Genomic DNA, 288,358 nt, shown 5'->3' on the forward strand with positions numbered 1-288,358 from the left:
TTGTCAAAAGTGCCTAATATAACACTAGATGAGAGGCACAGCGCGGCGTCAGTGAGCTGTGGTAGTTCACTCTACCAGGGAGGGTACGCTTGACTGCCTGTAGCGGAGTGATACCACGAGGATCATTGCAATCTGTTCACACTGTACCAACAGTGATATTGCTCCCAAAGGATTGTATACCATCCGCACTCGCATTCCAGGAATATCCGCCTGCACCCAGGAATACCTATCTGCAGGACACCGAGGAATGGACGTGCCCGTCGGAAGTGACAAGAAAAGGTTCCCCATCTGTTATTCTTCTTGTCCAAATCAAGATTGACACCAAACATCCCATTCAGGATAGAACTAGTGGAAATGTAACTTGGTTGACCTTCATGATCTTTTCTGAAGCTTCTGTCGTGCCAACTTCCAAAGATTGGATTTGACTCTGCCATTGACCGTGGCATTATCCTTTCTTCATTTTGCTGCCTCCTCCTTGTCCTCTTTACTTGGAGACCCTAATCTTCCCCTGGCGGTTCCGATTCCTGGTCTTCATTGACATGCTGTCCTTGATGACTAAGGTTGTTCCTGTGTGAGGATATCCCTGAATGCCCTGGAGCACCTGGTTGTTTCTCACAGATACTCGTTCCATTCAGTTGCATATAGCATACACCTTATTTGATAATTAAGAGGAATTTATTGTTGTGGTGTGCTCAAAGAAGAGAAGCCTGATGCCGGTGGTAGGGGCTCAACTCCAAGCCTCAGTCCTCTTTGCAGCCGGAAGCCACCAACATTGCCCTGAGCACCAGGAGGCACCTACTAATTCACACAGGGGCTCCCGCTGCGTGGGAAGAGAAGCCTGTTGCCGGTGGTGGGGGGCTTGACTCCAAGCCCCATTCCTCCTTGTGGCAGGAAGCCGCCAACGTTGCAGTCGGTGCCCCGTGGTGCCTACTAATTCACGCGGGACTCCTGCTGCGCGGGATGCGCCCAGGCAAAGACTGGGCCAAGAGCACGCCTGTCTGCACCCGTCTGCGGCCAGACGAGGCTGGGCCCTCTCTTTGAGCTCTTCAATCCTACGAGCCCACTTGAACATCTAGTCAGCACCCTGTTGAGACCAGTTGGTCACTGACATGAGGAGTTTGAGGTACTGTCTCCCAGTGTTTTATGTTTGCATGTAATTGCATTTGAAGTGCAGCTGGAGGTTGGGGCAGTTAAACCCAGGAGTCTGTTATCGGACCATATACGACTGTTGGGAGCTGGACATGGGCAGAAAGAAAGTAGTGTGTGGTGGTCCGGTTTCAAACCTCCCCCCCCCCACCCCCCTGGAAAAAGAACATCAATAGACCGTATGTTAGAATGCGCAGTCAGCGCTATCAGAAATGAAACAGCACTGACTGAGCGAAGGCTTTCTATAAACCCTGGAGTGGAAGGTGGATCAGGTCTGGGACTGGTGTTATCATCTTCCTCCCCGAATGTTATGCCTGTGATTTCAAAAGTATCCCCAAGTGCCACTGCCAAATTTGGCTTAAACCCAGACTCTAGTATAGATATACCAACCACAGTTCTTACAGCAAGTAATCAGGGTGTTCACAAGGTTGCAAAGGCTTTGCTGAAGCATCCTAGACGCGGTAAGGGATGGAAACCCCATTACACAGCACATTGACACAGCTCAAACAGCACAAATACCAGAATCAGATGTAACTAGTATTCCATCTGCTTTTCTGTTGCCTTCATCAGAGAAGAATTGGTGGTCTAGTACAATGGGAGCTTTATTGGAATCAGAGTTAGAAACCCTCTTAGGAAAATTGTGTGTTGATTTAAAACTGAGCTTTCTGACTTGATCTTTCTTCTGATCTCCAGAGTAGAGGCTATTGAAGCTAAATTGACTCTTTCTTTTAAACTTGGTTATTTGCCCTCATACACAAACATTTCTAATAGTGATCCTTTATGACCTGTTAGCAGGCCCGGACTGGCCGTAGCGGGCACCGGGCAATCCCCCGGTGCGCCGCACTGGTGGGGGCCGGTTTTTGGCCCCTGGGGGCCGTTTTTGTTACAGGGCCGTTTTTGCAGCATAGCTGCAAAATCGGCCCTGGCCCTGGCAAAGAGCTCGACGGCACCCCCAAGCCCCGGGGGGCCGGCCGAGCACTTTGCCAGGGCCGGTTTTGGTTCCCAGTCCGGCCCTGCCTGTTAGTTTGATGCCAGGAAATATTATTACAATGGAGGCCGGTGGTGCACCTGTGTCTGTACCACCTGCTCCCCTTGGCACTTCAGTGGGTCAGGCTCAGACAAGCGACATGTGTGTATTATGTAGTAAGGACACAGGCTCTTAAGGGCCATTAGTTAATCCTTTGCAGGAGGCGATTAAGGACAACAGTAATATTTTACAGTCATCTATAAATCAGATGGTTATATCTCTTCCTCCTGCTGCCTGTCTGTATGTGATTGTGATGACGGGTGTTCCTCCACTGAGAAAAAAACAGCAAGAATCTTATGAAGAAGTATTTAATAAAACATTGGATTGATTAGTGCGTACAAGGGGACTGTCCTTTTCCATTGTAGGAGATATTCTGATGGTCAAGAGATGTGCATGGGTGGGACAAAATCCCCCAGATATTCATGGTGACTATATTGTGGTGAATTTTAGTTACCCAAGGCTGACTCACCAAATGCTATTTAATCATGATTGTAGCACTCTGTCCAGAAGCTCTTTTGTTTTGTTTCCTTTAGGATATTTTTATGAACCCCCTTGTTCTCAAATACAAGATCCTAGTCCCTCCTTGCTATCTCTGAAAAACTTTAGTATTAATACTGGTCTCCCTCTCTCACTCTGAGCCAACCAACCACCCCTGGTACGATCCAGTTCCCCAATAAGAGTTAGATTCCAAACTGGGACTGCTTTGATGGGTCCTTTAGCGAATCTGCCAGCATTTGTGCAATACCTATAGCTAACACATTTGAAGTGCTCTCGGTCTTGGATTGACCAGCGAGTTTAAGGGAGTATGGCCCTCTTATCGATGAGGGCACCTCGCAGTATCAAGTTAGAATCCCTTGTCTTAAATTCAAACATTATAGTATAATCTCCATACTGAGTATGGAATGTAGTAGGCGTAAGAAGCAAAATCGACAATAAAGACTGGCAGGCATTTGTTTCAAAGTACAATATAATAGCACTACAAGAAACTTGGCTTACAGATGCACCGTACATTGAAGGGTATGCTTGTTATTCCTACCAAGCAACTTCGTCACTATGAGGGCGAGCCAAGGATGGTTTAGTTATATGGATCAGCCTGAGCCTCCAGGTAGAGGTGACACCGATCAAAACTGCTTCGCCTTCCTTTTTGGCAATTAGACTTTGTATTCCCCAGACACGCATTGTTTTTTATTTGATACATTTTTATAATAACGATTTTAATAATGATAGCTGTACTCATTTCACTAAATTATTTAGCTTTATTGCTAAATTGCGAGCCTTTGATGCTTATAAACAAACACAACCTCATTATTTTTTGTGGTGAGATTTTAATGCTAAGCTGCATGGGTGTCTACGGGACCCAGGTGAACCAGCTAAAAGGACTGTTACTATTTTGGACTCCAGGGGGACCGAACTTTTTTATTATTTAGCTGGTAAGGGGCTGGTTAATCTACTTGAATTATTGGGAGGTGTTGATATGGTTTTACCCACATATAGAGGGGCCGGGAGCACTTCAGTTATTGATTATATGTTTGTTAGTTCTGACTTTGTATCTTGGTTTCTTAAAGGAGAGATTGTACCTACAGACTGGGAGGATCACAATGCACTGTGTTCCTTTGCTACATTGCCGTTTAATAGATATCAGGGTAGTGATAATTTAGCTTCTATCACCCAGCATTCTACGGATGGCTTAAGATTGGTCTGGCGGCTCAGTAACCCAATTCAAACATTAACTACACTAATTAAATCCCATTTAGGCATATTTTTAAATTGCTTGTCTGAAGGTGACCATGGGATAAAGATGCAGCACTATAACAGACTGGCACATACAATTAGGCAGTCTCTGTTAAAACCTGTTTCTTTATGCAATGAGAACTCTCGGTGGTTTGATGGGTCTTGCTCCACGGCCAATTGCAGGCTCAGAAAAGCATCGAGTGCCCACCCCAGGGTAGTTTCTGAGACCCCACAGGCGTGAAAAGAATATAAATTTGCTCTCTTAAATAGGAAGAAGGAACTCTATAAAAGGGATTGGGAATTATAAGAATGTGCAGCATCGGGGAAGGATAGCAAGCATTTTTGGGCTCTGGTGAAACGGATAAGAACTGGGACTTCTTCCCCCAACCCTCTGATGCTCAATAGTATTTCTGGTACAGATTGAGTATCTCATTTTACTTCTATCTATTATATTGAGGAAGACCCAACATTGTCTGCCCTATTACATTCAAGATTACAGAATTCCCAGCCTCTTCTTATATCCGTGCAGGAAGTGGATTGGGCCATACAGCATAGCACAGGTGTGAAGGCCCCTGGACCAGATGGTGTCCTCATTTACCTGTGAAATGTTTACCTGACCTATGGAGTCCTTTGATCATCAATGTTTTTAATCAGTGTCTAGCTTCTGATATTCCCAATCTTGGGGATTATCGACAATAGTGGCCATTTTAAAAAAAGGCAATTGTATGTCCCCAAAGTGCTACCGTCCTAAATCTCTTATAAACAGCACCATTAAAATCATATGTAGAGTGATATACGCTTGACTAGTTAAGTGGCCAGGTGACAATGGAGTCCTCTCACCTTTTCAATTTGGATTAAGGCCCAATTTAGGACCCAATTGTGCAGTGTTTAAATCTACACTTGATTATTAGTAAGTATACTATGCTAGGTGGTCTCCCATCTATTTGGTCTTCATCGATCTATCCACTGCATTTGATTCTGTGAATAGGACCAAATTGTGGCTAATGCTGTTGGATTTTAGAGTGGAACGCTCTATAGTGAACTTTCTTTATTCCCTACATGCAGATTTACCAGCTAGAGTATGGATAAATGTTTCTGGCAAACTTTCACCTTCAGTCCAACTGAAGAGAGGAGTACGGCATGGGTGTATATTGACACCCCTGCTGTTTATTCTTTATATTAATAAGTCATCCAACCAACTAGTTTTAGTGGAAGCGTATTCTCCGAGCATGGCAGGCACTCTGGTACCTGACTAATTATATGTGGATGATGCCGTTCTTATAGCCCTCACACCAAACGCACCGAGGGGGACTAGTGGATCGTTTTGTTGTCTATATGCAGTACCTTGATTTAACTATTAATTATACCAAATCACATATTATGTCCTGTGGGCAAGGGAAAAAAGATTTAATAGGATCATAATTAAGGGCCAAGCATTGACGAGCATCTATAATTTCTTTTATTTAGGCTTGAATTTGAGCTCTTTGGGATTTTGGCACCCGCAGTTTAATAAGTCCACTTTCAAACTTTGTAGAACTGCTGGAGCAGTTTGTAATCTTACCGGATCTGGCATTGGGGGACAGTTCAGAATGCTCAGTGTGTTTGTGCTGCCCTACACGGAGCAGGAATATGGGGTATTACAAAAAGCCGCTCAATTCAGACTTAGGAAAATCGTTTTCTATATAGATTGCTACTCCTACGTCCATCATCCTCGAATTTTCTTATCCACTTTGAACTGAGGCAAGACATCATACAAGACAGGGTCCAATTGGCCCCTATTTTACTATGGCTTAGTATTTGGTCACATCTGGCAACTACTCTCTGTAGGGACATCATTTGTGAATGTCTTAATCAGGACAGGGCCTTTTTAATCCCATGGTTACGATATATTCGAGATACTTTTGTTATGTTGGATCTGTCTACCCTTTTTATGGAGCCCCTAAGTATTGTTAAATCAGACAACAACAGGGTAAAAGCAACATTTATAGAGTATTAAAAAAATTAAAGACTGAAAAATGAACTAACTAAAAGCGTGTTTTTGACTTATTGCCTTAACTTTGGTGCCAGGAGAACCTACCTTGTTTTTAACTCTAGATTTTACTCAGTGGGGGCGCGCACTTCATTTCTGCTTCAGGGAAGGTACTATACAATGGTCTCTTTATTTTAAAAGTGTTGGATATAGATGGGAATGTTATTGTGTCCTGCTCTTGTGATAATCAGTCTGAGCAAACACTGTTGCACTTCATGTTCTTTTGTAGTCTATATAATCTTCCACTTATGCCCTTTTCAAAACCGCTTCTAAGAAAAATAGGATTGTACCAATGCAGAGTAGCTCTGCTCTATTTACAGTTCTTAAGGAAGCCCGAAGTTTGTTTTCAAGTCTGTTCTTTTTCTGAAATGGGATATCCAGTTAAGAAAAGGAATGCTAGATTAGAGTGCATAATTAATATTAATCAGTACCTGACGTTTAATTAGCAACACAGTGTTGGAACACTTTAATATATATGTATATTTTAATGCACTGGTGTTTGAGTGGTTTTATCGTTTGTGATGTATTAACCATGTTTTTTAATGGCATTGTCACTATTTTACAGTGTTTTTTTAAAGATAATATTGGTATTTATGTGTATTTCTCTTTTATGATCTGTATAGATCGAATAAAGATTGTTGAATTGAATGAATAGTTCAGAGGTTCATAATGTCTTTTTCTTTCTGCAGTTTTGCATCCTCAGATTGCATGACACCTCAAGGTTTCACATTGTTGCTAAATTTCTTCATGAAAAATTGACCGGACAAAAAACATCTGTTTGTTGCCTCACCGTGTTTTCTTATGAATGACCCTTTCTTTACTCTCCATCCCATGCGTGCCTCATACTTCGGAGTGCAGCCTACTCTAAATTGCATGAATCTTTGCCTTTAAATCTATAATTGAATTTCTCTAAAACGCCAACACCTTATTTGATAGATCACAACTTCTCTTTCTCAAAAAACACAACCCTCTAATCTAACAATTAAGTCATCTCCTCTTGCCTATTGGTTAATGCCACCGATCATTTGCATGAACTCACATAGTCCGCACTGGTAATCACATATAATCCTATCAATTTAGTCTGCCGAAATAAATCTGAGGCAAATACATGGAATGCTCTTCTGCAGTGCACAAGACTAAATCCAGTAACCAATAGATTAACCACTGACTGCGGGTTCTGAAGCACAGTGTTGCCCAGTATAAAGCGCTTTAATGCCTCGTCGTGGTAGTAAGTGCTATATGCATACAATTTCAATAAAATTACAATACAACTATTGCAATAATTGCTGGGAGTGCTAAGAACGTGCCAGGCCCCCTTTGCTCTAATAAAAGAGACGGACTACATCCAAACAAACCAAAATTATGCTTTATGGGCATAGTGGCAGCAAAGGCACACCGACACCTACGATTAAATGGGTGCACTTTAATTTGGACTAAAATCTGAATTAAGGCGCCAAGCACAAAATGGCTACTTTGTGTAAATGCACTCAAAGCTTAAAATTGTTTTGTTGTTTTCACCTTATGCATGCAAGTAAATCCTTGCTGAATATGAAAACAACCCCTATTGTGTTTGCCAAGGGAAAGTTGAACCATCAGTGATGTAAAGCAAGCAGAACATCCTATTCAGCTGTCAGTGACCACCAATATTCTTTGGTGCTCACTGGATCCCAAGCTACCCATAGCAAGATGCCAGCACGTATGTGTTTAAAAAACCAGAATTCATTGGGACCACTGGAAGTCACCAAGTCTCAGAAAGCATTGCAAAAAGTGTGGCAGGCATAAATAAGCAAGGACTGGCACCGACCCGTCCTGTCGCAATTTGGGTCCTAACATGGATTCCTAAGAGTTTTCCTTGGGGATAGAAAATTCTGAAACTTAATTATCCTATAAAAGTATTATTCACCTAATTCCCAAGCCTTCATCTTAGTGTTTTAGTTTTGCTATAAGCAACCATAATTATTCTATGGGTCTGATATTAAAAAACCATTTGTCAGGTGTGTGTACATGATCCCGGTAGCAATATTTTTGCTTTGTTTTGCCAACATCATTGTTTAGTAAAAATCCCATTAATCTTAGAATTTCCTTTGAACATTACAGTCTTCATCTCGATGTCTGAGCTGTAATATGTGAGACTATGTCTTGCATCTCCTATGGTGCCTGTCTTTCTTTTTTAGCTTGGAGCAAGGCTGAGCTAAAACGCACAGGTATGGGGGAGCTTTGCTATGGTCCATAAAACCTTTGCTCTTTAAGACGATGATGGCAACTCTGGGGTTATGGGAAATGTTATTGTAGGTCACATATCTCTGGCATAGTCAGGCCATTCTGCGCGCAACTTCAAATCGATATTTGACCACTTGGGATTGTTCCTAGAAAACTGGAGCAGAACGTTCAAGGGGGGAAGAAAGGAGTTATTGAAAACTTTTGGAAAGCAGGAATGCACATGTCATAGGATGGCTAGACATGAAACTTGCCCTAGAAGTCAGATGTTAGACCAACTCACAGTCCTTTTGAGTTAAGTGAAAATGCGCCCTCAGATTTTTGAAAATCAGATAAAGAAGAGTGCCCAAAAATCCATTTGGCATGGAGCCTGGCGAATTGCCAAGGATGCCAGGTGCTGCTTAAACCTGCTCCACCATGTGCCCACATTGATATCATTGTTACCCCTTGCCCAACCGCCTTGTGAACCAACATGGCAGTGCTGGAGGAACCCGGTGCACCCGATTGGGGAACAGCATCTCAATTCTGGCCGGGAGATGGGCTGAAAGAGGTAAGGCCTACCCAGACTTGGGCCGGGGGTGGAGCACCTATCCAGCTTGAAGTTGTGAGGGCGATGAGGCCCCTGCGCACAGTGGTGAGGCCAGCCTGAGGCAGCAAGTTGGCCCAAGGGATCTGATTCTTGCACCTCCTTCATGGGTGGCGTGATCCTGGTGAGAGCCGGTGGACACTGCTGAGGACCAGGAGAAGGCACTGATGGGCCTGGAGCTTGGCACAGCCTGCTGAGGAGGAGTGGCATGTCAGGTGTCCTCCAGGACCCATGTTGAGGTAAGCTTCAAATGTGGGAGGAGGGAGGATGTGCAGGGCCTGAAATGGACCCACTAGGACTGCCAATCAGGTTGCTGTGCATGAGGCGTATGAAGGGATATGTGGATTGGGGTTACTCTCCATCTTGATTAGCAGCACTATGTCCTGGGTATTCTCTGGGGACACACATAAGATGGTTCACTGCGTGTGTTCTGGCAACTATTAATAAAGTCACTGAAATAATGGGAAATTTTTACTGAGGCATACCCTTTGTGTACCCAGTCTTGGTACTCCTTAGCTGTGGTTGTGACGTGATCCCTCCCTACGAGGCATGTGGCTTATTGGAGGAAGCAAGGAAGGATTGGCCTAAGAGGATTGGCTCTGTTGCCCAGCCGGGCATTTGGGGACGGCTGAACAATGGTCATTATGGAGGACCTTAAGGGAACAATCATTCGGCTGGATATATCATCAGGCTCCCTGGAGTGATAACCCCCTGGGACCATAGCTGGGGCAATGGGGCTAGGGAAAAATTATGGATGCCTGACCTGCCGGTGTGTAGGCGGACTGGGAGTCGGAGCTGCTGTAGGTCTGTGGACTTTCTGTTTAGACCTCTTCTGGCTCTGTAACTTTACAGATCCCGCGGTGCTGATCTCCCGCATAATCCAACTGCTTGTGCTACCTCATGCGAGTCAGTCCACTCTGAGGGCTGGCAGGTTAGAGATTCTCACTGACACTTTGTGGGATAGTGGCGAAGTGTATTGCCGAGTTTTCTGAGAGGATACTCTGAGTGTGTGTCCCGCTCCCCACCCCAGCAGCCACTATGACTAATGATGTATGAAAAGTTGCACAGCAGTCTGCTAATACCATAGCAAATACTTGGTGGTGCGTCAATATAAACTGTTGCAAAACAAGTGACTATAAATCAGTACAGATGAAAATGAAAAGTGAAAGTGTGGCGAAAATTGGGAATGTAGTTGCGTAAGGGAAACAGAGGTCGAGGTAGTGTGCGGCAAAGGTACTGGTTGCAGTCCTGCACTTAGAGAAAGCAACTCAAAACCAATTTGTCATTTTGTCCCAACGGATCCATGGTATTGAATTTCTTGATCCACATTACTTCTTGTTGAGACAAAAACTGACTGGGATGCCTGCCTTCTTTGACTTGAACTTTCTCTAACACTGAAAAAACGCACTTGAGAGATGTTATGCTGTTGTTGTAACCAATGGACCACCAAGTTGGAATTCGTGTTCCTGGTGCGTATCATGCTTTTAAGCTCACCTGTTCTTATTTTGATTTTCCTTTCGGTTTTACCAATGTACAAGAGTCCGCACAGACATTTAATGCTGTAAATCACATTGGTGGTGTTGCAGTCTGCTGTAAAGCGAAATGGAGTTTTCTCGCCAGTTCTAGGATGTATAACAAAACTTTGTTGCATCACATTATTACGGTGCGTGCAGTTGTTGCATTTTCTCATGCCTAAACAGTGGCAGAGTCTTTAGGAGCCGACAACGATTTTAAATCACATTACACTTTCGAGATTCTACACTATGCCAGAGAGCCTGATGCGAGATTCAACCTGGATTATAATTTTCCTGGATTACACACAAATGGTCCAGAAGCAGCTGAAATCCTTTGAGGAAGCCAAAAGAAAACTATGCTCTGAACATCCGGCAAATACCCCCTTTCCTGTTCCAGTCTCATATGTTTTTGCTTTAACACTCCAAAGGTGCATTGTGAGTGGGTGGAAGAGCGCCACAACATTTGTCCACTGGATTCTAACTCAGCTGACGAAGGAGCAACAGGTATACAGGTGAGACAGCTGTAACTGTACTGTCACCCACCTGCCTTATTGAGGTTACACACACAATAAAGGACCTCCAGGGACTTCCCTCCACACATAGTCACATATACTCAGTCCTAATCCCTTACAATCTGGGGTAAGTAAAAGTTTCCATTCGTGCTCAGTGCATAGATTCTAGGGTGGACCAGTAGGTATCCTCCCAAACTTGGAGTGCTGGTAGAAAGCCTTGTACTTCAATATCATCAGATGCCACCATCTCAGAGATGTCGTAGCCTAGGCATGGGGACAGTGATCACCCATGCTAAAAGGACTACCACTGAGGGTGGTCTCCACCTCCAGCAGAGTAGCGTACTTTGCTGAACATATCTCACTAACAAAGTCATGTACCGCACCTGTCATCGGACTCCGGGTGCAGACCTCCCGGCAGGAAAAGCACACTGGTTTTACCAGAAAATGATGACATCAGGAGGAGGGTGGTGTAGCTCTTGTGCCAGAGGCTCTCAACTGTAGACCAAGTACCATACACAACTCACTATGACACAAAAAACAATGACAAATACAATATAGATGATATAGGATAAAGATCTGTTGGGTTCTTTTAAGAGCCTACAAATCATCCTATTCGTATGCAGCTCTTGAGTTGGCTGACCAATGGCTGTTGGCCTGGAAAGGGGCCTTTTCAGGCATCTTTGGCAAAGAGGAAGAAGAGAGTTATGACTTCTGTCTTGACTCTCAAATCCGTACTCCCCCTTTCTCCAGTCAAAAATACCACGGCTTTGGTTAAGGGGCATCGCAGTACTCCACCGAGGCCACACAAATACACAAGATAATAAAACAAAACTTCTTGAAGAAACATTATTATTGCATAAGGAAACCTCTATAGCACCATTTACTGGGTCCGTGGCTTAAAATTGCTGAAGGAGCGAAAAGTTTTAGCACCTAATAGCTGATCAGACAGGCAGCTCTTTTTCAAATTTGACAGTCTACAACTGTTTGTGGAGCCAGGTGTGAACTCAGCTGCCAAATGGATTTAAAAAACAAACATTTAATTGTTTTGTATGCAGAGACAGAGCATAAATGATTGACAGTTCTCACACAGCTAACAACAATAGCGGCCTCTTTATGGCATAGGCATTACCTTTACAATATTCACTAGCATTAATTCTCCCTCTCCCCCAGTAAGCCATTATTTCTATGTGAATGTTGTATTTAATCTGTAACTCAAGAGAATGACTTGCCAGACATTACATCCTCCAGCATTGAGATTCCAATGAGGTCCCATTGCTTGAACTCCTGAAACTCGGCCACCTATCGAAGATATCAGCTGCCACAACCTCACCATCATACGTGGACTTAAAGCACTTCGTCAATGCAATTCTCTGTAACTCCTCATTCCAAAGGAAGTCATTCAGCATGCAATCAATCCACCTAAACAAGGTACAAGAAATGGGAAATTTTGCAGTTGGTAAAACAGATGTGGTAAAAGTACCATTTAGAAAAATTGCTGCTCTACCCAATAAAGATAAGGGAAGTGCTGCTCAAAATCTAAGGTAATTTAGCGGTTTGTCAATCTGCAACTGTATATTTCTCTCCCAATCCCTCCCCTCCTCTTGCGTCACATACACTCCTAAATATTTAAACCTCTCTCTTGCCATGTAGAGTTCCTGGACCCAACCTAAATCAAGGATGTACAGACAAATTGGAAATGAAACACACTTGGATTTATTTATATGCAACTCGGAGATAGTGCCAAAAATGTGAAGAATCTGTAAAAGTCTAAGACCAGACCATTCTAGATCACTTAGGAATACCAAAATGTCATCCTTGTACAGTGAAATTCTGTCTGATACACCCTCCAACCAGTCAAACCCGTTTATTGGAGCATCTATTCTGATCCACTCCTCCAGAGGTTCAATGGCATTAGCGAAGAGGAGCACGGATAAGGGGCAGCCATGTCTAGAGCAATGCACTACTAAGTTGTGGTCAGACACCTTCTGTCCAACTTGAACCCTTGCAGAGTGATCTGTGTATAGTAGCTGAACATATTTTATACACTTGGTACCAAAAATAATTTTCCTCAGTATGGAATATAGGTATTTCCACCCCACTGCATTGAAAGCTGTTTCAAAATCTACCAGAAAGAGAGTCAAAGGGCCCTTCAATGTATCCACGAAGGCCATAACTTTTTTAATACACTGAATATTATCACTAGTAGCTCACCAGGGCATTAAGCCCAATTGATCCAAACTGACCATGAAACAGACTACCATAAACGGACGATTAACCAACATTTTGGCCATCATCTTGACCTCAACATTTGAGAGATATTGGCCGATATGAGGAACAGCAATCCGGAGGGCATCCTTGGTTTATGAATCACCACCATCTCTGCCACTCAAAGATCTGATGGTGCCCTACGCTGATCCAAGGACATAGCCACCACCTCTAGGAACAGATCAATGAATTTAGATGCACAATGCTAAAAAAAATCAAGCTAGGAATCCATTGGATCCCAGAGTTTTACCGGTCCACAACTGGCCCAGAGCCTCTACCCGTTCCTTGGCTGTGATGTGACCAACAAGTAGGCTTTTCTCTCCCTGAGCTGTGGATCTCGTGGGATATCAGCAAAACAATCTATCAGTTCATCTGTGGATGGCTGAGATGCTCTGGAATACAAGTCAACCTAACAGGCAGAAACTTTGCTGCTCTATCTTCCTGTCCCCTCTAAATGCTACGCCTTGACCATCTATCATTTTAGTGACGGAGCTCCAAAGTACCAATTGTGAGGAAGAGGCCATATATTGGACTTCCAAATTGAGCAGGCTGGATTCTAGGGCTACTACTTTCTGTTGCTCCTTATGTTTTCCCCGGTTTGATTGGTGTATTGCAATGTATCTTTTCAAACAATTTCAACAGCACACGTTATGCCGTAGCGCGTGCTGTCTTTGTGAAAGAGCTCTCGCTATAGTAGTACAGTGCTACGTTTACCTTTGAAACTGCACTCGTGTTAATATTGTAGAGCACAGTGTTTTCCTATGAAATGTTCCTCAGGTGCTCTTTGTGTGTAGTTAGATCATTTCCCGTTACTGTACTCAGTAAGCTGTTGTGATCAGAGCTAGCTAGACGCGAAGTGTCGTGGGTCTTATAACGGAGAATAAAGATACATTTGGAATGCACTTTGCTTTCTCCAAAGCTCCTGATAACATTTTGGTGACAATCTGACCCTAGCCCACCGACACGTTCTTCTTGGATTTCGTATCACATTTTGAGAGCGTTAGGATTTCTGCATCATAAGGATTATTTCACGGGATTTCTTACACCCTACCTCATCCGTCTCTGGCCAGTGTGCCTGGTTGGTTGCCTTGCAGTTCACTACCGGAGGACTTTCTCCCTTGTAGGATTTCCTTCCACGGATTGCCCCGCACTGCTGCATCTATACGCCTGCCTCAGCTCAGGTCAGTGGACTGCACTCTCCCCGGTGCGCTGTGGTTGGGGTGTTGAACACGCCCTCATATAATAGGTACCCCGCAGGTTCACTTTGCTGTCCAAAAATGGGCGCGTCTTTGCCCCTCAATCACCCAATTGGTTTGTGCTTCCTGGACTCCTGTTCACCGATTGGCTTGATCATGTTGGCTTCCTGGAGTAGTTTGTCCACCTTCCGTGGATGTTAAAAAGAATACAAACACCGGTTGGCACTTTATGCTCTTGCTGTGTCGCTTCGCCTTGCCTTTGTTGCAAGTTTGACCTGTTGTGTGCTCAGCTAAGCTTCTTATCTTTTATATGTTATCCAGTTATTACTGAGTGGTGGTGCTTCTACAAACCTTATTACGCTGGAATTACAAGCTATTTATTTGTTTATTTGCACTGTCATGGCCACGCCTCAACAATCCTCCATCACTCAACCACCGCCATTCTTGAATCATCCTGGCAAACCTGCCATCCAATAGATCCATTGGTTTAGGTTGTTAAAGAACCGCTTGGTCGCCATTGACGCCACAGGTTACGGTCCCGCACGCATGGTTGCGCTGTTATTTGGTAGCCTTGGTCACGCTGCACTGTAGTGTAGTTCCTATATTCCTGATAGGCTCTGCGCATTGGAATAATATACCCTATACTTTTGACATAGGACTGAGGTCAGTATGTCTCTATCGAGTACATTAAACTTAATTACCTGTGTGTGCCAGCTAACTCAGAGGTCAATAGAAACTTCTCGAATAAACAAGAAGGAATTCGTTTCTGACAACCGCATAAACATGGCAACTTTGTTTCCCTTAGAATCGGAACAATCTCAGAATCATGGAAACAATAGATAATAGTTTCACTCAGTCAATCGTGCATGCTTCGTTTCTACAGAGTCACACAGAAATAGATAGACGGGCGTTTCAATAAAAAAGGTTTATTGAACAGTCTTATTTCTCGTGCAAGAGATATGAACTGCTACAATCGTAAGACAGAATGCAAAGTATAATACGTACAGCGTTAGCAGTAAAATAAAATAATACTGCAATAGCATGGTTTATAGCTATGACAGATATTCATAAAAATACATCCATAAATAACACAGGCTAAAATGTTAATACTCATCTGATGCTTCTAGCTAGTTCTACCCCAGTGTACCTAACCTAAGTGCAGTTCGAGGTAAGAAGTAGGTGCTGTTTGTCTATAGTCTAGTTTAGCTATAGTTGCCAAGATTTGCCAAAAGTCCCTCTCGGTTCTAGTCCGCAACATACCTTAGAATGAGTGAGGTTGGAATCTCTTTCCGAGTCTCAATCTCTAACACTCCGCAAGGGGAGTCAGAAACACTGAAGCTGGATTCTCTGCGAGGAGGATGACAGCGTCTGGTCAGTGTGTCAGGCAGGGACTTGAATTCCTTCCGAACCTGCCGTGGCGAGCCGTGTCGTGCAAGTAGGCAGCCGAACCGTGATTTGTCATGGTAAGTGAAGGTATATTTATACCTTGAAGGGGTTTAGGAATGCCAGTATTGACGTAATAGTCGGGCAGAAGAACGTCATGAATGAACCCCTAAGAAATAGATGTTCATGAATAATAAATGAGTTCTTGGAGAAATCAATATCCAAGCAAGGGGAAGTCCTAAAGGCTTAAGAGTCTGGTTTTCCAAGAACTCGTTGTGACGTAGATGAACGGATGTATGTGGCCATGCTTGTATTTGGTTAGCATGGATAATGCCTAAATAAGGGTAGGATTTCTATGCCTAAATATGGGCAATGCGAAATGTGCCTATATAAGGACATAAATCCGGAAACCTATATATGGTATCTAAATCGACACACAACACCCACTCCACTTTCATATGAACGAAATTACTAAATTCTAAACATGCTAAACTGATCTAAACTATAGCTACATATGGATGGCTAAGAACATGTATAAAAATACATTGTAAAATGCATTAAAAATGTTGCCATGCATAAAAATACATTGGTGCTGTACATATTAAAGCAATGTTTCATTCTAAGCATATATTTACATTGAATGCTAAAAGAATGAACATACATATATATACACATTATGAAATGGCTCGTAAAGACAGAAGAAAAAAAGGCCGAAACCATTTCATGTTAAGTTACATAAATCAATTGTTATTTACAATGTGACAAATTGTCTCTGAAAGTGTATCAAAGAAATCTGTTCTCTATGAATAGTTCTACTATAAGTAGATTACTGTGCTATAAAAAGAAAAATTCAAATTTGGAGAACAAAATAAAAATTAATCAGAGGAAAAAGTTCCAAGTTTAGTCTTTGTTTTGAAAAAATGAAGGCCAAATTCAGAGTCTCCCCGGTACACTGTGTGCTGAATCAAAAGTCAGTGTATGAGGATGGAGAAAACATGAAATCTTCTAACCCTGTAGACAAAAAGTCGTCTACCGTTGTAGGTGAAAGTTGGACTACCTCGTTTAGAAGACAAATCGCACATAGATGACAAGCATCGCCTTCAGCATAGGTCGCATCAGCAATGTTCGTATCGGATGTTACCTGCGTGCCTGTTTCCTCTCGAACCTCAGCAGTAGCAATTTGCGTCTGTGAGATCTCAATGAATGCCGTCATCAGGATTGGTAGCCGCTGGGTACAACACACAGTATGGGCCGTTACCGGGTCCAGCAGAGTATCGATATCCGTAGGGATGACTGATGGGAGTGTTAGACAGATGTCTAGCACACATTCTTCACTGCAAAGCAGGCAGCGTGGAACAGGTAAGATGCAATCTTTTCAGATTGGTCTAAATGACAGAAACCATGTGGTATTTAATTCTGGTAGACGAGGTAAACCTAAAATTTGGACGATGCGCTCACGACACTTCATTTCCGATAGAGCTCTCTCTATGGTGCTGGGAGTGACGCTGGTGATTTGGCTTGCCATATCGGAGCAGTAGGAGCAAAAATAGGATCCCTGCAACGAGTCCAAAAAGTAGTGGCAGTCTACCAAACACAGAGTGCACAAAATTGGGAATTATTCCGAGGACTGCTTGAAAAGGTGCTAACAGTCCCGAACACACAGTCTTAAATACATGTACAATACCGCTCGTATCAGACATGTTTAAGATACGTTCTAACATTTCTGAGAAATGTATAGGGCAGTTTGTATTCAAAAGGGCACGTATCTCGGCAGAGGTCCATGCGACTTGTAGATCATAGGTTTCTTTGGCAGAGGTCAGTGGCACAGTTTGTTGTAGAAGAATGGCTTTCATTCAGCTTAGAGTACCAATTCGTATAGAAGAGATGTTCAGATGTTCAGTGAAGGCCATAGAGGCGACTCCCTGACTGTCTGTATTTGTGGAAACAAGGCTTGCATACAGCAAGTGACCCTGGATGTAACCGTTACTAGATATGGGATACCTGGCAACATGCCACAGCAGCTGTGATCATTCAACATGAGGTAACTTCCATTCGAAAGTACTCCAAAAATTGGATTAAGCACTGCAGCTGGTGAGCCTTGCAGGTGACAGGATAAGTTTGTAGTGGAACCATCACAGTCCCCGTGTAAATTAATACCCTGACAAAGGAGAGAACCGCTTAGTGTGTTTTTACAGTTTGTAAGGCTAAGAAACACTTCACGCCCCCAACTCCAACATCTGTGTGTGTAAGGTAAATCCCAAGATGTCTTGATGTATTCTTTACCCAACCTTTCATATTTGCCTGCTGGTATATGTTTTAGGCAATACTGAAAATGGAAAGTTGTAACAGGCAGAGTAATTTTACCATGATCCACTCAGTAGCTGTTTTTTCTGCCACCGTGAATGGTAATTTTTCCAGTTTTTCAATGCTCAGCATTGTGTAGTCTGCTCCCCTTTGTGCCAGTTTGATCTGTTTATCAGTGAGATTGAATTCTGAAAACAGTGACGTAGAGTTGATTAAACGCCAAGGCACATTGCCTGCATGCAAGTTTTGAAGCATCCAGCCTAATAGCATGATAGAACGCAGTTGAGACTGACCATGTTGCAACATGACCAAGTCTTGTTCCATGATGTCTATGGCAGAAGACACAATGCTGTCCAATGAATATATTCTGGACGACAGAGTCGTTAACCCATTGTCTACTACAGAGAGAGATTTCTCTAAATTAATACGATCAATTTCTCATATTCGTTCTGCAGTCTCTGCTTGGGTAATCTTCCATATTTCATTATAAGCAGCGTAGATACCAGCATATATGAAACGTTTTTGATGCGGTTTTCTTGGTCCTAGCAAGAATTCCCTAAGGTCTGCGCCTTCTTTAAGTAAAGGGAAGTGTTGTTTTACATCCTGCAGTGTAGCTTTCTGTAGCCAATCGCGGCAGAGTTTCCCTACACTGTATGTTGTTGCTATCCCTGGATGCTGTCTTTGAACATAGCGTGGGTCTGGCCTATTGATAGTGAAACCCTGTGTTTTGTTCAGGAATCGATCTTGACAGTTGTTTGTGTCTGTGGGCCAGAGCAACCTTTTTTTCCATTCTGGATCTGATCTGTTGTGATGCAAAATATTATATACGTCGACCTCCCCCGTGTAGTGCCATTACTTGTAGGTATAGGTATGGTCGGTGTGTTCATGTCTTTGATCTTGGCTAACCCAAGGCAAGACATTTGCTGGACAGTGTCATTCAAAAACATAATTTTCTCAGGGCTGATACAGGCTCTAAACAAAGCTTCTACCCCCTGCACTTGCCAATCTTTTGTACCCCAGACAGATTTTGTCTCAATGTTGTCTTTCCAAAAGTTGAAACCCTGTCTAGACAGTTGGGCAGTAAAGGCTGCAGAATAAATCTGTTTTGTATTGGTTAACAAATTTTTCATTCCTGTCTTGTTCATATTCTTAAAATCAAATGATTCTGCTATTACTTGTAGGTATAGGTATGGTCGGTGTGTTCATGTCTTTGATCTTGGCTAACCCAAGGCAAGACGTTTGCTGGACAGTGTCATTCAAAAACATAATTTCCTCAAGGCTGATACAGGCTCTAAACAAAGCTTCTACCCCCTCCACTTGCCAATCTTTTGTACCCCAGGCAGATTTTGTCTCAATGTTGTCTTTCCAAAAGTCGAAACCCTGTCTAGACAGTTGGGCAGTAAAGGCTGCAGAAACAATCTGTTTTGTATTGGTTAACATATTTTTCATTCCTGTCTTGTTCATATTCTTAAAATAAAATGATTCTGGATTTGATAGGTTGAACCCTGAAAAATATGGAAATTTTATTGCAAAAGTTTTTGAGCTACCCTTTGGAGGTGTAGGACAATGTTCTCATTGGTTATACATAAATACATTTCGAGGTGATGCAGTTTTATGCAAGAAATGATGACCATAATGGCTATAACAATACATTTGTTCACAGTCTGATGAACCCTCTAAATATTCAGGATTTGTGAATACTGCAGACATTTCTAGATCAGACATCATGTTATTAACAGTCTCGAAGTCCCAATCATTAGAAAAGGTACTAGAGGTAATAGAGTCACTTAATGAAATTTTAAATTAGTGTGGAATCTTCAAATGTTCCGACGGGCCAAAAATGTCATATTCAGTTCTGTCCCAAACTATACCATCTAGTATAGGAACGGCTGTAATGTTCACTGCTGACAAGTCTCTTGCTTCACGATGGGATGATTTGTGTGGCTGGAGAAGTAAGTTCACTTTTTACTTGCTGTGTCCATTTGAATATATCTTCCATTTATCAGCATACCCAGAGTTATTACCAGAGCTAACCAAAGTAGAAAGAAGAATATTCCCAAAACAATCCATAGTTCAATCCATGGTGAAACCAGATAAGTCTTTTTCAGGAGATGAAAAAAGTCTGTTGCTTGTTCTTTGAAAGTTCTTTGTGCTGGCGTCGTTTCAGGTTCGCTGGGATCCTCAGAAAACGTATCAAAGTTAATTAAATAGCCAGAGGCAGTTCTGTCAATGGTTGGAATTGCATTGGGATTCGTTGAATTCGCTGGAACCAGTTGATCACTTGTTACTTCGTTGTAGACATGTGTATCAGGACGAACTGTTATTTGGGTCTCAAGAGGGACGAGTTCCATAGCTTTGTTGCTTAGCCCTTTATTTCTCACTGCAGAATCTTCAAAGGTGATGAGTCTCTCAGTTTGAATCTCTTGGATTGTAGCTAGCAGAGTGCGCCTGCTACATCTTCGGAGTCCACTTGGCCTACTGCTTAGTATCGGCCACATAGTGTGGGTTGATCAGGTCGATGGACACAAATCTTTTCTCCTTTTTACCAGCAAGGGGCGGCAGTAGTACTTTTCTTGATCCGTGGATTGCTAGGACAGGTACTGGTTGTCTGTAAGAAGGCCTAAATTCCTTCTTGTCCGCGTCTTTTCTCTGACTAGATCACCAAGCTTTGAGATCCAGACAGCCTTGCTAGGATGGTTAGTTTTTCCCCAGTGGTGGTTGGCTTCGGGAACACATTGCTTTGTTTCGATCTTAGTTCATTGAGGTCCTGTAAAACAGCCAAACGATCTATGATATCAAACTTTTTATTTTCCACCACTGTGCCTTTCATGTCAAGGTCCGGAATCAACATTCTAGTTCCAAATAGGACTGCATATGGAGTGACACCCCCGAGAGAACTTCTTGGCAAATTGTTTAATGAGCGTTGGACCCCATAAAGATGTTTGACCCACCCATCACCCGAACCTAATACCCTAGCTGTTATAGACTGCTTTATGTCCCGCTTTTTTCTTTCCACAACAGAATTTCTCTCAGGATGGAATGGAGAAGAATATCGCAATGCTACGCCCAAACTGGCCATGGCTTCTTTGTAAGCTTGAGAGCTAAATGTAGGACCCTGGTCAGAATTTAGTGTGCCAATTGCGTATGTGCCGATAAAGACTCACAAATCTTTTAAAACAGTTCGAGCGTCAGCCAAGCGCTGAGGCCACATCCAAAGGAACCTTGAACACGAATCCACTGCTACCATGATATATTTATAGTTACCATCCCTTTGTAAGGGACCGCAGTGGTCCAGGTAAACACATGGTAATGGTTTATCTGAAATTAACAGGGGCGTCTGCACAGGACGTTTCACAGTAGAGACTTTAATCTTCTGGCATATTTTGCAGTCCAAAACATAATTCCTGGTCTGTTTCCTAATGCCTGGCCACCAGTATCTCTGTTTTAATAATGATACTGTGGTGGAAACACCTGCATGAGCAGAGGCGATCCCTTCATGTGCTGCTAGGATTAGTCCTAATCTATGTTCCATGTTTGGTATTACCCTATCCCCCACTCCAGGGATTCGAGCATATGGAACATTGTTCACATCAATTATATATGAGTATTTGAGTGGAAACCTTTTAGGTAATGCTGCACCGCTGCCTTTGCTTGAAGCATTGACAGCCAGTATTATTTCACTGTCTATTTCTGTTTTTGAACGAGTGATTGCAGCTACGGAAGCCGTTTGCACAGCCCCTTTCGCGGCTTTATCAGCCAATGAATTCCCTTCAACGTGAAAGCCATCACGTTGATGACTTAGCATGTGTATCGTGTGAGTGTCTTGTAGTTCGTTTCGCAACTGAACTACTTGTTCCCAAAGCAATTTATGCTTGATTGTGCCACCTTTTGCATCTTTGAAACCATTTTGAAGCCAATTCTGTAAATATTCATTATATGATTGAACACAATAAAAAGAATCGCACACTATGAGTGTGGGTAATTTGCGATCCGTATTTTCAAGTGCCATTTTAAATGCTTGTAGTTCAGCTCGCTGAGCTGTACAATCTCTTAGAGATTGCGTTTTTGTGACCATTGGTCTAAATTTGCCATCTTGCAAACGACCTTTAACGATCGCTCATGCTGCACTATAAGCTTGCTTACCCTCCGTGGCGGGTTGTGCAGAACTGTCAGTATAAATTATAAATTCGTACTGGTATAGAGGGAGAATTTCAGTAGGCAGAGGAATTTCATGTTTGTATTGCAGGAATGCTTGTGTTTTTAAATAAGGATCAAAAACATATTCAACATCAGTTGCAGCAAGAGAATTAACCCACTGTATCCATCTTGGATGTAAAGCTTTTGCATTCGGAATACTCGCGTTTGTAACTGCCTCTAAGGCTGGTACAGGGGTTACGACCATAATGTGTTTCCCCTGTGCTAGGGCTCTCTCTTTTGCTACAGCGGTTTGAACTCCTGTCAGAATTTTTTCTGTTGATGTAAACTTAATTTCTGCTTGCGTATACAAATGTGATTTGTATGCAATTGGTACTTTTTCACCTGCGTTAAAAGTTAAGTAGGTGAATCCACATTGACCCGGAATGATTTGGATCACTAAGTTGCATACATTTACGCGTGTTTGTAAGTGTTTTGTTGCTAACATGTCAGCTTGAAGTGAACGCAGGATATCTGTGTGTTCCTGTGTCCAGTGTGTGATTTTAAAATCAGGTTTGATTAATTCGTAGAGAGGTTTAACCCCTTCTGCGTAGTTTTGATGGTATGTTCTTCCAAAATTTAGGAAATCTAGAATCAACTACGTTTTTCATTGTTATTCATTAATGCTGAACAATGTGTATTTTGCACTGCAAATGTTTTACAACAAGAGTTTAGGTGTCTGTAATCCAAAACTAGACGATAGGTATTGTCTAGTTTGGAAACAGGAAACAAAGCATTGTTCATTGATGAGGTGCATGTTTCAATCACCCCTTGGTATTCAAGTTGATCTAAGATCTCCCTGACCTGTTTTTTTGCTTCTTGCTTAATTGGATACTGCCTTTGTGCAGTTGGTTGATTTTTTAACTGGATCTTATGGTGAGGTGAGTCCTCATCCCATCCTACATGATTTTTGTCTAATGCTGGGGCTTGGGCCACTGCCCATTTCTTGGCATAAGTATATTTTAAATGTATTGGAACATGGTTAGAGAAGGTTGGCATAATGATGTCTTCATAAGGGTAGGGAATGCAATCCTTTTTTTTAATGTTCAAAAAATCCAAAGTCATCCATGTTTTTAGTATTGCGTGCTCCTTGGAAAAGTGCCTTGCCCAGGTAACCCTTAAAATGGAATCCGTTAAATTTGGGGCGACTTATTCGCCCCATCCCAAAGGCACTGCTGATGTGAGGGTTTCTTTCCTTCTCATTTCAAACCTCGTTTCTCCCATGTTTCTCTATGTAAACTTCCAATTTCTCAATCTTTTCTTTTTAATCCACTTGATTCCATAGGCTCAAAATGATGCAATTTTTCAAGGATTTCTCATGTTTTTGATGTGCCCACCCAGACCTCGCTTCAAAAACACATACTGATGCATATATTTATCCAGAAGCAGTGTTTATTAAAAACCCAATGCATTTTGGGCTGCTGGGGCCCTTCGTCAGGGGTCACTACAAATAAACAATAAAACACATATTTGTGATTTCATTTTTGGTTTGAACATAAGATTAAGTTAATTCCTGGTGCCCACCCTATTATTCATAAGATTCTCCCAGTCCCTTTGAGTGCCAGAGTAGAACTTAAAAACACTCTTAACTCTTTGTTGTCACAAAGCATCATACAGCCCACAGATTTGTCACAGTAGGTGACGCCCATTGTCGTAGTGCGCAAAAGGAATAGCGAGATTAGGATGTGTGCCGACTTGAGCATGCATAATAAGAACATAATTGTGGATTGTCTCCTGCTACCCAAGATTCAAGAATTGCTCACTAGTATTGGCGAAGCGCAGTGGTTTTCCACCATTGACCTTAGGTCAGCCTATCACCAAATTGCCCCGTCTCCTGAGTCACAGGAACTTACAACTTCTGTGACACCCTATGGTGGGTACAAGTATATAGGGTTGCCCTTTGGTCTGGGGTCTGTCGCCAGTGTGTACCAAAAGGTCATGGATAGCTTATTTGGTGACATTGCTGGTGTGCAGATGTACCAGAACGACATTTTGGTTTACACCAAGGATTTGTGTGAGCATAACAGAATTTTGAGGACAGTGTTCACTATGTAGCTAAAGAGTGGAAAGGCTGTGAGGTTGCAGAAATGCAAATTTACAACAAATGAGTTGGAAAATTTGGATCACATGATCCCTGGTCCTTTCATTAGCACTAAGATGTCACTTATCAAAGCCATTAGTGATGCCAAATTCCCAGCAGATAAAGATGCCCTACGATCATTTCTGGGTCTAGCAGAATATTACACCTGTTTCGTATCTAGGTATGCCTATTTTTTAGAACCCCTTAGATTGTTTCTTAGCATAGCTTTGTGTGGTCAGATGAACAGAGCAAAGATTTTGAGAAAGTCAAAGAGTTGATTGGTAAAGCACCGGCTCTTAGTGATTTTTGTGAAAACCGCACTTCCACCATTATGGTTGTTGGTGCCCAGGGTTTGGGTGCAATTCTAAGTATTTTGTATGATCGCCTGATACTGACTCAGTTATAACATTTTTTAGACAAATTTTTATTCTGGAATGGGCTCCCAAGTTTGTGATGATTATTGACAATGGGCTCCCATTTTGTGTTAGAATGCATATGCAAGTTTTTGGTAAGCACGGATGCGAAGCAACTTAAGGTTGCTTTATATTCCCCATTACCCAATGGTCTTGTTGAGCGCACCAATAGGATCATCAAAGAAGGTGTGAAAACCACTTTAGCATCAGGCTTGGATATTGAATCATTTACAGATTAAAAGGTGTGGCGCTACAACACATCCCACGTTAAACAACTGGGGTCACTCCTTTTTCAATACTTAGGGGAAGGATGGCTCACACATTTTTGTGTCCCTCATGATTGGGTGAGAAGAAGCATGTTGAGGACGTGGTGTTGCCGTCCAGAGACAAAGTGACCTCTAAAGGCAGTCATGCCAGACTGTAGCAGTCTGGCATGAAAATGAGGTGCGGCAAAAGTAATTCTGGGGCTAGTGGGGACATTGTGCCTGGTGACTGGGTTATGATCAAGAGTCCTATCATGACCAGAAAAGGAGATTCAAAGTTTCCAGCGCCCGTGCAGTTGGATAGTCAGCAAAGGGGCTGTTCTCATTTTGGTCAAAGGTTGGAGGAACAAGTGACAATTGGTCAACATAACTACAGAACAGGTTGATGTTATGTCTAAAAGGAGGGATGGGGTCAAAAGTACTGATTGGGCACAATGGTTTCAACCTTCTGTTCAAACCCCAGCAGTTTAGGCATGGGCTAGGTGGGTTCCTGTGTCAGGAGAATGCCAAAAAGGTTTGAGGATTTTGTGCTTTCTTAAGCACTCACACGTGTTGTTTAGTATTTTATTCTTGTTTTGATTCAGATCAAAAGGGGGAAGATGGTGTAATGAAATGCATCTTTAAAAGAATTTCAACAGCACGTACTATGCCGTTGCGCATGCACTCTCGCTATCATAGTAGAGAGATACGTTTACCTTTGAAACTGCGCTCGCGTTAACAGTGTTTTCCTTTGAAACGTTTCTCACGTGCGGCTTTGTGTGTAGTTAGCTCGTTTCTGTATCAGAGAATAAAGAAACTTCCGGAATACACTTTGCTGTCTCCAAAGCTCCTCATTACAAGAGCAAATGAGATGATCTCTTGTTGTAGCATTAAAAGCATCCCATAGTGATTCTGCCAAGTCCTCAGAGTCCCGATTTACCTCGATGTAATTTTCTGTGTCCTCAACTATACATGTTCTGCATTCAGGGTCTTCCAACCACCAGGCGCTCAACCAACCCGAGTCCACCCCAGCTCCATCTGTATTTTAAGTTCCTCAGGGGAATGATCTGATAAACCCTATGCACACATACCATGGTCACTGCACGTCTCCAGGTTGGGCATAAGGGAATAGTTGAACTGGAAAAACGACCCGTGGGCCCCAGTGTGAAATTTAAAACCTTGTTCTCTTGAATGAAAAGTCCATCATACATCAGTAAGTCCCAAGGTCTCCATGAATTTAGTATGCAAGGATTGGTTCTGCTGTGGAATGTCCCACCCCCTCCTCCCCCTGGATCTCTCCTAGCACCAATCCGGGACCCGGGAAGAGGGTACACATTAATGAAGGACATTGTCTGACCCTCCAGCAGCTCCAGAACAGCAATGTACCTGCCTAAGCTATCATACCATACTTGAGTGGCTTTAAATGGCAAATGACAATGGATCAGATTTGCCACACACTCATTATTCTATGGTAAACTCTGAATGAAAGACCTGAAAAAAGACAAAGTGGTATAAAAAAGGCATTTGTTCCCTACAAGGTGAGTTTCTTACAATAGTAAACCATTCAACCCATTTACGCTCCAAGTTGTTATATAACCTCTCCCCCCCCCTCCCCCTCCCCCTCACCTCTAGATATTGTACTGCCACAAGAAGAGAGAAGAAGCAAATGAATTACAAAACATGAACCGCCACATAGCATACGCCAAAACAGCAAGAATTGCCAACATAACGTAAACAACAGAAACTCCCCCTAAAAAACAACAACCACCACCCCCCTATACTTCAAGAATATGAAGCATCTATCATGGGATAGACCAGGATTAATCGCCAACTGAGCAAGCAAAACACATCTTCGTCCCCTTGTTGCCTACTCCAACTTCCCTCCTTGACAAGATCAAACTCCAGTAGGAATAGTTACATCCTGGACACCAAATGGGTGAATCAACTAACCAAGTGAGTAGAGAGACAGACCTCTGCGCCCACTAGCACCTCTACCTGACCCATATCTTAAACCCCATGTACAAAATTCAGTCTGCATCATGACTGTAGAGATGGACACCGTAGATCTTCAATATTGTTCAAGTACATTATTGTCCAAAACAGGCCCCTGCCCATAGGTCTGTACAGGAAACAGACTGCTCCCTTCAATTTCTTCTACCTCAAACTGCCCCCCCTACCAATATTCTCTCCTACCTCATAATACATTCCCCTACGATACAGTGCATGAAACTATGGTATCCCATTACGAACATTTCATCATAATGCATCAAAACAATGACCCAAATGAAGCTAAAGCTAGCAGATGGATCTGTACAATCTGCGCCCAGTTTGAGTTCAACTTGAGTGGTTCAGGCCAAGGTGGGACACCCAGTTCCAGCCACTCGCCGATTACGCGTGGACCTCATAGCGCGTATTTTTATTTAGTGGGGATTCTGAGATCAATGTAGGATTGTCAGCCGAGGTAGAACGCTGTAGTAGACAAATGTTGCGGCGCTCTACAACCCATTCCCAAAGCACCTTCACACTGTTAAAGAAAGAACATGCGAGACGTGTCCCCTGCTTGCCGAAGACAATTTTAACCAAGGTCTTGTGTTTCTGGTTCTGATTCACAAAAGTCTCAATGCAACAGAGATTGCACCTTTGTATTTAAATCAACGCTTCAAGCACATTTGGGTAGGCCAGCCAGTTTCCTCCAAGGAAACACTACCTTATCGAAGGTTATAGCCTAGGGCAAAGTCACTGTAGCACCTGAGCAAAGGAGACATGTTGACTACCCGTCTTCACTCCCTGGTAGCAGATTTGGCAGAAGAGGTATGAGGCGCAACAGCATTTATCTGATTAGTTGGAATCAATCGTCATAGGACCAGGACTTTGAGACACTATGGGATGTTCATTGGCAGAAGACCAAACTCAAGTTTAATCAAAAGTCTCCTGAACCCAATTGCACCCCAACTCCCTCAAACTCAACTGCTGCCGTGGACATTTGAACGGTCAACAAATAAAGAAAGAAAACTAATATGAACATTTAGGTGTCCTCATAGACAACTCAGAATTTTTTTTCCACATCAGCAATATATTAAAAACAGAGCCACTGCATTCCTTTGCGCATTTTGTGCCCTGTCGAAACAACTTTGGCGCCCGTCTGTTGTCTCAATCTTAATTTAATTTAATTGTGGGTTTATATAGCGCTAGAATCGACTCCTAGAGGAGTATCTCTGCGCTTCGACCGCTGGGGAACCCGTCCTGGCTCACCCTGAGAGATGGTCCCTAATGGGTATCTCCAAGGTGCGACCAAGCATCCCTGGCGGTCTGGGGGGGCCGTTGTGAAGATGAGGCAAGCTAATGCCCAGAGTTGCCGAGTGTGGTCCCTGACTAGAGTAGGCACCTAAGCGAGAATTATCGAGTCCGCTGACCCTGGTCCAAGACCCTGCCGCGTCGGGAATTGAACCCTGGTCCCGGGCCATCCTCTGCTTACGGGTCTGCCGCCTCTAACCAGTGAGCCACACTTCTCTTAAAAGTCATCCAAGCAAAATTAATTCCAACTATTACATATAGCTCAGAAGCAATGTGGGGAGAGAAGCGAAACTTATATGTAGTGTAGATTATGTGATTTCACCAATGAATCCATAAAACATATTGTTTGAAGCTGCCCAGTGTCTATGGTCGATAGGAGATGTTCAGTTAAATGGGGATCCGCTCATGTATTAACTGCGTCCATTCAAGGAGCAAACATTATTTAAAGATCTTGTTTTGTAAAATGTATGAACGTTACAGAAAGGAAATTGAGATCTATGGGAGAAAATTATTTGAAGGAGGGACCCTTTCTTTTTTTTACGCATCTATGATTTAGATCTACTGTTATATATTTATTTAGAAAGAAATTGTTTTACATGCAATGGTTTCATTAACTGAGCATAAATACATTTTGTACTTTTGTACCTTTAACAAAAAGTGCAGCAGAATGGCTCGTTGTGTCTGCTCAAATGCCACTATGTCACTCTATGAGGTTATAAACTGGCCATGGAAGCGTTGAAAATGTCTTCACCTTTATTTTCAGAGGTAGCCCTTTGCCCAGCCAGCAATGTTTTGTGCTGAATAAAGGAAGATTGGTTCCTTTCCCCAGCCAGTAGGAACAAGACTTAAAAAACTGTCCATAAGCTTACCATACTGAAAAGACCAATAATAGCAGGTTTTGGGGGTCGCACAGTAAGGTTCTCAGAATTTCTGGATATTTTTTGACGTTCTTTGGTGTCAAATCTACCATCATATACGTGAGATACTAAGCACATTTTGAATCTGTTGAATGATGTGACATGGGAATCGGGGATGTTACTGGTGACTATGGATGTAGTATTGCTGTATAATAATATTTTGCATACATATGGTGTTACTGCACTTCGGCATTTCCTTAGTAAGAGGCCTATTGAATTTTTGGAGCACTCGGAGATGCTCACTGAGATGTCACAATTGATACTTGAAACAATGTATTCTTGTTTAATGTAGAGTCCATCCATTACTGGGGGCGGTATATCGATGATTGCCTGATGATCTGGACAGAAGAGCAGGTGGAATTCAAGCAGTACTTTGAGTTCTTGAATTCAAATATGTACAATATGTCATTTACGTTTGAATTTAATGAAGGCCGGATTGTCTTTTTGGATGTAGAGCTGTATATATGGGATGACAAAATACACAGTAGGATGTTTAGAAAAAAGACATCCTGTAACTCCCTACTAGCTCGCACCCGAAGTGTCAGACTAATTATATTTCATTTTGCCAAATGCCGAGATCAAGAAGAAACTGTAGTGAGGATGTGAAATTTACTCGAACTCTTTATGACATGGAGGAGAGATTCATGGTATGAGGGTATGATGAACAAGTGATTTCCAGAGCAAGTGTGAGGTCAAATAGATTAAACCTTATCAATACACTCTTGGACACCTGGTGCACAGCAAAAAACAAATCTGTGGTAAGATTGGTTACCAATTTCCACCCAACGTCCAATAAAGGGCACAATATTTTATGTAAAATTGGCATCCGTTAAACTAGATATGACTTTACAGCCTTGCCTTACGGAACGTGCTAGCATCACCTATCGTAAGGGTAGATCACTAAGGAATATCATCAGTCCTAGCTATCTGATACAACGTGTACAAAATACATGGCTATCCAGGTTAACTGAGGGCTCGTACAAGTGTGGACACTGCGATATGTGCAGTTTGGCTGTGGACGCTATAACTAAATTCAGCTTTTGTAACTCACTAGACAATGTTATTCAAATGCATATTGATTGTAGTACACGTTATATGATTTATGTAATCATATGTAAATGTGAATAAATATACATAGGGAGTATGATCAGACCTATGAGAGAGGATAACTGAACATTTCAGAGCAATTAAGCAACAAGATGCTAGATATACCCTATAGCGTTGCAAGCAAAAGATTCTAAAGCTCAGAACATGCATCTGAGTTTCAAGATTCATGGCACTGATGTTGTACAGGATTATGCTAAGGGAGGGGCAATAGAGAACTGAAATTACAACAATGTGAAGCCCGGTGGATTATGCATTTACACGCAGTGGAGAATGGTTTAAACATTGACCAGGAGATGCAATACTTTCTTGCCATTTAGATTCTTTTCAAGCTGACCGAATCTTTCCTTACTGTGGCTATATGCAAGGTGTCTTATATTATTGATCTTCCACCTATATATCTTTCCTATTTTCTCTGGGCTACCTTTCTATAAGTATTGGGTTTACTATAAGTTACTTATTTTTCATTTTTACTCCCTATCAGAGTATAGGTTCGGTTTGGATACAGAGGCAAATGCTAATACATTGTTAGTGTGGTCTCCGCAATGTGTGATATTTCCTTTGTGGACTAGGGTCTATATCAAATATAAAAAATATGGCTGTAGTCTATGCACTAGTATGTACGGTATGAATATGGCTTTAATTTAAATTTTTATATGGGCGAGTGTGTGGATTATGTAATTTAGCGAGGATAAACAACGTATTTTTGTATTAACTGATTATATTTAGTGCTGGCTATTTGTATTACCTTCACATAGCTAGTTTAGATGGTTGGTTTTGTGTAACGCTGTAAAGCCTATCAATGAGTGTCTAGTTTGTTTGCTTGTGTTAGGGATAACCAAATCAACTTTACAGTGGTGATGGTAGTGGTTCTAAAATGGCAGCCACATTTTCACTTGGAGTGTGATGACCTATCCACCATGATGATTCGGGTCTGGTGCAGTCCATCGTTTTCTATGTTACTGAATAGAAGCCATAAATGGGCATTTTAAGATGGTGCTTGTTATACATGCCAGTAATACACTGGTTATCGCAGCACTCTCCATCCCACAGTAAGAAACTTGTTGTAGTATGACGGTGGGATATGCTAACGGTCGTTTAAAGTACTGGGGGCAGTTTGATGTTTAATACGTGTTGAGAAATATGGATTTAGACATAGTTAGATATGGGTTAAGTTTTTGTTGTGAACACAACAACTTTGTTCTAATAGATGTTAGACTGGATATTGATACGTATCTTTGGATACTGAGTTAAAATGTATCAATATATTTGACACTTAGGCGACTCTGGGTACTAGCTCGCTTAATCTTCCCGATGGCCCCCAGCGCCTTTACACCTTCAGGTAATTGCTAGTGCTTTACAAATACTTGACATTTACATTTACATTTAGGTTATTCACCCTAATGAGATGTTCAGAAATGGGTATTAAAGTTTTGGAGGGTTATGGACATTAATGATGTGAGAGTAGACGGGCTAAATATTTAACATGTTACTGAATACTGGGCTCTAATGCTACTCAAGTGAAACACATGTATATGCGCACCTGTGTTTTGTGCGTATGATGGGATACTTGTGAATACACCATTAGGGTTATAACGCTATAGTTTACGGTTACTTTCTTTATTTTTTTTCAAATGTCTATTTTGACATTGTTAGCAGTCATTTTTATCATCGCTATTCATTTCAGTGACGGGCTAAACATTTAAACGTGTGACTGAATTTTAAGCTCTAATGCTACTCGGGTGAAACACGTATACATGCACACCGGAATTCTATGCGTACGATGAGATAGTGGTAAAAGCGTGATAACGCTATAGTTTGCTATTTTATTTTTAATGCCTACTTGGATCTCACTGGCATTCATTTTGATAATCGTAAGCGGAATTTACATTGCAGAGGTACTGAATAAGTGATGCTTTTGGTTATTATTTACAAGAAAGACTTAGTTCTTTGCGCAACTCACCTATATACACGTTTACTGCTACAGAACACTGATTGGGTACGGCTTGAGAATTTGGGAAATGAGTACAGTGTGGGCTTATAAACACATTGTGAGTAGAACTTTATTTTGTTTCAGAATAAATTGTTTGGACATATCCGGCACTATAGGCACCAGTTGCCTATATTGGAACACGAGATTAACTTTTGGTAAACAGTATAGGTAGAATAGTATTTACTGACTTGGGCAATACACAAAGGTGTGGACTTTTCTTTATGCTGGATCACAATACTCACATGAACGTTTTTTTACTTTTTGCTTCTGGAGGACTATTCTAAAAAAAAAACGGGTGTTCTTTTAAGCAGCCATGTGGTTATGTTTGCTGAACAAAGGGTCATAAGGTGGGATTATATATTTTCTCTCCCCTTTGGTTATATATGATGCACTATCTTATGTTTTCTCTGTTGTTGAGCACTCTTGCCTGTGTGTGCACTGTTTTCATTTAATTTTTAAACATTTGGAGTATGTGGTTACTCTGAGGTTCGCGCAGCAAAGGTATTACCATGGTTTACTACATAATAGATCGATTATGTGGTCATGGATAGACTTTGTTTGTTGCCCTGACGAAGTCGATGGTGAACATATTATATAGACAAAACACATGTTGGATACAGGATTTGTCAAGACTTCTGGATGCATGTGAAGACACAAAATAAAGAACTAATGTTTATGCTGGACTTTTGGATATTGAACAATTTACTTACTTAAATAACTTTATTTCGGTCAAAGACCATAAAAGCACAGAATAAAAATACTACAATATACAATTTCAGTGCAAACAAGCGAAGACTACCGCCAATGACATAAAAAATAGTGCAAATTTTGGTTGACCAGAAACTTAGTCATTAATTAATTGTAAAAATTAATTGCGAGAGATTTACACAGATATGGATGCTATCAAAATTTCTTTGTGATATACATAGATGATAGGACGCCGGGGACCACATAAGTCTATGGATACTGCAAGATGTACTATACAGGGAGTCCATCCTTTATAGCACATACACTTGCTATATCTACAATGTAAAAAAAGACCTCATTTAGCTAATGCATCTCATGTCAGAGAAACATATTATATTCAACATGTAGATCTTGGGAACATAAAATGTCTCAAAGTTAAAAAAAAATTCATGAAATAGGATAAAAACACTCAAAAGTTAAAACCTGAATCAAAATTAAAAATTTGCGCAGTATACACAGAAATTCACATATCACTTTACAAGGCACCTGCGTAGATACCACATTGAATTTAGAAATTGGGAGACAGCAAAAACTATTGGGGGATGGGTATCATGTTTTAATATCCTAAAGGCCTCTAAATGTAGCTTAAACCCAAGATTGCGACATATTGGTATTATCCAGCGTTTACGTGGGAGGGTGTATGCCGGGCAAAAAAATAGTACATGTGTTTCAGACTCTTCCCATTTACTCAATGGTGCTCAGGGGACTCTATAAAAAATGTGTATAGTTAGGATGCTGGGCCCTCCCCGTATGCCAGAGTCATGCCTGTTTATAGTCGTATCTAAGAGGGTATTTAAAATGGATAAGGGAAAAGCAGGGAGATATAGATAGGCTCTTAGCCTTGGCCAACTCATCATCATCCAGCTCGCCAAGGTCCAGTTCCAAACTATGTCTCAGGTGTGGCATGGAATCGGGGCATTGATCACTAGTGTATTGTTTGGAGATTCCTTTTTTCTCCAGTCTGTCTGTCACTAATTCACCTTTGAGGGAGTTCCATTCCAGCTAATCTGTTATCCTGTCGCCCATCGTGTAAATGTACGGGCCTTAGCCGGAGGTAGCAAAAAACTGAGATTTGTGAAGAGAAAATTCTACCTTGAGGTCATCTAATGAATTGATGTGGTCATGTGACCACATGTCTCTCAGGGTGGATATGCCAATGATATCTCATTGTGCGAACCTTTGGAGGCTCAACATTTGACAGAGCCATTTATCTCACCACAGCAGGGTGACTGTGGTGGGAACAACTTGACGTTTGATGGATTTCAGTGCCTCATGCAAATATAACAGAGGAAACAGGAGGCCCGGCTTTTGGAACTGATCCACTGTAGAGCATATGCAGTAACTCATGCCTCTTAATGTTCACTATTTCCAATTTGTTTAGCAGGCCATCTCTGGCTCTTAACAACCAATCATTAATAGGGATCAACTACAAGGCTAAATAATAGAGTTTGAGGTCTGCCCAGTCCAGTCCTACCTCGCATGGGGTCTAGCAACATTTTGCGAAAGAGACCTGTGGAGTCAAACCTGCCCAAAGGAAATTGGAAATCGTGAATTGCAGCTCTGGGAAGAAGCTAGTGCAAAGCAGGTATAGATAATATTGAAGGGTGTCTCGTAATCAGAAGGGGGGGGGGGAAGAGAGAAGCTAGGATCTATTCTGCTTCCATCCAAACATAGAATAATCAAGGGAGAATGGATCGCTTGTCTTGTTTTTGCCAGGGTCTATAGGTTTTCTAGTCTAAAAACCCTCATACACATAATGCTCGTCGTAGTGGTATATCTTGATTATCCACTTGGTTTATTACATGAGCAGCATCATCATTGGGTCTTATTTGTGCTTACCTCCACCAGGAGGGAGACCAACTAATTATTCACAGTAGTTATCAGGAATAGTGAGAGTGAGGTGAACTTAAAATTACCTCCAGTACACTGGTACAGATTTATTCTGTCACGGGTGGGGCAAGGTTAAAAAGGCGGTGTGGTGCTTAAATAGAAGGGTTACTGTTCTATGGCACCTGTGTAAAAAGGTGAGTGGTCAGGCGGTCAATTATCGCAAGTGGCTTAATTATAACCGCAAATAATAAGAGTGAGACCAGGCATCCCTGCTGGGTGCCCCTCTCTATTGGGAAGGGGCCAAAAATATGCCATTGACTCTCACTTGTGCCCACAGGCAAGCGTAGAGTGGCTCAACAAAGCATAGAAAATGTGGTCCAAAATTAATTTCGGAGAGTGACCAAAGCATGAATGTCCAAAGTACTGTATCAAATGCCTTCTCTATGTCTAGCAGGAGTAAGGTTGTAGGAACACTGAGTTTGTGTACTTGTGACAATATGACATGAAGGAACCGTAAAAATATTGTGTGTGCTTCTGTTTAGCATGAAACCATTTTGGTATTCATGCCCTATTTTGCATCCTACTAGCTAAAATGCTGACTTCAATATTAATTAGGGAGATGGGTCAGTCAGAAGCGCACATCTCTGGGAGCTTTAGTAGTTTCAAGATAACTGAGATGATCGCTCCTCGCAGATCGCGAGTCAACATGCGACTCTAATAGGCATCATTAAAAATAGCCTTCAAATGGGGGATGGCCAGAGAGGCATATTTTTAAATTCAACAGGAAAACTATTAAGGTCTGGGGTTTTCCCAGATGGCACCACAGAAATTGCATGTTGAATCTCCTCCCCAATGATAGGGAGGTCCAAATAGTCCTCATTGTGCCTTGAACGTGTTCGCACTGGAAGGTCCCAGAGGATGTGTTTTTTGGTTTCCGCATGTGGGGAGGGTACAATATCTTATAGAATGAGGCAAAGGCCTCTGTAATATCTGCGGATGCTGTATTTAGTTGACCAGTCATGTTCAGAATTGAGGGAACAATTCTAGAAATGTGCTCTCTGCTGACAAGCCAGTATAAAAGTTTTCCGGCTTTATCACTCATTTCATATACCCTACTCTGGAAGTGTAGCCAACCCAACCCAACCCATGCAGTATCATGGAGTTTTTGTTTGAGTGTTGTTCTTAACAGTTGAAGGAGATGGGTAATATCAGTATTGGGAGAGTCTGCCTTACTCAATTCAAATTCAGCAATGTGATCCTCTATATCCAAGATTTCTCTCTCCCTGTCTCTGAGCTTACCCCTAACTTAACCTGTGGTGTATCCTCTAGTCATTGTTTTGAAGGCCTCCTGTACTATCACCGAAGAGGGGACTGAGCCAGTGTTAAGCTTAAAGTAGTCTGTTATTCTGTCTCTACAGAGTTCTGAAAGGATACCCACAAGCCACCAGGAGTTCAATTGCCTTACACCACTATTTCTCTGCTTTTGATGTCAGATAGTCAGTTGGATTGGCAAATGATAAGACAGGCCTCTAGAAGGAATATGCTTGGCGGCGACCCCATTGCGCTACAAAGCTGGCATCAACAGAGTCTATCCGGGAGTGTGCGGAACATGACTGCAATAAGTGGGTGCATTTGTTGGAAGAAGCATGGCAATGCGCCGGATGTCTATGAGCCCCAGTTAACAAAACCACTAGGTAAAATGGGAGGAGTGGTGTGAAGCAGCGGGTCTGCTTGTGTCCAGGGCCATCACTGTATTAAAGTCCCCTCCCACTATGGTTGTACCGGTCAGAAACTCAGATAGGAGTTGTGTAGGTGCTATATAGTTGGCCTTAGCTAGAGTAGGAGGAACATATATGCTTACTAGAGTCCACAGGGATCCTTCCAGCGTCCCCGAGACCATAGTGTATCTGCCAAGGTAATCCGAGTAGACTGGCTACAACGCTAGAAGGAATGCTCTTCATCTGAGAATAATGACCCCCACACCCACCCAGACCCACAAGAATACCCTAAGTGTTAAACTCCGGTGCAGCTGTGCCTACCCAGCAACCCCCATTGTGTGCCCAGTAGATGAGTCTCCTGCCGCAACAGGATGTCTGGGGTGTGAAGTTTAATAAACAGCATGAACTCCCCACTCTTAATTTTGTACTTTAAGCTGTTAACTTTCCATTACATTATGTGGTATGCCCCCAGTCCATGTTTCAGATTCTTGTTAGTCATTAGTGATGGTGGGATCGCACTGATACTGTGGGTGCATTTTCAATTGAAAGAATAGCAGAGGAAACACGTAGAGAGAAGAATAGAGGGTATCATAGAGATGAAGAAGGAGGGAAAGTAAGAATATTAGCCAAGAGAGAAAATAAAGACCCCAAAGGAGTCGGGTCTGAATAGGTGCTTCTGGTTGCTGTAGTACTCTGGAAATACCGTACTTTTCCATTTTAGAAATTAGGAGACTTCAACATTCAGTAGGCAGTGATTGGATATCGGGGGTGGGGAGCTCCAGGTGGCAATCATTACCCAGTCTTAGGGCAGATCCTGTCTGAGAAAATGCTTTCTCATGACGGAGTAGAGGTCAGTTGAGCCCAAGGCACGGCGAGCCCTCTCAATGGGGAAGCAGGGAATTTAAGCTTCAGCCAGTGCTTGAGGAATATGTCGAAATCTTCTCTCTCCACCCCCTATGGAAAGCCCACAAATCTTAAATTGTTTCACCGGGATCATCCTTCAGTGTCTTCCATACAGCCACAAAGCTCTAAATTGGTGGTTTTCAACTTTTGTACAGTGGAGCAAAGACCTTTCAACTCTTCTTCCAGGGTTGAGATTTGCCCATCCAACCTCTTTAACGTGGTCAACCGCTTGTCGCAGATCCCGCCAGAGAAGGTTCGCATCAATCCCTACTCACCCATTTTTTTGTCTCCAGGGCCTGTCTGGTGGTGTGATCACTTTTAGGAGTGGAGTCCTTTGCCTTGGTGTTGTCACTGGTCATCGCTGCAGTTCAATATCCATCTGCAGGGAGCCCCCGCAGCCAGGATCAGAGGACAGAGGCTAAGTAAATGTAACCAGTCTGGCTTGCCTTGAAGTTGCTGTCCCTTGTCATCCCTGCAGTGCAGTGTGGTGGCCACTGCATGAAATGCTTCAGCCGAAGTAAGAGCATTGATGCCCCCGGAGAAAACCAGGTGGAGGCAACCAACAGAGCCTGTCAAGCCCCCCAGAATCCACAATCACCTCTCCTTTCAAATGCCCACCAGCCCTGGCAGCATGAACAGCCCCACAGCTCAGCGAAAATAGGAGATGGCAGCAGTGTCAATCACAGTATCCTTTGAGCAGCACAATTGGTGCTGTGCCACGATACAATGGGGGTACGGTGTGAATGCACTAGCCTGCCACCAGACCCTGCCACACCAATAGAAATGTCAGTGCAAAGGGCCACAATGCATCTCCAACACAGGCTGACCATCCAGATGGCCCAACGTCTCTGCACCCCCCCTCCCCCGTCACTGCCCCACTGTCTTGCTGTCCTGGGAGGACAGAGGGTTCAGGCTGTACAAAGGCCCTGCTAGCAGGACCAATTCTCTTGTGCATGGTGGCCTCCCTGGCCCAGCTGAAATCGACGTCAGGCTTTGAGGCAAATCAACCTGATTCAAAGATGTTGCAGGGCCGTCTGGGGACCTCAGAATAATCAGGCTCCGATGAGGCCTCTGGAGTCAGTTCCACCACGCCTCCTCCCCCTTAAAGGATGCTCTTGTGCTCACCTGCTCGGCCCGTGGGCCCACTCGGATTGCCTGGTCCATGGTCGGCTCTCCAACTGCGCCGTTATGGCCAAAGCAGAATGAAGACAGGCCACCAGATTAGGCCTGCAGATGGTGAGGCGTGGCAGTCTGAAAAGCCAAGCACAATTTGCTCCGCCTGGCCACACCACTCTCACGTTGCAGGCCTCAGGGCTCCGGCCCCTGAGCCCAGGGCCTGGCGAGCTGCCACGATTCACCACAAACAGTACTCCTCTCCACAGGTCTAGGACAGCCGGAAAGTGTTGGGGGGGCAAGGACGACAGATGCAGCTCAGATTTACGTTTGAAGTCCAGAATTGTGAAGGATTACAGCGGTAACAATACCAGAGAGTTAGCGCGATGTGTCTGCCATCTTGTGTGCTCCGGCCATACCCCCATTGATAATATATTAAGTACAAACACTCCACTTACTTCAGTTTGCACAGATAAAAATGCAGCAAGACTGAACCAGATTCTTAATTCTGGGTACCACTCTTTAGTATGTGGGCTCAGTAGGAAATCCCAGAGGACACTGGATTAGCCAACAGGTATGAAGGACTAAGTTTGACATCTTCGTTGAAGACGTAATTTAGCATGCCTGAGAATGCATCTCATTTAAAAAGGCTGCCAGGTGTCCACATTATACAGCGGACATGCTTAATTGACCAAACGCTTCTTCTTTCATGCCATTTAATGGGTTCATTCTTTTACAACCTCTTGATCACTTTAACACCACCTTTACCGAGGTTCTGAAACACGAACCTCTGCCACGGTTAGTCGACTATCAAGCTTTTTTCTTCCGATGTCGATGGTGGTAACGTAGCCACTGCACAAATAGCAACCCTTCTCCTTCTAGGATTAGAAACCTGACCTAATTTCCCATGCTGCCTCTGCGCCACACTCCCTTCACCTCATCTCACCTCATCTGCTCCTGCAGAAGCCACCAGCTCACACCCACTCTGGAGTGTGAAAGAGATGCTAATCTGCCACGGGAGCTTCCTGGAGACAAGCAGGGGCACGAGGCTCGAGACCTGCGCCCGCGGAACAAAGGATCATAGCTGAGGAGAAAAGATCCCACGCTGCTTAGAAACGCCATATGAAGAGTCCTCGCTCCTCCGACCGCGCCATAAGAGTGAAGTAAAGGAATTTAGAGGAAAAAGAAATGTTCAAATGGCGACAGAAGTCAGGGCAGTTAAGGTGAATCAGAGCTTTAGGAATGCACAGTTCAATGCGATGGCGAGTGTCACAGAATATTCATGCCAATGTGCCACGCAAACCTTGCCTTATGTGGCAGTGTCACCCATCACTGGCGTATGTTGTTTGCAGTGCAAGTTCAAAACACCACGTCAGTGGAAGCTCCCGAGCAATGGGGCGCCATTGGTTCTTTTTCGTGCTGCAGGTTAGCTCCATGCCTCTGTCCCTAATACAACTTCTTGTTTGTGCATCCCTTGCTACCGCAAATTTGCAGTTTTTCTTGCTCAAGTTTTTAACACGTTATTTCTCAGTTCAAAAGTTGCTTTATTCTCTCAGCCCTTGATGGTTAATCGACTGAACAGGCTCTGTCAGGATATGACCTCTTGACTTGCGGTTCACATATAGGTCCCAGCAGTCATATTATAATTCAATTTGTATATTATTTTATTGTAATCCATGTACTCCTGGACTATGTGACAGTTGAGGGCAAAATTAAGAAAAAAACAATTATGCATAAAAAAATGCACATTCTGTGGAAGTATTGATCCACTTTTTGTGTCGTTTTAACACACATTATTACTGTCTGGGCGAGCGATATAATGCATTAGTACCAGTTGAGTGCCCGAATAGAATAGTCAGCAACTGAAATGTGACCAGTTTACCTTTCCAAAGGGACAGTCGCTGCAGGACACTTACTATGTGTGGCTATTTTTTCTTTTCTTTAAATGCTTCAAAAAGTAGTGAGCTGGAAATAAATGCTTCTAGTAGTACTCTCCAAATGATGCTGCTGGAGATGTGGATTTTGTGGTAAATGCTGGATATTCACAACTAGGCAGAAACCGCACAGTCGACAGAATCTCAGAATTAAACGGACTCTGCCTATGTCTCCAGGCTAAATGTGATATTAGTTTTGGTCGTTATTTCATATCAACTTAATGGAACTCATATGCTAAGAAACAGCCACATTTTAGTTCAGTGGCTATTGTAACGGCCAGACACCCCTGCCAACTTGGTCTGTGCTTTGCAAAAATCATTATTACATAAATCTTAGCAGCTTCCTTTAAAGCAGGAAGGTACTTTTGCTCATGTCGTGAGAAGGGAGTGTTTCCGGGGCGGTGGCAAAATGCAAGGTGGGGAGTTTGAATTAGAGGTGGCTAAGGGGAGGGATATGAGCGGGATAAGGAAGGGGGCGCATACGGTGGGGGAAGCAGGACTACAGGGGATTAAGGTTGGCCATAAAGGGAGGCAAGTGACCTTCGAACATTTTGCTTTCTTCTCCTCTAGTTTCTTCATCGGTTATTTTAAACACCCCATTCAATGTACATGTAGATGTGGGTTTGAACATTTTCACCAGGAGCAGTGTGGTAAAAGTGGGCGTTTATTCGTGACAATTTGAGTACCCTTTCCCTTTGCTTGTGCCTTGATTCGGAGATGAAAATGCATGGCTGTGGGAAGGGAAATTTATTGTGATAATGAGCCTGGCTATTTTTCTTTTGTGCTTCACAAAACTGTAGTTGTTGTTGCCAATGAAACATGCCATTATTTTGTAAACCAAAAAACTCCACTGGCCAAGCATCCATGAGACTAGCCGGAAGACAAATGTTTGACAATCCCCACAACCATGCTCCTTTCTCCCTTTTCTGCCAGATCCAGGAAAAAAGGAGTACCACAACCATCGGCCCCGATTAAGCAGGAGAGGGTGTGGCCAAGCAAAAAAGATGAGGGAAGGAGGGTGTGGCCAAGCAATACAGACAAGAGAGGGAGGGTGGACACTGATGAAGGAGGCAGGGAGGGTGGGACAAGCAACACGGACAATGGCTGCAAACAACACGGAGGATGGGAGGAATACAGAGGTTGGAGAAGTATACAAGGCAACCAGCTGAAAAAAAAGACACCCTGATAGTGGATAAACATAAAGAAAAAAGTAGCGCCTAAAAAATGAGCTGTTGAAGAACACAAGTAATGTGTTCATGCTCCAGGGAAGAGGCAAACACACAGAGGCAGGAAGCCTACAGCACCTGCCCAATAAGAAGCAAATGAGAGTGACAATATAAAGCCAACCAACTGTAAGCAATGGGCAGCCTCTAAGCCCACTGTGAGTAAACAAAAGAGACAGCATATGTGCTGTGAAGGCGAGACATAAAAAGTAAACAGACTGATTTATTTTGCACTGTGTTCATGATATCCACATACAAAGGAATGTATTTGTGGAGCTTGAGAGACCAATGAAAAAACATTTGCATTCCATAACAATTCAAACCTCACTGAACTACACAATTCCCCAACTCCACTGAACATTATGCACACAAAATCTTTTTCATAAGAACATCAGGTTGCCATTACCCCACATACAACTTCATTAAAATACTTATCAATATAAATCCCCAAACTCATATATTGCACGATCATATATTTGGGGCAAGAATATGCCCATTTGGAGTGCCTTACTTCTTCTAATCATAATCTTCATTCCTGGAGCAGATTATACAACAATAATTGCTTACTTGCTTAAATTAATAACAAAATTAATAAATATGCTGACATTGTTGTATATATCACCGCAGGTACTAGTTTGGTAACTTACCAGTAGTTCTAATACCCGCTAGTAACAAGCATTTGCAATGCAATAGGTCTCGCATTTGCGAAAGTTTATGCTATTGGCATTGTAAATGACAATGCCTTTCATTTATCTGTTGTGAAAATTAACACATAAATAAAAGACATTGTCATTTTAAATGCCAATACCTGGAACTCTCGTAAATGCGAGACCTATAGCATTGCAATGAAGCTGCCATCATTGTCCGGGGGGGGGTTGGAAAGTGAAAGCGCGCTGAGTGTCGCAGTAAAGCACGTCTTGCCTGCAGTAGGACAAAACTGATTAAAGAAAATAGTGCTCACAGACGAAATAAAACATACCATGTAACACCGGAATAAAAGGGGCAGTCCTCATGGACGGTTACAAATTAAGACATGGTGGTACTAAGGCGGGACTAATAAGCCTGTTAACGAATCAGAAGGCAGCATTTACAAAACAGCGAAACAAGTCAATGAAAAATATGTGCAGAAAGTGGGCAGAACTTCAAGTCCATCCTGCAATACAGCATGCCCCGCAGAGCAGCCCATGCACTGGCCAGGCTCGACCAAAAAATTGCTATTGTAGGGCAAGTTGCGGTAAGGCCTAGACTTGTTCCAACTTCTCAACTGTCAGTTTCTTGTGGACGGGGCATAAGTTTCAGAACTACAAGTGACACATTTAAATGAAAGTTATTCGTGCACATTTGTTGTAACAGGAATGTCTCCTGCATCATATACAGGCACATACCCTTGACCTTAGAGGCTAACTGTGTGTGAATCGAATATTCTGACTTTTTATTTTCCATGAAAGTATGGTAATCTAGCATATGCGAAGAGGCGTAAAACCGGACAAGGCAAGTGAGGTTAAGAACCTTTTCTCTAAGCTGAACGGGTGCACCAAATGTGCCCCCTATTGCTTGTGTAGGACTTTTGTCCATGTCCTGTTAGTCACAAAAAGTGGTGGTGTCAGTGCACTGAGTTTTGTGAATGTCTAAAGATTCGGATCGCAGATAAAAGTATGTGACCGGTCCAGAAAGAGGTACCTTGTGAGCAATATTTAATTTGTGGAAAAATGAATACTAGAGCCCGAAATATATTTCTCCTAAGGCAACCACTGCTTTTACTACCCACTCTCCCTACCAGAGCTGCCACATGCACTACCAATGCTGCCTGTTAACCATCATGCCGATGCAAACGGGACAAAATGGACTGTTCCTGGTCCTCCATAGAAGCAGAAATGGCTTGGAGGTGCTGAACTTATTTTCTATTTAGTTTGTATTTTTAAATCGACTGCTGATGTATACAAATAGATAGACAGGGCCACCGTGTGGTAGACTGTTATAAGTATGTGCTGGCGTCAAGACATATGTGGCAGTGCTGAGCACCAGCCAACGCAAGCACAAATTTAGCACTGCTTGTGAGTTCCATGCATGTCACAGTACAGAAATGGTGGTACATTTTGGTCAGGGACTAGGTGCATTGTGTGAGCTCAGTGAGTCTTTCAATATTGGGACAAAAGTGCCAAAAGGTCTAGAAATAGATGCTTTGTGTGACCTCTGTGAACGTTTCAGCACAGGCAGCAATGTATGACAGGTTTGGTAAATAACTGCAATGCGAAAGATATGTGGATGTTGTAATACTGAGAAGAGAATGATCTATCGGCAAAGAGGTGCATCGCCTGAGCTCTGTGGATGTGTCCGTCAACTGAGGTTGCGGTGCTTGACAAGTGAGGGCAAAGGTAATTTGCATTATCTCTAACAGCATGAACATTAATATACGATTGCAATTATTTTAGAAAGAACATTGACTGTTTATCAAAAAAAAAAAACCCTAGCTACAGTCCAGATGGACCAGCACGGCGCTGCCACTGGGTCCTTTTTCCTTTGCAAAAGAGGTGCATTCCTGTCCGCTCCACAGCAGTTATGATATGGAATGCCATTTCCACTAAGAGGCAGAGGGCTCGCAACTTCCTGACCCTAGCTCTCAAATGACAATATTCCAGTGCCATCCTAGCAAACTACTGAAACAACTGGGACCAACAGAGGGGTCTAGATGTCTCAGTAGGAACAGCATCTAGTCCAGGTGGGCACCTGGCCCTGTCCTACCTGCCAGGAGATGGTTTAAACCAGAAAGATAGGCCAGTGAGTTAATTTGCAATTCATACATTTGCATGCATAAACTTGATGAAATGAATACTACTGTCTTTGGCAATATGTTTTTTAAACGGTGTTTGATATAGTGTGAACTTGACCCGAAGGTATCGGTTAGCGGAGCGATTTACACGAGCACCAGTTGCGTTGCATGAGGACACAATTTGTTTTTTGTTAGGCACAGGGAGATTAAGTGATTTGCCCAGAATCACAGGATGTTCAGCGTCATCCCAGATCCGAATAGCAATAGTAACTTGTTTCACCCATGATGCTGAAAAACACACGTTGCCAGCCAATGCTTTGTGCCACTTTAATGGTGCTCGTACACCAAGAGAAATGCACAATGCTAAATTGCAAGAAAGACGTTTGGAACCTAAAACCCACAGGTGACAATAGGCAATGTCTATACTTGCCCCACCAAGCTCTGTGCCCCACTGATGCGGAGTTGTTGCGCACATGGGTGAAATCCAATGCCCTAGCTGCATGGGTTCAGACAGTGAATAAAAAAGTTGCTATTTTTACATCTCAAAATGGGTCAATTTATTGACCTCAGAAGGATGAAAGGCTGCTTCGAGCTCAGGTTTCAGCCTGTGACCACCAAGTTACACACAGATCTCAGATTCAGCTCTTTCGTCCTGACTGAGCAAAAGCACCACATTTGTGAAATATAGAACTTCAGAGGCGAACTGACCTACAGTGGGTAACCTGTGCAGCAGGTTTTCAAAAACGCAAAAAAAAGCCAATTGGCATTGTCGTTTACAATGCCAATAGCTGAAACGCTTGCATTGCAAATGCTTGTATAATTTTATGGATACCGCGTGGGTTTGCAGGTTCAAGTCCCTTCGTTGCAATCCTTTTCCGAGGGAAAAATACAGATACACTTTGTGACTGGGTTGACAATAGGGTGACCAGAATTTTAAAGCCAAAAACCAGGACATTTCCTAAAAATAGAAGGACTACAATTTTATTTCAACCTAGCTCACATAACGACGGTGCTCCTTAGCAGAGAATTACAGAGGAGGCAGTAAGAACGTAAATAAAATTCAATTTTTAAAGCCAGTATCACAACTGTTAATTAAATTACTCTCTGATGACAGCTGCTAACTATCTCTGCTTTGCAAAACATAAAGATACCTCCAACCGTTTTCAGACAACCATCTCTAGAAACCGGGACATAAGCTGAATTTCCTGAAATCTGCTGAGACAGCTGTTGAAAACCCGGAACTGTCCGGGAAAATCCTAGTTCACAATGGTTGAAAACGGTGTGTGCCTTAAAATTTGTCACCGGCACGTCAACGTCTCATAGTTGCTGTGCCCCCGTCTGTCCTATCGTTGGCTTGCGGTATCAATAATGTTGTAATACCTCGTTCATATGAATAACTACTCTACAAACCGCATTTTCTAGACGTGTACTACGAGTTATCACACTGAATTAATGATACTCATTTTTAGGTCTCGCGCCTAGCGTTGCACTGCACAACACTGCTTGCGCAGCGAGAGTTCTTTTGTCCGGGGTTCAGAAATGGACCCTGGCATCGTACACGCTCGTGCGTGTGTTTTTTGTTTTGTCTTCTATTATTGGGCTTTTAGTGGCTGTATTTTTTAGACAGAGCACGCAATAGGCCAAAGGCGGGCGCATCGCTCCGCCCACGGCCTATTGGTGTCTGTTACGTGCACTAAAGCCTATCTGGTTTCAATTATCGTGCCCAGACACGGGTACGATAATTGAAAGCATATGGCTGTCTGTGGCGCGCGCACCATTGGCGGCTGTCTCTGCTTCCAAAAGCAATTGCTTTCGGTTTCGCGATCGCTTTACTTGTGGCTTTGCTTTCAGTTTTGCGATCACTTTACTTGTGGCTTTGCGGCTGCAATACAGTTTGTTGCTTAATTGGGAGGGATGCGTGGCTAATCTTTACGCGGTTACAAGGTAAAATAAATGAAGGCAGTTACAAGGCAAAGTAAATGAAAATGCGCGGCAAATATTTACTTCGTTACAAGGTAAAATAAATGAAGGCGGTTACAAGGTAAAAAAAATGAAAAATGCGCGGCAAATATTTACGCGGTTACAAGGTAAACAATGCGTGCCTAATAATTGCACTATACTTCTCTTTTTCGAATGTCGCGTCAGGCTAACTGAAATAATTGACTGTATCTGCTTAGCTACAAAACAAATACTCGTTGGGGCTAAGTCATACTTTCTGACAGGACTGAAAACGTGTGATTTTGGATAGAGTTCTTTCTCTTTCCGTTACCCGATTCCCTTAATCTAAAATGGCGCTTGCTTACAAATAGAGTTATAGACATATTGACAGACATACACAGAGCTAGACCTAGGTACAGGAAAACAGACGTACACACATACAGAAAAAGAGATTAACAAGCAAAGAGATATACAGAAACAGAGGCACATACAAAAAGCTAGAAACTGAGACAGGTAGACAAAGAGAAACAGAGGCAGAGATAAAGACAGAAACTTATAAACACTAAAAGGCACATATAGAGTTTGATGCATACACGCAAATACAGTGTACACATAGGTAGACACATATAGCGGAGCATGACGGGCACAGAGGAGCATATACAAAGACAGAGACACACAGACAGAGAGATAGAAACGCACAAACTAAGAGAAAGATGAATACACTATGAGAGAAGAAACAGACAGTAAAACAAATACATCTTCTGGCTTTGCTTTCAGTTTTGCGATCACTTTACTTGTGGCTTTGCGGCTGCAATACAGTTTGTTGCTTAATTGGGAGGAATGCGTGGCGAATCTTTACGCGGTTACAAGGTAAAATAGCGGTTACAAGGCAAAGTAAATGAAAATGCGCTGCAAATATTTACTTCGTTACAAGGTAAAATAAATGAAGGCGGTTACAAGGTAAAAAAATGAAAATGTGCGGCAAATGTTTACGCGGTTACAAGGTAAACAATGCATGCCTAATAATTGCACTATACTTCTCTTTTTCTAATGTTGCTTCAGGCTTACTGAAATAAATGACTGCATCTGCTCAGCTACAAAACAAGGACTTGTTGGGGCTAAGTCATCTTTCTGACTGGACTGAAAACGTGCCCTGATGGGCAGCCTGGTGGTTGGAGGGGTGGGCCCCTCGTGTCTCGGATAAGGACCAGATGGCAGGGGCTCACCTTCTCAAGGACGCAGGGGGGGGGTGGAGGATATGTCGTCTGATATTTGAATTGGATTGATGATAAATTGTCATGTTTATATGTGATGGTTTCTAATAAACATGGCCTATTTTACCCACAGCTCTGGTCGTCAAGTCTTGATCTGTGGGTTCTGATGGGGCGGGGGACAACTGGGGGCTCCGTGTCCTATGGAAAGTGTGTACTATGAGGGAGCGCGCCATTAGGACGTGGGGCCCCGGGATCCCGGCCACGCGCTCGTGGTTCCTGGCCGAGGGATTGTTCAACGCAGCCAAGAGGAACTACTTACGGGGCAAGAAGGACGTCACTCCCTGCCGGGGCCGGTAATAAGTATAAGTATAAAAAATTTCTAAAGCGCTCTAATACCGGAGGTGTCTTGGCGCTGTGGTGTGTGTAGTGAGGCAGGAAAGCAGATAAGATTATGGTTGGGTTTTGAATAGGTGATGTTTTAGCATTTTCCTGAAGAGGACATAATCAGGTTGAAGCCGTAATTCCAGAGGCTGAAGGTTCCACAGGCTGGCTGCACGCCTATCAAATGAGCGACCACCCCATCTAGCCAATTTAAACCTGGAAATGCAGATAAGACCCTGATTGGCAGACCGCAGGGCACGGGACTGGAGATAGGGTTTGAATCTCTCTCTTCCATCATTAGCACCACCCCCAAAAAAAGCCCGGTGAACCAGACAGAGGGCCTTAAACTCTATCCTCTGCTGGACTGGAAGCCAGTGCAGGGATTTCCTCCCTTCAGAGGTAGGGCAGCCCCTAGGTAGATTAAGGATGACCCGAACAGCGGCATTCTGTAGGGACTGGATCTTTCCCACCTGAAACTTGTCTATCCCCAAGAACATGGCATTGCAATAGTCCAGTTTAGACATAAACAAAGCCGCCATCACAGTCTTCTGGAGCGTCTGAGGGATGTAGGGGAGAATTTTCCGGAGCGTTTTTAGCAAATAAAAACAGGATGATGTTAGCAGTTAATCTGGGCAGACATATCCAGTTTTCCGTCCAAAATCACACCCAGATTCCTAACCTTCGTGACTGGAAGGGGACATTGGCCAGCCGCCGCTGGCCACCAAAGGGAGTTACAGATAGAGGGACCCTTTCCAAACTCCATCACTTCCGTCTTTTCTGTATTTATTTTTAGAAAACTCCGGCGCATCCAATCCATCACGTCAATCAGGCAGGCATGAAACTTGGCTGCGGTTTGGTCGGGATGATCGACAGTTGATATTACTAACTGCGAATCATCCGCATAAGATACCAGCGTGAAGCCGTGACGTCGGACCAGACTAGCCAGAGGTCTAACATAAATATTAAAAAGGGTCGGAGCCAACGCTGACCCCTGCAGGACACCGCACGGGAGGGAAAAATTGGTCGAACGTAACCCTGACCATTGTAGGCTTTGTGTCCGATTGTCTAGAAAAGACGCCAAAAGGGCCCACACACGGTCCAGAATCCCAACTCCCTTCAGACGCTGGAGCAACACCTCATGATTGACGGTATCGAATGCGGCGGACAGATCTAGGAGGACGAGCACCGCTCGTCCCCCTGCGTCCACTGCATCCCTGATCCCCTCGGCTGTGGTAATAAGAGCCGATTCCGTAGAATGATTCGGACGGAAGCCATGCTGGGACCTATCCAGTATATCGTTCTTATCGAGGTATTGCATCAGATTCTGATTTATAGCCTTCTCAGCGATTTTTGCCACTAAAGGAAGGCCGGAGATGGGACGGTAACTGGAAAATTTTGCAGGATCAAGTGAGGATTTTTTCAAAAGGGGTTTCACGCTCGCCGTTTTCCACATGCTAGGGTAGTGTCCAGCGGCCAGTACTTGATTGATCAGAACCGTAAGGGTAGGTAAGATCTTATCAGCAGCCAGAAGCAGAATATGAGGCGGACAGGGGTCTGATGCGGCTCCTGATTTTATGGAGCCCAAAAAGGTCTCAACCTGAGTACAAGACAAGGGAGGGATAGTTGACAAACTGCAACTGGATATCTCATGAGGGGGAGACGGAGGACCTACAGTATTAAGCAGATCAGCATAGATGTCAGTAACCTTGTTTTTAAAGAAATCGGCTAGCTGATCACAAAACAACTGATCCGGTGTGAACTGACTCGTCTGCTGGGAAAGCGCCAAGAACGAAACTGTTTTAAACAGTTCCTTGGACGAGTTGCCTGCCTCCGAGATTTCCCGAGAGAAGTACTCCCTCTTAGCATTCTGAATGGCGAGTTTGTAATTAGTCAGTGCCAGACCATAGACCTGCTTACAGATCCTGTCATAACTTACTCTCCACAAACGTTCCTGCCGCCTACACTCCACCTTGAGTCGTTTTAACTCTGGGCCGTACCAAGGGGCAGCCGAGGGACGTCTGTTCTGAGTGGCTACCTGCAGAGTGGCAACCTGATTAACAGCGTTCGCGATCCAGTCGGTAAACTGCGCAGCTGCTATCTCATTGTCAGTGTCCAGGGTAGGGGGAGGAGTACCTAAAGTCTCAAGAAGGGAAGAGTGTGTAATTTTACTCCATCTCCTGAACATAATTTTAGCTGGTCTCTGTGGACCTCCTCCAGGTCTGACCTTAACTCCAACACTAAAAAGCACCGCCCGATGGTCGGTCCACGGAATAACTTCAGTTCCTAGATATAAAAGATCAGGATGGCTGGAAAAAAGACCATCCAACGTATGTCCCCCAATATGGGTCGGGTCAGAGACCAACTGCCTGAGACCATATCCCTCCATACTATCCACCAGTCTAGCAGTGTCCGAGAGATTCTTAGCCTCCAAATGAAAATTGAAGTCCCCAAGAATAATGTACGACCCAAACTTAGTACAGGACTCCAAATGTTTTTGGAGGGCCCCCAAGAAAATGACCCTTGGTCCAGGTGGTCTGTAGACTAATAGCCCATGGGAAACGGTAGTATCTTTGGAGAAGATACTAAATTGTAGTGCTTCCGCATCCAGGTTTTCAACCACCTCCACCTGTAACTTCAGGTGGTCCCTATAGATGATAGCTAGACCGCCCCCTCTGCCATCCTTCCTATCCTGGCAATGTAGTGCATAGCCTGGGGGTATGGCCGAGTTCCAATCCGGGCAGGAGGCCACATTGGTCCACGTTTCTGTGATAAACACCAGGTCAGGGGAGAGAGCCGTTAGCAATAGTTCCAATTCTACCTGATGTTTAACCACAGAGCGTGCGTTTAGGAGAATCCCTAGCAGGTGATTATCTGGTTGTGCCTGTGAGGTGAGGTTAAACACTCGGCTCTGTGTGACATGCGGTGCAGTCTCCGCTCCACCCTCCGCCCTTGTTAAATCCCTGGTCGTATCTGGGCCCGAATATAACTCTCCTCCATCAGTATTGGCCTCTCTAGCCATCAAGTACTGACAGCCCGGACAGCGATAGTTGCCCATGTCCCCAGACCCATGAAAGGGAGTGCATTGGGGAGTACTTCTCACCCGTAACGTCATCAACCTCTCCCTGGTATAGTACAGTGGATACTTAGCGATCAAAGGCACGGCGTCTGGCGCGATCCTGGCGCGGACGGGCGCAGACGAGTTTGCCTTTGGCGCGCCTTCGGCGCGCCATCGGCGCACCCGCTGCGCGCTCACGCCAGCGTGAGCTATGTAGTCCGTGGAAGCGCGAAAAACTAGACCGCTAGTCTCGCAGGAAGTAGGTGGGCGGGCCCGCTCGCACGGACGGGCACCGCGCACCAAAAGGAAAGTAGAGCCGGGAGAGGTGCTCCCGCTATGATGGGCAGAACACACAGAGGTAAAATACTTTTTAAAACTAGCAAATGCTGGCAGAGTCACACAATTCAATTCAAAAATTAAAATGGTCACACAGTAATGGCTAAAAACTGGAGCCCACTCGCAGCCCGACCCCAAACTCCAAATAGCTCTCAGCTCTCAGCTGTACTAACACACGCTGCGCGCTCGCGCCAGCGTGAGCTATGTAGTCCGTGGAAGCACGTAATGGGGGTGGGGAGGAGAGGATGGGTGGCCTATTTAGGGCACTTTGCCCAGGACCTCGTCCTCTCTTCCTTACAGCGCCGGCCCCGTGTGCAGGGGACTTCAAGAATCTCCCACCCACCATCCCTAGAGGTAGAGCTTTGGAAGGTGTTGGAAGTTGAATTAAGAGTGGCGGTAAGGAGGCCACATAAATTGCCTTACATGGTTAAGCGGAGTCCTCCTGCATACTCCCTAGGCCAGCACTGAGGGGGAGATACGGTAAGCTCACCCCAGAGAATGGAGACACCAGCTGGGGTCAAGGGCGCCAGTTTAGAAAATAGGGCATGGGGCATCCGCTCCTCGTTGTACCCTACGAGACCCGATGGGCAGCCTGGTGGTTGGAGGGGTGGGCCCCTCGGGTCGCGGACAAGGACCAGATGGCAGGGGCTCACCTTCTCAAGGACGCAGGTGGGTTGCGCCTCGCGTGGTTCTCAGGTTGGGGTGGCGCAAGCCAGAAAGCACCTTAGTGCTGGAGCGATAGAGAACATTCTTTGTCAATGAATTAAGTTCTGTCATTTCTGCTGAGGGATGAAGACGTTATGTGTAGCATGGAAAACATATCGTGCAGTTATTGAAGTTAAGTTGATAATTATAGGTCGTCTGAGATTTGAATTGGATTGATGATATATTGTCATGTTTATATGTGATGGTTTCTAATAAACATAGCCTATTTTACCCACAGCTCTGGTCAAGTCTTGATTTGTGGGTTCTGATGGGGCGGGGCCAGGGGACAACTGGGGCTCCTTGTACTATAATGTTGCCACCGGCCTCGTGTTTAGTGCCTGAGGTCACAGACTAAATATCCTGAAACATGTTCTTGCAGAATATGAGTTGTTATGTTTAAAGTGCACCAAATGTCCTAAGGCATCTTGGCACTGAACTGACTAAACATCAGAAAAGATTTGAAGATAATCAATAAAAAAAGGTGAATTTTAAGAGCCTTCCTCTCTATTTTGCGCAGGCCAAGACCAAGTGCATTACAGACAAAGAAAGCAAACAAAAGATAGGGAATATGCTCATCACACGTCCGCCTCAACCACCGCCAAACCTTTCTAAATCCGGGGACTGATAGGAGGGAAGAACCAAATAAAGGAATCCATTATACATGGAAGCAAAGACATACGTAGCATGGGGACTGTTTCATAATAAGCTCTGTAGGCAAAGGAGAGCACCTTATAATGGATCCTAGTAGAAATCATATACTGAATGCCTTGAAGCTTGTAAATAGTTGACTCAGGAAGGTCAGAAATTATGGCGGCATTAACACAAGCTTTCAGGTGCCACATAATAAAAAGGGTTTTCTTTAAGATCCTCATTTAGAGGTAGCAGGAAGACAACTGCAACAGCAGGATGAGGAAGTTAGAAATCCCATGATTATAATTTTGTTTGACGTCATTCAATACAGCCACAGGAGCAGCATCAGGGACTGAACCAGGCCTTAACTCATCCAGCTAACATCCTAGAACTGGTGCTCTTCAACAAACACTGTACCTAGTTAACTGCAAAATAAATGAATGGCTGCATGAACAAACCTTTAAATAGTATAGATTTGAGAACTGAACCCTCCTAGGAAGCAAATGTGACAGATTGGTCACTTGGAACAAGCTTTGAACTTTCTTTTTGATCGCGAGGTATTGGTTTCAGTGTGGATGGTAATTTACCACCATTCTCCCCTATGCTTCTAGGTGAAGACGCATGTCGCTTGTTAACCCTTTCAGTGATAAAGAGTGACAATGGATTCAGAGTACCTGCTTGGCTTTACCTGAGCATGTAAACATCCACAATAGGTCTTTACATCCAAACTATGGCTTATTTTATTTCCTCACTGTTCAATAAAGTGAGCGATAATTTTTTTTAAAAACAGTACATTGAATCAATGAAGCCTTGTATAAAGACTATCATTCTATTTCTTATGCAGTATTAAAGGGACGACTGTGGAGGCCAGGTCAGGGGGCTCTGTAGATTAATGCATCCCCTGTAGGGGCCTTGGTTTCAACCCGTGGTCCCTGGCTTTAGTCTCAGCATTCATTTTGGGATATCCTCATGCTTCACTCCTCATCACTCGTTTCCCACATGTCACTCCTCATCCTTCCCAACTCATCCATCATTCCTCACTCTTGATCCCCTATTTATTTCTCATCCATCATTCCTCACTCTTGATCCCCATTCATTTCTCATCCATCACTCTTCACTCTAGATCCCCTATTCATTTCTCATCCATCATTCCTCACTACTTGTCTATCTTTCGTATTTCCTCACTAGTCAGCGCTCACTTCTCATCCCTTTGCTCTTCAACCCCCTGCCCCACTTCGAGGGACAAGTACAATTGACAGCTGATGATTTCCCAAAATGCGCACTACGCTATCCATTTTAGGACATCCTAATCATGCTTCCTCATAGCTCACCTTCCCATCGCACTCGCCTTATACCAACGCCTTCCGTCTCATTCCTTTCTCCTCTAGTGATGCGCACAAGTTCCAAGGTTAGCAGATGTCCCCAGAATAGACCATCATTCATTGCTGGAAATGACTGAAACTCAAAGACCCGCTTTGCGTTAGTCCTTTGGACACAATGATTTCAACACAGGCATTCAATAAGCAAGAGCAGATTCTTTTTCGAATATTCCACAGTGACATGACACATATACACAGGATGAGTGAAAGCTACATTTGCACACCTTTCTTTTCACTACAAGTCACTTTGATAATTAATATAAAAAATATAAATGTTTTTTCCGCGTTACATCATACATATTCAGCATTATCATGGTCATTTATGTTGTATAATGTTCAGAACGCACTTTCAGTACCATCTCATTTTTTTACTGCTTGTTGCATTTTTTGGTTTTGGTGTGGTCGGCAGTTCAGGCGGCCATTTTCATAGTGCTGCCCTGGTGGGACCTTTTTAAGCAGAGCGGTCTAGTCTCTCTTAGATCTTCTCCCACGTGCTTCTTGCCCTATTTAATGGAGGGCAAAGTGCAGGTGTGCCAAAGGCAAGCCCGTTTGCACCCGTACGTGCATTACTGGTCCCATGGGCCAGGAACTATGGTCAATTTTCTTCAGGTAGGCTCACTTAAGAGTGAAAAATTGTAACAATTGTGTACGGCATTAGAATTTAGCTGAAAGGCGAATTTTAGACCTAGTCCTTATTCAGGGATGAGAGCCGTGTGGTTATTACCCTACATAGCCAGGAGAGCCTGTTATTCCCCTTCAAACGGACCTCTGGTTGAGGGGTTAACTATCTGCCTAGGAACTCTTCAGCCTAAATTGCCACTCTGTTACAACACCAATTAGATATGTTATGATTTCTTATCAGATTATAAGCCGGATGCAGTGTTTCTTACGGAAACCTGGATTCATGAGCATTCTATTCCTGACATTGCATTAGCCCTTCCTTTGGGCTATTACATACCCAAGCAAGACCGCATCGGGGAAAAAGGTGGTGAGATTGCCATTATTTTTGTCACATTTTTTTCTCAGATTGCTAACATGGCCATTTCAGATTGTGAATGTTTTTTTCTTTTCCCTAGGCATCACTAAAAACGTTACTTTTTCTGGCTCCTTAATCAATCATCCTCCAAGCCCGGCTGGGGTGTAAGGTTGGCCGAGGCAATATCTCCTTACATTCTTAAGTGCACCAACTTCTCCATTCTAGGTGAATTTTATATGTACCACTGCTACCTCCATTATTGCTCTGGGCCTTCAACTCTTAGTTAATGGACCAACTACTAGACCCAGTATTTTCGAACTCATCTGGCATTCTTGTGCAGTCTTCACTTTCATTGAGCTGGATTGATCACTCTGCAATTCCTCTTTTGCTCAAGGGTCCAGAGCTGCAAGTTAGGCGACCTGTCCCAGGGGGCCTTTCTGGAGGTTGGGCAAAGTTTAATCATACAGACTTCCGTTTATGCCTTCAAAACTCAATGAACATCCTAGGGAGATCCATGCATTTCATTACAAGACCGGAGGCTACCATTATGCATATTATCTTTTATTGCCTCTCCTGAGCAGCTCCTTTAAAGAACTTCCTTTACAAAAACAGTCCAGAACTGGAACAATAGCACTAATAAATTCCTCCTGCATGGAATCCTCATCCTCTTTTAAATGCTGCTCCTGAACAGATAAGTTGAATCTTTATTCATTTAATGATATGCTAAGTTATGGATTGAGTGTTTAGAAGTATATAAAATATGATGTAGTTTCTAAGAGTTAAGCTTCTAATTTATAGAAGCGGTATGTTTGAGTTGTTTGTATGAGGATTATTCATTTAGATAGCTTTTAAGTTACCGTCTATTATAGATGATGATTTGAGAAAACAAACGGGAGAAGACTTTTGTATTGAGTAAGGAAATGTTTATGGAGAGTTCAAAGTTTATATTTCTGTGATGTATGTGCAGGATTAGATCGGCTATGATTTAACGTGCGCGCGTTATTTAACATTGAAGGGGGCGCGTGGAGAGGCTGTTTACCTTTGAGAGTCACACGCGCTTCCATTCGTGTTGCCGGTTGATGTTTTCAAAGCCGGGCAGTCTGAATAGACGCGCATGAGGTCACAGGAGTCATTTATTTGTGATTGGCCACCAAATTCTCGCGTGAGTTCGGCGGCCAACTTGGTTTGGGAGGAAATTCTTTAATATAGTAGGTTTTATGTTGGCGTTTTTCGCGTGTTAACGATATTTTAATTAAAAAAATTTTTTTAAAAAGGTTATTTACATCATGAGTTGGAGGAGTGTTGGAAATCAGCTGTTTCTTGTGAGATTGATATTGTTTTATGAAATTTAGGCAATTTAATTGTACAATGTGTTGAAATGAGTCCTCAAGAAATTAGTGTAACTCAACAAGTGGTTGAGGGAAGAATTAGTGAGGAGAACTTAAGGAGATTAATCCAATCTGAGGTAAAGAGTTCTATGAGAAAGGTAATAGAGATTGTTATGGACGAAAAAAAGGAAAGATAGTAAGTCTGAAGAGGACTTTTGGTCTTTTTCTGAGAAGGCAGAAGATCTCAGAGAAAAAAAAGGTACTAAAAGAGCAAGGAAAACGAAGCATTTGAATAAGATGGGCAAAGATGGATTTAACTCCATGAAAAAGAGTGGTACCCTTTGCGGTGCGCATAAGAAAGTGTCCTTCGCGGCACAAAAGATGACTCCAAAGAGGAGTATGATATGGATGTAGATGAGAGGAATGAAGGAGGAAGAGAAAAATTAAATGATGAATTTGTTCTTGACGTAGATCAGGATGATGATCTTAATGATCTAAAGATTGATCAACCGTCTTGCTCAAAAACTATTTTGAAAGATCCTCTTGGAGGGGAAATGTTTAGCCCTTATGAATTAAGGCCTCTAAGAAGTGCAGATTGGTGGCCGCAAGATCATGTTGCAAAATGAATAAAACATTGGCTGAGGAAGCCTCTAGAGAAGGAGGTGAGGAGTGTTTTGAGAGCTGAATGCTCAAGGCCACAAATAGATGGATGGCAAAGGTCCCAATTTAACAACCAATACAGTTATGTGCATAGAGGATCAGGAAGGGGTTTTCAAGGATCCTCAAATTTTTTCCCTCAAAGAGGAAGATTCCAGAGGCCAAGAGGGGGAAGAGGAAGAAGTCAGTCAGGTCAAGGAGCAAGAGGTGAGTATGCGGCCTATTTCTGGTTCTTCCCTCAGAAAAGTAGGAGGCCGTTTAAGGTTTTATGTAGATGCTTGGAGGAAAATTACAAGAGACCCTTGGGTTTTAAGTGTAGTTCAGGGGTTCGAGAAAGATTTTGTGGAAAGGCCAATCCAGTATATGGAACCAAAGGAGTTAGTGCTATCCAAAGAACAGATGGAGATTGTAGATTTAGAAGTGAAAGAGATGCTGGAGAAAGAAGCTATCTGTATGGTAGAAGAACATTCAAAAGTTTACGTAAGCACCCTATTTTTGGTAGAAAAGAAAGAAAAAGGTTGGAGGCCTGTGATAAATTTGAGGATTCTGAACCATTCTTTGGTTTACAGGCATTTCAAAATGGAGGGAATTCACCTCCTAAGGGACATGTTGCAATCAAAGGATTGGTTAGTGAAGTTGGATTTAAAGGATGCTTATTTCACTGTTCCAATGAAAGAGTGTCCTTCAATTCAGATGGAGAGGTCAGTTATACCAATTTCTCTGTCTTCCTTTTTGCCTGTCTTTGGCACTTTGGTGCTTTACGAAGTTGATGAGAGTAGTTGTGGCATTTTTCAGGGAGAGAGGATTCTGTTTAATTGTTTATCTGGACAACATTTTAATGATGTCGCAAAATGCAGAGGAGTTGAAGGTTCAACTCAAGATTGTAGTAGATATGTTAGAGAGTTTAGGTTTCTTAATAAATCAGAAGAAGTCAGTCTTTATTCCTGCTCAGAGTTTGGATTTTCTTGGTTTTACAATAGACACAGTCGAGGAGGTATTGAGATTGCCTTTGAAGAAAGTAAAGATGATAAAAAAAAAGTGGTTTTGAGAGTTCAAAAGAAAGAGAGTATGTGTTTAAGAGGTTTGGCAAGGATTCTAGGTTTATTTTCTTCATCGATTCAAGCTATTTTCCCAGGTCCTCTATACTATCGAGCTTTGCAGAGAGTAAAAGCAAATGCGTTGAGAGCGGGTTTATGGTATGGAGACCAGGTAGTGTTGGATATGGAAGCAAAGGCAGAGTTGGAGTGGTGGATGCATAATTTGGAGGTTTGGAATGGGAGGGCAATTTTTGGTTGCCTTCCGGATGTAATTCTGGAGACGGATGCGAGCCTGTTAGGTTGGGGGGCCCGGTTGGGTCAACTAGAAACAGGTGTAGCTTGGTCAAAGGAAGAGAAAGTTCTGCACATTAATTGTTTAGAATTGACAGCGGCATTATATGCGTTGAAGAGTTTCAAGGAAAGATTGCAGGGTCAAACTGTGCTTTTGAAGATGGACAACATCTCAGCTGTAGCGTATGTAAACCGTTTGGGAGGTTGCAGATCGAGAGGTCTTTCGAATGTGGCCAAAGGCCTGTGGATGTTTTGTCTAAGGAACAAGATAGCTTTGAGAGCGGAGTATCTCCAGGGTATAAAGAATGTGGTAGCAGATTGGAATTCCAGACATGGTGAGGGATTTCAGCGATTGGATGTTGGGAAAGGAATATTTCACGAAAATTCAGATGGTTTTGGGTCCATTGGAGGTGGATCTGTTTGCATCGAGATTGACTCACCAATTGGAGAAGTTTTTCAGCTGGATGCTGGATCCAGAGGCACTGGCTATAGATGCATTTCAACAGTCATGGATGAACATGAGAGGTTATGCGTTTCCTCCATTTGCCTTAATTCAGAGGGTGTGGTTGAAGGTGAGGAGAGAAGGATCTCAGATAGTTCTGATCACTCCTTTTTGGGTTTCTCAGGCTTGGTTTCCGGCGGTTCTGGAATTGGCATGCGAAGTTCCTTTTTTAATGAAAGCAAAAGAGGATTTGCTGGTAAACGAATTGGGAGAAGTTCATCCTTTGATTATGAGCGGGGTGCTGGACCTCCTTGTTTGGAAAGTATCAGGGGATACAGTTTTGTCAAGGGACTTTCTTATGAAGCTGCAGAGTTACTCGAGGAGTCTTGGGCTCCTGGAAGTAGGAGAAGGTACAAAGGAGTATGGAGAATTTGGGTGTGTTGGTGCTTGGAACGGAGTTTGGATCCCGTGGAGGCTCCTGTAGTCGAATTTGTTAATTTCTTAGTGGAACAGTTTAACAAGGGTTTAAGTTATCGTATCATGAATTGCTATAGATCTGCAGTTTCTGCAGGTCATGCAATGGCAGGTGGAAAATCCGTTGGATGTAATGTTTTGGTTTGTCGGGAGTTGAAGAGTATGAGGTTAAAGAGGCCTCCTAAGGCTCGTTATGATGTCATGTGGGATGTGAATTTGATATTGAATTTATTTTGTGACTGGCCTTCAAATAGATACTTGAATAATAAGAATATTTCTATTAAGCTAGCGACTCTGTTAGGTTTGATTTCATGTAAGAGGGTTTCTGATGTGAAATGTTTAGAGATTAATAACAGATATTTTATTCCAGAAGGTGTGTACTTTGAAATTCATAAGAGGACTAAGACCATGTCGTCTTATGTGTTTTACCCCAAGTATGAAGAATGCAGAAAGTTATGTGTGGTGGATTGTTTAAAAGAATATGAGTGTTGAGTGGCTGAAAACAGGAGGGATGGTGAACATCAATTGTTGATTTCATTTGTAAAACCTTTTAGAGCGGTAAGTACGGCTACAACATCTAGGTGGGTGAGATGTGTGATGAGTCAAGCTGGTGTAGATATTGAAAAATTCAAAGCACATTCTATTAGAGGTGCTTTGGCAAGTAAGTCTTGTATTTATGGTGGAAGTTTAGAGAATATTTTGAAAGCTGGCAGATTGGTCAAATGTGGATACTTTTGCAAGACATTATTTTAGGCCAGTAGAGCACATGTCTGAAGTGGTGTTAAAAGGCTTTCAACATGCATAATGGTAGCCTTCGGTCTTGTAATGAAATGACGATTGTCAGATTTACTTGAATAGAGAATCAGGATTTCATTAAAGACACGGAGGCTAACATTATCCCTCCCGCCTCTCCCTTTATGGGTTTGGTGTATTTTATTGTATACAACAGAGTGTTAACTAATAACCTCTAAAGAGATTAAATGTCTTTTATATTATAAGTGAAGAATATGTTGATTATATAATTTTATTTAAGGTTAAGAATAGTATTTTGATTATAGTTTTTAAGTGTATTTGTTCATTTTCAGAATAACGCATGTTCAGACACATATTTAACGTGGGTTGAGGATCAAGAGGATAAGGAAGATTCTCCTTGCAGGATTGCATTTAAAAGAGGATGAAGATTCCATGCAGGAGGAATCTACTAGTGCTATTGTTGTTCCAGTTCTGGATTGTTTTTGTAAAGGAAGTTCTTTAACCCCTTCTGTGCCCATGACGAGATAGTCTCGTCATGGAGCGCGGTTGCGCTGTGCCCATGACGAGACTATCTCGTCATGGACCCCGCCCGCTAATACAATGCCCGGCACAGGAGGGGGAAAGGGCGGGGCACTCAAGGGGTTAAAGGAGCTGCTCAGGAGTGGCAATAAAAGATAATATGCATAATGTTAGCCTCCGTGTCTTTAATGAAATCCTGATTCTCTATTCATGTAACTCTGAGAATCGTCATTCTCGCACTAACATGGTGAATCGCTGGATTCGATCCAATTTAGATAAAGTACATGTTACACGCAGGAAGGAAAGTCAACTTATGCCTTTCTGCCTCATGGATCACAGGCATCATGTTGGATCTCAAGAAAAAGCACAAGCAATAGGAGCATGTTTGGCATAAGCACTACGCAGCAGATGTTAAAGTGAGGCTGCAGGAGGACACTAGAATCTATCACAGGGCTAGAAGGTCTGCACGTGCTGCCTACTATTCAGCAAAGATATCCACAGCTAGCAATGCCCCCAAAGAAATCTTTCAGATTGTAAAGTCCTTATTAAATCCTGCAAAAGTATCTCTCGCAAAATTATTGCAACAAATTGGGAGAGTTTTTTGGGAATAAGGTTGCTTTCATTTATTTCACCTTTGATAACCCTCCCGTTCTCGCTAACACAACTGTTGGAATGGTTGAATCTAAAGAGAGTATGACCTCTTTCCACACTTTGGAGACTACCACGTTTATGGCTTTAGTCAAAGCCCTTAAGTTGAGTTGTGCTACTGATCTTTTCCCACCAGAGAAGCTTAAAATACTAAGTACCCATGCACGATCTTCTCTCCTTCAGGAAGTCCCTAAAAACTTGGTTGTTCCAGAAATAGCCTCCGCGTTGTCTTACTTAACCAGCTCTGTCACACCCACCTAGCGCCGGGACACTCCTCCGAGTAGCTGCGCGCTCTACAAATACCCTGGTAACATAAGATACCACTCTCTCACCCATCCTCACTGATCTGATGATCACATCTTTATCTTGTGGTATGGTCCCAAGGACATGGAAAAATGTCATGGCATTACGGTACTTAAAAAACCTAATCTGGAGGCATCAAATTGGGCCAACTATTGCTCCATTTCCCATCTGCCACTTTATGCGGAGATCCCTGAGAAGCACATTAACGTCCAGTTGTCTGCATTTTTTGAATCACACAATGAACAACACTTTTCCCGATTTGGATTTTTGAGGAGTGAAATGATTGAGGAGTGAGAGACGGATTGATGAATACGGAGTAAGCCATGATTAGTTATCTTTGATAAGAGAGGGAGGATTAGGTATTAATGAAGAGAGGGTCGAGGTTGTATGTGGCTGCAGGGAGAGATGAGGAATGGTGCAGGAACAGGGAGGGGTGAGAATGAGGGGTTGAAAAATTAAGCATTAGGCATGAGAAGCGAAAATGCCCTAGACTGGATATTGCACGGCAGGGTCACTCAGCCTTTCATTCACAGAGGTAAATTAACACACAGCAATGAATTTGGCAGCACTAAACACTCAGTATCAGCACCAAGAATACACTTTTGTGGCAAACATCTGCCTTAAGAAATAGATTTGTGAGGTGTACATCAGTTCAATAATGGATGAGACTTTCTAAAACCATGGACTTCAGAGTAGAAATGTTACCAACATGAGGGGAACGGTGCTTAATAAAACATATTCCGTAAACAGATTTCCAGTCATGTATTATTTTCCAAGGTATTCTTAAGTCCTCTTTACACATTATGTGGAGGATATACATTTACCTATGTTGAATCGAAGTGTGAAATAGCAATTTGATTTAAACAACGTGCAAGGGAGTCAGATAACCTGCTCAGTGTGGCAGGGAGTGTAAAATGAGAGCTAAAACTTCCCAGGGGGTTTGATAAATGTAGGAGAAACCCTTTCGGGCAGTGCACACATAGTTTAAAAATCAAAAAACGGTAGTGGTTCATTATTCGAACTGTTCATTAGGCATGTCACGGCTCCCTATTCCAAATGAGTACACAGGACAGTGGACAGACCTGGTAAAGCTGTAATCTGGGCTGGGAGGAAACCCGCTCTTGAGATGGTGAAGCTACACTCAGCACCTACTTCTGGAAGTCTTAGATTGCCTAATTTGGAATACACAACTTTGCACACAAGATAACACAATTCACATATACGACCACTGACTGCACAATTCCTCCACTCTGGTCTGTCACAGAACTATCAGGATCTAGACATGCTATAGTTTATATAGAATTCACCCTAACAGGCCATACGTTATAGCACGCCATGCGTGTCGCTTGAGTGTCTACTCTTAAGAAATAGGTGGTATGCAGATTTGCAAACACTGGCACAAGGATATAACATAATGTAGGCATTCAAACTGGGTGGAATTTTATTGGATGGAAGGGTCATGTATTGGCACATGCAAATTGGACGACAATTTTAAGAAAGGGCCGATAAAGTCTTTGCTGATCTATGCTCTGAATTCGGTCTCCATTCTTGTCATGGTGATATCAGCAGTGACCACACACTATCAGTAGTAGACTGGGCATTGCCCCTTTTCCACTCACCACCACACATGTTTCCCCATACTTCAATATGTTTAGAAATGGGGTAAAACAAAGGAGTAATAGTGGTTTGTATAAAGTATTGATTGCAGGCTTTTTCTGTCCTTGATATTGCTAACACACAACAAAGGCGTAAGAAAGGTACGTTATAAGGTTACGTGTATTAAAATTCTCTGTAAGTGGCCGTGGTCTCTGGCCAAATGGCAAAAAAGCTGGACTGGGTCATGGCGTCTCTTGCTGGGGGTGCTGCGCGCGGAACCGCGACCACCATCCTTTGGTCCAGTCTTACTACACAGGCCATAATTCAACACCAGAAGCAAACGCTGTTGATATCAAGTGACTATTTTTCACCCCTTAGCTAGATTTCCCGTTTATGTCAGAGCACACCAAACACGCTTGCTTTATTTATTGTCTGTTACTCTTCTCCATCCTATACGTATTCCTCTGCTCTTCGAGCCTTTTTATTTCTTCTTGCACAGTAACTCCTCCCCCCCCCCTTTCCCCGGATTCTCATACATACTCCGAGTGCTTCGACTGCCAGCGATGTCACCGTCACACCACAAACTCCAGGGAGATGTCCCTATATCTATGTTCAGAGCGGCTGATAGGCATTCGTTTCCCTTCATTGGCAGCGAATGCAGAATTGTTAAAACAAACTACGGGCGCACACGTGAATCTTATGAAGAGTCATGCCGGGGCATCTCCGAGAGTTTGCCTCCAATATCAAGTTAGACCCACTCTGCCCTTCACCCTTCCGTGGTCGACAGCTGAGGGCCTTTGAACGGGCTGACACTAACGTGTTACATGGATCTGAAGCGGCAGAAGTATGAAAATAAAACTAAGTTATATTTGTGATGCTTCTTTTGGTGTCTTTAAATCTATATTGGTCTCTGGAAGTCTATGTATTCCTCCCTTGAGATAAGATTGCAAATTAGGTTTTTCCCCCCATCTCAGATCGCGATGGAGGGACGGGCAGGCCATTCAGGTGTTTCCATCAGTGGCCCCGAATCAAATTCCCAGCTACAAAGCAGACCCATGTTTACATGTAACTGCGATATTAACAATGCGCCACCAAGCACCTCAGTAATCGGAAACCCTTGATAAATAACAGATTCACTGTTTTTTCCCTTACGAAATGGACAGTGTTTTTTATTGTAATTCGCAGCAAGGAGTTAAACCAAATAATCGGAGCGCGTCCAGTGGCCCACTACTGCCATCTGCTGGAGTCTGGACTCATTGCAGGGACAGGCACCCACTTGAACAGCAGCAGCCGCAGCAGGGCCTCAGGCGGAATGAGCGGGAGGCGAAATGTAACCCAGTTTGAAGAGTTGTCCTCGGATCCAGGTCGTTTAACAAGCGTCGATGGGTGTTGGTGACTCATTACTTAATTACACAGATTGGTCAACAATGATAGTGCAATGAAAACCATCCATCAAGTTAGACAGGGTAGTTTCAAGGTGTTAGACAATCAAGAGTGACTGATTAAAGAGAGATAAGGTGCCTGGCTGGACTGGAAGCGAAGTCTGGCACTAACCTGCAACGACCCGACCGCAGGAATCCAGCAGCTCCGAGAACGCGTCACCAGAAACAGAACGCGCGTGTTTTACAGTCCCAAAGCAGAGTCCTTTTGTCATCGTCGGCAAAAACATAAGCACACTTAAGTGCTTGCTAAAGAAGAGACCTGGGGGCATGTAAGAGAAACTATTCACTAATGCAAAAACGGGTCAGTTCCGTTTGCACTATTTTTACTGTCTGTGAAATACGGAACGGAGCAAACAGATTTTACTCTAGTCGATACTACTGAGAGGGTTGTGTATCAGGACGAAAATGCAACACAATGATGTTTTATAAATATTTTAACAGAGGAATAGAGACTGAAAACAGACAAGTCGTGAGTAACTATTAAAAATAAAGCAGGCGGCGTAAACTTATAGGCCTTTAACCACCGAGCGGGTAAAGGAAGAAGGAAAAGAAAGAGAGAAAGAGAAGAAGAAAGGTGAAAAAAGAGGAAAAAGGAGAGAAACAACGAAAAATAAGATCCGGAGGGACATGTCCTATTGAAGCACATAAGTCAGTCAAAACATGTATGAACATCCTCATCAATCCCATCAACACTCCCATCACCAGGATCCCCTCTCCCCCCGACCCCTCCCCACAACCCCACCCTCCCATCCCACCCCCCAAATGAGTTGCAAAAGACGTGGCGATTGCAGGAAAATGTCAACTCGATCACGGAACAGGTGAAAACTTATGCTTATCAAAACCCTTTTACATTGTGTGCGACATCCTCTAGATCCTCTTTAAACATGCAATATCATAACAAAAAAACATAAGAAAAAACAGTTGCACAACAGTATAACGCAGTAGTTATTGTAGTAGGTGATGCAATAGATAAAGCATTAGGAAGTGCGAGGGTAATGCACAAAGTCAGGTAAGTTGTATTCGTGTAGTGAGGTAAGTCCTGACGGTTTTAGTATTGTGGGTTGTGCGGGAAGTGTATATAAAGTATTAGGTAATGCACAAGGTAATGCACCAGGTAATGCACATGGTAATACAGTAATGCAGTAGTTAAAACGGTTAGTAGTTAAAACCGTTAGCTAGATAGTGCAGTAATGTTGATCATGTAGGTAAGATAACCTTGGTGTAGCTAGGATAACCTTGGTGGGATATAGTATGCAAACTAGTGCCAAACTTTTACCATGTAGTACATGTAAATCTTGTACCAAGCAGTATTAGAACCATAATGTAATTTTCTTCGGTGACATAATTTTTTACAATGCAACATCAGAAACATGAAGGTATATAGAACATGGGAATATACGACCGTGATTCAAGCTTCAGGTCTCACTATTATTCCTCTGAGCAGGCTCCTGGATCTTAGAAGTGTCCATTGAGAGATCCTCAAAATTGTCTAAACATTTTTGAGGGATGTGACATCGCAGAAAAGGTGGGCAGTTCCTTGAGCTATAACACGGTATCTTGCAAGGCCAGCGAAAGAGTATTGGATGCCCAACCTTTTCATCCTTGGGCGGAGCGTTAGGAAGCTTTTCCTTGTTTCAACAGTTGCTTTCGAGTAGTCCTGTGAGATGAGGATTTTGTTCGAGTTCCAAAGCAAATGCTTTTGCTTCCTCATGAAAGCTAATATTACCTCTACCTGCTGGTACCGTAGCGGTTTGCAAACAATTGGTCTGGGTTGAGACGGAGTAGGGTTTCTCATTGCTGGGACTCTGTGGGCCCTGTCAAATTCCAGCGGCTTGTCAAATTTTATTTTTGTCATTAGTGGCAACCATTTTTCTAGAAATACAATGCAGGAACCTGCCTCATCTTCACTTCCTTAAGGGATTCCAAACATGCAGAGATTCCCCCTTCTATTTCTGTCCTCCAATTCTGCAATTTGCTTGTTAAAAGAATGTGATTTTAGGTCGTGACTACTTTTTTTGTTGTGACCATATCGTCTTCCAGCTGACTGATTCTATTTTCCGCTTCAGCGATTTTACTACTTGCATCCCTCATGTCTTTGCGAATCGCAGATATCTCATCCTTAGCAGACTTAGCAATTTCGTGCACTTCCGCTAGCTTCGCTAAGATGATCTCCATGGTAGCGTTGATTTCTTGCTTGTGTTTGATAGGTGAGTCCGATGATGGCGGGTCTGCTTTCACTCTCTTTAGATTCGCTTTAGAGTCTTTCTCCGCCATATTGGCATGGTTCCTTCCTTTGTTTTTTGTGGATTTAAGCACAAGCGACCGCGCAGATGTATGAAATGGTTCACTGATGACTCTTATATTCAACCCAGATGTGTTGCGGGATCCCACTGGTTTGCGAGTTGATGATCTCTGAATTGATTGCAGTTAGATTGCCTAACAATAGTTAGATTGCATTACAATACATTTCTGGTAAGTATTGCAGATTATCTTAAGGTCAGGCAGTGGGGGAAAGTTTGTTAATTAGTATCTGCATTGTTTTTAAAGAACTCATTTTTATTGATTTTCATAGCAACAATATCAGTGCACAGGTATAACCAGACAATAACTAGGAACTGCCGAGTGCCCCCTGGCCCTACGTGACCATATCCTGCCCCCTAGGTGGTTCAGATGCTTCATGTCCGACCAATGGGAAGCACTCCCTGCCCCTCCCGTATCTCCACCTCCCTCCCCCCCCGCCGCCCCCTCCCACCCGCTCCCCCCCCAGCGGCAACTGCAAAGCGTCCAAGGAGAGAAAAAGTCAACAGCGGTGTGGGGAGCACCGCGACCCCCCCGGACCACCCTCAGTATTGCTACGGCGCCCAGCCCCTCCCCTCGCCCAGCGTCTGTCAGGTCTGAAAGAGACGCAAAGCCCTCAGAGTGGGCGGATAGACCGCTGCCGGTAGGCCCTTAGATAGGAAAGCTAACAAGGCGCCCCATGACTCCTCGAAAGCAGAGGGATCCTCCCGAAAGCACACCGCCAGGCGCTCCATCGAGAGCAAGCGCCACAGGCGGGCGTGCCACAGTGACATCGCGGGAGTACCCTGTTTCTTCCAAGCCGCTGCCACCGTGAGCTTAGCCGCCCCCACGCAGAGCCACCAGATAGCCTTATCCCCTTTGGACACCCCCTCCCAGTCCGCCCCCCGCAGACCCAGGATCACATGAGTGAGCTCTCCCGGGGGCGTAAAGCCCAGGATCTCTTTAATCTGTGCTAGAATTTCGGCCCAGAAAGGTTGAATGCTGGGGCAGTCCCACCATATGTGTTTGAAATCCCCGAGGAGGCCACAACCCCGCCAGCAGAGTGCAGAAGTCCCCGGAAAGATCCTGGCCAGTTTTGTGGGGTAGAGATACCAATCAAAAATAGTTTTGTAGTGCGCCTCCCTCAGGCCCACCGACAAGTTATGTCGGGGGATATCCCGCCACAATCCCTTCCAGTCCGCTTCTGATATCTCCCTCCCCAAGAGGTGCTCCCAGAAATCCATATACCTGCCCCTGGGTGTATGCAGTGTGTTCAGCAGCATCCTATAGAGCATCGAGATCGCCCCTTTCATTGATCCCGCCCGCGTTAGAACCAGTTTCTCCATGTCAGTGAGGCTCCGGCATCCCGCCTCCCTGAGCGGGGTCGCCGTGGCCCAATGCTTTAGCTGCAAATATCGGAAGTGCTCACCATTGGGGACTCCAAACTCACTTTTGCAATTCTGAAACGTGCGGAACTCCCCCTTATCGAATAGGTCCGACAGCTTGAGGCACCCCCCGTCCCGCCACCCATCAAAGGGACCCTCGTCTCTGGCGGGTGGGAAGGCCGGATTAAAATGTATCGGGGTGTAGGGCGAAGGGAACGTCGTCCACCCCTCCCTCCTCGTGACCCTGTCCCAGACCTTCAGCGTAGTGCGCGTCGGCGTGCTAAGATATGCATTTGGCGGTCTGTCTCGCCTTGGTTTCCACAAAAGATCCCAAATCGACCTGCCGGCTATCGCTCGGTCCATATGGAGCCAATGCTTCTCCGATTCCCGCGCCGTCCATTCCAACGTGACCCTCAGTTGGGCCGCTTGATAGTAAAGCTCAAAGTCCGGCAGTCCCAACCCTCCGTCCGCCCTCTGCTTCCGCAGCACTGTAAAAGGGAGCCGTGCCCTCCCCCCCTGCCACACAAACTTAGTGATCATCGTCTTCAACTGCGGGAGAAATTTTCTCTCTAGCGGGATCGGCAGGGCCTGAAACAGGTATAGGACCTGAGGCAGCACCATCATTTTCACTGCGTTGATGCGCCCCAACCAGGATATATACAAAGGTTTCCACCTACGCAGCTCCTGCCGCAGGTGCGGCAAAACTGTGGTGTAGTTGGCTCCATATAGCCCCGAAACCGTCGGCGTGAGCTGCACCCCTAAATATTGTAGCGAGCGCTGCGCCCAGGACAGCGTCTCGGATTTCAGCGAGGCGACCTCCGCTCTCGAGAGAGTCAGATTGAGTATATAGGACTTGGACATATTGACCTTAAAGCCCGCCACCTTCTCGAAGTCCCGCAGTTCCCCCCGAGATACGTGGCTCCCCCAGGGTTAGTAGGACATCATCCGCGAAGAGGGAGATTTTGTGATCCTCCCCGCCAAATCGTATCCCTTGAATGGACGCATTCTCTCTCACCCGAATGGCAAGCGGCTCGATGCTGAGTGCGAAGAGCAGAGGGGACAGCGGGCACCCCTGTCTGGTACCTCTAGTCAAATGGAAGGGCTCGGAAGGAGTCCCGTTGACCACCACTCTCGCGGAAGGATGGCAGTAGTTGGCACGCACCATCTCTATAAAGGCGTCCCCGAACCCAAATTTTCGCAGGGTCAGGAAGAGGAAGGACCAGTCCACGCGGTCAAACGCTTTTTCAGCGTCTAATCCGACCAGCACCGCTGAAATCTTGAACCGAGTTGTTTTTTCTATAATGTGGATTGTACGCCGTATATTGTCGTGCGTCTGGCGCCCCTTAATGAAGCCTGACTGATCCGGGTGTATCAATCGAGGCAGCAGGTCATCCAAGCGTCGAGCTAAGATCATGGAGTAGAGCTTGGCGTCCAGCTTCAGGAGGGCTATGGGGCGATAGGACGCGCACAACTGCGGATCCTTACCCGGCTTCGGCAGCACCGTAATCACCGCCTCCGCCATAGACAGGGAGACCCGGGCCTCCTTCGCCACCGCCCGAAACAGCGCCGTCAGGTGCGGGGTTAGTTCGTCTACAAAATGCTTATAGAAATGTGCGGTATAACCGTCCGGGCCCGGCGCCTTGTAGAGCTTGAGCCGCTTGATAGCATTCCGCACTTCCTCCCCCGAAATGGGTTCTTCCAGCCGCTCCCTGTCCGACGCTGAAAGCTGGGGGCAGTCCACCCCATCAAGATACGCCTTTTGGAGGTCCTGCGCAAGCGAGTCCCCCCTATACAGCTCCCCATAAAAATCCCGAAAGGCTCTGGTCTTTGCTGCTTCCTCGTGCATGACCCGTGCCGGACCCGCCCGAATGCCTCCCACATATGATTTCGCACGCTGGACTCTAAGCTTACGCGCCAACTGCGAGCCTACTTTGTCCCCTTGTTCGTACCCGGTGCGTCGAAGCCTCAGCAAGGTGTATTCCGCCCTGGCGCTGTAAATTGCCCGCAATTTACCCCGCACCGCCATAAGTCGTCGCTGTAAGTCACGAGTGGGCCGAGCTTTATGTCTACCCTCTAACTCCTGGAGCTCCTTCTCCAGTGTCTCCCGCTCCAGCGCCTGCTGTCTCCGCAGCGACGCCTGCAGCTGGATGCACTTACCCCTCAGCACCGCCTTGAATGCGTCCCACGTATTTTGATATGAGGTATCCGCTGGTGGGTTGCCCTGGAAGTACTCCTCTATGGCCTCCGTCAGCTCCACCCTCCGTACCTGGTCTTTCAAGAGGGCCCCGGGGAAGTACCATCTACCACGTCCCTGTCCCTGCACTCCCCAGTTCAGCTCCAAGAGAACCATCCCATGATCTGAGACCGAAATGGGGAGAATCTGCGCCCCCGTCGCCTTCCCCACTAATGCTTGGCTTAGGAAAATGTAGTCTATACGAGTATAAGTCCGGTGAACGTGGGAATATAAAGTATAGTCCTTCGTCGTCTCGTGTAGGGCCCGCCACCCATCCCGTAGGCCCAGGGAGTCGAAGCGCTCCTTGACACGCTTGGGAAACACAGATGTCCTGACCCCCGCAGTGTGAGAGCCATCAAGGAGTCCATCCCACACGCAATTAAAGTCCCCCATCAGGACCACGGGGCCTTCCGCAAACCCGCCTAGAGACTCCAACATACGCGCCGTGAACCCCGCCTGGCCTGTGTTCGGAGCATACACCACCGCAATCGTGCATAGTTGGCCCCGCAACCGCCCCTTGAGCATGAGCCACCTCCACTCCTTATCCCTGTGGGTGTCCACCACCTGAAATGGCGTGGAGCTGTGGAACATTACCGCCACCCCATTGTGTTTGGTGTTGGCTGCTGAATGAAAAATCTGCGGGTACGCCCTGTGTTTGAGCCGACCCACATCCTCCTTTTTAAGGTGCGTTTCCTGCAGTGCGACCACCCTAACCTGCCTGTCTGCAATGTATTTTAGGATCTGATGTCTCTTCTGGGGCGCGTTCAAGCCCTTCACATTCCATGTAGCCAACGTCACCATCTTAAGTGGCCATCCCCCGCCCCGCTCTGCATTTGTGCATTAGAAGCCCCCCACTCCTCCATGTGTCGCGGAACCCACTTGTGCCAGACCGAAGTGCCCCCCCGCTCCTGTCCCGCCTCGCCGCCCCTCCCAACTCCTTTACCGTGTCGCCGTTGCATCCTGCCGCAGTCCCCCCCCCTCCCCAACTCCATCCCCCCCCTCCCTCCCGCCCCCCCCCAGCAAACCAACCCGGCCATGGAACCCCACATCCCTTGGGCAGTTCCAGGGAAAGTAACCAAGACCCAACCCCATCGAACTCCAAACCTCACCAGCGTGCTCCGCAACAGGCGGAGCCGCAACATCATGTGTACTAGACATAGGGCTCCAGAACAAAAACAAAAACCTCAGTGTCTATGTAATCGCGGCTTTCCCGCGGAGACAACCGCCACTCTCGCTGGCCTCGTCGCAGTCCTGGCATCATCGCCTGGTGCCGCCGCGCGGGCAGTCGAGCCCCGCCCGTCCGGGGGGCCCCCCACTGCCGCGTCTAACCAGCCTCCCGTTGAATCCCGTGGCACCTCCACGCCGCCTCTACTCACGACTGGGCCCTCCTCGCTGGCGGTGCGCCTTGCGCCACTGCTCTTCCCGTGATCCGACTGCCAGTGTACCGGACTTCTCGGGGCCTCCACCCTCCTCTGGTTCATCGGGAAGGCCCAGAATACGCAACCCCTCCTTCAGTTCCGTGATGTGGTGTCTCTTATTTTGCAGCTCAAAGCTGAGCCCGAAGGGGTATGTCCAGCGATAGCGCACATTGTCCTCCCTGAGCTTGCTAGTCACCGGGCGGAGCTGTTGCCTCCGCGCGAGAGCGGCCTGCGACAAGTCCTGGAATAGCGAACAACTGTGGCCCTGGAACTGGACCTCCTTCTTCTTCCTAGCTGCTTCCAGGATGGCCTCCTTGACCGGGAAGGCGTGCAGCTTCGCCAGGACGTCCCGAGGTCTCCTGCGTTCTCCATGCGCCGGTGGTCCGACCCTGTGTACCCGCTCCAGCTTTATTTTCAGGTCCGGTCGGTTCACCACCTCCCCGAAAAGGCCAATGATGAACGCCTCCAGGTCCGGACCCTCCGCGCCCTCTTCCAGGTCTCTCACCCGTATATTCTCCCTCCGGGTACGTTTCTCCAGATCCTCCAGCTTCAGGGTAGACTGCACCAACTGAGCGCGAAGCTCAGCGCACTCCGCCCGGGAGGCCAGAGAGGCGCCGTCCAGGGCCTGCACCTTCTCCTCCACCTCCAGGACTCGGGACCCCACGGCGTCCACGTCGCGGCGCATATCGCCGAGCTTCTCCGTTAGGTCCCCCCGCAGTTGGTCCAGACCCGCGTGGAGGTCCCGTTTCATCTCGGCACAGAGATCCTTCTTAAAGTCCCGGAGCGTGGCCACCAGGTCGTCCTTCGTTAAGGCCATGCCGTCTCTTCCGCCTGCACCTCCTTCGTCGGTGGGACCAGAGAGCGCCTGAAAGTACTTCGCCACGCGGTTTTCCTGCGGCTTCGGCGCCTTTTTTGTTGCGGGCGCGCGGGACGTCCTCCCCATCAGACCGCCCCCCCTGCGCCACGAGCCGTTTCCACCACCAGTCGGGCGGCCTCGCCGCGACAGACCGTTGTTCCACCTCGTTCTTCACACAGACCACCGCTCCTTGCCCAGCTGAACCCCGGAAGCTGAACCAGGGACCGACCCGTCCCGTCCGTACACTCCGTCACTCGTCTCACCGCAGCTCACATGTGCAGCGCAGCCGCTCAGACCACCTCAGCGCCACCTCTTCCCTTCATCACCTCGAGTCCACCAGTTCCTGCGTGCTAGAGGGCCAGCGCATCGTCAGCTCCCCCGACGCTCAGCCGATGTCTCACTCGGCCGCCATCTTGGGGTCAGGCAGCGCCCCGGTCCCAGCCACGCGATGACCTCCCTCGGCGTGTCCGCTCACCTGAGCCGGCAGCGTCCGCAGCCCGGGAGCACCACTCGTCGCTAGACCACCAGGGTTCGCAGCGGAGGCCACGGACCCCTCCTCCCCGCGATGGTCCGACGGTGCCGCTACTCGGTGCGCTGTCCCTCCTCACGGCGCCGACCAGGTCAACAGCTCCCCAGGCGTCGCGGTCACCCCCGCCTTGCATCCAGAGCGTCCAGCCTCAGGGTACGCCCCCCAGCCCGGGGGGTCCGCCGCTCGGTGAACGATCGCCGTCCGTCGCCGCCATTTTGCCTTCTCCGTGCTCCCGGGGCAGAGCTCGGCCGCCGGCCACACCGGAGTCGCCACAACCTCACCGCCTCGCCATCAGCCTCCACCTGCGTTCCGCCCGCGGTTCCTCCGCAGTGCGCTGGTCTAGAGCCCCCGTCCAGCCGTTGCTAGGAGTTCGTGGGGCCGGAGCTGACTCGGTGCACTACCAGTCAGCCATCTTACTTGGCCACGCCCCCCCAGTATCTGCATTGTTAAGTGACGTCAACTAGATGTGGTAAATTAATGCAGGCAGCTGTGGTAAATTAAATGCAGGCATGTATTCCACGCTGGTCTCCTTATAAACTGCTCGCTTCTGAGTTACAGCTGCTTGCCTCTGACTGTTTCTGTCTGCAACTCATAAAATGGCCGCCGCACGTTTCCCCGGTAGAGCTTAATGGATACTAATGGAACTTGTATCACTGCCTCTCTGCCTCTCAAACGACCGACCAACCAACCATTTCAGCAACGGCTGATGTTTATATACTTATATGCTCATATATGTTCATGTATTCCCATGTATTCCCAGATTCCATAGATAGATATTCCAGATATTCAGGGCTCGTTAAATAATTGCCTTTGTCTTCATATTTTACAGGCTCAAACTCGTTATGCTCATTATACTCATACTCGCGAGCCGTACTGCAGTTTGCTCAAACTTCACTTCGCTTTAGTGGATCAGCGGGTCAGGAGCTTTAGCGTTTCACTTTTAACATTTCACACGCTCAAACTATGCTCGTAGGCCGTGCTGCTGTGCTGCTGCTTGCTCAAACTTGCTTCACCTCACTTGCCTGGCTACATGTTGTCGCCATATCAGGCGGCTCAGGCGCTTTAGCGGATCAGGCTCTTTATTGCTCTTAGTTGCTTGCTCATAGTTGCTTGCTCACAGGTGCACTACCCCACGTAGGACCCAGCGCGCCCTGACAAATGGTTGCACAGTCGTCCGCTGCACTCAGCCTCACTCAAGACTCACTTGTCCGGCGATATATACTTGCAAGGACTGCTCTGCCAGCATGCAACCACGCGGTCATCGAGCGCCGATGGAGCAGCGGTGGTCAGGTCGAAAATCGTGAATCCGGCTTCAGGCTTCAGGGCTGCACAGCGCTGGTGAGTGCTGATATTTTAGATTGCTGAATTGTTGACTTGTCTGATATATCGGATGTATGCTGTATGTTCAGTTCAGTTACAGGATCAGTTATAGGATCAGCTCCCGTAGCCGAAATCTGCACCCAGGTTCATAGCGCCATGTGCACTGAAAACACTCCGTTTTAATGCACCAGATAGATATCAGTTGTAGCCACACTGACCTTGTCGAGGACGGTCTAAGTATCTATGAACACAGTCCTAGCAGTTTGATGTCGAGTGCTTCCCAAAAAGCGGGTTTTTGTTTAGTTTTTCATTCCGTGTGTGAGGAGCTGAAGCCTCACGCTGCCATCTTCTCTGCTCTCCAAGCCACGCCTATAAGTTTATGCCATCTTAAAAGGGAACATATACAGGACTTACTTCTGTATCAGGAAATGAAAAATTTTAAACTAGCATGTAAGGTTAGAATACATTGTGGCGTAAATCAAGAATCAAGACTGAGCAAGGTCATGTTGTACCCGGCGATGAACTTCCACGAGCTTCACTACAAGCCCTACAGACGTAAAAATGAACTCACTACTCAAGCAGATTAAAATTGTCTCTCTAAATATTAAGGGTTTGAATCATCCAGTAAAAAGGACGAAAATCATGGATTACATTGACAAGCAGAGGGCGGACATCATTCTCCTACAGGAGACAAAATTAGACAATAAATTAGCAGACTCTCTGAAAAGCAACCAATATGCAGAAGTTCTTTGTTCAAGCGCAGTGGGGAAGAAAAATGGGGTAATAACTATGACAGCAAAGAGATCTAGACTAGAATTAATTTCACACTTAACAGATAATCAAGAGAGGTGGATTACCGCCAAACTACAGAGAGAAAACTCAGTCCTCTTTGTAACCAACATCTACGCCCGACTAACGATGACAGTTTGTTCTGGGAGGACCTAGAAAATAACATTTGCACGATTCCAGACTCTGCCCCCTCCATAATCGCAGGAGATTTTAACCTACCTTTGGACCCTTGCTTAGACAGGAACTCCTCCTGTAAATTCAAAGTAAAAAAAAAAAAATCACACAAGGCACTTATACACCTATGCAAAAGACTCAACATGCTAGATGCATGGAGGTTGCAGAACCCCACTGAGAGGGACTACACGTTTTACTCGTTCCCCCATAATTCATTCTCCTGCATAGACTACCTTTTGGTATCAGGGAATGACATAAGCAGGGTTGATCAATCATCCATTGAACCAAGAGTGGTCTCTGACCACTCCTATATAACATTAACGCTTACAGACATCCTCACAAACCAAAGAATCGCTCTGGAGATACAATGATGAGGTCTTAGCCTCACTTGAACACAAAAAAAAATTGTTGAAGATGCCATCAAAAACTTCCTATTGGACAACAAAGAGAACAAGACCTCCTCTTACTAGATGGGAAGCCCTAAAATCAACTGTGAGAGGAGCAATTATAAAACTTATATCCAAAAGGAATAGAGGCAAACTCTGAATTGCAGAATTTAGAAGAAGATATCTCAAGATTGGAAAAAACACACATCGTTAATAACGACCCAGGGACTTTGACAGAAATCCTAAATAAAAAATACGAATACAACAAAATTATTAGCACGAGAGCAGGTATCTGGATAAACAAACAAAAGAGTCTTCGCCAGTGTGAAGCAAACAAAGCCGGGAAATCACTGGCATCTTATATAAAATTTAAAGCCCAGAGATACGCGATCAATGCGATCAAAGATGAAAAAGGAACTGTCCATACACACCCTAAAAAAATTTCAGAAGCATTTAAAGATTTTTACAAAAAGTTATATAGTTCCAATACCAAAGTGAAAACGCATAAAACACAAGAATATCTAGAAAAGGGAGCATTGAACTCACTAAGTGACCAGGAAAGGGACTCCATTAATGGATTAATCACGATGGAGGAACTTAAAATGGCCATTAAAAAAAATTTAAACTGGTAAGGCCCCGGGGCCTGACGGGTATAATGCATGCTTTTATAAGTCCTTTGAGGAGCACCTACAAGACCCTCTACTACTCCTATACCACCAGTTCGCAACCACTGGACAAATAACTGGCACACCATCGGAAGCTATAATTACAGTTATCCCAAAAGAGGGAAAGGACGATTCGTTGACAAAAAAATACAGGCCAATCTCACTAATCAACCTAGATTGCAAACTATAAGCGATGATTTTATCTTCCAGAATACAAAAACATATAGCTAAACTCATCCACTCATCTCAAACAGGATTCCTAAAAAACAGGTTGTCCAGTGACAATACCATAATCTTTTGACACGCAATAGAGAAAGCAAAACTAATAAACTCCCCGACAGTCGCAATAACACGACGCAGAAAAAGCGTTTGATACAGTCGACTGGTCATTCTTAGAGGCATCACTTAGAAAATATAACCTAGGAGAGAATTTGATCAAGATGATCATGGCACTATACTATGAGCCGAGGGCTAGGTTGAGAGCCGGAGAAGCACTTTCAGTGTTTTTTCCATTTAAACAGGGCACCAGGCAAGGCTGCCCATTATCCCCTTCTCTATTCCTACTAGCCATTGAACCTCTCCTCCAACATTTACGGGCCAACCAGGACATTCAAGGCATAGAATTTGGGAAGAATACATTCAAGGTGGCAGCATATGCTGACAACATACTAGTCGTGTCCAAAGATGCAACCAAAGCCATACAGGCCCTTATGAAGTCGATCCAAGTATATGCAGAAGTTTCAGGTTATACACTCAATAAGGACAAGACCGAAGTAAAACTACTCAATTTATGTGGCTCCAAGGAGATTTTAGGTGAGTTAGTATTGTCATGGAAGTCTGGTTCAATAAAATACCTGGGCCTAGTATTCGCAAATGACCTCATCTCTACTCTAGAAGAAAACGAAACCAATACATAAAAAAAAAAAAAAAAATCGCAGATCTCCTAGAAGGGTGGTCTCCCAAATTCTTATCGTGGTGGGGGAAGAGTCGAAACTGTTAAAATGATGATCGCGCCACTCATAAATTATCTTGTTAGCATGTTGCCCATGGTGCTCTTGGACAACTTTTTAAAAAAAAGGTAGATAATGCTATTAGTAAGTTCCTATGGCAAGGAAAAAAAGCAAGAATCTCCACAAGTAAGTCGAGGCTCGGAAAAAACATGGGAGGAGTAGGCCTACCTAATTCCAGAAAATATCTAATAGCATACCTTTGTAAACAAGGAACTGCATGGTTTATAGATAACCCTAATTACAAACCACAATGGGTAGATGTAGAATTGTACCTCACTAAAGGAATTCCCCTCCAAGCAATTATGACAATGCAGACCACTAAACTGGAGCACTCTAAATATATCATAATACATACAAAAAAAGCCTTAAAACGGCTGGATACCCTTTCTACAACAAAAATGGGTGCCTCAAATTCACAGGCGATCTGAAACAACCCCGCGATAAAAATAAATAAAGAAACCATATTTTGGAAAGAGTGGTCACACAAGGGTATCAATTCCTCAAGGACCTATATAATAAGCCTTCTCCTATACCCTTCTCCACACTTAAAAATGATAAAGGTTTAAATGAGTTGGACTTCTATGACTTTCTGAAACTGAAAGCCCAGATCTCAAAACTTAAATCTATGTTTAACCCCCCCCCCCCCCCCCCCCTCACTTCCCTCAAGACTCGCCCAATTATTGAGTGCTGGCCACACAGTCTCAAGGATTTACAAATTACTGCTCCCCTGGCCGGGTAAGCAACATTTGAGTAATGTGTCAAAATGGGAGGCAGAACCAAACAGCAAAATAATTACACTGGACTGGCAGCAAATACATACAATGCCTTCAGGCACAAAATATCCCCTACTCTCTCACAAACAAAATTAATGATCATAAACAGGACATATTGGACCCCTGCAAGACTATTTAAATTAAATCTAACCCAGTCTCCACTATGCTGGAATTGCAACTCCCATACAGGTGACTTATGTCACATGCTCCTGCTATGCCCTATGCTACAACATTTTTGGAATCAAATTTTCAAATACATTTCACAGACACAACATCTCTCCGGTTAAAGAGCTATCTTAGACCCTGACCTGACGGGGGAGGATGACCGCTTTCTGCTTGACTTAATGTTAACACTAGCGTGTAAAATAGTACTGTGTAATTGGAAGAGCTTTCGGAAAATCACATAAAAAAAATGGCAAGAATGGTTAACTTTTTTAAGAGGAGCGGACAATACCGTCTTAAACACCTCCCCTTGGAAACCCAGGCATAGGAAACTACGGAAAGCGCTTGACGCTAGCTCTAAGGTTTTTAAACCCCCCTGAGTTACCAGGCCCAGAGGCGCCTATACCATGCCACTTCATGGCCCTCACTGCTTATGAAGCCCACCCACTGGGATTAAATGAAGGTTCCCTTTTGAATTTAGCTTGCACCACTTTTAGTTTTACCCCTTTGACTCCGAGCTCAAGCTTCTCTCTTCTTACCCTCACTCCTTCTGTACCACTTCCACTCTCTTCCTTCTTATTCTCATCTCTAATCTTTTACTGTTGGCTTTTTACTTTTGACTTGTTCCATGCTAGAAAAAGGATTATCATCAACATCTATGATAATATGATATTAATGGCATTCGGTTTCAATTAGTCTGTTCCTCACGGTCCATTACGGAGAAATGCATAATTCAAGCTTCTTGATCTGCCACGGATCTGCCACTGTTAACTTTCATATATGCTGTCTCCTCGATGACTTGGACACTATGGCCTATTACATTCTAATTTTGTACACTTACTAATTTGTGTCCCTTTGCATTTACCCGATTACAATGCACGGTCTGAACCACCTTTCACTATATTCTAGTAATGGTGACATGGATGACTTGATGTACCTGCAGTAGTCTGTCCTGTCTTTTATTTATTTTGTGTTTGAAAAGAAAATCAATAACAAATAAAGCAGGCGGGATTTTGCATGGTTTTAGATATTCATACACGAAGAAAACGCCCAACCCATAAACGAAGGGGTAGTCATATTTTGTGATAAATAGAGTGTGATTTATGGGAAGGAATTCGAAAGTTGGGGGTGGAGGTTGGGGCAGGGAGGATGGGTGACGGCACACAATAATGCTTAAAATGAGCTGCAATTTACAACCCATTAAATACAGCTGTGCCAACTAATACGAAGTAGACCTCGCTTTTTAAACAAGATCACTTTATTGAAAAACAATGTAACATTTCACACACGTCTTTAGGAAGTCTTTAGCGTTTTCGTTGATATTTAAACTTATAGATGGCGGGCGAGTCGACGGTTTCTTTCTTCACCTTCACCTTTTGCGTCTTGTCCTGTAAATGGAAGAGAGGGTTACACTGTATCTTAACACTGACAGAGGGTGTTGTTGGTACATATGTATACAATGCCATGTATTGCCTAACGCTTGCTGTATATAAAAATGTATTAAACACTGGACAAGCCAGCACAAAATAAATATTTCCATGCATTTTTTTTTGCTATTTAACAAAAGACCATCTTCACGTAATAATATACAAGACTACGGATTACAACTTGTGCAAATTTGTGCATTTTTATGATGTCACAGAATCACATGACAGCACATGTGCCACTCCACACAAAGCAAAGACTTCCAGACAAACCGGGGGGGGGGGGGGGGGGGGGGAGAGGATTACTCCAGTGCATTGTCCACAGAGCAATCTGCTGCAGTATGCACAGCAGGCAGTACGCATAATTTTTCACCTTTTGCTCTCCTAGAGATGAGAATATATTTGTACTAATTTTTCCACCATTGAAAACATTAACCAACATTTATGAATACCCACAAACTTACAACTTTGTGGGTGCTAACAGGCTTATGGCTGAAAAGCCACCTAGAACATCCACCCCTTTTCGCAATCAGGGTTTGTAGTTTCCCTTCGGCAGACAATGTGCAAAACTGGCAACTTATCCGCTGGAGTAGATCCGTTCTGATGCAGAAAACGGGGATTCACAGAATTAAGATCACGCAGTTTCCACCCACAGGTTTTTCAACATGCACAAGTAGAAATTCTGGCTGCATATCAGGCCCACTATCAGCAGGTCATTCAAGTGACTCCGCACACCTGACTGTCTTTTTACCAAGTGACCAGTGAGCGTATGCCTGCTGGGATGTCAAGTTAGTGCACCACAATCAGTCTGGGTTCACTGGGAAATATCTATGACGTTATGCACAATATTACAGAGCATTCTGGGGTCTGTGCACGTTAAAGGTTAGATCTACATTTAAAAAGCAACATTGTCATTACTTTTTAAAACAGGCATGTTGACTTGTAGGTTATTCCAGTGTAAAAGGATCTATGAGGCGGCCTGCTTGACATCAACTCTGGGCCTTATTATGAGTTGGACGGTGTATTCCGACTGCGGTCCGAATTATGAGTTGGTCGGTATATTGAATAGCTACCAACTCGTAATTCCGACCGGAGTCGGAATACACCGTCCAACTCATAATAAGGCCCAGAGTTGATGTCAAGCAGGCCTCCTCATATCTACTTCCAATCATTATTGGATGCCTTAAATACTTCAACCTCCATTGAGTTTCGGCAGTTAGAACCTGCAAAAATGTAAAGGGGGAAAAGCATACAGTACTGGCTGTATCATGCAGATTGTGGTGCGTTAGACACCAAAATGTGCATGTTATTACCCACTAACTCATAATGGGTGTTATTGCACCTGATAAATAACGTACCCCATGGAATCATGATTTATCAGATGCCATGAGTAACACATAAATTCGAAATCAGGCACTTACACTCACCTTACATCAATTGAGACTCATCCCTTTAAAGAACACTAGATTAAAATGCATTAACCGTCCACAACCGAATTGCCTCTATCAATCGCTGACTTCATGCTGGTCTTTGTCGATGTGCAACGCTCTCCTGCCTTTTGGCTTGCACTATAGAAATACCACATACATACACATACAACTGCAGTATTTGTGCCTACTGCATAAGCAACTACATTTATGTTGCTGTAACTCATCTCCTTTTGGTGGCTGTAAACCGCACTTGTGAGGGGCTGTGACCTCTCCAGACCTAACCCTGCCCTCTCAAAGAAATAGCAAAAAGAGGGAGAAGATCCTGTAACGCATACATAGTCCTTCCTCCCTTTCCCCCATGGTGCTATGCAACTGCTCTTTCCACAAACATAAGTGGTACATTCTGTGCTCTCATGGTAAGAAATTCCCACCCCATTTAGCTTCAGCAGACGAGGACAAATGACTATTAACTGCACTAGCTCAGTAGAGTAAATATATACAATTACCCTTCCGAGTCATGCTGTGTATTTTTTCCTAAATCCCAGAGGTGAAGACAGCAGCCATTTTAGAAGAACCTTACAGCTCTAAAACCACTAACACACCAAGACTCAGATACAATTAAACCACTCCACAGGTAAAATAGCAGATTTTTTAATTGTAAGGAAAGGTCACTCTGACAAGAGATGATTGCACACATGCCTCCAAAGAGCAAGTACACCGTGTGAGGAAATCTTTGGCTCTGACACAGGAAAGTAGAAGAACTGATTATCGTTTGCACGACACTCCTCAGTGGTATCACGATGCGCAATCGCAGCACCAGTCCAACTAAACCAAGCAGCTAAGAGTCTGTGATGCCATTTCATGGGCAACTTGGTAGCTCTAATTACAGGAACCCAGTGTGTCCCTGTGCCAGTTATTATTAACACCATCTTGGGGGGCATAAAAGAAGGAGTCGGAACTGAGAATGTTCCTCTTCTGTATGAGGAGCACGTGTGAGCAGAGGACTTTTTAATTCTGTTGTGTATCTTTGAAAGAATCCTCTACTGTTGCTGTCTCCACTCTACTCAACAAGGGTAAGAGAAACTTTGGGCCTGATTTAGATCTTGGTGGGAATCCCGTTGTTCCTCCATGGCAGCAGTTAAAAGTACAAGTTACAATGGAGATGGAGTCCCGTCCACTGTATTTAGATGTAGGCTGGCGGAACCACCATCCACATCTTCTGTCCACCGTTGCATAAGTGCACACCTCCGTCAACGTGGCGGAGTACTGTTAGCCAGCAGTGGAGTCAGTCAGGCCGGTGGCTTTGTGCTGAGCCTATTTAGATTGCCCCGTTGTGCTGGCATTGTCCTAGCGGCGGATTCCTGACTGAGTGAGTCCCTGGTGGAGTGGAGAGTGGTAAGTAATACTCATTATTGTGACGCAACACATGTTGTGTTTGCTGCAAAAATATATGTAGGTAATGTGTTATGCCCTTTTGTTTTACATGTAGCATAGCACACAAACAACATACACACATATTTGAAGGTACACCTACAGGCACCACAAGCACAACACCCACAACCACCACAATAAACAAATATTTTTTTACGTGTCAATACAGTTGTATTAATTCTACCTGGAAGAGCTGTAAAATTACACATAATAAAAAAAAAGTGCATGTAAGAGCAATGTATACAGAAAAGAGGCTAAAGCAATTGTCAACAAACGCATCATAGTAAGACAAGAGTCAAAGAAGCTTATCTTAGACACAGCGACAACGAGTTGATTAACGTCCTGGTCAAGTAAAAGCAGCAAAGGAAGGACCTGGACAAAGGGGTTCAAGATAGAAACAGAAGTGGGAAACCGAAACAACCATTGAAAATGCAATAGGTCTCGCCTTTGGTTAGGTTAAAGCCATTTGCTTTGCTAATGGTATTGTATAGCAAAGCAAATGGCTTTAACTTAATGAAAGGCGAGACCTATTCCATTTTTTTATTTGATAATAAAATAACGTGAACGTGGTATGCTTTTGGTCTGCGCAAGGTTAGATTTGCAGTCGGATTTCGTACTAGGGATTGTGTCCTATCTTTTGTAAAGTTCTGCAAGTATTTTAGAAAGCTCAGCCGGCTAGAGCGTGCCACCTGCCAGCCAGATGCGTAATTTCTCTGTGCCAGGTCCAACACCAGTGTCTCTGGTCCTTTATTTGACAAAGGCGTAGTAAGAGTGCCACGGCCGGGCCCTGGTGCACACAGAAATATGCCCATTCCCACGCCTGTCCAGCTAGTAAAATACAGCAAATGGACCTCCCACCAGCCCTAAGCTGTGGTGCCACTGCACCTGCTGCACTATTGATAGCACTGCCTCTGCTGTAGAGAGTGAGCCAGTGAAACAGGAGAAATTATACACGTCAGACTGCGACGTAGGTTTTCGTATCACCTACAGTGCTTAATTTGTGCTAGAGTTTTCTGGTGCTCAGCACTGGCAATTATATCTAAACACAGGCACCTACTAATGAGAATCCACCACATGGTGGTGCTGTGTGTGTAATTTATAAACAACGTTCATTAGTGGAACATTTACTAGTTTAATTTATCTTATTTTTTTTGTTTTTTATAAAACTCGGTCTTAAACCGGAAATTTGAAGTTGCTTGTGGGTTGCAACACCTGCAGTTGCCCCATGATAAATTCCTTGGGTACTGGCACTTAACTTTTTACAAATTAAGCACGGATCACCTAAATGCCATAGGTTCCAAATTGAGGGTTCCAAGCAGACCATACAAAACCGGGCTAGGGTCCTGCACGTGTGGGTGCACATTGCCTAGAGCACAGCTTGTGGGGCCATCATTCTTGGACAGGAATAGTTCAGGCTTCCCGCGTCGCCTCCATTGGACTGTTGCAGGTGGCACAGAAAGGGGGAAAAACCCGGAGAAGCAGGTCGGTGGCGCAGCAAGAAGAGCGGGGGCAGAGTCAAGACTACACATGGACATGCACGCTTCTGTGCCCTACAGCGCTTGAAGCGGCCCAGCACAGTCCGCCCCTCTCCCATCACAAGCCCATCAAAGATTGATTGTTGCGGCGATGACAGTGTGCTGAGTGCCGCATCTTCCGCGCGCCTCTTTATTGAGTCGATAAAAGACGCCGGAGCATGGAGTTAGTGAACACGCGCCTGTGCTGATGTGCTCTACGGGCTTTCCCTTCCTTTATTGTACAGTGAGTGCACACGCCTGGTGCAGGTCTGACCGGAGGAGGTGCCTACTGGAATAGAGAGTCGGTGTCCCTCTTTCTGTTACTTGTGCAGGGTGTGCTCAGGATCACACAGAGTGCTGGTACCTGCACCACAGTAAGATCTTGCATGGTGCAGGGGTGTGGTGTGCACACACACACACTAAGATAATGACGTTGTTAAGAGCCCATAGGATGCCACAGGAGCAGAGATTCTTATAATTACATCAGGGTGAGTTTTCTCCTCATTTACACTGAGACTTGTGTTCCACCGCCCCCTTCACCAGTGTATTCTTCATAATCTGAGAAGGCGGCGCAAGGCCCCTCCGTCCTGCACCTTCCGCTAGGCGGCATTATTAGAGCACCCCAGCAGGGAATACACTGTCACCACCCACTCAGAAGCCAGGAGCAATTGTAGTTCCTGAAGCAGAATGTCATTTTGAGATCTTGGAAGTAAGCACGGCGTGTTCTCGTTCGCTCAAAATGTTTTAATTCGGTCGCTGGGATTCAGGTCAGTGATGTAGCTAGCTGCGGGTGCCGCTGTCATGGGTACGAAGCTTGATCTCTGCCAGCTGCATGTGATAGTGGTGTAGTACTGACACGGACGGACAGCGAGAGCGCACTTTTTAAAAGCAATAAAAAACAGCAGGTGTACTGCCGCCAGTAAAAGATCCAGTCCCGGTGGGCGGGGCCAAAAGTGGACAGGGCGGCAACAAGGAGGGACTAAAAAGCCTCCTTAACAATAGAATGCCAGCGTTTAGCCTAAGCTATGACGTGAGCCAATGGGCTTTCCTCAACCGTATTGATTTCAAGAAGCTCTCGAATGCCGAGAGCAGTGCATGCGCGCTGCTATCGCCAGTCGAGACCTAAAAAGGTACGTTTCTATCTCAATTCCTTTGATTCTGCCAACTCAAAGCAGGAGGTATACCCGCCACAGTTTCCTTGACGGAAAGGCACATTGTGATTAGCCCGGTGCTAATCGTAGCTGGAGTCCCGCTGACAGACCCTTCTACCTAGAATGCCGTCTACGTGGGTGAAAAGACTTGCCGGAGGCAGAAGCATCCGGACGGTCTTTCGTCCATAGAGCCGTCAACATCTAAATAGAATGGGTAGACCACCAAGTAAGAGGGCAGTGAAACCGTTGAATAAGTGACAGTAGGACCAGATCTGCCAAGCTCTAAATAAGGCCTTTACTCTCTGCTGCACCTATTCTGTCTGAGTCTGTAAGACAGGTGTACTGCTGTGCCCCTGCTGCACCAGAGTTGTGTAAGGAAAATGACGCGACAGCACCAGTTCGGTGTTACCGTGTGAGAAACATGCATTGCTGCTGCCACGCATGATGCATGTAGCAAAAACTGGCACTATTGCAACTGATTTGTATGGGTCTGGGAAAAGCATACACAACTGCTGCCATGCTTCCCATGGAATATGTGAGGGTAGCTTGATGTGGCCATGTGTGAGAGCTTTCCACAAAACATATGCTGCGTTTTTTGTAATGAAAGCATGCATTGCTGCTTCCTGCCCAGCCCTGCAGTGTGGAATTCTTGTGTAGGTAAAGTAAATGAGCAACTATTAACAAATGTTTAAAAGACGTAGCACTCTTTAAAGTTAAAATCTAAATAAACAATAATTTTGGTCCATGCCCTCACCCTCTTAATACTCCATTCTGAGAAATGGTCCTTTAGTGATGCCAGAAGAAAGAATTAAAGAAGGAAGTGCAAGTGTTGTCATTAGATAGTCACTCGCTCAAATCAATCACTCCCCGAGTGCACACAGAACACATGGACCCATCACACTGGGGGAAAAAAGGCAAGAACTGCCCTATGGGACAGAAAGGAATCTGCAGAGCGCAGAACACCAAACAAATGAGCCAAGTCCATTCAACAAACGTGCACCAGGGTTATTAGCACTCAACACTTAGCCACAGTACACCATTGCTTCATATTATGGCTCATTTCCAGATGCGGCATAAGCATTAGCAGTGGGAATGAAAGAAACAAGAATGATAGATAGTGGAACAGAGACCAATGAAACAGGCTTCAGAATTCGGCTATAACAATGTCCGGGAGGGTAACGGGGCAACGTTGCTAATGGAGGCAACGCACTGCTCTGCGGTCTTGCTGAAAATTATCCTACAGTTAACTGCATGTCTCAAAGAGGTGAAGAAGTTTGAGCCAATCACTCCAACCGTGATGGAACTACACTGCCTGCACCTCCAAACCACGAGTGAGTAGCTGGGCTATACAAACTCCTGATTGATTGATTGATTGAAACCAGCACAGTCTTCATGATAAGAAGCATCACATACATGACCAGCAGACGCAACACCACTACATACTGGCCAGAGACAAAAACTACATGGAGTGGACAGAGTCACATTAGAAGTAAGGACATTGTCAGACTGAGGAAAAAAGGTAAAAAGAGAAAACCAGAAGGTAAACCTTCTCCATCTATACTCCTGAACAAAATCTCCCCCATCAGAACAACCCAATGCCTATTCAAGTTTAGAAAGAAGATTAATACTCACTTCTTCAGAGAACACTACAACGCTACACAATGTGATTCATCACCCACACATATCTTCCTTCATTGCAAACGATCCTGAATCATAACTCAGGGCTCTCACCCGTGTTTAGCATTCTTATGTGCTCTAATTAGGTTTGCACTCTACAAATACCTATGGATACAATGCTGGACTAAAACATCCACTGGGGGCAGTTGTGGGAGAAACAATACACCCTGAATGACATGAAAAGGAGGATACTGAAAGGCAGAAGTGTTCGACTTTTACTGCACCTTTATACTTGTGTAAAACATACCTGTAGCATTGTAAAAACTGCAATTTGACCTCTCAAGATAAATCCCTTTGACAAGTCAAAACCTTGCTTTTAAATAGTAATAAGTCAACCCCTATGTAGGACTTGAAGCTACAAGGCTGGTTGGATAGTATTTAAAAGTAGGACGTGCAGACATTTAATGTCCTTACTGTGACTACCACCCAAAAGCTATTTTCACAGTGGCAGGCCTAGCTGTCCTCTATGGAAAACCAGAGTTGAGCTAAAAATGCCAATACTGTATCTCAGGAATGGGATCAACTATAACACAATTTAAACAACCATTTTTTAATAGTTACTAAAAATTTAATTCAGTACTGAAATCTGATTTTTAATAAAATTAGTTGTCTTTTTATTAAAATTTAAATAAAAAAGAATAAAGTAATACAAAATGAATTGATTAATAAAGGGTTTCACTCATTCTCCTGCTGTGCGTCCAGACACTCAACATCTAATGCGTGCACGCTATGTGTCCGTGCCCGCTCGACTGCCACGTTTCTGGAAGCCGCGCTGAAACGCTTCTTGCTCCGGTTTTACCTCCTGGCAGATTCTGAAAACACCAGTAGGTTATTCTGCCAGCCGCCAATGGAGTGCCTTGTCGGCCTAGGGCAGCACCGCATTTTATTTTCTTCACCGTCTCCTGTTGCTGCCCGTAGGGGCTGATTGCATGTGATCCTTCGTGGGCCCCTGGACTCAGCGCATCATCGCCCCTTTTCTCACCTGCCTGCTGATGCAGTTACACTGAGTGGTCACTTTTGTGGTCAGAAGGATGCAAGTGCTTTAAAGCAGTATAACGATCGCTGAGTGCTTCTCATTTCCCTCTAATTAGTTATGTAAACTCTGAAGACTAGAAAATTCCTATAAGAAACTTATCTGGGTGCTTCTGGGGGCGGTGGAAAAGAGGAGTGCCATTACCCGCTGTAAAGGTCGAAAAGATCCCCATGCGCACCCAAAGGAAAAGAGGCGTTAAGTCACATGTCCCTGCTAAGCATGCTTTTTAAAGCAAATTCATCATGAACTAAAATCAACAAATTTGTGTATGCCCTCGCTAGAAAGGCCGATGTCCTAAGACCCGATCCCTGGGAGGAGAGGTCCATTAAATTTAGGGAAGTGAGGGAAAATGGTTCAGAATATGTGTACAGATGGCCAATGTTAGTAAATAGTTGGTATCAAGGTCGGGTGGGGAAGCAGCACCTATTATATTATAGGGGAAAAAAATCTTCAATAAGGGGGATAAAAAAGGTCCCAAAACGTTCCGACATGGGACTGGCAAGAATACTCCATTTGGCAAAATGTCTAAGGCAGCTAGCATGAAAGTAAAGGTGGGGACAAATAAAGGAGGAAAGGAAAGTCACCAAGAAAATAAGGTATGGGAGGATTTGGAGCCTAATAAACCAGATGTTGAAGGCAAGGATGATGACGTTATTGGACACTATACTCTATTATCAGCTTAGGGCCACTAGTCATGCTATTCATGACACGTTTCTGCCTCCCCACCTCCTTCATTAACATTAGAACTTATTCACACCTCTCCTTCCTCATGTAAACTAATTATTCGCCTCTATAATAACATGCAAACCACTTCACGGATCATCTCTCCAACTGCACAGAGGGCATGGGACGAGGACATAGACCCCCCTCTAACGGATAAACAATGGAAGTTTTGCTCCGGGCTGTTAAGATCGCTTTCCCCAAATTATATAAACAGAGACTCCTACACTTTACGTTTCTTTATCGACTATATTGCACTCCAATGCAGGTATTCAGGACGGGGTTAGTTTCTGATCCACGCTACCTTCACTGTAGCTCTCCTCAGGCTAGCTATATATACCTGTGATAGCTGTGTCTGAAGGTGACCATTTTGGGAGAAGCATATACGTCCATACACACTATTACTGGACACATGCCACCTTTCTCCCCTTTGGTGGGACTCCTTGGGGGAAGTCTCTGACAAACACATATCTCACCATCAACTCACTGCCATGCTCTTATTACTGGCAAAATGCAGGGTGGCTATACTTTGGGAGAGGAGACAAGAATCTACATAAAGGGCATGGCTACATGACATTACATATTGTCAAGAGCAATTGAAACTATTGGGAATTGATACCCCTGCGCTCCCAACCCAAGGACATTTGGGAACCCTTTCTATCTTTTCTTTGCCAACAGGACTCCCCTTTGTCGACCGCTGAGGATTCAGCTCTGGGGTCACATACTGCACAAGGTAACGATTGACCAGCCTCCTTAGTGTATCAGTGACTATTGTATAAAGGCAATTCAACTCTGCTGTATGTCAATTTGTTTGCTCTGACTCACTATTATAAATACTCTGTGTATTGTCAAATTAAATTGTGTAACTTCAATGCTAAATGAACAATTGTTTTGGTGCTCCCTTGATGTTGTATGTTCTTTATTGATAAATGGCAATAAATGGAGTCTCCCATTGCCACTACAGCAGCCTCTTATTAGAAGCCGATCCAAATCAGAAACGATGTAGTTACCGAAAAGGGGATCCTAAATCGTATCAAGTTTATTTGGATGTTTTTAGGAAAGGGAAGAAAGCGAATAAGTGAGACATCTGAATAGGTTAAATCTGTTGAAGGCCTTTGAAAAATGTAACATCAGATGAGATCACATCTAGGGCTATTGACCAAGTATCCTTCAGGTAAACCTTAAACGGGAGGCAAGTCACAAGAGGTAACTTCCGCTCCCTAGTGTTTGTAAAATTAATTTTAAATGCTGAATAGGAGCTCAAGGAAATTGACTTCTGCTTAGTACCTGTGGTGGAAGTAGAAAACCCACAGGCTAATAAGCCCTTCCTAATGAATCATGGTGGCTTAAACACAGAGCAGCTAAATCTGGTTTTTGAGGTGGTAAGGTCACCGTCCCAAAGCCGGTTAGTGGGATAAGCAAGGAAGCTTAGAAGTAACTGTAACTTTCTCTCTAAGAGATAGAGTAGTGTATCTCCTCCCACTACACAATGGATATGCTTCTCTAAGCCTATGTCAGGAGAGTCTTTCTTCATGGGTAGGGAAAGTGGATTAGGTAGAGGGTTCCCCTGCTAACCATGACGTTTTCTCCTGGAATGTTCATAGGTTGGGACGTCTGCAATGGACAGCTGATCTTGTGAAGGTTTGGGAGGAAAATAGGATTACCTGCTTCCGGGAGACTTGGTTAGAGTGTGAAATGATGAATAAAAGAGACTTTAAACAATTTGCAAAACAGGCAACCAAAGTGGGGGCAGGGTGCCTATAAGGGGGTCTTTTGGCTAGGAATTCTATGAAATGTATAAAAGGGGCAAGTTTAACTTCGACCAATTGTGGTATCTGGGGATGAGGTTTAATGACAAATTAAATTGGTCAAATTGGGGATCCTTGAGTATTGTCTGTAATTGGAGGGCATGTTTAATTCAAAAGGGATTTTGGAGGAACCTCCTTAATACCAATACTCACAGTATATAAAGTGATGGTCCCTACACAGTGTTTATATGGAGCAGAAGTAGTATGCATTAGCTCTTGATACAAACTGGGACGAATGTGAAGGTAAATGTCTGAAAAAATTGTTGGGGTTACCAAAGGGTGCCATGAGCTCCGCCATAAGACTTGAAGTCGATCTACAGTCTTGGAACATTTAAGCTTGTATATCCACATTGTGTTTTTGGGATAAACTTTGGGGTGAAGAGGAATGAAAAATGTCATCCTTCTGTGTAAAAGAAGCAGCGTTTAGGTGATTTAAAATGGGTGGGAGGCATTAGAAATAGATTAGGAAATAGAGCAACAAAAATGAAAATTGTGTTTTTTAGGGTTATGGAGCCGTCGCAATTCTCAAAGAGGGTATTGAAGGCAGCTTGTAAGAGAGAAGTGAGGTTTGCTGATTTACAATATTTATACATGTAACCATCAGCAAGTTATATGTTAGAGTCTTGGTAGGGACATTGGACGCTCCCGTATTTATCCTCATAACCTAATCCCCACCTACGCCAGTTACTAAAATTTCGAGTGGCTTTGAAAATTTGTTTTCTAAATTATGGAAAATGTAATTCTTTCTTTGAAAGCGACGATAACTGTACATGTGGGTTATGGTTCAACAATTTTAATGTTCATTTATTAGTAGACTGCCTTTATTTACGTAGGAAAAGAAATATAATCTTTAAACCGATTCTTTAAAGTATAAAATTCAACATCGCAGTGAAGCAATCTCCTTACTTTTAAACATAGAGTTTCTAGATGTAACTTGCACTGTGGGAAGATTTTTAAAGATTATCCTTGTATAGGTATTCAAAATTTTGGTATTTACATGATTTTAATATTGAAGATATTGCTGAATTTATTCTGTTTTTATATAAATAATCTTTTACATTTTTACTACTTTAAACAACAAACACTGTTTCAACAAATAATAAAATATATTTTTTTTAAAAGTAACTGAGAAAGTTATCTTTTCCCTGCCTACAGATCCTGGAGGCTATTTTACTTTGGCTCTCTTGCTTCTCCCAACTAGTAATTAGCATTGAATAGGTGTGAAATGCAAGATGACTCATCTGACCCCCATATAGTATGCAGGGTGTTGGCTGTTGGCATCATATTCAACACTTCAGTGTCAAACCATGCTTGAGTGTCCAATCCTGCTTGACAGGTGTCAGAACCCCTTTCAGAGGGCCCTGGGGAACCCAGGGGCTACAGGGCCCAACCGTGTTGGTTGATGCCTTTCTCTCCAGATGTTCTGGGGCCCAACCTACTATGGATCCTGAGCAACTGGGCCAAGTACCCCTTATGCACTGGACTCTCAATGGTAAATGTGGATGAGCAGTCAAATGCTCCCTTGGGGGGAAGGAAGTGTAGATACAGGTTAATGAACATGACTCAACTCAAAGTGCATTTGGTAGTGTCAATAAATCAGTGCTCAATCAAATACTAGTTTTCATATGAAATAAGCATTTTATTTGTAGCTCTAAAAATTCAAAGAAATAACAGTTGTAATCAATACAATTCCCTTCAGGCCAGAGCACTAGAGTTTATCTTCCTTCCTTGCAATGGAGTTGGGGTTATTTCCCATTCAGTGGTGGCTGCATCAAGTGAATGCTCACTGGTAGACCTTACTCAACTCTTTAGAAAATAGCCAAAAGTGTCTATGATGCCACAGCATCTTTTGCAGCAAGTCCCTCAAGGCCCGACAGGCCCATTTCAGGTCTTGCCTGCTTCAGCAGCACAAAAGAGTTCAGCATTTCAGTGAGTGCCCTTTCAAGCACTGGTCCTGTTCAGAGGAGTTCTGGCTGCTCGCATAACACGTGGCAGTACCCACCAAGTGCAGGCTGCCACCCGAGCCTTGCTGACGGCCTCAACAGTGATCAGCGGTGCACCCGGCTTTCATCGGCACATTAAGTTCAGTTTTGCCCACACAGGGGAGGGGGTCTGATCTTCGTGCTACCTATCAGAGCCCAGCGTCGTCTGGAGGCAGGTCTCGATGTACAATTTTGACCTGCAGGTCACAACTTCAGTTTATCGGGGTGCCAGCCGGAACTTGGCAAAACTCTGTACGGCAGCAGCTCCTGGGGTTGCTGCGGTACCTACTGACTTCTGTGCAATCACTGATACCACGGCAGCCCTCCTGGCATACAGCATCAGTGCTAATGCACACACAAGTCTTGAAGCTTTGTTGGCACATTAATTTCTACAGTCCCCCCTTCTGGCATACGAAGTCACCGCAAAGAGGCAGTACCGGCTTAGAGCTACCCACACAAACCTGGATGCAAGGCTCAGTCCACGGCAGCCCTCACCGGGCATATGGTGGTCGCAGAACCACTCCTGCACACAGGCAATGGCCTGATCGGTGCACAGCTATCTCATCACACCGGGAAATCCTCTTGGTAGGACTCCCTACTGGACTTCGTTCCCTCCAATACTCTCCTCTTCCTCACAGGGCATACTGGTCTTGCAAGCAAGCAGGCAGGTGATTGTACTCCAGGCTCAGGGGCAGGTGTCCTTGGTTTCCCGGAGTGATGTCCCCTCACCCAGCAAAGAGACTAGTAGCTCTTGGTCCCCAGTCCTGGTCAAAGGCAGAAGTGTTTCAGAGCTTCCCCTTCTCGCCTGGCTGCTTGGCCGATGACAAATCTTGGGGTCTCAACCATCCTTCTTATAGTCCATTTTCAGACACCAAATGTGATTTAGGGTCTGGGTCTTTGAAATTTTATGTTGCGGTTCTGCTTCTTTTGAAATGTACACTTTTCTCACTCTTCTTCCTCATTAAAGACTGTCGCAGCAGGAGAGAATCAGAAGCAGATCATCCCACAGCACAGGCCAAAGGAGTGACTAGAATTCTCACCTGGATGTTAGCCACAGTGATATGTGGCCCGGGGCGGGCCATACTTTGGATGGGGTCTGTTCCAACTTTGCCTCGTTATCGGTCGACACCTCTACCCCTCAGATATGGTCAGACCACCTCTTTGCTCCCCTTACACTTAGGGTTCCACAGATGAGCCGCCCTGATAAGTCACCCTGACCCCCAACATAGGTGCAAATGGGCACAGTTAGCTGACAACCCTAAGCTAGCAACCTCTGCCCAAGCTCAAACCCCCATTCTAACAGGGAACACAGGGTTGGATTCACACGCCTCTTCCACTCCTGGCTAACCACTGTATGCAATGAACTTAGCCCACCAGACAGACCTGATGAGTACAAGAAACCAAAAATTCAGAAAGTCCCCTGGTTTACGCCTGCCCTAGCCCAAACACATCTTAAATGTAAGCAACACGAGCGTAAGTGGAGAAGATCGACCAAACGCCGGAGAAAAAATATCTTATAAAAATAGCAGAAAGCTCTATCACCATCAGATTAAACTCGCAAAAAAAGAGTACTACTCAAAGAAAATACAGAAGGCAAACCAAGACCAAAAAGTCATCTTCTCGGTCATAAAGTCCTTTACAAACCCTCAAGCGTTACAGAAAGAATTACCCCCTTCGCAAAAACTGTGTGATAATATTTCAGTATTCAAAAAATCCAAAAGGACTTTTTAATGGTTCCCATCCATAACCAAGATGTCACCCCCGAGCAAGTTCCCGTTGCCACGGCTCACTGGATCCGAACTACTGAACCAGTATCATTAGTACAGACTCGCGAGTCCATAGGAGCATGCAAATCAGGCTCACCCTTGGATGCCTGCCCCCCCATGATCCTCCACAAAATCATAGATATGGTCAATCCAATTATAAATCAGATAGTTAATTCTTCTCTAAACTCAGGTATAGTTCCAGATGAATGGAAGCTTACACCGGTAAAACCACTGAAAAAGAAACAAAACATCGACCCCTCTGTGCTCTCGAACCTCTGTCCCATTTCCCTACTTCCCCTGCTAGGCAAAATCACAGAAAAATTCATATACAAAGAACTAACTAAATTCATTAAAGCCACTAATATCCTCCACCCTCAAAAATCTGGCTTTTGTCCCAAGCATTCCACAGAATCGGCTCTCCTGAAAATAACCGACACACTAAAAACTATAGCCAACAAAGGCAGGAAAGCGGTTCTGATCCTACTCAACTTGTCTGCCGCGTTCGAAACCATTTCGCACAGTATCCTCCTGAAGCGACTTGAACGCGGCGGCATCTCAGGTACCGCCCTGGAATGGATAAAATCATTCCTCACCAACCGTAGACAAGCGGTTACCCTTGGTACTTTCCTTCGGTGGAACGCAATATAACAGGAGTACCTCAGGGCTCATCATTGAGCCCACTGTTCAACATTTATATGACCCCGCTCATCTCTCTGATTGAAGTTATGGCCTACGCAGACGATACCCAAATGATCCATTCTCTGGAAAACAATTCTACAGGCGCCGAACTTAACTTTAAACGCTGCCTATCTGAAGTCATCCAGTGGATGAGGGACAACCACCTTAGATGGAACACCGACAAAACTGAAATCCTTCCCATAGGGAAAGATGTCGTATTCCAGCCTTGTAAATGGTGGCCTGAGGGAATAACACCCCCGCCCGACATGGTCAAGGTAGCCAAAAATTTAAGAGTACCGTTCGATACTGCGCTTTCCTTCCTCCCATACGCTACAGCTGTAGCAGGGACCTGCTTTAGCTTCATCAAATCGTTAAAACAATTCTTTGATCTAATTCCACTTGCCGCAAGGAAATCAGTGGCAGTGGCCTTGATTCTCTTGCGGCTGGACTACTGCAACAGCCTTTTGGCAGGAGCCAACAAATCTACACTAAAGAAGCTACAAGTTGTCCAAAACGTTTAGTTTTAAGACTCCCACGAAGCTCCTCGGCATCTGCGGAATTAAAAGTCCTTCATTAGCTTCCGCTGCACAAGAGAATTCTCTTTAAAATCATCCTAATCACCTATAGAGCCATGCTTAAATTGGGACCGGAGTACCTTTCGCACGGTTCACTCCCTACATCACAACCAGGACTCTCAGGTCCTCATCAGCCAACCTCCTTAAACCACCCACTTTCAGATGTAAAACAAAAGGAGGAAAAACAGTGGCCGCCTTGGGGACCAAAGCCTGGAACCTTCTACCAACATCTAAGATTGTTAAAAACAGAAACAAAATTCAGGAAGGCTCTGAAGACTTGGGTATTTAGCACCTCAGACGAATTATGCCTTTCACTCATCTAGCATCCCTAGGGCCCCCTCTCACCCCCAACCAACCAGCGCCAGGATGCTCCTTTCAGAGTGGCAGTCAGCGCTTTACAAATACTAATTTACATTACATTACATATGTCGATCAAAAGGTTAATCTCCAGCAACCAGTCCTACTCTTTATGATTCCCTTATCAGCCCCATCTCCTTTTCTGATGTGTGTCCTGGCCCCTTCCTTATGATCTATAAATTAAGCAAAGGGCACCCTTTTGAAGTGTACAGGAGGAGTCTCTCTAACTTTCCCTTACTCCAGCTCATCCAATCAAGCTCACCGGAATGCAGTATAACACAAATGTCTTCACCAGGCAGGCCTAGCCTTTCCAAAATGGAACCCCAGATCCTTCAAGTAATGTACCATTGCAGGCACACATGAATTCTTTGTACCTACATAGTGCACATACTGTCCAGTTCTGTCACCTCCATGTATTGTCCACTCCAGGAACACAAACATCCAACACACACAATCACTCTTTGCGCACTGCTCAGTACTGTATCCTTTCTGTATTATGCCATGGTGTGCTATTTGCAAACACACGCACTGCCAGCACACACACTCACCATGCACATGCTGCACAACATTTAACCCTTCATGTATTGTATTTCTCGCAAACGCAAATACACCCAGCACATGCTTTCATTGCGCACGCACTGCACAACACTACATCTCTAATGTATCTCTCACAGGCATGCATACATTCAGTACAAGCACAAACAATGCTAATACCGCACAGCACTGCTCTATCCTTGTAATGTACCCTTCCCAAGCACACATACATCTAGTGCAGTCACCAATCCTGCACAGCACTCTAAATCTAACTTGATGTAGGCCAAAAGTGAGTTAAGCACACAGTAGAGGAACTTTAAAAGAGGTGAGTGTGTGTGTAGGCCTCATTCAAGTGGCATAGAGTTAACATGATCTGTTCACTCCTATTGATCACTATACCAGTGGTGGCTCCTTCACTATGGCGGAGGAGCATCACCCCACTGCTTTTAAGCAGTGTGATGTAGAAACATAAAATGATAATAACTTAGAATTATCAATTTATGCTTGTGCTGCTTTGCGGGCAGGCTGCTCTGCTCTTGGAGCAGGGGAGGAGTGATTTGCCCACTCCTAAGTGCACATGACCTCTCGGGCCACCCAAAACAGTCATGTGCACTTTCCCTGTTTTCCATGCAGGCTGCATTACAGCCTGCGTGGAAAACATACCCAGGCCCCCATACCCTGGCTGAGTGTCGAACTAGGATGCTCAGACCATTCACAAAGCTGCATTGCAGCATTGTGATTAATCAGTGGGGCCTGGCTGTGCTTCCTCTTCCTTGAGTTCCACGAAGAGAGCAGGAGCAGAGACGTGGGATCCGGTGGCAAGGCACGTTAAAAAAAAAAAATATATATATATATATATATATTGCGCACCCACCCACGTGCAACTCCCTACTACCCCCCACACACATCTGTTCCTGCCCACCAGCCTTGCCGGCGCCACAGCACTATACAGTATGTTGTGCCACCACCTCGCTCATGCTGCTTACCTCTTGGTGAAGGCGGTAGTTTTCTGCCACTATGAGGCTAGCTCTTTGAGCGCCCCCTCCCAGACCAACAAGATGCACACATGCATGATCTGTGTTAGCCTATGACATACAAATTAGTATTAGGGATCCACACAACAGTACAATTGAGCACCCAGGGTATTCAGAGCAAGGGTACACGTCTTTTAACATGAGGAGTTTTCCGTCTCTCCAACAGGTGTGCTGGGTTCACTTGAGGCATGCTTGTAAGGGGAGTGAACATGATGCAAAGAAAATTCTTGTGGATGCACTGTCTGGTTGCTGAAGGACTCTGCATTCGTCCTAACAGAATGATGTCTCTGGGTTTATCGAGGGTACAGTGGCGGCCTAAAACTGGAGTTTAGTGTTAGATGTTGGAGGGCACTGACATTACCATAGTACTCTCCCCATGCCCCTCAGAGTCCAAGTTTAGTGTGACTCAAGACTTTTGTCATCTAGAAAATGTCCAAAGTGGGAAGGGTTGACCCCGGGGACTTGTACCTCATTGATTAGGGTGTGACCAAGAGTCATTCTCACCAACTAGATAGTGCCTGACAAACGTGGCACTTCCAGGCACCCACTTCAGAACATTTCCTGGCAAACCTATAGTTAGAATTCTATGCTTTTCCAGAGGACCCATAAGGGGAAAAACAGCATCAAGCTGAACACTTTTATGAGCAATCCAAAATGTAAAGTCTTCACGGTTAAGGGGACATTTGGCAATAACTGAATTGAGAATAACCAGGCTAATAAAAAGCCCCGGCCATGTGGAGCCTGCACAGGAGAAGCAGCCCCAGGTGGAGCTGGCAGAAAGATCTTTGGGTGTTTGCAATGGACCCCGTACTTTAGCAAGCACAGATTAATGTTGTACATTGTAGGTGTTTTCGCGATCTCTTTTGTTTGTATTTGCATGTCCGTGTATACCTATATGACGAAGAGTACGTGTTCCCAAACAACAGCTGCATGTGTGTGTTTTGTCTAGGTGCTAGAGCCTGGCCAAATAGAACAACAAGGGGCATTGTTGTTTGACCTAGTCTACAGTGTTCAGACTAAATCCCAGGAAAGAACAGAACGCAAAAACCACAGCATGTGCCTGTGTGAAAGTACAGCGCGGCACAAAAGCAAAATACATTAGTATAGTAACTTGCGCAAAGCAAAGAGCAGCCTGCATCTAGCTCATGCTAACATAGGGAAAACGACAAAAGGCCTGCACATCACATAGGACAGGACAAAGAAGTGCACTAGAAGAGTCACATGGCTGACCTCCTGTTCAAGCTACAGGGAAACTACGAGCTACAAGAGGACTTTTACTGGAAGTACCCAGCTGATCAGTGACAAATGGACCTGGACTGGACCATGCTGTTGGCCTCTGCTTCACACCCTATTTGTCTCTATGAGCCTTCCCTGAGGTCCTGTTTGGCTTTAGAAGTGTAATCCTGAGTCAGATTGAGACAGTCAGAAGGTAAAATCTTTGACAATGACGAACAGGATTGGTGTGTCCAACCTGCAATCCATCACGGTCAGCCTCAAATTGCTCCTAAGTGTACAGGAACAACTTACTATCATTGGCACATTATGCTTTTGGTGCTATTTCTACTTAAACATTCAAAAAGTCATGTCTCTGGTTCCCCTTATTAAATGTTTGTCATTTTTGGAGTCTTTTGTTTATGAACTTTTAATCTACTTTTCTATTTTGTTTGGAATTTTTATTGTTTTGCATTTGGACTTTATTACTGTTTTGGTACTACATAAATACTTTACACATTGCCTATAAGTAAGTGGAGAGGTGTGGTGCAGCGGCCAGGGCAGCTGACTTCGGAGCACAGAGTTCAAGGTTCGATCCCCGGCTCCGGCGGTAGCTCAGTTCAGCACCATGTGACTCTGGGCAATAGCTTACTTAATTTCCACGACGGCCCTTAGTGCCTTGAGACCCGTAAGGGTGAGAGCTTGTGCTTAACAAATACGGATTTACATTTAAAACAATTTTTTTTTTTACATTTTTTGTCTGCTCTGCCATAGCTATCTTGATTGAGCTGAGGTTATTTTAGTGGTTTTAAGGGTTCACTCTGAAAAGGGCCGTGATTGCACCTTTAGGTGGGTAGTCAACCATACCAAATAATAATCACATTTCTTACACTGTGGTAACCTGATAAAAAATAAATTTAATGGTTCAATGTAGGAGCACAGCTGGCTTCAGGAGGAACTCTTGAAAGGGAGCTTGCAAGCCTACTTTCTTCAGGGTTAGGGACATGCTTTCAGTGCGTAGGTCACCTATGCCCCATGCCAAATACTCCTGAACAATCCTGTAGCAGACAATTTATCCGCTCAAGCAGGGCAGCGATTGGAAAGTGTAAGGTGGGCTTTCAAGACCTAACCACAATTAAGAAAGCGGCACTGAGTGGCAGAGAAGCCCTTTTTTTCAGTTCCAGAAGTGATTGCTCACTTCCGTACTGCAGAAGGCACTAAACTGCACTTACCTGGGCATAAGGCAAACATTGATGAACTGAAAGTGCACACATAATGAGCACGTGAGTAGCACAGACTGAACACCCATACCAGGAGCGAGTCAAACAGCTGTAAAAAATCCCTTGCATTACAATGCATCTTTTGGCCTATGTAATTACACACTGAGGCTGGTACTACACGTAGTGATTTGGTGCTGCACAGAATTAGGTGCTGTATCAGTGTGAAAAATTCTGTGTACAAGTACACGACCACAGTGTAAAACCATGGCTGTGCTACAAAACTTTACATACTTCAGCTCAAATGTTTTTACCATGGTGTACCATCCGTGGATTCAGAGTTTGGAATATCTAAATTGACTACCGAGTACATATACACACACGCGCCTTAGCACTGGTAATTTATATTTTTCCCCAAACGTGCAGTTGAACGTGGTCATGTGTGATTAATCCATGCAGAAACCAGTTACCATTAAAAATGAAGTGCAACCAATTCCCGCTTGAAATAGAATCCCACTAGCCGTGTGTCTTTACGACAATACCAGAAACGTCTGCAGTGTGCAACAAGGGCCAAGCTGAAGTAAACGATGAAACCATAATCATTAGTGGGTGAGGTCCAGTGAAAGATCTGGATGAAATTAAGACTGTACACAGCATGTGCTCATCTGGTATTTAAGGGAAGCAATATTTTTTTCTCATGGATTGCAGCCAAGAAGATTGGCTTTGTCACCACTTAAGCAGTTGCCAATTTCATGAAGGACGTTTTTGTAAATTAGGTTGTGAAGATTATAATTACTGACAAGGGTGTCCAATTAGTCTCAGAGGAGAAGAAGTAGGTAAGTGGTGAGTAAACTTCACCACATAGCATTGGACTAAACCTTGGGAAATAGTCTAATATGGAGGGTAAATATTTTAGGCACTTTGTTTTTGCTTCTGACCCTGTGTTAGACAGCTGGAAGCCTACATGTTGTTTTTAGAACATTAATGACTGTTTTCCACCTACAGGTCTTAAAAGCATGTGCCTACCACCAGTTAAAATAGCTAGGAATAAAAGGTAATGTGTTGGTAAGGTAACTGGAGATAGCTTTAAACTTTTTTTTAAATGTTTGCTTATTAATCTTTTATTACTGTAATTTGAGGCGTAGTGGTCCAGCCTAAGCTTGACTGGGTAAAGCTCACACTAATGTATTCTCAAAACTCTGCCTCTTAGTTCCCCGCTGTGGAATACAATGCACCTACTGTGACCGGTGCATGTACCCTCTTAAGGCCAATTAATGCTTGGAGCCGGTGCTCCACCATGGCTAGGTCCAAACGCTTTTTCAGGTACATGAACCTAGTGTTTGTGGAAAAGGACAGGTGAGGTTTTCTCTTTATCAAAATTGAGAAATGAGAACATGACACTGTGTTTAAAAGAAGCCACTTTCTCAGTGTGTTCAGTCTCCCGGTATCCTAGAGAAGGTGATCTATTTCAGAGAGACATGTTGCTGACTCAGCTTTAAACCTCTACCAAATTCAGTCACAGTCAAGTTTCCCTTTAAAGCCACAACAGTTGACCACAATCCCAAACACTCTTTGGAGTGCTTAAAACCATCTGCCAGCTAAAGATTTACCTTCACAATAGTCTAACTAAAAACTGAGAAGGAGCTTACAAAGTGGACTTGCCTTCTCCCAGGAAATTTTGTGACAATCTCTGCTTCATTGCAATTGTACAGCTGGCTGGACAGCTGGAAGACAAGTGATGAACCAGAGCTTGCCATTTCTGTTGCCACAGCCACTTTTGATTGACAGCATATAGAATATTTTTCTAGTTCCCGCAAAGAGGTGTCAGAGAAAAAACAGCAGAAGATCTTCAAAATTCTCCCAGTTGTGGCCTTGAAAGCCCTGTACCAGAACAGAGAGGCTGCACCAAGTTGACGCCAACAGTATTTGCTCGAGGACAAGTGTTGTAAATGGTGTAATTTCATGTGGAGGCAATTGTAAGGAAAAGCAGCACATTCTTCTAAAGAGCAGCTGAACCAATTCCAAAGGATGAAGCCATCTCCAAAAAGGTTTATTACTGGTTCTCAACTAAAAGAGAGCTTGCATTAATAAAAATCGTAATGTTTCAATAGTTCTTTACCAAGAGTTCTTATTGAGCAACTTCAAAAGCATTGAGCATTACTGGAGTCAGTCTGTGTAATCATTAATAAAACGGAATGGGGAAATACTGCCAATTCTATTCAAAGGAATTACATTCTGCTTTGACGTCTGCCGTTTCTCTCTTTCATTGAGTTTTTTCTGCACTTTAAGTATTTACTACAAGCCACGATTGAGCTGATCTAAAACCATAGAAACCGACTCGGAGATCAACTGCAACCTCTTATCACATGTGTGAACGAACTTCTGGAAAACAGTTATTTGTGAAGACATCTTTCGTTAGTGAACCATATATCCCCAGGGTCTAGTGGGAGTCTGGCTTAGCACTTCATTGTGACCTCCCCAAAAACTAAAGCACCATGACATTTTCTGAAAAATATTTCTACCATGATTTATTTTAATACAACCCTATATGCATACTTCTGAACCCAATGCCAGAAAACAAGATAGGAATATGGCACTGATTATGTAGTGCATTGTGGGCATATGGTCGAGGTCATCTGCTCATGGCGACCTGGCCTGTGTTCAATAGCCAAAATATATTGCTAACTTGCTTTTCTGGACCCAGTCATCAAATAACGGAATAATGCACAGCATGTGAATCAAGAGTAGACTCATGTTGCAAAAACAGTGACTCTAGGGCTCCTAAAGTTTCTTTTAATTTAGATGTATTGTTCCCATTTTTCCAGTCTACCTTAGTAAGGTGTATATATTATTTCTGTAGCAATCTTCACACAGGCCATATTTTAAGTATTTGCACTGCACTTGTTTTTTTACAGCACTATCGTGTTTTTCTCAAGATTAGCCAAGCTACATAAAGGGAGAGAGCCCTGTTACCTTTGAGTGTCTTTGGTTAAACTGGTCAATGGGACAGTTTGGGTGTTGAGTAAACATGGTTAGACAGTATTAGGAACCTACATTCCCTTTTACTAACAGTCACACCCTGGTATCGTGGGAGTTAGATTAAGCTGAATTCCTTGCTCCAAACTTTACCTGAAGAATGTAAACATTATTTTATTCAGTTCCATCATAGTTAGATTACACATATATGAACAATCCCAGAGAATTTTCCATTTTTTTGCATATTTATTGTGGTCTGCTTGATGAACATATTTGGTGAGGGCACAGCTGCCTGTAAAAGATGTTTTAACCTGGTATTGCTCATGGAGTCACATTTTGTTTTCACACTCATGCAGGATTGTAATTGTGTCCGGAATGATTTTCAAAAATGTTAGAAAATAACTTCTTGGTATACTGTTCACTACAAAAGGCAAACGTTTGCTTGCCTTTTGTAGTGCGCAGGATCCTTGGCCCCATTCTAGGTTCAGCACCTCCAGCAGAATATTTTGTCTGGTTGGTTGGTTCAGAGACTGGCCAATTCCTCGATGTATGTGTTTCACGAGAGGGAATCGTCTGAATTAAAAATATATAGAGAGAACTGCCGATGTGAGTAAAGGGAATGTTTCGAAACAATGAAGCAAGTAGGTAAAGATATGTTGGCCAACAGCAATAGAGACGCATGCGGCAAGCTTCGTATACAGACTCTGCTATGCACAGCTTAGCTACAAATAGTTGTGTCCTTTTATCAACACAAAGAATACCTCAGCACTGTTTCAGAATCAAGTGCACAAAGAATATTACCTTGGTAAGTGGACATTACAAGAAAACTGGTAGATCAAAGACGTGAATGATGGGATAATTAGAGAAAAGTTCAGGTTGAAAGGAAAAATGTGACATCATAACTACATGGACATGAAGCAGCAAAATGTTCCGTCAGCAGCTAAGGCATGAACTGCACATATTTTGCAATGCAAATTGATGACTACAATGTAAGTTCTGCATGGGTTTGTATAACACAAATTTGTTTAGACGTTGGATCAATAGGCTTTAAAAAAAAGAGCAAATTCGGAGTATGTTTAGGATCTTATTTTTGAGCTTCCTAAAAAGTAGCTACAACCGACTACCTGAATAACAAATGGACAGTAGGTACCCAATAACACTTGGTTACGGTCTCTCGATGAACTCTGGTAACATTACATCCAAGCACTTCTGTACACCAAGGGAGAAATGACGGCAACATCACCAACACATACTTCAATTTAGAAAACATAAAAATGTTTAGTGCAAAGCCGGATTGTCTTTTTCAGACCTTCTATACAATGTAGTTGCAAATTCAAGGCCCCTAAAGGACTTACAGGACATGTTGCAAAATTCACATCCATCGGATTCTTGTGACAAATGTTTTTTTTTTTTAGCAAATTCGATGATCGCAGCCTTAACGCCAACAGTGGCTCTTAAACCACTGTCGACGGATATACTCTGCACCACAGCAGTATGGACCAGAGCCGAGAGAGGCAGAGAGAGAGAGAGCGAGAGAATGAATGCAGGTGTTCATTATTTTTGACCTAGGAAGCAGTTACCCAATACTTACAGGTATAATTTCAATCACTGGCTACAGGAATATTCCTGGAAACAGGGTAATATTCCTCTCAGTGAGTACACCTAACCTATATAGCCAGTTTTTATGTTCTGTAGCATCATAATATGGTGTTTCTTGACTAACACAGTGTTAATGCTGGCTAGTAGGTCAAGCGATCCAAGTGCTAGGCTCACAGCTCTAGTGCCACCTGTTTAACATGGAGCTTTTCCCCTTTTATCTCTGCTCTCGGTCACGCAAGCTATACACCTGCAAAGTCTGTAAGTCTTGCAGTGAGCATGGTCTGTGGTCACCTCAGAAACAGTTATTTGTGACATCACTCGATGCTTTGGGTTCCCAAGCTGAGGCAATACAGACTATCTTCATCCAGAATTTGATCTTCACCATCCTTTGGTGTCAGACATTAATATCCAACATTTGGGAATTCCCCTCATGAAAGTTAATATTCTTTTATGCACTACGGTCTTGATCGCCTCTAGCTAAACCACCAAAGAGGACGCTGAAGTTCAACCATATGGCCAATGGCTTAAAGACATGCCCATGGAAAGGACCCTCCCTTTCACTATCCTATCTGCGAGGTAAGAGTGGCAGTACTTGGTTTCCTTTGCGGAGTTGTGGTCCGTGTGCGTATTGTCTAAGGCTAGGCATTCAGCGAAGACCTTTAATTTATTTAGAATAATGCAACAACATCTAGACAGCTATAGATCAGTTTATGACTATAAAAGTAAGCGTTGTGATATTGGTTGACATATTCTTTTCCTTGGATCATTAAACAGGTCCATTCGAATTGTATTTTTGATTAGTACCCATCAACCTCGACTAGTATGAAGAAAAATAACATGGATCCAATCATGACATGGCAGGACAGTGAAAGAACGTTATTCTATAAAATACGAATGCTGAGAAATAAAAAGTATATCCCAATTCTCCATGGTTTTTAATAGACTCATCAGCTGCAGAGAATTCAAAGACAACACAAAAGATAACGCCTCTTTTTTTCACCCATCCCTAAAAGTTATTTGTTGTTGTAATGACAGATCAAAACAACACAAATTAAAATATTTATGCTGTGATTCTGTTTAAACATATGGATGCTTGTCTATCTTATATTATTAATTAGTGATACAAAATAGCACTGTGATGCACCCTTCCCCATATCTGTTTATGCGCATCTGTCATGGGACCAATGACCCAGCAGGTGAATTCATGGAGTCACCAGCACCGACATGACCGGGACAAATAGCCCGAATGCTACCGCTGTTCAAAATATGCTGCTTCTGCCAAGGATCGATAAAAACAACAAAAACAAATTATGCCTTTAGGCTGTCACATAGATAACTACGCGGTACAAAAGGGGGTGGCGATGGACGGAGCATCAGAACCAATCAAACACTCACACCCAGTCAACAGATCTGGGTTTGATTCATCACCGTTCTTTAGCCCACTCTGCCACCCCAGTTCAGACATGGCCATATGCAAATCGGTCTGACCCTGTGCCTCAAGGGAACAGTCCAGCCCGAACTGCCACGCCATGCCTTCCCTGGACCGGAAACAAGCTTCCTAGGACCGGTTTCTGGCATTTCAGCCGTCTTCAGCCAGGCTTGCTTGAATCCAGTGGCAAAGTGAGCAAGGGACTCACGTCTGAGCATACCCTGCCAACCCCGAAACCGGTCCTAGGATGCTTGTTTCCAGTCCAGGGAGGACCTGGCTTGGAAGTTCGGGCTGGACTGTTCCCATGAGGCACAGGGTCGAGACTGATTTACATATGGCTGGGTTCAAACTGGAATGGCATGGTGAGCAAAAAAACGATGGATTTAGGCCCAGATCTCTGTACCGGGATGAATGTATGACATTGTTCTGCATTCTGTCCATCAACTGTTATTTTTACATAGATAACTACACCAACCAATGTAAAATGTCTCACCAATAAATCTTTTTTTGTTTGAATTTTCTGGCTTATGATGAACATCTTCTTCTCCCTCTCAATGCGTTGCTTCAGAATGGTGTACTGGTGCTTCCTCTGTTTGGCCAACTTCTGTGGGAAACAAATATTTTCAGTGTATAAACCGTTGCTTGCACACAAATGTATAAGTACACATGTTGGTTAAGCTAGATGCTGATGACTCACTTGCAGTAAATCCACCTAGATTATCTCGTAGACATATCAGATGTTCCAACAATTACATTTCGCATTACATTACAAAGCATTCACAATAATGAAGGTTTCCAACGCTTTGTAATGCAAACCATTACAACGCATTATGTTCAAAATGTGTGGTCTATTCTATTACACAAAATATATATTTGTTTAAACTGTGTGCGTGTATAATTTATATATAAATATATATTTTACATGAACATAGAACATATGTTGCAAAAAGGTTGTTTATTGAAGAAGGTTACCTATATTGTGTATATATAGGTAACCTTCGAAAAATATATTTTTGCAACATATGTTCTAAAATTATTATAAAGTATTCTTATTCTTTTAATTATCTAATTGGTAACTCATATATATATATATATATATATATATATATATATATATATATATATATATATATACATACATATAGAGCCAATCACACTATACATTATGTATATATTTATTATTATAACCCATCGGTTACCTAAATTACCTAAAAACTAATCCAGACATATAGCAAAAATACCTGCTCCTTCTTCAGAGTTCCATAAAACCAGTGCAATGGCTCACATTTCAGGTCAATCAGGAAACAGTGTCCCAGATAATAACATATTGCAGAAGAGAAAAGGTACATGGCCAGTAGAGTTTGTTTTCGTACAAATGACAATCTTCTCCATTTCAAAATGTCAGCCTACATCAACAATTCATAATAAATAGATAAATGCGCCTCTTCCCATCCATCCACATGCTCAAGCTCCCAAACATCGTGCATTCAATAGTACTAAATTCTGTTATGCTAGAAAATGTGGTGCCTTGATTATGATATTTCATTTCAATTTGTTAATTAATTTAAAGAATTTTCGGGCACAGCTCGTGTAGTGGATCAATATATATTACCTTTTAAAATGTTGAGCATAAAGATTTATGTTCGTAAAATGTGGGGGTCGTATAGGTTTTTAGGTTCTCTCAGATCAGGCTATTGTGTGTACATTAAATGTTTAGAACTGGACTAGTTATAAAGAAACGAGTATTACAAGTTTATTTTTGAAGTTAGTGGGTAGTTACAATTCAGTCAGGAAATATTCTTATATTCTTCCTTATGGAACGACTGCATCAGTTCTGCGTCTGCTGCTGGTCTTCTTATGCTACAGCTGCAACACAATTCTAGTAGGGGCAAGGCATCCAATACTAATTTGTGAAATAAGCTATGGGCTATGGCTAGGAGTTGGGCATTTGTCATAGAGGCAGGAAACGGGATCATTGTGTTGTTAGAGAAGTCATTCTTCGAGTGAGCTGGTTCACATTAATCAAAAGCTTAGCTGAATAGTTCACTTTTTCAAAAGTTTAAAAAGATAATACATTTAGATTTAACTCACAAGGTCGGTTTCAGAGCAGTGCATTACTTTGGGGCGTCTAATGAGTGTGTTTTTGTAACTTAAAAGCAGCTAGCGTATCCTGAGGGTTAGATAACTGTAGAGACATGATCGTCATGTAGTGTGGTGTTAACATCTGTGGGTAGTTTGTACATCGCCTCCAGCAAGATGTACACAAGGTGCACAGGAATTTATATTTGATTTTAAACTTCAAGTTTTACAAGTGAAGCAGGACTGGTGCAGTGTGTGTTCACATTTTACACTTCATGTCATCTGCTTTTACATGCCCTACTGCCTAGGAGTCGTTTTGGGAAGACCTGTGCACATTATTTTCCATAAGTTCAAGTGTGCCATTACGAGGACTCTTGGCAACCCAAATCTGTGCTGCATGCTGTGCATAAGTATACCACCCTTACTAACTGCAGAAGGCAGCATCATTTAGTGCAGCAGAGAGTCCTGGAAGTTAGTGACCATAATCAGTTCATTAATATGATACAGAGTAAAAAAATGTGCTCAGATGCTTTGCAGGTTTGATCAGGAATCACGTGCAGGCCCACTCAAATGGGAAGCCTTTTCCATAGACATGTTCTAGCATTTATATATGAATTCTAGGGCCATGCAGGGAGAGAAAGGCTTCCTTACCAGGCTGTAAGATTGCACATTTGCACAATTAAATGCATATCTGAGTGTCCACAGCGTACATCTGAAATTGAAAATGGCGGTGGTCCTAACGCTGTGCTACTGATATATTCCTGATAGGGCGCAATAGGGAGGACATCTTTGGTACACCTCATAGCGCTTTGCACTTCAATGATTCAACAAACGCACTTCTTATTTGTTGGCTGCTGATCTGGATTAACAATGGGCTCATTTGAAGCTAGTTTCCAATTTTTCCTTCAAATAAGAACTTGGTGATCTACAGTGTTGCAGACTGCTGAGAAACTGAGAAGCGTTGAAGCTAATTGGATGTTTTTATTAAGACCATGAAAGGTGTTTTTTTACCACCAACATTTTAGTTTTGCAGCTTGAGCTAAGGCCTATGACAAACAAGTAGCAGATTCTATTTTTGTACATATCCTGGAGTTGTGGGATGCAGGGCACTGGCTGGTAGTTGGTGAGAATCATAGGGTCGATCGATTTTTATTTTTTTAGAAGGGTTAATATTTGCATTTTTAAGGTTAAAAAACCATTGACTTCTGGAAGGTGACGTTCTTCAGGATTATGAACTGGAGTGAAGCATGGGAAGGAAGTGTTTTCTGCAGGCAAGCAGAGAAGACTGGGCGCTTTAAGTCTGACTGCAGGCTTGGCCCCCCTTGCTCTCAACGGGTCTTAAATCCGCTATTCCTCAGCGAGTGCCTGGAGGAGCTGAAGTGGGTAAAACAATCAGGGGGGTGGTTAGGTTTAAGGTTTGCAAATGATAGCTTTTTGATTTTTGTCTCCAAGTATACGAGATTATCCACCCAGGGTTATTTCTTTACACACAAATAACAGTCTACCATTTTATAAAGCAGTGTTTCCCAAATTGTGGGTCGCAACCCACTGGTGGGCCGTGAGATGATTTTTGCTCTGGAAAGACCAAGCAATAAATAATGAGGAGTTTACACTCCGAATTTATATCGTCAAATTTGCTGCGAATCAAAAACAGAGGTCAAAAGTCTTCTGCTGCTTATCTATTATTTTTTACATGGAGATTGGTGTTCACAAATTCCTCTCAATGCAGTCATAGAAAGAAAAGTAAAGTGAATTATGTGACAATATTGTTGAGCTGCATGAAGTGTGAAGGGAAAGGCTGTTTGGTGTCTTACTTTTCGTGACACACAACAAAATGCAAGTACCTGTAAATGAAATGTACACATTGAGCAACTAGGAAAACAAAAATGAAGCACTTTTTTTGTAATTCTGAAGTGTGAAGAAACAAAGATTTTAATAGGATCAGAACAAATCAACACTTAGTAATGCACCATATTCACACATTTGCATTTGTGTGCAATATATTTTTATCAGTAAAACTGTAGATCTGCAAATTTTGACCATTTCAATGGAAAATGCTCTGTCTTTAACAGACAATGCGTTATCGTACAATGCTTCACTTAAAAAACACTGCCCGCCTTATGTCCATTAAAGGTAGGTGGGTCGTGAAAGATTATCATACTAAAAAGTGGGTTGTGGTACTAAAAAGTTTTAGAAACGCTTCTATAGAGATACGGTTTGCAGATAAAAATGTTTTAAAACACCATAGTTTAAAATATACCCAACAAAGGAACAAACTCAGTGTTTGGCTGTAGAATCACATTTCTCCTTTACAGTGCACTATAGAACCAATTGTTTTGGTTGTCTTGTAAACAGTTTTTAATTGCAATACGACACTTGCAGGTGTGGTGCAGCTTGATAGCACCACACCTAGGATGATTTACACGAGGCAGCGAAACCAAAAGGTGTGGTGATCGCTCACAAAAATACCACACCCCTCCCCTGAAGGTACTGTTGCTTAATTACATCAAATTATCTTTATGAAATTGTTACGGACGCAGATAACCTTATCAGTCAGCACTTGGCCCTTATCATGAAACGTCCTACTTTCCCTCACCAATGCCAAACTTTGCCAAAGGCTGATAAAGAGCCTGCATTTACAGGGAGAAAGCAGTGCATGGTCCTTGTGGAGTTTGAGCTTATCTGATCTAAAACAGGTTTGAAGACATTCTCAGACCTGCATTAGGACACGCCTTTGTATTTTTAGCCTGCATGCACAAACACATGTGGAAAAGATAGTGTTACGTGATATAGTCCAACACCATGAATCGTCGTTTAACTAAAGACAGGAGAAGAAGGCAATCAGTTGAGCAGGCCAGGGATGAAGTAGATTATGTTTTATAAAACGAGGCAAAACAGAATGTGGTGTGAATTGCTAATGCGAACACAGATTTGCAAAATAAAGACCAAATAATATTGCTTTTGTTGCATGCATTGATACCCTGTTCTAACTATACTACTAACAGAAACACACCTTAAAAGTGGTACCAACTTATGTAAACTACCCAATAGTTAACACTATAAAGGCACCCGTACAGAAAGCGATAGAGGATATACCAATCAGACATAACATTTAACAACACTTGACAACAGTGGACTTGAGACTGTCCACAGTGTACACCAGAGACAATATTCAAACCTGCCGGTCCCAAAACACAACTAGTATGTTGCCTCCCAACGACCACTTATGGGACAGTGGAGTGAGCTCTGAGTGGCTGCTGCCTCGCTGGCACACAGGAGAAATCAGCACACACCAGGCTCCACACAGAGGTGTTTCATTTTGTTCACAATTCTCAAATACTGAAGAACTGAAAACTGGAGACTGTGAAACACATGTTCCAAGATGCGTTTTTATCACTGGTGAGGTTTCCCAGAATACTTCTTGGTTTCTTTTGTGGAGAGAGAATAGGATGGTGAGGCTGTCATTTTTATATTATTTGAGGGGTAAGCAGTTACAGAGTAGCTAGAAGTAATGTATTTTCTTGAGGGTGTTTGCAACGGCTCATCATTCAGCCAAGGGTCCAATCAGTGATACTGCAGCCACAGAACTCGGTCAATCCCCTCATAGCCTGGATCATAGACGTCCTTCAGGGAACTGACCAGTGCCTCAGCTTAAGAGTGTGATGGCACAGTAGTCCTTGGAATGTGGGGAAGGGCAACTCTGAGCCAGGAAAGTCATGGTACTACTGAGAGGTACCACTGGTAACAATGCAGAACTGAATCCCATTGATGTTTCAGCACAGTGTTGCACAGGAGTCATGGACACCCGTATGGAAATCTTCCATGGTCCTACTTCAGCAGGAACCGTCCACTCCAACTGCAAGGCCACACCCCCTCTGAAGCCGATACTGGTCGGGGGTTGCTTGTCTTCCCCTGTTTGGATGGTATGTGTACTAGCTGTTACAACTGGAGCAGGGAAGTGGCTGATTTCCACATTGTTGGTCCCCATATGTAGTGGTAGACTATCGAATAACATTCGGCCCAGAACAACTACCAGTGGCTGAGATAAACAGAATCCTTCCACCCCTCAAATGTTAGTTTTTCCTCAGTGTATGCACAGTCATTGGTCCAGTAGATCAGTGCATCATGAGGCTCAAACTGCTCCACATTGATGAGGCGCAATGTGCCCGAAATCACTGCGGGATATGGCCTACAACTTTGGCAACAGTATCAAGCAAGATTGCATGTTTTGGACACTCAGATGACACAGTGATCAAAAAACAATGGACTCAAATGGAGATTGCTTCCAATATATTAAAAAACAGGTGTTACGCTATTAGTTATGCTATAAGGACCATTTATCTAAGGATTTGAAGTGGAGAGGTAGCGACATCCCCATTTCTTTAATTAGCAGGAACTGAAAAACAAGTTAGCAGACAACAAATCACTTCTAAACAGTGAAGACTGCAAAAGGTAGTAAACTGCTATAGCTCCTTGGGTCACTGGCACACGCGGACAAGTAAAACTACACCAACTAATGGAATGAGTGCATATTTACTTTGAATAATACTGGTGGTTTAATAATCCATTAAAACGGCGATAGAGTACCAGTCCCAGAGCCAATAAGGAATTCAACAAATGTAAAGGAATATATCTGTGCCATTAAGTTCCTTGGCACGATTGTTTCCTGAATGGACGAACGAATGCCAAACCTGCCCTATAAAAAAAAAAAAAGGTTGAAGGCTGAGTATTCCCTTTCATGTATAAAGATAATTAACAAGGTCTGGTTTGCATGTTCCCACAAACAAAGCCCTTTAAGCAGTACACAGACAGTGTTGGAGGTATTTTACTTCATAGAATAATACATACTTAAGTGGAAAGACTGATTAAGACTAAGTTGTAAATCAAAGCAGAGGCAATCAAACAAGAGTTGTGAAGGTTTTTGTTTTTAAATGCATTGGTTCGAAAAAAGGACTTTTATTTAGGGAGGCTGCTCCTCTTAAACGAGTTACAAAAAATCTGGATTGACGGAAATGCAATCAACATGCTTTTAAATTTAAAATCAAGTAGAAACCTTTCCCACTAACCATACTTTAAAATGATACACAAAGGCCTCTAAGTTTGCATCATATTAGGACTTTTAGTTAGGACCTTCGGGTCCTTCAAGTTTATATCTTAGCTGGATATTTTTTAGGACAAAAGTGCCCTCCGTGTTTATATACACATGACATATGTTCACTCTCAAATGTGGGTTTCGCCTGTAGAAATACTGCAAGGTCTAAATCCTGTTCTTTAAAGCTGTATCCGTGGAAGTAGGCTCAAGAAAAGTCCAGCAGTCACTGTACAGGATGTATCAGAGGAAAGTGCAGGTGGAAGATGGACAGACATCTTTGTATGTGTTACTAGCCATTTTTGGGGGATGAATTGAACTGCTTATCTGGAGTTCGGAACCCCGTATTCAGTCTACCTGGTGGACTTGCTCTGCCCTTAGTCCAAAGACATTTTAAAAGATTCTAATTTGCATGACACAATCTGTAATACACATTCCAGAGGACGGCGGAATGAGGAGACATTGCTGCCTAGCCTCGAAGTTGCCAGAACATTATAACTTTGTTGTCAAGTTTTACTGGATTATTTTTTTGCGAAAAGTTAAGATAAGACTTCTAAATAATGAAGTCTATTCCCTGTCTCTATCTTTACTGAGAAAGCCATCCTAGGCAGTCCCTAAAAAGCGACTACTGAAAAGAGATAAACATCAAGTAATCAGAGGCATGGTTGTTACTTAAAACAGACCAAGAACTAGAACAGGAAAACTAAAGGCACATCGCTGCCTAAAATTAACAAAATATTTAGTGTCTCCTATGTTTTGCAAGTCCCGTTGCAAAATGTATTGTATGAGATGCTTCGTGCCTAAAAAGGTAATGCTATGGATGCTTTCTAGTGGAGCCCTGAAGCAGTCGTGGTTGGAGGGCCGTACCCGGTTTGGATAGTACTTTATGAGTGGTATCCCAGAGAGACAATACTCTTACACGCCAACCTGATAACTAACCTTCTCCCTCTGGGTACATGACTCCAAGCAGTAAAGGCAAGCTGTTTAGTCTTATTCCACATGGTAGTAGGGATTAGAGTTTCGGAACTGTATACAGTATAACACTTTAAATTATACTTAACTTTAATGTCCAATCAGTGCTATAACTTCAAAGAAGAACTGGACATTTATGTACAGGTAGATAAAAAGAACAAATCAAAATAGTATCACACAATGAACACCACAATGAGCTAGCATCTTTGGGTCCAAGATACTATTCGAACATGTTGTACAATGGATTTCCTGTAATATTGGCAATATGGCGAATGTCAGCTCATAGGGTTGGCTTAGATCAACCTGGAAAGGTTTAAAACTCATCAGGTTTCCATTTCTTCAAAGAGCTTTTCAGCTATTGCTAGAGATATGGTAATTGTGTACTAAGTCGGTGTACCGGTACAACATTGGGCACCGTCTGTAGTGAAGAGAACACCTTTTTCCCTGTAAAAACCTGCCCATGGTCCCACCGAAATGCAGAAATCGTTTTAACATGTATCGGGGACTTCTAAATCTTAGGACATAACTGTTTTAACCATTGCTATTTTTGCCTTTGACATATATTGTAATATACAAAGGCTGTGGGAGTAAAAAAGAACATCAATGGTGAAAAGGTTTCCTACATTTGAATTTCAACTGCAACCCCTGTGAGTGCACCTAGGTCACGGCCACTACAGTGCACTATCATGAGGTCTGGTTGCTTCCAATCAAAAATGCTCTCAACCATTGGTAACAATTGATGCCACTTTGTATCTCTATGGCCAATCCAAGTGATGGTCAAGTTTGGAAATCCACAATCTTTGTCAATGCCACAATTATTGGCATTTTTTCTAGGCCAGCGGATGAAGTTGTGTCCCAAAATCCAGAGGCGAACCATGGTGCAGTACGGGGATGCCAGGAGTGCTCAGCAGAATGAGTAATGTGTAGGAAAAACATGGAGGTGTATGAAAGGAGAAAAAGTGGGAGGGTGGCAAAAGTAGAAATTACATTGGTAGTTTTTTGACAGGTAAAAAAGTAGGTTAGATAGTGAGCAACTGCTTTTTCTATGATGCAAGAGTGTGAGTTTTGCAAAGGCGGGTGACATTCTGGTGTGATACCATAAGGGTCTTGAGAGAGTAGAAGGCAAGCTTCTGTGGGTGAAGTGTGCTGTGTAGGACTTGTCAGAGTCACATGAAATTTACTGAGTGACCCTGACGAGGTATTTTACCATCCAGTGAGAGTATTGCAAGATCATTTGGAGAGAAGTATGAAAAAGTGAGAAAAAGGAAGTTACAGGTGTCAAAGTGTATGACATAACCAAAAATGTAAAAAATTAATTACATATTTGGCATCTTAGAAATTGTGCTAATTAAAAATCTTTCAAAGTTCATTATAAAGGATTATGATACATGTAGTACAAGTATTGTGGAAAATATACATTTGCCGTGTGAAGAATGGAACACTGAGGTAATGTTAAGGTCAACCAATAGTTGTCATTCCCATTACACGATTCAGCATTTGCAATGCAATTGGTCTTGCATTTTTGAGAGTTAAGAGCTATTAGCATTGTAAATGACAATGTCTTTAACCTATGTGTTTTGGTTTGGAGTGTAGTGGTTGTATGAACAGAGATACAGCTGCGGTGCTGCCCAGAGGTCTTAGAATGAGGAATTACCACTGGTACAAGAGAAGTAACTGCAGCACTGTCTAGAGGATTTAGAATGAGCAATTACCAACAGGACTAGAGAAGCAGCTAGCAGCACTGCCTAGAGGACTACGAATAAGGAATTACCACTGTGACCAGAGACAGAGCTGCAGTAGTGCTTTGAGGTTTTAGAATGGGGACTTACCACTGGTACCAGATAAGTAGCTGTAGCACTGTCTAGAGGACTGAGACTGAGGAATTACCACTGGGACCATCCACTAATTGGGAGTTAAAGTGAAAAGCACAGTGAGAAATTAGATCTATTTTTTAAGTTTTAGTAGCGCGGAATACCCCATTGTTGACGTCAGACCTCTTAACACATGACAGTATGTGTAAAAGGTACCCCATTTTAGAGGGTGCTGTTTATATGCTGGATAAAAAGACAAATCAAGAGAGTGAAATAGCTAGTCCCTCATAGTTAACACGAAGAGAATTTTAGACCACTGGAGGCAGAAAGGGAATGTTAATTCAAAGGAGAGATTTTTTGTTTTTGTTTAGGAGGTTGGATTAACAGCAAGAGTGATCTCTAAACTTTATGGTGTGTTATTAGGAATGTTATATATTTTATTCAAAATAAACAAATTACTCAACACATTGAATCCAATGTCATAGTAGATGAAACAACACGGATTTAGGAAGCATCACAGCACAGAGTCAGCCCTAATTACTGCCACCGAGGACATTCGGTCAATTTTAGACGTAGGAGGTACGGCCGCTCTGGTGCTGCTTGATCTCTCGGCTGCCTTCGATACGGTCAGCCATGAGATCTTGGCTGTCCGTATGCAAGAAGCAGAAATAAAAGGCACGGCACTTGAACTTTTGAAATACTTTCTGAGCAATCGGCAACTTAATGTAGCAATGGGGTAAGTAACCTCTAAACAATTTATTGCCATGTGGAGTTCCGCAGGGCTCATCCCTGAGTCCCACACGTTTTAATCTATATGTCGCACCGCTTGCCTCGATAATAAAAAAAGCAGGATTTGTCTTGGCCTCCTACGCTGACGACACACAGATTGTTGTGTCTTTAACAAAGGGAGGAAAGCACCCGGGTGAGGCCTTCAAGATCTGTATGAAGAGTGTGAGTGACTGGATGGATGTCAACTGTTTGAAGTTGAATGCAACAAAAACAGAGGTAATCATCTTTGGTAACAAACCTTCCCTCTGGACACCTGATTGGCAGCCACCTGTACTTGGTGTGCTACCAACACCCATTGCCAAAACCAAGGATCTGGGTATCATTATTGACAAAGAACTTAAACTTAAAGCCCAAGTCAACAAAATCACAGCTATCTCTTTTTGTGCCATTAGGCTAATTAACAAAATAAAGCAATTTTTACCAGAGGATCTCCTAAAAACAGTGATCTTGCCTCTGGTCCTCTCCTGTTTAGATTATTGTAATAGCCTTTACCTTACCATCAATTCAGGACTGATCAACAGGCTCCAGATTGTACAGAATGCGGCAGCTCGCCTCATTCTGAAGATCCGCAAGAACGTCTCAGCTAAAGAAGCCATAAAAAAACTACATTGGCTCCCAGTCAGGCAGAGATGTAAGATTAAGGTCCTATGTCTGGCTTTTAAATCTTTGCACAATCTGGGACCAGCACAGTTCAGGAACAAACTAAAATGGTATGTTCCCAATAGAACCCTACGGTCTGGAACAGCTAGGAACATGGTAATTACCCCCTTCAAAAAGGCTACTTAGGGTGGCAGGAGCCTTTTCAGATCAGCAGCTATGCTGTGGAATAAACTTCCCATCTCCTTAAAATCAGCTTCCTCTTTAATTTATTTTAGGAAAGGTCTAAAAACCTGGCTGTTTACACAAACCATCTAACTCGCTCAACCAGATTACGACCTTGTGCGTATTGTTCTCACTGTTCTTAGATCATGCATAGCGCCAAGACTCCTTTGGGTATATGCTGCGCTTTATAAATTTAACTCAATTCAATTCAATTGTAATAGAGGGATATATTTAGAATGTGTTCACAGACAAGTTTTTAATGTGAACTTCTCAGAGCATATCACTGAATTACCATTTTCATCACAAACAAAAAAATCCTTGAGCTGTGCAAATGTCGTTCAGCTTGTCTCTGAATGAGCCACTTCGCAAAGACATGCATGCCGGCCCTATTCTTATGCATCCAAACTAACAGTCTAAATTTAAAAGACCATATTTGCACAGGATAGGGTAATTATATATAAAAAGTCAAAACCCTTGAGCTTTGTAACACTTTTTCAGCAGCTAAATTGGCAAAGCTATGATAAGAATCTCTTTACAAATGCTGATGAAGCTATGTCTGTGCTGACGTACAAGACTAACACCAGAAGCCAAGTAGGGAGGGAACGTGAAGCCTGGTCAGCATACCAGATGAAAATACCTCACGTTAATGACCAGTTTAGAGCTGTAAGGAAGGGTCCTTATGTGGGACGGCCAGGACGTTTGTAAGTGCTTGCCTGCCAGGGGTGCTTGCAAGAGGTATTAAGAGCATGGTTTCATTATGATAGTGTGATCGTGTCCATTCACCTTGCCTTATGGCCTTGTCAGCAAGCAGTTCTCGCAACTCGTTTTAGTACGAGCTAGACTTATTAAAATGGAAAATTGCTCTCTATGTATTTGGGGGGGAAGAATCATATAACAAATTGCAAGTACCCCTCTATAAATGCTCCCTTAAATTGTACCCTCCTTATGTAAACTTCTGACAGTGTCATAACCAGCACTTTACCCTATAAGGGACGGTAGCCCAGACACTGAAAAGCAGATCCAACTTTAACTTTCATACCGGTTAGTGTTTATAGAAAGAACGCTGACAGTGTCATTGAAAATTGCGTGAATGCAGCACATATAGCTTAAAAGGGCAGTTTACCTTGTGTAATGTGCAAAATGAGAGAAAACGTATGCTACTTAAAACGCTTCCCTTTCAGTAAAGAGTAAAGTAAAAAGCAGACAGTTCACATGCCACTGCCTCTCGAGACCGGGCAGGGTGTAGCAGTAACACAATGTAACAATTTAAATTAAATAAAAAAGAAAGTTGTACCTCGCAAGTAGAGCATCAGGCAGTAAAGGGGCATCACCGCCCAACTGTAGAGCATAACGTCTATGCTCGAGCGTGACGTTGTCAAGGCTCTCCCTACTGCTCTCCATGTTCTTTACGGCCATCTTCAACCAGGGAGCACCAAGCTGAGCCAAGTCGGCACTTTGCAGCTGAAATCACTGTTAAAGAGCACGAAGACAATCCAGTCCTCTCCCAACAATGGAGAGTATGAAGGAGGGAGGGAGAGAGCCACATAATGGAAACAAGGGGAACAGCCCTGGGGAAGGAGACTTTGTCAGCAGAAGCTTGCTTCAAGCTGAAAAAAAAGCATTTGCAATTCAATAGGTTTCGCATCACTGAAAGTTTGAGCTATTGGCGTTGCAATATTATTTGCAACGCCAATAGCTCAACCTTTTAGTAATGAAAGGCCGACTGCTCTATTTTTTCAATATTATAGGTTGTTAGTAACCAGCACTTCACAGGCTGAGTGCTGCTCTGCCGACGAACAATTTACAATATTAAAAAAAAGAGTTTGGCGAGCCGACCCAGAGTAAAGAAAGGCATGATTGCCATTGTTAAAGATGAAGGTGTGCCTCAACGCCTGCAACCGCAGCTAGGATAAACTCATTTGTTAAATAGTGCTAACAGACTGTAAATAAAACATACGGAGTAACAACACTGTTAGAAGGCCAGTCCTCATCGGAGGTTGCAAAAGGAGAAAAGGCGTTACTAAGGAGTGACTATTAAGACTATTTACGAATCACAAGCAACGCTTTAGAAAGGACAGTAACAAGAGCCAATTGAAAAGATGGGCAGAGCTTCAAGTCCATACCTGAATACAATATATCTTGAAGACGAGATCTAAAAAAGGCTGTAGTTGGATTGGCTGAAAGGCTTAGAGGTTCTGTTATATATCTCTGGCATAACCACAGACATCTGAGATCGTCATTGGTGGTCTGGAGGTGAAGCAAGTGTAATCTATTTACCTTGTGCTCAGCAGAGCAAAATGAAGCAAAAGAGATTGCTCTATTCATCTACCTTCAACATAGTGCTTCATGTGCAAGTTCTAAAAAACATAGTGTAATTAAAGTATGTAGTTTGTTACTAAATTATCAAATAATATATTTTTAAAACAGTTTAAATGCGTGCTTATTATAAGAGTAGTGATGAGTGGTCACAGTTAAAGTGTAATTGCCAAGATCTTTACGAATTAACAATGTAAAAACAACGGTAAGAAATGGGTACCGAAAATAATAAACAAATGTTATTGTTCTGGTGACAATGGGACTTCGGTTTTTGTTATTTGTAATTTTTTTATTGTGTTTGTTGCTCGTGCAATTTCAGAATTCATACATAATTAAGTGGCATATAGAAGTAACAGTGCTTTCAACTGAACCTTAGCCGATTCCATCTGTGTTATGATGTTGAGTTTACTGGTGGCTATTGAAATATCTTTGTATTGTGTTGTAAGTGTCTCTGATAGGTGGCTATCGTAATTTGAAAGCATTCTGGTTACTAAACTACATGTTAAAGTGATGTTATAGTTAGGAATTATTATATTTTACTTTATATTTGAAAAACCTTGTAAATTCACTGAAAAAACAAAGTCACTGCGAGGAAATGGGCTGTATTATATGCAGGGCCACTGGGATTATGCGGCAGGAGAGAGCCATATTATGCGACAGGGTTGAGTAACTTATGCAGCAAGAAAAGCTAAATTATGCGGCATAATGCTGCACATTTTGTTCTAGTATTACTTCATTATTTCATAATTTTTAAACATGGTAATGCTGTCTGGGTATTGTTTGCACCTCATTAGTGCCTGTTTTACATCCAAATATAGCAATAAGGTGACCGGTCCAGTTTGAAAAGGGTATTGCACCACACAGCAGCACATGTTGCTGCATTTTTGTAACTTTTAAACTGTTTGAGCTAGAAACAATTTTTTGGGTTAAAATCTGCAGATTATGTGGCAGATGATGGATTATGTGGCAAATGCAGCAAATCTATAATTATGTGAAAATCACCATGGCCGCACAATCGCATAAGTCCAGTGGTACTGATTATATGGTGTGGGAGTGCAACCTCACCATGTAATACACTTACCAACCCCTGTAGGACCCTTGGGTTTCATCTGTCAAATACTTAGCTCAATCCTGGGTAGTTGCAGTAATGGGAAGCAAGACTTACACAGAGGAACAAGTGTTAAGCATTTCAAAAACACCAAAATAGTCTAAGAAGAAAATCGACAACACTCAAGAAATCCGACACCAATTAACAAAAATATGTAGAATTTTTATAAGAATTTATTCACTAGATTGAAAAAGATCCACCAGAGGCTTCCGGAGACCTAGATTTTACAAGCAATAATAAATCAGTGCAGTTTCACTCAACCGTGAACAAGCATCGACAACGTCAACAACATTTTTCAAAGAAAACTTAAGAAAGTATCAACGCAGTCGGTTAGAAGTACCTGGGGCGATCAGTTCTGGCAGGGAGCTAGTCAGCTGGACCAGCAAGGTCCTCAAGAACATTTACCTTGACAGGAGAAGCAATCCTTCAACAGTTCCAGGCACTTTACCCGCATTGCAAGGGATTCCTATGGAGTGGTTCTGATGCAAGGGATGAAGGATGCTGAAGATGCTCTAAGGAAGCTGTGGATGCGACGTGGTTGACAAGGGTCTTCCTGCAGACTCCTTGGTCCTCGAATATGGTGAGGGGGTCTATGTTGTAGGGCGGACGTCCCACGTCCTCTACATTCTGGACGAAGTCTAGTCACCACTGGACTACCAGTCTGCAGTTGTCGCTGTCACAGGTCAATCCTTCAAAAGTCAATAACACGCCTTCTGAGAGTCCCAGCAACTCTCTGACAGCACTGCAGGGTTCCGCAAACTTTGGTGCCGCTCTACGCATTGGGTCTTGCTCCTCAGTGGTGCATAGTGGCGGTGGTAGAGGAGTGAAGATTATGAGTTACCAACTTTCCCCAGACTTCGTCAGCTGTGTCAACGTGCTGCCAACAAGAGGCCAGTCAGCTGACCCTTGGAGTGCTCTTAGCTTGATTGGGCTACAGAGACATCTTCTCCCTGAGCAGAACACAGCAGGCACAGTCCCTCTCTTAGCTAGCCACTAGGTGCAGTCCTCGGCTGTGCAGCCTCTCTTTGCTGGCCCCTTGGTGCAATAGGACAGTCCTTCTTCCAAGTCAGTCGAGATTAGAGTGGCCCCCTTATGCTCGGAAAGCGCCCTCATGACAGGATGCGGTTGGTAGCTAATAGGCTATCAGTTTCCCTCCCACCGGATGACCACTTCCCGTGGAGTGCGGTATATGACTATCCCAGAATGCATCATTCTGCCCACTCCCAAGATGGAAAGACCCCTCTCCTGGTGTACAGACCTTAGCCCATTATCCCAACCCTGGGATGTGGCTAACCCAGGTTTACACAACCCTGGGGAACCCGGTTTGGTAACTGGCTTCCCCTCTCTGCTCCCCGTGCCAGCCTGTCTACCTCAACAGTGGAGTAGCTCTCCCCCCTGGTGTCTCACATCTGTTCTTCAAAGGCAGCTTCACCTCTGAAGGCTAACATCTAAGTGGCTTACGGCAGGGGCGAGGTCACACCCTGGCCTGCAGTCCCTCATGGTCGTTGGCACGTCCCTCCAGGAAGGCAGAAAGCTGTTTCACGGAGTAGGCTCCATGTGTACCCGGGAGTGCACGGGAATTTTAAAGGCAACAAACTGGCAGCTTTGCTGAAGCTGCACATTGCAGCAAGTTACATTAATTTTGACTAGAGATACATGTTCGACTTAATGTAACAAGCGGTTTGCTACCTTGGAGATCGCACGTTGGCCGCACCGTTCAGGACTCATCACAGCTGAGGTGTCAGCGTGTTTTACTGTTGGGACATGTAAAGTACACATCCTGACTGTGTTATATGGTGCACCCTGCCTTTAGGTCTTGGTAGGTCTGCCAGATGGGTGACTTAGACACATTTTCAGAGAGAAGTGGTGGCTTTGCCATAGCTGTAAATGGCAAAGTCAGGCTAGACGTGCACTACTGCTCTACCAGACTGCAGTGGAGGATTTGTTTTACTTCGGGACCTCCACGGTGGTACAATCAGTGCTGCAAGCCCTGGGATACCACTCTAACGTACATGCCCTGTGCATCAGAGTACCATTTACTAGGGTCTTACAGGCAAATAAGCCTTTTCTAATTGGGTATAGACAATTCGACATTTAGGGTCAGGGCACTTGTGCTGAGGTCTGATTAGCAGGTCTAAGAGCACTCTCAGAGCCGAAAACACAGCAGTGAAGAAACTTGGGGGTGACCACACAAAAAGAGGCATTTCCTTACATGGCCCCCTCCCAGACGAAAGATGATGAGCAATTAAACTTTTTCCTTGTGATTCTTCTCATCTAAGTGGAAAAACCTGGCAAGGCCATCTGTATTGGCATGGTCTGTACCACGGTCAGTACCAGGTCTGTGTTCCACTGTGAAGCCCATCTCCTGTAGGGAAATGGACCACCTTAACAACCTGAGGTTCTCTCCTCTTATCTGCATTAGCCATTTGAAGGATCTGTGGTTGGTCTGAACTTTGAAGTGAGTCCCAAACAGGTAGGGTCTTAGCTTCTTCAGGAACCAAACCACAGCACAAGCTTCCCTCTCAATGGCACTCCAACGCTGCTGCCTAGGAATAAGTCACCCACTGATGAAGGCAACTGGCTGATCCTGGCCCAGATCATCTTTGTGTGACCATACTACATCTACTCCATGTTCAGAGACATCTGGCTGGACAATAAACTCTTTACTGAAGTTAGGGGCCCTCAAGACAGGTGCTTAGCATCCTTGAGAGTGTCAAAAGCATTTTGACACAGCTCAGTCAGGATAACTTTTATTTTTTTTATTTTTTATTATTGAAAGTACAAAAGTCAAATACGAAGCCATTTCGAACAAGAACCTCCCTCCTGCCCTCCCTCCAGCCCCGACACTTAAAACATCAGAATAGGCACTTGGTGATGACCTAAAACAGGTATTCAATGTCTAATGTTTCGAGAGTCGATAAAACAGTGAATAAAGGGAAGAAATAACAGTACATTACAGCTTATAACATTAAAACTTGTTTATGGCATTAATAGTATGGTTAAGAGGATGTCTCATCTGAGATCAGACGAGGTTATTGTGGGTACCCTAAAGTTCCCCCAGCCAAGGCCTTCCTGGACTTGAATATCGCCTGTATTTCTAAACTCAAGGGGTAGACATATCCTGCCTAAAGTGAAAAACATGATTTATTGTTTGTGTGTATAAAGCCCCTGTTGAGTCCATCTATCTAAGCCAAGCAGATATGGGTTGCCAGATAGCAAGACCCTTTTTTTCCCTGGCTGCCCATTCTGGAAAATATGGCCTTTTCCATATAACAAATAGAAATCAATCGAGCTAGCCAATGAGAGAATAATGGAGGGTTGGGGTCCTTCCAAGATAAAGCTATGCAGAGACGTAAAATGGTCAAAGCCACAAACATAAGTGCACCTCCGTTCTTTCTACTAATCTTGTCTTGCGTGCCTAATAGAACAATCGGATGGGGGGGGGTAACTGGAATTCCCGCAAAAGAACTTTAATAAAAAAGTCTTGTATCTGGCCCAATAGAGGTGTATGTTGGGGACAAGTAGCGGACATATGTATCGAGTCTGCCCTGAACTCTGCGCATCTGGGACAGAACGTTCCTGCCCCCGTTCCCCATTTAGCAACTCTGCCAGGTGTAATATATACGAAGAAGGCGGTTTTAAAGAATTGTGCCTGTAATTTAGCGGATAGTAAATCATTCCTGGCGGATTGCACGGCCTGGTTGAATATGTTAAAAGAAATATTCAATTTCACTTGCCACTTATTGGCAGTGAAAAGCGTATTATCTGGCATTAAACGAATTAATATAGCATATATGTATCCGATCCTGGGCAGGGTGGAGTTTTTTAATTTGTCAATAAGGTCTACCCTAGAGAAACCAGCTATCCCCCCGGTCTCACGGGTCTGGAAGTCTCTTATAGCCATATATTTAAAAGACTCATGTTCCCCCAGATGAATTCAGTTTTTAGTGCACAGAAGAACAAGTTACTTACCTTCGGTAACGCTTTTTCTGGTGGATACAGTATCTGCCTGTGGATTCCTCACCTTGTGAATATCCCCTGCGCCAGCATTCCACGGAACTTTTTTTTTTCCCCAGCTCTCTACGCCAACGTGGACGACGTCATAATGCATCGGCTCCGCTCGCGACTCCATATGACGTCACCGGAGCCATAAGAGAGCCACGTCAGCGTGATGACGTCAGTTCCACCCATTTTTTCCATGCCTCCGAGGCGCACAGGTGGACCAACGACAGACTCAAAGTATACAATACACAATCAAATATACATAGCATACAAAGAAAAGGAAAGCTAAACAAAACAAGCATTTCCTACCAATATATAAGAAAATATAACAGCATCTCAAGCAAGACATCTTTTAAGGTATACAAAGGTGGACAACGGGGAGGCGGGTGGGTCAGTGAGGAATCCACAGGCAGATACTGTATCCACTAGAAAAAGCGTTACCGAAGGTAAGTAACTTGTTCTTCTGATGGATACATCTGCCAGTGGATTCCTCGCCTTGTGAATAGATTCCCACAGCAGTCCCCACTCCCGGAGGAGGGTGTCCACCTTCCTATACCAGAAAGTCTTGCAAGACAGAGCACGCGAAGTGGCCCTCCCTCCTCATCTCAGAGTCCAAGCAATAATGCTTTGCGAAAGTATGGAGGGAGGCCCAAGTCGCGGCTTTACAAATATCTGCCACAGGAACACCCCGGGCCAAAGCAGATGTAGATGATTTAGCTCTAATACCCTCAGGAGGAGTCTTACCAGCCAGGGCGTAGCAGATCTTGATGGCAAGGATAATCCATCTCGATAAAGTGCGCTTGTGCACCGCTCTTCCTTTCGAATGACCCACATAGCCAACGAAGAGCTGATCGTCCAGACGAAAGTCTTTTGTTCTGTCCAAATAAAAACTCACAGCCCTCTTTGGATCCAGGCGATGGAGTCTTTCCTCCTCTTTGGAAGGATGAGGAGGTGGATAAAAAACAGGGAGCGTAATGGACTGCCCCAAATGAAACGGAGTAACAACTTTTGGCAGGAAAGCAGCCCTGGTCCTGAGAACCATCCTTTCAGCACGTAATGTAAGAAAAGGGGGTTTAGAACTAAGAGCCTGAAGCTCACTCACCCTCCTTGCCAAGGTTATGGCTACAAGAAAGACCACCTTAAAGGACAACAGCCTCAAAAGACAGCTATGAAGAGGCTCAAACGGGGACCCCATCAGAAAAGTTAAGACAAGATTAAGGTCCCACTGTGGCATTACAAAGGGAGTGGGAGGAAACATATTTGTAAGGCCCTTGATAAACCTCAGTACAACCGGAGATTTAAATAGAGACGGTTGATCAGGAAGGCATAGAAAAGCCGATAAGGCCGAAAGATAGCCCTTGACCGTGGCCACAGCACAGCCCTGCTGAGCCAAGGAAAGAGCAAACTGGAGCACATCAGAAAGATGGGCTTTTAAAGGGTCAATGGATCTCTCTCCACACCATTTAACAAATTTAGACCACCTGTAGGAGTAAATGGACTTGGTGGAGTATCGCCTGGCCAATAAAATAACATCCACCACATCAGGCAGGAGAGAGAATGAACTCAGGTTGCCCCGTTCAATCTCCAGGCATGAAGGTGTAAGCTCTGGAGGTGGGGGGTGTAGAACCTGCCCCTCCGACTGCAAGAGGAGGTCTGCCCTCAGAGGGAGACGGAGCGGAGGGCACGAGGAGAGGTGGAGAAGATCTGTGTACCACACCCTTCTTGGCCAATCCGGGGCGATCAATCTGACTTGGGCCCGGTCTTGGCGAATCTTCCCCAGAACCCGAGGAATCAAGGGTATGGGAGGAAACGTGTAAAGGAGTCTCGAGCCCCAACTCAACTGAAACGCGTCCCCCAATGCCCCCTGCATCGGAAACTGGAGACTGCAGAATGACGGGCAGTACGCGTTCTCGTGGGTGGCAAACAGGTCCACCCGAGGTGTCCCCCACGTCCGAAAGACGTGACGAACCACCTCCGGATTGAGCCTCCACTCGTGGTCGGCGGAGAACTGCCGACTGAGACTGTCCGCACGTACGTTCAGCACCCCGGCCAGATGATTTGCCATCAGACAAATCCGATGGACCGGAGCCCAGGTCCACAGACGTAGGGCCTCTCTGCATAGACAAAGAGACCCCACTCCTCCCTGTTTGTTGACATACCACATCGCGGTAGTGTTGTCCGTCAGGACTTGAACAGACTGACCGCGAAGGGAGGAAGGCCTTGAGCGCCAAACGAATCGCCCGCAATTCCAGAAGGTTGATATGAAGCAACCTTTCCTCTGGAGACCAAAGACCCTTGATCTCCAGATCCCCTAGATGAGCGCCCCACCCCAGGGTGGAGGCATCCGTAATCACTGTGGCCACCGATGGAGGTAGATGAAAGGGTTTTCCTTGAGACAGGTTGCCCTCCACGCTCCACCAAGATAGATCCGCTGCAGCTTCTCTGGAGATCCTGATCGACTCCCTGAGATCTCCGTTGTGCTGATACCACTGCTTGCGGAGACACCACTGGAGCGCCCTCATGTGCCAGCGTGCATGGTTAACCAACAGGATGCAGGAAGCGAACAGACCGAGCAGGCGAAGGACCTTCAGAACTGAAACAATCGCTCCACTGTGGAATAAAGGGACCATCTCCTGTATGTCGAGAATTCTTTGAGGAGGAGGAAATGCTCGACACACAGTAGTGTCCAGTACTGCCCCTATGAACAGGTTGCGTTGAGAGGGCACCAGGTGAGATTTGGGCACATTGATCGAAAAACCCAAGTCGAATAACAGCTGAGATGTTACCTGCAGATGATGCTGCACCATCTCTGGGGACTCTGCCTTCAGAAGCCAGTCGTCCAGGTAGGGGAAAACTGGAATCCCCGACCTCCTGAGATGAGCAGCCACCACTGCCATCACCTTTGTGAAGTCTCGAGGTGCGGTAGTAAGACCAAACGGGAGGACCACAAACTGGTAATGTTGCAACCCAACCGTAAAACGGAGATACTTCCTGTGCGACTTCAGGATTGGGACATGGAAGTACGCGTCCTGCAAGTCGAGCGACACCATCCAGTCTCCTTGCTGCAACGCTTGAAGAACCTGCGCAAGGGTCAGCATCTTGAATTTCTCCTGTTTCAGGTAAAAGTTCAAGATTCTGAGGTCCAGTATCGGACGCAATCTGCCGTCCTTTTTGGGAATCAGGAAATACTGGGAGAAGCATCCCTGACCCCTTTCCTGCTCCGGAACCACCTCTATCGCACCCTTTTGAAGCAAAGCTAGAACCTCCTTCTGCAGAAGAAGCAGATGGTCCTCTGAGCAGTAACCTTGGCAAGGAGGGTAAAGGGGAGGAAACTCCCGAAAGGGAAGGGCGTACCCAGTCTCCGCGAGGTTCAAAACCCAAAGGTCTGTCGTAACAGATTTCCAACCCCGCAGAAAGTAGGACACCCGACCCCCCACAGGTCTTACATGATCCGGGATGGGGGATCTAGGGAAGCCTCATTGGGAGCAGAGGAGGAGGAAGAAGAAGAGGGGTTGCGTCCAGAACCTCTCCCACCCCTTTGTCACCCTCTATAGGACCTATAGATGGGATTCTGCTGTTGCTGCTGAGGCTCTCGGAAGGAGCGAAAGGAAGATCTTCCGAAACCCCTAAACTTTTTAAAACCAGATCCTTTAGCAAGAGCTTGCAGAACCCAAAGACTTAGCCGTTACCCTGCTGTCTTTAAATCTTTGTAGGGCGGAGTCAGCTTTCTCTCCAAATAACTTCTGTTCATCAAACGGCAAATCCACTAATGTGGCCTGAACATCCGCGGAGAAGCCAGATGAACGGAGCCATGCCTGCCTTCTTGTGGCTATGGACGAGCCCATTATCCTCGCCACCGAATCTGCTGTATCGAGCCCTGATTGGATCACTTGTCTAGCAGCAGCCTGAGTGTCTGCAACTACCTCCATGAAGGACGCCTTATCACCCTCAGGCAGCTTAGGGGCTAAAGACTTCATTGAGTCCATTAAGGCATGCACATAACGACCCAGCAAGCACGTGGCATTGGTAGACTTTAGTGCCATACTTCCTGAAGAGAAAGTCTTCTTAGCTGCCTGGTCAACCTTTTTGGACTCCCTATCTGCAAATAACTTCTGTCCATCAAACGGCAAATCCACTAATGTGGCCTGAACATCCGCGGAGAAGCCAGATGAACGGAGCCATGCCTGCCTTCTTGTGGCTATGGACGAGCCCATTATCCTCGCCACCGAATCTGCTGTATGAAGCCCTGATTGGATCACTTGTCTAGCAGCAGCCTGAGTGTCTGCAGCTACCTCCATGAAGGACGCCTTATCACCCTCAGGCAGCTTAGGGGCTAAAGACTTCATTGAGTCCATTAAGGCAGGCACATAACGACCCAGCAAGCACGTGGCATTGGTAGACTTTAGTGCCATACTTCCTGAAGAGAAAGTCTTCTTAGCCGCCTGGTCAACCTTTTTGGACTCCCTATCTGCAGGAGACTGAGGGAACGCCCCCGAAGCATGCTTCGAGCAGGATGCCTGCACAACCAGGCTCTCTGGAGACGGGTGTGTAGAAAGAAAATCCGGATCCCCAGGTGCCACCCTGTATCTTCTCGCCAACTGCATGGAAACCGCCGGAGAAGAAAGTGGTTTTTGCCATACCTCCAAAACAGGCTCCAAAATGGCCTCATTAAAAGGCAGTAAAGGCTCTGAAGTTGAAGTAGGTGAGTGCAGCACCTCCGTCAGCAGGTTAGACTTGTATTCCGCAGAGGGTAACTGCAAATCTAACAGTTCTGCGGCCCTTTTAATAACCATATGGTAAGGAGCCAATTCCTGTGGTGGAGAGGATCTAGCCGAAGTATGCTCCCACTCAGGGGTCGTATCCAGGCCACTAGCCTCCTGTATCCCCTCAAACTCATCAGAGGACGTGTCCACTTCACCTTCCTCTACCTCCACTCTATACCTTTCTTCATCCAAGACCCTTCGGGCCTCCCTTCTTGAATGAATCCGTGGAGCCGGCGACGTCGACGTCGTACGCGGCGTCGGTGGAGCCAGAGGTGTTGGAGTCGGCGGCGCCAAAGACTGAGTCGGCGGTGCCGGATGCGGCGCCGAGGGAGTCAGCAACGGCGTCGAGGAAGGCTCCGAAGCAGGACGACCCAGCCGAAGTCGTGATGGATCCCCAGACGGCGCCGGAAACTGCCACAAAGGCGCCATCGGCAGAAAGGGCATAAACGGGGCCTGAGCGTAATGCTGCGGCACCCCCAAAGTATACGCCATAGGACCCACGGGACCAGTCGGTGCACCGGATGGGAAGGCAGCCCGATTGAAGATTCCATACATGGCATTTAAAAAATGCGAAGAATCAGTACCTGGAGCCGGGAACTGCGGATAAGGACCCGAACCTGTATCCTTCTGCGGAGTATCTGGCAACGGCGCCGCAGTGTCCTCCACCGGAGCCGAAGAATCCTCAGGCCCTGGAGAAGGCTCCTTACCTTGTTCCTGCTCACCATCAGAAACAGGCGACTCCACTGGAACAGGAGACGATGTCGGAGAAGGCGCCGGTGACTGCTCCAGGGACTGCGCCAGTGACCGCGCTGGAGCCCGCTTCGGCGAAGGAGAACCCTCCGGAGACTTCGAAGGAGAAGAAGACAATTCCTTACTTCGGCGGCGTCGAGGCGAAGCCGATCTCGACCTCCTGTTCTTTGAAGACCGGCGCCGAGAAGAATGTTTCCTTTTTTTATGATGTTTCTTCGACTTCGATGATCTCGAAGTCGACGACTCCGGCCTCGACCTCTCCTTCTTTCGACCTCTCCTTCTTTCTACCTCTCTTCTCCTTTCCGACCTTGGCCATAAACAGCTTCGCCTTCCTCTCCTTCAATGCCTTCGGATTCATCCTCCTACAGCTTGAACAATCCTCAACATCGTGGTCAGACGAAAGGCACCACAAACAATCATCATGGGGGTCCGTTATAGACAAGTGGCCCCCACATTCCCTACAGGGCTTAAAACCAGACTTCCTCGTCCAAGACATTACAGATTTTCGACAACAGTAACACCTAACAACTACAAAGTAGCAGGAGAGTACTGGAAAAACCGTTGCGCGTCGCCGGCGCAGAAAAAAAGGGAACCGACGTCATCACGCCGACGTGGCTCTCTTATGGCTCTGGTGACGTCATACGGAGTCGCGAGCGGAGCCGATGCATTATGACGTCGTCCATGTCGGCGTAGAGAGCTGGGGGGAAAAAAAAAGTTCAGTGGAATGCTGGCGCAAGGGATATTCACAAGGTGAGGAATCCACTGGCAGATGTATCCATCAGAAGGATTTAATACCATCAGTGGTTATCAAGTCTCCCATTTTTAATATACCTGCTCAATGCCATTCATGTATATAAGAAACGCCGAATATCGTGGGTAAATTAGGATTAATATTAAGAGGGGAGTAATAATTCAGACCACCCAACCCAAACATTTTACGTATGTTGGAGAAGATTTTGTAGGCGTTCATTAAGGTCTTAAATCTTAAACGTTTATAGAATCCAAAGGAGAGCTGCCTCCAGAGGCACCCACGGGTCTCCTCTCCCAAGAGCAATTGATAGGGTAATGGCAGGCCTATATTTGGGATATGTGACTGTTCTTGAAGCAGAAATGCGCTAAATTGCATAGCCGAGGCCCAGTAATACAATCTCAGATTAGGTAGCGCCCATCCTCCCCTCTCACGGGGAAGGGAAAGCAGATTAAAAGCTCGCCTTGGCCGAGAATATGCCCAGATAAATTGGGAAAAGATATGATCGAATTTCTGTAACATTGCTTTGCCCATCTCCAAGGGGATGGCCCTAAAGAAATACAACAATTTAGGAAAGTAGGTCATTTTAATAACATTGCATCTCCCTATTATGGTAAGATGCAAGTTATTTAGCCATTTAAGTGCCCGTTTGGTTTCGGTAGCCAGCGGGGTCAGATTTCTCTCTATTAGATCGATATCGGCAGTTAAAGTGACCCCCAGATATTTCTCGGACTGTACCACCCGGCCACCTGCCCAGTCAATTTGGTTGCTGTTAATAATCTGGGTTTTGCCTTGGTGAAGGACGTAGCCTGAGATTTTCCCAAATTTTTTGCCTCTTGTTCTAGAGCATTACAGGGTCAGGGGTTACTACCGCCAGGTCATGGGCATAAGCCATGATTTAAGTGTCTAGCCCAAATCTGCTCACCGCTCAAATAGATTAACTGTTTTCTATAGCCTTTATAAAAGGATCTATATAGAGAGCAAAGAGCAGAGGTGAGCATGGACAACCTTGGCACGTCCCCCGTGAGAATTTAATCTGCTCCGTCAGGATCCCCTTAACTAATATGTTAGCTGTGGGGTTACTGTAGAGAGCTTGTATGGCTTGTATTGCCTTAGGCCCAAAGCGCATTTTTCTCATGATGACCCAAAGAAATGACCAGGAGACCCGATCAAACGCTTTCTCAGCGTCGTGTAGAATCAATGAGATCGGGTCTCCAGCAACTTGAGCTGCGTCTAGTAGGGTGACAGCTCTGCGGATATGCTCCGTCGTACTTTTTTTAGGGATGGAACCGTGTTGCCACTGATACCAGAGACTGCCGGGGAGCCAGATGGTGTCGCACAGCCGCGCACGCCGTGCATCTCGACCATCGGCTATGCGGACTGACCAACGATGCTCACTCCGTGAGGGAGCAGGACGTGAATGCGGCAGCTCCGCTCTCAAGCTCAGGGAAACATCACAGTACATCGGAAATGTGCCGCGCTAAGCCGAGCGCTGCATTTCTCTTTCTTTCTTTGGACAGAGTGCAACATTGTATCCTCAGCGCTAGCTCCGGGACCATCAACGACAACGATAAAATCGAGTGGAAGCGGAAAAGAAGGACGCGAGCCTCTGCTCTCAAATCTTGGGAAGCACGAAAGTCATCGCTGCCTGTGGGAAGTGTTTCGCGCTGGGAAGAGTGCTGGGAAAAGCGCTGCATTTCCACTCTTGCTGTTTGATTTTGTGCCACTTTGACTCCTCAGTTCCCGTGGTCACTCCCGGACTTCTTCCATAGACACGGGAACGGTGTTTGTGTTTGAAGATGTCGACCAGGGGCTCCAGGGCTGGGAAAACCAACAAGCCAAAGGCCTCCCAGCCCACACCAAGTAACACCGCTCCTGGGGAAACAGCTATGTCGGACAGCTCACTCAGAGGTAAACGTGAGTCCAATTGTCTAAAACGAGTCACTGGGAAAATCGGGGGCGGCAGGGGTGCTGGGGGGAGGGAGTTTAAGGAAGGTTTTCAACTTACGATTGTAGAAATGCTCACTGGCCCCAAGGCACTGTCTTGCAATCCTGATATTACTCTAGATGGCACTCCAAGCCTTACCCCTCCGGCTGCGCCAGAACTAGTTCTTCTGCCCAGAGAAGCTTGAGAGAGTTTGATCCCTGAACCTGAACCTAACCTGGGTGGGCTTCAAGAAAGCGGCATACTTACAGAAAAGGAGGAACTTCAACCACCTAGCGACCAGCCGGTAGATCAAAGTAGCATAGAAGGACTAGCGGGTTAGACAAGCTCATCTAATAATCTGTCCACTACCACTCCTTTTCCTGAAGAGGCTACCAGACATATATTAGGCTCAGGCTCAATGTCCCTCCTGGACTCTGCCTCATTGACCACCCTACACATAAGTTCCACCAAGCTGCTGGGGGAAAGTGCGGGTTAAAAAACCTAGTAACAGGCATTACGGATTACATCTTCAGAGTTGAACCCAATCCAGGCCTTAGAGCCCCCTGGACCCCAGAGATCAGTGGGAACATTTCTACTCTGTCTCAGACGGCTCTTTGTCATCCTCTGATGGAGATCAAGCCAGCTCCAGCAAAGATATTAGTGTCAATATCTCTAAAAATACAGGGACGGTACAACGCCAGAAGAAAAGTAGAAATCCTAGCCAACTAAAATGGGACTATTCAGATTCTCAAATGTTCTTTCCCCCATGTGACGAAGATGAGCAGGTGTCTATCTGGGATAATGCTAAATCAACAACAACAACATGACAGAACCCTCCTTATCCGCAATTCTGGCCTCGATTAAAGAATTCCAAGAAGAGGTTCACTCTGACAATCGAGCCGCTAAGGGGGTAGCTAAAAAAACTACAAGGGGGCCTGTGAAAACTAAATAAGACATGCACTGACATCTGCGACCGGGTCAGCATGGTTGAAGGCCACGCAGAGAGCCTAGAAACAGAGGTAACCACCTTAAAGAGCAAGGGGTCTGCTCATGAAGCATGCCTCGCAGACGTCAGGATGAAAATGGAGGGACAAGAAAATCGACAGCGCAGGAACAATCTCCGATTACTAGGTATTCTGGAAGGAGTAGAAGGAGATGACCCAAGATGCTACATTGTACAACTGCTACGCGAAACTTTCCCGGCTCAAACAAATTGGAACTGGGACTATGACGTCCAGCGAGCGCACCGATTCCCCTTCAATCTAAAACCGAGTCGTAGGGGCAGCAGCTCTTCCGGTGGAAAGCCTGGGGCTTTTTTAGTGTTCTTTGGGAACTTCCTCCTCAGACAGTTTGTGTATGATCAGGCCCGTCCGAACTCACCGAAGGGGGCTAATGGTGTGATGTTTTTTGCCAAACCCGACTTTTGCCATACAACGGTAGAGTGCAGGTGGCACCTGCGCCAATTAATCACCCCATTTCAACAGTTAGGTGCCCAAGTGTTTTTAATGAATCCTGCCAGACTGAAAGTTATTCTGAACGGGTCCACACGGATTTTCATGTCAGAGGTCAAGGCAGGGGAATACCTGGGGGAGATTAAGGCAAAAAAAGGATAGCAAGTTAAAGCTAGAGGTGAAAACTACCAGCAAAAGGGTAATTTGATAAGCCAGAAAAATAACTAACTCAATGGAACATCTTTCTCTTACTACACTTGACTGATGGGGAAGGTACCCATAAGGTATATATGGTGATGTAATCTGATTTTTTTGATTTTGGTCCGTTCCTTTGGGCTCAAAATTTGAAGTATTATAATCCAAGGCCGATAATGTCACCTGTTAAATTCAAGACGCGACCCAGCGGCGAGGCATCCTAACTGACAACCATCTTTCAGGGTCACCCTGATTGCTCTATCTATGGGGGGGGGGGGGGGGGGGGGGGAGGGGAGATCACAAATTGGTGGTGATGGGGTTCACGATATTGGTACGTTTGATATTGGTTAGTGAAACTAAAATACAAAAAAAGGGTAAGACACAAAACAAAACAAAAGACAATGGGAAAGGGGAAAGAAATGCACAAACAAGTAAAATATTAGAATATTGTGGGTTATACCAAATTTATGATGCAAGATGTACACCTAGGAGAGAAGCAAAAAAACAAAATGTTAAACAATTTGAATAATCAATGCTCCTTAACAATTGTGTCCGTTAACATCTGTGGTTTAAACGATGCCCTGAAAAAGCAGAAAGTAGCTCAGTGTCTATGTTTTTTAGGAGCTGAAGTTATTACCCTGCAAGAAACACATGTGGAGGGATCCCAGAAGCACCTATTAAACTCACTGCGGTATAGGGTCATTGGGGGTACCTCCCAGGGGGAAAAGACAAGAGGGGTTGGAGTTTTGGTTAAAAATAGACATCCATTGACTTCCAGTAAGGTGAAATCTGATGCCCTGGGCAGGTGGGTTATCGCAGAATGCCATCTCCCCCCTAATTCGGTCTTTACACTGTGCTCCATAAATGGAAGCAATACTGACAACCTTGAAGTCATTAACTGGATCTCAGGAGAACGCGGCCATTGGCCTCTACCACTGGTAATTTCTGGGGATCTAAACATCAGTTTACCCAGTAACTGGAAAGCAACCAATTACTGGCCCTATAAAGGTAGGAAGCCTAAAGTCCATCGGGCCCTACTCAATCTAATACAAACACATGGGCTCAGTGATGACTGGGCCACTTTAAAATCAACTCATCCGGGGTACACTTACTTCTCAGCTCCACACCTCTCCCTTGCTAGATTAGATTATTTTCTTGTGTCTTCATCAATACTCCAAAGCTGGTCTATTGAGATCGCCCCACGATTTATGTCGGATCACAATCCTCTCATCTGAAACATCATTGGGTGAGATCTTAGGGGGGAAACCTCGAACTGGAGATTTGAAACATCCTTAGTGTATGATGAGGGTTACAGACTACATATGCAGGGGTGAATCAAAGAGTTTTGGGAAATCAATATAGGATCAGCAGCAGTGAGAACCGTATGGGACACAATGAAGGTGAGCATTCGAGGTGAGACCTTGCGGTACTCTATAAGAAAGAACAAAAAAGCCAAAGCACAGCTAGCAAGGGCACAAGACAAGATGAAAAAGGCAGAGGAAAAACTAATCTTGGCAGTCAATTTGGGTGCTGAAATCAAAAACGATCAGTTAGAAGTGATAGCTAGCAAGGCAGAAATAGGGTCCATATTTGCTGAGAAAACTGCTAAGAAGTGGGCATCTGCCAGGTAAAAAATATATGAATGCGACGCTAACATTGGCCATCAACTTGCTCTCAGAATTAGACAACAGGTGTCTGATAGCGATATTCTGTCAATTCAGCTATTAGTTCTGGTGAGATCACAAAGGATGCAATTAACATTCGTAATGCATTCCGCGAGTTCTACCAGAATCTTTATTCTGAAGACAACACAGGGCCCTTAAAACTGAGAGAGGAAGAGAGTCTGGAATATCTAGACCAGATCACCCTGGCGGTACATAGTCCTGAAGATCATGACCAACTTGACGAATCTCCCAGATGGGATGAGATAGCTAAAGCCCTGGAAGTCTTCCGGATGGGAAAGCGACTGGCGCAGATCACATATCGATGGAGTTTTATATAATATTTGCCCCTCAGATAAAAACCCTCCTTACTTTACTGGTAGCTTTTATTTTTAATGGTGCACCCCCTCTTGACTCTTGGTCCAATGCCAAGAAGGTAATATTTCCAAAAAAAGATAAATCTCCTCTAGAAATGGGATTGTATCGACCGATAACCCTAATTAACTGTGACTCTAAGATATATGCAAAAGTATTCGCAACAAGAATAGCATTGAGAACAGGATAACTTTTATAGGCTGCTTTTTGGAGTTCAGGTCAGTTAATGATGCCACTATGGTACCATAAACCTTCACGAATCTCTTAAAGTACCCTGTCAGGCCTAAGACGGCTCTGACCTGGGTCTGGGTCTTAGGAGGCTCCCAAGCCAGAATGGTCTGGATCTTAGGCTGGAGAGGTTGTACATGACCCCACCAACTTGGTGGCCCAGTGTTAGACCTGGCATATTTTTACGTGTTTCCCCTGGCTTTTTGCTTTCTGACCTCCCGGTTTTGACTCTGTTTTTGCTGGTTTTTCTCTGCGTACTTTCTCACTGTTGTTCAGTGTTAAAGTTCAAGTGCTCCTGTGGTAAATTTTGTATGGATTGGTGTTTCCATGGTAGGCATATTTGGATTAATATTAAGTCTCTACGAAAGTGCACTGAAGTGCCAGGGCCTGTAAAATCAAATGCTGCTAGTGGGCCTGCAGCACTGATTGTGCCACCCACCCCAGCAGCCCTGAAAAGGGGTCTCAGACCTGCCACTGCCATGTCGACCTGACAAGTGCACCCACTTGCCAGGCCCTGATATTGCCTTTTTTTACATGTAAGACACCCCTTAGGTAGGCCCAAGGGACCCCTGTGGGCAAGGTGCTGTGTATGTTAAAGGTAGGACAAGTACTGGTGTGTGTCCCGGCGGTGAATTACAGTCTATTTCGTTTTTCACCACTGCAAGGCTACCTGTCCCATAGGATAGAATGGGAGGTTGCTTATAACATCTTATAAGCATATCTTCCCATTGGGACAAGATAGGGAAATGGAGTTTGGTATGCCTGGACTCAGAATGTAAAAATGCATTGATTTTAAGGTTCTGCGTTTGAAAATACCACTTTTAGAAAGTAGGTATTTTCTTGCTTAGCCATCCTATGTGCCTCTGCTGGTTTTGTGGTTTGATTTGGCTTTGGAGTGACAAGGGCTGGGGATGTGCATTCACTGTAGACAGCCCCGGGGGAAGGGGGTCGAGGTGTGTCCTTCCTTCCTGGATGAGTCAGGGCTAAGCTTAATAGACCTGGGCTGCATTTAGAGTAGTGGGAGGAAATTTATGAGCACCTAAATGGGCCTGGTCTTCCCTACACAATGCTGTCTCCACCTGCTGCTGGGAAGCTGGGCTAGAGAAGACAGAACTGGATTGGACTGAGCCCAGAGTCTCTCTGTCCAAGAGAACAAAGGGAAACGGAGCATAAATATTCGGGCCTAAACCTCAGAACTTTAGAAATCGCTGGAATCAAGGAACCTGCCAATAAGAACAGCTGGAATAACTGCCAGGAGTACTGCCCCTTTGCTGTGTTGTTGCTTTGCTGGGTTGGCCTGCAGTTGCTGCTCCTGCCTTGTGCAGTGAAAGGACTGGACTGATCTTTCTACACATGTGCTAAGTATCTCTACAGGCTTCAAACTGAGCTTACCTCCTGTTCACGAAGTCTCAGGAACAGCAAAGACTCTCCAACCTCTGGGTACCGCTTCTGGAATTGCTGTTTTAGTTGCTACAGAGGGGGGAAGCAGTCAACTCGGTCACTGAGTCCGTCGCTGGCTCCGCGTCATGAAGGCACCACAGAGGACACCGTCCGCATTTTGCACCGCAACCGTGGTCTCACTGATGAAGCCGACCAACGATGCCACCGAGCCACTGCTTGCACCGTCACCTGTGGGCACCGCACCGCCTCACTTTACTTCGCCACCCTGGTCTCACCACGACGTCGCTGCACACTGACCGCAAATTCCGTGACTGCATCGTTGCTTGGGGGCACTACTCGTAAGTCTCATGATGCACCGCCCGGTCCCACACCGCAGTCCGGAACGACCGACGCCAGTTCCCCGCAACCGGCTCGGTCACCTGCACTGTGATCTGTCATCACCACATCGAGCACCGCCTTCACTCTGCAACGCAGCCATGGTCTCACCAACACCGCTAGACGACCGTCACAGAGCCACTGCTTGCTCCGCGACTTGAAAACACCGCACGCTGCACCGCTCCGCTTTCCAACCGCAATGGTTGCCTCGTCCGGCCTGCACCAATGAGTCGGCCGCAACACAAAAGGTACCGATTACGAGTCTTCAGACATCCCCAACCGACGCGGTCAGACGGAACTGTTGGATTCTGTTGTTTCCAGTGCCGCGGTAGCCTTGGACGGACGGAGCTACAGACTTCAAGGAACTATATTTCTAAAGTATTCTTGAAAAGTATATATTTTCAAGTACTGTATGTTGGATTTTCTGTCGTTTTGGTCTTGTTTGGGATATATACAAATATATGATATTTTTATAAAACTGGTGTGGTGTCCTTTTATAGTATTTTCACTGTATTACTGTTGGTTATGTGATAATACTTTACACATTGCCTCGGAGATAAGCCTGACTGCTCGTGCCAAGCTACCAAGGGGTGAGCAGGGGTTATTTCAGTAGTGTATCCCCCTTATCCTGACTAGAAGGAAGAGTCCCTACTTAGACAAAGGTGCAAAACCATTGCCAACTAGAGACCCCTATTTCTAATACACAGGTACACAACAGAGTCCTGTCCGATCTGGCACTTACTTGCTTTGAAAGACATGCCTGCCGCAAGGCCTGAATTACTTCCTTGCGGTGGACCAGGTGCACCTCCCAGGTGGAGCTAAATGAACAAGTTACTTACCTTCGGTAACGATATATCTGTAAGAGACATATATTAGTTATAGATTCCTTACCTTAAAATTAACCCTAAGCGTCAGACTGGATCTGGAGAATTTTTCTTCAGCAGTACATCTGTGCATCGGTAGGTGGCGTTGGTCGACACCGCGTTGGTCGACACCGCGTTCGTCGTTGGCATCGTGATTGCCGGAATGACGTTGCAGTATCTACTTTGATGCCGCCCCTGCCACTGAAAGGGAGTCCCTTACTCTAGAAGTCAGTAGACAGAACCGAGAGAATGGGTGGGCTGGCAAGGAATCTATAACTAATATATGTCTCTTACAGATAGATCATTACCGAAGCTAAGTAACTTGTTCATCTGAAAGAGACTATTAGTTATAGATTACTTACCTTAGAATAGATACCCCAGCAATACCAACCCCGGAGGTGGGTCTGTGAACTAAGGTCACACCAGAAAATCCTGGAGAAGTAAAGGTCCAAAGAAGCAGTCTCTCTGGACTTAGCTATCCAGGAGTAGTGTTTAGTGAGCGTGTGCAAGGATGCCCCCGTGGCTGCCTAGCAGATGTCATGAAGGGGGACTCCACGTCCCAAAGCAGCAGAGGCTGCCGTCGCCCTGGTGGAATGGGCACTGGAGCTTCCATCTTCGCCAAGGAATAGCACATTTTAATGCAAAGACCAACCCATCACGAGATGGTTCATTTTTGCATGGCCCGACCTTGCTTGGTGCCCACTTAGCCAACAAAGAGCTGATCATCCACCCGGAATTGTTTTGTGCGATCCAGATAAAATGAAAGCACACGTTTTGGATCCAGACAGTGGTGCCTCTCCTCCTCTTTAGAAGGATGCAGGGATGGGAAGAAAGTGGGCAAAGTGATGGTCTGTCCTATGTGGAAAGAGGTGACCCCTTTGAGAAGAAAAGAAGGTCTAGTTCGAAGGACAACCTTGTCCGGATGAACAGCCAGGAAAGGAGGTTTAGAAGAAAAAGCCTGAAGCTCACTCACCCTGCGTGCAGTGGTGATGGCAACCAAAATGGCAGTTTTGAGAGTCAATTGTCTGAGAGGACAATTATAGAGCGTCTCGATAGGAGAGCACATAAGGTAAGTCAGAGCAAGATTCAAGTCCCACTGGGGCATTACAAATAGAATTGGAGAAAGAGAAGGCTGATCAGGAAGGCGAAGAAAGGCCGAAATGGTTGAAAAATAGCCTTTAAGAGTGCCCAGAGTAGAGCCCTGCTGGGCCAAAAAAAAGAATGAATAGAAGAACCTCTGAAAGAGGGGCACAAAAGGGGATCCACAGCCTTTGCTGCGCACCATGCCACAAATTTGTTCCATCTACAGGCGTATAGCGTTTTGGTGGAGAGACGCCTGGCTGCAAGGATAACGTTAGACTTCGGGAGGAAGGTCGAAAGTGGTCAACTGTCGCTGCTCAATCTCCACGTAAGGAGGTGCAGGCTGGATAGGTTCGGGTGAAGGACCGTCCCCATGCTGCTGCGACAGAAGATCCTCCCAAAAAGGCAGTCTGATCGGAGAATCGATGGCCGTGTTCAAGAGCTCAGGATACCAAACTCGTCGTGCCCAGTCAGAAGACACTTGGATTACTTGGGCTTAGTCGTGCTTGATCTTCTTCAGCACACTGGGAGAAGTGGTATAGGTGGAAAGGCGTATAGAGGACCGCAACTCCACTTGCGACGTAAAGTGCCGCCTAGCGAGAGCCGCCTTGGAAATTCCAATGCGCAGAACTGCTGACATTGCGCGTTCTCTTCGGTGGTGAATAGATCTAACCAAGGCTCTCCCCATTGCTGAAAGTAACCTTGCACCACCTCAGAGTGAGGACGCCATTCATGATCCATCATGCATCGGTGGCTGAGTTCGTCCGCCCTGGCGTTCAGGGAACCTGCCAGGTGTTGAACCACCAGGGACATGCCCTGATGTTCCAACCACTTCCAGAGACGAAGGGCCTCTTGTCAGAGGGTCCATGACCCCACCCTGCCCGGTTTTTTGCAATACCACATGTCGGTGGTGTTGTCTGTGAACACCTGCACTACTCTCCCTTTGACAGAAGGAAGGAATGCCTTCAGTGCAAAACGAATCGCCCAGAGCTCCAAAAGGTTGATGTGGAGCCCAGACTCCGCCGGAGCCCAGGGGCCTCTGATCTCCGCATCCCCCATGTGGCCACCCCACCCCAGAAGTGATGCAATTGTCACCACTGTGAACTCTGGGTGGGGAAGGGCGAGGGACCTGCCGTTGACCCAATCATGGTCCGTTAGCCACCACTGCAATTGGTGTGCAATGCCCTCCAAGATCTGGAGGCAATCGGAAAGATTTCCCTGATGCTGTGCCCACTGGACCTTCAGGTCCCACTGCAGAGCCTGCATGTGCCATCTGGCATGATCCACCAGCGGGATGCAGGAGGCCATGAGGCCCATCAACCTCAGAGTCATTCCGACCGAAACCCGGGATAGAGGTTAAAGGATCGGAATCATAGCCTGAATATCCAAGACTCACTGCTCGGGAGGATAGGCCTGAAACTGTGCTGTGTACAGAACTGTCCCGATGAAAAGGAGCTTCTGAGAGGGACTCAGGCGTGACTTCAGCACATTGATAGTGAACCCCAGCGAATGCAGGAGGTACGCTGTAGTCTGGAGGTGGGAGACGACAGCCTGGGGCGAGCTGGCCTTCAACAACCAGTCGTCAATATACGGGAAGACTGGAACCCCTTATCTGCGCAGATAAGCTGCGACCACCTCCATCACTTTCATGAACACCTGAGGGGCGCTGGTAAGGCCAAAGGGGAGCACGATTAACTGAAAATGCTCATGGCCTACAGTGAACCGTAGGCAACGCCAGTGGGCAGGCAGGATGGGGATGTAAAAAATAGGCATCCTGCAGGTCCAATGCTACCATCCAGTCTCCAGGGTCGAGGGCAGACAGGACCTGAGCCGATGTCAACATTTTGACCTTCTCCTTCCGGAGGAAGCGGTTGACGTCCCTAAGATTCAAGATAGGACGCATGCCTTTGTCCTTCTGTGGTAAATAATTTTCCTTTACCGGGACTTAATTTGATACGGAAACATAATAAAACAGCTCAGTAAAATGAGAGGCAGAATCCGTGGTATTAGAGGTTCGGAATGGGCTTTATTCCAATGAACGATTATAATCGGTTGCTCCAAGTTCCATCACCACGGAGGTTCAGGAAGTGAAGTACATACTTTATTGACAAGAAATGACTTTTATAGTACATACATTACAATGAAGCGAATGCAGTAGGCGTAACAATTGATAAGGAAAATGACGATTCATATACGTAACCGAAAATGGGTGTAATAAGGAGTAAAAAGGAACATAATTGGTTATGATGTCATATATAGGTGGATCTATAAGATAATACTTGGCATAGATGCGCGCGCAGCAGCATGACGTGTGATTGACGTGCAACTAGGGGGTGAAGGGGACTTGACGTTTAGCTCTACATGTGGAGACGAAAAGTCTGGGGGGTCAAGTCAACCTAATCCCAAATCATATCTAACATCCTATGTTTAAAGAACTATGTTATCCACAAAAGAAGGACTCTCGGACAGAATCTATTCTATACTGACTATACTGACTGTTAGTGCGTGCACAAGCGTCTAAGTGTCTACACTAAATGCGAGGGCGGAATCTTCCATAGTAACAAGGCTATGAATTACTTGTATAAAGACAGAGAAGCCGGGCCTTTTGCTCGGTAGCTGGAAGAATGTTTACTTAAACTACTAGACAGGAATGCATCGGCTGAGGGGGGGAGCAGATAACTCGAAGGTGAAATACAGTTCTTGGCAGAGAATAGGCTGATGTCAGGCTTCGTGAGCCGCGCAGAGAATGAGACAAAGTTCATGGTCACAGATGCAGGCTCAGACTGGAGTTTTCAGAGGCAGAAGGCAAGAAAAGCTTGATGACAGAATCAGGGCCTACTTGCCTGGACTGTAAAATGGCATAAGTGAACCATATAAAGCCGGTGGCTTTTCATACTTAGGAATGGAATATCCGGCCTATTCATGGCGGATCTGACAGAGGACATGTTGACGGTGGACGCACATGTGTTTGCGTCTTCATAACTGGAACTGGAGGGAGGATACATGTACTTGTAACATGCACATAGAACCGTTGGGGTCCAAGATAGGGGACATAACTGACCAGAAGAATCCATATTTCCACATTCCCTCCTTGTCCCCTACTTGCCCGTCAAGAGATATCAATCTTCATTAATCCATTGATCTGTTCATATAGCATCATTTGTTCTTCTTTCTTCTTCCGGGATCTTGAATGAAAATCTTGATGTGGAGTGCACGATGTGGCACACAGACCACAGATCGCTGGTCCACATTGTAGACATAGACAGCAACTGAATAGTATGAGAAGGCCAATACCTAGGAAGGATAGAACTCTCCATCCCCAGGCTGATATCACACTCCAAAACCAACCGGACCAAGTCCAGGTGCCTGGGTTCTGGTGTATCTGGCTTACAATCTTGTGAAGGCGAGTTATAGCTTTATATACAGATGGCGAATTTTCTGGTATGAATACGCAGCAGCTTGATCCGATGACCCTACAAGCTCCGCCCCTATCAGCCAGGATGACGTCAAGGACAAGACGATTTTGAAGCACAACAATCCGCATAGCAGATTGCTCTTCTGTTAAATTGCCTAAGGCGGAAATAGTTTCATTCACTACTGCTTCAAGGGTTCTAGTTAATCTACGTATCAGCTTACTATTAGTAACAGTACCTATATAGGGAAAAATGCCTTTATTGAAATCTGTGTATTTTTCCCATGCTGTTTCAGTGTAATCGACAATTGGGAGATCTCTCCGCTCTCTGTTGTGTACTAAATGAATATTTCTATAATAATCAGGAGGAGCTAGGAAAACAGGTGGCAAAAGGAATGCAATGTAGCAGGTACCATCCCAATCTAGAGGTAGACGCATATATGCAGTCTGACCACATATAAAGTAGGAGTGGCGATAAGCTCTAAATGAAGATTTGCCTTGATCACTGAATTCTACTGTAGTAGTGCATTTACTATGGCCCATATGTATGGAACCAACTTTTCTTACACACAATTCACCTTTCGCTGGGAATACTGACATGGTTGGTAAAACTAGTTCAACTTTGGATTCGACATTTAGAACCATGGGATTAGGAGTAAAGTTACCTAATCCATATACTTCATTTTCTAGATCAGTTCCTGTTCCTTTGGGGCGACCCTCCTTATCAGGGTAACAGACTTTGAATAAAACTAGGTTCAGATTTCCCCATACCCACTGGTCTTGGTAAACTGCTGTGTCTGAGTCTATGGAATTGATTAAACTAAACCATGCTCCACAGGAGCCATTATGTGTAAACGGATGTGGAAAGAAAGGCAAGACTCCTTCATAATTCTGATAGGGAGGGAGCCGGCCACACACCCAACAATTAGTTGCATTACTAGTCTGATGGGAATGATGTAACATACTAATGAAAGTGTTATTGCGCAGCGCAAGTCTATAAGACAATTCATGCGGAGGTAAGTCACTAAAAGAATGTTCAGCAGTAACATTGTAAACATTTCTGGCAATAGGGTAATATATGTGCAACAATATACTTGCAGTAATTATTAAAAGACTCAAAAAAAACAAGATTAATAATGTCACTATGCAATGGCTACGCAGTGATTTACAATACGCCTGTCGTTTCATTATTTTTCGCGACTGTCCATGATTCAGGTCTAGGCGATACATGTCGTAGACAGATTCAACCGCTTCACCTAGGAGAGGACTTAAACAATCAAATCGTCCGACGGTCTAGGCCTTAATTTTAGTTTATAAAGTTCTTTACTGTCGGTCTCAGCCAGAGGTAGTTTTGAGTCAATTGGTGAGGACACACGAGGTGGGCTGTCTACATCTGAAGGAAGTCCATGAAATTTCTTGATATGACTTGAATGAATCCATCCTTTCCTGCCTTCGATCTTCACGGCTGTCCTTGTGGTCAGCAAGACCAACTTTGGTGTCTTCCACCTGGGCTCCAACTGAGTCTTTCGGTCGAAATTCCTCACAAGGACGAGGTCCCCCGGAATTACGTCATGAGGTTTCACCTCAGTGTTGTCGGGAAAGGCTGCAGCTACCTGTGAACGACAAGATTGTAGTGCAGACATCAAGGAAGCCAAGTAATCTGTCAGCATATTACAGTCAATATCAGTTATTTTGCGTGGTATAGGCGTCCCCCACATATTTGGTGGTCTGCCGAAGATCACCTCATACGGGGATAGCCCTGTTCGAGAGTGTGCGACCATTCTTGTGAAAAAGAGTGCAACTGGTAGTGCTACTACCCAGTCGACACCTTTCTCCCTACATATTTTGGACAATCTAATTTTCAGTGTCTGATTATGTCTTTCTACAAGACCTGCTGCCTCAGGGTGTCGGACACAGTGGAATTTCCACTGATAACCTAACAAAAGTGAAACATGTTTCATTAATTCGGATGAGAACGGCTGGCCGTTATCTGAGTGAACAACACGTGGTAAACCGTATCGTGGGAAGAATTCTCGAACCAACTGTTTGGCAGTAGTCGGGGCAGTGTAATCTGAAACCGGGTATGCCTCCGTCCAGCGGGACAGAGCGCAGACAACTACGAGAACATATTTGAATCCTCGACATCGTTCCATCTGGATATAATCCATCTGGAGGACTTCAAAAGGGTGATTAGGAGGATGAAATCCACCTTGTTCTACGGGAACACTTTTTCCTGGGTTGAACTGGCAACAGATCATACAGGTACGGACCTTTTGTTTGGCTGCTGCTCGTAAATGTTTATTGAACCAAATGTGTTGAATGCTATCTAGCATAGCTTTTTCTCCTAGATGCGCTGGACTATGGATAGTGTTAATAATGACTTGGACCATTGAATCAGGGAGGAACCACACAGACTTTTCCTTCATCATCCATCCTTGGTCCGTTTGGATCCCTCCTAATTCAGTCCATTTCTTTATTTCGTCTGGTGTAGCATGTGTCTGTATGTCAATTACGTCAAGGGTAGGATCTTTAACTGTCATACAATGTGTCGGCATCGGGACTATTGTCTTTGTCATGTCGGATGTTTGGGTTTGAGCAGTCTGTTTAGCTGTTCTGTCGGCTAGATCATTGCCTTGAGAAATGATATCAGTAACTTTCGTATGAGCTTTACATTTCATAATTGATATTGCAGTCGGTAGATGTATTGCATCTAATAAGGCATGAATGAGGGGTCCGTGCTGAATGTGGGCACCGTGGGAAGTTAAATAACCTCTCTCTCGCCACAGCACGCCGAAGTCATGTACAACTCCGAATGCATAACGTGAATCAGTGTATATGTTGACTTTTTTATTTGTAGCTTGAATACAGGCTTGTGTCAGAGCGATGAGCTCTGCGGCTTGAGCTGACAAAGTATTTATACGATTAGTTTCAATGATTTCAGTATCTGTTGTGACTGCGTAAGCAGCCACTAATTCTCCTGTATTTGTTCTCATACATGAACCATCTACATACAATGTCAGGTCTGGGTCTGACAATGGGACATCAGTTAAGTCTTGTCTGGGTTTCGTCGTTATAGTAATAACTTCAATACAGTCATGGGCTAGTGGGTCTGTTCCGGTTACTGGCAAAAGTGTGGCAGGATTTAATGTATTACAACATCTGATTTCTATATGTGGCTGAAACAATGTAAGCTCGTACCCTGTGAGTCGTGCTATAGTCAAGTGTTGTGTTTGCGTTCTATTTACAAGAACCTCTACTGCATGTGGTACTTGAACTGTCAATGGATGTCCTAACACTATGGCATCGCTTTGTCTGATTGCTAAAGCTGTCGCTGCCACTGATTTTAGGCATGCAGGCAAAGCCTGGGCTACGGGATCTAATGTACTAGAAAAATAAGCACATGGTTTGTGTGCTCCTGCTTGTTCCTGTGTGAGTACTGACAAGGCAGTACCTTCGCGTTCTGTAACAAAGAGTGTAAACTGTTTTCTGTAACATGGTGTTGCTAAAACAGGTGCTTGACATAAAGCTTTCTTTAGGCTTTCAAAAGCTTGTGTATGTTCCTGGGTCCAAGGGAGAACAGTCGATGTGGCTGCCTCCTGTGTTGTCAACTGAATGAGTGGTATTGCTAAAAATGCGTATTGCGGGATCCACTGTCTACAGTATGAAGTGAGGCCTATGAAAGCCCGCACCTCCTTTTGTGTCTTGGGTATTTGCATGTTAGCTATTAACTGAATGCGGTCGGGTGTAAGCTGCCTTCCCTCCTTGGACAGCGAGTGTCCAAGATAAATAACTCGCTGGACACAGAATTGCAGCTTAGAAGGGGACACCTTGTGCCCCTTTTCGGCTAGAAATTGTTAAACTGTCAGTGATGCTTTCTCACATTCCGGTTCACTTCTCGCGGTGATCAACAGATCATCGACGTATTGAAGCAGAGCCGTGTTAACTGGCATGTGGATACTGTCAAGTTCTCGTTTCAGTGCTTGGCTATAGATGCTGGGGCTTTCTGTGAATCCTTGAGGTGCGCGTGAGAATTTAAAGCTACGTCCATTTAAACTAAATCCGAACAAATATTGGCTTTCCGGATCTATTGGGACGCTGAAAAAGGCATTCTTGAGATCGATTACAGTAAAGAATGTCGCTTCGGAATCAATAGCTGTCAGTAATGACGAGATATCTGGGACCACAGGAAATTGTGGCACAATGCATTTGTTTAACTCGCGCAGATCAATAACCAATCGATAGACTGGCGGGGCCTTTGGATCTGTTCGTTTAAGAATCGGAATTATCGGTGAATTACATACATTGGAGTCTGTTTCCACAACCACTCCTTGGGCAATGAGCTCGTCAATGATTTGTAGTAAAGCCACTACAGCATCTGGTGGTAACTTGTATTGTCGCATTCGTGGTAGTACCACTCCTGCCTTTAATGTGACTCGATATGGTGTAATATTCATGCAACCAACATCAGTAGGGCCTTGTGCCCATAGATGTGTGGGTAAAGTCTGTAGTCGGGGATCCATGTCTCTAGACACATAATGACCTTTAAAATCACGTAAAAACAATCTTACTCCTTCCGGAGAACAACATATTATGGCTCCTAGAGCTTTCAGTGTTTTTATTCCTAACAGATTTTCTGGACATGATTTAGTAAGCAATAAATCGGTAGTTCGGGTCAAAGGTCCTATCGTAAGTGGGAGAGGCTGTGACACTTCATTAACAATAGGCTTTCCTGAAAAACCAAGGGAAATATTCTGTGAGCCTGAGAGGGGTGCCCCTGGAACTTCACTACGTTTTATGGTCGTTCGACTTGCCCCTGTATCGAGTAAAAATTTTCTGTCTTGACCTAATAATTCACTATGTATATAAGGTCCTTCTTGATCTACAGGGATCTCGATAAGGGGTAAGTCAACTTCCCTCTCTAGGTTTGTTCATGCGTATCGTTGATAATCAGGATAGTCGTACTGTGCGGTCTGGTACAGTTGTCGTGTCGTGGTTTGTGTGGCAGCAACAGGCAGCGCTGGTGCAGCTGGCACAAACTGCACAGACTGTGGTGGAGCTGGCATGGACTGTGCATGCTGCGGAGCTCCTTGTTCATTCTGGTCCTGTCTAGGTGGCCGTGATCTTTCTTGTGTTTTACCTATGGCGATATTATGTTTCAAAACTGGACAATCGTGTACGTAATGACCTGGCTTTTTACAATAATTGCATGTCCCTTTTACAGGTCCTGCTGAATCACCGGAATGTGTCATACCCTTCTTATGTCCTTCAGCTGGAACTGTCTGAGAAACTAGCATTTTCATTTTCGTGTCTTTCATGCGTCTGTGTTCATGTTCTTGTTCCTCTCTAATTCTATTGTGATGGTATTGTAACATTTGTAACATTTGTGATGGAGTGTTACCTTGCCAGGTACTCTCGAATTTTAATACTCTATTCTTTACCTGGGGTAGAGCATTTTCTACTAATTTTGTTACAAACAGATGTGGGTATGATTCGCTACTTGCTTTTATGCCACTATTTATACCAAAACATTTTTCAAATCGGGCATAGTAATCACTAGTGTCTTCATCTTGCTTCTGTTTACAGGCTGAAATTGTACCCCAATCTTCCTTTTTCGTAGTTAATAAACGTGGCAGTACCTGTACTAATAAACCTGGTAGTGCTTTAGTTTTATCCCCGAGTCCTGCTCCTGCAGTTCGGGCCTTTTCTTCTGCTTCTAATACTGACCATTCTATCTTTTGGTCTCCTACCTCCCACTCTTTTTCCCTGAGTTTCTCATAAATGCCAGCAGGCATCAATACCTTTAATATTGTCATAATGTCGGGATAGGTATACTCTCCCATTAGTAACATGTCTTTAATTTCTCGGTGAAAACCCGCTGGGTCTTTGTCATGACTGGGTACCACTTTCTTCATTTCTAACAATTCTATTTTTGATATGGGCGTATATACAAATACGCGCTTAAACTCGTTGTCCTCGCCCTTTATTGGGTGCACTTCTCGTAAGGGATTCTGTCTATCCATGTAATACGTGGTTCTTTCCTTGACGGGTAATGAGACACGGTCTGAACATACAAAAAGAATATACTGCTTTCTTGATTCTAGAATTTCTTTAATTAATTTAGTACCTGAACCTCTCCATTTATTCATAAGCAATTCAGTCAATATGTCAGGTAAGGGACCAGGGTCCGAATGCTGACTCCGATATAGTATAATGAGTTGTTGAATCATATAAATCCCAGCTAACCTCTGTTCATCTGGGGTGAGATTCAAAAACGTGCGTGCTACTGTATCATCACCATATTTTCCGGGACTGTCAACCCAATGGACAGCTGCCCTAGCTAAATCTTGTTCATCCATAGAATCGAGGAAATGATAACCCCTTCGTTCTCGGAGTAGTTTGTCGGCGACTTGGAACGAATGCTCGTTAGACCTCATATGGACTACGGGTGTTGGGAAACTCCGGTTATTGTCTGGACATATCGGACGTATCGGGTCAATAGGACATCTATTACTATTACAAGATCTTCCTCTACCTACATAGGCTATAGTGTCTGACTGTCCTGTGGGCAGTCCTGATCCTTCCTCCTCGTTTTGTTCGAACTCATCTACCGCTAATCTTTCTTCGTGTATGCGTCCTATTTCTTTACGGATCTTTCGGCACATGGCTATTATACAATTTTGTTTATCATGTCTACCTTCTGATATATTCTGGCTCCATCTGGTAAGAATTTGCATTGCTTCCGGGTCTACCCCCGGTCGGTCTTCATTTCTGATCACACAATTTATGAGGAAACGTAACAGTTCCCCCTGTATCTCCACTTTCTGGTATTCCATAGCTCTGTTAATACATTCTGGATCTCGCCCTGTTTGGACAAAATGGTATATTTTATCTAGATGCGCAGTCATTCCTGGTAACTTCCCTAAGTACACTGCGGCTCGTCTGATACGTAATGATGCTAGGGTCATTTCGTCCTCTTTTCCGGGCACAGGGTCATATCTACAATCTATCAGAAGTTCCTTAAGCGTACGGGCATTTATGAGTTTGGGTGTACGTGAATGTGCTGACTCTTGAAAAGTAAGTTTATTTATTCTGGGTGGCGTAGAAAAAATATTGGTAGCACCTCCCGTAGCCCCATCTGGGGTGTCGGGTGTGAAAGGATTCGTTGAACGTGATACAGCAACTATAGGTGTGGACACAGCTATAGAAGCAGCTGTGGGAACAGATGTAGAAACGGATGTGCTTGCCGGAACTTGTTGCTGTAGAGATACGGGTACCGGATCTTGGCGTTGAACCTCCCTGATAGGTGGTCTATGTGGGGCGGAATTAGCATACTCGGGAGCTGCGTCATCTAAATATGAGGAAAGAAAAACATCTTCTGCGGTTCTAGGATGCCCCTTAGGATGTACCTTTATTGGGAATAATGGGGGCGGCAAGTCTTTCGGTATTTCTGGAGTAGCTTTAGGTAATCCTTCGGCCAGAAGGGGATACATACCATTCATAAGGGCATTCCTTTGTCTATCTACTTGTTCTGATTTCACTCGGATACCTTCCTCAATTAATAGATTTTCTCGGACTTCATTAGAATTCTCTTTACTCTTCTCTTCCTGTCTACGTGCTTTTTCTGTTCGTCTATGTGATTCTTTACGCCATAATTCAATGGCATCTTTCTGTGACTGTCTGACTTTCCTTTTCCATAACTCTTCTTCTACTTTCATGATGCACTCTGCATCCCAGGTTCCCGCTGTGGGCCACCTCTGACTTTCTGGTAATTCCTTGGTGTAGTCTACCCATAAATCAAGAAATAATATAGCATCTAAGCCATGTTTATGATACATGAAGTACCCTGGAGTGTCCCTAGGAGGAATAGGGACGGCTTCTTCGAGTACCCCTTTTCTTGTAGTGATCTGTCTTAGTTTCGAAAAGAGCGGCATATTGAGAACTGATCTGATACTTAATCTTGAACACACTTAGTACAAAAGCACAATAATGAACAACCATTCATACCACAATATGCAGGACGTTTAACACATTAAACATTAAACATTAAACATTCTTAACCTTTAAAGTAACCAAACAATGATGATCGTCTGCATAACTAATCACCAAGCATAATTCTTGACAATAACTAGATACTTCGGAATACTTGATATACTGCTAAACAGTACATATACACTGCTAAAACAGTGCAGACCGGATTTGTGTACCCAAACCCGTCTTGACCGGCACAACCTATGTGCACGTCAGAAATGCCTCCCCAGCAATGGTACTCACCGGGTAGCTTCGGAAACGGAAGGCCTCGGAAACTGGACTTGGACCGGACTGGACTCGACTCGTCGGAAACTGGACTCGACTTGGGACTTCGGAAAACTGGTGGGCCTCTGTATACCTCGGATCTTGCTCTCTCAGCTAGGCTCTGGTCGGGATACTTCGCACTTCTCACCGCCTCGTCTGGGTGTTGATCGCAGCCTCAGTCGCCCCCGCTTGACCGGAGGGAGATACAGGAAATCCTGCTGGTACGCGTTATTGTCCGTCCAGCTGTGGCAGGAAACCGGGCCTGCAACTCACCGCCGGCGCGTGAGATGAGAAAGTGTCCCTGTTCGGGCGCCATTCATGTGGTAAATAATTTTCCTTTACCGGGACTTAATTTGATACGGAAACATAATAAAACAGCTCAGTAAAATGAGAGGCAGAATCCGTGGTATTAGAGGTTCGGAATGGGCTTTATTCCAATGAACGATTATAATCGGTTGCTCCAAGTTCCATCACCACGGAGGTTCAGGAAGTGAAGTACATACTTTATTGACAAGAAATGACTTTTATAGTACATACATTACAATGAAGCGAATGCAGTAGGCGTAACAATTGATAAGGAAAATGACGATTCATATACGTAACCGAAAATGGGTGTAATAAGGAGTAAAAAGGAACATAATTGGTTATGATGTCATATATAGGTGGATCTATAAGATAATACTTGGCATAGATGCGCGCGCAGCAGCATGACGTGTGATTGACGTGCAACTAGGGGGTGAAAGGGACTTGACGTTTAGCTCTACATGTGGAGACGAAAAGTCTGGGGGGTCAAGTCAACCTAATCCCAAATCATATCTAACATCCTATGTTTAAAGAACTATGTTATCCACAAAAGAAGGACTCTCAGACAGAATCTATTCTATACTGACTATACTGACTGTTAGTGCGTGCACAAGCGTCTAAGTGTCTACACTAAATGCGAGGGCGGAATCTTCCATAGTAACAAGGCTATGAATTACTTGTATAAAGACAGAGAAGCCGGGCCTTTTGCTCGGTAGCTGGAAGAATGTTTACTTAAACTACTAGACAGGAATGCATCGGCTGAGGGGGGGAGCAGATAACTCGAAGGTGAAATACAGTTCTTGGCAGAGAATAGGCTGATGTCAGGCTTCGTGAGCCGCGCAGAGAATGAGACAAAGTTCATGGTCACAGATGCAGGCTCAGACTGGAGTTTTCAGAGGCAGAAGGCAAGAAAAGCTTGATGACAGAATCAGGGCCTACTTGCCTGGACTGTAAAATGGCATAAGTGAACCATATAAAGCCGGTGGCTTTTCATACTTAGGAATGGAATATCCGGCCTATTCATGGCGGATCTGACAGAGGACATGTTGACGGTGGACGCACATGTGTTTGCGTCTTGATAACTGGAACTGGAGGGAGGATACATGTACTTGTAACATGCACATAGAACCGTTGGGGTCCAAGATAGGGGACATAACTGACCAGAAGAATCCATATTTCCACACTTCTTTGGCACCAAGAAGTAGTGGGAATAACAACCGCGACCTACTTCTGGCATAGGGACTCGCTAGATGGCCCCCTTGGCCAAGAGAGCCGCAACTTTGACGGAGACGGGCCAAGGGATCCTCTGACATGAGATGGAAAGCAAGTAGCATGGAGGGAGGGGCAGGCTGGATGGGGAGGGAGTAGCCCCTTCGGACTATCTGCAAAACCTATCTGTCCGACTTGATGTGGTGCCAGTGGGGAGGTGATGGCGAATGCTGCCGGCCAATGGCAACTGGTGGCCCTGAAAAGTAGGACTAGGAAGGTTTGGAGGCTGCTGCAGAGGGGGCGCTGGTGGACTGGCCCACCCGCTGGTCCCCAAACCCACAACGCTGGGTCCTACGTCCCCGGCCACGCAGAGGCTGGACATCTTGCGCAGGCCTGTGGCTCTGGGCGGAACGTGGTGGGGCGCCCCTTCCATAGCCACGAAAGGGGCAAAAAGCGGACTGCGCGGGGCAAGAAGTGGTAGCGAGGCCCAAGGATCTGGCCGTAGCCCCAAAATTCTTGAAGCGCTCAAGCGCGTTGTTCGCTTTGTCACCAAACAAGCGACAGCCATCAAAAGGCATGTCCAAACGAGTCGATTGGACATCACCCAAAAAGCCAGTGGACCTCAGCTAGGCCTAGCGTTGTAGGGCTTCCGACGTTGACATCGTCCTGCCTAGCGAGTCGGCAGTGTCTAGCCCACATCAAATGACGAACTTCGCTGCATCTCTACCCTCAGCAACTGCACAGGAGAGCAGGGTCCGGACCTCCTCCGGGCACTGTGGCAGCACCTGCGCAGCCGTGTCCCACACAGAGTCAGTGTAACAGCCCAAGAAACATGCGGTGTTCACCGACCGCAGTCCTAAGCTGGGGGAAGAAAACTATCATCTTCCCAAAATGATCCCGCCTCTTGAATTCACTATCTGGGGGGAGCGGTAGGGAACGCGCCTTTGGACGTTGAGGCTTGGACCACCAAGCTCTCAGGGGTAGGGTGTTGGGAGAGGAAAGTGGGGTCGCCCAGGGCCGGGCGGTAGCGTCGGGCAATCATCCTATTCACAGGAGCACCTGTGCTGGGCTTGGACCAGGTGCCCAGAAGGATGTCTGTGAGGGCCTCATTGAACAGCAGCAGGGGCTCTGAAGAGGGTTCTGCTGGTTGAAGCACCTCAGTCAGGAGGTTAGTCCTGACTGCCACCGAAAGGTAGCTCAAGGCCCAAGGCCTCAGCCGTCCTACGCAACACCACAGCGTTTGAGGCGCCCTCCTCTGTAGTCACGGTAAGGGGAGAAAGCCTGCAAAGGTCTGGGGATGTATCCAGACCACTAGCCTCACCCAATTCCTCTCTCCAGTCTGGCTTTTCCAGGTGGTCTGCTTGAGGGTCAATAGACCCCTCCCAGTCCTCCTCACCCTCCTCTGGCTGACCCTCAGGGCGATAAAGAGCGCCAGGATAGAAGAGGGGTACAAAAGTACCGGTCGACACCGGTCTGGCTACGTGTCCAGGTCAAGGTGGAGGCCGGGGTCGATGCCGGCTGGGGACACAACTGGCGTCGGAAGGGACGGAGGAGTCCCCAATGGATTCTGCACCAGAGGAGGTGTCGTAAGGTAGACTGGCCCCGATCTGGATCCAGGCCTGGTTCCCTGGGGCCCTGCGGCGCCGAAGCCGCCACATAGAAGGCCTAGAACCCCCAGCAAAGTCTGCGGGGCCCGAAGGAAAAGATGGAGTGAAGGGCTTTGTAAAACCTACGAAGTTGGGCAGTGGTCACCCCGGCTCCCGGAAAGTGAGGGAGGCTCGGAGTCGACCCAACAGGCTCCACGGGCAGAGCCGGACGACTACCTTCCGCAACCAGCGTTGCGTTGGCCGACGGATGGGGAAAAGGCGAAGATCAATGGTGCTTCTTCGGCTCCTTTCGACTTACCCAAAGACGAAGAGTTCGAAGAGGAGTGATGGTGGTGACTCCACAACTGGTCCCACAACCTCCCCCTTGACTGGGACCTCGCGGAGCAGACTGCCGGGCCTCCAGAAGCTTTCGGGACTGCTCTCGCAAAGACTTTGGGTTCATGGCCCAGCAGTTGGAGCATGACTTTGGGTCGTGGTCGAGCTCCAATTACCAGAGGCACAAGATGTGGATCCGTGACCGACATCAACTTGTGACAGGAGTCACAAGGTTTGAAGCCGGTCCGTCGATGTGTGATCCCTTGCACCAGGAGTGGAAGGACTCGAAAAGAAGTCGACAAAAAGTTGAAAAAACTCTAGTCAAAAAGACTAAGGGTACCGCTCTCTCCGGATCTGGGTTGGCTGGCATGGAAAAATAAAGAACGGACGTCAGCTCGCAGGGGTGGCGTCTAAGTAGATACCACGACGTCATTCCGGCAATCACAACGCTAACAACGAAAGCGGAGTTGACCGACGCCACCTACTGACGCGCAGGGGTACTGCTGAAGAAAAATTCTCCTGATCCAGTCTGATGCCTGGGAGTAATTATAAGGTAAGGAATCTATAACTAATAGTCTCTTTCAGATACAGAAGTGTCGTCACGATAAGCTGCACTGAAACTCTCCAATTATGACAGTACTCGATTCACTAACCTCTGGAAGGTGGCAAGGGCATTCCTAAACCCAAAGGGCATCACTTTGAATTGAAAGTGGCCTTCAGGTGTGGAGAAAGCAGATCGCTCCTTGGCTCCTGGAGTGAGGGCAATCTGCCAAAGGTGCTCAGATACTTAGCTGCCTTAACTTATCAATGAGCTCATCAGCTCTTGGAATGAGATGGGCATCAGTCTTATTGACTGCATTGAGGCCACGGTAGTCCACTCAGAACCTCATCTCAGGTTTCCCCCTTTCTGGTTGGGTTTGGGCACCAGTACCACCGGGCTGGCCCATTTGGAGAGCTCAATCAACCCCAGCTTCACTTCTTGGCAACCCCAGCTTTGATGCTGGCCTTGGCCTGGTCAGACAATCTGTAAAGTTCACTCTTGACAGGAAAGCTGTCATAGTGTCCACATCATGGGTACACTATGTTGCCCGACCTTGGGGTCAGACCAAACAGCCCAGAAAACTGCTTCACCAAGTGATAGCCATCCTTTTGTTGCAGGTTTGTCAGTGTGGGGGAAAGGACTGCTCCCTCCACAGTTCCATCTTGGGAGAAGATAGGTGGTCTGGGAGAGGGTCACTTTCTTCTTTCTAGCCTCCATATGTTACCATCAACATGGTAATGTCTGCTCTTTCATGGTTTAGGTTGAACCTGTTCACATGGATTACCTTGTGAGGATTCCTAGGAGTACCCAAGTCCACCAAGGAGGTGTCATCCCCCTTCTTCTCTAAGATGGGTAGGGCCCAGTCCACTGTTCCATAAGGCCCTGTGTGCTACAGCTTCTAAGATCCACACCAATTGTCCTGGCTGGTATTTCACCATGAAGGTTTTTTGGTCATACTAGTGCTTGACAAGCCACAAACCTTTTGTTTGCCATTTTCATGTACTCTGTCATTCTGGAGCGTAGGCCAAGCACATAGTCCACTATGTCCTGCTTAGGTTCTTTCAAGGGTCTCTCCCATCCTTCCTTAATCAAGCTGAGTGGACCTCTCACAAGGTGCCCAAAGAGCAGCTCAAAGGGACAGAAGCCAGCTACTTTTTGATGGATTTCCCTGTATGGGAACAGGCCTGATTGGATAGTGTACCATCTCCTCCTGAGTTTCTCAGGTAAATCCATGGTCATGCCTGTTATGGTTGAATCTCCAAACTAAAACCATTACCCTTGGGAAGATATGGAGTGGTGACCTTATAAGTCACACCACACTCTTCCCACATGGCCTGCAGATAGGTGGACATCAGATTTGTGCTCCTATCTGAAATAACCTCCTTAGGGAACCCACCCCAGTGCAGATCCCAAGGAGGGCTCTAGCCACTGCAGGAGGAGTGACTGTCCTAAGTGGAACAGCCTCAGAATACCTAGTGGCAAGATCCACTACCACTAGGATAAACCCTTTTCCCTGAAGTGGGGGTGGTTTTGGAAGACCAACAATATCTATTGCCACTCTCTTAAAGGGTGTCCCCACCAGAGTTAGTAGTATAATGGGAGACTTTGGCTTGCCTTTACCTTGCCACTGGCTTCGCAGGTCACACAGGAGCAACAAAACTCCTTGACCTTCTCAGACATTTGTGGCCAGTAGAAGTGGCTGACCAGCCTTTTCCTGGTCTTGGTCTGCCCAGCCAAGTGGATCTTGTGGGTCAGGTTGAGGAGGAACTCTCTGTACCGTTGAAGGACCACCATCTCCTGGATGCCCCTGGGTTGGGGTCCCTCGGTTCACCATACAGGAGCTCCTCCTCCCAGTATACCTTATGGGTCCCACTAGTATCACCTTATGCCGGTAAAACAGCTGTGTTAAGTCTGGGATTATCTATCATCAGGCATCAGGTCTAGCATGCTTTGAGGTTATGGAGAGGGTGTCGTCTCAATAGCCATAGAGTGCGTCTTTTAAGCTAAAGGGACATCTTATGAAGCAACACAACCCTTAGGTGGACGGCAGCAAATCTTTCACCATCCCATGCTCTGTAATCTATGTGTGGGCTGATGTTCTCTGCCTCGATAACTTGCCATCATCTCCACCTGGAATACTTCCACGGATACATGCTACCCAATTCCTGTACTCACACTGACTAACACTGTCCTGCCACCAATAGACAGGGCATCTCTTGAACTTGTCCCTAAACGACTAATTGACATCAGTACCCTCATCTAGTTCATAAATGAGGTACCCAGCCAAGCTGTCCGTTAAGAGGTGCCCTGTTCTAACATATTGGGCATAAAATATAATGACTAATGGACAAAAACACTTAGAAACTTTCTAACAGAACCAATTTACTGGACAGAATACCAAACAATTCTTTTAGAATCCAATATAATTATCCCCTCTACTGTTGAGGTGGCCCAGAGAGTTAAACCTACAAAGCTGGCTCCTGAAGTGACCCGTACATCATATGTATAAACGATCTTGCCATGGTTGGTAAAATAAGTACAGATAAATTGGGTAATAGCAACACCTATTAATTAAAGCACTTATGAGCAGTAAAAGTGTACTACGAAGCACTGTACAAAAACAGAGTATATCACTAAACACATTCCTTGAGAAACCAATAAGAAGGCACGACTGGGATTAATCTCACCCTAGCTACCCTTTCTATCCAGCGGTATAGCAGCCACTAGAGACCTGCTCAGTCATCCCTTCCCCTCCAGTCACACTGAGCATTTCCCCCCCCCCCAAACTCACAATGCAGCCCCATCTTCCCTAGGCCTATGTGGAAGCAGCGGACAGAGGAACCGGGAGACCTGAATTCTAATCCACTCTTTCGCATTTGGACCAAAAAAATGTGTGATCCTGGGCTCATTACTCATTTGATCTCTCCTAGGGTTACTGTATTAAGGTTAGGACATTTAAACTTGTGCTGAACATTGGTATTACAAATTATTTGGAAACCAGCACATGGAGAGTCTAGTTCCAGCTACTTTGCAAGGTTTATTTGTGGAAATGCACAGTGCTTTCACCGTTGGCCTGTTAAAGGGTTTAGAGATAATCCGTAAAGTTGAAACGCATCCCTGAATAGCGAATCAGGCTGGCACACAAAACTACAATACACAGTGCGAGGCTGCTAGGCGGTCAGCGTACATGGTAACGGGTGTCATGTTACCCACTTTAGTTACACTGCAGCTTTAGAACCACATTTTATCGCAGGTCCTAAGAAAGTGCATCATGTAAATAAATTAAAGAAATATGGGAGATATCAGTGCAAGTGTCTGTCCCAATGTGAGATGCAGCACAGGAGGGAGTGTCACACTGCTGGCCACACAGAAGGTGTGTGCAGTGTAGCGTGCGGCACTGTGGCGGGCTCTGGTGAAGACAAGTGTAGCAATGAATATGTCCACTGGCTGAGGGTCTGTCACTGCTAGCGACAGAGAAGGGGTGTGCAGAGCATGGGCAGCGCTGTACAGACGCGTGTGGCTCTGTGAGGGAGGACCCATAGAAGACGAGTACCACTGGCTGAGGGTTTGACACTGCTGGCCATGGTGGTTTCCTGCCCTGGTGGAAGCGTTATCTGGTCTGTACATGTGTGTGCCTCTTGAGTGGTGATCAGTGCACACTACGGAGGTGGTGCTGGAGTGATGAAGTAGCGGACATCCCTACTTCCACTTGACCAATGTACACAACGGGGGTCAGAGACTGTTCAAGTCCTTAAAGTTGGAAGAGTAAATGACACTCCCAGTGGCAAAACATGGCATTCATCGCTGTGCATCTTATGTTGCCATGCATTATCGAAGAAGCGCGCGGGCCTACCATTCTTCCATTCTAATAAATGTTCTGAACACCAGGACTGAGTTGGATAATAAAGCGCTGGGCTCTCTGAGTGCAGCTTTAGCGCTAAGTGAATTCACCTGACAGAAAACACATTGTTCTAGCGTACTACGAGCCCTTTCTCTGGTACTAGGGGGCTCTGTACCCTAATGCACTCCCTACACTTCAGATGAAGTGCCTCTGACCCGCACTTGGTGCTATATATACCACAATAATGCATATCAAAGTGTGCTTTGTCACTTGCAGGTATTGGTACATTGTGGTGCCTTGAACTGTGGCGAGTGAAATTAATATGTACGTTTGGGGGGTGAGGGGATCCCCTAGCTTCAAAAGCTGCCAGGCTTGCTTTTCAGAAGAATGAAGGTAACGTTTTCAATGCTGGGGTATATTGGGTGTGGATGGGGAAGGGCATTTCTTCTTCTAACAATTTCCCAGCATTTCACACAGACAAAAATCAGCGAAATATGTGAACCAGCCCCAATGCTTCAGATAACCCAGGCGCGGTACCCCCTTCAGACACACACACACTCCATCCCCAGAGTGAAGAAACACTCACTTTGGAACAGCAGAAGAGGGCTGCCAGGCTGAGGAGCAGGGCAGTGGTGCGGACTGGCAGTGGAGCCCTACCCTTGGCACTCGGGCACATAGTGTGCTCCAGGCACCCTTCTCCCACTGCGGGGAAGGTGCCCAATGGGGGGCTTGGTGCGTGGCAGTCCCGGGAGCCACAGCATCCAGGCTACAGGGAAAAAGTTGTCCTGTCCCAGGTTACTCGTGCATAAATATGAAACGGCATCCATTAGTGTGAACGGAAGTCAAGGGTACTCATTTCATCCGCGATCGGAAAAAACGGCTGTCCCCCCTTCACCATTAAAACTTACTGTGTCCTACCGCCCGCGAGACATCTCTGCAGCAGGCACATTAACCAGCTGTGCGAGCCGGACCCCGAGGAAGCCCCGGCAGCAGGCACTGCCCAGGAGACTGCTTCAGTGCGTGGAGCAGCGCCGAAAACATTCTGGTGAAACAATTGGTGCACAATCATTCAATGCAGCTGAAACATACCCACATTCACCACAAAAAGCAAAACGAGTGTTTTAAATAAAACTCATTTTAATGGTAAAAAAAACGTGCTGTTTAGATTTTAAAAAACAGTTAAGAAAAATTGCAGCAGAAACAAGTTGCGGGAGTTCACATAAAGAAATAGGGTGGCAGTCTACCGCTTGCTAATGCCTGGGAAACGGTAAGCGAGACCATAAAGTATTCAACAAAAGCGAGAAATGTCAACCATGATGTGTAGAGCTCCGGCAGGTACAGCCTGTGTAGTGGTGTTTGTGAGACCGAGCAGGGGCCTGGCGGCTCCAGAAAGGGCCAGCGCAGGTGGTCACTGCACACAAGCCCTCCCCCCGCACACAAATACGGACACCTCGAGGAGTGTATGGGAGGAGCTGCGACCTGTGAAGGTTAGCAGCCGTACTGTTCCACCCCATGCACAAACGCGAGGGAGGGTATGGAAGTAGTGGCTCTATATACACCCCATGCCCGGCGCAAGGGGTAGGTACGGGTGTAATGCAGCTATCTATACTTCTTTACGGGCGCGAGGGGAGGTAGGGAGGCAGTGGCGCTATATACACCCCATGCACTGACGTGAGGTGGTACGAGGGATGTTATCCGCTTCCAGTATAGGAGTAAATTGTTTACATGGTCACGGATAAAGTAAGTAGTTTGTGACAACCCGAGCTGGACAGTGTCAACAGAGGGGCAGTAAAAGAACGGAAGTGCGGCGATGGAAAGGAAGATCAAGAGGTGTGCATCAAGGATCGGCCTGAATTATGCTCCACAGGCAGATAGGAGCCGATCCCTTGCACATTTCTCTAATTTGCTACCTGGACCGGAATGTTGCACGCTTGCTGTTGAGCGGAGCACTGCTTCGGAGATTCCGGTAAGGAGAAACACACACTGCCCAGCCAGGAAGTATATTTGAGTCTGTGGCATGAGAAAACAGATTCTATGTCAGGACAGGAGGCTCCGATTATGCTTTCTGATTTCTTTATTAGAAATGCCCAGCAGCCAATCAGAAGAACCGTTGTAAAACGAAAAACTACAGTACCCATGAGCACCAGGGTACCACGTGACCAACCATAGAGTCTCACATATAAAAGATAATGTAGGTGAAAGTACGTCCTCTTTCTTTGCTGCTCCGCAGCCAGTTAAGTGCTTTATTTACCTCTATAGCTACTTTGTTGCATTGATACTTTGTTGCGATGCCGCTTTGACGCTTGCTTGTCCTTGGAATGCTTTGTTGCTAACTTGCATTGCTACTTTGTTGTGCGCTGTCAAACGCTTATTTGTGTCTCTCGCTCGGTATTTTACATCGCGCGGTGCAGAGTCTGGGAGCGTGGTCTCACCTCCCGAGGTCCGGACGCTCGTCGGAGCGTCTGTGTGCATTTTACGGTGGAGTGGGAGTACTGGGGCTGAGGGACTCGCGCTAGCGCGCGAGCTCCTCTTTTGCATTTATCTCGAGGCGGCCGTTACCGCGCATGCGCGGCGGCCATTTTGTTTGTTTATTTTTCGTGTTTCCACACGGAGCTTTGCCTGAATCGGTTGTTTTATACACCGCTGCCCACAGCCTCGGATTTTCTTCAGCCCCATCGACGCCCTTTGCTTATTCAAGGCTTTGGGCTGTATAATAATGCTTAGGCACTGCCTAGAGTGATATCTCAGCAAGCCCTCCCTCCACAATTTATTTATTTATATCTTTTGGTCAGGTTTTTCTACCTTTCCTTCTGGCTTGCTGTGGGGTTCTTCACTCCCCCTGAATTGTGTCTTTGGCATATATACATTGATATTGGAGTATCATTTTGTGGGCATTACTATCACAATACTGTGAAACAAAATGGAAGATTATTTTGATGATGATGATTACTCCTTTGAGGAGGACGACTCTAGTTTCCTAGAGCAGGATTTGGTGGAGGCTCTGGACCAAGGGGTTCAACACTCCGTTAATAAAGCCCTTGTCCACGCTATCAATCCTCTGAAACGTCATTTGACGAACTACGCCAAACAACAGGGTTGGTTACCTTCTTCACGTTTATCAAAATCTCCAGCTAATCCGCATAGGTCGGATTTTAAAAGACTGGCTAAATCTTTAGCCTCAGAAAAGGCTTCCTCCTTGCCATCGGTGGGCGCTTCTGCCTCTGCTGGACTTCTGACTGACACTGAAGGTCCTCCTTCCTCTCCTTTGGACCAGGATGTTCCGCCACCACGCAAGAAGTCTCGTAAGGAGCATTATGTCGATGCTCCAACTCATCCTCAATTCCTTACCTTTGAACCTTCTGAACTTTATCATCCCCATTCATCTTCCTGGCTACCTTCTCCTGCGGTAGCGGCCTATGTTCAGGCGCACATTCGACAGCCCTTTGAGAAGGATGTTAGGGCTCGCCTCCGCTCCGAGTGCCCTCGCCCGGATCTCGCTGATCACCTGGCGGACACTCCTGAGATTGATCCCACAATGCTTTCATACCTTAATAAATTCGCGAAGGATCCGAAAAAGGGTCTTGACAGATCCTGGCGCTCCTGTCAGGATAAAATGCTGGATTTATTAGGCCCACTCACCAAGAATCTTGATCTTGGATTTCAAGCCGAGGAATCTTCCTCCCTTGTGGATCCTGATGACCTAATAGAATGGGCTCAGAGGGCTATTTGCCAGTTAGGCAACGCTAATTGTGCGATTTCGAGCGAGCGTCGTCGCTCTATTCTTCTGAAAATCGATCCAAAGTTGGCGGAACTCTCTACTTCAGAATCTGGTCCAGTGGCTCAGGGTCTTTTATTCGGCCAACCTTTTCTTAAGGAATTGACTAAGTTTGTTGCGACCTTCAGCGGTCTTGATAAGGCTCAGGCTTCCATCAAACATGCACTTCGTCCGGTTTTTGCCAGGGCCGGACGACATAGGGGACGCTCGTTCGGCCGTGGCTCTCATAATCCCTCCCAGAGGGGTTATCAGTCCCAGAGAGGCAGTGGTCAGGAGTCTGGATACAACTCCCGCTCCAATTTCTATCCTTCCCGCAAAGGGAGAGGTCAATTTCGGAAAGGCCGTTCCGGTGGAAACCAAGGTGCCTACCCCGACTCTAACACCTCAGGTGAGTTTGATTCCTTTTTCCGAGGTGGTTCTGGGGGGCAGAATACGATTTTTTCTCCACAACTGGCGTCTAATCTCCAACGATGCTTGGGTTCTGCAAACTGTTCAGGGTTTCAAAATAGAGTTTTATCAGTCCCAACATCAATCCCTCCCTCCAAATCCCCTAATTTTTTCTCTTCAGGACCAAGGGTTTATCTCGGCGGAGATCGAATCCCTTCTCAAAAAAGGGGCAATCATTCCAACTATTCCCCACCCACAGGGGTTCATCAGCACTATTTTTCTGGTTCAGAAAAAAGGGGGCGGAAATCGTCTGGTCCTCAATTTGAAGGATTTCAATGGAAGTGTAGTTTACAGACACTTCAAAATGGAGGGGATCCATCTATTGCGCGATCTTCGCGAAGGGGACTGGATGGTTCGGCTCGACCTCAAGGATGCGTATCTTTCGATTCCCATTTTCGAGCCTCATCGCCGCTTTCTTCAATTCAGTTGGCAGGGGACTTGGTACGAATACACGGTTCTCCCATTCGGCCTCTCGTCAGCACCTTGGTGCTTCACGAAACTGCTGAGGCCCGTTGTGGAATGTCTGCGTGCTCGGGGTGTCCGCTTAATAATATATCTAGACGACATTCTTATCATGGCGGACAGTCCCCTCACAGTCTTAACGCACCTGGAGTGGTCTATCGACCTTTTACAATCTCTGGGTTTTCTCATCAATCCTCAGAAATCTATCTTGAACCCTACTCAGGTGATAGAGTTTCTGGGTTTCCAGGTGAATTCCCTTTCCTGTCAACTTCTACTACCAAACCAAAAGATTCGGTACATCAAGAGGGAATTGAGGCCAGTTCTTTCCAGACAGACTGTGTCGTTGAGATCGTTAGCACGTGTTGTCGGTCTATTGGCGTCCTCCATTCAGGCGATCTTCCCGGGCCCTCTGCACTACAGTGCACTTCAAAGGTTGAAGATTCGTCATCTCCAAAAAGGTCTTCGCTATTCCGATCCGATTCCTCTTTCCGAGGATGCGAAGAGCGAGATGCAATGGTGGTTAGACCACATGGAGGCCTGGAATGGGCGAGCCCTGTTCGGCTCCTCTCCGGATCTGGTGATAGAATCCGATGCCAGTCTATGGGGTTGGGGAGCCCGGTGCGGTCCCGTCTCGACAGGGGGTCGATGGTCCTCCCAGGAACTGTCCCTTCACATAAACTGCCTGGAACTCCTGGCGGGTTCCTTTGCGATCCGGTGTTTTTCTCCTCTTCAGTCCAATTGTTGCATTCTTCTCCACATGGACAATGTTTCAGCGGTCCGGTATGTCAACAAGTTAGGGGGAACGAGATCCAAGATTTTGGCGGAGATCGCCAAGGATTTTTGGCACTTCTGTCTTCAACAGAAGATCACAGTTATTGCCGAATATCTTCCCGGCTGTCACAATCAGATTGCGGACTGGAACTCTCGCCATCTTCGCGACTTCAGCGATTGGCGCCTTCATCCCCGCATTTTTCGCATTCTCCGTCGGACTTGGGGTCAATGTCACCTAGATCTGTTCGCTTCTCGCCTAAACACTCAGCTCCCTCTGTTTTTCAGCTGGAGGCCGGATCTGAAAGCCCTAGCCACGGATGCGTTCCTTCAGACTTGGCCGTCGACTCTGTGTTACGCCTTTCCCCCGTTCATGATGATTCCCAGGGTTCTGGCCTACTCGAAACGCTTTCAAACAGAGTTAATTCTCATTGCTCCGCTGTGGAGAGCTCAAGCGTGGTTCCCGGTTCTTTTGGAGATGTGCTGTGCGGTCCCGTTCCTTCTTCCCCAGAAGTGGAATCTGTTGTTGGATCCCCTCGGCAATCCACATCCCCTTGTTCTATCCGGCAATCTCCTTCTGTTGGCGTGGCGAATTTCGGGGATCGCTGGTCGCTCCCAGGCCTTTCATGCGACGCTTCCAAATTCATTAGTGACGCCTGGTCTCCCAGTACTCACAAACGATATAGAGCCTCATGGAAACGATGGTGTGACTGGTGTGTTCAGCGGGAAGTTGATCCCGCTTCAGCGGATGTGGCTATGATTATTAATTTTCTAGCCTCTCTCGCTTCCTCTGGTTTGGCTTATCGCACGGTCAACAATTTCCGCTCCGCCATCTCCGCGGCTCATGTTCCTATCAATGGTAAACCTGCAGGTGAGCATCCCTTGATTTCCAAATTACTTAAGGGCATTCGTTTGTCGAATCCTTCGTGTCCTAAATATGTCTCGCTTTGGGATGTCTCCATTGTTTTGAGATTTTTGGAGGCTTGGCCTTCTAATTCCTTGCTTTCCCGCAAGCAACTATCTGCCAAACTGACTATGCTGTTATGTCTTGTTTCTTGCAAACTAGTTTCTGATGTGCGTTAGACTTGGCACGTCGCAGTTTTACACCCGAGGGTGTCACTTTTCTTATTTCTAAACGCACCAAAACGGCTACTTCTTCGGTTACCTATCCTTCCTTTCCTCATCATCCCAACCTTTGCGTTGTTCAATGTGTCAAGGATTATGAGGTATGTACTGCCCCTTTACGTTCAGACACACAGGGTCAACTACTTATTGCTTTGCAGAAACCTTTCCGTCCTGTTACTCCTGCTACTTTAGCTCGCTGGGTTAGATGGCTCTTGTCTGAGGCTGGAATTGATGTTTCCATTTTTGGTGCTCATTCGGCTCGTGGGGCTATGGCCTCTAAAGCGTTCTCGATGGGTGTTTCATTATTGGACATCATGAAAACCGCAGATTGGTCTTCTGACTCTGTGTTCAAAACTTTTTATTACAAACCTATTGAGCATATTGCTTCTGTAGTGGTGGATCAGCTTTGAACAAGCATAATCGGAGCCTCCTGTCCTGACATAGAATTAAAAATTTGCAAACATTCGTGACAAGAATTTTCAATTCTATTAAGGACAAGGAGGCGAGGATTATCCCACCCAAGGTCATGATTTGTTCTCATGTTTTCAATGTTATATTTGCATTTAATTTATGCTGATGCATTGGTTTTTCTCTCTTTTTTACCCCCCCCCTTTGTTGACTTCACTCTCTTTATGGGATGAATATTACAGCTGTACATTTCTTTTCAGGTTCTGACCCGAAATAGCAGCCCTTCTGTTCCTCCTGCTTACTCTGCTTGGATGGTCTTCTGCCTCCTGTGTTCTGCGATTGCTGTGTTTTCTATCGTCAGGGTGATCACCGGCTGTTGCTGATGGACTCTTTTACCTGGCATTCATCGTTTTTTCATTGGACTTCCTGTTTCCTGTTCCTCACCAAAGAAAGAGGACGTACTTTCACCTACATTATCTTTTATATGTGAGACTCTATGGTTGGTCACGTGGTACCCTGGTGCTCATGGGTACTGTAGTTTTTCGTTTTACAACGGTTCTTCTGATTGGCTGCTGGGCATTTCTAATAAAGAAATGAGAAAGCATAATCCTCGCCTCCTTGTCCTTAATAGAATTGAAAATTCTTGTCACGAATGTTTGCAAATTTTTAAGTGCACTTTGTCTTCAATCTGGGTGGCAAAGCAACAACTTCTCATAATCTTAATTATCACGCAGGACCTGACCCACCCAGGAGTGACATTAAACACAAATATGGGAAACCACGTTCTTTTTTTTTTTAATTCACCGATATATTTGCGATTGTTTTGTGTGAAAATCACTGTGATTTTTTTTATTTTAAAAACATGCTTTTTTCCCCCTGGAAGGATCTCAGGGGGACCCCTAGACCAAGGCAAGAGGGTTAGGGCATTCATACGCTGCCTCCTTTTCTTTGTGTTTTTTTTTTTTTTTGTGGGTCTCGGCTGGAGCCCAGTCCCAAGATGGCTGCCAACAGCTCCTGGTTGAAGTGTTGGCAGCCAATCAGAGCTCTGCAGATCTCTGCACGTGCTCATCATTATTTGCGAACACTCGGCGACCCTAGATATACAAATTTGGATTTACTTTAATTTCTCGAAAACTACTGAACGGATTTACACCAAATAACAAAAAGCACAATCTGTGGAATAAAATCTAGCTTTCTACTAAATTTGGTGTAATTCCGTCCAGCGGTTCTGGCTGCAGGCGTGTCTAAAACCTCCTTTTTCTTGGCCCAGCTTGATGGATCACCCCAAAACTTTTCATGCACAACTACAATTACTGGCACACAATGCCAAAGTTATGTGCAAGTCAAAAACTTTTCCATTGAAAAAGTGATTTTTTGTCTTGCCTACATCTTTGGTGCCGTTTGACAAATCCTCACGAAATTTCCCCCCAAAAAGTGTCACAGTGAGTCTCATTGTGCATGGAAAATTTTGGAGTGATCCGTCAGGTGGGGACCGAGAAAAAGGGGTGCAAAAAAAAGTGTGTTTTTCCATGTTAATTCCAATAGGACCTTTGAACACATCTACAGCACGAACTGCTGGACAGAATTGCACCAAATTTGGCAGAAAGGTAGACTTGGTTACAAAGACTGTGCTTTTGTCATTTGGTGTAAATCCGTTCAGTAGTGGTTGAGAAATTTAAGAAAATATAGTAAGTGAAATCTGTGGCCGCAACAACTTCACAAAAGATTAACAAGCTTTTGCAGGAAAATGCAGAGCTCCGATTGTCTGCCAGCACTTCAACCAGGAAGCGTTGGCAGCGGATTTCCCCCACCCCTAACAAAAAAATTTAAAAAAAGGGGGGCAGAGTAGGAATATGCTGATCCCATACAGTTGGCCCAGGGGTCCCAGAGGCACCCCAACAGGCAAAAAAAAACATTTAAAAAAAATACAGTGAAATTGCAATATTCGTGGAAAAAAATAATAATAAGTGTTTCTTTTCAAATAACTCCCGGGTGGGCTAGGTCCCGGAGGCAAATCATAAAAATTGGAGGGGGGTGCACAGGACCCACTCCTAGGGCAAATCAAAGACCCAGGGACGGCCGACTCCCCGGGGCATTGGTTATGTATGAGGTGGGTGCCCATACAGCACCCCCTGCACCACAGAGGCCACCCTCTCCTCGGGTGAAACTTAAAATTAGTGCGGGGACCGTAGGACCTCCCCCGCAGCCCTGGGGACTGCCACCTCCCCAAGACTAATTAGAAAAAAAAGCTGCAGGCTGAGTTGCGAGCGTAGGGTTAAGGGCAAGGTGTTCAATAGTTTCCCACCGCGGTACAAAAGCCTACTCCCACCCCACTGTGCTTTGCTTATTCTTGGGACAGTGAGCATGTGCGCCGAGCTAGACCTCAGGTTTCTGCAAGGGGTATACCAGGAAAACCGATCCTGAAAAAAAGGTCAGCCCGGTTCTGTTAAGGGCCCTGTGGATAATGCAGATGGCCTTAAATGAAACCCTCTTTTTCACTGGCAACCAGTGCAGGCCATGCATTAAGTGTGAGATTGGTCTGAATTTAGGAACCTTCAGCAGTGCTCTTGCTGCTGCATTTTGCACAGACTGGAGCTTCTTTATCATATATTTGGAAGTTCCCAAATAAAGGGGATTACAGTAATCTATCTTCGAAACAATGAGTGCCATCATCACCGTCTTTTGTAGATCAATAGGAATGAACGAGAGAAATTTCTTAAGTACTCTTAACACAGAAAACCCTGCTGACTTCACCGCATTGATTTGTTCTGAAAAACATAATTTAGTATCAAAGATGACACCCAGCTTTCTTGCCTTTGGCATTGGTCTTGGTAGGTCGCCCAACTCCGAGGGCCACCAGGATGCATCCCAGAAGGAGGAGTCCTTTTCAAAGAGCAGAACCTCAGTTTTATCAGAGTTCAGCCTAAGACAATTCTTTTGCATCCAGTCCGCAACCTGGGTAATGCATCTGCAAAGATTATCTGCCTCCTTTTTCACCTCCGATGAGATTGATACCACTATCTTTGTATCATCGGCATAGGAAAATACTGCCAGGCCAAAAACTACAAATAAGATTGACAAGGTGGGTGACATATACATTGAATAAAGTAGGGCTAAGAGCAGATCCCTGAGGCACCCCACATGTCAGAGAGAAAGATCTGGTGTGGTTGTCTCCCATCTTACCCACGGTTGTCTCCCATTGAGAAACGAGATCAGCAGTGCCAGTGCAGTGTTCCTGAAGTCTAGAGAATGCAATCGCTTGACAAGTAGTGTATGATGAACAGTATAAAGGCGGCAGAGAGATCCAGCAAGATCAATGCCGCTCTGCCACCTTTGTCAACTAATCCTTTTATTTCCTCAGATACTGCCACCAGCACCAACTAAGTACAATGGTTTGCTCCCAAACCGTATTGAGAGGAGTCAAGCAGCTGGTTGGTATCGAGGAAGGAAAGTATTTGTTTGTTCATTGCCTTCTCCAGAATCTTGGCTGGAAACCGAAGACGGGAGATGGGCCTCTAACTTTCCACCTGCTTAGGGTTCAAGAAAGTTTTTTTTTTTTTACCCGAGGCAGTATGAAAGTTCTCTTCCAGATGATTGGATATTGTCCGGAGCTAAGAATCCTATTTAATAGATTTGTAAGTGGTCCAGTCACCATGCCGGCCACTGAGTTAATAACCGAAGGAGGAGAGGGGTCCGATGGGGCCCCGGATTTGATAGAACTTAAAAGATTAGGTGTTTTATCCTAGGAAAGAATTGAGAAATGTTCAAATCTGGGTGCGGTCGATGGCTCACTGTCTAATCCGCAGTTCACAGACTCAACTTGGTCTGGAGCTGCCACTGCGTTAGACATGTTCGAGACAGCGGAAAAAGCATGAAATACAGAGTTGACTTTAAGCTGACAGAAATCTGCCAGCTGATTACAAAAGGAAGCGTCTGGGACAAAGCTGTTACTATCATTCCATCTGGAGAGGCGTTTGACTGTTTTAAAAAGTTCCCTGGTAGAGTTTGTTGCTAGACTAATTTTACTAGAAAAATGTTTTTCTTTTCCGCTTTAATTAGCTCCCTATACTCCAAGTATTTTTTTGTACTTAATTCTTTCTTCTGGGTAGTATTCTTTTCTCCGACTACGCTCCTGAAGTCTGCATTTCTGTTGTGTCTTTTTTACTTTTTGCGAAAACCATGGCGCTGATGGGTTTTTCCTGAAGCTTTTAAAAGTTTTTTCCGGGTCCACCGCTCGGCAAGCTGTATCTAAACAATGTGTATAGGTGACTGCAGCATTGCGGACATTATTGTCTGGATCGGGATTGACTTAAGAAGAGTGTCCCCCAGTCGCTCCACATTAAGAATTTTCCATGGCCTATATTTAACAGTTCTAGCTGTCTTAGTCAGTGATGCTCCATTGCAGGGAGTCATTATTAGAAAGAAGATCGCTTTATGGTCCGACCAAGGAAGTGGTAGGATTATATCTATTTCCAGCTCTTGATTATTTGTAAAGACTCCATCCAGAGTATGATTAGCCCGATGGATAGGTTTATCAATTAACTGGTGTAAGTTAAAACATTTTAGAGTGTCCACTAAGTGGTCCGTGTCCATATTAGTGGACTGCTCAAGGTGGAAGTTAAAGTTCCCTACTATGGTAAAGTTCAGATATCCAGTACAGGATTCCATAAAGGCCTGAATTCTGTGGCTAATACTGGCCCTTGGGCCAGGTGGTCGATACATTACAACCCCTGAAACTAATGACTTATTTATTTTTATACTGAAGCTAAGTGCTTCACAGTCCAAATGAAGTATTGGCAAAAAGCTGGCCTCTATTGATCTACGGTGTCTACGGTGCACAGTCGCTATCCCTCCACCTCTTTATTCTACTCTGTGCAGTCTTTCAATATTAAAGCCATCAGGGATGGCAAACTTCATATCCGGATCAGAAGAGCGGTCAGCCCAGTGTGAGTGGGTATGTGGGTAGTTCTGTAGATGTCATGTAAGAGGTCATGAGTGAAGTCACGGACCATGTCATGAGCTATGTAATATGTGACGTCATAAGCAGTGCACTGCGGGGGCGTACATTATAGTAAGCTCAGGTAACTCTAACGGCTGCATTTCACTGGTTTTGTACTAGTGAAATATGAGTCTAACTATAACGTCCCTGTAACCTTTGTTTTTTTCAATATCTACCTATCTATCTTCCAAAAGTCACTCAACGCTGAAATGCTCATCCAAGCTGGTTGGAGCTCACATACAGTTGTCACCCGCGATTATATGCAAAGAAAGAAAGAGTGTGTGCGTACATACATAAACACAAGGTACACAGTACTCCAGGATTGTAAAGCTATTCATTTTTAGGTCGAGCCTACAGCAGCGCATGCGCTGTTGCTCGACTTTTGTAAGTGGGATTTAAAAGTGCTTCCCACCAGCATTTGCTGGCCTAATGCTTGCGTTCACGCTCGCGTGAACGTGCAGTTACTTTCACTTTGGGCGCTGCTGCGCGCGCACGACTCGCATGTTTGCGGGCTCGCGCGTGCCTTCGCCTCTCTCTCGCGCTGCATTCCCGCGACCAATGCTTGTTGTGTTGGCCATCCCAATGCCTCGCTGCTTGCCCTCCTGCTGAGAAAACGCTGTCCTGCTAGCACTCAAAACAACATGTGAATAAGTACGCTTTCAATAACTGCGCAGACCAAGCTTCTGCTTTTAAGGTGAGCTATGTAAAATATCTCCTCACGCTACCTGTTGTGCGTTAAATGAATAAACATTGCCGTCCCACGACACCACCGCTTGCTTGCTTCCAGTTCTATTTTTTGATGGTGAAGTTGCCCTACTTCTAACTTTCAAACCGCTGTGTGCATAGCGCTTGTGAGAGTGGCCACTGTGGAGGAGCTAGCTGTGAAGCTTTTCAGCAGGAAACCTCACGGAGCGGTTCTTGCTGTGATCCGCTCTCTTTCATACAGAGATGATTGCTAGGCTGCTCTCTTCTGCATACAGTACCGTTCCTCTACCAAAGTCCAATGTAAGTAAGCCTTCCGCTTGCCGTTTACCTTTGTTTTTCTCCCCCTGGCTGCACGCTTTTTCAGCTTGCTTTTAAATGTACTCTTGTCATGTTAGCAGCATTTCACTGTTGTTGTCAGCAATCCTCCGACCCCCTTCCCTCTGCCCTCCACTTCCCCCACACCCACCCTTGCTTGAGTTTCACCGCAGTCAGAATCCAGGCATGTTCCTTCTTTTCTCAGCATGCACAGGTCTCCCTGGTGCCCGCCCTCCAACTTCCATGAGGCACCTCTCAAGAGTTCTACATTGAAATACAAGCAAGCGCTAAGAAACGAGACACCAATCACTAGGAGCACCTGCCGTACTTCGGACAAGGATATGGTCTAATGGCTAGACTGCCGACTTTGGAAATGGGAAACCAAGGTTCGAGAATCGGGGTCGAATACACATCCTGTGATTCTGGGCAAATCACTTATTCTCTCCGTTCCTCCCAATAACAAGCATTTGCAATGCAATAGGTCTCGCATTTACGCGGGTTTGAGCTATTGACATTGCAAATTACAATGCCTTTTATTTTTGTGTCCGTTTTTAAAACATAAATAAAAGGCATTGTCATTTACAATGCCAATAGCTTAAACTCGCGTAAATGCGAGACCTATTGCATTGCAAATGCTTGTTTATAATTACTTCACAAGGAGCAAAGATAACACCAACGCCTTTCGACCAAGCAGTCTCACAGCCTCTTTCCCTGGCTCCAGCCACCAATAATACCCTTCATGGAGTAATTAGCATATTGGTTTGTGTTCTGTGGTACCTTACTCTGTCCTGGGGAACCACCAACATGTAACATAGGTGTAGTGAGAGCTGCAGGTAGTGCAACAGCCCCTCACAAATCTTTATAAAATGTACTCTACGTTGCCTGGGGCCTACAGAATATGACCCATGGAATAGTTAAAAGATGTTTTCAAGCTTTCCTCAAGCTAGAGCTTTTGCTGTTCAAGTTAGGATTGCAGGAAGCCCTCCTTGTTCCGATTATGGCTGCATTACGTGGCCTGAAGAGTATAAAAGAAAGACTGACAGTGTTTACTATTATTGACAAAGGCAATGGACTTTCCTACATATATTGAGGGGGTGGCCGATTGACATAGCCAGTAGGCATGCCTCGTCTTTTTATGTAGTTACCCTTTAACAAAGCCAATCGGTTGGCTTTGTATAATAATGGGATGATCCCTTGACAAATCAAATAGACTTGTCTTTATATAACAATGTGGTGACCTCTTGACAAAACTAATAGGCTTGCTTATATAATGATGTGATGACCTCTTGACAAAGTCAATAGATTTACCTTGTATATTCATATGGCCACTGTGAGAAGTTGGCCAGGCATATGCTGGTCACTAGTTATAGTGGCCACCTTGCACCAGTCCAATTCGACTTTTATGGTAGATAGGTTTAAGACAACCTTTTAAAGAAAGCTATCCTAGTGGTAGCTGTGGAGAGCAGCCTTCAGGCTAAGTCTCAGAGGAATGTAAAGCAGTTTGTTTTACCTTATAATCTCTTGAATTACCAAATGAAAGGACACCACACAGGTATATATATCAAATATATATGTATTTATTACTAGACACACTCTACTAATCTCTTTATGAGATTAGAAGTCAGGAACACATTCAAATATCAACGTTTCACAATAAGTTAAGCACAAATATGGCTGGGGCCCTAGGGGCGTACCAGACCATATACTAAAAAAGAGGTTTAGGAAAGTCGACTTGCAAAATGACAAGGCCTAGGGCCTGTAGAATCGCTGGGGCTTCACTACTGCAGTGAAAGCAGGTAAGTAACAGACCCACGGGAGAAGCATGCAGTGTGTGAACACAACCGCGGGTTCCCTATTGATTACAATGGAGCAAGTCGCGGTTTGATTTTTAAAGTTTTAGGGTACTTTGAGGAAGTCTACAAGCAAGCTACTTACAAGGTAAGTAATTCGAGGGCCAACACACACTAGGGCACTTGAGTGCACGAGTTACCTCACCCAGGGAAGCCGGGTGCATAGGTGTCTTCTGGTGTCGGGTCGAGTCGCGGTTTTCTATGGAGACCAAATAAGACTTGCTGCTTGCGGCGACTGAAGAGGTGTCCGGTGGAATCCAAGGCTGGATTCCAGATGCAGATGACCTGAAATTTGAAGGGACAGTGTTCACAGTCACTTGCCAGTGACCTGGGGCCAGGAAGATGGATGCCCACGGATGTCGGGTGATTTCAGGTGATCAAGGGTGTTTTGACTCTTCGCTCACGAGGTCCAGGAAGTATCGACGATGACCAGCAGCTGGATTCGGAGTGTCCCACGACGTCTGCAGCTGACTGCGGTGTCGGCAACCGGATTGGAGCCAACAAACCTTGGCAACAGCAAGTCTCGTGTAGAGTGAAGAAATTCGATGGTGCAGACCAGCAAGGTCTGAGGGACTCACCCAGCGATGGTAAGTGAGGGTAGGCCTGGAGCACCAGGGGAGCCCTTTGAGTCGATAAAGTCTTCGGGGGACCCACAAGCCAACGGGCAAGGGATCGCGAAGACGCCTCTTGAGGAAATGCTTCACAGGAGCCCACGGTCACTCGGGACGGGGTAGGCCTCTGATGTTCGCTGCAAAACCTGCTGGAGGCTTGGGCCACAAGTGGTCCAAAGCACAAGTTCGTAGAACGTCGTGAAGGGGTTGCACTCGACAATAGTGCACGGTACTCTGGTATTGCTGTTCCTCGTCACTCGTGGGGTCCACTCGCCTCAGCTCTGCTGGGGACTCACAATGGCCGTCGAGAAGTCAGGAAATCCACTTCCGGGGCTGCAGGGACTTCGGACTCCAGCGGGAAAGTTTGCGACCGTTGATTAGAGTTTCTGGTGCCTGCCAAGCAGGGGAGTCACTCCTTGACTCCAAGGGAGATTCTTCTGTCTTCCAAAGGGAGTGGAACGTCGAAGGGCCAGGATTCTTCTTTGTAGAGTGTCGTCCAGGATTATCTACTTTGTAATGGCAAGGTTTCCTATCTTATACTGAAGATAGGGGAGGGACTAGTTCTAGGACCACTCCTCTGGGAGGGTCAGGGTAGGGGGTGGTTACACCCACTTCCCTTTGTCCAGTTTCGCGCCAGAGCAGGGACAGGTAGCCCCTGAACCGGTTAGAGCTGGCATATGCACAGAGGAGCCTACTGCTCCCCCAGTGCAGGACTTCAAAGCACTCTAGGAGTGCACCCACCCAGCCCCAATACACTAAATCCTGTCTGGAAGGTGGTGACACCTCCCTGTGACAGGATGCCTATTGTTGGGCCTCCTCCACTGTGAGTTTCAGTCAGCAGCAGGAGGGCAGCCCAGTGTCTGTGCTGGTGGCATCCAATTTGTGATGCCAGGGCTCTTTCAGATTTCTACCGTGTTACCACAGTAGGTACATGTCGTCCCCTCTAGAAGGGTGGGATCATACTCCTACACCAGTTACTGGTGTGAGGGTATGATTCCAAGTTGTTTGACACCAAACACGACATGTTTTGATGCAGACATTCCAAAGTTAGCATTTACCGGTAGGTTATAATGCACTTAAGAGTATATGGTTTAACCGCATCCACAAACTGCCACAAGGAATAGACTCTGCCAGCTGCAGAGGGGTCCTGCTCATGCAGAGGCACCCCCTCACATTGTGAACCAAGCACCCTGCCCTCAGGATTGATAGGGCATGCCATAGGGGTGGCTGATAGGTTTATATGTGTGTGTATGGTGAGATATAGGAACCTATACCTCAGTGAGGAGTGCTAACACTACCTCACCCAGGCTGCAGTAGCAGGCCTGTGGTGTCAGATTTAGTCTGCTTCCCAGGGGTGGCATAATACATGCTTCAGCCCCTGGTAGGTCTGTGAAGTACCTATGCCCTTGGTACCTATGGTACTATATACTAGAGCTCATAGGGTACCACAGTATCCAATCACTAGTGCATCTAATATGCACTCCAATCATTTAAGGGAGAAAGCAGATAGGCTGGGGTCCTGGAGTCCCAGCCAGACTAGTCAAAAACCATTCAAACACCAGGAAAAAAGTGGGGGCAACCATGCAGTCAGATTCCACCTTCCTACAGCCACCTTTTGATAAAGTCAATAGTTTGCCATTTATTTACTGATGTGGTGACCCCTTGAGAAAGCCAACAGACTTGCATTTTTTAAAATGATATCCCTTTGTATTGTTATGGGTGCTCTTATTGGCTGACCCTGCGTGTGTGTGGGGGGGGGGGGGGGTTGGCCTCCTGTGCGGTTGGTGGGTGCATGGGTTTGGCATGGTTAAATATGGTAATAAAATCTTACTATCCCTTAAAAACAAAAAAACAAAAAAAACACTGCTTGAAAAAAAAAAATAAGGTTTTAGTGATGTTTCAGTTATGTGAAGTGGTTAGTCGAAAGGTAACATTTTCAACTAAAAACAAAAACATTGAAATTCACCAGTTATACTTAACTCAAGTAAAAATTGGATCCTTATTTGACAGAGGGGGGCGAAAAGGGCAACAGCTCTGATAGCTCCGTAGGCTCTACTCAGTCTGATTTAGCAGGACTGGCATCATAAAAGGAGTGTGGATGTATGTTTTATGTGTTGTGTTTTGTACGCTTGTGACACTGTGACGAGCAACTGTCTTGCACCCTTTTAGAACTGGTATATGATTTTACATGTACTTCCTCGAGAAGAACAACATCCTGGACCTGTCCCAATCAGGATTCCGCAGCAATCATAGCACCAAAACCGCCCTCATCACTGCCACCGATGACATCGGGTCCCTGCTGGACAACGGCAAAACCGCAGCCCTCATCCTTCTGGACCTCTCGGCCGCCTTCGAAACCCTACGCACATGCCTCAATGACGCAGGAATCAGCGACAAAGCCCTGGACTGGATCACCTCCTACTTCACCGACAGAACCCAGAGGGTCTGTCTCTCCCCATTCCGTTCTGAAGCCACCAAGATCATCTGTGGCGTGCCCCAAGGATCATCCCTCAGCCTTACCCTGTTCAACGTTTACATGACTCAACTCGCCAACATCGTCCGCTCGCACAACATCAACATAGTCTCCTACGCCGATGACACCCAGCTGATCCTCTCACTCACCAAGGACCCCGCCACTGCAAAAACCAACCTCCACAAAGGATTGAAGGCCGTCGCCGACTGGATGAAGAGCAGTCACCTGAAACTTAACTCAGACAAGACAGAGGTCCTCATCCTCGGCTCTACCCCCTCCGCCTGGGACGACTCTTGGTGGCCAGCCGCTCTGGGAGCCGCACCAACACCCACCGACCACGCACGCAACCTGGAGTTCATCCTGGACTCATCGCTCTCAATGATCCAGCAAGTCAACGCCGTCTCCTCCTCCTGCTTCTACACCCTCTGCATGCTTCGCAAGATCTACAGATAGATCCTCACCGGAACCAGAAGGACAGTCACCCAAGCCTTCGTCAGCAGCAGACTGGACTACGGCAACACCCTTTACGCAGGAACCACGGCCAAACTCCAGAAAAGACTTCAATGCATACAGAACGCATCCGCACGCCTCATCCTCGACATCTCCCGCTACACCCACATCACTGCCCACCTGAAAGACCTGCACTGGCTCCCAGTCAACAAGAGGATCACCTTCAAGCTCCTCACCCATGCTCACAAAGCACTCCACAACGCCGGACCATCATACCTCAACAAACGTCTCACCTTCTACACCCCGAATCACCATCTTCGCTCCGCCGACCTCGCCACCGTCCCACACGTACACAGAACCACCACCGGCGGCGGCAGTTCCTTTTCCTACCTCGCTGCCAAGACATGGAACACCCTCCCCACCCATCTGCAACAGACCCAGGACCTGCTGACCTTCAGGAGACGTCTCAAGACCTGGCTGTTCGAGCAGTAGCTGCCCCCCCCACCCAGCGCCTTGAGACCCGCACGGGTAATTATTGCACTCTACAAATGATTGATTGATTGATTGATGTAACCGCCCGTAGTAACTCAAAGAGCTGTCTCGTGCTCCGCCCACTGTCTACTGTACTTGCAATTCTTATCTCTGCAATGCTATGTTATATAAAACGAATAAATAATGGTTTAAACAAAAAAAAACTCAAGTGACAATAACTTGTACCCTCCCAACTGTGCATATCATCTACTGTAGTTCACCATGTGCCAGCATACTATATACAGCCCAACTGGTCAACATGCACTGCTGCCCAGTGCTCTCCTGCAGCACAACTTGTACCTCTGCCACACGACTGTGCCAACGTATGCACATCATCATGTGCCTCCTGCTACAGAAGATTATGTATGATTTGCAGTGATGTCTGAATATTTGCGGGATTTTGAGAAAATGTTGGTGTGCGTACACTGTACAAAACATTTTGATATAACACTCTACACTTCCACTTAAGTCTCTTTCACGAGCTTCAGTTTGGCAGAAAAGGAAATAAATCCAAGTGGAGGTAAAGCAATCTGGTAGTGGCACAATTTGGTCAAGTGAAAAGGTCAGGCTCCATCACTACAGCCACATTTATTTCCCGAGGCCCACAAAGTAGCATACATGCAGATATAACAAATTTAAATTATACAAGTGAATGACCTAAAGATCACTCTGTCCCAACATGCAACTGCAGCAGCATCAATGTGAAGGTTTCCAGGGTGTGGCGGGTGCTTTAAGTAAAAGCAGGGCTAGTCTTTGATCAGTACTGTACCTTCAACAGGCGTGGCTCAGTGACCCCTTTGATGGATTCTTTCTGTAGCGTTTCAATGGTGGGTCTGTTATACACTCTGTCGACTAACTCTGGTGCAGTCTTCAGATGAGTTGCAAGGTCAAACTGTTCAACTGAAATAAAACATTTAGTTAATGTCCTCATTTAAATGCTGTCAAACTCACAGTAAAGCAAAGTACCACTCTTTACAGGATTCGTCAGTGGTAGATGATCAATTACAACAGTCACCAATAAAACCGATTGCCAGAACTCACTGCAAGAGCAAAGCTAGTCACCCGATCCAATTTTAAACATCTTATTTGATTACTAGTACATTGCCATGTGTGGGGTGGCGTGGGCATGAGTTCAGGTCTTGCCTTCATCTGTTCTGCACCACAGTCAGGAATGACTGCAAAAAAAGGAACCTTTTCCATACCTTGGATGACTCATTACATCAACTTCAGCACCATCTAATACTGCAGACTCTCCCAACACTGGCCGATCGCGAGTCGGTCAGGATATATTGATGGCTGCGGTGGTGGAAGATGGAATTCAGCTTGCAGTTGCCCTTACTGTGCTTGCCAGCACAACTCTTTTTGTCCCATCTGCCTCCTTACACTGGTTTTGGCTCAGAGGGGAGGTATGGCCTTCAGGGCTTTAAATGGACAAGTAGTCTCAGGTACCGAGTACCTGTACTTGATGAGTTTGAAAGTACCAATACTTCTCAGCAGAACCGTAATACGTCTAATGGGAAAGTACCAGCACTTTAGAGTAGAAAACTATTTCCAGGCACTGGGGGCCAGGCAGACAATGGCAGAATACTCGGTGGACTGAAGGAAGCTGCATAGAACCATACTAGGACTCAACCTGATCTTGTAACTCTGTACTGTACCGCGGGGATAATAATACATGAAAGTCCATAATGAAAAAGACATGCTGGAAGTTGGGGACAACAACTTTTTTTTTTTAAAAAAGACATTTAGATATACAAGGACAAAAATTACATTTACTGAAAATGGTAAGCTGCTGCCCCAAGATAAAATTAATAACTGAAAAGCTAGTATGTGGGAACAAAAACCATACTTTAAGAAAAGACAAGTTGACGCCAATTTCGAGTTCTAACCTGGTCAGTCATGGTGAATTGAATATTCCCTATGTTGAGGATTACATTAGCGCTCGCCCACTGCGCCTTTGGCTTGCAATCTGGAATAATACAGAGGCAGATCTCACAAAACATCATATTAGATTGTCTCTCTTATGACAAAGGTAGAAATATTCCGTGGTTGGCGTATGTCGAATCCTGCATGCACATGCTAAGATTCCAACAACTATTCGAGAAACCAGATGACCCTCATCCCATCAGTAAAAGACAGTTGCTCACTGCCTGGTTTGAATTTATACATACAGAGTTTGAAGAATGAGCTTGGTAAATCAAGAGGTAGACTACCAATTCAAAGGTACATGACAAGCCCGATGGGGCATGGGGTGCACCGCACGCCCTGTTGTATCGTCTCAGGGAAGGCACAGTCAAATACTTGTTAAGTTTTCGATTAGGCTTTCAAACCAACTTAGACTCCTTCCCCTGTCCATGCAACGGAAGGTTGGGCCCATCAATGCTACATTTTTTATTGTTCTGTGACTTTTATCTAATGTATACTAAAAGCTTTTTACTACCATTAATCAAGAGGCTTCGTATTACAGATTTTCGAGAAGCTTACAACACTTTGCGCCAACTGAATAATGAGGAATCCACCTTTCATGTCGGACTGTTTCTGAAAACCGCGGTGAGGGCCTGACATTTGAGGACTGTTTTTAGTGACTTAGTATTATGGTGATTGCACCGATTGTATTATCTTAGTATGGATAAGTTCTAGAGCACTAAAGTGTTTTTAATGATTTTATCTATGTTATGTATGTTTGTTCTTTTATGGCTACTTGTGTACCCAAATAACATTTTGCGAATTGAATGGTTATTAAGTCAGCACCAAGCTACAGGGATCCTGTTGTACAACTGGTTCATTGAAAATTACCAATATTCCTTGATGGGGTGTTCAGTTCTTGCTTCCTCCTCTAATAAGGTCTCTACATTGTGAAGGCTTTTACAGGCAGCTACAACAAACCTCATGCTCCCACTTTACTTTTAAAGCTGAAAATCCATTGTAAACAAATAACTAACTTGCCTAGGGACACAACTTTTTTTCACATTTTTTAGGTCCAAATAAGGCGACACTCACACATGTATTCACAAAACACTTTCCCTTTGCCATACCATTAACTGTGTTAGTGATAATGGCTCCCCTGACTGACATCCGTATGGCTAGGATGTACACTCTTCATGCTGCTACAGAAGGGTGAGCTATAGGGGCGCTGGAAGCAGGGAACCGAGAGGGCCTCTCCCAGCCCACCGCCACTTGCCTGTGACAGCGTCATGCAGTTTTCTCAAGTACGACTGAGTGCAGATAGAGGCTGTGCTAATGAGGCACAGACAGACAGGGTGGGCTGGATATTCTTTAGGTAGAATACTTTCCAATGCACATCATTTCAGCCTACTAGCGTTTGCAGGGCATTGCAGCAGACCGCTCTCTCTTTTTGTCATTATAGGCAGTTACAATGTATTATTGTGCCAGGAGGCAAAGAAAGCAGCCGCAGCGTCTGAAATTTCAGCATAGCTCCTTCCCACATGTTTAGGCAGCGGTGATCCAGTCTCCTAGCCTTCTTTTCCATCCACTGCTGTTCTGTAATCAGCTGTGATTTGCCTCCTGGCCTTCCAGAGCAGCTGATCCCTCACCATACGGGAGGGCACTGGATGGTTTCCCTTCTAGCCAGTGGCTAACTACTGAGAACATTTAAGAAACCTGTGCCCAACATACCTTCTTTCTTTTTATCCAAGAAAAAAATGTGCTTGTTGGGTTGCTTCCCTTCAGCATCCAGCAGATGGAGCTCCGACTTCAATCTTTCTATTTTCTATCACAAAAGAAAAAGAAACAATTGAAGTCACGGTCCTGAATAAGCGAGACAACGTGATAATAAGAAAATCCTTTAAACACGCTTATTGGGTGTAGCAAAGATTCCCAAACACAAGAATATACAAACTACAGCAAAGGAGTATTTCTAGAAAAGTCTAAGAGATGCAGCCAGTGGCAGCTCCTCTGCTTAAGGCGGAGGAGCGTCACTCTACTGCCCTCGGAGCAGTGTAAAAAGAACAATAAAACGATAATATAAGTTATTATCATTTTATTTTTCGTATCTTACAGCCAGGTTGGGCGGGTCGGGGATGGGCTGCGCTGCCGTGAAGTTGCAGGAGGAGAAGTGGTTGCTGCTGCACCTTAAGTGCATGACTGTTTGGCCGGCCAAACAGTCATGCACACTTTGCATGTTCCCCATCGGGCTGTAATGCACTGTCCGGTGGAGAACGTGCACAGGCTGTCAGTCCCTTCTGCACGCCAACCACAGCGCTCAGACCAATCACGACGCTGCTGTCAAGGTGACAGCAGCGTCGTGATTGGCTTAGAGAAGCCTGGGTGCACAGCAAAGAGGAGGAAGAGGCTGCCTACGGCTGGTGACGGCGACAAGCAAATACGTTTCTTTTTTCTTTTCTAACCCCCACTCCCCGCCCCCGTTACCTACAAGCCGCCACTGGATGCCCCGCCAATGTTTCAGCTTTTAAACGACTAAATTTGATTAAAAAAAAGATACTAAGGATTAATCGTAGAGCCATTTACACAGAATACGATACACTGCACAGTATTATGAACAGCCGCAGTGGCTTCTCGGATATTTGTGAGTGTACGTCAACTTGTGTAAACTTGCTCACACAGCTCATGAAGCAGCATTTATCCCGATGTAGATGGTGAAACAGCAGGTCATTGTCCCTAGCTCGCTACCTAGAAACCCCCAATATGTATTAATAGGGAGATCCCAAGTAACAAGATTTTTTTTTAAAGTAGCTCTCGATGTGAAAAGCTTCCTTATCCTGTCATAACAGGTGTGTGAAGGACCCCTAAGCAATGATAAGCTCTGATGCTAGGATATTCGGAGCCCACGCCACAGGGACATCTGAAGTTTCTTTAGGCCCTCGGTCAACCATAATTTGGGGCCCCCTGCTTAGAACAATTCTGATATTATTATACATCTGCTCATTCACACCAACAGCAACTATTATGGATTCACTGACAACCCTATTCTTCGGCGAGCCTACCTCTGGGCCCAACACACCAACAAACAGCCTTTTTCTGGCCAGCACCAGAAAAAACAATCACATGAACAAGCCCGCTGCATGCGGCGCAGTGGAGTGGTTTCTCACCTCTTAAGCCTGTGCATACAGACGGTGCATTTGTTTTGTTTAATGTACTCCAGTCCTGCTCTGTGAGGGACAGGGATTCGGAGTTAGTTGGCACTAGGCTGCGATCGCACTGGCCAAGCAATGGCTCCACATGGACAGTGCAGTCATGAAGAGAACATATAGTGCTGCTCTGCACTGCACATTGACATGTGGCCTATGCTCGTGGCCTACGCCTGGGCCCTACTTTGGCGCAAGCAGTCTCCAGATGGACTGCACCAGAAAAGTAGAAAGACTAGTGGTCTGACCAAGCCTACCAGCAATGCATGGTGTAGCTGGCCTGTCAGTACCATTCAGGAATACAATGGTCCTTTTGTTTACTGCACGGCCTCTGCTGCATGGGACTGGTATTCAGAGTTTAGCAGCACTAGGCTGTGATTGCACCGGTCGGGCAGCAGCTCCACAAGAATGGTGCAGTACCGGAGGGAGCACACATTGCCAATCATTACTGCACATTAAGTGGTGCATACTGTATAAAGGCAAAGGTTTGTGCAGTTGAGCTGGACCTAAGCACTTCGAAATGTTAAACTAAATTCTAATCCAATAGGTATTTTTCTTGAACCATCACTGTCTCTCAGGTAGGGGGCGGAATAACCTGCCAGCCTTGGCTGGTTAAAAGTAAAAAGAAAGTATTTAAACAACCTAGTTATTTAAGAACTTTAGATAAACCCGACTGTCACATAAGCCTAACGAGGGGTCCCCTTTAAAGGTGGGGGCCCCGAACAAGGGCCCACTTTGCCCATGCCTTAATTTTGCAATTCTGGTTTACCTTTTGGCAGATTTTTTCGTGGTCCCCTTAAGCAACCCTATAGTCACATTCTTGTAGTGCCCCCTCCGCCAATGGAGCAGGTTGGCAGCAGTCACACACTTCTTAAAGCCATAAACTGACTATGTGTGCCCACCACGGGGAAAAACCAGCAGCTTACTCAGTAGCCAACAGAAAACCATCATCACTTAACTATTTACGTGTTTTGTGAATAGAAATATTCTTCAACAAACCATGCCCAGAAGTAAACTCCCTCTAGGTGCTTTCAGACTGACCGCAACCAAACAAGCTGAAGATTAGTGAAGCGAACGCCATTTCATCGTCCTTCTTACTTCTGTACAAGTGTAAACTCAACACAAGAAAGACATAGCAAGGCTTCTAAACTTTCTTTCAAGGCAGCAATGATATCAAGGCACTCTTCATAGCAGGCCAACCCAATAAATGCAGACATCAGAAACATCATCAATCAAGCACTTAACTGAGAGGGCCAACTGTGATCAAAAAACCCTTCCTGGGAAGATCTGGGATAGGCTGCCTCTTTTGATCACTCTGTCCCACTCCACTCTTGTTCCGCCATTTTGATCTCTAGGAGTCTTTCCCCATCTATTTCTTCATCCACTGGATCATGCAACTATCATCTTATCCTTATAAGCCACTTCCTTTGTGAAGACATCCTCTCCATACCCATAATAAAAAATATTCCATCAAATGTCCAGTCGCTACTACTTCACATCATCAGCACATCGAACAGCTAAAAGAATGTCCCTTCTCCTCTGAAAGGTCAGATCTTCCCACTTTTAAAAAGTCTCATCTTACACTCTTTGAGCTGACCAGCTATTCGCTTAGAACATACCTCACAGTCACCATCTACTGCAAAATGAATCAATTCACTATTCATGCCACTCTGGACCCACACAACCTACTCCAGGAATATTAACCTGATCTCCCTATGGTCCTGAAGCCACCACCATACAAACAGATGTTGTCCACCATATATTATCTCATAATCATCCTCGTGAATTTGTCCACGTGAACCTCTCCAGAATGTTCGATACTGCGTTATTCCTTCTTCTGTCAACCCTAGCTGCAGGTGGGTTTCAACCACGAACAGGCTTCCTCATTTCTTGAAAATGGAAACCACTTTTGCAAGACGTTTCCATTCCCTGTATCCCCATACATCCAGTGCTCTGTACGGTCACCCATTATTTTCACTCTGTAGATTGAGTCCCTCGGACATCTACTCCAAAACGAGAGCTGTGAGGTAAGCACCCACTATTTACATCCATAAGACCTTTAGCTCATGATCTCTGAAACCCACAGAGAAAAACAAACTCAGTCTTTCAATTAATAGTAACACCTGTTATTTACAGTGCTTTAGAATGGTAACACTGCTAAGTTGTGTGCTATAGAAACCGGTTGTTAATATTTTACACCAGCGACATTCAACTTTAGCTTAAGATCTTCTCAAGTCACCCAGACTGCCTCACCCGATCCAATTCTGGATGTCCTGAACATATCCCACACATTCAGAGTTCAGGCAGCATTGAAAGTCCCTAGCGCATCCATGTGACAACCTGTTCCACATGTTTACAGTCTGACAGACCTGGTTTGTTTTCTGGTACCAGTGCATTACATGATCATGGCATGTAACGCTAAGTGAATGCTCCACTCTGTTAGGGCTTTTGGGATACACCTAAAGTATTACTACCATCCTAATACCCATTCCATACACTGCTAACAGCTGGTGACAGCTAGTTCAGGGGGGAGGAGGGGACACACAGGTCGTTTACACCTGAAACTCAATGGAAGCCTACTGGCTCTCACTGGTACATCCACGGCAGGCTATAAATAGACCCACTATGTATAAGCTGCATGTGCGTGTTTGGTTATATGTGATGTGGTATACCCATTTTGGGGTATTTCCCCGTGTATTATGCCTGATGTCCCCATCAAACCTTTATTCAAGAAGGAAAACTGACTAGTGTTTAAGTGTAGCGCTGTCAAGCAGGAGTATTCACTCGGGCCACCTCTGGTATTTGAGCGCGAGATGAGGCGTTACATCAATCACTCATTAGGTTTCCTCATATGTGCAACAGATTCCTTATCATGGCTTGTATTCGGTATTGTGCGAGAACCTGATAGTTGCATAGGGACATACAAGATCGATTTAGCTCTTATCATCTGCAAGGCTACTGGAATGGAAATTTCACTTACTGCACTGGACAGCGTACCTGGACATAGCACACACTGACGTAATAGATAAGTTTTACATATCTAACGATATTCCACTGAAGACAATGGGCACAAAAACAATCAATGCTCAAAACATTTTTCATGTGAGGAATGACCAAATGTCCTTCTGAAAATTAACTGTCATAGCACCCTTACGTCCTTAAATGTCCACTATATGAACCAATGCTCCTACAACAAAAAACCGCCAGAAATTACTTCTCAGTCTGACTCAACAAGAGGGCACATCTTACTTAAACAAAGGAACTTTGAGAGACTTCAATAAAGTCTGGACAAACAAGGATTACATTCGGACTGTACTGTTTCTCACTCCCTCTCATCAGCAATGCTCCTAGACTGTGGGTATACAACCCTATGCACCATCTGTGCGAAGAGTCTTTCTCTCCGGTAATATTCTACTGAGATCACACAACTGAACGATTCAACATGTCCATACTACAGTCGATGCACATGACTCTCTGTGATCAGTTCACCAAACATAAGCTCTAACTGCAGCAAGCGGTGCCCCGAAGTGTGCCCTCCGGGCTGAAGTGAGTGTGGCAGACACTGGAAGGTCAAATGTACACTTTCAATTTCAGTCCTAGAATATTTAGGGAAAGAGCAACTTTATCCAAAATATTTCAGAAGCCTTATTTAGCATTCCTACTCTAGTCCTGGAATATTTTGGGTAAAGTTATACATTCCCCAAGTATTTTTAGGAATGGTTGAAAAGTAGTAATGGCAGAAAGTGCTGCCCTGAGGGAAAAGCTCAGGGCAAAAAAATGAGAATACTGCCCTTCGCTCCAGCTAGAATGTACCGTACACAAGCAATTCATAAGAGGAACTCTTCCAAAGGGGCCTTTCAGTAAAGTGACCCATCGGATTACAGTCATAGCCCTCTTGGGTACAAACACTCAACTAAAGTGAAACAAGACCACAACACTTTGAGAACCCCAAGAGATTTAGTACTCAGTTACTGTTACACAGGTACAGTGCTCATTTAGATCTCAGAGAAGGAAGAAAGGATGCCTACAACTCCATGAACGAAATGAAGAAAAGAAAAATCTCTAATTCCCAGGGAAGCACACCCAAGTATCAAAGTGTCACTAGTGAACTGCAGCAAACTCACACACAGGTTAACTCTTTAAATAGAGATCTACCCAAGCAAATTGCTGTCTTTTATCCCAGGCTATACACTTCTGTGAGCAAAATATAAACACTGATCGTAAAAGTCCAGTTAAAACCCCTGATCGCCTCGGTCACATCTACAGGCATCAGATTGCCATTTAGCTCATGTTTGAGAAAGTTGGATGTATTTTCCCAACTTCTAGATTTTTTAGGGATAGGAGGCTGCACCACATCTGTGTGTTTCAATGAGTACTGAGGAATCGCCACAACAGCAGCCATGAGTGGTTTATCTTGCACCCCTAGAGCCGAAGCTGTGAACCCACGAGGAGTATCACTCTAAAACCCCCACAGACACAATCAGATTGAAGAAATAGTGGACGCCCAGTCATCGCATTAAAGCTCCTGTGAGTGCAAGAAGCTTGATCCCACAGCCAGGCCTCGCCGGATCAGACCGTGGACCACTAGATCTAGACCCATGTTGCAGTGAGCAGATCCAAAATTGGAACAAAAGTAGCCTGCAACTGGCTTAATGACAGAAAATGAACATGCGGGCAGCTGCTACCACACCATATTTCCTGCAACTCACGAGAAATGTGCCCTGCATAAAACTGTATATGCCTTCTCTAGACATGGCACCATGTCACCCAATGTGAAAGTCACAAAATAAGTTCACCTTATTTGACCATCTGTGTGCCTGTGTCAGAAGGCACGGAAACCTGTCTTATGAGGAAATATGGATAACGAATATAAGAGTACTTCTCAAACAGAGGAATCGGTCAGTAACACCTTAAATGGGTAGACTGGTCGAAAACATCGTCTCCCGAAGCGCACAATGAATGCTATACTCTTTGACTAGATAATGGTCTTTCCCCAACTACTACATATTCGTTTAAGTATACAACCAGGAGCCAGAACCCCAACACACAACTATCCAGCAATCCCTGCTCAAAGTCAGGGTTACTGTAGACACAAAGGGACTGGGTGGGATTCGACCAATCCATATGATGCACCCTGCATCCTTTGAACCGCCGCAGCCAGGCAGTCTGAGTAGCTTAACCCGCGGTATGGACACCCTAAACTGAATTGGGCAATTGTGGGGATCCCAGGATGGTGTTGGTGAGGATATCTAAGCAGTTTTATGGAATTCTAGACAGGGCCTCCTATGGATGCCTGCTAGTGTCCAACTAGAGTGGGAAGTCCACTGCCCATCCTTATGGATGGACCCCATCTTCCATCCTATTATTATTTCTACATTCAGTGTAAATGTATCTAACTCGGCGTTAATTTTAGATTGTAACTTTTGAAAACATCACATGCATCATTGTATGCGGGGTACTAATCATGATTACAGATATGTAGATTCTCCTCTGAAGACAGTGTACCTGCAACTGCAATTTTTTAACCTAAAAAAAGAAAGGCTATCAAACTGGTACAATAACAGCAGTACGCCAGCAGATGGCAGCAATGCATCAATATTACAAACGCAGCCCTCATCCATTCTTACTAGAGTTGACGCCTTGAAAATAGTCTTCTTACTTGCAGAAAGATAAATTCACGCCATAAATGCAACAAACCCAAGGCCAACCACGCAGCACACACAGGACTGTGTGACAGGAACACACACACCCACCAGCATATTGCAGCACAAAACTCTTATTAGGGATACAAAGAGAATCCAATTTTCTCAGTTGGCGCTATGTACCTCATGGTTCTCTGCTACTCAAGGTGGCACAAGTCTTTAACCAGATTATATGATTTAAGCGCAGCATAAGAAAGCGAAGGGCTGAAACTGGATTGTTGCAGGCTTAGCCTTAAATCCGAGCTATACAAGGGTTGTGACCACACTCCAATCAAGACCTCTCGCTTACCATCAGACCCTTGACGCAAGGTCGACACCACTGCATTTGGATTGTCGGGATACACTGCATGCGGACCATGTTCAGTACTTGGCTGCATGGATGCTAACTCCATAATCTGCACGAATGAGCAGCATCTTCCTCCCCCAATCTAGGCTGATCACGTTGGAGAATAAAGTTTTCCTTGAACTTAGGCTAAGGTGCACACACATCTGTCAACCTCCCTTTTTCACTGGTGCATGCTGACTTAAGTCCTCAGAGAAGGGCCTGCTGAAGTCCCTACAAATGTCCGACTGTAAACAAGGGTGTTGAATTGTGGCATTTAGCGAATGGAACACCCACCCTTCTCTGGAAATAACAGATGCTGGATTTCCAGCCCTTGACTGAACTTTACAAGATACTCCTTCCAATAAAAAAAATAAAATAAAAAAAAAGATACTTCTTCCTAGTAAATTTATTATTGAAGCCCACTGTAACTTATTACTTGTATAAAATATTTTAATAGATTAGGATGAAATCTTAAGTAGGGACAGTGTTTCACTTTAAATCAATCGAAATATCTCTACACCACCATCACATTAGCAGAAACGTGCTCTTTATCATCTGGGTATTTTTGAAACCTCAATACCATGCACTCCAGAGGCACTGTAGATATTGGGCCCACACTAGCCACCGCCCAGAAGCTTCTAAGAAATAAATGGGGTACAGGCTTGAAAAGGCAGAGGCAGTAGCTTGCACCTCTCTATCCCCTGCCCACAAACCCTATCACCCCGATGACGTCCTTGGAGTTTGGTGCTGTATGTACAGAGGAAGTACTCGAAGTGTCTACGTTCCCCAAGGAATGGCAACAAGGTCTGCAAAGTGAGCCAGTGATCCCTCACCCACAGAGGCGAACCCACACAGAGGTACCCTACCCCCTGGGCTAGGACTTGCCAACTGGAGCATGGGGCAAGCTAGACATTTACTGAAGTCTGAATGACTGATGCCACGGGCCAAGCACATTTCAAGAAGTAGTTACTTATGTCTCATTTAAGTACATTTCCATGGCAGGATACCAAATACCCTGCTGGGACTGAACAGCTACACTTCTGGTCCATTCGGTCTGAATATATTCTCAATTCCCTGAGCCCAGTGCATACCAAACACTGGGCTATCCACACTGTGAGTAACGCAAATAACCAAAAGCATAACTGTCTACACCCTGGACCATAAACCTAACTAAACGGGGTTGGCTCATTCCTTGGGCCAAATATGCAACCAAAAATCAGAGTGGTCCATACCCTAGTCAGACAGCATACCAAACATTGGGCAGTCCAAAACTTTGGCCCTATACATAACCGAAACTGGGCAGACCATACCCTCGGTCGCATGCATAAACAAATCTTGGCAGCATAAATCCTGGATCAAAAACACATTAGAAGGTATGCCTCCAGAACGTGGACCAAACACATATGAAAATCTAATTAATACCTTGGACTGAGTACATCCGCAAGACAAACAAATTACTGACCTTCGGTAACGCTATATCTGTAAGAGGCATAGATTAGTTATGGATTCCTCACCTTAGAATTACCCCCAGGCGTCAGACTGGATCCGAAGAATTATTCTTCAGCAGTACTCCTGCGCGTCAATAGGTGGCGTCGGTCGACTCCGCGTTAATCGTTGGCGTAGTGGTCGCTGGAATGACGTCGCGGTATTTACTTAGATGCCACACTTGCGCGCGGACGTCAGTTCTTTACACGACTTTCGACATCAGAAGCGCAGAGCCATGCAAGACACTGACCACTGGTGCACAAAACTGGGGCCCTGAAGGTGAGTCCCTTACTCTAGAAGTCAGTTCGCAAAACGGGGAGGATGGATGGGGTGTTGAGGAATCCCTAACTAATCTATGTCTCTTACAGATGTATCATTACCGAAGGTAAGTAACTTGTTCATCTGAAAGAGAAAATTAGTTATGGATTCCTCACCTTAGACTAGATACCCCCGCAATACCAACGCCGGAGGTGGGTCTGCGAACCAAGTTCACACCAGAAGGTCCTGGAGAACTGACCGGCAAATAAGCCATCCCTCCGGACTTGGCTGTCCGGGCAGTAGTGCTTGGTAAACATGTGCAATGAAGCCCATGTAGCTGCCTGACAGATGTCAAGGAGGGGGGGACTCCACATCCCAAAGCAGTAGTGGCTGCCGTCGCCCTGGTGGAATGGGCACACAACCCCACTGGAGGTTTCTTTTTCGCCAAGGAGTAACACATTTTAATGCCAAGAACGACCCATCGGGAGATGGTCTGTTTTTGCACGACCTGACCTTTTTTGGCGCCCGCATAGCCAACAAAGAGCTGGTCGTCCACCTGGAATTGCTTTGTGCAATCCAGATAAAATGAAAGCATACGTTTTGGATCCAGACGGTGGAGCCTCTCTTCCGCCTTCGAAGGATGCGGGGCGGGAAGAAGATGGGCAAAGTGATGGTCTGTCCTATGTGGAAAGAGGTAACCACTTTGGGAAGGAAAAAAGGCCTAGTGCGAAGGACAACTTTTACCGGATGAACCGCCAAGAAAGGAGGTTTAGAAGAAAGGGGTTGAAGCTCACTCACCCTGCGAGCAGAGGTGATGGCCACTAAAAAGGCAGTTTTGAGTGTCACAAGTCTGAAAGGACAGTTATTTAGCGTCTCCAAGGGAGCACATAAGATAGGTGAGAACCAGGTTCAAGTCCCACTGGGGCATTACAAAAGGAATTGGAGGAAATAAGTGAGTAATACCCTTAAAGAAGCGATTTACAATACGACACTTGAAAAGAGAAGGCTGGTCAGGCAGCCGAAAGAAGGCCAAAATGGCCGAAAGATAGTCTTTGAGACTGCCCAGAGCAGACCCCTGCTGGGCCAAAGAAAGAAAGAAGAGGAGAACCTCTGAAAGGGGGGCAGAAAGGTGATCCACCGCGTTTGCTGCACACCATGCCACAAAATTGTTCCATGTACAGGCAGATACTGTTTTAGTGAAGAGACGCCTGGCTGCCAAGATAACGTTACAGACTTCGGGAGGAAGGTCGAAAGCTGTCAACTGCCGCTGCTCAATCTCAAGGAGGTGGAGGCTGGACAGGTTCGGGTAGAGGACCGTCTCCTGCTGCTGCGACAGAAGATCCTCTCAAAGGGGCAGTCTAATCAGAGGATTGATGGCCATGTGTAAGAGCTCAGGATACCAGACTCTTCGTGCCCAATCCGGAGCCTCAAGAATGACTTGGGCCCAGTCACGCTTGATCTTCTTCAGCACTCTGGGCAGAAGTGGTATAGTCGGAAAGGCAAATAGAAGACAGCAACTCCACTCACGACGAAAAGCGTAGCCGAGCGAGTGCGCCTTGAAAATTGCAACGTGCAGAAATGCTGACATTGCACGTTCTCTTCGGTGGCGAATAGATTTAACCAAGGCTCTCCCCACTGCTGAAATAAACCTCGCACCACCTCCGAGTGAAGACGCCATTTGTGATCCATCATGCCAATCGGAAAGGTTCCCGGATGCTGTGCCCACTGGAACTTCCGGTCCCATTGTAGAGCCCGCATATGCCACCTGGCATAGTCCACCAGCAGGATGCAGGAGGCCATAAGTCCCAGTAGCCTCAAGGTCATACTGACCGAAACCCGGGATAGAGGCTGAAAGATCGGAATCATAGCCCGAATATCCCGAACTTGCTGCTTGGGAGGATAAGCCCAAAACTGTGCTGTGTCCAGAACCACTCCGATGAAAAGGAGCTTCTGAGAGGGAATCAGGTGTGACTTCGGTACATTGATGGAGAACCCCAGCGAATGCAGGTCGGCCGTAGTCGGAGGTGGGAGAAGACTGCCTGGGGCGAGCCCGCCTTCAGCAGCCTGTCGTCGAGATAGTGAGAGACTGGAACCCCTGATCTGCGCAGATGAGCTGCGACCACCGCCATCACTTTCGTGAACACCCGAGGGGTGCTGGTAAGGCCAAAGGGGAGCATGGTAAACTAAAAGTGGTCATAGCCTACCGTGAACCGCAGGCAACGTCGGTGGGACGACAGGACGAGGATGTGAAAATAACCATCCTGCAAGTCCACCGCTACCATCCAGTCTCCAGGGTCGAAGGCAGACAGGACCTGAAGCCAGAGTCAAAATTTTGAACTTCTCCTTTCGGAGGAAGCAGTTGACTTTCCTGAGATCTAAGATGGAACGCAGGCCCTTTTCCTTCTTGGGCACCAAAAAGTGGTGGGAATTAACAACCACGACCTACTTCTGGGGCATGAACTCGCTCGATGGCTCCCTTGGCCAAGAGAGCTGCAACTTCCTGTTGGAGAAGGGCCAAGTTATCCTCTGACATGCAACAGGTCTGAGGTGGCAGAAGTCACAAGCCTTAAAGCCGGTTCGAGGACGGGAGTCTAACGACTCAAAAAGAAGTCGACAAAATTAGTCTCAAAGGGGAGGGCGTAGCCCCTTCAAACTATCTGTAAAACCCACCTGTCCAACGTAATGGTGAGCCAGTGGGGGAGGTGATGGCGAATCCTGCTGCCCACTGGCAAAAGGTGGCCCTGAAAGGTCGGACTAGGAGGCTGCTGCAGAGGGGGCACTGGTGGACTGGCCCGCCCGCTGGCCCCCAGACCCACGACAGTGGGTCCCAAGTCCCTGGCCACACAGAGGCTGGACAGCTTGGGCAGGCCTGTGGCTCTGGGTGGAACATGGTGGGGCAGCCCTTCCGTAGCCACAAAGGGGGCGAAAGGCAGACTGCGCTGGGCGGGAGGTGGAAGCGAGACCCAAAGACCGGGCCGTAGCCCTGGAGTCCTTAAAGCGCTCAAGCGTGTTGCCGCTTTGTCGCCAAACAAGCGATGGCCATCAAAGGGCATGTCCAAAAGCGTAGCTTGGACATCACCTGAGAAGCCAGTGGACCTCAACCAGGCGTAGCGTTGAAGGGCTACCCACGTGGAAACCGTCCTGCCTAGTGAGTCGGCGGTGTCCAGCCTACACCGGATGGCGAACTTTGCTGTGTCTCTCCCTTCGGCAACAGCACGGGAGAGCATGGCCCAGGCCTCCTCCAGACACTGTTGCAGCACCTGCGCAACTGTATCCCACACAGAGTGGGAGTAGCAGCCCAAGAGACATGCGGTGTTTACCGACCGCAGTCCTAAGCTGGAGATAGAAAACATCTTCTTCCCAAGGTGTTCCAGCTTCTTGGATTCCCTATCAGGTGGTGCGTTAAGGAATGCGCCGTTGGATGTCGAGGCTTGGACTACCAAGCTCTCGGGGGTGGAATGTTGGGAGAGGAAAATGGGGTCACCCGGAGCCGGGCGGTGTCGTCGGACAACCATCCTATCCACAGGAGCCATTGTGTTGGGCTTGGACCAGGTGCTCAAAAGGATGTCCGTGAGGGCCTCATTGAATGGCTGCAGGGGCTCCGAAGAGGCCGCTGCGGCTGAAGCACCTCAGTCAGGAGGTTAGTCCTGACTGCCACCGTAGGAAGCTCAAGGTTTAAGGCCTCGGACGCGCTGCGCAACACCACTGCGTAAGAAGCCCCCTCCTCCGTAGCCACCATAGGGGGAGAAAGCATGCCAAGGGCTGGGGACATGTCCAGACCGATGGCCTCACCCAACTCCTCTCTCCAGTCCGGTTCTTCCAACTGGTCTGCTAGAGGGTCCACAGAGCCCTCCCAGTCCTCCTCATCCTCCTCTGGTAGCCACTCAGAGTGATAAGGAACACCAGGGGAGAACACTGGTACAAAAGTACTGACCGGCGCCGATCCAGACGTCGGTCGATGTCAGTCCGGCTCCACGTCTACATCGAGGGGGGGAGGCTGGGGTCGACGTCAGCTGGGGACACAACCGGCGTCGGAGGGGGCGGAGGTGTCGTCACTTGATTTGGCGCCAGAGGTGGTGTCGGAGGTCGACCAGCGCCAATCTGGATCCAGGCCTGGATCCTTGGGGGCCCTGCGGCGCCGGAGCCGGGTTCGAAGGCCTAGAGCCCCCAACTGAGTCTGCGGGGCCTGAGTGAGCACCAGCGGAGTCCGGTTGCCCGAAGATGGAGTGCAAGGCTTCATAAAAGCTGCGAAGATGGGCAGGGGTCGCCCCGGCTACTGGAAAGGGACAGAAGGCCAGAGTCTACCCAGCAGGCTGCGCGGGCGGAGCTGGATAAATACCTTCCCCTTCCTGCGTTGCGTCAGCCGACGGACGAGGAGAATGCAAAGAGCGATGGAGCTTCGACTTACCAAGAAGACGAAGACTTCGACGAGGAGTGGTGGTGGTGACTCCGCAACTGTTCTTGCAACCTCCTTCTCGACCGGCGTGGAGCTGACTGCCGGGCCTCAAGAAGCTTTCGGGACCGCTCCCGCAAAGACTTCAGGTTCATGGCCCGGCAGTCGGAGCACGAATTTGGGTCATGGTCGCGCTCCAAACACCAGAGGCAAACAAGGTGTGGGTCCGTTACCGACATCAGCTTGTGACAGGAGTCATAAGCCTTGAAGCCGGTTCAAGGACGGGAGTCGAACGACTCAAAATGAAGTCGAAAAAAGTAGCAAAAAGGAGAGTCAAAAAGTGACTCGAGGTACCGCGCTCTCCGGATCTGCGCTTTAGCTGGCGTGGAAAAATACAGAACTGACGTCAGCACGCGAGGGCAGCTTCTAAGTAGATACTGCAACATCATTCCGGCAACCACGATGCAAACGACGAATGACGAATGCGGAGTCGACCAACACCACCTATCGACACGCAGGGGTACTGCTGAAGAAAAATTCTCTGGCTCCAGTCTGACGCCTGGGGGTAATTCTAAGTTAAGGAATCCATAACCAATTGTCTCTTTCAGATAGACCATGCAGACAGACATGCAACAGGTGTAGGAAAATAGCAATAGATACACCCATAAGAGTAGATATCAAGGGTTGAGCAATGCAATACCTGGGTAAAGCAAATCTGGAGACAGGAAGATTACTACAATAGGCCAAGCATGCAAACAAACTGGGCAATTCACATACTGAGCAGAGAACTAGGAATTAATATTCCAGAACCAAGCCCATACTGAGGACTGGGCAAATGACCTACTCCCCCTATCCAAGTGCATACTGAAGACAAGTCATCTACACCCACCACTTAAAAATGGTTCAGTTTATGACATAGATCTTTACAAATGCTCTTTAGCCAAAGACCCACTTTGGGGCGTGCACAAAGAAAGGATTGGACGTTTATATGTTGTGACAGGAACTCAAAATTGGCTTGTTGCCTACAGGCTAAGCTGAAAACTCAGGGCGATTAGCAACACCCTTACAAACACAGCCCCACAGGATAAACCCAGATCTCACTCACAGAAGCGTACAGTGACTACTACCAACAATAAAACCTTACAGACAGAAGGATTTTTCCAAAAGGCCTGCTAAATATTGTTCCAATATTTTGTGGTACCAAATACAGAACAACATTATGTCTTACAAAATCTCACCTTAGCCTCGGCCACCCTCTTCATTTCCACATACTTAATATCCTGTGTCCTCATCACTTTCAGCTGCTCTTCTGTAGTTTCCTCAACCGGTTGCTTAATAACATGAACTCCATCCTAAAGAAAAAAAAACTACAATTGGCGAGAGCTATGGTGAGTCAAAGATGGCATTTGTGAAAATTAGGAGTGCTCAGAATGACGACAGTTTGATTTTTTTTTTTTCTTAAGACAATGCCCACTCGCAAATCCCTGTGACCTCGTTAGATCTATAAATATAAAAAATAGATAAAACAATAGAAAGGGTGGGGAGAGATGGCTTATAGATTTAAACCAAAAGGTAATTAATAAATACACACACCAGTATTGTAGGACACATTAGATTTTTTTTCTTTATTTAAAAATCATTTTTCTATTTTTAGATTAGTAAAGCATTGTTTAAAAAAAAATATATATATAGATATATATATATATATATATATCTCAAGAACTATCAGCCATTTAGCATTTTGTAAGGTTTTTTTTTACGTGAAAGATAAAAAAAAAAAAAAGCATAACTGCTGTGCACGCACTAGGTTTTCTACATGCCTTTCACATACTGGAGAAAGCTGAGGCAGTCGCTCAAGCCAGCGGACCAAAGAGCAGGAAAAAGACATGTAAAAAGGGTCCATTGCAGTTATAGAGTTCACTGCTGCAAGTCAGCGTAATGACTGACTCAAGCCCTTCTGCTCGGATTTTGGAACTGCTTGTTTTGTGGTTTAAAATATATCAGCCACAGGGCATAACAGCAACTGCTCACAGCCCATAAAAGTTGAACGGCTGGGGTAGTAAAGGTTAATAAAAATTTTTTTTTTTTAAAGATGCATTTCATGGGGGAAGTTCCACATTACCTATATAGCATTAACCAAACAGCATTCCCAGCTCTCTACAAGGTTAATAACTTACTTAGAGATCCAAACTAGCTTTTGAATGATGAACGAACAAGTCAGTACTGAAAACCCTGAAACAGACCAGCCTATGTTACACTACAAGTCTCCCACACCCTTTGCAGAAGCAGACATATCCGCCTAAAAACGTCAAAACAAGAGTAAAAGCAGAAACTTACCTGGAGCTTTGAACTGGTCATCTTATAATAAAACTCATCAGGGTTTTTCTCAAGTGCTTTCTTCCGGAGAGCAGAGAGAGTGTTTCTCTTCTTACTGTAATCGCTGAAATTATAAATGTACATTGATTAAACTAGCTCCTAGCACAAGAAATACATATAAATGATTGCATAGTATCAATGTATGGTTTGTATGCCTAGGCAGCTGTAGACCATTTACAAACTGTCACACTTTTCAACTGGATACCCACTTAGCGTCATCCATCATGTCCAGTTTCGATACAATAACCACCCAGCATCCTCCAAATCCGCCTCTTGTAAAATCCACAATACAAATGGTGTGCAATAATTATACAAGGTCACCCACCATAAGGCTGATTTGCATGTAGTTGATCTCTTCTGTGCGGACACAAATGAGATCAAATGGAATGACCCTAGAGTAATTACCAGTTGTTCAGATCATTTCAAATCTTCCCGCCACCATCTTTCTACTAAGTGAAATGCCTTAGGTCTCATGGGATGCCCCGCATAGCAAAAACATGTCAGGGGCTGCTTGTGTAAATAGTTAGAGAAGATGTAGCATGGCACTGTATGCTTGCCAGCTCCTGAGCTATGACCAATGTTATTTTCCCATGGAATGGAATGTGTCCGGCATAAATAGCTACAGCTCTGATTAATGTAAGCATTTCCATGCACAATTTAAGTAGTGCTTCCATAGAAACAGTCTTGAAAGCTTTCTGCCAGAGCATTCTTTTGTAAACCATATTTATATGTTCTTTATGGCACGTGTCACTTGTACTATCTCCACCGTACCCTCGCCTACGAACCTAGGTTGCAGCTGGGTTTCTTCTCAATAAATGTGAGACATGAAAACTGAGCATCTATTATCTCCCACAAGGGTGTCATGTAGATGTTAAACTGCTCCCCTAATAAACCCAGTGCAACTGTAGAGTAGATCTCAGCTGGTGAGGCAGAGGCATTGTCTCAGGTAAACTGGGCAAAGGCTAGAACCATCCAAAAAACACAATTTGTAAGCAATGCAATTGAATCTTGTCATCTATAGTGGAAAATGATTCTGGGTCCCAATATCTCAGATTGCAAGCTAAGCCATTACCTTGGTGGTGTGTTGGACCCTCACTTAACACTGGAGGATTCAAGTGATCTCACTAGGCATCTGCAGTCTAATGTCGCCTACTTTTTCAGAGGCAGAAGAGACACTCATCGTCCAGATCCTGAAGTTGTTTAAAGAGGACTGCTGAAATGCCTCACATGAGGATATGACAAAGAATGTGGGTAAGGAATTTCAGAACTTAAATAATTAAGCTGCTAAGCAGATATCAAAGGCACAAAGACCTGACTAAATGTTGCCAGTCTGTAAGACCTTATACTAAATTCCAGTGAGAGAGAAAAAAAGCAACTTTTAAGTGTATGTATCTTAACTGAAAACACATTTCACGAGAATGACCTTAAGTATGTAAAAGGGGGTGAGATCTTGAAGGTTTTTGTGAGGCCTCATCTAGTCACCCTTTTTAGACTTCTATTCATCAGTGGCCGAATGTTGTCAATGAGATGTACTGCTCTTTTTACTGAAGCGCTCACAAGACTCTGCTTACTTACAGTAATTTCAACAGAAGCTGAAAATATGATTTACATGCCATCCTGAAACCACCCTTTATATTATGGTTATTGTGCAGGTGCCCAGAGAAGTGGGGTGCTTTATAATTCCGAAAAAATTTAAAGAAATGTGTAACAATGAATGGAAATCTCAGAGACACTGCTGGAAATTGGCATAAATATGGTTATCAATTGATGAATTAAAGTAGACAAATCAGGACACAGATCTGTAATTTAAAAAATCATTGCTGGTACCACCTTTAAAAATAATATGCATGTACATTTAAGACAGCACAACGTGTATGTGCTTAAGGAAGTGTACATTTCATAACTTAGTCGATGTGACACTAAATAGGCAAAACATACTAATTTAAGGTGAATAAAAGAAGGCACTTTCTCAAACTGTGTAATAACTTCTGAACACCAGGACGAACCCACCCGAGCACCCATCATGGATGCCATTCAGAGTTTGAGAGTGGCGCTGGAAGGACAGATCGTGGTAGTTATAGTAGAGAGCAGACATACGAAAAATGGCTGATAAAGTGGGAACAGCAGAAATGAACAGAACTAATCTACAGACAGAAGTCAGCCTCCTTAAGAAGCAGGTAACACGCATGACAAAGGTTACTCAGGTACTAGACGACAGAGCAGAGGAAGCTGAAGGGAGGTTACGGCGGAACAACTGGCGCCTGCTAGGATTTCCTAAGCGTGTAGAGGGACAAGCGGTGGAACAATTCATAGAAACCTGAATTAGGGAGACATTGAAACAGACAGGGTACTCCCCTTTTTTGTAACAGAATGTGCTCTGGAATATTGGCGCTGAGGAGTGGCTAGATCACTTAAGTAAAATTGGTTGCTTTAAGGACTGTACATGTGTCCCTTTGAGTGGAGATTCTTATATCCTTCCATTAGAAATTTCAGTTTCCCCAGAAAAAGTCTTGAGGCCATTAACAGTCCCTCCAAAAAGGCCCCTAGGCCTGATGAGCTGCCCATGGATTCATACAAGGAAAATCCTGAGTTCTGGGCAGCTTTACTAGAAATAATATTAATTCTGCTTGTAAGGTAGGCATTCCACTTTCCTGGCGTTCTTCAACAATTATACCTATGTTTAAAAAGGGGAACGTCCAGGAGACTAAATGCTACAGTCACATGTCTCTACTGGACTCCATGGTTAAAGTCATTGGTGGAATTGTTCTGCATAGGCCATTGCTTTGGACCTCAGAGAACAAAACCCTGTCCATGGGTCAATATGGGTTCAGGAAAGGACTAGGAACAATGGAGCAATGCTTGAATTTGCAACTATTAGTGTGTAAATATAAGTTCGCAAAATGTGGTTTGCTCCATTTAGCACTCATGGATCTATCCAGTGCTTTAAACCCAAACTGTTGGATATTTTATAAGCTATAGGGCTAGAGGTGGGGGTTGGTGGCTTTGTGGCCTTTCTGAGATCACTAAATACGGACCTTGTTGTTTCTGTGAGATTCATGGATGGTGGAGAATGCACTGACACTTTCCCCCTAAGACAGGGGTGTCCTGCAAGGATGTGTTTTGGCACCTATATCGATTTTGATTTATAGAGATGGGCTAGAATCTGTACTTGTGAAAAAGGGGTTTGATGCTAATAAGAAACCTATTCCTTCTCTTATGTATGCAGATGATGCGGTCTTGCTTGCTAGAACAGCGAATGGTATAAGCTCTCCTTTGTAGACTATTTGAAACATCAGAACCTGGAGGCAAATTATTTTTAAACTTTCATCATGGTCTGTGTTCCCAAAAATGTGAGAACACGTAGTTTAACTATCAAGGATAGGACTACTGAGAAAGTAAACCAGTGCCACTATTTAGGGTTAATACTTGATAATTCCTGTACTTGGGCCCTTGTATTGAGCAGTGGGAAAAATAGTTTCCTGCAAGCAGCTAGCTCGATCTTTAGCCTTGATTCCTCCATAGAGAAGAAGTCAATAACGACCATGTTGGAGATTTGCAAGAGAAAATGCATTCCTGTTCTAACCTATGGTTCAGGTATATTGTGGTTTTAAGGAAGCAAGTGGTACAAGTCAAAGAGAACAGAATGTGCCATTGCATACTGGAGGTCCTTCTAACAACTTCACGCTTTGCTGTACCCCAAGGAACTGGGATTGCAATATGTTGAAGACTTGATTTATTTAGCACTACGGCAATGTTGGTGTTCGATCTGGTGCAACGAGCAGGCTTCTTCAAACAAAGAGGTAATATTAGATGGACTCTCTTACGACTATGGGAACAGAATACAGCTGTATGGTACAAACAAGGCTGGGGTGGAGAACATGGAAGCGGATGTTATTGAACTGGTTTAGGCTGAAATCTATTCAGCGGATACTTTGTTTTCCCCAGGTTTCTCCCCAGACTATGTTGCACTTTACCGTTTCCTGTGAATGTTATCAGTCTTTTACTAAAGGTTTTTTAATGTCTTCCATTTGAAAGTGTAGAGCGGCCTTGTTATATCGGTAATAACTGAATTGCCCAGAATTCTGCTCAGATGTGTTTTTTTTTTTTTTTTAAATATAACATCGGTTGTACATTTGCATAATGCTATGATCTTTTAACCTGGTTTTATTTTTGAACAGCTCATACTGATATTAACTTTTCCGCCGTCTTATAATTTGGCGGCAGGTATTGTATGTATAAATTGATGTGATTTGTTTTTTATGGGTTTTATTAGACTTGAAGCAACTAAACTTTTTGGTATTTATTATGGGTGGGTGGTAAACTCCGCTCCTCTGGCGGAGTTTTGCGCACTCAGCGCTCCGCTGCAAACATGGAGTTTCAGTAAGAATCCATCAATCACTGCGTGGTGACATTTTTAATCACACGCAGCTCGCCAACGTTAAATTGGCTTGCGAGAAAATCAAGCGCCAGCCCGCCTTCCGGCGAGATTTCTCAACGCGGGCGGCCGTGGCAGGTGGCTACCGCTCACGTTGAAAAAACTGCCACTCGAGTAGAAAATCTACTTGAGCGGCAGAAAGAAACAGCGCCCTCTGGCGCACAGCGTGGTGCGGATGCCGATGGTTTGACAGTGTCAGACAAACTCCTGGTGCTAAAAATCAGCACGAGCAGCGCAAAATACTAAACTCCACCGCTCGCGTAACACTCTTGAGTCTTGCAGAGTTTTTAGGTTACTCCACGGAATTCTGCAGAGTGAAACTCCGCGAGTTCTGCCTACCCCTAGAATTTATTTGTGTCTTTATATTTATGTATATGTAATCTTTTATGATCTGCTTTTTAATGTGATCGAATAAAGATAAATTGAATTGAATTAAATGCAAATATGTGCAGAAGGATGAACACAAGTGGAGCAGCGTAATGTAGGCTCCACCCTTAATATGTCACAATAAAACATTTATATAGTCCTATACGACATTCATATACAGTGTATGACTAGCTTTAATTAACGTGTGTGATGCATTTAAACCAACTAATAGAATGTAATCATTGTAGGTATTAGGGATCCATGTATAAACATATTTGGATTAATTAATTAATGTAATCGTGTTAGCATAGCCATAGCCATTTATCCCATTATTTGTGTAAATGCATGTGTAAGCGTGTAAACAAAGCTTATTTTCTTTTGAGTTAACTTAGCCTGGATTTAGCCCTCATTTGAAGTATGGGTTTTAAATTGTTTAGTAGGCTGTTTCTTTCCTTTTGCAGGTGCATTATCGTGCTTCTCATTAGCTAGAGAAAGACTCATTGTTTGTATTAGACAACTGATATAGAGGCCTGCTCAGTGGAAGCTGGCATCAAACTCTGAGAAATAATGATCAAAGGAGGCCTTCTGTTTATCGCGTACTAGAATGATGGGAAGCTCAAGGCTGAGCTTTGCAGTTCGTGTTTCAACGGGATGGAAACTTAAGGGAGTGTACTGGTTTCTTTCACATTCAGCAATATGGTTGGTTCCTGGTGGTGTAAAGAGAGACCAGGATGTTTCTGAAGCTACTGTTAATGTTAATTGGTGTTTCCATAGTTAGTTCAGCAGACTTTCCCTGACTGCAAGAGGGTACAGATCTCTCTCTTGCTGGACTTTCTATGAAGTGTGAAGCTTTATGAAGAACACTTTTTCTATTTCCTCTGCCTTTTGATCGAAGTTCAATTTCATGCCGATACCGTCTATGCTCCCTGGCTAGAAATCCACCATTAGTAAATCTGTCCTCCATATAGGTTTAGGTTAGAAAGGAGAGGTTTTTATGGAACACCTGTTTGCAACAATTTGCTTTATAATTGTTGTGGCTGTTACCATTCTGTATCTCATATTATTACGCCTCTCCTATGGAGATATTTCAACCTGCAAACTATATACTTTTATCTCAAGAATGTACTCTTATTCTGTTTATATATAGGATTGATCAATATTCTAACATAAACCCATTTAATCTTAAATATTGATTCCTCATCCTTATTGTGGAGCTCCTCCACAAGTCTGAAATGTATTACTGATGTTTGCTCCCTTACAATGCTTCAAGTCAACTAATAGAAGGTTCATATGACCAATGGATAAATAGCTTTGATGATTTTTCGAAAATATTAAAGGTGCAAGTACCGAGGCGCTATCACAAGATTGGGGACTTATTGCAATATAAAAGGTGCACAAATAATATTGTCAATTTAAAAAAAACAAAAGTCAAAGCCCATTTTGTTGAATTGTTCAGTAACTTTAAAGAACAACTTTAAAAATAATTTCTCTGCGGCATCAAATGTGAAAACATGTTTGAGGCATGTCAGAATTTTTACAATAATGACTAATGGAGAATTATTTTAAATTCATTAAAGTTAACATTATGGGAATCAAAAATAATTTATGACCTTGCGTGTGGGTAGATTTAGGATTTTCAGGAATTCACAAGAATATAGAAGTAGGCCTAGGAATCAAACTAGCAAACGTTTGTGAATTTCACATTGGCATGAGCAAATATATGCATGTGCATTTGTTCATATGAAAATATGAAAGCAAGTGCAAATTCACTTGTTAAAACTTTTTCTCCAGTGGGAAAATATTTTCCCTATGGAGAAACTCCTTTCCCTACACCAACCTTCATTTTTGGAGGAGGTGGTCTCTTGGCACCCTGGAAATATTTTACTCCTGCCCCCGTCAGGATTAAAATTCTAACCTTTTCTATGTAGGTTGGAGAGTAGCTTTGGAATGCCTTTAACATGTAAGTTTGGGTGTGCACAAACTGCCAGGGCATTGCAATCGTGGAATTAACATTTTATCTCTGCTGCTGTGAGAAATTTGCTCATACAAAAATCTTCAAAAGTATATCCTTTGTAGAGTGCAAAACCAACTTTTGCATGTGTAAAATACGTTTATGTACTAAAATATAATTGAGAATAGGGCCCATAGCTTTTTGACACTGATAATACCTTGCAGAGTTCATCTAGTTGTAAAATGTAAACCAGTCACTCACCTAAGATTTGTCACACGGTTATGACAAACAAGGGAACGGAGGCACAGTAAGATGAAGTGATTTGCCCAAGAATTACACAGTGGGCTCAAGCGGAGAAAGTCACTGGACTGCAAATATAACCAGTGTATGTTTAAACGTATTTTGCTCAAACATTTCGCAAGACGCTTCCTCAGACACTAAATTATGAAATAGAGCAATTGTACAGTTAGAACAATAGTATAATAAGAACTCAGACATAGCAAAAGTTCATCAAATTCAAGTCCTACTGTAACCAAAAAGCTGCCCTAACAGAGGCCATTCCGTTTTCGGAAAGAGCCATTTAGACTTAGTCCATTCAGACAGAGCCAGAGAATACGGAAACACTCACTGGTATGTTTAGTGTTTGGTATTATCAGAAATGTGGCATTTTAAGGGTCATTCTAGAATCCAAACCCTGAAATAACAACAACCCTGGCATATTCAAAGAGGATATGTCAGAGCTCAAGTATGAGAACGTTTGCAAAATATATCAACTCACTGCATGGCATCAAATGGTGTAAGTGGAATTTTACACAGGGAACGTTGATTTATGCAGGGTTTCATCACTGGACAAGAAGATACTTAATATTTGTGTTTATTGTTTTTAATCCATTAAAGAATACAAAAACCCTACAACCATCATCCTACAACATTGATGCTATTATTATGGTGATTTTCCCGCTTATATTTACAAGGCTTAGCGGTAACACTGACTTAGAGGCTACACTGGTGGTCAGTGTTGTCAGCAAGAAATAGACCATGAATCATATTTCAAATCTCACAGACTCTGATTACATAATCATAACTCAAACAACAGTTCAATCCTGGGTATCTGCCGGCTCTCTGTCCTCTCCGTTCTCTGTCTGTGCTTCCTGAAAAAGATATTGTCCCACTTGTGCCATATATCCATGGAACTTTATAAAATGACGCACCTCTGCATGTCTCATATATATCGCAGATCCATACATTCAAGTCTGCGGTCAAGATGCTGAAAGCAAAGGAGCCTGAAGGAAGGTTTAAGAACAAGCACCTTCAGGGCATGTGCATGACCCATGCAACCATGTGTGTTAAGTCACAAGTGCACTTAAAAACGAGTGGTTTCAAGCAGACTATAAGATTAAAATCGTTTACTCCAGTCTCAAAGTTAATAGAGGTGTGCCTAGGCATAAACCTAATTTTCCTGAAAAAGTCATTTTCCAGCACCAGCATGGAGGCACAGCCTAAAGTCGCATAGCTCTATTCCATATCTAGCAGCAGCAGTAGACTTTAAATGGCAAATGTCCAAGACTGTTGTCGCTGCTTCTGTTACAAAGCAGTGATAAAACTAGAGACAAGCTTAGATTATTGGTTATCGTTGCCATACCCTTAACCTCCCCTTAACTCTTCCTTCAAATTTTGCCACTGATCGGGACCCATTTAGTCCAAGGCAGTAGCCACCTCCAGGACATCACTATCAGTCTAAAACTTACTGTTGGGAAAGGAGAAGCGCTTTGGGTCGCACATTTCGTTTTGTGTATGTACAGCCAGATTTTATAGGCATATTAAACATCCAGAAAAATCTAAGAAAAATGCCCACGAGTTTAAGCCAACGTGGTGGCACCGTCTGCAAAAAGAAATGTGTGATGTTCATGCTGGCCATTCTAGGAGGATTCACCTCATTCTGGGATGTTTAATGCATACGATTAAGAAAAAAAGGTTAATAACGTGGGGGCAAGAGGCGAGCATTGCTGCACTCAAACACCACTTGAAAATTGTTGAGTAGTTTCATCACCTCGCCGAGACTTTAATTTATCATAGGCACCAGTATTGAACCTCACTATAAGAGTCACTGTCAGGGTAAAAAAGTGCCTGTCACAAGAACTATTTATCAACAGAGACAAAAGTGGACTAAAGGGCCACTGACAATTACAGTTTCTTATTCGTCATCTTTACATCACAAACATCCAAGTAGATATTGATAAACAGTTCCCACCCATCTCCACACCCTCCTTTGGCTAGGGGTGTAAGGATGTCAGAACATAGCCACACTGATATACAATTGATGATCACTTCCGAAAGGTTGTGGTGGTGGCATCTATCAGGAAAATAGGCCTCAAGTTTATTTGGACACTGCTAGTTATATAATACCCTGCTAGTAAATGGGTATGTTTTGGGCATCTCTCTAAGAAGGTTGAATCCCAACTATGGCCAAAGTGTTGTTTGATACAGTGCATGAGCAAGATGAGCACATAAAACATTCCCAGAAAGTAAAATGCAAACTGCAAATCTCCTGAAAGAATAAAAATCAAGTTTTGCCAAAACAATTACACTATTAACATATAGGGTAGTGTCCAAGTCTAACAATTTAAGTTGAAAGCAGTGTAAGGCAACCACACAAAGAGAGCAATTTCCTAACTTTAGGTGCGAAATAATATAAAATGCAAACGTTGAGAGGTTCGAGGTAGGAAGGAGGAAACCCTTTTGAGTATCATCTGACAGAAGCTGCGTACATTCAAAGAAAAACACTGCATAGCTGGATTCTTGCAACTCAAATTTAACCTCTTCGCTGCGGCGCAAATTCCGCCGCAGCGCTGCCGCGGTGCTGGACATTCCAATCTCGGGCGTGGTCATGACGTCTCCCGGCCGTCGTCCGCACACGCCCATCGTGACACATGACGGCCGGGAGAAGTCATGAGCATGGAAGAGGTTAATGATAGTCTGTAAGCCTAAACAATGGCACATCCAAGTTGCCCAGTGTTTGAAAGTGGGCATTTCCGGCCACAAAATCATACTCACACTGCCAATTTCCCGCACCTGGACACCATCTTTCACTTCCTATTATGTAACTATTCTCAGATTTGGAGTTGGAATCCGGTTAGGGTTATTCATTGCATCTCCCCCATTGATGTTTCTAACAAATCCTAATAATTATAAATACCAGGTCAGTAACTGGATCCAGGACTCCCAACAGGTCAAATTCTATAAAGCAGTACTATTTTTCCTCTCTCATCTGTTGTGCAAAATAGTAAAACATGATTTAGCATCTATTGTAATGTAACTGTCGCCACCTCTCTTACCCCTACTCAGAGATGTAGGCTTATTCTGTGGTTTAATTGATGCGTTACTAAAATAAAAAATACACTATCTTAGGTCGATCGTTATACAATGTGTACAACTCACACCCACAGAACCCAATGGCATGTTGTTTCCTTATTTGGCACTTTTCTCATTTTGTTACTTATATGGCCAAATTCCACTGGGTGTTCAAGTCAAACTGCAGTCTGCCAGTTGAAACAAGCATAATTACCCTAGCAGGATTAATCAAATTACGTTTTTGGGTTGCATCATGAACATTATCCACACTGGAGTCATAGAGAGCAAAGGTTCCATTAATTCTTTGATGAATATGATATTAAGCAGCTATGGCAATTTCATTGCTTATCACTTCCTTCACTTATAATCTTTAAAGTGCCACATTAATTGTACTGTACGACAAGGAAAGGGCATTTTACTCGTTCGAACCTGCAAGTAGTATTTCCTATGTCTCCGACGGCTTTTTCCCCATTATCATCTCTGTCTCTATAATTAATATTTGGGGCCAGACATCTTTTGAAAATATACAAAATTTAGCACTTGCATGATACGGAGGAACATCACACTTTAATCCAGGATTCGTGCTATAAAGCAAATCACAATTTATAACATCACAGAGAAATTCAACTTCTGACAGTTGGGTATTATTAGTTGGATACGTTACATCTTTCGTTCTTTATGTACATTATTTAGGCCAATGGCCATAAAAGTAGTAAAGTTGAAATAATTATTAAAGGGGACACAGTACAATGAAAGCTGAAACATGTATACAGATACCAAGCATAAAATATTCATAGAAGTAACCACTCTTGGCCTGTGGACAAAGAACAAACACGACCATAAACAAAAACCTATCATGGTCCGTCATGACTAAGAGTACAGTTTATACATGTCACTCTGTATTAAGGGTGTTTTTAAAAGCTTCAAGACAGAATAATAAACTTTAAAAAGTAGAAACCCCAATGAAATCTATTGCTAGGCGTGTGCATATTAAATACATTTGATACCTAAAACAGAGGAATGTATCCATTGTGGACCAACGATAGTCTAGAAACAGGGATAAAGCTGGGGTTACGTACTCTTCCCTGTCTCACAATACATTCCAGCTGAATAACGTGCAAGTGCTCCAGCTAACAATATGATTAAAAACACAAGTTCTATTATCAATAAACCTGTGATGCGTAGGGAGAGGGGGTTGCATTAGACAGAGGAGTAAGAAAGGGTAAGAGAGCCAATTTTTTCCCGAATATGCCATATGCTCTCCAGAAATTTAGCAATGGAGAAGACGATGACCGGAGACATGCCTGCTCTTTAAAATCTTATTGCTACCCTGTATAGGGCAACACCTAAAAGGCAGCAAAGAGGAGCAATGCTGCGTCTACGCTGCTTATACTAACTTGGGCAAAAAAGAGGAGATGGTTATCTGTTTTGTCAGCACTTCTGCAGACAGGACATATTTTACTGCCACCTTGTTGACTATTGCATTTAGCGGTAAAGGTAGCAAGCGGTAATGTACCTAACCTGAACCTTATATAAAGAGCTCTTGTGACTGGAGGATAAATATCATTTCATACAGCTTTCAAAGTAAGAGGTAGGTTTGAATCCTATGGGGAAAAAAGAAAAAAAAATGTCACTTGGCCTAAGCCTACCTGTTTGGCAAATTTAACCTGCTCAAGCTCCCCATAGAAGACCTTCAATCTCTTATTCGCAGAAGATGGAATTTCAAGGGACAGTCAATTCCTGTGTAGATTCCTAGCGTATTAAAACTGTTTTATGTACTCCAACCAGGGTAGCAAAACACCTCTCTGTGATTTATCTAGTAGACCAAATCCGTAGCCAGAACGGAATAGGTTTCAGGTGCACTAGGGGAACAATGGACTGGAAACCTAGGTCATGTTTAAAAATCAATGGCGTGCTTTAGGGCAGTTAAGGGCTACTCTTAAAAATGTATTCTCGGCCACCTCAAGGGCTTTTAGATTACCATAACCACAAAGTTCTGTTCCATTATGTTGAGGTAACTACAGCTTTGGCTCTCCAAACCTCACGAAAGGCGGAGATTGGATAGAACAAGGTCTTATTTGTGAATTTTAATATGGCTACCGCCCTGCGCTTTAGTATGAGAGTGCTTTTGGTAACCTGGGCGCCCCAGGTATTTGCACTAGAGAAGCGAATGCCAAGGTAATGAAAATCTGACACCTTCTCCAACTCCTCCCCTTTCAACATTATTGATCCTCTGAAGCCTCTACAGGGGTGGATGGGAATACATTTTGTCTTACTTGCGTTAATTGCCAGTCCTTGATCTAGGCAGAATATGTTAAACTTGCTCAAGAGGGTCTTTAGGCCCTTGGGGTTTTTTGAAACTAATAAAGTATCATCCACAAATAATAGAGTATGTATTTTGGTTCCCTCTAGAACTGGAGAGTCGTTATCACAATCCAAGAGGTAATTGATGCAGCCATTTAGAAACAGCAGGAACAACGTGGGAGCAAGGACGCATCCTTGCCCGACTCCTCTTGCAACCTACAAGGGATCGGTGTTTATCCACGTTTGCACCCCATCTAACTTGTGCAAAACTGTCACTGTGAAGCCTAGCAAATAAATCGAGGCAAGAGCGGGGAAGCCCTGGGTCTCATAGTGTACGCCGTAGCTTATCCATAGGGACCATGTTGAATGCCGCCTTGAGGTCGATGTCTACTTCTTTTCACCTTATTAACTGAAACATAAAAACCTGGTCGACTGTACTAATTTTAGGGCAAAATCCAGCCTGAAACTGTGTTAAAATTTAAATTCCTTCGAACCAAGTAAGGAGCTGGTCTAATAGAAGCTTACAAATGATTTCTTGGAAAGAATCAATAAGGCTGATAGGGCGGTAGTTGGCTAGATCAGACTTAGGGCATTTCTTGTGTACAGGAATAAGCTCTGACCCTTTCCTAGAGGTCGGACTCTTGCCTCCTGCTGTAAAGTAGGGTGCCCAAATGACCGGTTCAGCCTTGAAGAGGTACACCGGAATTTGATCTAGCTCGGGTGAGTTTCGTGCCTTCTGAGAGTTAATGGCCGTGATCACTTCAGTCACTGTAAGCCCATCCATCTTTAACAGTATCTAATTTAAAAGGAGTCTTACAGGATGTAGGGGACCCTATAAAATCAGCGGAATCAAGGTACGCAAGGATTAAGGGGGATCTACTATATAAAGATTTAAAAAGACTCACCCAGTCTTGTGGAATAACATGTACTTCTGGCTTCATCCTATTTCTTTTGGCACATGTGACATGTGCTATTATGAGCCAGAAAGCTACCTGGTCCCGAGAGCGCATTGCAGACAAAATGTTGTTTCAAATTGCTGTGTCCCATGTAGATTTTGCACATTTCCGGACTAGTCTGTAGTCTGCTCTAGCTGACTTTATATCCTGCGAGAACCCTCTTTTAAGGGAACTAAGGAGATCGCTCTTGGCTGACCTACCAGCCCTGTCGTACCATGTGGCAACTGCCTTATTGGGGGGAGGAGGGGTGATTCTCAAGCTGGAGAGGTTCAGTAAAGAAGCTCATTTTCAGTTTATCAAACCATTAAGAATGAGCATCCATAATCATATCAGGAACTTCCTCTGAGTTGGTCATGCAAGACAAAATGTGGACTAGGTCTCGATAGAGTAAGGCATACTTGGACTCATTGTCACTGAATCAAAAGTAGGGACAACTACACGACAGGTACATAGTTGAAAGTATGCTGTTCTAGTATCAGTATCTGATACCTACAATTATTGCTGGGCCCGTATTGTACTTGGTTCAGAGATACTTTGAAATTCTTTTATCAAAACTCAAAACCTTGGTAACTGAGTAGAGATTTAGAGTTCAGAGACTCAGACCTGTAAAGCGGTGCAAATTTCCTTTAAATTGTATTGTTAGAAAGATTTTCATCGATGCAGCAAAGGGTCTAGATAGACTTTCCATAAAGAGGGATCTCCAGTCAGGCTCAATGTCACAAAAACTGTACATATTGGTTTGGAGTTTTGTTTTCTGTTTCACATTTAAGAAACTAACCTTTCCTATTCCAATGAAACACAAAGTTGTTGCATGTCCCTGTATAATATCTGAAACAACTACTTTGATTTTAGAAATTCTGAAGATATTTACTCACATGGTTTCAGTACTACCCCAGAAACTGGCACAGTGTCCAACTCTCTGCTTGCTGTTATTACGCTTTGGACGCCCATGGGCTAAATAACAGCACAGGATTTATATAGTGTATGACTTGAGATACAGCGACAGGCAGCCAGTCATAGGCGTGGAAACTAGCAAATCCTCTGCAAACTGCTATTGCTGTCCCTAATCCACTTAGGCATTATCATCTGCATATGTAACCAGGACAGATACAAGCAAGACACATGTATGGGACAGTCTGAGCAATGGTGATAGGCAGCCAATCATAGCAGGGGATTCCAGACGAGCCCCCTAAAAACTCCTATCAATGTCCCCACTCCTCCTAGGCACAATTGTCAGTGCTTGAAAGCAAGACACTTACAACGAACCAGTTTATGCCTCAAAATGTAGGGATGATCCTGCCATTTTGAACATGTCTGGCAATATGTAATGCATACAGGGCAATTTAAATAAATCAGTTACTTACTGAGGCAAATGGCTTCTTTTTAACAAGAATCACTGAAACCCAGCGAGCAGATATAATCTGCTCTTTTTTAGAACAGAATTGTATTTGGCAATATGAGAGGAGGGGTCGAATAGAATAACTTAGATCTATCTACATTTCTACATAAGCAGTTTGATGACACATTTTTTACTTACTCTGCACGAAGTTTGTAATCCTTCTTTTTCTCCAAAAGACCAACATTTTTCCGAAAAGCAGGCTGAAACATAAAAGCACAATAAGTTAGCAAAGCAAACTGGAGCAACCTTTACATAGAAATCAACAATTAAGAATAATAATGGAAATGGTCAAGGGCAGTAAAACATTTCTGTATAGGCAGCTAAATGTTCTGAAAATGTAAAATTCATATCTTCTGGGTGACAGACATTACATAAAAGGTGAACATTTAAAATACTACAGAAGCCCATTGTTTTAAGGTATAAAACCCCCAGGTGTTTTTTTATACATGTACCAAAATAGCAAGTGTGGCAGCTAGAGTTTGAAATCAACAGCAGAGCTGAGTATTGCACCTTTTGAATTCAAACTGAATATTTTGGCTTGAAAACACTACAGTAATACATAGCCTTTGAAAAGCAATAGACAGAAAATATATTTACTGTAAATCACTTCCTTGAAAACCTGTGAATCAAATATTGGGTACGGGTAAAATAAACAAGCATTGCCAAGCTCAATAGGCCTCCCCTACGTCAGTGCAGCTGCTGTGCAACATAGCTGAAAGAAAAAGGCGTTATGACGTCTTCAATGCTGGCTGAGTCACAGTGCTATTTTATTCTTTACTTTCAACTATGCTGCATAACAGCTGTGCTGCTACAAAAAAATGGCAAAAAAACATTGACAAAGCCAATAGATCTCACATAGGAGAGATCTATTGGTTTTGTCAATGCTTAGGGTAAAAAGCGCTATGACACAGCCAGCGCTGGCCTGTCATAGGGCTTTTTTCTGGTGGGAAGGGGCAAGCAACAATAAGAGGAGGTGGTCCAGGGAGGTGGACAGGAGCACGAAGCACGCAATGACAGGGAGCAGACAGCATGGGACAAGTAATAGTAGGAGGGAGAGATGCAAGTGGACGGGGGAAGGAGTGCCGTGAAGAGGGGTGGGAGGGGAGAACGGCCCGTGCAACAACGCAGGAGGGGTTAAGGGTGATTAGCAAGCAATGGCAAGGGGGCAACAATGATGGAGTGGGAGGAACGGAGCAAACAACTACGACGGGTGTGTGGAACACGTCAAGCAACAATGCTTAAGGTAGAGCGGGATAGGGCAAGCAACTATGACAGGACAACTTTGCGGTGCGGTACACAGACACTGAGAAGCGTAGAGTGCAAAGATGGTGGGTTACACAGATTCTTTGAGGAGCTTTGGACAAATGGATAGAGGCACAATTTTGGGGTCTTTGCGCGGACAGTTTGAGGAACTTGGGCTGACTTTATTGCTCTGCACAATGAAGCTGCCACCTTTCACAAACTCCACTACCGAAGTGCCTAGAGCCAGTGCTCATGTAAAGTGCTCAAATATCCTTTTTCAGTATTCACGCTATATAAAAATGCAATATATATCTTGAGTCCACAATGCACGACTGGGCCTTGTTGTAACAGAAAATGGATATGAGAACATAACCCCTACTTTGCTTGCAGAAGGGATTAAGGCCTTGAGGGGGTGTTATAATATATTGTTTTGGTTGTCTAAGCCCTTGCTCTGGAGAGATAACTCCCCTCCACTTGCAGTGTTGTACAAAAAGCACATTGTAAACGCCATCTCTCATGCTTCTTATGGCTGTCAGTGGCCATTTTATATACTCTTGTCCTCCCACTACTATGAAAATTGCAGTTTTCTCTTTTGTCCGAGGCCTCGCGTTTGACAATCACTGTTTTAATGGGCAGGCTCTAAGCGCTTTGTATACAAACAAAATGTCATGCAAGCAACAGTGCATATGCTGCATGAGGCATGACCTAAAAATCTTCTCCAAACTTTAACATGTTTGCTAAAAAGAGCATAACAGTTTGTGTTTGGCTTCCACTGGTAGCTATCACTTCTCTTACGCAAGAGTAGTTAAAGGATGGGTGCTGAACAGAAAGTGAAGTGGACGGTGCTCCCACTGGCTCTCATGGTTTCCAGAGACCTAAAAGAGGTAGGGGAATGCAGGTGCTGCTCTAATCCTGTCAGCCACCATCTCCCTTGCCTGTTGCGGGTCAGTACACAGCACGAGCAGACTGGGAATCCCTCTCCAATTTGGTAGCACCACAGAGATGGTGCCGCTAGCAGACTGATTGAGATTCAGAGAGGTTGGAATGCAGACTGACGAACCCTCTGGTTGGCCTTCCAACCTCTCCCAATCTGACAAGCTGTCAAAACCTGGGGTCCTTCCTCTCATCTGACCTATCTAGTTCCTTTGAATTAACTTTTTACATTTTTACTAAGTGAATACCTGAGGTTTTGACAGTAGATAGAAACACATAGTTTGAATTCACTCAGTTCAACTACCTAAATGAAAATTACATGTACCCAGCAAAGATAGCCAAAATGTATACCAGTGCCTCTCACCAATCTCCTAGATATACTGAAGCAAATGCTGACTTCTTTCATACAGTGTGGGACTGTATACAGACCACAATACAGGATTGACATGGTAGTCCCTATTATATAAATTTTAACAAGCAAACACTTGGATGTCACCCGTTCAGTATGCCTTTTTGGCCAAATGCATAGACCGAAGAAAGCGTAAGCCACTTGCAAACGTGTACACCTGTACTTGGAACTGGGTAAGCGAAATATAGCCACGAAATGGAAAGCAAATAGAGCACTCAACATTGGATCATGGCTGAGGATGTAAAGGAATGGTGGACAGTAGAAACAACTTTGATTGCAACACAACAGAAGTAACAGGGTGGGGGAAGCATTGCTCAATGACTGGGATAAATCATTATAGTTTTAAACTTGAGAACAGAAGAACATCCGAGATCAAAATCAGTAACGACAATGTGGAAAATAAAAATAAATACGTGTCCCCTATGCCCTCCAGCTTCCCTCAGGTCAAAATAGCCTTGCAGTGAAATGTAACGGGAAAGACCACTAAGTGAGGAAGTTCGAGGGTGCCACATATGGAAAAGACTTCAGTAAACAAACTGAAGTAAATAACTGAAACTGGACAAGCATGGAAATCTCCCACAGCAGAAAAGTAAGGGTATACATATTAGACTGAAGAATTTGGTTCAGATGTTGTTAAACAGTGTTACTGGTGGTAATCTATTATGCTCGCTAGAAAAATGTTGACACTTAAACTACTTATAAAACCCAATAGAAATGTAATCCAACATATTGAATGTAGCAACGTACAAATCAATTTTAAACATTTTTTTTTTAAATATGTTCATTTTACAGTTTTTTTCTTTCACTAAAAAACTGTTTCCTACCAATACATTTTGAGAACCCTTTTAAATACTTTTGAATTTCCTGATGAGATTAGAGGACGAGGTTCCGCTCAGATTAACATAAAACAAATGCCTAGAGAGACTCTGAACCAAGTAATGGAACCAGAAATGAGTTTTAACCTTTAAACCCTTACTTTGGAGGATCCATTGCCCATTCATGTGGGTGCCCATATTTTAAACCTAATTTTTCACTCCACTATTCAACCATGCTTTCCAAACAAATAGCATACCAGCATCCTGGAGATGTAGCGTTCTGATCCCGATATTCAAAGCAGGCACCAGGTCAGACCCTGGGAACTTTAGGCTAATCGCCCTAATCGACTTAGAAGCAAAAATATATGCATCAAACCTCCTGATAGCCCTGGAAGAATGGGTCTCCTCCAATAAGATCATTCCAGTCACACAGACAGGCTTTAGAACCGGTACAAATACGTTGTCAATCTTTTGGCTTTGAATCTCCTTGTAGAAAATGTCAAACGAAAATCCACCAAATTGTACACCTGCTTCGTTGATCTAAAAGCAGCGTTTGACATGGTACCCAGAGAACTTCTGTGGAAAAAAATGGCAAAATGGGGTGTTCCTTTATCACTACTACAGGCTATCGTTAATCTGTATACATCCACTTGGGCCCAGATGAAACTGGGCAATGGAGAAAGTACCGCAGCAAGGATTCCTACGTGCACCTGCTTAAAGCAGGGATGCGTGCTGGCACCTAATCTCTTTAATATCTTTACCGCAGACTTAGATAGGAGACTATCAGAAGTGCAAAGTGACCCCCCGAAAATCGCAAACCGCAAAATAAGAAGTTTGCAGTACGCAGATGACATTGTCTTATGCAGTCAGACGCCAGTGGAACTCCAGCGCTTGATTACAAAGTTGGTGAAATACACCAAGGAGCTTGGGTTGTCTCAACTACAAGAAAACTAAGGTCATGTGTTTATCAGCAAAAACGGGAAATTACCACTGGCATGATGCAGGAAATAGAATTGAGCAGAGTGCCTCCTATAAATACCTGGGAGTAGTGGTCGGCACAAGGTTCACACTCAAAGACCACTTAAACACCAGAAAAGCTCAAGCAAATAAATTACGATTTGCCCTGAACATGTTAAAATTGAAATTAAAGTGTCCATCTAATGCTCATCTACTACAAAGTCATTGCTGCCAAGATCATCCCAACTCTCACATACAGCTCCGAACTATACAAAGGACAAGATGCCAACTTCTTAAACCTATTGCAATCAGCCCTATTGAAACAAGTCTTCCGGATTCCGCAGTATACATCTCAAGCCCAAGTCCGCTTGGAATTCGGGTTATTAAACCAACCTCCGATTATACAAGCGGCAGAAATAAAGATATACTGGAAATTAAAAGCAGCACCAGAGGACTCCTTGCTGGGGTACTGCTGGACAGAAATAAAGAACTAACCCAAAGGAGGAAAAGCTTGGTACACCGTACCTGAACAAGCATTGACAACGCTTGACACGCATGACGCTTGGAACACAGATCATAGTTTCAATGCATTCAAAAACATAATCAACAACGCAGCAAAGCAAAAGGTCTGGATAATGGATAAAGCTGCCCTATCAAAGAAAAAATACGGCTGGATGGTCTTTCCCTCATATGAGATGCTTCTGCCTCAACTATGCCTCGTCCAGCACATCACTCCATCGATCCAGCATCAGCTAATATTGATCAGGTTGGGAGCCTTCACCACAAAAGACCAGATTCCAAAATGGAAACAGTCATGGCCAACCATGCTTTGCAGACTTTGTGGCCAAGCCGAGGAGTCCCTCATCCATAGTGTGCATTTGCTCAGCTGTGAATATGCTGAGACTGCAATATATACTCCATGCACTTCGCAAATTACATCTTGCCGACCGGCCATCATGCAACTATTGAACTGCAATTCGGTTCAGACCACTTGCAGGGCAACCAAATTTTTGCAGAAAGTCAGCTCATTATTGTCTAAATCAAACACATAGAGCCAACGCGTATGTATTTTGCACATGGTTTTCAAACAGGAGACCGAGGACTGTGAACTTCTAGAAATCAACTGGTTTTAAAATTCACAATGCACATGGTTCCGCACAGGAATGGGAGATCTTGTAACACCTAGTTTATATCTGCACACTGTCCATGATCATAGCAGCGTAGTCGAGGATTCATGCACATCAGCACTTTTCGTTAAAACTGCAGCAATGAAACATGATGACCGCCTGCAATGCGAGACATACTGCACCATAGGACTGCACTTTAAACTCCCGATTCCAGCCATGATGTAGCAGACTAGCAAAACCTGGTACTAAACACAATATTGCTCACGTTTTTAGCTACAGGACAAAGGAAGTTAAAAAATTGAGTAATAACCTGTGCATCGATCAATGCTGACTAATTATGATGAAGTCTGATCTTTGGGAAACAGCCATAACCTCCTCTATTCTTTTCACGCTTTTTAAACAATATTGCCGATTGTGTTTTTATTGACAAATTTCGATGATTTTTTAAAATGATTTTAACTAACTACATGCAATAAAATTTCTATCACTATCACTAGTACCCACTATCTGTGGCTTCAAACCTAGGTTCCTTCATCAGGCAATGAAAGTATGCACCCTCTAACCTGAGACCTAAAACCTGCAGGTCCTTCTGATACCATAACTGGAGACCCTGCTTTTGTGACCTTCTGCATCTCATTCAAGATCATGACAGCTCTCCTTTCTACCAACTAATAAGGTACCCACTGACACAGGGCTCTACCTTTACAGACCTTTGTTCCACTCACTCTGGGAATGTATATTTTATGCCATATCCAATTGTAAAAGTTCTATTGCCACAATACCTGCAGGTCACATCACCTGTGATCTTTGTAATCCTCATTTTGAGATCCACTCCTCCCTCATTATTTGCCTGGGGTTTAAAGTGAGTGAGGGATTGTTATTCCTCACTCACCGAAAAGCTTTAACATATGATACCCTTCCACGATCCGTCTCATCCAGAATCCTTATTTCATAAATTATCTGCCTTTGCAGGGTGATCCTGACTCAGAGGAACCCCACTTGATTTAGCATAAGAGAATTTTTAAAAACGTGTTCCTCCTTCATTAAACTTTGATGGTATACAGAAGGTTTAAAAATGTCTGGGTACTTGTCTGAAATTGTAAAATCACATTTTATGGTGTAGTTCTGTTTTTACATATTATGATTTCGCAATAGTGTAAAGCAGAGTTTCCCAACCTGTGGGTCGCACAAGAGCTGCCTTTACGTTTTGTAATTATCTTATCACATTTGCTGTGCTACATAGACAGAGGTCAAATGTCAAGCTATGTCTCCTGGCAAATTGCTGCTTATTCTTTTAACATGGGAAAGGGTGTTTACCTTTCTTTCTCTGACTGTAAAGCAAAGTTAGAGGAGTTTTTAAAGTGAACTATGTGAAAACTTGCTTTGGTACAGGGAGTGTAAACACACAACAAAATGTAAATACCTGTAAATGAGCTGCACACATTTAAGAATATATCAGAAATTTGGAATGCAAAAATGAAGGACATGTTTTGTAATTCTGAGACCGATTTCCAAAAATTATCAGTTGTGTGCAATATAGTTTAATTAATACAACGGTATGCCTGTGCAAATTTAGTGGCCATTTCAATGGAAAACAATGTGTTTGTAAATAACAGTGACCTACCGCAAAACTCCATAGTAATATATTGGCAACAGTGTGCTAAAAAAAAAAATGCACCACCAGTTACACACTACACCCATACCACTGTACTGCTGAATACATTTGCTAGACTTTGTGTAAAGCTTGGATTTTTCACAATTCCAATTACTTAAGTGATAAACACTGATGTCAGCACCCACACTTTGAAGAGCATCACAAGTTCAAAAGGTACTTACCTATGTCCCTAAGTTCAGTTTTAAAACACACCCTTGCAAGTATTCCCAAGCAAGAATCTAGATGAACTTTCCAGTATTATTTGTTGCTGTTTGTTTTTACTTCTCAAAGCCACTTCAACAGAGAATGTGCACACAATACTTGATCATACACACTCAAGTTTCAAGTTTATTTGTTTGATTAATTAAAGTCTTACAAAAAATAGCTAAAATGTCATCAAGGTTAAAAATTATTAAAACAATCGATCATTTAGAATTATATCCAAAAACTTGATTATATATCATACATGTTAGCTCAATCCATTAGTAAAATCGGGTAAAAACCTCCAACTTTTTCCCTACTGCACATACAAATTTCACAAATGCTGAATTAATTAATAAATCTTCAGAATTTAAACATGCTATCAGGGCTTGCCTACATGTCCTTACTCCACGTTTATTAAACAGTCTCTGGAGGGTACATTTTCTTTCATATTCCAAGTCCGGGCAAAGCCATAGTAAATGTATAATGTTTTCTTATCCGGATTTACAGAGCCTGCATAGTTTGTCTTCTTCTGTTCTCTTCCATGGTAATAAGTGGCATAATCCTGGCAAACAACCAAATCTAGCGTTGCTAGAGATATGTTTGTTTTTCTTAGACCATGATTTTTCCAGATATTCTTGCACCTTTTTTCGCTTAAATCCTTTTATGATTGGCCATGCATGATTTCTTTTTACAAACATATCATTATCCTTTATCAAGGAGAGATGGTTGGTGAGTTTATTAATTGTTTTTTGAAGCTGTCCTGTGTGATTGTGGTGTTCCAAATCGGTGTTATACCAAATTCTTCTATCGCTGTATTTAGATAGAACCAGACATGTAAATTTATGTTATTTTTTACTTCCTGCCACAATAAACGAGACATTTGGCTATCTTGATCATTTTTAATTCTATTCCATACTTTAAGTGCTTGCCCTTTTCTTGCATATAGCTGATTATTTAGCCCAAACTCCAACCTCACCTGAGCTTGTGAGGCATTCTTTGGCAGGGAGAATAAGATTCTGTAAGTTTTAGCCACTGCACTATTAATGATCTCCGCATCTTTCCCATTAATTGCCTCGCTACCATACACGTTAAAGTAGGGAGTAGTTTTGCAGCGATTATTTTTAAAAAAAGGGCGATAAGACAAATAACCTATGACTTCCTGAATAGTCCTAAATGCCGCAACAAGGGTATTTGCTTTCCTTGTGATATCCAGTTTTTGTGGTAGGAAGTTTCCATTATCATTAAAAATAACACCAAGGTATTTATAGAAAACAACTTGCTCCAATTCATTGTCTTCCAAAAACCATTTGTGTTTATGTTTAAGTCGCATGTTTTCTGTAATAACCATTACTTTGGTCTTAGCTTCATTTATTACCATACCATTTGCCTTTGAATACTTAAAAATGCCGTCGATTAATCGTTGCATTCCAATTTTGGTATAACTTAAGAGTATAACATCATCTGCATACAACAAATTGGATATCTGTTTATCTGCTAACTTTGGAGGATGTGCATTGATTTCATTCAAAGCCGTAGGAAGTTCAGTTAAAAATAAATTAAAAAGTAAGGGGGCCAAGACCCACCCTTGTTTGAGACTGCTAGATGTTGGAATTTTGTTAGTTAGCGTGCGTCCGTCACCAATCCTCACCCTGACCCAAGTATCAGAGTGCAGGAGCTTAATCATTTTTAACAATGTATCAGGAATTCCTTGTTTTTTTAAGTTTAGCCCACAAACGTTGCCTGTCAACACAATCAAAAGCAAATTTAAAATCCACGAAACAAAAATATAAGGGTTGTTTTACTAAAATTGCCTTATCAATTAATACAGATAATATTAGTATATGTGTAGATGTTCCAAGACCTTTAATGAAGCCTGTTTGGTTCGGGGGCAGTACCTGCTTCTCCTTTGCCCAATCTGTTAAAAATCGATAATAGAATGCCAGCAAACAGTTTTGCATCCGTATCTTGAAGGGTAATTCGACGATAGTTTTCCGGCAGTTGCCAATTCCCTTTCTTAAAGATAGGTGTTATTAGTGAGCCTCTCCACGATATCGGGATTAATCCACTCTGAACTACTTCATTAAAAACATTAGTTAGGTAGACAGACCAAAAATCTGGTGCTTCCTTGTACAGTGCAAACGGAATACCGTTGGGACCGGGGGGCCCCATCCTCCTGTTTATTTATCAGCTTGGCCACTTGAGATTTGGTTATATAAATGTCACAATCGCATTCCAGGTCAGTTTTTTTCTTCTTTTCCTGTTTGTTACATGGAATACTTGCTGAAGTTTCTGGGTTTAGATGTTTTATGAGAAACATAACCCATTCATCTTCGGATAAGGCAGATCCTACAGCAGATTTATTTGGTCTAGCTAGACCATTAATCAATCTCCAGAACTCCCTTGAATTTGTTAGGGTACTTGCATGAAAGATTTTTGTCCACAGTTCTTGTCTGGCTTAATTTTTTTCGTTCCAAATTAGTTTCCTCAGGTTGTAATTAGTATTTTTTTAATAGTACCCGTATTTCCTCTTTAAGCGGAAACTTGATTAACTGTTTCCTAAGTCTATTGCGCGTGCGTCTAATTTTTCTCACAGTATACGGGAGATATATGTTAGATTCTCTTGTTTCAGTCTGGGTCGCTTGTTTTCTTTGTACACATGATGTGTTTTCATTATAACTCACTATTTTCTGTGTGAATTTTTCCCATTGCTCAATTACTGTTCTCATCGTTGTTTCTTTGAAACAGTCTTTAACTAGACTTTGCGCTTTTTCCTTAATTTCATCAGTATTATTTGGTTTCCATATAAGTTTCCTATCATTGATGGTACAAGTCTGACCATGCATCGTCAAATACTTTTGAGTTTCTGGACAGGGCGGTTTTATCTCAATAATTTGTTGACTATGGTCGCTATCCGGGACTTCATTCAAGCAGTAGGAAATCACTTGGCTGAAAGTACACAATGATGTCATTGTATAATCATTACGTGAATTACCATTATAGGAATGAAATTAGCAAGCAGGTGGACTGTCCGTTGGGAATCTTCCGTTTAATATTCTTAGTCCCAGCGCTTCCATGTCCATTAAAAAATTCCTCTCGATTCTATTTTGTGTGTTAGTTGTTCTAGGTTCCATTGTTGGCTCAGGGATTTCCCATTGTTGGTTTTGGGACTGAACAAAGTCATCCCATAGGAAAGGTATTAACAAGTTTATATTGAAATCACCTGTTACGATATAATCAGCCAAGGGCTCTTCCAAGATTTGCTCCAGAAGTAAATTATTAAGAGCAACATACATTTCTTTCCTGGAGGTCTGTTTAGGCGGTATATATATGTTGATTAGAATTAGGGTTTTTTGTATCCTACTTTTGCTAGATATATATCGTAGCTTTACCGCAAGAAGATTAGAATTATTCGTCAGTAATCGCTCATGTTTTGCTTTTAAATCAATCAGTACGAATATTGCTAGGCCCCCACAAGGACGAGCAAATTTTGGATATGTGATTGCAGGTTCAAAATATCCTTTATACTGTTTTAACATAAATGGGTCCATTGCCCAGGTTTCCTGCAATAGTACTACATGATGAGAATTTGATAATGTTTGTATTTGGGCATTTATTAGTTTTTTTCAAATCCCGTTTATGTTCCATGAGCAGATCTTTATTATAGGAGTGTCCATATTCTGTTCTTGTAATACTGCCTGTGATGAAGTTTGTCAATGTTCTTTATTACAATGTAAGGCTGTCATGCTCGATTTCTCATTTTACTCCATTTCGGTTTTCTCCTTTTATTATATTAGACAATTTTTTTTATCTTCAAGTCAGTTTTTTTAAGACTGATTTTTTTTACCAGGCTTCCTTTTTTAAAGAAAGGTGGTGGATAGACCTTTGGAATCGGTTGGCTGATTAGTATCCCTCAATTTTGAAAGATCCAATGCTCTTTCAAGGTCAAGTCCGCTGTAGACACAGTGGCCACTGTTAACAATGTTAGTGGATATCTTCCTTCAGGATTAGGTAAAAACCTGCACATTCAATATCTTCAGATGTTACCTTTTCTAGTGTTGTTATTGTTTTCATGAGCCGAAGGATATTTCCTCTATTCAAAATATCATGTGTTCCCCTCGATTCGTATATTGGTGTAAAGATAATTTGAGCGGACTTTTTTGGGAGCCCTATTTCACTTTTTTTGTCCTGACCTCTTCCATATTCCTCATATGTAATCTGCCTGTTCTGGCCACTTCTTTCAATCACTAGATTATCTCATGCTTTTTTGTACGTCGTTTCCTCTATCATGTCCTTTACTTTCCAAGAATTAATCGTTGATCTGTCAGCCCACAATTCGTTCTTAGCCGGATTATCTTTGTTGGTTCGTATTCCTAACTGGGTTTGGTGCAGTATTTTGGTCTTGCTATATTAACTTCTGGACCGATGGACCTATATAAATTTGCTTGTCATTCTGATTATGCATTGTAGGTCTAGGTTCAAGTATATTTTGGGGCCTCATGTCTTGGGTCATATTTTTTATTTGTTCACTTAGAATATCACAAGAAGTGAACTCTTTTATTACACAACCATTTTCATTGATTTTGTGTTGTACTTCTTTTTCATGGGCCCTATTTACTTCGGATTCAGGGGCACAAAGCATTTGGTTGGAACTTTCAACTGGTGTACTTATATTTGCCCTGGCGAGATTTTGTTTGCCACAAGATTTCGCAGACTGAGCAAAAATATCATTATATTTTTCTTTTCTGTCAATTGTTTTTATAAATTTTGTAGATTGTCACACTCATATTACCGTCTTGATTTCCTATAGATTTTTTCCTTAGTTTTCCTCCAACTTCAATTGTGTTAGACAAAGGATCCAATTTAGTATCTGTTATTACTGTTCTTTCCTTTTTTGTATCCAATTTAATATCCATTTGTGGCGTACTTTCCTTTTTTGCCTTATTTCTTGCTTTACGTAGTTTTTCTCTCTGTCTTTTTGTTATTTCAAAGGCTATTGAGTCCTCATTGTTTTCTCCTTCTTTATTCAGCTCATGTGAGGAGTCCAACAATATTTCGTTACCATTTGTTTAGGTCTTGATTTATACTCTGTATTATTGCCGTGCTTGATTTAGTAAGGTCCTCAGTATCTGTTTTTACATTCGGTTGCTCCTGTTTTTCTGCTAGAGCAAATACCCTTTTATCAGAATGGAGCCCGTCCTCCTTACGATAATCCTTTTTTTTTTTACAGACAATATCTTTGACATCCTCTAAGATTGTATTCACAACATCTGGAATAGTTACCAATTAGCTAATTTTGTTAATTATGGGAGCACATGTACGCTCAATATAACTTGACGCTGCTTCCCTTTGGGCTTTAATTATGAGATTATTCAATTCAGTCAGTTTATTCTCAATCACGGTAACGGCATTTGCCATAACTCCTAGTATGTCAATTTGAGTGTCCATTTTGTTAGATTGTACTGATAGTGCTTCAAGGGTTAATACTGATGTTTGATAGAATATATCCCATATGGATCCTACATCTTGGTTGTCTTGATTTTTAGTTTTATTGTTCATGTTTGTTTCCTTAGAACACGATGAGATATTAATGTCATCATGACCACTTTCTTTACCTGCAAGTGCTAATGTATTTTTTGGCGTTGGCACATTAGTATTATTAGTGATATATTCATTTGTAAGTACAGGTTGATCATTGCTTCCTAGAGTTTTATTTATAATAACAGATGTTTTTAATTGATTTAAAGCGGCCTGTTCTAGTTGTTCTCGGTTTTCATAACTCCGTTCCGTGATATTTTCTCCACCAGCATTGATTTGCACAATTGGCCCATATACGGAGTTAATTATACCAGTAGAGCCTTTTTCTTGGTTTCCTGATATATGGTCAATTTTTTCCTTTTCATTGTCATTTCGGTATAGAGCTTTAGTAGTCAGTGCATGTTTGTTGATTAAGTCCTCATTTTTTTTACTTCTAGTGGCAACGGAACTCCTCCAATATGTTCATTCTTGGTGTTATCAATTTGTTTACATTCCTTTGTCGTTACTTCCATCCTATTTTTATCCGACACTCTACTTCCCGTTTCTGGAGAGAATATTTGATACAAGGGATGTACTAGATGAAATAAGTCCACATCCTCTGTTCGCTCTTTTCTTTGTCCTTCAAGATCTTTAGCTTGTTGATCATTAACCTGATCCGAAACCCAATTTACATCAACTACATCAAGTAAAACTACATTCTCTTTTGACTTGTTCGTTGGCTTGATTAGGGTCTGTAAACTTTTTGTTTCAGGTTCTGATTGCATTGACATGAGTGCGGTTGTTGGATTTGTCATAAAGAAATTTCTGTGTGATTTTAGTAGATTTTTCAAACATCCTAGCTATTGGTGAGATTAGCATCTGATTCGCCCCCTTAATTTGAGTTTTAGCCTTTTTTAGCACTTTTGGTGCTTGATTTTTTCGAGCACGTTTTTTGGAGTACCCAAAGATCTTTCTTTACCTGAATGCATTTCCAGTGACTTACTTGTTCTACTAGTAAATGCGTATTTACTTATGTGCCAGAATATGCTCCTCAGTATAGCAAAAGCAGGTCAAGGGCAAGTATATGAAGATTCACAAGGTATATTCCAATGAAGGTGCTTATACAGCTCGGAGTCTCCGCTGGACATTCTGGATGTCCTATAGCACTCCCTACGGGAGCACTCTCACATCCCCGCAAAACCCGCAATCACAATTGAACTCAGTACACGGTCTTTTACTCTGGGTCATCAACAACTCCTGTAGGGCTCGGTGTCAGGACTACTTATTGCTTTCTCAGCATCAGCAATTTTTAGCGTGTCAGCGTGACCACAGGTCTCCCACTCCTGCTTTCACCCTGCTTGCGCTTTTCCTAGCTTTTCCTAGCGCTCTCTTTTCCCACACGCTTGCATACCTGTTAATGACCCCCCCTACAGCTCCTGTAATCTTCAGGGGTCTTCCGGGGTCATCAGAGGAGTAGCCAAAAACCTTGAAGCCACGCAGCACCAAGCAAGGATTTTTTTTTTGGAAGCAGCCAAAGGACAAGTGCCTTCCGTCCACAGATGCCTTCCGTCCACAAATGCACACCAGCGACTCCTCAAACCTCTTGTACGCGCTTGTACATGCTATGTGGCCGTCAAGTTCACGCTACCTCGCTTTAGATCATAGGTGCCCCTATAGCTCTTGCGGCAATCACCAGGTTACTCCCATTGCTCACCTCTGCACAGGACATGAGGGTGTCCTCACCAGTGTGTACTGGTGTGTAAAAGGTCGGGCATGAGAGGTCTAGAGCGCTGGAAAAGCACACCGCACGCCTCACGCCCTGCTGCTCGCCTCGGCTCCCCAGCGGCACTCCTTCAACTGTTCAGCCTTTCGACCTTTCACCCTCTGACTGCTCTCAGGCTTGGGGCTCCTGGCTCCGGGGGCTCGCACAACGAAGGCCCAGGGTTCAGCGCTTGGGGCTCGAAGCTACAAAGGCTCACACTACCCCACTCCGTCCCGCTCCGCTCCACTCAGCTCTCTGCACCACTCTGCACAGCTCTGTCTCGGCCTCCACTCCTTCCGTGCTAGAGAGAGGGGCCAGAGACAAGAACAGCCACAGGCACAAACCAGAGGGCAAAAAGCAGAGGGCAAAGACCGCCAGGGACCGAGGTCTAGTGCAGCTGGCGTACTCCTCACGTCCTTCTCGCTTCGGCTTAGCGTGAAAACTTGGACTGGATCTGCAGACACACGCACAAACTAATGCAAATTTCTGCAGTCACTTGTACTATTTTGCAGTTCAAAATCATTAAAAGAACTTAGGTCAGGCTCCTGGACTTTTAGTAATGACTCGGTGTGGGTCCTGGGCCTCCAATAACGATTCAGTAGGGGTCTGCGGGTTCCAGTATTGATTAAAAAAGGGTCCACGGAAGAGAAAAGGTGAACAACCACTGATCTACTCATCCTTCTTGTGTGTGACTTTCACACATAATTTGAGGAATATGGCTGTGGCCTAATAGGCAACGCTGCTGACTTTGGATCAGGGGAACCAGGTTTGGGTCCTGGCGTAGGCTCTGGGCAAACAACTCCTAAAATTAAATGAATCTGACCTTATATAAGTATCTGGTGCTCGTGTAAAGTGCTCCAAATGTCCTTGGGCAGAGTACACGCTATATAAAGCTGCAATATATACTTGGAGTCCAAAATGCACAAATGGGCATTGTTTTAACACAAAATGGATAGGAGGACTTAACCCCAACTCAGCTTGCAAATGTTTTTTTTTCCAAAATTTGCTAAAATCACTGGTATCAACACCAAGATTTTCCAAAAGCCTTGTGATTTCAGTGAATTCAGGCCAGACTCCCATTCTGAAAAGTGTTCACGCTCCAGTGCAGTGGTCAAAGAAATTGGCATTTACAAACACTTGCTGTTAGAGTGGAATGCAAACCAATTGTAAAGAGTATTTTTTTGGATAATTCACAGTATTTTGAAAGCACAACTACTATCACATTAAAAAGAATCTGCCCTGCCTCATGTCCATTAAAGCTAGGATGGTCGTTAAAGTTTGTCTTTCTAAAAAGTGGGTTGTGGTTCTACAACGTTTGGGAACCACTGGTGTGTAGCATTCCGATGTCGACATGGCATAGTCCACGTTATATAAAACCTCAAATAAATCAATGACCATGCCCCCTACTACTCTCTATTCATCAGTAACCTTTACTTCCCCTTGTATTTACAAGAGCTCTTTCTAAGTTCTGACCATTCTGCTCCCTCTTCGGGAATGCACCACTACTTTAAGAGTAACTTTTGTTCGTCAGCTGGCCACCATGACCCTGTCCAAAAAGGCCCAACTCACCGGCTATTATAATACTACTTTAAAATACTCTATTACCCTCTCCAGAAACCGCTGACATTAACACCTGTAATCTTCTAACTCGAGGTGTCTCTGCTTCCTCATCTAAGAGCTCTTCTCCCACGACCTGGTGCCTCCTAATAAGCAGGTGCTGAGATAGGTCGCTATCGGACTCTCCATTTTTGCCCTCACCCACAGGGCGATAAAAAGTCTTAACACTGCAGCAGTACCACCCTTCGCTGCCTTTCAGGTAACTTCAGAGACTCGTTATAGTTCTTTCAGTCTCATCATTTCAAAATGGAAGCGTTTTCTATATTATATACAACAAAGCCATAGTTGTTGCTTATTTATCTTATGCAAATAACAACCATTGACAACGCCAATAGTCCTGGCTTGTTGTAAGTGTAATGTTACTTGTATATGGATGCAATGACAGAAGCAGCTAAATACCAGTCGGGCGGCACACCATGCTAAGCACAGATTTTCAGCTTACGTGTTCTTAAACCACGCCCTAAATTACATCAGCCACGCCCCTTTGAGAGAGAACCCCTTGTCAGGTCTTGCTGAGCCAGTGAGACATTTAGTATCGGGGTTTTCAAAGTGCTGCCACAGGCTTTTGGTGGCCTAGCGCCTGCGTTCAAGCGAGCGTGCACGGGCGCAGCTGCCATCTGCCTCCGTTCTAGCGCAATTACTTTCACTTTTTCGTGCTGCTGCGCGCACGCATCACTAGCGTGTTTTTTTGTTTTACATTACTACAAGCTTCCCGCGTCGCGCGGCCAATGCTTGTTTCCTTAGTCTTTCCTTCTTACCGTTAATATTATCATAAGTTACTTTAACGTCCCTCCCTCCTGGTTTAACTCAGTTACACTGTTTTTCCTTCCTATATTTTTCTTTGCCTTACTTGGTCTTTTATCCATGTGATCTCAAATCTTAAAATAAACTCCACTAAACCCTTTGGATATTCCCCGGAGGCGATTAGAGGATTTCTGTCTTTCACAAACCATTTCACCGCAGCCATCCATTCCACCCTTTTCTCCCTCTCCTCCACCCTGTCCCTGTGGAGTTGTCTTTCTTCAGTGAGGGTTGATGCTCTGTGCAGGTTAGAAGCGACCGCTCTCCCTCCCTCCCTTCCTTGTGTTGAGTCTATGCTGAAAAACCTGGCATCCTCTCCCAGAGCAACGCCCTGAGGTGACAACAGGAGCTGTGCTTCTGAGGAGCTGTTGCGCCTCTTCTCGGCCCCGAGGGCAATTTGTTGTCACTGAATGCACGGATGTAATGCTGTCCTGCGGGGTTGTTGCTGGTCCCTCCTCTTGCTCTATCTAGGTGCCACGGAGCGTGGCTCGGGAGGCAGACACCCTTTTACCGGTCTTGTTTTCTAATCTCTTACCAGCTTGATGTCGGACAGGGGTGCGTGTGGAGGTCCAGGTTTGACGGATGCAGGTCCACTCCATCCAGAAACATGAAAGACCATCCAGGGGGTCCCAAGGTGCAGCAGCTCACGGTGAGTACGCTTCAAGTGTGCGGCGTCATATAATGCCCATTTATCAACGAGCCGCAGCAGAAATAATCATTGCCACTTGTGACGCTGAGGGGCAATAAATCCTCCAATTCATTACACTACAGAGTTGTGTTCGAAGGCGAGTCTGTGTCCACCAGCAGACCCTTGAAGTGCGATGTCCCCCAGGGCTCTTCTCTGAGCCCTGCTCTCTTCAATCTGTACATGAGGCCGCTGGCTGATGTCGTCCGCCCATTCGGGATTAAGATCATCTCCTATGCGGACCACGCAGCTGGTGGTCTCCATGTCGCAGGCAGCTAATCCTTCTGTCCGAGGCGGGCTCAGAGAGTGCCTGGAGGAAGTGAAGACCTGGATGTCCCTATCGTGCTTAAAATTGAATGGGGACAAAACTGAGCTTATGCTTCTAGGCCCCTCTGATCTTAGTCTCCCCGCCTCCCTGTGGCCGCCTAGCTTGGGATCCCCCCCAACTCCCAAAAACAGTATCAAGAGTCTCGGAGTCTGGCTGGACAGATCTCTGTCCTTTAATGTACAATCCACAAAACTCTCAGCCACTTGTTTTGGCATCATGAGGACGTTAAAGAAAATTCTCCCTCTCCTCCCTCTGGAGGCCAAACAAAGTAGCCGTACAAGGTCTAATTCAGTCACGCCTGGATTTTAACAACGCACTTTATCTGGGTGCTCCTGATTCCACTCTGAGGAGGCTTCAGACAGTCCAGAACTGCGCAGCTCGCATCTTACTCGACCTTCCCCGCAGACAGGCAGTGAGGTCCGGACTGGTATCCCTTCACTGGCTACCGGTGCGCCAGAGAGTTATGTTTAAAGCTATGTGCATAGCTCACCAGGCTTTCTGGAACACTGGCCCCAGGATTACGCGAGACCTAATTACCCACTACACGCCCAGCAGAAGCCTACGCTCCAGTCAGACCTTCCTTGCTTTGGCCCCCAGAATTAAAAGAGCCAGATCCGGAGGCAGAACATTCTCCCATAATGCTGCCAGAGCCTGGAACGGCCTCCCGTTGCATCTCAGAGCCAACTCCAATCTTACGGCCTTCCGGAAACAGCAAAAAACCTTCTTATTTCACCCAGTCTAATCTACCCCCCCTCTCTCCTTCCCTGGGACGCTGGGCGGGTGACTGGCATTCTCAGCGCTTGGACGCTTCCGGGCAGCAATTCGCGCTCTACAAATGTACATCCAATCCAATCCAATCCAATCCATCAGAGGGCACCCCGGAGCACAACCTGATGCATCTTTTCACACTGAAAAGTCATATGTTGTTGTGTGTCGGTGTTTAAGCGATCAGACTTTTAGAATAAATAGACACATATTGAAACTTTAAAATAGACGTAGCTGAAGGGCTGTGCACTACTGAGTGTGACATTTCTATTTTTTTTATTTCAAAGTATTTTATTAATTTAAGAGAAAAGGCATACAATCAGACGATATTGTTATACAATCAAAGATTACACATGAAAGGCCATTGGTTTACATACAGTATTTGTTACAAAGAGAATGAACATTGAATATATGAGAACCATCCAGGTCCAGAACTAAACCGTGCCTGCAGTATATCTAAAAGGGAATGCGAGCTATAGGCACAAAGGTATTGTAACTTTTCTGAACAGGATTTAATAGGTAAATTCTGTTCCAAAGAATATGACATCATATGTATTGCCTTTATACCAATAAAGGCCAAACATGACAAGTATTGGCATAGCCAATGGGTCTCGCCTTTGGGACCATATAAGTGTTTAGCCGTGCAACAGTTGATGTTGTTGCACCAAAGATATTGTGCTGTATAGCTAAATACTTATAAGATTCCAAAAACGAGACCTATTGGCTATGCCAATGCTTGTTTTTCCATCCCACTTAAAGCCCTGCACCTCCCACATAGAACCTTTTGTTATTCTATGTTTGAACCTATGCCATTTCTACCAACCCCTTCAACTATGCACCTCAAAGGAGTCCGAGGGTGAATCATCGTCCAGTCTGCCACAAACTATTCGTTTCCCTCACTTGTGGCTGCACCTCTACAATAACAGAACCAGTCTCCCGTGTGGCCCTGCAGTGCCCCTAACACTTGTTCCATTGTCCCTTCGTCCACTCACATGTAACCCCATGCCCCTCACCTTCTACAGGCGCGTATATGCACTCTCCCATCACCCTGACCTCACACTCATGATTGCCGTGTCAATTCGTGTCATACCTGAGACCGCTCCCGGTGGTTCTTCTGTTTGGATTTGAGCGCTTTTCTGAAGGACGACATAATGCTGCAACGTGCGAAGCACAAAAATGAAATGTATTACCAAGAACAAGATTTGTACTCTACGGATATAGTTCTAAGAAGCGTGGACCATCGTAAATCCCGGTACTCGGACGGCCATGCGCGTTCCAAGCCTCGATCTGAAAATTCTAACCACTAGGCCGAACGTTTAGAATGAGACATGGTCATTTCCGGATGCGCCATATTATGTATAGTCGAGCCTAGCGTTTGCCCTCTCTTTAAGATCGAAAATGGAATAAAACGTCTGTTTTAGCTACAACTAATATGGCCGCGGTTTCCATGCCAAACACTTTGAGTTTCAGTCTCACTTTTCCGGGATAACTGGAAAAAGAACGATTCCTTCTGCAGCGTTCATTCAACTGAACAGCAGTTAATTAGCAAGCAAAACTACAAATAGGTCGCATGGAGCTAACACTTGTCACATAGACAATTAGTTGTCGAGTTGCTACTGCTACAGGGCTTTAAGAGGGATGAAAAAGTTGTGTGTGAAGGGACTGAGGGGCTCGAGGTACTGTGACATTTTTCCCCAAGACGCGTGGCCTATGTAATTAAGGTGTTAAAACATGTAAACAAAATTCTGTGCTTTAGATAGCGTGCCACCTGACTATATTGGAGCGCCTCTATGACTTTTCTGTTATCGCCTCCAGGCATTTGACACAACAACCTGAGGCTTTATTAGGTCGCTTGTAATTGTAATTGCATTTATATAGCACTTACTACCCCTGTCGAGGGGCTTTTCGGATAGTAGCACGCTAGTCCGGTACCCAAAAAGTATTAGTGGTGAATTAGTATAAGGAGAGATATGAAATTAATTTGAGTGGTGGACATGTGAGTTTATTTGGATTGAAAAAGGATAGTTATGGGATAGATGAGGGAAGGGTTTGCATTTGTATAGCTTTTGCTCACTCCCTCTGCAAAAGCCAAATCTACATGCAAGTCCTCTTCCTGACTGCTCAGTATTGCTTCTGAGCCTTTTACAGGCATCTTTACCTCCTTGAACGAGGACTTGTTGCGAGGTGACACTGAACCACCTTGTTGCATCAATACCAATGTGCCTTCCATTTCTGTTACAGCTCAGGGCCTCGGTACTAGCAGTGGTTTGAATTTACTGCGAGTAGTGCGTTCATGCATTAACACAAAGTCTTCAGTCTGTAGGTCCTTGGCCACCAATGCCTCTCACTTTACTACTCGCTTATCTTGGATGGGGGTCACTTCTGAGATACTTGCGAGTCCATGTTGAGTTATGCTGGATGGGCTTGGACAGCGACCAAGTACCATTTGCTGGTGGAGAACCACTTGTATTGTATTGTAATTGCATTTATAAAGCGCTTACTACCCCTGATGAGGGGTCTGAGCGTTTGTTTGGCGAGTAGCATGCTACTCCGGAACTCATAAAGGATTAGTGGTGAATAAGTATACTGAAATATAAAAGTAATTTGAGTGGTGGATATGTTAGTTATTTGGATTGAGAAGGATAGTGGAGAGATAGAAGAGGGAAAAGGTTTGTATTCAAATCGCGTTTGCTACCCCTGATGAGGTGTTGAAGTGCTTTTTCGGTGAGTAGCACACTACTCCGGAACCCATAAAGGATTAGTGGTGAATAAGTATAGTGAAATGTGAAAGTAATTTGAGAGGTGGATATGTTAGAAAGTTATTTTGATTGAGAAGGAAGGGGAAAGAGTCTAGAATTTTTTTTTTGTTGAGTTTATAGCCGGGGGGTTGGGGTGAGTAAAGGGGAGGTGGAGGGGAGTTAGTATAGGGAAATATGAAATTAATTTAAGTGATGGACATGTTATTCTGTTTTTTGGATTGAAAAAGAATAGTGGAGGGATAGAAGAGGTTATGTGACGAATTTCGTAACTTTCACCAAAACTTGCAAGTAGTCGACTCTATGTTTCCATTATATGTACACACAAAAAAAGCACATAATATTCACATTGCATTATTACAAGTGTGCATTCATCTTTCTGCCTCACCTTTCACTTGAGTCAACCTTAGAGTTAGCTCTCTGTGCATTATATTTAGCGATTATTATGTACTGATTAAATTCCTGGCTTTAAAACTGCAGTCCGTTCTCTGTCCTAATGTCCTGTGGAGGCCATTGGTCACTAGTATCCTTTCTATTTTCTGTATCAAATCTTCCTCCACTATTGATTAGGCATCTTTTATTTCCAGTTATTTGCTACTATCGTCAACCACTACCAGTAGTGTGGATCATGTAGCAGACTTGCAAAATCCAAATTGTGTCCCACCCATGGAGCAGCAGGCAGCTCTTCTGATATGATCAGCGCTAATTAGTCTAGAGGCCCCGCAACTTGACATGACAGGCAGGTCGCTGCTGTGCATACAACTTGGTAATCAATGTCAGGAAACCACACCATCTGTCTAACTCTCGTCTTCATTTTCATAATGCTGTGTACCACAGTGTGCCAGGTCCTACAGATGCTCTGTCAAAGCTATGGGTACGGCAAGTCATCTCCCTCAGAAAGAAAGCCAGTCATCCTTTGTAGTATGCTCGCACCCACATCTGCATCTCTGCTGTTCTATACAGCTGGGCGGACATCAGGGTCTTGCACCCACTGGACATCATGGCTTGTTTCTCTGGGGTCAGGCACTCATCTGCCTCCCTGGTGTCTGGAATTTCCGCGACTGTCAGTGGGAGAGATCTCGATAAACTGGGCTAATTCTGCAGTCTCATCTGCTTGAGTTGATTCTGCTTTTGTGCAGTCTCCTGGGTGACATGAGAGATACTCCTGAGAGTTTCCTACCCCAGCCTCAAATGAATACTGTTGAAGTGGGAGCATCTATTTTTCTCTGCAGGGTGGCAGCTTTTATGCAGTCCCGTTGAAAAGTGGGATTCTATGCCAGGACTGAAGGTGAGGATTATGCTTTACTTTCCCCACTCCCTTGAATAGCAGCCATTTTTGATAAGTAAACAAATTACATTTTCCATACACTGGAAATAGTAAAAACAAATGAAGCCCAACAGTCCCACAATGCAGTAGGTGTCCAATCAGAGGCCAGTATTCCCCAATGTAGTCCTTCCCCTTTGTCACCAACTCCAGATAAGTGCTTTTTTCATTTTTTCTCTGCATTTTATGTGCTGTTTTTTCTTACTGCTGTGCATGTTTCATTACTGTTGCGGAAACGATTTGCGCTTCTATGTGACCAAACCATATACTCCTGGCATTGGTAGAGTTCAGTGAGGTCCTTACCGCTAGGGGCCGCTGTGGGATCGGCATTTCTATGTGGCCCACAGCGTGATTTTTAGGTCTCGCCTGTCAAGAATTCCTGTCATGCGAGGGGAGGAAAACGGTAACCAGCGAAAACGGACTACATCTCCCAGGATGCTTAGCGGTTGAGAGGTTATGTAAACAGGAGAGCTGTTACATAACTCAAGGAAAACACGCCCTTATGTAAACAGGAGAGCTGTTGCATAACTCAAGGAAAACACGCCCTTATGTAAACAGGAGAGCTGTTACATAACTCAAGGAAAACACGCCCTATAAAGGGAGGAACCGGGAGGTACAACGCTGTCGGATATTGTGTTACACCGACGTACCTGCTTAGTGAAGAGCAGTGTTCCGGAGTGGTGCTCCAGTAAGGCAAGAACGGAGGTAGGTCGAGTCGTTACTCCCTGGGCCGTGTCTTGCCCCATCGTCACCTGTGAAGGACCCGGAAGCTCTACCGGATAACCATTGAGCTTCGCTTTTTGACTCGGCTGAGTCAAAGCGCAGTGGCGCTTTTGCTGGTTGGAGTCGTAACTCCCAGCCCGACCAGAGATACAGGGACTGCCAGCTGTAACGCACACCAGGAGGTGTTTGCCGCGTTACAGACTCGGAAGTCCACGGGATCGATCGAGCGGCTGCTCTCGGTTCAGTCTTCTTTGCTTGTGATTGGGGTATCGGTGACGCATCACCAGGAGGTGACTCCGCGTCCCGGTGCAGTCTGAGGAAGAGGTTGAGCGGCTGCTCCCTTCAGGTAGAGACCCCGGCTGGGTGTTTCCCTGACTCCTCGATTCTCCCCAACACTCTTCGTGCCCCTCACAGCCTACCGATTGGCATTGTCGGCCATTTCATTTCTGCCCTCTGTTGGCATACGCCGGGATCGGCGTATATGCAGAGGACGGTTAGGACCATCCGTGCTGTGGGCTGGTAACGTACTTAGCCTGGAGGATTCCAGTGACTATAACCTTTGTTTATTCCTTGTATTATTTTTGCCTTCATTAAAATAACTAAACCTTCACAAGTGGTTGCGTTCTCATTATCGTGTCTGTTAAACGATCCTGAGACGTTCAGGGCGTTACAAAATATCCGACCTTAATAACACTAACTGACTCCCGGTCGATAACAGACATGGCAACACTTGATGATGTGCTGGCTGCTTTAGCGACCGTGCAAATTGAATTGGCTGCCTCCAGGCAAGAAACAGCCGATGTAAAAGCCAGACTGGATGCTATCCAATTGGACCCGCTCACGCCCAGCACCTCCCTCACGAACCAGACCCCTGCGGTAGTAGTGGAAATGCCGGTAGCCGTCCCCTTGGCAACACCAGAGAGGTACAGTGGGGATCCTAACACAGTGCAGGTATTCCTCACACAAGTGGCGCTACATTTATCGTGCAAACCAAGGGCGTTCCCCACGAGTCAGGCTCGTGTGGCTTTCCTTATATCCTATTTGGCTGGAAACGCGGCACAATGGGCCGTACCTCTGGTGAGCAGGGACGACCCCATCTTATGTGATTGGGGTGCTTTTCGCGAGGAATTCCTGAAGGTCTTCGACAGAAGGGCTGACTCGTACACGGCGGACCGTGAAATGCTTGAGTTGAGACAGGGATCCAACGACCTGGTGCAGTATCTCAACGCGTTCCGAAGGCTGGTTGCGGAAACCAAGTGGCCTGTTGCTAAACAGACGGCGCTCTTCCATCACGGGCTGTGCGATGAGCTCAAGGACGCCGTGGCTCATATTGACCCACAACCCAAGACATGTGAGGGCCTTATCAACCTGGTATTACGGCTGGAACATAGGCTAAGTGAAAGAAAGGGGGATTATGGGAGAAAAGGAAAATCCCTTCCATCCTATGTGACAGTGGGAAGTCCTGAAACTGCCACCGCATCCAAGGGAGAACCCATGGACATCGGCGCAATACGAGCGAGCCTCACAGCCACGGAGAAAGAGTCACGCCGTAAACAAGGATTGTGCCTATATTGTGGCAAAAAAGGCCACTACGTACGTGAATGCCCTGCCAAACCGAAGACGTCACGTTATCGGGCCAACCGGTCGGTAACAGCCGTGGTGGACGTACCGGCGGAAAACTAGAGGACTCCCAGACCAAAGAAGGAGCATCTCGGAGTCACTCATCCATCCCTTCACTTTCCAACTCGGTCACTAAGGGACAAGACACCTTTCTCCCAGACAGCTGCGGTGGATGATCTTCTTTGCGGGGTTCAACTTCCGCATCACATATCGGCCGGGGACGGAAAACCGGAAGGCGGACGCCCTGTCCCGTCAATCTGCAGTTAAGGAACCATTGCCTGCGACCGAGCATTCCATCATTTCCCCGAGGATGGTATTGGGGGTTATCCAACCGGATACTTTCCTGAGGGGAATAAAGAGAGGGATCAGGTCATTCGCATGGCGGAGGTGGCTCCTCAGTCACAGAGAATGGCAGCTGAAGGACGGGATACCCCTGAAAGGCAGGTGCCTATTGATACCCACGCCTAGGCTAAGGAAACAAGCATTCATCTGGTGCCATGACTCTCCATGTCTGGTCATTTGGGCTTTGAAAAAACGGTGGCTAGCATGGGACGGCATTTCTGGTGGCCAACCATGAGAGTGGATGTCAGGAGGTGGGGACAGGAGTGTCCTACGTGTGCTACCATGAAGGCCGACCATGGCCGAACCCAAGGGCTCTTACATCCACTTCCGACCCCGGATAGACCATGGGATAGCATATCACTGGACTTCGTGGTGGGCCTACCGGTAGACCAGGGGATGACGGCAATACTGGTGGTGGTGGATTACTTGACGAAAATGGGGCACTTCATCCCCTGCAAGAGAGTCCCTACGGCCGGGGAATTGGCGTCACTACTCCTAAAGAATGTGGTACGACTGCATGGATTACCTGGGGTGATCGTGTCGGACCGGGGGTCGCAGTTTACTGCGCAATTCTGGAAGACTTGGTGCACTGCGCTGCATGTTAAGACCGCCCTGTCCACCAGCTACCACCCTCAAACGGACGGCCAAACCGAGCGCCTGAACCAAACGCTCAAACAGTATCTGCGATGTTTTGTGGACCAGGGCAGGGAAGAATGGGTCGACTTGCTATGGGTTGCAGAGATAGCCTATAACAACGCCACTCACAGCTCCACACAGTCATCTCCGTTCTATAGCAACTATGGCCAACATCCCAGGTTCTTGCCATTTCTACATCCGTTCAGAGAGGACAGGATTCCCGCCACAGCGGACAGGGTGGCACACATAAAAGACACGTTGATGCGCTCAAAGGCTGTCCTAATAGAGGCCAAGAGAAGATACAAGGCTGCGGCAGACAGGAAGAGAAGGCCCGGGCCACTGTACCGCACTGGAGACTACGTCTGGATATCCACAAGAAACATGAGGTTTCGAAAGAACAGTGTGTTCCATCCCAAGTACATGGGCCCCTATCGAATTACCAAGTGTATGGGTCCCGTGAACGTGAAGGTGTGCTTGCCCCAGTCATTGCGGATACACCCTGTCTTTCATGTATCATTGCTCAAACCAGCACCCTCCAAGCCGTCTGGGACACCTAGGCCGGTATGCGTGGAGTCGGAGGTGGAGTATGAAGTGTCGGGCATACGGGCGTCCAAATGGCGCAGGGGGAAGCTGTGGTACCTGGTTGCGTGGAAAGGCTATGGCCCGGAGGAGCAGTCATGGGAACCGGCTGAAGGGGTTCATGCTCCGCGCTTGGTCTCCTTGTTCCATCGGCGTTTTCCTGCCAGCGCTGGACCCGTGGGGAGCCACTGAGAGGGAGGATGTACTGTCAAGAATTCCTGTCATGCGAGGGGAGGAAAACGGTAACCAGCGAAAACGGACTACATCTCCCAGGATGCTTAGCGGTTGAGAGGTTATGTAAACAGGAGAGCTGTTACATAACTCAAGGAAAACACGCCCTTATGTAAACAGGAGAGCTGTTGCATAACTCAAGGAAAACACGCCCTTATGTAAACAGGAGAGCTGTTACATAACTCAAGGAAAACACGCCCTATAAAGGGAGGAACCGGGAGGTACAACGCTGTCGGATATTGTGTTACACCGACGTACCTGCTTAGTGAAGAGCAGTGTTCCGGAGTGGTGCTCCAGTAAGGCAAGAACGGAGGTAGGTCGAGTCGTTACTCCCTGGGCCGTGTCTTGCCCCATCGTCACCTGTGAAGGACCCGGAAGCTCTACCGGATAACCATTGAGCTTCGCTTTTTGACTCGGCTGAGTCAAAGCGCAGTGGCGCTTTTGCTGGTTGGAGTCGTAATTCCCAGCCCGACCAGAGATACAGGGACTGCCAGCTGTAACGCACACCAGGAGGTGTTTGCCGCGTTACAGACTCGGAAGTCCACGGGATTGATCGAGCGGCTGCTCTCGGTTCAGTCTTCTTTGCTTGTGATTGGGGTATCGGTGACGCATCACCAGGAGGTGACTCCGCGTCCCGGTGCAGTCTGAGGAAGAGGTTGAGCGGCTGCTCCCTTCAGGTAGAGACCCCGGCTGGGTGTTTCCCTGACTCCTCGATTCTCCCCAACACTCTTCGTGCCCCTCACAGCCTACCGATTGGCATTGTCGGCCATTTCATTTCTGCCCTCTGTTGGCATACGCCGGGATCGGCGTATATGCAGAGGACGGTTAGGACCATCCGTGCTGTGGGCTGGTAACGTACTTAGCCTGGAGGATTCCAGTGACTATAACCTTTGTTTATTACTTGTATTATTTTTGCCTTCATTAAAATAACTAAACCTTCACAAGTGGTTGCGTTCTCATTATCGTGTCTGTTAAACGATCCTGAGACGTTCAGGGCGTTACATCGCCTGATCCAGCGCATGCGCTGCTCTGGCCGAGACATTTAGTGTACGGGTTTTCAAAGTGCTGCCACACTGGCCTAGCGTTTGCAATCACGCGAGCGTGCACGCGCGCAGCCGGTAGCTTTCAGCACCCGAGGCGCCATCTGGAGCTTGTGCTGTGAGCTGACTTGTTATTAGTGTCTCCTTAGTGCGCACTCTCGTGTCAGCGCGCATGCACGAGAGACAGTGTTTTGGCTTTGAGCATGTGCGTAATGAACAATAGGTCACACACAGTCTTCTTTATTTGAAAGAAAGGTGTTTCTGGTGTTTAATTTTACCAGCATCTCCCTGCCGTTAGTTTAAGCCAGGACATATCGTCATTATTGCAACGTAGATCAGGAGGGGAGTCCATTCAAAGTCGTTCCAGAGCAATGCCCCGCCGGCAGAGTTCAGAAGAGGTAAGGCATGAATATTGCAGAGTATTGCCTCCGTTTCATGCAGGTCTAGGTTGATCACCACAATCTAGAAGATGGGCGATTATATCTTGGTTTGCCTCGTTGATGTTTCTACTGCTCTACGCTCCTTGGTTCACAGCTAGCCTGATCTGATGCCTCCTATAAACATGGTAACGTTCGTCCTTCTCTGGTTTAAAAGAAATCCATGTCGCCCTTTCGTGCCAACGTGATTCATCCTTAAACTACTACTGTGCTTGACTGCAGCTCAGAAGCCGATTGCCTTCACGATTATCCACCTCCCGTACTCGAAGAAATCTCCAGGGGGCTGAGACGATTTTCTGTGCCTCCACGTCATTAGTTGAGGCGTTAGTTACTTTCTCTTTTTTCTTTGCCCTCCCTGCTTTGACCAACCCACCAGGGGCTGTAGATCACTCACGTGCCATAACATCATTCGTTTAGGCACTCACCTGCGGGATATTTAAAGCTCCCTTTTTCGCGTCTCGAGCACCCGGAGCCCCGAACTCTGTATCAGCCTATTATCTGAGCGCTGTTTCATCTTCCTTATCAGTAAGTCTGCCGCCGAGCTGCTGAGAACGACCCTGCGCCTGTTCCTCTCTCACAGTGATTCCGTTATTTAATATTTTGATTTCCCCCCCCCTCCGTTTTTCTTTTTGACAGACACTTGAGCGCTGTCATTGGATTTGCGCCTGCTGTCTTTTATCCACTGGATTCGGCTGAATCCACGCCCTAAACTGCAACTTCGTTGCTGCAGAGTCCCATCTCTTTACCAAGGTGACGCTATACACTTGCAGGCGTCTTTTCTTTCCTCATTAGCGCTCCGTATTCAGGAATTTATTATTTCTGGATTTACCCCCCAATCCTCTCCTTCATGATGGCACTGTTCTTTTTCACCTTCTCCTTAATGACTCCCATACCCGCCACGCTTTAACGCTTCTCCTACTTTATTATCACCTGTGATACTTGAGGATTCCTGTTCTCATCAACACCTAGCAGGACTTGTATCCACGCGCTATTGACTTCTATTAGAGGCAGAGCTCCGTCAGACTGTATTTTCTACCGACTCAGGGCACTGCATTCATTGTGCGGTGAGTTGCGCCACAGTTCTTTTGTGACCCCTTCACCCACATTTTCTTTATGCCATCAGACATATTTTGTGCTGTTTTGTGTTGTTATCTTGTATTTCATCAGGCCAAGCAACATTCGCGTTTTCATTAACCTTCCTGGATTACTCACTATCATCCCAGCTTGTTCCCTAAGCTATTTGGATTCCACGTTATTCCATTTTATTTTACTCTTGGCTGACCAACGTTATTACTAAATCATTTCCGTTTCTGTTTCATCTAGCACTATTGAATTTTTTGTTATCTTATGTTTTTTGTCATGTCTTTATTCGCTTTATTACTCAGAGCTCCGCCTCTTTTCATCTTTTCCCCTCTCTTTCCACCATACTTAATACTTTATGTCCCCTACACCAGAAATATTTGGAGGTTTCGCCTTTGGGACCTTATAAGTGTTTAGCCATGCAACAGTTAATGTTGTTGCACAAAGATATTGTGCTGCATAACTAAATACTTATAAATGCTTGTTGGAATTCCTGTCACTGGGAACACAGAATCGCTCCGTCTGCCTCAGTCTCTACCTGTCCCTGGAGAGTGCGCCTCTACCTGAGGTCTGTACAGGCTTCCAAGTCTGAATTGGTTATTTACCTGACGCCTTGAAGGGCCAGTAATAACTGCCTTATTGACTCCCCACTGGGGTTTGTATGCTTCTCAGGCTGAGGAACCAGTAGGGGACACGCTCCCAAGTGGCTTCAGCACCCCATTCTTGAAATTAAGTGCCAGGGGTGTGGTGTCCCGGGTTGTGGACCCCTTTGAATGAGAGCCTCTGGGTTTCCATTGTGAGCCCAGCACTAGCCTGGTTGTATAGCTTTGTGCTGCGCTGTGCCGAGGTAAACCTAGGGGCTCCAGATAGCGCTTTACTTCTCTGAGTCTAACTGAAAACCAGCAATCTCTGTCCCTCTTTATTGTGCCCCACTAATCAATGCCCGTGGAACAAGAGGGTGATGCTCTTTATGAAGATGATCCTTTAGCTTCCCTCCTATGGGATGACGAATTTTACGGTGCTGTAGAGGCATCCGTTTAAAATGCTGTAGAAGAAGCCATGGCCCCCATGAAACAACGCTTGTTCCAGTAGATTGCGCAAAGTTGGCCCAGAATCAAAGCTCCATAGACCCGGCCCCCTCCCCTTCCCCACCCACTGATGGGGATCCCATACCGGCCAAATGCCCCTGGGAGCAAGGGGTTGATCATGATGCCTTTTTGTGCCTCAGGGAAGCATTCCTAAATCAAGCCCCACCGGCCTTCGTGCCTGGAGAGTCCGCACGTTTGTTAGTAGACCCTGCACCTTCCACACCCCAGATGAGGATGCCCACAGGGACAAGGAACCCTGGCATTCATGCCCATGGCGCCCCTACACTACGCCCCAGCCACGGATCCTCACCATTAGGACGAAGGGTCCAACATGTTGGACCACGAAGACCTCATAGACTCCCAGTCTGCCAAATGGACACCCTCCGCCAATGTGGCAATATATGTGGCAGGGCGGATCAGAACCCCGCTGGGGAAGGACGCCCACAATTGCCTTAAAGCAGAATGCCCTCAGCCATCCTTAGATGGCAAAGTATCTCTAACCCCTGGACTAGACCCAAGAATGGCCACTATTCTAGCAAAATTAATTAAACACCACATAAACGGCATTGGCAGGTCCTGGCGGGCTTGCGAGGATACATCCTGGACGCCCTAGGCCCCCTCACCAGGATCCTGGACATGGCAGAAGATGCCAAGGTTTTGGGGGACCTTATATCCCCTCAGGCCCTCTACAGGTGGGCGCAGTGGGCTTTGGCCTTCATGGGCAAGCCAATTGCGCTCTGTCCACAGAGAGGAGGCGCTCCTTTCTTATTAAAGTGGACCCAAAGTTAGGAGACCTGCAGATTCAGAGGCTGGGGCAGTGGCACAAGGGGGTCTTTTTGGTAAAACATTTATCGAGGAGCTGGGGAAATTTGACAGTACCTTTATGTCCCTTGACAAGGCCCAATCCTCCCTCAAGAGGGTTTTTTTCCTCACAGGTTGTTCATGGGGTCGGCCGAGGCAGAGGCTTCTTGGCCGGCTGCTCCTACTCCAAAAATGCCCCTAGAATGCAAGGCACCAGATGCAGGCAGTATCCAGACCAAACACACTTTGGCAACTTTTACCAGACCTGCGGACAACACTTCAGGGACCGAGGATACAAAGGCTATGATGCTGCCTCTAATGCCCGTCAGTTTTCAACATGTTTCCCTAGTTCGAGTAGGAGGTCGCCTGGCATCCTTTTTACACAATTGACAATCCATTACAAATGATGCATGGGTCTTGCAAACAATTCAGGGGTTTCACGTAGAATTTGGCAGTTCCCCCTATCAGGGTCCACGACCTGGGCCTCGGTAGTTTTGGTGCCACGAGGTGTAGTTGGTGGATGCAGAGATTTCCTCACTGCTCGAAAAAGGGTCGATCTGCCCAACTACACCTCACCCACAGGGCTTCATAAGCAACCATTTTCTGCTCGACAAATTAGATGGGGTCAAAGACCGGTTATCAACTTACCCGAATTCAACAAGTGGCTAGTCTATCACCACTTCAATATGGAGGGGTTACCTCCTTCGTGTTTTGTTACTCCCCAGGGACTGGTTGGTCCACCTGGACCTGAAGGATGCCTATCTAGCTATCCCCATATTTCCACCACACAAGCGATTACTCCTTTTCGTATGGCGACAACAAGTGTTTCAGTTCAAACCCTTACTTTCAAACTCTCTTTGGCCCCGTGGTGCTTCACAAAGGTCCTCAGACAGATTGTAGAGCAACTCAGGGCCCAGGGGACATGCCTTATTGTGTATCTCGACTACATGTTCTTTTTTAGACAGGATTCCCAACAGCTGTCGGCCCAGTTGCAAGGGGCAGTCTCCCTTCTGAAAAGCCTCTGCTTTGTTATAACTGAGAAGAAGCTCCTCCTGATTCATGGTCAAAAGGTGGCTTTCTTGGGCCTCATTTTAAATTCCAAAGAGACTACATTGAGTCTTCCCTCGAGGAAAGTGTCAAAAATCTGGCACAAATTGCGGCACACATTGACCAGACACAGAGTGTCCTTGAGACAGATTGCACGCTTGGCAGGCCTGCTGTCCAGGTTGGACCAAGAACTTCCTAGGTATTTCAGTTGGAGGCCGAATCCCATGGCGACTGCTGCTGATGCTTTTCTACAGAACTGCCAACTAAAGATGGGCTACGCCTTACCCCTGTTTTCGGTTCGTCTGGAATGTTCTTGGAATTTTTCAATCCTTCTCCCCCTATTTTCTGACTCTCCTCCTTAATCCAGAATCCACATCAGATGGTCCGAGCAGGATCACTCCGCCTCATGGCATGGAGGACTACAGGGGACAATGGTCAATCCCAGGCCATTCAGCACAGGCTAAGGACCTCCTATCCATGGCATTGTCAGAGGGCACCATCAAGCGATATAGATCAGCTTGAAGCACATGGTATCGTTGGTGTCTGTGACGGGATTGCAATCCCGTGGGTGCCGAGATAGTGCAAGTTTTGAATTTCGCGCTGACCTGGCGAGGAAAAGTTTGGCATACCGATCAATTAACACCTTCTGCTCGGCCATCTCAGCGGGTCATGTTCCAGTGAAGGGGTCCCTGGTGGGGAAACATTCATTTGTGTGTAGGTTTTTACGGGGGGGATCAGACTTTCCTTGCCTCCAGAGCCACGGTATTCTGCTCTTTGGTTTGCTAATAGAGTTTGAAACCTTTACCGTCCCTGGCAACCTACTTGGTTCCTCTCAAAGAAGTTGTTATCCGCGAAGCAAGCAATGTTACTCTGCATGGTGTCTTGCAAGAGGGTTTTGGGCGTTTGAACCCTCGAAATTACGGAAAGATCCTTTTCTCCATCTAAAGTTTCTTTTACGGTGGCCAGACGTGTAAAGTCTAACACTAAGGTTACTGGATACCGGCTTTCCCAGATTTCCTATGTTGTGCTCTGTGCATTGTCTCAAGGCCTGATGTCTGAGAATTCCATCTCCCAAGCAAGCAACAACTTCTAATCACCCTCAGAAAAATTCAAAAGGCAGTATCCTCCCCAAACATAGCCCATTAGGTATGTTGGGTGATGCAGGAAGCGGGGAAAGACCTTCAGATCTTTGGGGCACACTCCCCTCGTGGGGCAATGGTGTCTAAAGCCTTTTCTCTAGCGGCCCACTTGGAAGAAATCATGAGCACGGCTGATTGGTCCTTAGATTCGACCTTTAAAAGGTTCTATTTCAAGCTAGTGTTGGATATGACTCAGCTAGTGATAAGTAAGTTTTAAACTAGCATAATGATTGCCTCTAGTCCTGTCATAGAATGAAAAATGTCCTAGCTATCGTAATGGAAAGTTTCAGTTCTATTAAGGACTTAGTGGCGAGTATTATCGCATCCACGGATTACTCATCCTGAAAGCCCTCCCTGCGACTTGTAAGTAAGGATTTTGATTCTCTGATACAAAGGGGCAGATTTACAAGCCCCTTGCATCATGTTTGCGTCGCCGTTGCATCACTTTTGTGACTCAGCGACAACATAAAAGTTGCAGGCCATTTACAACGTGGTGCATCTAGGTAGAGGTGTCATATTGTAAAGCCCTGCGTCACATTATACCTGCGTCAGGTATAATGTATGCAAGGTGGGCGTTCCCACGCAAAAAGCCATGTAGAACTAACGCAGTGAAATTTACAACATTTGACTGCGTCACTCTATGCCTTCGGTGCCTCAAAATCCCTACGCCTCCTCAGACCAGACGTAAGGAATGATGCAAGGCTTTTTGAATGGGACTCACCTCTCTGTTGTGACGTGTTCCTGGAGTTGCAACTCCAGCAATGCGTCACTTTTGGGTCAACAGATGCGTCAGAATTTCTGGCGCATCTGTCAATCCTTTCACCATGGTGAGCCGAATTGTAAATACGGCGCATCCATGTTGATGCAAGGGTTTTTGCATGGTGGCGCAGTAGCCATGCGCCTTTGGCTGATCCAATTTCATTATCTACACCCCCGTATATTATACTCGCGTCAGGCTGTGGAAGGCGGGTTTGATAGCGACCCCGTAATGCCTGCGATGCGGCTCTGCGAATGGTACCCTGTTTCACACAATCTGGCAGTGTGCGATGCTCGAAAGGTTCTGGCGGGGGGTTTTGGCCTGTCTTGCTGAGGTCTTGGGGTGGGAACACCCTTATTCCCCAAAATTGGTGATGTTACATATAATGGAGGGGGTGGGGGGAAATATTTATAAGCGCCATCTGATGCTACTGGGCTTTACGCTGGCTAAACAAGACATTGCTCGTAAGTGGAAGGCTGGGGTTCCACCATTGCTCTCGGCATGGAAAAATGGTTTGGATTTCAATATGGGTTTGGAGGTTCCTATTTTTAAAGCTCGAGGGTGCCCGTTGAAGCATTTTAAGATCTGGAAGAGGTTGGCGACCTATAGAGGCTTGGACCTAGATCCCCCAGCTGTGGGGGATGTGGCAGTTGAGGGTTAAATTAGGCAGGAATTGTGGTTTGGGACCTATAGGGTCCGGCGGACTATGTCATTTATGTGCGGGTGATTATATGTTATTAATTGTGTGGTGCAAACACAGTGCAGGGGGGGGTTTTGTTTCTTTATCATTTCAGTTTTTGTATAATACATTTACTAAAAGTCAACGCAATACTTCTTTGTATTATGTGGCAGTCCGTCCCTGGGTTACAGGGCTCTGCATTGTATTTGACGATTGACATAATAAAAACTGGTGTTAAAAAAAATATATGTTAGTGGCTTCCGCTTGGCAGCAAAAAACAGCACCTTCATTGACACAATAGAATGCCCGACTTTGGCAGGCTCTCAAAATGGAGCACATGGCAGACATTCTCTCCGACAACTTAAAAATATTTGAATATATCTGGGCCCACTTGTGACATATCTCGCTTGAGGTCTCTCTTTGTGTGCATGCCCAATGCGAAAATGAGCACTTCATCTCTTTCAATCTATCTTAGTCAGTCATTGGGGGATTGAGAACCCTCCCTACAGGTACAATCTCGACCAATGGCCATTACAAACTACATACACCAGCCGCATCCTCATACATTAGGTGATATTCACATGTGCCTTTAGTTTGTGAGTTATGGGGTGGGGGGAGGAGGGGTGTTTTGAAGGGTATGTTGATTTATTGCTAGAAGTACTTAAAGTGCCATATATCGACATTGTGTCCAATAGAATGACAATCCTAAAGAAAGTGGCAGCTGATCCTTCCAATAGAAACCATTTACTATGAGGTAGGGATTGGGTTTGGGATAATATGTGCTGTAATGACGTGAATTTTGAGAAAATCCAATTAAGAAGTTTTGACAAAAAAAACTAGTTATCACAACCAATCGATAGTAGCACAGTCCATTAAACTGTTGCTGCCAATTCCTCCACTATTTTTTGCTGAGCAGCTCCAGAAAAGGGCCTTATTGCCACTTATCTCTTCCTCGCTTTCTCTTTGTGAGTTCTGTGGCCCTTATTCGGATTTCGTCCGAATCTAGGTGCTTTTTATTGCACCGGATTCTTAACAGTAACCCCGGAGTACAGCGATAAATAATAATATAATAATAATAATCCACATTTGTAAAGCATGAACAATCACCCGTCAGGGTCTCTAGGCGCTGGGGGCCGTTAGGAAGATTAAGCAAGCTATTGCCCAGAGTCACATGGTTCTGGGCTAATCGGCCGCCGGCGCCGGGGATCGAACCGTGATCCCCAGATTCCGGAGTCAGTTGCCCTGGCCGCGGCGCCACACCTCCTCCTATTATTAGTTTCTGAGGAATAACATGCAGAATTAGGTGTTTACCGTAACATTATGTGCATGGTACAGTAAATACCGTACACTTTTCCCCTATTGAATTTTGGCTGGTTTGACCTGACGAAAATAACAAAGTGTGACATATTTAACACACCTAGTGTGAAAAAGATGATTATTAGCTGATGTGGATCGTAGTCCACCAAAAATAATAATGGCACCATTCTTGTTTGGCCCAGTAAAGACAACCTGAGCTCACCCCCTTGTAGCTATGACACACAGGCTTAACAAAATCAAAGAGGAAACAGAGATATGAGTTTGTAAAGTTTCAAATGAAAATAGCCCCAAAAGGCATTAAGCGCGAACTGCGGTTATCTGGCTCCGCTTGACAAGTACATAGGTGCAATTTAAGGCTGGCCGTAATGGATCGTGCCGGGTACAGAAACCAGGTTTGTCCTGGTCCGAAGCTTTACCTTCTGACTTAGTGCCAGATGTACGACCATTTTTGCATGTGCAAACGGGTTTGCGAACCCATTTGCGCATGCAAAAACAGCATGGGCCATGAACAAAGCCTATTTAGCAAGTCGCAATTTATTTGCGACTCGCTAAATATGTTTCTCGACTCACTATTAGGAAGGGGCATTCCCTTCCTAATAGCATGCACAAGCCCATGTATGAATGTTTTGCATCAGCAATTGCGGGCGCAAAACACTCGCAAAATACCACCCTCTTCAAGAATGTAGTAATACACTCGCAAAAGGGAAGTGGTCCCCTGAGGACCCCTTTCCCTTTGCAAATGCATGGGGAAATATTTTTTAAGGGCAGGCAGTGGTCCCAGGGACCACTGCCTGCCCTTAAAAAATTAAAGGAAATCGTTTCATTTTTTTCTTTGTTAAATGCATCCCATTTTCCTTTAAGGAAAACGGGCTGCATTTTAAAAAAAAAAACTGCTTTATTTAAAAGCAGTCCCAGACATGGTGGTCTACTGAGCCCAGCAGGCCACCATACCTGGGAGGGCCTGCCTTTCCCAATGGGGTCCCAAATTGGGAGAGGCTCATTAATATTCATGAGCCTCTCTATTTGCGACCCCACTGGGAATCATTAACAGTGTGTTACACACTGTTGTACATCCAAAATAGCGCCTCGCAAATTGCAAGTCGCAAAAAACTCGCAATTTGCGAGGCGCTATTTTGGGCGTCGTACATCTGGCCCTAGGTCTCAGAAATGGAAGTCAAAAATCCTCAGTGGGGCATGCCAGCAGGCTGTGGCTGGCCTGTATTGGGTCAGATAGTATTGGACAAAATTCTAGTGAAGCAGTTGACTTTTGGTAGGAAACCTTAGAGAGCAAGAAATTCAAAATGTGCACTTTGTCAGTCGGATAATTTTGGCACTTTCACCTGGCAAAGATTTTTACCTTCAGGCTTAGTCACGTTTGGGGCTCAGATTCCTCCAATGGGGCAAGGCTGAAAGCTTTAGCCATACAGGGCTCCATGAGTCCAGATAGCCTCTCCACGGCATTCCGCTGAAATGGAATTGCTGCTGCAGAAAAGTACTGAGCTGAAGCAACCTGAATCTTTAGCCCACTGGCAAAGCACCTTTTTCACATTGAGTTGGCAGGTTTGGCCCAATCCTCCAGAAGCCTTTGCAGTTACAAAGTTTCTAAGTCCCAGGTTTTTTAGGATGCTTGGAGGAGTAATCTTTGACACAGTCAAGAGTCTCTAGCACTTTGGGGTCAAGACTCGCTCCAGCAGAAGACACAAGCAGGGTCCATGGCAGGTCCAGTTGGAACTGGTCAGCTGAGCTCTTCTGGAAAAGGGCCTCTAGCTGCTTGTGTCCATGTAGCTTAACAGGGGTTCAACCAACTGACCCTAGGAGTCCATTACCTTGTCCTGGGTACAAGTGAGTGCAGGTCCTTCCTTTCAGGTCTCCTCACAAGTCTCAACAGCTGTTACAGTCCTACTGTCTTCTACAGGTTCAGTGGTGTTCTGAAGTGGGTGCCCAGCGGTGCCACATTTATGCCTAGCACTAGCCTATTGGTGGGGATGACTCCTGGCCCTTCCCTCTTTTGCAGTTGTTGTGTGCCCTACTGCAAAAAATCCCACTTTGCCCCTCTTTACCTAAATCCATCATTATAGACAATGTGTTCTCCTGTGCAGCGCTCCTGTGCTTACCCTAGAGGTGTTGCTAGGAAAATGAGCAACTCCTTCTCTGTGGTTGCTCAAAACCGGTTAACGGTGGCAGCTCCTCTCCCCCTGGGATTGATGTCTGGCTGACTAGAGGGACGAAAGAGGGGGTAGGCCCAGGAGGTGTAAAGCGCATCTGTCTGTGACAGGGTATAGCTCTTTGAAGTTAATTAAGTTTCTGGGTACTGCCCAGATGGTCATCCTGTCAGACAAACAGAACACCTCCACACACCCAACACTTTTGTCTCATCTCCGAGAACAAGTTCACACCTCATCAAAGGGGTTATTTAGCTCCTGGTTGACAGTTGGAAGCTCATGCAAATAGGCTTCTAGAGGCTTTAGGCAGGTAAAATGTGATTTTTTAAAGGGTCTTTTGTAAAATATTTAGTATAAACCCACCTTACCAGTAAATTGGGCTTTTAATAAATATTTTTAAAAGTCCAAAAACTTACTTTACCTGTTTCCCAAGTAGAGATAACACTATTTAGTTTTAATATGATATCCTAATGCTTTCTCATGGAACAGCTAACCCTACTACAGTGAAAGTAGCTTTCAGGGCCTTGATGTTGTAAGGACATGTTTTACATTAAACATTTACCTGTCCTACTTTTCAATACTATACACCATGCCTTATTGGGCATTAGGGTTTACTTAGGAGTGCCTTACTAATATTTAACAGAGGGTTTAGGCCTGTCAAAAGTGATTATTTTGTAATTGCACTTTAAAGACTGCACAGTCAGGCTACAGTAGTAGGTGTGAAGTCATGATTTACACTGTCATTGTAGTGGTGGCAAAATGTGTGTTGCAGTCCAGTGCAGTAAGTTAACTTACAGGCCATGGGTAGACTTTGTACCATGTACCTTGGACTTACAGTAAACTTAAATATAGCCGTAGTAGTATAGCCAATTTCAACATATTTTAGGTGTCAAATCACAGGGCTGTTTAGAAGAATCTTAGTGCACAGTGGAAAAAAAACAGTAGCACCTGTCCAAAAAATGGGGGTGATCATGCAAAAGAGAGATTTTCCTAGACATGGTAATTACCATATGCAGTAAATTCCACCCAACTTGTAATCCTGATCCCTGTGGAAACTGGGGGGCAGATTTACAAGCCCCTTGCGCCACTTTTGCGTCATTTTTAACATGGGAAAAATGATGCAAAAGTGGCACAAGGGGCTTGTAAATCTGCCCCAGGGTTTTGCGGTGGGGTCAAAGAACATCGGTCCAATCATAATCCGGGCCTATGTATGGAATTTAATAGAGATGATTGTAGCTCACAGAAATATTTTTTTTCCAGCTTTGCCCCATGCTCTGCCATGCTGAGGCACAAGGAGCCATGGCGCCTTTGCACACAGCAGTTCCATTTCTACTTCTGGTTTCACATCACAGTCTCTAGACTGCTGCACACCTTGCCACTGCAAAGAAGGCCTTCAAATGTATTCTGCCTAGGACAAGTAATAAGGCTCCAAAGCCCTGCATATCCCCCTTGCCCTATAACCCACATAAAAAGTAGGGTTAATTTGCACATTAATTAAAGTTATAACTGGCAGTTCTTGAGCTGGTGATTCCATGGACCCTCCCCATTGGTACTCATGGCAACTAAACATACAATTCAAAACTCTGAGGAGGAGTAAGAAGTTGAGGGAAAAATCAAATTGAGAGATGCTCAACAGCGCATCTGAGTAGCTTAAACAGACTTTTCTCCCTAAGATTAAAAAAAAAAGTATGATAAGGCGTGTAGTATCCTACTAATTACTGCAGATTTGATTGTCTCTGGGGATTCACCAGTTCAGGATGCTGATATTGAGGCGCAGCGGTCTGATGACAGTGCCAGAGTGGTATTGGGGGAATCATGAGAATCACAAGAACAAGGCCAGAGATACGGACTGTCCCTTCCAACCACACATGGTAAAAGCTGCGATCGGGACGAGCCGAAAGACTAAGCATCTGTGGACATGGAGCCAGTTAAATCCATGGCAGGCGGGCTATTCTGTCCTAATGGCACTGTACATCCTCGACCAGCTGATTGGACCCATCAAGTCAAGATGGTTAGCATACAGCTAGACAATACTTAGACTCCCCATTGACAGGGAAGCTTGTAATTGGTTATGGGCCCAATACCCCCATTCTTCCCTGGAAGGAAAAGTGGCTCATACTCCTGACCCTGACCTGAACATGGCTACATTCCTGAGCAAGAAACCCTTAGAAGCATTTGGACCGGGCTTAGAGACGTTGCTAGGAGAAGCTCCTGGACCTCTCCTGTCCCTTGACAAAATTTTAAATGTATCTTTGACAACCAAGGAGAATTGTTCTCCTTAGACCATGACTTTCTTGCAATGTTAGGCAATGCAAACTGTGCCATCTCTGCTCAAAGGCCCCATTCAATGCTCACTCACCCCTATCTGAAGCTTGGCTATATGGCGTGTTCAGAGGTAGGCCAGTGATGGATGGGTTATTAGTTAATATTTAATATGCCCTTCATCGAGGAGTTGAATAAATATATTACCACTTTCTCTGGCCAGGACAATGAGCAGTCCTAGTTAGAAGTTTTTTTTTCGCACCCATTTCATTTATTTTAAGTGAGGGTGTCTTTACAAAGAAGATAACAGAGCAACATTAAAACAAAGGTTCTTCTTGCCCCAGACTCCCCCGACACCCCTTCCTGAGCAATCCCCACCCCCCTCCGATTGGTGAGTTCACAACAGTCTGCTCACTTTGGGCTGTTTGCAGTTATCCCACATAGGTGTATATTTCTGCCTCTAATGTCATGGCTTGGGATTATCCTAGAACAATAGTACTTCCCCAATAATTTGCCCATCTCTTTCAGATTTGTATGTATTTTTGAGGCCAGCCCCTGGCCTCCCTACTCATATACCAGTCTAATCCTTTTGCCACTCTTCGACGGAGGGCGGATTATCATCTTTCCATCATTGGGCTGGGACCCTTTTAGCCACAAAGTAACGTCAATTTGTATTGTTCCTTATCAAGGTCCATGGTGACATGTAGAAGGCCCAACGTTGGGTCCTTTGGTATACTCCACCTTAGCACCAATCCCAAGCAGGAGAGTACCCATCTCCAATTAGGTTCTAACTTTTCGCAATTCCATGAAGTGTGCTCTAGATCGCCATCCTGCATCGAACATCTGAGGCAGGTGGGGGAGGTGATTACTCCCACTCCCCAAATTTTTGAATAATCAGTTATAAGCTGCAAAAGTATTTTAGCTGAACGAGACAGAATTGTGTTGCAACTGCTGAGTGCCACGGGATGCCCTTGTCTCCACCCACTACTTATCGGTTAGAAAACCTAAGTCTCGCTAGCAAGTGGACCAGAGTGCGGCAAAGGAGTCAGTCATGTGGTTTATTTTTAACTGTAGACCTGTGTCACATTATGGTTCCTTAATTCTCCCAGAAGCGCCTTTGCCTCCAGGGGATTGTAGGCCCGGAGTTCATCTTCTCCTTAATATAGGTTGTTGGTGTGCCATATTTGTAGGTAACAATAAAACTGGCTGTAATGTAGGTCATACTCTTTCTGAAAGGCCTGTTATGATTTAAACATTGTGCTCTCTATCAAATCCCTCAAGGTGGGAAAGCTTATGGTATCCCTTTTTTGTAACCACTTCAGCGTTGCTACCTGTTGTAATGCGGAACCCACGTATTAGTCTGTCCCGTCAGCCTCTTATCCCATCCAGTGCTCTTGAGAGTGGTGTTCCGTATCTAAATCACCACGATTGCCGCCGGTGGAAGTGGCAGCTGTATCTCTACTCCATAGAGTAGATAATGTATAGTGGTCCCTTGGAGTGTCTATTTTTCGGAATCGTAGATAGGGTCTCCTTGGGTGTCATACCATTAGTCATTAACGAGCACTAGGTGAGAGGTCCTGCAATACGGTTCGGTGTCAGCTGTGGCAGTACCTCCCTTGTATGTGGGTTGGAAACATTTAGTTAGGGCTGTAAGGGGAAGCCTTGATTCTCTAAGAAGCTTCGAAGCATGGCATATATAGTGTAGAGAGGGAGCGGATAAAGTCATATAGGTGGTTTTGCAGTTAATATAAGTAACAGGGTAGCAATCCCAGTTCAAAGATGGCTGAGCGACCCATGGGTGACAGGGGAAGCATGGACCATGTCTTAAAGTCTGCTGTTAGTTTGATTATCAGTGGTTTATTTATTTATTTATTTAAGCGATTTGTAGAGCACGCAAATACCCGTGGGTGTCTCGGCGCTACGGACTGAAGAGGAGTAGTTGTATGGTAGGATGCTCATTGGTTGAAAAGCCAGGTTTGTATAAGTTTCCTGAAGGCAGGTAGCGTTGGGCAGGCTTTGATTTGCTGAGGGAGGGAGTTCCACAGTTTAGCAGTGGCGACAGTGAATCTCTTGTCACCCCAGGAAACCTTGTTTGCGCGGGGGACCATCAGAAGGTTGGCAGTTGAAGAACGTAAGGTTCGACTAGGCACATGAGCACAGAAGACTTTCTTTTTTTTTTGGTTGGATATTCATCTCCCTTGCCTCTTTGACATTTGGGGTAATATGTACTCCCAGGTTTCTGAATCCTCACATGACAATTTGCAGGTCAGATGCCCAACCCAGGTCTCAGGGGTGAGCAGTAACCGGGAAGACTGAGGATTAAGCTAAGTCAATGAAAAGACCTGATGTTTTGCTGAAGATGTAAAGGATCTGGAGAGACCACAAGCTGGAGCTCTCAGGGTCTGTCAATAAAATTAATACATTATCTATGTAAGAGGATACTGTAGTAATCGTGGCTGGAAGCAAACAGAACTCGGGGTAGGTTGAACTTCAGTAAATAGCTTTTTCTCCATAGAAGATCCCATCCACACCCAACAGCGTCCTCTGGCAACTGCCAGTTTCTTCCCATACCATTCCAGTCCCCTCACTAACATGGTGACATTCTAATGACAACATTCCACCATGTCAGCAGGAGCAAACCAGGGAAAAGAACAAGATACCACACACCTCCCTCCTGTACAACACAACCTAAACATATGTACACCATGATATTTACAAAGTTATCCGAAAGGGTAGGGATTTTCAAATGCATATAGGAGGGTTTAAACAGAAAGCTAATTTACACAAGAACCTACAGTTGTGAGACCGTTTACACAAACTCCTTCAGATGTGAAGATATTTTCCCTTCCCTAGAGGACCTTCTGAGGCTACTCTTAGTATTGGGATGAAGAAGGTTCTTCTTGCATGCCATGCCTTCATGACCCACACGCTCACAGACCAGTTTAGGACCCTTGTACACTACAATCCTCCCAAGGTTCCAAATGTGATGATCTAGCGTCTTTACAGCATTGTCAAACACCTTGATGACACGGATGGGTTTCGAGGACTTAGACCCACCTCCACACCACCCAGGATGTTTGATCATCACCATGTCCCCCACCGCAACCACTGTATTTTCCACTGCTTTCCTGCAATCAAAATTCACTTTTCTCTGATGCACCTTTGTGGCCTCCCTCTTATACCAGGTGCCTGCAGGTACATCATCTTTAATACCTTCTCTCAAATTTCTCACCCATGCCAGTTCAACAGCGATGATGGGAGACCTACCCAAAAACAGCTTAAAGGGGGATTTTCTCTTTGTGCTGTGGGGCGTCATTCTATATAACTCATAACTCAACTTTCTTTCCCAACTCTTCCTTCCAATGTAAACCATTAGCTTATGCCAGAGATATAGTACCTATTAAATATCTCCATCATACCGTTAGTTTCTGGGTGGTACAGAGCACACCTTTTATGCCTTACGCCAGTCGAACTCAGAAACTCTTCCATCTCTTGGGATACCAACTGAACCCCATTGTCCATCAAGAGCACCTCGGGATAACCCTCACTGGCCATCAACTCCCTCAGAAAGGTAACCACATACTTAGCTTCTACCCCCACACTCAAAAGCACTTTAGGCCACCTAAAGAACATGTCTACAACAACAATTACATAGATTTGTTGACCTTCTCAGTGAACTGGACCAAGAATGGCAAGAGCGGGGGGGAGGAGCCTAGCGCGCAACCAAGATGGCCACGTAGGTGCGAGGCTCCCGAGGACCTCCGCGACCTCCTATGACTATCCTGAACATATCCTGTCCCAGATGAGGGGACTGTGTTGGTGAGCCCGAGCTGAGGTGGCGCCCGTTTTCCGCTTCCAAATCGGACCTCGGACACCGACTTTAGCACCGATTGAGGTTTGCGGCCTTCTCCTAGCCGAACCCCGGATTTGCGTTGTGGGGCGATCCAGTGACGAAGTGAATAACAGCGGCGGATAGGGCTTGGTGGCTCGCGTAACCCACGCTTTCACTTTCGCTTTCGCACCCTCCTTGCTGTATATGCGAGGTTGGGTTGCGGGGCTTTGTGTGTTGGTGTGGCCTCGCTGGGGGACCCTGCCTGCCCGCCGGCTGTGATCCGCCCCGCAGATCTGGGGTGGCACCCCCCCGGAGCCCGTGGACCGGCTTGCCCGCCCTTCATGACGTGGCTGGTGCGATCGGGAGATTGGGACCATGGCCACGAAACAAGATGGCGATCGGGCAAAGGTAAAATCGACCCGGCGTGGCGCAGCCCATCAGTCCAACAACATGGATCGCTATACCCTCCAGAAGGGATCTCCTGAGGTGCCACGCAGGTCCCCTGAGGGCCCTACTGATGCCCCCGATCTGCCCACGGATCTGACTCTGCGGGATGTCATGGGCGCCATCGCCGAGATGAAGGCCTCTGTGGGCCAGCGTTTTGACACACTGGCGCAGAAGATCGACTCGGTCCTCGTAGATGTTGGCCTGATAAGGGCCGATCTCTCCAAGACCAACGACCGAGTCGATTCTTTGGCCCACACCGCATCGGGCCTTACGACAGATGTGGCGGCCCTGCAAACGGAGGTGCGCCGGCTTGCTCGGGCGAGTGCGCTAATGGATCGTCGCCTGGAGGACTCCGAGAGTCGGGCCCGGAGGAACAACATCCGTATCATCGGGGTGCCTGAGGGACGTGAGGAAGCGGCGGCGGACCTTTTCGTGGAAGACCTGATTGTTACCCATCTCCAGCCACGGGGGCTGAGTAAATTCTTTGCTGTGGAGAGGGCCCACAGGGTTCCCGGGGGAAGGCCTAAGGTCGGAGCCGCTCCGAGACCTCTCATCGCCCGGATTTTTAATTTTCGGGACAGAGACGCTATCCTGCAATCCTCCAGACTACAGGGACCGATTAGACTTGACAATATGGACATTAATTTCTATCCTGATTTAACCCCTGCGGTCCAGAAGCAGAGACTGAGCTTCCTTGGTGTCAAGCGCCGTCTTCGGGACCTAAATCTCAAATACGCCATGCTGTTCCCAGCTAAGCTGCGAGTGGAGGTGGAAGGTCGCACACACTTTTTTGAACGTCCCGAAGCGGCCGGGGACTGGCTGGATACTCTGTCTGGAGATCGGGATCGGGGTGGCGGGGGGGAGCGGCTGGGGGAGAGGGCTCGCCGGACCAAGACTGAGGGACTAATATTAGGCCTCGCTCGGGACAAAAATGATGCCACTTTTGACTATACGTCGGATTGCTTAAGTTCCCCTCCTATGGAGGTTGTGTGGGGTCTCTTGGGGGTTCTCCCTCCTCCTCTGGGGGTCTAGTTAGTTTAACTATCTATGGGGCGACAGGCACACTGCACGTTGGGGGGGCTGTCTGGGCTCATGCAGGGGTGCAGGGAGGGGGGAGTTTGGTTGGGGTGGGTGGGCAGGGATGGGGTGTTGTTCGTTATTGTCACAAGGCAACCCTTTTTTTGTGTTGGTTCTACTGTGCTCTCGGGGGGACGAATGATGGTTTCTGTGTATGATGGGGGGTAGGGAGTTAACTTTGTTGTCTTGGAACGTCAACGGACTGGGGGACAGGATCAAACGAGGTGTGGTCCTACAGTATCTGAAGCGACTCTCGCCTGATGTGGTCTTCCTGCAGGAGACACACCTTATTGGCAATTCCTTCTGCGCCATGAATCGGCGTGGCTACCGCCTCGTGGCCCACTCGGGCTTCACGTCAGGCTCGAGGGGTGTGGGTATCATGGTAAAGAACTCGCTCCCGTTAGAAATTGATGAGGTGCTCCACGATGATAGGGGACGTTACACTGTCTTGGTGGGTAGAATGGAGGGCAAAGTGGTTGTCTTTGTGTCAGTGTACGTCCCACCGGGGTTGCAGTCGACCACCTTTGCAGATCTGGGGCGCCTCCTCCTTGGCCTTCCGGGGGGGCTTCTGGTGGTGGGGGGGGATTTCAACGCGGTGGTTTCTGGGACTGTGGATCGTCACCCCCCTAGGGACCTCCCCCGGGCACAGGCGTGGCTATCCGGCCTCTTGGATACACTGGGATTGGTGGACTGCTGGCGCTTAAAACATCCCACGCAGCTGCAATACACTTTCCACTCGGGGGCCCATGGTAGTCTCTCACGGCTTGATTATGTCCTTGTCCCGGCGGCCCATGTCGGGAGGGTGGGGGAGGTGCGCCATTTGGCACGGGGTATCTCGGACCACTCCCCGCTATTGTTGCATTTTGATGTCTTTCCGAGGGCTGAGAGCAGGGTAGTCCCAATCAATTCCTGGTACCTGCGCGACCCCACCATTCGCGCTGACTTGATTAAATCCCTCCAGCGCTATTTTGAGGAGAATGTGGGGTCAGTGCCTTCAGCTATTTCCTTGTGGGAGGCCTTCAAAACAGTACTTAGAGGGGAGGCCCTATCCCTTATTTCCCACGCCCGGAGGCGCGAGCGGGAGGAGGTGACCCGGGTGGAGGCTGAAATAGCTGAGCTGGAGGGTAATCTAGAAGATGGGGTGACGGATGCTGCACTGCATGTCCTCCAGCTCAAACAAGCGGCTTATAGAGCCCTCGTTACGGAGGCGGCCAGGGGCCTTAGTAGAGAGCAACAGGGGCGACTGTATGATGTGGGTGATAAGGCTGGTAAACTGATAGCGTGGTTGGATAAAAAGGAGAGAGCGAATCGTGTGGTCCCGCTGATTGAGAAATCGAATGGTGTGTGTGTAACTGAGCCAGAAGAAATTGTCTCCTGTTTCGCGGAGCATTTCCGCGAGGTGTATTCCCCGGTCTCTTCTTGCTCGGAAGAGGATTCCCGTACCCTGCTCAGGGATATCGCGCTGCCTTCCCTGTCCGGGGAGGACAGGGTGTTGCTGGACGCCGCTCCCACCTCCGACGAAATCGCCCTCGCCATACGCTCGGTCGCTTCTGGCAAGGCCATGGGTCCGAACGGCATCCCTATCAAGCTGTATAAGCTGCGACCGGATACATTGGCGCCTCACCTCCGCGCAATGTTCCTCGCGGCCCACTCGCTGGGCTCCCTCCCGCTTGACCAGCGTCTGGCTACAATCGTGGTGATCCACAAGGAGGGGAGACCTCGGGATCGGGTTACTTCTTATCGGCCTATCTCATTACTGAATGCGGAGCCCAAAATTCTCGCCAAGGTACTCGCCAATCGGCTGGTCGGTGTGGTGGGAGATCTGGTTCATCAGGACCAGTCTGGCTTTATTCCCCATCGCAATACAGCCCTTAATCTGCGGCGTTTGCATGGGGTGCTTGCGCGCGTCCCATTTATACGAGAACCGGCCATTTTGGCGTCCTTAGACGCCACCATGGCGTTTGACACGCTTGAGTGGCCATACATCTGGGCGATGCTTGAGAAGTTTGGATTTGGCCCAGGATTCATCAGTTGGGTCAAACTGTTGTATGCGGGCCCATTGGCACAGGTGGTCGTGAACGGAAGAGTATCGGCCCCGTTTGAGCTGGGCCGGGGCACGCGACAGGGCTGTCCCTTGTCGCCGCTTCTTTTTGCGCTTGCCTTGGAGCCCCTGGCGGAGTGGCTGCGGTGGGAGCCTTCCATCCGTGGTCTCCGTTGGACCCCCGAGTATGAGGACCGCGTATCCCTATACGCTGATGACATCCTTCTGTACCTAGCCTCCCCACGTAAATCACTTATAGTGCTAGTTGATGTTTTACACTCGTTTGGTCGTAACTCCGGTCTCGTCATCAACTGGGCTAAGTCGTGTGTGTATGTTCTCTCTGGGGAGGCTCCTATTCTCCCGCGGGGCTGTCCGATCCAGATCGCCCCGCAGGGATTTCGGTACCTGGGTGTCTTCATTACTCTGGACCCGGAGGCCCGGTATGAACGGAATCTGCTTCCCCCCCTCCAGCGTCTGCGGGTAGATGTCGCACGCTGGCGGCGCCTGCCGCTTTCGCCGCTCGGCCGGGCGGCATTGTTCAAGATGATGTCTCTGCCGCGTTTTCTGTACGCTTTGCAGAACACTATGGACTTGGTCCCGGCGCGCTACTTCCGTGAGGTGGATTGCCCTCCCGGATATTAAACGGTACTATTGGGCCTCCCAGCTCGCTGCCATTAACCATGGCCTCTACGGGCCCGCCTTAAACCCGGCATTTGAAATGGACAAGATGCTCCTGCCAGGTGGCGACTACAATCGAGCGCTCTACTCTAGCGCGCCCGACGCTCGTCTGACGGGCCTCACGCGTGTTATGGTGCAAGTCTGGCACGCGGCCAATGCAGCTATGGGGTGGAAGGACCGTTTGACCCGGGCATCACCTCTATACGCGTCTGAGCGGTTAGGTTCCCTGTGGACCTCTAAGGGCTTCGAGAAGTGGGACATAATAGGTATCAGTAAAGTGGGGGATCTTTGGACGAGGGGAGGATTTAAAACGTTCGATATGCTGCAGACGGAATTTCAGTTGCAGGGCAGTGAATACTTTCGGTATTTGCAGGTCCGTCATGCGCTGGGCTCCGTCTTCTCGGACGCTGCCTCCATCCCGGAATATTCCCCCCTGGAGGATAGACTGCTGGATGGGCACGTCCCGGACAGCACGATCTCACTTATATACAAAAAGCTCATAAACGACCGCTCGGGCCTGTTGACTGCCCTTCGTGCGGCTTGGGTTGCCGACGGGCTGGAGTTGGACGACGAGGACTGGACCTCCGCGGTGGCCTCCCCGAAAGAGGTGGCCATACCGGCTCGCCTTCGCTTCGTCCAGCTCAAGATACTCCACCGGGTCTACATGACGGGGCCAAAGCTTCTGCGAATGGGCTATGCTGGAGATGGGTTGTGTAAGCGTGGGTGTGGTGCTTTGGGGACCTTTATGCATATTTTGTGGGAGTGCCCGGAGGTAGAGGGGTTCTGGCGTGGTGTACATGAGGTGCTGCGACTGGTTACGCATGTGGCGCTGATGCCTGAAGCGAGGAGATGCCTGTTGAATGTGTGGGAACCGACTGATTACTCGGCGCCGCAAACGTGGTGGGTGACTCTGGGATATATGATTGCCAAGCGTGATATTGCTCAACTGTGGGGATCCCAGAGGCCCCCGACGGTCTCGGCCTGGAAAGAACACATGGACTGGTGCATGTTTCGCGAAAAGGTGGTGTATGTGGCGAGGGGTAAGCCTGGGACATGGGCGAAAGTATGGGGCCCCTGGAACGCCTACCGAGGGGGTATCTGCGCACCACCGCTGCTGCCTGATGCCTCGCCAGCCCCATCCCCTTAGCCGACTCATTCCCCCGCTGCCGGGCATTGGGTTCCCCCAGTCCTCGCTCCGTTCTCTTCCCCCTCCTCACACTTCTGTGTATAGTTGGGATCCCCCCTCTTGGGGAGCACGTGCTGCTATTTTTTGATTGTGGGTTGCCTTGTGGGTGTGATTTTAATTTTGGTTGTTCTTCATTTAAAATGAAACCGCATAATGGGGCCTGGATGATGTGGCTTTTGACATTGTTACCTACTGTGAAATGCTCCTCCTGTAATGTCACGTGTTCCATAAATGTATGTCGTATGTTCCTATCATTGCTAGCGGCCGGCCGGAAGGTTGTGGGCCCATACTTGTATACTTTTAAGACTTGTAATAAACGGTTTCAAAAAAAAAAAAAAAAAAAAAAAAAGAATGGCAAGAGCTATTTCTTTCCATGGCCCTGAGGGAGAAGGTCTGATGACCATAGGTTGGACTCTCACCTTCTTTGATTTCTCACTCATCGAGCAAGATAAGCACTCAGTCACCAACCTCTCAATCTGCAAATCCATCCCGGGCCACCAGTAGGATGAGCGGAGCCTTTCCTTGGTTTTTGACACACCAAGATGAGAATCGTGTGCCAGGCCCATTAATTTTGCTGGAAGCTTGACTGGAGGTATGAGCAGTGTATCACAAAATAGAGGTCACCACACGTACCCAATTCGCCCTTCACACCCCAATACATTTTGCCCTCATTCGAGGTTTGTTTTTAGTGTGCTAACCATTTCTCACCAGCAACATATTTCTGACAGCACAGCATCAATTTGCAATTCTTCTTGCCACTGCTCCTCAGGAATGACTACACTTTCAACTGCACATACAAATTCTGTTTAATCCCCACAAGACTCAGCATCACCTCGCACATCATGACCCTTAGAGAATAGCCTTGACAATGTGTCAGCAACGCCATTTTCAACCCCTGGTATATATCTCATTACAAACTCATAGTCCTGCAATGCAATCACCCACTTGGTTATCCCACTTGACACCAAATCAATACCTTTTCTCATGAATGTCTCACACAAAGGCTTGTGGTCCATCCTTACTTCAAACTTCACTGCCCACAGAAATGTCTTCAACTTCCTTACGACCCCAAAACACAGCAAGACCCTCCCGTTCGGATGCTTTGGGTGCATCAAAGCTTTTCAACTTGGGAGCCATTTCAAGTTTCACTTTTAAAGCAGCAAACTCTCCCTCGCACGCTTTATCCCATACGAAACCAACTCCCTTCCTCAACAACAACCTCATGTTCGCACTAAACTCAGCAAAATTTCCCACAAACTTATTGTAATATTCAACCATCCCCAAAAACCTAACCAGCTCCTCCTGTGATGTACAAGACCTCATCCTAGAAATGGTTCTAACCAACTCATCCTTGGGCATAATTCCATCCCCAGTGCTGGTATTGTCTATATGATTTATCGTAGTAGTGGCAAAATGATTTTTTAGCCTTAATGGTCAGATTAAAATCATCAAGTTTCTTTATGACATTACGAACATGCACAACATGCTCTTCGCCATCTTTCCCATAGACAAATATGTCGTCTTGGTAGACACATACTCCTTCAATACCTTTTAATACCTTTTCCATGAGATGCTGGAAAACTGAGGCTGCCGAAATTAGACCGAACGGCATCCAAATGAATCTATATGTGCCAAAAGGAGTGATGAACGCAGTGTAGTCCCTAGAGGACTCTTTCAACTCTACCTGGTGATATGCATATGTGAGGTTTATGCAGAGAGCTATCCACCTAGAGAGGGTTCTTTTCTGCACTGCCTTGCCCTTCTTTGCTCCTGAGAAACCCACAAAGAATTGATTATCCATCCAATGGTCCTTGGTACGAAGAATGTAGAAATGGAGGTCTCCCTTGGAATTCAAACAGTGGAGTTGCCCCATCTCTTTCGTGGGGTGAGGTGAGGCATTGGAAGTCACAAGGGTGATAGCCTGCCCGATGTGGGAAGGTGTTACTACCTTTGATAGAAATGCAGCTTGAGTTCTCAACTCGTTTAGTTTGTCTGGAAAGAATGTCAGGTAAGGTGGCTGGATCGGGAGGGCTTGCAGCTCAGTCACATGATGAGTGGAAATTATTGTGACTAGAAATACCATTTGCTGGTTAGAAACATAGTAGATAGCAGTGCATGTGCTCAAATGGGGTAAACATATGAAAAGTGGGAACTAAATTAAAGTACCATTTGTAGGAAGCTGGGTTTCTGTTGCAGTAACCCCCCCACTTTTTGCCAGACCACTGATGCACTTTGACTTAATGTGCACTTAGTCCCTGCTAATCAGGTTCCCAGGGCCCTTGTTCTTTCCCAAAAACTGTACCTTGTACACCCAATTGGCACCCGGGCCACAGGTCAGCCCCTGGTAAATGGTACCACAGGTAGCCAGGATACTGTGCCCAGGGAAGAACTCTAAGAGCTGCAGCACTTATTGTGCCACCCTTAGAGGCCCTGTACCTTTACACTCACACACTGCCTTTGCAGGCTGCATGTTTTGGTGCAGAACAAAGTGAAGAGTTGACATGGCACACATCCCTGTGTGCCATGCATACATCCCACTGCCCTGGCATAGGTCAGCCACCCCTATAGCTGGGTGCACTATACCAGTGGTGAGGGTACAGGTGCATGAGCCCTGTACCCCTACAGTGTCTGAACCCCTTCTTAGACACTGTAAGTGCAGTACTGCCATTAAGAGTATATGGTGCTGGGAGTTTGTCATTACGAACTCCAAAGCACCATAATGGCTTTACTGAAAACTGGGAAGTTTGGTATCAAACTTCCCAGCACATTAAACTCACACTGATGCCAGTGTGGGATTTAATGAACAATGCACACAGAGGGCATCTTAGATATGCCCCTGAAACAACCAGTCTCTGGTGGGTTTCCTGACTGGTACACACCAGGCTGCCACCACGAGACATGTTTCTGGACCCCTGGGGTGGGAGCCTTCGCTTCCTGAGCCCAGAAACAAAGCCTTTCCGGGGCGGAGGTGTTCACACCTTCTCCAGGCCGGGAAGAGCCATCTGTTGCAGGGGTGCTTCAAAGGCCTTGCAGCCTTTGTAATGTGACCCCGAGCCTCTCCTGCTATCAGGAGCAGGCCCCTTCCTGTCTCCCCTCCTTTTCGGCGGGAAGACAGGCAGAAAAAATTAGAGCAGCCCAGATGGTGTGCCCACCTCTGCCAACTCCACCCCTCAGGTGGGGAAGGCGAGGTGAAGCCCACTCTTCAGCGCCCACCATCTTGCAGATGGCAGGTACTCCCCAATCAGGATTAGGGATTGTGCTCACTGCCCCACGTGGGGTGAGCACACGAAGGGTGTAGTCACCCTAAGATCAGTAGCCCACTGGCTACTCACCTCGAGACCCCTAAAACACCCCCTAAAAACAGTATTTAGGGGGCAGCCCTGAACCAAGAAGGGAGATTCCCGCAACCTACGAAGCAGAAGAACGAGAGTAGAAACGCCCAGCAGAGGAGACTGCAGAGAACAAGTGACTTGGCCCCAGTCCTACCGGCCGATCTGCAGTTTCCAGAGATCCTGCGCCAAAAGTTGCCTTGTCCTGCAGCCAGCGACCTACAGAGCCCTGGGAGGACTGACTGCCTTCAACAAAGACCGGATGTCCTGTGAACAGCATCTCTGTTCAAAAGAAACTCAGAAAACAGACTCTGAGCCTGCTGAGCACAAAGAAACCCGACGCCTGGAACTACCACTGCACCCGTCGCCTACGGCTGAAGTTTGAATGGTCCACCGGTCGTAGCGAGGTCCCCCAGCACTCCAGACTCCAAGTCCACCGTGGGTTGACCCCTCCAGGACTCCCCAACGTCGCCTGCAGCCTCTCCACGGAGACCCCCCACCGCGAGTGGCCCAGTAAGTTGAAATCCGACCTCAAAAGACACCCCTGCATCCAGTCGCCCTGCGCATTGGAGAAAAGAACCCGAGGTGCACCTACGTTCCCGAGCCCTCCAACTTACCTGCCCAGCTGTTGGTTCCTCCCATAAGTCTGCCTAGACCGAGCCTGCAGATGAAAACCAAAACCGAAAATCCCCATTGCAAGTAACAGGGCGTCCGACGCCAAAACAGCACTCTGCAGTGCACCAAGCCGCCCTAGTGCAGCTGAGGATGCACCCATGGTGCTGTCTTAAACCCCCGCTTTCCCTAAGCTTAAGTCCAGGAACTTTGCTCCCACAACCAAGTGGTCTGCTCGTCAGCAGCCACCAACCGGAGGCCCCCTATCCCCTATTTAGGGTGACCAACCATCTGTAAATTTCACGGACTGTCCGTAAATTTTCCCTTCTGTCCGTTGTCCGTGATGAATGTCTTAATGGACAGCATTTGTCCGTAATTTTAGATTGTCAGATAAATACCATAAGTTATTTTCCACAATTTAGATTCCCCAGCTGAAGTGCAGGGGAGTCTCCTGTGCTGCATTCCGGTGGGAGGGGCAGACGGCTGAAAGAAATAAGCCCAGGGAGTCTGCTTCCCCAAAGAAATGCAAATGTGTGTAAATGGTTACTTGGCAAATGTAAAGGCTGCTTGGGAAGCGCTAATTGCTGGAATGTTTGGAGTTTCCTGATGACAAGATAGTTACAGAGTTCATGAACTCCAAAAACTATTGAAAGACCAAGAGATTAGGGCAGAGCAACCCCCGGAAGAGGAGTTCAAGACACACAGAGAAGCACACTGAAAACTTGAGAAAGAAAAGCGCACAGAGATCGAACAGCTTAAAACCAGGTGATGTGTAATTTATTTTCAGCTGCTGTATGGCATGCTGTGGGATAGCCACCTATAAGTTTAGCAAAGAGCACATGGTCCTCTGACTGTATATGTTCTACTTTATGAAATAGTATGCAAAAGCGTGCAATAGCACTGTAAACTATAAAATGACACAGTGAGTCGAATTCCCGTTGCTGACTTCCATACAGCACACAGGTCTGACTTCTGTCAGGGCTCGTTCAGCTATTCTTCCTTCCAAGTCTGATAAACTGATTACAACTCAGTTGGGCTCAAATAAACCTGGTAAATAGGAAGTTATTCTTGTTATATGTTCCTCTGTCTTTAGCCACACCCTTGATAGAGAAACACTTGGTTTGATGCTAATGCCTCTTTCAGCCCAAGAAAAGAAGACCAGAAAAACTTCATGGCGTTTGCATATATGGGACATAAGGTGCTTGGTTTCAAAAAGATTATTCTATCTGCATCTTGCCTGGCCTCCTGTAATAAGATTCTAGTACTTAAAAGGTAGACTAATGGGTCTTTCTTGAAGTAGTTGCAAAAAGTCTTAGAATGTAAATCACTGAAAAGCGGAATACGTGAGCATGATGATCAAAGCCAGCAACGAATCCCCAACGCATTTCGCATTTTGTGTCCGTTTAATTTTGTTTTGTGCCAGACCTTAAGCCATGTGCACTTTTGACCGGAAGGTACAATGAGTTGCCAGATTCATATGAAACTCCTGGCCCAGAAGGTGATCCCAATTAAATAACTTTGGAGTATCATATACAACATGCTCAATGCAGATATTTTGGGGGAGGATAAAAATTCAACAGCAAGATTATTGCCCAGTAGCATTCATTGTTGAATGCATGTTGCTACAATTTGAAAATGGCTGGTTGCCACATCTTGTGGGTAAATGAAATTTGGTTAATGTGGGAGAATAATCACAGCGTCAACACTCCACCCCCACAGGTTTCAGTCTCTAATGTTATATAATCATTGACAACCTGTTTTATACTTAAAAGAGAGTTATGTATATTCCATACAATGAAATAAATATCATAAATAATTATATGCCCTTTGTGGTGAGGGGTGATATGTCCTTTTTGTTGAAGGGTCTCAAGCGGCACACAAATCCTAGCCCCTTACAGTGCACTGCCGCTGACTTAGGGTGGCTCTCATCCTGAAAGACTGCTATCGTCTCGCAGCACCCTCTGGCCTTTTCCTCATATATCCTCTTTTGTATCCCTCCCCTGGCATAGTCTGTGCTTGCCCAGACAGAAGTTCACAGTAATTCACAAAGATTTTCTATCCTACTCTTTCAGCCGGGTTGTAGGAGAGTAGGATCTGCACTTATGTTGCCCCCACTTTTTTTCTGATGTATACACTGGTTTCTGGCTATAGTCTGGCTGGGTCCCTGCTAATCAGGGCCCCAGTCTCTCTGTTCTCTCTAAACGACTTGGTTTGCATATTAGATGCAATAGTGATTGGATACTGTGGTACCTTATGAGCCCCTAGTATATGGTACCTTAGGTACCTAGGGCATAGGCACTTCACAGGCCTACCAGGGGCTGAAGCATGTATTATGCCACCCCTGGGAAGCAGACTCAATCTGACACCACAGGCCTGCTACTGCAGCCTGGGTGAGGTAGTGTTAGCACTCCTCACTGAGGTATAGGTTCCTATATCTCACCATAACCACACATATAAACCACCCCTATGGCAGGCCCTATCAATCCTGAGGGCAGGGTGCTTGGTTTACAATGTGAGGGGGTGCCTCTGCATGAGCAGGACCCCTCTGCAGCTGGCAGAGTCTATTCTCTGCGGCTGTTTGTGGATGCGGTTAAACCATATACTCTTAAGTGCATTAAAACCTACTGGTAAATGCTAACTTTGGAATGACTGCATCAAAACATGTCGTGTTTGGTGTCAAACAACTTGGAATCATACCCCCACACCAGTAACTGGTGTGGGAGTATGATCCCACCCTTCTAGAGGGGACGACATGTACCTACTGTGGTAACACGGTAGAAATCTGAAAGAGCCCTGGCATCACACAATGGATGCAACCAGCACAGACACTGGGCTGCCCTCCTGCTGCTGACTGAAACTTGCAGTGGAGGAGGCCCAACAATAGGCATCCTGTCACAGGGAGGTGTCACTAACTTCCAGACAGGATTTAGTGTATTCGGGCTGGGTGGGTGCACTTCTAGAGTGCTTTGAAGTCCTGCACTGGGGGAGCAGTAGGTTCCTCTGTGCATATGCCAGCTCAAACCGGTTCAGGGGCTACCTGTCCCTGCTCTGGCGTGAAAATGGACAAAGGGACGTGCGTGTAACCACCCCCTACCCTGACCCTCCCAGAGGAGTGGTCCTAGAGCTAGTCCCTCCCCTATCTTCAGTATAAGATAGGAAACCTTGCCATTGCAAAGTAGATAACCCTGGACGACGCTCTACAAAGAAGAATCCTGGCCCTTCGATGCTCCACTACCTTTGGAAGACAGAAGAATCTCCCTTGGAGTCAAGGAGTGACTCCCCTGCTTGGCAGGCACCAAAAACTCTAATCAACGGTCGCAAACTTTCCCGCTCCCGCCAGAGTTCGAAGTCCCTGCAGCCCTGGAAGTGGATTTCCTGATTTTTTGACGGCCATTGTGAGTCCCCAGCAGAGCTGAGGCGAGTGGACCCCACGAGTGACGAGGAACAGCAATACCCGGGTACCGTGCACTATTGTCAAGTGCAACCCCTTAACAACGTTCTACGAACTTGTGCATTAGAACATTTGTGGCCCAAGCCTCCAGCAGGTTTTGCAGCGGAAATCAGAGGCCTACCCCATCCAGAGTGACTGTGGGCTCCTGTGAAGCATTTCCTCAAGAGGCGTCTTTGCGATCCCTTGCCCATTGGCTTGTGGGTCTCCCAAAGACTTTCTGATCAAACCAAAGGGCTCTCCTGGTTGCTCCAGGCTTGCCCTCACTCACCCTTGCTGGGTGAGTCCCTCAGACCTTGCTGGTCTGCAACGCTGACTTTATTCACTTCTCACGAGACTTGCTGTTGCCAAGGCTTGTTTGCTCCAATCCGGTTGCCGACACCTCAGTAAGTTGCAGACGTCGTGGGACACTCCGAATCCAGCTGCTGGTCATCGTCGATGCCTCCTGGTCCTTGTGAGCGAAGGGCAAAACACCCTTGATCACCTGAAATCACCCGACTTCCGTGGGCATCCATCTTCCTGGCCCCGGGTCACCGGCAAGTGACTGTGAACACTGTCCCTTCAATTTTCAGGTCATCTACATCTTGAATCCAGCCTTGGATTCCACCGGACACTTCTCCAGTCTTCGCAAGCAGCAAATCTTCTTTGGTCTCCATAGAAAACAGCGACGCGACCCGACACCAAAAGACACCTATGCACCCGGCTTCCCTGGGTGAGGTAACTCGTGCACTCTAGTGCCCTAGTGTGTGTTGGCCCTCGAATTACTTACCTTGTAAGTGGCTTGCTTGTAGACTTTCTCGAAGTACCCTTAAACTTTAAAAATCAAACCGCGACTTGCTCCATTGAAATCAATAGGGAACCCGCGGCTGTGTTCTCGCACTGCATGCGTCTCCCGTGGGTCTTTTACTTACCTGCTTTTGCTGCATTAGTGAAGCCCCAGCGATTCTACAGGCCCTAGGCCTTGTCATTCTGTAAGTCGACTTTCCTAAACCTCTTTTTTAGTATATGGTCTGGTACGCCCCTAGGGCCCCAGCCATATTTGTGCTTAACTCATTGTGAAACGTTGATATTTGAATGTGTTCCTGGCTTCTAATCTCATAAAGAGATTAGTAGAGTGTGTCTAGAAATAAATACATATATATTTGATATATATACCTGTGTGGTGTCCTTTCATTTGGTAATTCAAGAGATTATAGGGTAAAACAAGCTGCTTTACATTCCTCAGAGACTTAGCCTGAAGGCTGCTCTCCACAGCTACCACTAGGATAGCTTTCTTTAAAAGGTTGTCTTAAACCATAAGAGTCGAATTGGACTGGTGCAAGGTGGCCACTTTAACTAGTGACCAGCATATGCCAGGCCAACTTCTCACACGGGTACTCACATAGAAAAAGATTTCTAAGGCTGCTGGAGCCTTAGTAATGTGTGTGTGTTTTCGACAGGTCTTGTGGACCTTTGTCAAGCCCGGAATGGCAATAGGTTTGCCTGGGCGATCAAACCAGGAGTGCGCCCCTGAGTCAGGCATAACAACCATTGGGCTACAAAGACTTTAATTCCCTCTCTCGTCCCTCAGTTGGAATCCATGGGCTGGTGATGCCATTCTGGAGTTCATCCTCATCTGAATTATTTACTTATCCCTACTAAGGCCATTTACTTCTCGAGGAGGATCAGTTTATTCCTCTGATGGCCACCCTTCCCTCCAGGTCAGTCCCCTTGCAAAGTAAGCATACCCAAGGGACATATATCAAAAGTGACAGACAGATGCACAGCAGGGGGACTCTGGATACTGTAACTGAAACAGGAGATACCAGACTTTGGCTGGCATGGCATGAAAAAAATATGATATGGGTACTGCAATACATAATGGATTGCTTGAGGAAGGACATAATAAACTTTTTTTGGTTGTCTACGTACTTACTTAAATACTATTGGGCGACCTCCTCTGATGTGTCTGTAAAACGTACTTTTTGTCTCAAAGTTTTGTCCTGAATTTGTGTCCTGAATTTTGACCCTTTGTCCTGAATTTTTACTCTCACCATCCTGAATTTGCACCCATGCCAGTTGGTCACCCTACCCCCATTGGATAATATTGGGCCTCAGCACTCTGCACCCGGCCGTCCTAGAGCTGCTGAGGGTGTAACTAGAGTACATCCCTGACCCTGGGGGACCCCTTAGTCTACCCCCAGAACCTGAACTCCCACTACCGAATACTTACCCTCAAACCGATAACACTATTTTCCTCCATAGGATAACATTGATTGTTTTTCTTGGAAAAGTTTCTAAGTGTGGAGTTTGAATACCTAAAGAAATTCTTTAAAATTGTACTAACTACCAAAAACGGTTTTACTTACCTGTTTACAGGAAATTTCCCTGTGTAGTATCAAGTTATAATACACTGTGTAAGAAAAGTTATCTCAAAAGTAACTTACCTGTAATTTTATTACAAAGCCCATTCAAAGTATTTGCACTGTATTTACAAAGCATTGCATTTCTCAGTAACAATACTGTAAGTCAAAACAAAGGGCATATACAACTACAATCCAAACTGTATTACAACTGTATATCACCTAAAAAGTAGGAGGGGCAGACGCACCTTTCTTACATGTTCACCAAACACTGAAACTCTCTTTCTCTGCAACTCCAATCAACACCCACCCTTCAAGAGTTCAGAAAGAAACTGAAAACCTGGCTGTTCAACAGGTAGCCCGCACTAGCAGCACTCCCCCCCCCCCCCACACTTCCAAGCACCTGGATATATTTAAGGGTGATAAGCAGCGCTTTACAAATCCTATTGTCTTGTATTGTAACAGAGCCAAATGAAAGTCCTTGCTGGGCTAATGACAAAACAAACAATACTTCAGTCAGCTTAGCTTGCAGCATGTCAATCTGATGGTGACCGCAGCATGTCACAAACCTGTTCCAGTGCCCATCATACACTGATTTCATGGATGGACACCTGGCTGCCAGAATAACATCAATGACTTAGGAAGAAAGATGAGAGACTAGCTGCTGCCGCGCAATCTCTATGCATCGAGGTGCAGAGTACGGAGGCCCAGGTGCAGGTCCCTGCCAACGTTGCTGCAGCAGTAGATCCTCCCAAAGCAGCAGCTTGATCGGAGGACAGAGGCTCATGCATAGACTATGTGGATACCAAACCCTCCTGGCCCAGTCTGGAGCCCCACTGATGACTTAGGCCCAGTTGGACTTGATCTTCAGAATCGAGCCAGGCGGGGAAGAGACGGAAAGGCATACTGGAGCCCTGCGCTTCACTTAAGAGTGCATGTGATATCTGGAGTGGTTGACTAGCAGGATGCAGGAGTCCAATATTGCCCACAGCCTCAACGCAATCCTCACTAAGATCTAGGACAGAAGCTGAAACATCGGCTCATAGCCTAAATGTTCTATACTCTCCGCTCCCCTTGGGTGGTGGTCTGAGAAGTGAAGGGTAGGCCTAAAACTGCCCCGTTTCCAGGACAGATCTGATAAACTGGAGCATCCTTGAAGGAGGCAAGTATGACTTTGGCACATTGATAGTGAACCTCAACGATGTAGGGATGTTCAGCGTAGTCTGGAGTTGGTCTACATCAGCTTTGGAGCAAGCCAGCCTTCAACAGACAGCTGTGGAGGTACAGGAAGCCTGGTATATCCGACCTCCGAAGGTGCTCACTACCATCAATCTCTTGAACACCCAGGAGCACTGGTAAGGATAAACGGAGCAGCACAAAATGAAAATGCTTTCCACCCACTGTGAACCCCAGATAATGTCTGTGGGCCTTATAGAACAGGAATATGGAAATATGTATCTTACAGGTCCAATGCCACCATTGAGTCTTCAGAATCCAGGGTAGACCAGACTTGGGCCAGCGTGAGCATCTTGAATTTGTCCTTCCTCTGTAGGAAGGAGTTGCGAGGGCAGAGATCTAAAATAGTACCAAGTCACCCGTCTTTTTGCTGCATAAGGAGGTAGTATGTGTGTTAGATTTGGCATCTTTTGGCATGTTTCCCCTGAGTTTTTGCTTTCTGACCTCCCGGTTTTTACTCTGTTTTTGCTGGCGTAGTGTTTCTGCGCAATTTTCTCACTGCTGATCAGTGGTAAAGTGCAAGTGCTCCTGTGGTAAATTGTGTTATGGATTGGTGTTTCCATGATTGGATATTTGATTTACTTGTTAGTCCCTAGTAAAGTGCACTGAGTGTGCCAGGGCCTGTGAATCAAATGCTACTAGTGAGCCTGCAGCACTGATAGTGCCACCCACGTGAGTAGCCCTGAAAAGGTAACTCAGACCCGCCATTGCGGAGTCTGCGTGCAGTTTGTAACTGCCATGTTGACTTGGCCAGTGCACATACTTGCCAGTCCCTCACCTTCCCTTTTCTTACATGTCAGCCACCCCTAAGGTAGGCCCAAGGTACCCCCTGTGGGCCGTGTGCAGTGTATGTGAAAGGTAGGACATGCTCTGGTGTGTGTGGCATGTCCTGATAGCGAATTACAGCCAATTTTGTTTTTCGCTATTGCAAGGCTACTTTTTCTCCATAGGACAGAATGGGTAGTTTGTTTATAACATCTTATAAACATAATTGGCCTGGGGAATTAGGTAGGAAAATAAAGTTTAGTATGCCTGAACTCAGAATCTAAAGATGCATCTTTTAGTGAAGGTGATTTTTACATTCTGTGTTTGAAAATACCACTTTTAGAAAGTAGGTATTTTCTTGCTCATTCATCCCGTGTGCCTCTGCTGCAATGTGGATTGCCTGTCTGGGTTTTGGATGACAGAAGACTGGGGAGCAGGAGTAGCTCCAGATAGTCTAGGTGGGTCAGGAAAGGGCTGAATAGACCTGGGCTGCAATTGGGGAAGGGGGAGGAGATTTCCCTGCACCTCAAAGGGCCTGGTCTGCCTCTCACCATGCCGTCTCCACCCCCTGCCAGGAAGTCACACCAGAGAAGACAGAACTGGTTCTGGCTGGGCACAGACACTCTCTGCCTAAGAGATCAAAGGATTTTGGGATATAAATATTGGAGCCCACACCCCTGAACTTTAGAACTCTTTTGGACCAAGCAGACTGCCAAGAAAAAGAGCTGGAGAAGCTGTGAGGAGGAAATACCACTTTGCTGTGTGCTTTGCTGTGTTGGCCTGCAGTGGCTGCTCCTATCTTAGGCAATGAAAGGACTGGACTGAACTTTCTGCAGTCTACTTTTGTGAGTTTCTCCTAGGGCTTGAGGTAGAGCTTGCCCCCTGTTCAAGAAATCTCAGGAACAGCAAAGACTTCAAGCTCGTCTGCCCTCAGCACTGGGAACTGTGTGTTTTGTGCTGCAACAGATGAAAAAGCAACACAATGATGTTGACGACGCTGCTGCCGACTCCGTGTCCTGACGGCACTGCAGAGGGCACCGCCAAAACGCAACCCTGGTCTCACGGATGACACTTGCTGACGCCACCCCGAGCCGCTGCTCGCACCACGACTTGTGGACACCGCACTCAGCACCGCCTCGCTTCATGACGACACCTTGGTATCCACGACGCTCCACGCCGAAATCTATGTCGCTGCTTTCACCGTAGTTCGGGGGCACCGCTCATAAAGTTACACAATGCACTGCCCTCATCCCGCACCGCAGCTTTGGCCTACCGGCGCCATTGACTCCAGTTCATCAGCCGACATCAGCGCTTCAGCAACGACAACGCCGCTGCTTGCACCGCGACCTGCCAGCACCGCGATGAGCACCACATTCACTTCACATCGCGACTCTGGTCTCACCGACGATGCCATCGGACGCTGCCACCGAGCAGCTGCTCGCACCGTGACCTGAGGGCACCGCACGCCGCACCGCTGCACTTCGCACCGCAGCCCCCGACACCTGCTGACGCCAGTGCTCCTGACTTCAGCAGAGAGGAGTACGATCTGCAATGCGTGTGACTTCGAGGGCCCTGACGTCTCCTGCACCGACCTCTGAAACCAACGCCTGCAGACGCCGTGCTTTCGGATGCTCAACGAGAGGTCCCCGGCACCCTGCATTTCTAAAAGGTGCTGTTTGCGGGTCTTCCCAACACCGTAGCTGGTCTGCGACGCCGCGGTCAGCCAGAACTGTTTGGATTTGTTTGCTCACGACACCGTGATAGCCCCAGACGGAGCTATCGACATCAAGGAACTTTTTTTAAAGCATAATTTAATAACTGAAAATTTTTGAGTACTGTATTGTGGATTTTTATTGTTTTTGGTCTTATCTTCAAGTATATAAAAATATTGGATATTTTTCTAAATTGGTTTGGTGTCCTTTTGTAGTGTTTACACTGTGTTACTGTTGGTTATGTGCAAATTCTTTACACACTGCCTCTAAGATAAGCCTGATTGCTCGTGCCAACCAAGGGTGTGAGCAGGGGTTATTTTAGGAGTGTAACTCCCTTATCATGAATAGAGTGGTGGTTTCTGCCTGGCTGTGGCACACGCCCTAGCCTATCAAAAATCCCATTTCTAACAATGAGTAACACCCAGTTCTTACTTCTGTGGCCAGGACTCTCTCTATGGCTCCTTTGGCCAAATGAGCCTGCACTTCCTGCCAGTCAAGTCAAGAAAAGAATAACTTTATTTTGGTTCCATGAACCATAAAAGTTTGACAAATAAAAACATTACAATTTAAGAAATTTGTAACACGTTTGTAAAACATCACCCAAAATAGAATAAGAAAGAAAGAATTCATAAAATTCCGTTGTTTAAAATTTAAAATTTCAATACCTAAAGTAAGAAGGTTTAAGACAACATAGCATTATACAGATCGTAAAAAAAAGAAAAATTCCAGCAGTGTAAATATGGACAAAGAGCAATTCCAACAATCTTATTCAGTCTCTAAAGCTTGTAACACTTTCTGATAGCCATAGTAACTTTAATATAATTATATACCACAGTGGAAATAACAGGAGTGGCCAAAGTATGCAGAAAGTTAAAACCATCAATATATGTTCAGGGGAAGATTTCCCTTAAAAGTGGTACTAAAAATTATTTCCTCGCCTCTTTGTACAAGATAAAATGCATAGTGCTCTGGTTTGCCGAATTATCACACGGGCAAGGCATGAGCTTATCAGCCCATCCTTTGCCAGTCATGCCGATGGGGGTAGAAGGTGCAGTGAGGTAAAAAGAAATGTGAGAGCGTAGCCTCGTTTGACAAGTTGGAGGACCCATATGTCCGAAGTGATGTCTTGCCACTGTTGTAGGAAATGTCTGGTCCTGCCCCCTACTTGGTGGATGTGTGTTGAAAAGGACACTTAAAAGTGGTTTTGCAGTTGTGGGTTCCAGAGGGGCGAGGGACTGAGCTGCATGCTGCCCCTGATTACTTGACCATTGTCTCTGGGTGCTGCGGCGTTGGCTACGAAATGGCTGAGAAGACTATTGCACCAATTGTGGGATCTGGCATTAGAACCCCCAGCATATCTAAGAAAAGGACGAAACTACAGAGGGAATTGTCTGGTAGGGGCAGACCGCCCCATGGAATGTTTTGTGGCACTTCTTTCTTTGAGGTGTTCTAGGGCAGAGTCTGTGTTCTCACCAAATAGACGAGAACCATCAAATGACATGCCCATCAAAGAGGCTTGTTAATTCCCACACGTGTGCCCATTGCCCTACCCTCACAGTCAGTTGTGTCAAGGCCAGACCTTATAACACATTTCACAGTACTGTGGCCGTCCTCTTTGGGTTGGGACACAGATGCCTGTAGGTCCTCTGGATTTGATCAACTGCATCCCATAAAACATGACTTTACGGGACCAGGAGACAGCTGCCATTGAAGGAGCGCAGGGCAAGACTAGTCGACAGAAATATGCTCTTGCAAAACATTTCCATGCGTTTATAGACTCGCGGTCAGGAGTTATCATGGGAAAGGTATTAGTCTCGACTGCTGGTGGATGCCAGAACCACCAAACTCTCTGGTGTAGGCTGTTGTATTAATAAGTCACATCCGACTACCTGCTTAATAACAGGCGGGTAGGAACAAGGTTTTGCCCAGGTGTTAGACAAGGCAACATTGAAATGCAGCAAGGGCTTGGATAATGTCTGCCTAGGCTGCATGGATTCAGTGAGTACATTTGATTTTCCAGATAGAAATTTTCTTCATCGTATTTAGAGTAAGTGAATTCACATCCTCTCCATCTGTGTCAAAAGCTGGCTGACTTTGGTCAGAATCCTTTCCAAAAAAATGATGGAGCTCTTGGAGCTGCCTCCTAGGCAATGATACAGTTTTGTATGAGTCGGAATCAGCAGGAATTGATCACAGTGAGACTGTTCCAGGATGCGACCTTGGACAAGACAATATGGTCAGTGTCCTCGCTTCTGGCGTCGGATCATGGTGCCAGGCGTGGCGGTGGCTCTAGAGTTGAAGCAGAACCCACAGGGGTTTGGGAGGCAGAGACGGTGTAGAGGACCGACCCACTGGGTGTAACCCAATTGCAGTTTTTTGCGGATCCTTCAGGCCTGAAGGCAAGTGAGAGGTAACCCATACAGAGCTTGAGATTCGCAACACAGCTTCCTTGAATGTCTCAACCTGATGCTTCAGTGATGGACCCAAAAATTCAGGGTGCACTGGGATCAGACTTCTAGCTGTAGATTTTTCACCTGCTGAATATGTACTAACCCTGTACCTAATTAGACTGTGGGTATGTGAATGGACTCAAACCAAAAAGTCCTGTAGAACCGAGCAATCAAAATTCTCTCATCGATGGATCTGACCGTCCTGACAGTTGTGCTTTGTGAACGTATGGAGAGACACCCATGTAGCCGCCTGGCAAATGTCTAGGACAGGGACTTCACATGCTGACGTAGTGGTAGCAGCGTTGTCCCTAGTGGAATAAGCATGTAGTCCTTCCAGAGGCTACTTTTTGCCAATGCCTAGCATATCTTAATGCGGAGCACGATCCAGTGGGAGATTGTTCTCGTCTACACAGCCTTGCCTTTTTTCACTCCAAATAACTCCAAAACAGCTGATCATGCACCTGGTGGTATTTGCTACGATCTATGTAAAAGCTCAGCGCTCAATTGCGGCCCAAGCAATAGTATTGACTCCTCCTTAGGCGGGTGAGGGGGAGCATGGAACGCTAGCAGCGTGATGGTTTGACTGACATGGAACGGCATCACCACTTTTGGCAAGAAGGATGCTCACTTCAACAACCCCAGATTGGGTAAAGGTGGCGTACACCAGGTTGACACAGAGAGCCTGAAGCTCCCTCACCCACTGCATGTATGTTATGGCAATGAGGAACTCTGTCTTGAGGGTGAGATGCCACAAGGGGTAGCTGTGAAGTGACTCAAACGGAGTACACATCAGGAACACAAGGACCAAATTAAGGTCCCGCTGTGTGATGACAAAGGGTAGAGGAAACAGATGTTGGATTCATTTTAATAAACGCATAACAACTGGAGAACGATTCATCAATTGTAGAAAAGTGGAAAGTTTAATGGAGCCCAGATCAAAGCCTTGCCAGGCGCTGGCCAAAAAAATATCAAAACATCAGATAAATTTGCTGATGGGGGGGGTCTATTTGGTGGGTGCCGCACCAAGCTACAAATTTGTCCCAATGACAGGCATATACCGTTTTTGTAAAGGGACGCATGGCTGCCAAGATGACAGCAACGACCCCTGGAGGAACGTTGAAGGTGTTCAGCTGTCACTACACATTCTCAAGGCATCAAGGTTGAGACTGCGGAGGCCTGGGTGCAGAACCTGGCCCTGCCACTGCAACAGCAGATCCTCCTGAAGGGGCAGCCTGATCGGAGGACAGAAACCGGTGCCCAAACCAAAGCCACTAGGATGACTTGGGCCCAGTCGATCTTGATAAATAAGTTACTTACCTTAGGTAACACCTTATCTAGTAGAGACAGGACTTAGCCGCAGATTTCTTTTCTTAGAATTCTTCCCAGGCGCCAGACTGTATCCGGAAAGTTTGGTACAGCAATACCTCTGAGTGCCGGTAGTGGGCGTCAAGCGACTCCATATCGACATCGTCCTTCGGATGTCATGTCAACTGAGTCCATATAAGCCCACCGACACGCTGACATCAGCCTTTTCTTACCTTTCACGCTAACAATGGGGACTCACTTTTAGAAACTGCATATGGAAACAGTGTGCCAAAAAGAAATAACATTTTTGTTAAACAAATGCAAGTCCTGAAAAGAGGCATTAGAATGCGAAGAAAGGGATCTTGTAGGAAACAGGATTAACAGATCGCCGAGTGGGGTGGGTCATTAAGGAATCTGCGGCTGGATCCTGTTTCTACCAGATAAGGCTTTACCAAAGGTAAGTAACTTATTCATCTGATATAGACATCGAGCCGCACATTCCTTATCTTAAAATTAGATGCCCAAGCAACATCATCCTAGGAGGTGGGTCTGCTTACTAGACAAACCAAAAGACTAGCTGGTCATAGAAACTACGCTGTCAAAAGAATCACAAGCAAAGCAAAGATGTTCCACCAGAAGAATTGTGTAAAGTCCTCATGAGAAACATGTAGACAACATAACCCACAACAGAGGGATGAGGAAGCGTTGGAGAAAGCACTTCATAAAAATAATAATATATTTCCCTGTCAAACCATGACTGTACGACTCTAGGAGACCACAGACATTAATCCATGCCACCAAATTAGAGCATTAGCTCTATACCGTGTGCAGGAGGCTGGCTCAGTATATAGTGTCCCCCTATGGTGAGGTACTGTGCACGGAGTCCATGCAACCCTTAGTAATAGTGTTTAGGTCGCTGATAACCAAAGATCTCAAGGGGTAGCCGTGGAGAGCAGCAAAGGCTTAATCAGGAGGGTGTAAAACAGGTGCATTAACCATTTAGTCAGTCAGTAAGCATACACATAAAAAGAACCAAACTAGATAAGTATAAAAAAAATACTTTGCATTTATTAACACACACTAGACACTAACTTGGTATATCTCCTATCCAGAGATATCACATACACAAAAGAAATACTTTAGAAACAGGTAAGTAGCATAGGAAAATACATGGACCACTGGGGGGGACCGAACCATATACTAAAATAGTGGAATGTGAAATGGTTACCAAAATGGGACTAATACCCAAGGATGGAGGACCCATGGGGAAGCACGGAACCACCCAAAGTAAGTAGCCATTGACCCCAAGGCGCCCAGGTGCAGAGTGATTACACCGGGTTAGACGTCCATAGGATAACACAGGGTAAGTCGCGATTGAAATTGTAATGTTCTAGGACCCTTCCCAAAGGTCCCCGAACGAACCACTTGGATCCAGGATTGTTGGACAGCCACTCCATCTATGGGTACCTACACCAGGGAGCCCAGGTGCATAGGGCTGAAGTGGTGTCGGAACCACTCATTGACACCAATGGTGGGTCGTGGAGAATCAGCAGCTCAGAGTCTCGTGGACCAGGCCGGTGGAACCAGGATGTGGAATACAGACGAGAAGAAACTTAAAGCAGAGGGAACAGAGTTTAAACCACCCGGAGGTGACCAGGAGGCCCAGGAACACAATACCAGTCCTTGTCGGAGGTCCTTGCTGTAGCATGGTGAGTTTGAAACAGCAGCTGTGGAGACCAGGCGACTATTCAGGAGTGCAGGTGCCATCCATGAACTGTCCCACGCCGGTCGACGAGTGCAGGAAGATCAGTGGCCGGTAGGACCACCAATAAGCCTTGGCAAACGCAAACAACAGTTTGTGGAAGAAGATGCTGTGTTGCAAACAAGCAAGGTCTGTGCAATGCTGGAGGCCGGTTCTTCTTGGAGTTTGAAGCTCTTCCGTGCATAGAGCCACCAAGCCTTGGCAATGGCAAACAGATGCAGTGCACAAGGAGACGGTTCACATTGGCTGGAGAGGGATTACAGTCACCCAAGTTGCAGAGAAGACCGGTCAGACCTCTGGAGAACCAACAAACCACCACCTGTGTTGCAGAGCTGGGCGATGTCCATGGGACAACAGGATCAGCAAACTGGTCGTTGACATAGAGGTGCCTGCGGATGCAGGGAAGTGACTCCTTCACTCCAAGGGAGATTCTTTCTTGCTTGGATCAAGGCAGAACCCTTGGTGACTCGGAGGATGCATGGCTATGAAGTTGCAGAACTTGAAGAAGCACAGGGACGAAGATGCAGCAGGAATCTTTCCACAGGGAGCAGTCTTGTCTTTAGTATTGGCTCGAAGAAACAGCAGTGTCCACCAGCGGAAGAGTCTTTAAACAGTTTTCAGACGACAGGCAATCGGATCTTGAAGTTGTTGTTGGGGGGAATCTCAAGACCCACCCTCAGGGGAGCCCTTAAGTAAACCTAAAAGGGGGAAGGACCTCTTCTGTGGTGACCCACCTATCGGTAGGGGGGGATCAGGGATGCTACTCAGCTGGCCTAGCCAGTCAGATGCTCCCAAGGGCCAAAATTAAACATGGCAGAATCAAGTGGCCACCTGGAGGAGCTCTGGGCCCCTTCCTAGCGAGGAGCTGGACAGAGGGGTGGTCACTCCCCTTTCCTTTGTGTAGTTTTGTGTCAAAGTGGGAGCCAAGGGCTCCTGAACTGGGCATACTGGTTTAATCAAGTAGGGCACCAAATATGCCCTTCAATGCAGTCTAGTGGAGCTCGGAAGTGGTCACAGCTCTCCTTTGCAGGAAATCCTTTGCTCAGCTTCCCCTACCCGAGTTAAGCTTATTAGCAGGGGAGAAGAACACTGTCTAGGGTCGGCAGCAGCATGGGCTATCAGGCAGACCCTGTAAGGCTACACAGGTAGGTATTGGGGGAGTGCTCTAAGGAGACCCCCCAGTACATGGTATAATGCAACTAACACCGGAATCAGTGTAGTTGCATGATTTCAACATGTTTGATACCAAACATAACTAGGTTTGGGGTAGCCGTTATGTAGTTAGACATCTCAACTTGCCAATGCCCACTACATACCTTAAAATGAATGTCCTGCACTTACAAAACCAAGAGAATGGAGCCCAGGCTTTGTAGGGGACCTCTGCTTGTGCAGGGGTAACCACACACTTAGAACCATGCACCCCGCCCTTGGGCTGAAGGGTCTACCTTAGGGGTGACTTATAGATTAAAAGTGCAGTGACCGGATATAAGGAAAACCATATCTCTAAAGTGAAAGGTGCCTGCACCATTTCATGCAAACTGCGATGGCAGCTCTGCAGACACAGTTTGCATGGACTTCCACGGGTACCACAATATATGCTTCAGCCAATGGGAGACCCCTGGTACCTCAGAATCATATACAAGGGACTTACAGTGGTACCCCAGTAAGCCAATTGTGGGATGTACAAAGTACTTACCATCACATTTAGAGGTAAGAGCACTGCCGCTGGGGTCTTGGTTAGCAGGACCCCAGTGAAACAGTCAAAACACACTGACACGAGGCAAAAAGTGGAGGTATCTATTCCAGAAAGATCCTATTTTCCTACACCATGGAACTGAGAACATGATCTAACTCGAATTTTTCACAATTGGACAAAACTCAGAGGGCAAGGACATCAACCTGTACCCTTAAATTAAATCAATAGCACTTTATTGTGGAATGTAACCCCTCTGTGATATCAGAGATGAAGAGGATTCTCAGAGCACACCCATAAGAGAGAGAGAGAGAGAGAGAGAGAGAGAGAGAGAAAGTGTATGAGAGAGATGCCTCTACAATGGCGAACAAACGTATTGCAAAAAATAGCAACTTCGATAGATGGCAGAGACCACTCTCAGACATAGAGAACCCCTGCAGAGAGAAAACCACCCTCCGAGACTACGTAACGCCGGAGCCCCTAGAATAAGGCAGTGGAAATGTATATAGCACCAACCAGTTGAAGGATAGGATAGGATAGTCATTTGTATAGCGCAACGAATGCCGGAGCGTCTTGGCGCTGGTAGAGAGAGAGGGAGAAACATCATCTTCATCAGCGAGTCTCATTAAAGAGCCATGTTTTTAACCGTTTTCTGAAAGCTTGATGATTGCCTAATGATTTCATAGAGCAGGGAAGCTTATTCCAAAGACCGGCGGCACGGAAAGAGAAGGCTCTGCCACCCCATCTGACTTTGCGTATCCAATTTATCTTGATGAGGCTTTTTGTAGTGGACCTTAAGACCCGGCCAGGTACATAAGGAATGAAAAACTTCTGAACATCCTTGGCTCCTCCTCCAAATATAGCCTTATGTACTAAACATATAGCCTTGAATTCTATACGCTGCTGGATCGGGAGCCAGTGTAATGTTTTAATGCCACCAGAGATAGATTGGTCTGTGGGAACAGATATCAGAAGTCTTGCAGCAGCATTCTGCAGAGTCTGCAACCTCTTCATCTGAGTCTTATTTATCCCTAACAGCAAGGCGTTGCAGTAGTCAAGTCTCGATAATACAAGAGCCACCACCACCGTCTTGTGAAGGTCAGGTTCGATGAAAGGAAGAATCTTCCGCAGAGTCCTTATTAAAAAGGAACATGATGAAGCGAGGTTGCTGACGTGTGATGAGAAATTGAGCTGATTGTCAAAAGCATACCCAGGTTCCTGACTTAATGCACAGGACTAGGGCACTCCCCCGCCTCCACCGGCCACCAAGATCTATTCCACACGGGGCTGCCCTGGCCAAACTCTATGATCTCCGTCTTCTCTGTGTTAATTTTCACTAAACTCTCCCGCATCCAGCTCATAATCTCAGACAGGCAGCTATGAAAATTAGAAGCCACATCGTTTGATTGTTCCACAGTCGAGACTATGAGCTGGGAATCGTCGGCATAGGAAATTATGGTAAAACCATATTTCCTAATGAGCTTGGCCAGGGGGGCTATATAGATGTTAAAAAGCGTTGGTGATAAGGCAGAACCCTGTGGAACCCCACAGGGTAGATGGAAAGTGTTAGACTGCAGACCATCCCATAGCAAACTCTGCTCCCTACCTTCCAAAAAAGAGTAAAGGATGGACAGAGCGGTTCCCTGCACCCCAATCTCCTGAAGCCTCCGCCTCAACACCGTGTAGTTGACAGTGTCGAAGGCAGCTGACAAATCTAACATCACCAGCACTGCCCTGCCTCCCCCGTCCACTATACAACGAATTTTCTCCGCTGCCACCAGGAGTGCTGACTCCGTGGAGTGCTGAGCACGGAAACCGTGCTGAGAGGAGTCAAGCAGATCATGGGAGACCAAATATTCTGTTAGGACCCGGTTTAACTCCCTCTCCATGACCTTAGCCGCCATAGGAAGTGCAGCAAGCGGACGGTAGTTCTTTAAGATAAGAGGATCCAAGGTGTTTTTTTCTAACAATGGTCTAATTATTGCCCTCTTCCAGCTTAAAGGGTAACTACCAGACTCGATTACTTGATAGATTAGCGGAGACAGCTCTCCTAAAATAACCTCTGCCGCACGATGAAATACTGATGGGGGGCATGGATCCAAAGGTGATCCTGATTTTATTAAGGTAATCAACCTACACGTTTCCTCCACCAAAATGGGAGGAAAGTTACTAAGGCCAGTGTCGTCCTTAGGACTAGCTACCTGCTCTTGGCCGCAACACTCTGAGCTAGTAAAGGAGCTCATGAAGTCGTTGTGAATTGTCTGAACCTTATCCTGAAAGTACAGAGCCAATTTTTAGCATGTTGCTAAGTCAGACCGATATGTGCTATCTTGAGGGGGCTTAGAAAGAGCAGATATGGTCTTGAAGAGCTCCTTAGCCGAATTACCGGCTTCCCTGATCTTGGTGGCAAGAAAAGCGCTTTTAGCTGCGATTATTGCTAACCGTAGGCTGTGAGAGCACGATTGTAATGTTCTTTGCCCTCAGCACTGTAATCCCTTCTCCACATACGCTCTGCCCTCCTACAGATGCCCTTCTGGTCCTTGAGCTCTTTATTATACCATGGCGCGGATGGTTTAGTTCTCCTGGAGCCACGCAGCTTCTCAGGTGCCACCCTATCCACCGCAGCCGCCAGCCATCCCTTGAAGAGCAAAGCAGCCTCCGAAGAGTCTTTGCTATGGGTAAGACGCAAACTTCCCAGAGCAGAGCAGAGATTGTCCGTGGTCACCTGAGACCATGGTCTAATCTTCTGCTTACCTAGTCTGGGGCCCTGAGAGCAAGCTAGTGCTCCAGTCCCAATATTAAGGTCGATCTAGAGTATTCAAAAAGAGTGTAGAAACAAAAGCAGGCATACACTCCTTATGGACATACTTATAACATATACCTGTATATACATGATCAATATACATACAAATATGGAAATATACCCTCCTACACACCAGACCATCAGGATACCACAAGTATCATCATCCCATCGAAAAACAAACCCTCAGTCTTCCTCATTAGGCTGGAAGTCTAACCATTGTAGGAACAAGAAACCCTTGAATAATAGTGCTATCCATTGAGAGGTAGATATAACTACAAACAATAATCTTAATATACCAAGAGTGCAATCGCACAAAGTGAAAACTATAAATATATAGCTATTATCAATAAACTGGATAACCAGCAATCATAATACCATGCAAGAGAAGTGAGGAAGTGTGAGGAACATCAACCTTGGCAATCATGTATAAACGAACTTTACCGCCTGAGAAAGCTACCAAAAGGCGATTATCCAAAAAGAATTTTTAAAAAACAGTAGCTGTAAAAACTCGATCCATAAAGGAGGAATAAGACCATCAGGTCTATTTGGCTACAGTTGAAATAAAGTCCAACACACGAAAGACCCTAACCAATCAAAGATTTCAGGTAGCCAAACTCGCCTAACATTCTCGACAAGAGATAAAGCCTGACCGTCATAAAGGGAGAAAGCCCTATGAAATGAAAGGTGGATGGCAGTGATGGAGCCACCACAAGAATTGAGGCCAAAAAGCAATGTCCCAACCTGAAACACAACGTACCCTTTACAAAACAAGCATTGAAAATGCAATAGGTCTCGCCTTTTATTAAGTTAAAGCCATTTGCTTTGCTATACAATAACATTAGCAAAGCAAATGGCTTTAACTTAATCAAAGGCGAGACCTATTGCATTTCCAATGCTTGTTGCAGGTCTTACTGCAATTGGTAGGCAGGATGCTGATAAGCACAGTTGCTGTTAGCTCAGTAACTTACCAGCTCATTCATTCAATGGCTTATTTTCTCTAGTTCAACTTGTGCATTCATTTTTTCACAGGTTAGATGGCTGTTTAGTTCAGATCCATGCTCAATAATTCACTCAGTTGTCTGGTTCTTGACTCACTGAAGTCATCAATTCAATCACTCATTGACTCACTCTTTCAGATTTTTAT

At 45.2% G+C, this 288,358-nt stretch overlaps 1 protein-coding gene across 1 annotated transcript; it reads right to left on the bottom strand.

Annotated features, from left to right (window-relative positions):
• Positions 1 to 79,706: 79,706 nt before the first annotated feature.
• Positions 79,707 to 233,771, bottom strand: UTP11 (UTP11 small subunit processome component). The gene is made up of 8 exons (XM_085646822.1): positions 233,567 to 233,771; positions 213,802 to 213,863; positions 198,863 to 198,965; positions 197,764 to 197,877; positions 182,894 to 182,987; positions 180,027 to 180,157; positions 106,507 to 106,617; positions 79,707 to 79,854 (listed from the first exon to the last, which is right to left on the bottom strand). The coding sequence occupies exons 1-8, from the start codon at positions 233,624 to 233,626 to the stop codon at positions 79,771 to 79,773; spliced, it is 759 nt and encodes a 252-aa protein (XP_085502948.1). The 5' UTR covers positions 233,627 to 233,771; the 3' UTR covers positions 79,707 to 79,770.
• Positions 233,772 to 288,358: the final 54,587 nt, after the last annotated feature.

The sequence above is a fragment of the Triturus cristatus genome, chromosome 3_2 (assembly GCF_964204655.1).
Source record: "Triturus cristatus chromosome 3_2, aTriCri1.1, whole genome shotgun sequence".
NCBI lineage: Eukaryota > Metazoa > Chordata > Amphibia > Caudata > Salamandridae > Triturus > Triturus cristatus.

Bases quoted from the DNA above. Each gene is read 5' to 3' on its own strand.
- UTP11 (XM_085646822.1), bottom strand. From the start codon at position 233,626: ATGTCGTCCTTCAGAAAAGCGCTCAAATCCAAACAGAAGAACCACCGG. The intron at 213,864-233,566 runs GTATGACACGAA...TTTATGTTTCAG, and splicing joins ACCACCGGGAGCGGTCTCAG to CCTGCTTTTCGGAAAAATGT. The intron at 197,878-198,862 runs GTAAGTTTCTGC...TTTTTTCTTTAG, and splicing joins TGACCAGTTCAAAGCTCCAG to GATGGAGTTCATGTTATTAA.